The sequence below is a fragment of the Toxotes jaculatrix genome, chromosome 1 (assembly GCF_017976425.1).
Source record: "Toxotes jaculatrix isolate fToxJac2 chromosome 1, fToxJac2.pri, whole genome shotgun sequence".
Classification (NCBI taxonomy): Eukaryota; Metazoa; Chordata; class Actinopteri; family Toxotidae; genus Toxotes; species Toxotes jaculatrix.
The window spans coordinates 27,155,484-27,443,841 of NC_054394.1; the positions used below are offsets into that span (position 1 = coordinate 27,155,484).

General features: G+C 40.0%; 11 protein-coding genes across 17 annotated transcripts; 5 read left to right on the forward strand and 6 right to left on the reverse strand.

The window, feature by feature from the left end:
* Nucleotides 1-10,773: 10,773 nt before the first annotated feature.
* LOC121183171 (proteasome subunit alpha type-4) lies at nt 10,774-14,252 on the reverse strand. The gene is made up of 9 exons (XM_041040085.1): nt 14,125-14,252; nt 13,601-13,629; nt 13,432-13,474; nt 12,870-13,032; nt 12,663-12,740; nt 12,232-12,320; nt 11,851-11,981; nt 11,308-11,431; nt 10,774-11,003 (listed from the first exon to the last, which is right to left on the reverse strand). The coding sequence occupies exons 2-9, from the start codon at nt 13,601-13,603 to the stop codon at nt 10,849-10,851; spliced, it is 786 nt and encodes a 261-aa protein (XP_040896019.1). The 5' UTR covers nt 13,604-13,629; nt 14,125-14,252; the 3' UTR covers nt 10,774-10,848.
* Nucleotides 14,253-14,757: 505 nt separating this feature from the next.
* LOC121183163 (solute carrier family 25 member 44-like) lies at nt 14,758-19,494 on the forward strand. Its single transcript, XM_041040072.1, has 4 exons — nt 14,758-14,940; nt 15,836-16,504; nt 16,701-16,828; nt 17,301-19,494. Exons 2-4 carry the CDS (start codon nt 15,877-15,879, stop codon nt 17,490-17,492), a joined length of 948 nt encoding a protein of 315 aa, XP_040896006.1. The 5' UTR covers nt 14,758-14,940; nt 15,836-15,876; the 3' UTR covers nt 17,493-19,494.
* A 2,166-nt stretch (nt 19,495-21,660) lies between these two features.
* LOC121183180 (cellular retinoic acid-binding protein 1) lies at nt 21,661-28,231 on the forward strand. The gene is made up of 4 exons (XM_041040098.1): nt 21,661-21,826; nt 22,716-22,894; nt 23,173-23,286; nt 27,987-28,231. The coding sequence occupies exons 1-4, from the start codon at nt 21,757-21,759 to the stop codon at nt 28,035-28,037; spliced, it is 414 nt and encodes a 137-aa protein (XP_040896032.1). The 5' UTR covers nt 21,661-21,756; the 3' UTR covers nt 28,038-28,231.
* Nucleotides 28,232-28,677: 446 nt separating this feature from the next.
* LOC121183154 (paired amphipathic helix protein Sin3a-like) lies at nt 28,678-45,450 on the reverse strand. Its single transcript, XM_041040060.1, has 21 exons — nt 45,261-45,450; nt 42,133-42,349; nt 41,570-41,761; nt 41,158-41,264; nt 40,690-41,005; nt 40,313-40,564; nt 40,034-40,186; nt 39,434-39,589; nt 38,999-39,085; nt 38,701-38,819; nt 38,070-38,295; nt 37,545-37,661; nt 37,138-37,376; nt 36,844-37,027; nt 36,014-36,587; nt 35,755-35,924; nt 35,206-35,379; nt 35,010-35,102; nt 34,315-34,409; nt 31,851-32,058; nt 28,678-30,850 (listed from the first exon to the last, which is right to left on the reverse strand). Exons 2-21 carry the CDS (start codon nt 42,325-42,327, stop codon nt 30,632-30,634), a joined length of 3,876 nt encoding a protein of 1,291 aa, XP_040895994.1. The 5' UTR covers nt 42,328-42,349; nt 45,261-45,450; the 3' UTR covers nt 28,678-30,631.
* A 1,154-nt stretch (nt 45,451-46,604) lies between these two features.
* Nucleotides 46,605-58,814, reverse strand: LOC121178689. 3 transcript variants are annotated; one of them, XM_041032977.1, is made up of 16 exons: nt 58,735-58,814; nt 56,865-56,926; nt 56,587-56,750; nt 55,459-55,649; nt 54,966-55,070; nt 54,224-54,362; nt 52,435-52,585; nt 52,045-52,177; nt 51,288-51,440; nt 50,653-50,690; nt 50,493-50,522; nt 50,209-50,375; nt 49,091-49,593; nt 48,811-48,910; nt 47,971-48,253; nt 46,605-47,442 (listed from the first exon to the last, which is right to left on the reverse strand). In XM_041032977.1, exons 3-16 carry the CDS (start codon nt 56,716-56,718, stop codon nt 47,360-47,362), a joined length of 2,208 nt encoding a protein of 735 aa, XP_040888911.1. In that variant the 5' UTR covers nt 56,719-56,750; nt 56,865-56,926; nt 58,735-58,814; the 3' UTR covers nt 46,605-47,359. The 3 variants fall into 3 exon arrangements, with proteins under 3 accessions (XP_040888911.1, XP_040888919.1, XP_040888927.1); XM_041032985.1 differs by lacking the exon at nt 58,735-58,814 and adding an exon at nt 58,599-58,718; XM_041032993.1 differs by lacking the exon at nt 56,865-56,926 and having other exon boundaries at nt 58,735-58,805.
* Nucleotides 58,815-59,139: 325 nt separating this feature from the next.
* Nucleotides 59,140-67,389, reverse strand: taldo1 (transaldolase 1). The gene is made up of 8 exons (XM_041033005.1): nt 67,217-67,389; nt 63,465-63,588; nt 62,830-62,937; nt 62,220-62,351; nt 61,910-62,085; nt 60,073-60,270; nt 59,810-59,955; nt 59,140-59,627 (listed from the first exon to the last, which is right to left on the reverse strand). Exons 1-8 carry the CDS (start codon nt 67,314-67,316, stop codon nt 59,595-59,597), a joined length of 1,017 nt encoding a protein of 338 aa, XP_040888939.1. The 5' UTR covers nt 67,317-67,389; the 3' UTR covers nt 59,140-59,594.
* A 2,887-nt stretch (nt 67,390-70,276) lies between these two features.
* On the forward strand, nt 70,277-183,517 carry tspan4a (tetraspanin 4a). 3 transcript variants are annotated; one of them, XM_041036498.1, is made up of 8 exons: nt 70,277-70,345; nt 96,916-96,995; nt 142,265-142,456; nt 153,316-153,390; nt 172,991-173,092; nt 175,210-175,341; nt 180,978-181,061; nt 183,089-183,517. In XM_041036498.1, the coding sequence occupies exons 2-8, from the start codon at nt 96,933-96,935 to the stop codon at nt 183,155-183,157; spliced, it is 717 nt and encodes a 238-aa protein (XP_040892432.1). In that variant the 5' UTR covers nt 70,277-70,345; nt 96,916-96,932; the 3' UTR covers nt 183,158-183,517. The 3 variants fall into 3 exon arrangements, with proteins under 3 accessions (XP_040892432.1, XP_040892439.1, XP_040892423.1); XM_041036505.1 differs by having other exon boundaries at nt 70,305-70,338; XM_041036489.1 differs by lacking the exon at nt 70,277-70,345 and having other exon boundaries at nt 96,675-96,995.
* An 11,084-nt stretch (nt 183,518-194,601) lies between these two features.
* Nucleotides 194,602-231,191, reverse strand: ddb1 (damage-specific DNA binding protein 1). The gene is made up of 27 exons (XM_041040242.1): nt 231,068-231,191; nt 229,587-229,735; nt 228,844-228,960; nt 228,248-228,469; nt 228,001-228,115; nt 227,247-227,344; nt 223,689-223,847; nt 222,321-222,404; nt 222,022-222,138; nt 219,439-219,541; nt 218,640-218,715; nt 218,444-218,552; nt 216,418-216,596; nt 213,516-213,679; nt 210,808-210,915; nt 208,704-208,911; nt 208,402-208,497; nt 207,902-208,013; nt 206,842-206,965; nt 204,934-205,098; nt 204,338-204,432; nt 202,094-202,264; nt 200,130-200,239; nt 199,212-199,381; nt 197,366-197,468; nt 196,815-196,938; nt 194,602-195,290 (listed from the first exon to the last, which is right to left on the reverse strand). Exons 1-27 carry the CDS (start codon nt 231,126-231,128, stop codon nt 195,207-195,209), a joined length of 3,423 nt encoding a protein of 1,140 aa, XP_040896176.1. The 5' UTR covers nt 231,129-231,191; the 3' UTR covers nt 194,602-195,206.
* Nucleotides 231,192-232,599: 1,408 nt separating this feature from the next.
* On the forward strand, nt 232,600-243,975 carry cfap70 (cilia and flagella associated protein 70). The gene is given in 26 exon segments (XM_041039761.1): nt 232,600-232,671; nt 233,301-233,487; nt 234,270-234,365; nt 234,472-234,542; nt 235,503-235,757; nt 235,991-236,173; nt 236,443-236,537; nt 236,655-236,745; nt 237,040-237,177; nt 237,369-237,530; nt 237,804-237,893; nt 238,157-238,248; nt 238,378-238,438; nt 238,559-238,741; nt 238,856-238,987; nt 239,069-239,197; nt 239,449-239,582; nt 239,917-240,032; nt 240,454-240,648; nt 240,967-241,109; nt 241,395-241,547; nt 242,247-242,408; nt 242,668-242,757; nt 242,963-243,064; nt 243,440-243,487; nt 243,865-243,975. Coding segments are annotated over 26 exon segments (3,291 nt in total).
* A 662-nt stretch (nt 243,976-244,637) lies between these two features.
* Nucleotides 244,638-249,519, reverse strand: LOC121182417 (transmembrane protein 138-like). Of its 2 annotated transcripts, none has more exons than XM_041038898.1 (5): nt 249,452-249,519; nt 247,153-247,693; nt 246,772-246,943; nt 246,380-246,455; nt 244,638-244,877 (listed from the first exon to the last, which is right to left on the reverse strand). In XM_041038898.1, exons 3-5 carry the CDS (start codon nt 246,895-246,897, stop codon nt 244,765-244,767), a joined length of 315 nt encoding a protein of 104 aa, XP_040894832.1. In that variant the 5' UTR covers nt 246,898-246,943; nt 247,153-247,693; nt 249,452-249,519; the 3' UTR covers nt 244,638-244,764. The 2 variants fall into 2 exon arrangements, with proteins under 2 accessions (XP_040894832.1, XP_040894839.1); XM_041038905.1 differs by lacking the exon at nt 249,452-249,519 and adding an exon at nt 248,601-248,711.
* Nucleotides 249,520-251,303: 1,784 nt separating this feature from the next.
* Nucleotides 251,304-273,006, forward strand: LOC121184543 (CD151 antigen-like). Of its 2 annotated transcripts, none has more exons than XM_041042286.1 (8): nt 251,304-251,536; nt 254,776-254,860; nt 258,808-258,999; nt 267,537-267,611; nt 269,788-269,892; nt 271,049-271,207; nt 271,444-271,530; nt 271,656-273,006. In XM_041042286.1, the coding sequence occupies exons 2-8, from the start codon at nt 254,777-254,779 to the stop codon at nt 271,713-271,715; spliced, it is 762 nt and encodes a 253-aa protein (XP_040898220.1). In that variant the 5' UTR covers nt 251,304-251,536; nt 254,776; the 3' UTR covers nt 271,716-273,006. The 2 variants fall into 2 exon arrangements, with proteins under 2 accessions (XP_040898220.1, XP_040898227.1); XM_041042293.1 differs by lacking the exon at nt 251,304-251,536 and adding an exon at nt 252,768-252,786.
* Nucleotides 273,007-288,358: the final 15,352 nt, after the last annotated feature.

A 288,358-nucleotide genomic window follows, 5' to 3' on the forward strand; every position in this document is an offset into this window, starting at 1 on the left:
GGAGGCACTTAAGAAGTTTATAGCAGAATCAGTGGGCACAGATTTACTAAAACTATTTGGTTTGTTTAAAAGTACAGCCACACAAAGACCTTTGGGAGCAGGAACAAGCGAGTGGTTCACTATAGATACTGTATTTTCTTGTACATGGTCACTCAGCTCACTTTAGTGTTGTGCTGTGGTTTGAAAATGATTTTATGAGCTGGCTCCATTTGCCTGCGCAGGCACAATGCGAACACAAACACAAAGTTACTATTTCAGAAAACATACTTTGTCTCATTCAGCACGTTGTCACGGGTTGAAGGCTGCCTCGTCTGAAAGTTGGACATTAAACACGTTTCTACCAATTCACACAAAGATGAGGGTCTTGCTAAAATCAGTATTTTCTAAAGGTAGAATTTTCTTTGCAAATAGCTTTAAATTGTAACTCATTACAATTGAAACACCAACCATTAACTAAAAAGGAAAATTCAGCTTGCAATTTAGGGCTGGGAGGCATTCAGCAGAAGTAAGAGCGCAGAAGCAGTGAGCAGAACTAATTTCATCAAATATTAAACCTGGTTAGGAGACTCAGCTGAGCAGCGCAGGAGTCCAGTGGGATTTCCCAGTCCAACTATATGAGGAGAGCAGGAGGATCATGGGGCATTTTGTACAGGAAGTGGACCTGGGTGGTAGTAATTTTTAAAAGTAATCAACACAATTTATCAGTATAGCTTGTCTGTTATATTCACCGCACTGTTAGATAAGTCCCACTTTCAAATCTCAGAGATGGAATATGTAACAGATATTTTTCATCTGTGCTAAAATATTCTAAAGTCAAAGTTTATTTGAGATGGAATTTCCAGAGGTTTTTGACCATATCACAAAGCCTTCTTCACTAATGCCTTCAGTGCCTTTCACTAATACTTTGTAGCTGTAACCAGTGTTTTATTAATGTCTGTCAGACAAAAAAGAACTTCTCCTGCTAAACAGGAGGACTTAAAGTAAAGTGTTACCTATATTTCTATGATTTAATTCAACATAATTCAATGTGCCAGTGTTTCTGAATTTAAAGCATAGAAGAAATAAACAGTTGGAGATTTTAAAATTAAGAAACCATGGAAGCTTAAGTCATGGCATCAAAGGGGTGCCGTCTAGAAACCATGCTGGTCTCCATCATGTGACGCCACCATCAAGTTCTTTTCTTCTGATGTTTTGGATCATTATCCTGCTGTAGGATGAACCCTGACCAACCAGTCTGTCTTCCTTTGTTACTTTGCTGCTTCCTGCTCCCAACACTGCCTTTGTACAGACAGAGGGTTCCTAAATCATCAACAAAAGCTGGGGCACCTGTAGGAAGCCCATTATTTACTGGACTACTTATTTATTTATTTATTTAAAAAGGGGAAGTGAGGATGTTCAAAAACCTGACTGGTAGTATGCATCTTATTCTCTATGTCTTTATCAGCTTGCATGTGAGTTTCACAAAGTCATGTGCTAGGAAATGCATAATTATGTTTCTGGAAAAGTGTCTGAATGTAAGCGTTGAGCTTATTTGACCCATGTACTGTATGTTTTTTGTGCTTACAATACACAAATCCACACACTGTATATATGTTGGAAAAAGATAAACCTTTTGCTTTTACTATCAGTGGGTCAATATTATCTGAACACAGTACACCTGAGTTGTATATTAAGGAGGTCGTGAGGTGGCTTCTCCCTCTGTTTTGAAAAGTTAAAGATATCCTGTGATCACATGATTTCTCAAGTGCTTGTCATTAATTTAATAAAGCTAAGCATTAAGAGAGGAAGTGACATACAGTCTCATTTCAGTATAAACACTGTAAAAGTGTTTTTAATCCTGTGCAATAATTTTTGATATCCTGCTTTCAAAGTAAAACTTACTGTTCAAGCCAAGACTCTGAAATATATCTGGTTCTGCATTTCTTCCTGCAGATAGAAAAAAGGCACTTTATGCTGAGTGCACTTAAGTTTTAGTGTTTTTGGGAGACGTTTTTGATGAGTTTCAAGAAGGCCTAAATGCCTAAAATATATGGATATGATGAGCGTTTCAAGCATTTAAACAAAAACAGAGTGCCTATGTTTTTGCACAGAGCACCTTAAGTGAATGTTATCTGAAGAGCGCATCTGAATCGTTTTGAAAATCCACCACACTCACGGAAAGTGCAGTCTATTACAATCTATTTGTCATCCCCTGCACTCTTCTTGCTGCAAAGCGACTGCATGAATTTTATTTGGGAAAGTGGAGGTTCTGTACTTCAGGTGGACATTTTAGGGCCGCGGTAGGTGCTGTGTTGAAAGGCGGGGGCTGTAATGGGGGAACTGAGGGAGAGAGAATGTTTTTGGGGGTAAAGTGAAGTGCATTACCCACGGGCAGCCAATAGGCTGGCACTATCTCATCGCCCTCCATCGCCTCCACTCAGCTCCTCCATCTGAGGCGTACTTAGCACCATTCATAATGCATGCTCACCACCACCCCCATGCACAGGCCTGTCATGGCTTGTTCCCTTTGACAACTCAGCCCAACTCTACTTTTGCCCCTAAGAGGATGTGGACGGTTGCATAATTTAGATGCCGCCCGCTGTTTTCGGGGCTCATCTCTTATCAAAAATGTAACAGACTGAGTTTCTGGGGGAGTTTTACCTAAAGAAGGCAATGAAAGATGTTCCAGTCAAGACAATGGGTGTCGGTGTGGGCCAAAAACTTTTTCTTTTCTGAATCCTGGCAGCGTCAGTGACATGTACAGTTAACTGTCCACATGTTTACATGGCATAAACCTCGACACAGGATGAGCAGCAGAAACTTAGAACAGAAGGATGCTCAGATTAATTTAAGAAGACTAATGAGAAAATGGAATTTTAATGTGTGTTTTCAGACTGAAAGACTGAAGCTTTTCTATTCTCAGTTGTTTTTTCTACCATTGAAGTCAAGTTTTAAGACTAAACGTTCTTCCTGAGATGTCTTTGAGTGTCAAATGTGAAATTATGTGTCTGAGCACATGGCTGTATGAGGGGCATCAAAGTGTATATAATATATTTCATAAATCAGAGCATTGTTTCAGTGGAGCTGATGAAGGGAAACAAAAGACCCATTGAAGGTAACTCATGCAGCCGGTGTGGCCAGGTGCAGTTGGGCAGGTCAAGGTGACAGAGGTCACAAGGAGAAGAAAGATATTTAAGAGAGGGGCCGAACACCTGCTGAGAATATCTGACTTTGCTGCTATTTGCTGACTTGTGTTTAGTTAAATCAGCTTAGGTACCAGACATGGGTCTCGCTGTGGAATACAGAGTGAAACGAAGTTTACACAGATTTCTGAAAATATAACGACCAATTTTGTGTAATTTCTTGAATCATAAAGCGAAACTTCTCTTCCCACTGAGGGAATAACTCAATAAAAGCACCTCAATATATAAATCATGTACAGGCTATTCCTTAATCTGTCTTGCCATACAGTAATACTGTCCATAATTCACTGAACCCTATGGAGAACGCATTTTTTTTTCATTGTTCTTGCTCGAATGTCTATGTCAGCTCATTGATTCACACCTGAAAACACAGGCAGAGGTGAGTCAACTCAAAACTTAGCATGTGTATAAAGTTTGAAACATTAACTGGTCAAGTTAGATAAACTAAAGAAGCACTGTCAGGGATGTTTGTCACAGAGGTAGACTGATGAGCCACAGATGTTTTCTTTCCTTTCACAAACGCAAAGTAAAATACAGCAACAAGAAAATCATATTTGAAACTCAGCTGTGATGCTATAATAATCGTGAAAATACCAAAATACGCTTTCACTCTAACCAGTAAGAACGCTGGTTGTTTATTTGTTAAATCAGACAACATGGAAATGCCATGTGTGCTGAACATGAATGTGACTGGACTGAGAAAATATACACCGAAACTGGATTCAAAGGCACCATTAACAAATCATTCAGAACGCAATGACCCTCGGTAAAGGTCTGAGTAAACACGGCACGCTCACTCAGCTGGTGGCAGCAGCTTTCAGAAGCAGTGAGAAGGTAATGGAGGGATATTCAACAAATCCACCCCTATGATGTCAACACACTTGGATTATTTGGCAATACGTAATAGATTCTTCAGCATATTGGAAATACATGTCAGTGAGTGTATTCCAGAATTCATTAAAAGAAATTAGTTAATGTGTGTTGATATATTAGATGGTTTAACGATACATTTCTGTTGTATAACAGACACTTGACTTATTGTTTTGTTTGCACTGGGTTTAACTGCTGACGTGGAGGAACATACAGTACACCGAGGAAAGAAGACAGGCACAGTTTTAGATCTTGCTTGGTTTGTTCTGTGTAGGCACAGAAAAGATCTAATGACGATCACGGAAATGCTGTAGTGCCCTTAACTGATATTATACACTCTTAGCACACAAACGCTGCTGTGACTCTCGCTTAGCGTGCTACAGTCTATATTGTGGAGCATGTGGGCTATATTTGTTTCATGGTGAATGTTTTTACGTAATCAAACCAATCACGGCAGCAGATAACGTGGCAAAAAGCTCCATCTGAGCCAAACAGTAAGAACTACTTTGGGCCAGTTATGCACACAAGTTACCTGGTTTTAAAGTCCTACCCTTGTTAACAACAACAACAACAACAACAACAACAACAACAACAAAAGAGCTCAATATAAACTAAGAACACTTAAGAATTTAAAATTTGGAGATTTGGAAACAGGGTCCCTCTAGAGAGGACTGGGGCCTCTACATGGTCTAGATATCTTTTTTTCAGTGGTGCAAATTACTAACAAATTTGTGATTAATCAAATTACGTAGACCCAAATAATATGGAGTAAATCTAAAGTCTTTTGGGGTTCCTGGGCAGTTACCTGAATTGCCGGATTGGTAATCCAGTCTTCCAGTCTGTGAAAATCGCAGTTTGGATTCTGGACCGTCTGGACACTGCAGCATTTACCACACTGCTGGATCTGGCCCCTCTATCTGATCAACAGAAGAAGACAAAAGCAACAAAACAATTTACCCACAGTGAGATTTTCATTCTAATTTCAACACATTTTTCAGTATCATCACATGATTTTTCACTGTATATTTATGATTTTGATGTATTATACAGTATGTGTTGTCAACAATCACAACAATTTCACTCCGAGCATGTATTGGATTGTTTTCTCTGTCTGTGAATGTAAAGCAAATGTAACCTTTTGTTCTATTTAAAAGCGAGTGTGTTGCAAAGTTTGACAGAAATTGAAAAGCAAAGTGGATTAGGAGCCTGAATATAAACTCTCTGTGCCTGCTTTTATTACTAAATAGTCTCTCCACACAAAAGAGTTCATCCCCAGCACCTTATTAGGTAAGCAGAGACAAGTGGCCATTGTTGCAGGCAGAAACACACCAGCACGTCTGCAAGAACATTTTAACTGTGGTGAAAACAACAAGTGGAAAATAATGAGAACAGTCCACTGAAACAAAATACACTTTCAAATAAATAACCACTGACAATCATAACAAACAGGCTCTGTGGTGTTTGTTTGACACATACAACTTTTCATAGCTGTAGAATGAAATCCTTGTGTCACCGAAATGTTAAATGTTTTTTTGTTTTTTTGTTTTTTTTAGAAACTGTAAAAGTACACCAGCTTGATAGTAGCTTGACCTCATGTCTTTATTTTTGGTTTGTCCAATAAGGTCAGAAAAAGATTTCACAAACCAGAAGCACTGAGTCACTTAAGTAAAGTTAAAACAAAAAACTGACCCAGATGGAGTTACAAATTTTTTTTTGGCCACTACTGTGTAACATGATTTCAAGGTCATGAAAACTTTTAGCCCAAAACAGTCTGACAATGCCAACACACTGTACTGTACCACAAAACCTGCTATTATGTGTCAGCAGCCGCAATAGCTTCTTATACTGCTCCATAATAGGTCATATCAGAAGCACGGCTCGTAATTATTGTTTACTGCCACTCTGGCTCCATTTATGGTGAACTGTCTTGAACTGGTGGTGAGCAGCGACTCTGTAATCTCAAGGATTTGCAGGCTGCTTGCAAAATTACTGTCATGGATGAAAAGATTATTTAATTCCTGATTCCCAGTAAGGTCAGGATTTCACACACCAATGAGTGGCCTTGGCTTTAAATGGGAGCTTGATGGTAAGTGGTACAGTCAGTAAGAGAAGTAATGTTGAGTTAAGACACTCGCTCCCTCTGTTGAAATGTTCTGCACGTGTTGTTGGTGTTGAGGATAGTCACATCTTCTGTTGCTTTTTTTTTTATCTACAGGGATTTCAGGGTTTTAGTGACCTAAGTTGCAGTTTATAATTCATAAATTAGAATTACATTTAGCCCAGCATGTTTAACTTTTAATAATATAAACAATCCAGTATAACGACAGGTCTGTTATTATGGCCATTATCCACAAAAGCTCAGTGTGGATGCTGTGCAGTTGTTAGTACAGAATACCAGGATTGTTACTGTCCAGTCTCAGAAGTGACAAAGACTGACTTGAATTTCTTATTGGCATTATTGTCCAGTGAAATACTGATGCATTAAGTAAGTCCTTTGTAGCCACACATTCACTCACACACTTGCTCTGACTTATCCTCAGGTCCACACTTTCTAAAATCCAGGCTATGACATCTATCTGCTTCTACTTCAAGTTTGTTTCTCTTTAATGAAGCATGAAATATTTTATAACTTTCTTTTCAATAGAGTGTGTCAGTAACTGCAGAAATATACTGTAATATTACACACCGTCCCTCACTCCCTGTATCTGAAGACTGAACCTACCATACTTTACAGACTGGGATTTTACATGTAAAACGTGCAACATGGAACATATGATTTAACTTAGCATTTAGTGTTTTGTGATTTGAATTTATATTTGTATTTCTTTACTTGCTGTTTTGTGTCATGTCCATTGGGAGTGCAGATGGAAATTTGCTGTTAGCTAAATCTGGTACAGTGCATCTCTTTTCTTTGAATAAGATTAATGTTTTTGTACACGGTAACTGATTAATAAAGGCAATAAACTAATTACCGAACGGGCCAATGAGGCACAGGCCTGGGGCTCCCTTGGGCTTCACCTTCAAAATGGCACTGAAACAGGCACATAACAACTACAAAGAGATGCAACAACAGTATTAGTTAAAGGGTAAGACCAGCTCTTCAAAATTTACTGGCTGGAGTTCAACATGCTGTAAAGTGAGAGTCTCCTGTTCTGTAAATCATCTTGGACTTGCTGCCGGTGATATGCGGCTAAAACTCTCGAGATCAGTGACGGGATCAAGATCAAGGACTCTGAAAAGGCAGCAAGACTCGTGTCATGTTTAGCCTCGTGTGCTAGCTGGTGTTTATCCCCTCTGGGGCTGAGTGAGAGATGTGAGGATGACCGCATTGTAGGAACACTCCCCCTCGTTCCTGTCTGCTTCAGCCTCTCGTACTCCCCCCTTTTCTCTCTTTTCACTCTTCCTTCCTCCCCTATCTCCTCCTCCTCCTCCTGCTCCTCCTCCGGTGCTAGCAGGATAACATACCGCCTGCCTCTTGTTTGGATAAGTTAATGCTGAGATGTCAGCCTTGATTCTGATGTATACCACCTGCCCTGGCCTCCGGTTGACCTCGTACTCCAGCTCCCACTGCAGAGACATTCCAGTGCTTTTCTGGGACTGTGTTTACACTGCAACAGATTGCCCTGCTCTCCCTGTCTGCTTCATCACGGTGGACAGTGGTGGGCCTTCACACCTTAGTCCAGAGTCCTCCCAATATACACTTTAGTTGTTCTTGGGGACCAATGTTAAGTAAGCTGGTAAAAGCCTCAGAGATCCTGAAGAGGAAGTGTTGTCTTCAGCAATATTAGCATCAGTATAGCATTTTGGAAACAGAAATTAAATTCTTACACTACCCTACTGTCATTTTTCCAGATTTTGGAAACATAAAAGAGGGGAGGCCAGTGGACTGGGCATCTCTGTTTCTCTGTTTCAGGCTCGGCTTCAGAAGGAGAGGCCTGCGAGCGGCTCCAGTCATTCAGATGCCAAGATCCTCCCACTCAGCACTGTGAGAGCTCATGTGAACACCATGACCTCACTGTGTCTGCCCTTTAAATGAATTAGCACTGCTGATTTACAGTTAAAGCCCATGTAAGATCCTAACCGAAAGATTGAAGTCGAATGAAAAGAAATTTTCACTGCAGGACACTGGCCAAGTCTTTATCTTAGATTTGACTAAAATATCTCAATCTTTAATTGGACTGTGTCACTTACAGAGTTGTGAAGTGTGTGACACTATACTTCAAATCCCCTTGATTAGCATTTATAGTCAGGATCAAGCATTTCATAAATGGTTTACAACAAAGTGTAACGTAAGCATCAATTCTAACTTCTTCTATGAAGAAGTGAGCTATTTTATATTTTTCTGTTTCACTATATTGTCGTTAATATTGTGTTCACCTGCCATTTATAGCTGTCCACGGAGCGAGTTAAAGTTGTTAAGAATAACAATAATAAATTTGATTTTATGCACCTTTCACATAACTCAAGGACACTTTACATTAGGAAAACAAGCAAAAAACTGTTAATGAAAAAGCTTGATACTCCTTGTGAACGACGGAGAAGTGGTGAACAAATGCAAAATAAATTTTTGGTTTCATCTTCTGAAATGTGAAGATTCAGAGTTTTATTTGCTTTATATCACAGTAAACTGGATATTTTTGCAGTGTAAAACCTCAAAAACAAATATGGACAGGACTGGGAGTGGGTTATTATTATGATTAAACTGTTGGAAGCCATTATTTATATTAAGTGCAGAATGTGCAAAAAAAAGAAGTTGTATCTAAAAGCACCTTTGTGTAGGGCTGTAGCTACAACTGAGGACACAGAGGTCATGTCCACAGCATTGTTTCTGGGAATGTGTGGGGCATTAACAAACTGAGGGGGAGTTGACATTCTACTGTTACACACAAAGTACACATGATGGGTTTTCAAAGGCAGATTCATTTAGCTTTTGGGCTCTGCAACTAGTGTCTGACTGTTTGTGGCCAAAAAAAAAAAAAAAAAAAGATAAGATTTCAATAAAATAAAAGGATTTTATTATTCCACCAGAATTACTTTAATACAGTGATGTGGTGAGGGTTTTTTTTGAAAGGTAATTGCATAGGGATATTTAAAAAGAGTAATTTGAAGAGTCATTTAAATAAGTAAATGTAAAATATATGTATATAATTATTCTAGCACAGTAGCTACTGTGCTGCGCTGGTACTGGTAACAATTATCACTCAATCAGCATCCTCTGCTGCATCTCCTTGCAGCTTTATTTGGGTAGACCCCAAAACAACACAAAAATAGATATTTCAGGAGTACTTCTCAATAAAAACAGATGATGAAATCAAAGCTTGGCACAAAATTGCATGTGCTTAGCCTTGTAGCGGCTGTGTCATCACAGTATGTGTGCTACAGCATTAACAGCTGGTTTCAGTCCAGACATGACCACCTACATGGTGTGTAACCGAGTGCCCATTACTGATCAAACAGACCCACGGTTGCTGTCACATTCACCACCTGCTCTTTGATTCAACACAACTCACCAAGTAACATTTAAATCACTATCTCCAACACTTCTGGCTTTTTGAATATTAACACTGAAAATTAATTAATTAAACTTAATCATCCCCATGACATAACAAGCATCTAATCTCTTATGCGTTTGTTGTAATATAAAAACACAGTCAACATGAAATTTAATGAAAGTGGGAAAATATGGTAGAGCTGTTGTGTCTTTGTCTTTACATTAGATCAGCGTGTCACTCAGTCTGCACCGACCAGCTGCAGTGTTCGGTACATCTTGTTCACTGATTGGATCCCATGAAACCACTGACCTTAAATCAAAATATAATATATGGAGGTAGCTGATCACTATGTGGAGATAAAATACCTGTATTATCAGTTATTGTACAAGAATATTTAAAAGCACCTTTGTTTCCAAACATTCAACAGAGGAATCAAACCTCAAGAAATTTCACCAGTGAGCTCTATCGCCACTGTGTGGTAAAGAGAACGAATAACACTTGAAAGAGAATCAAGCAGAGATGGCAGACTGAAGGACATGATGTTAACAAGGTCTGACACACACAACAGGTTGTTGATTAACAAACAAATGTTAAATAAACTCCTTTTACCTGGTCACAGACTTTCTAGGAAAGACACTGATTCCAAAATGAAATGTACAACCTATTGTGTTTCTATGATTGTTTCCCTGAAAATGTGGCTAATATTTAAACAAAACCAAAGGTGAATGTGAGATTCATGATGAAACTAGTCTTTTGAACTGGAGTTTTTAATCAGTTTTTAGTTTTTAATGAGTATAATTTTGCTATTAGAAAAACAAAATGGGCCTCAGTCATTTAGATTTTATTTTATCACACACCACTGTGATGATGTATTCTCAGGACCTACAGCTCCATCATGTGGTGAAAAAAGAAAATCCTCACTCTATTGCAAGTCTACAGTGTATATTATATACAGGACGAGCAGCAGTTTTCCATGGCCATGCTTAAAAACCACCTGTGCCTGCGTCTAGGTAATTTGAAAGTTCAAACTTGTAGGATCAATAAAGAAACTTTTATTTTGGAGGCTGTAGTTTAGGGTGCTGTCAAATTGGTTGAAATGCAATATTTTGTCCACACCATTTATATAGATGAAAAAAGTTCTTTAAAAAGTTGTTTTTTCTGCTTTTCACTTGTTAAAAAAAAAAAAGTGCAAAATTTGTTCTGAAGACACAAAAATAAAAAGATGTCGATCAGTTTCCAACTTTTAATGTAAAAGACAAAACAATACAGGATTTAGCGACACAAGGGAAAAGTTATTATTTTGCTCATTTGTCCTTCTCCTTCTGCTCCTTCTCCTTTTTGTCCTTTTCAGCCTTGGCCTCTTCGGCCTCGTGCCGCTTGATGAGCTCCTCTACTTCTTTCTGCTTGAGCACCTTGATTTTTGTTTTCCCCTCTTCCCTTGTCAGTGTGGCAATCTCCACTGAAACAGTAAATATGATACCGTATTGTGTTACTGTGGTGTAGTTGAGGATGTTGATTAAATTACTTATTAAGACACAAATCTACCTTGTGTATGTGATCTTTCTGGATGCAAGAACTAAGAGCTGAAAATCATTGCTAATTTAGTTTAGAATCTTTTATCAGTATTTGGCATTTAATGTTGATGTCAGACCCTAGTTATACCTGAATTAACACAGTTCACCGTTCAAACTGTCATTTCACATGAATACTGACCACAATATGTGATCTAAACTCCAAGAGAGAGCGCTTTTCCTAAATCTCACCTTTCTCTGCTGAGAGCTTGCTGACATCCATTGTTTTGTTGAGGACTTTGACAGCCAAGGCCAAAGCAGAGGACAGAGTCATCTCTCCCTCCTTGTAGTCCTGCTTCAACATGGACACTGCAGCCTGAGGCAGAGAAGACGATACATCAAACACAATATAGAGAGGAAGAGTGGAATTGAACTCAACTTTAGCGTGATGCAAGAACTTACTGCTTCAACAAATTTCTCACTGAAAGTTGCACTGGAACCTTAACATTTTATATTATTAACAACATTTAAAACGACACTTTTTCAATGCAGAATTTTTTGAAACATTTGCCAGGCAATTGTTTTAAGGAGGGAACTCTTATACCACTTCAAATAACAGTCATATGACACTAAGTCTTATGCAAGAAAGTTATGTATGTTGTCCACATCCAGCACTACTATAAACACAGCATTGTTCATATTCTGAGTTACACCACAACAACTGCACAACACTGTCTGGTGTATCTGTTCAGATCATCTCACTGACTCTCATGATCTAAGTCAATTCAGACTTACAGCGCTGTTGTTGCCAATGCAGGTTGCCTTCCAGCCTCCATAGTTGCCACTGGGGTCACTCTGGTACAGCTGGAAACCGTAGTGTTTGTCCCAACCCATGTAGAGCAGAGAAACTCCAAACGGCCTTTTTCCTTTTCAGACAAACCACACAAGTGTTACAGAATGCCAAAATCCATCTGTGCTTCTACACAATAATGAGGATAGTCTGTCAATCGTCTGGAGGATTATTTACCGATTAGGTATTTTGGCAAACATCTGTAAATGTACAACTTAAATGTTAAGAGCGAAAATATGTTCATCCAAAAGGTCACCAGCTGGTATCCTTCAGTAACACTACAGGATGAGAGCAATAAACTAAACAAAGACTACTGTGTATCTTACCTCCAAACTGTGTGTAAGCTTGCTTGATGTCACACAGGGCAGTCACCAACTGCTCACAGGGTATTGGCTCCTGGTACTGCAATAAGTATCTGAAGAGAAATGTAAGCATGTGGTGAATGTGATAAATGTCTATAAAGTATTCTACCCTCTTAATTTAACAGATATTATGTTTGTACTTATAGGTTTGCAAATTCAGGCTTTCCTGAACGCAAAACCTTGTCTTATGCTTATTTGGTTAATAAAAGTTGAAAAAGTGCACTAGGTTACTGTCGCTTTACCATGCAACATTAAAATATTTTAAAAGGGAACAAATACATTTGTTATGAAACTTTCTTAAATCCAATATTTAAAAGCAGACCCAGAATATCCAAAGAGGTACATGGGAAAGCACTAAAATTTTAATGGCTGGCAGATTTTCCTCTGAAACTTACCTCTGTGCAATTAGCCGCAGTTCATTTGTCAGTACATTGGCGTCTGATGTAATCCCAGCAACACTACACGCCATGTCTCTGAAAGAGATAAACACACACAAGACCACAGTATAATGTTAGAATTGGTTGTGGTTTTTATTTTTCTAAATAGAGGTATGAACTAAGTAGTGGGTGCAGAAGAGTGCCTGTGTAGCTCAGTTCACTCACTCATTGAGCTTGTAGATCTTCTCAGAGAAGAAAACCTCATCAAGCAGCTTGTGGATGTTGCGTCTCTCTGCTGCTAGCAGCACTCCATCATTTGCTAGAATCCCCAGACATGTTCCAGCATGACCGATTGCTTCCATGGCATACTCCACCTGATAAAGGCGTCCTGTAAATCACAGTCACAAAGTCTTTATTGACTACTTTTGGCTAAAAATTTCTTATACATCTGAAACACACTTGTTATTTGAAATAACAAGACTGTGAGATGCGGATGAAAGCTAGAAAGCGGACCTCCTACGTTAACCCAAAGAGTCTGCACTTAATTTCCTCAGTTTTGCAGACCCTCTGGTGGGTCCATCCTTACAAAGCCACAAAATCATGGAAAAGCAATGTTCAGTCCACAAAACCTTAATGTAAATTCTAGGCAAGATTTGGTGTCTGCAAACAAAATATCAGGCTTTCAAAATAATTTATTAGTGGGGACATAATAACTGACATTTTTGGATCATTTCACTCAATATTTGATTATCAAGTGTGTAAAAAACTAAACAAAACAAACACTTGCCTTCAGGAGAAAATATGGTTGTCCGGGAATCATATCTGCGAGACTGAAAAAAACAAAAAAACAGACAAAGAAACAACAGTTAGTAGGCGACAAAAACAAGATATATGATAAACTAAACCTGGCTTTGTAAACAAAAGTGATATTTGTGCAGAGCAGAGCAGCTACATACCATTTTTTCTTCACGGCACTGGAACTATCCTGCAAAATATAAAACAGCTGTTGTTATAATTGCGGCTTCCAGCCCCCCTCAAAAAAGCAACTTATCCATTGATCCCTCAGTGTTTCTACACTGTGCTACTGTCTCTTATACTGAAATAAAGTTCTCGTCCGATATACTGAACGACCAATTCTCACTTTAAATAGCAGAAACCAAACCATCAGTTAACTCGTATTTCATAGATAAAAAATAAATAGCTCCTTTCCTAATCTTATACAAAAATAAACAGCGAATAAAGTCTCGGTTAGTTTTTGAAACAGTTAGCTGCTCTCTTCTCTGTGTCACGGTGCGTGACAGCTAGCTAACTGCTGCTAAAGAGAATGAATCTGCAATATCCGAGCATGCTAATTCGCTAGCATGCTAACTAGCTAGTTCCATAATGAAGACAGTCTTCTAGCTGGATCGCCTCAAACTGAAGTACAATTATGTTAAAATAGAACAATGCTGCAGTAAAGGATAAAACACTGATTCATTACCTTTGGCGAAAAGGTCTAAGTTAGCCTACTTTGGCCCAGGCACAGAACTCCGGCACTTTCAGTTTGATGCTTCCTCACACACACCGGATGCTGTAGCAGTAAGTAGCCGCTTAGCAGCGCCACCTCGTGGGAGGATCGATCGCGTGAACAGACAAATGGAATACTTTATAATCCCGAAGGGATACAAAAAGTATGAGGTAAGTAAATAACAATGCGATCAAAAGCTAGATTTCATACAATAACTAAATAAAGAATAAAAATGCAGAATAAACAATAATAGTAATTTATGTGTGTATATATATATATATATATATATATATATATATATATATATATATATATATATATATATATATATATATATATATATATATATATATACACACATAAATTACTATTATATATATATATATATATATATATATATATATATATATATATATATATATATATATATATATATATATATATATATATACACATAAACAGAAATTCTGTTCTTTTGTCTCCGACTCGGCTGATGTGAATATTTTGCCCCCTCTCTAAAACTCGTTGTTACGGTTCAAAGATATGACGTGAACGCAGCACGTTTGTCATTGGTCGTTTGAGAGGCATGGGGTTTGAATGGGAACAGGAAGACTTCTGACAGTTAGCTCACTAGCTAGGAGGTAGCAATCTCCATTTAAAAAAAAAAAAGTATCATAGCTAATTAACAACATTAGCTTGAATTACATATTTCAATCAGCTGTTAACATGAAGTTTCAAGCTCGAATTACATTAAGGACATGACTCTGAAATAAACATCTGTCCAATGAAGTAAGTGTTAAACGAATGCTAACAATGTGTAATGCAGAGCTAGCTCGGTGAAAGCTAGCATACCCAGCGGGTCGCAATCGGCATATTTTATTACACACCTGGTTTTGTAATCGTTTGACTTACTTTGTGAGGGTTTAATAAGTGTGATTAACTTTCACATGAGTGATCCCGTAGCTCTCGGTTGACCTCACTTTGGCTCGGGAACACGGTGTCCTCTGACCGGTGTTGTCACCGGGGTCAAGTACAGACTGCTGAGCTTATATTTAGCTGTGGGGAGAACAGAAAGCGACTCTGTCATACATAACTAGAGATAAATATTACTGTTGTTCAGTTTCGAAGAAACAGTTACGTGACAGCATTAGGTTACAGGGAGGTTTTCACAGCAAAGATGGTGGAAAGAAATGACAAACGCTGTCATTATTTGGCTACATCACTGCAGAGGGCTGTATTTACGTATTTTATTATTACGTTATCATTGTTATTGGGAAGGTAATAACTACAGAAAAAAATTCTATCTAAGTTCAGTCTGTATTATTTCCCCGTTTGGGCTCAAGTGACTGCCTTCCTCTCAGACATAAATAAATAGTTATGTACCTTGCCTGCCATATATGTTACTTGAGGAATGTGTTAAATGAGGAATTAACCCTAAACCTGTCTTTACACATGAAGAGCGTTTGGTTGTTAGGCAAAAGGGTCAAGCAATACGGTCATGTATACTGTGAGACTATCTATCTATCTATATACACACACACACAATATGTACAATATGGATAGACAGTATGTCTGTCCATATTGTCCACTCCTATATGTACAATTGCCATTGTCAACAATGAACTTCCACACTTAGTAAAAACTAGTTTTCTGACTAGACTGTTGTTGATGTTTGTGCTGTCAGGCAGGAATCATTCTGATGAGGGGGCACCTACAGCTGGCAGGATGCAGCAGAAAAGGAACATCCAGATCATCGAGTGGGAGGACCTCGACAAAAAGAAGTTCTACTCCTTTGGGGTGTTTATGACGATGACCATCCGAGCTACCATCTACCCGGCCACACTCATCCGCACTCGGCTGCAGGTGCAGAGGGGCAAATCGCTCTACAGCGGCACCTTCGACGCCTTCTTCAAGATCCTGCGGGCAGAGGGTGTACGAGGCCTGTATCGTGGCTTCATGGTCAACACCTTCACTCTCATCTCTGGCCAGGCTTACATAACCACCTACGAGCTGGTGAGGAAGTATGTCTCCCAGTATTCTGAGGACAATACGGTCAAGTCACTGGTGGCGGGTGGCTCGGCCTCTTTGGTTGCTCAGAGCATCACCGTTCCCATAGATGTTGTCTCTCAGCAGCTGATGATGCAGGGCCAAGGGGAGCACCTCACCCGCTTTCGACTCAATTCTAAAACAGAGACTGGAAAGCCCAAGAAAGTGTTTGGTCAAACCAGGAACGTTATGGCTCAGATTTTTGCTGCTGATGGTTTCCGGGGCTTCTACAGAGGATACGTGGCTTCTTTACTCACTTATATCCCAAACAGTGCTGTGTGGTGGCCTTTCTATCATTTTTATGCTGGTAAGCAGCTGGAACATCTGTTTCTGTGAAGTACAAGAAAGCACTGCACTAATTGCAGTTTCTCAAAAAAACTTGAGCTTGTGTTTTGTCATAAGTTATCTATATTCCCAGTGCTTTTGTACGCCTGCAACAACAATGAATTCCACGAATCCTTGCCAGGTGGTTGATGAGTATCTATATGTGTTATGTCCTTCAGAGCAACTCTCTAAACTGGCTCCCAGTGACTGCCCCCACCTGATTCTACAGGCCACAGCTGGACCTCTGGCTGCTGCTACTGCCTCAACTGTCACCAACCCAATGGATGTGGTCAGAGCCAGAGTACAGGTAACCATCATTTACTGTACATCTGTCATAATGTTAAAGCAGAAAAGTGCCTTAAAGTGCACAGTCCACTATGTTTAGTTAGATATTTTTCAATAGCAGACACAATAAATGTTAATAATTAATCAGCTTTCTTTGAATGTGTGTGTGTAAGGTTTTGTTACCATATCACTCTTCTGTAATTTGCATATCTTGACGCATCAGGGAAGCTTTTCCTGTCCAGGGCACGAAAGCAAACGTTGAGCTGTGGAGACAGGTTCTGTGTAAGAAAACAGTTCACAAGACAAGATATGCTTTAACGAGGAGTCAACCACCAAAATGACAGAAAATAACCAACACTGTGCATGCTGTAATAACTCAATGTAAATATTTTACTTCAATATATCACCCACTCTTAGGCTAAGGTTTCATGATACTGGTTTGTGGTTCCAAATAATAACACAGCGTGTACTGTATGTGTTTTGATTTTGTTTAGGTTGAAGGGAGGAATTCAATCATCGAGACATTCAGACAACTGATCAAAGAGGAGGGTTTCTGGGGATTGACCAAAGGACTGTCGGCACGCATTATTTCATCCACACCCACTGCCATTGTCATGGTGGTCGGCTACGAGACGCTAAAAAAAATGAGTTTGAGACCAGAACTGGTGGACTCAAGACACTGGTAGAAGATACCTGGACAGACAGCGTATGGACCACGTGCCATTTTAACCCTCAGCCCCAAATTAGACTTCCTGTGACAGCACTGGATGAAAGAAAGGCTTGTTTTAAACAACAGCCTGGGGGAACAAAATGGAATCAGGCCGCTTTAAACACACAAAGCATGTGTTTAAATCTGTATTTGACCATTCACAACAGCCAGATACAGATTAAACACCTGGTCATTAAAATTCGCACCAAGGTTCGTAGTTTGTTTGTGTCGCTGCTTAACAGGGCTTTAGTGCAAATGAAAATGGCGGCTGCAGTATTATTTTAACACTGGAAAATGCAGACAAATTGATGCAACCTCATGGGATTAAACTCTACAATCATGTTTTATTGTCTTTGCAGTGGAGAAAAGCGGAATTCATCACTGACAGATTGTTATTATCTTCAATAGTTTGTGCTGTCCTACCAAAGCCAAGCAGTGCTGGGCCCACATAAAAAAAACACCTGGTTTTGATCAAGGTTTGGAGAAAGGATCATTTAACTCATGACGACGCATTCACATCAGCAGTAAAGAGATTTTTTTTTCCTTACACTCACCAAACTGGCTTCTGTGTCTGTTCTGCACTTCCTTTCTCTTTGCCTTTTTAAATTGCTGCCTTCATATTGTGAGACTAACAATCTGCTTTTTTGTTTTTTAACTGCTGAATGTCCGTGAGAAGAACAGTAGGTATTAGATTCTGTAACGTGGCAGTTTTTATATTGTGGGTTTATTTGTCCAGTTGTCCAAGTGTAAATCAAAATAAATGACTTGACAAATCCCGTGCAACACTTTATCAACATTTTTGTAACATACTAGTTTGCTGTCTTATTTGCATTTTAGAAAATACTGCAATGATCAAGCTGGTTAATAAAATGGCTGATTTGATGTACTGGTAACTACCAGGAAGTTTTTAAGCGTTTCCATTACGGTGGGCTTCCAGTTTAAACCTGTGAGGCAATGGTGATTGAAGGGCAGTCAGTAGAAATTATGCTGTTTCGCTAATGTGACAGTAAATGTTTGAGTGCAATAATGTAAATGTTTTATCCTTTTCACCACAAAATGTGATCGTACATTTCCTGTAAATTGTGTGATTAACGTGTCTTAATAGGAAAATATGCATATTACCTAATTTATTTATTTTTTTGTTTGCTTTTTGGGTGTCTTCAAGTTTTTGGGATTATGACCACAGAAGTGTCCAAACTTCAAAATTTCACCCTGTCATGTTTGTTTTTCTTTTGTTTACCGTGAATAACTTTGAGCACTGTGGCTCATGCAGCTTGTTGCTTTTTTTAATCACTGTGGCTTTAGTGGCTTTTTGGGGAAGAGAATTATTCCGAATCCTAATCCAAATCACAAATTATAGTTTAAGTATAACATTAGATGTGGTCAGTTAGTAGAACTGATCTTTATTTTTTAACTACTTACATGTGACACTAAATGTTGTCACTGACAGGTATTTTCATTATAGAGAAAGAAGAATGGTAACAGGCTGTTTTGATTTGATTGGAGGCAAATTCCTAAATGTGAAAGTTTGTTTAGATGAAGCCATAATGTCCCAGAATGTTTTCTTAAATTACATATAAATTTGCTCAGGCCATGTCAAGATGTTATGTTATACACATTTAAGGGATACCAGATGAACTCTGGAGTATCTTGCGGTTGTATTATTTTTTCAAACACATTTTCTTCAGGGCAGTTACCGTCAACTTTTGAAGGCGTGTTTTACTAAAGGCTGCATGCCTCGAGGGAGAGAAGGGAACCAGTGCAAACTTCTGCATTAAGATTGATTACAGTCTGGAATTTTCTTTGCACAGCTTTCAGTAACTCTAAAAGTGTGATTATGTTGTCAGTGAACGACAGAGATAAGTCGTCTGCAGTAAATCAGAACCTGACTGTCATGTACAGAATACATGTGGTTTCACATCATGTGTTGTCTCAGTGTGTTTTTGTTCATCTGTTTGGCCAATAAAACATCAAAAACTGCTAAACAAATTCAGTTTGTGAGTTTGCTGTGTTCCAAACAATATAGTACAGCAGGCTATGGTGTTAGAAAATTTTGATGTTAAAAAAATGTATATTAATAAGTCCAAATAAAGCCTGACCAATACATTTTTTTCAGATTAAAAAAAAAACTCATGCAATTTCTTGTTAATTACCAGCCAGCTCACAGTTTATGCCGATCCCTGTCTGATTTATTGTATTATATACAATTCAAGTGAGCTGTGAAGGTGCTGAATGGTAGTTTTCAGTCTTTTCAGTATCTGTTTTTAATCTCAAAAGCCTGAAATCGCTGATCACTTCAGACCAAATACATTTGACCATCTGACCGATTATTGGTTAGACAAGGTATAAATAAAAAGTTAAAAAGCGATCAGGGCCAATAATGTTTTTTCTAGGCATCTGCAGAAGCCCTGATATACATATAAAATATAAGGACACTAAACTGAAGTTTAGCAACATTTATGTAAGTGGAAGCTTTGTGTGAACCCATTAAAAATGTCGATATTGTGAGTTGCTATCGTCCTGAGGGAGTTCATTGTGCAGCTGAGCAGGTCTGGGAGGAGAAAATGCAATTCTGAGAAGTTAATGTGTTTCCTTGATGTTCTCATAACTGTGGGGCATCCATTCATCTTATCGGCGGTGACACTCTGACATCAAAGGTCATATCTTATTATGGTAGTTAGGTAATGAGATGAGAGGATCTACTGAGGTAAGTCAGTAGTAAGAGGACGGCTCTTTGGGCAGTTAGAAAAGAATCAGCCCGTAATGTAGTTTTGATTCTGGTGCTTGCTGTAACATTTGATTTTTCTTTACAAAATACAGGAAATATATCCAGTGCTATGCAATAAATCTGACTTGATATTCAAGACCAACAAAATCTTTGCTCTTTTTGGACTTATTTACCATGCTGGAGGAATAAAAGTGAAAAATGCTGCTCTTTTACAACAGGGATAACTCAGCCGGATTAACAGGGACATAGATGGAAGCAGACAATTCTCTAACAGCTGTCACTTAAATCCTTAAACTTTCGCTGTATGCTGCACTCAAACGTTCACTTTCCCTTTTGGTAATAAAACCACCCAGAGACCAACAGACAAATCTACTGATGAGTGAAACAAACAAGGAAGCCTGGTGAAGACAGCAGAGGACTTCTTTGAGCTGACACTTCCTGGTGGGATGACAGAGTGGTCCCTGCTCTGCTCTATACATTAATTATCAAGCGGGTGTCTGGAAGGCACTTCGTCAAAGAGATTGATGAGGGCCCATCAGAGAGGGAACAAATCTGACTTGGCCGGGGTTAGAGGAAGGGCCTCTCATTCTCATGGGATGTAATGGTGGTAGCTGTACGAGTGAAGTGTGTATGTATGTGTGTGTGATAAAAGGTGGGATAGTTAAAGCACTGAGCGGATCGACATGAGAATTGTATTGACTGCGTTGTGTAATCCTTTTTGCAGATTCTCCCAAAGTTTGAGATTTGCAGAGCAGCAAAGGACAAATAGGTGTTAGAAAGCTATGCAAACATCTGTCACTGAGATTTCTTCCTCTACTGACTACAATGAACGTGAATGACATTTTGATTATGGTGTTTAAACCAATCAAAAATTGCCTTCATATTTGGCAGCAGTGTCGCCATTTACATTGTTTTTGGCTGAGCACCACAGGTAATATTTCATTCACCTCCATTGTACTGACTGTGGAGGCAGAAATATCTCAAACCCTGGGCAAATAAACAATTGGAGGTAATTTGGAGGTTATTTTTTATGGAATCTGGGTGACCCTTTAAGACAAGGTGCCAAACCCTCCATATCAAAGGGAAAATAGATGATCCTCCATTCAGCTGTGGGAGCCAGTGAGGAATCTATGAAAAAAACGACTGACACTTAAAGGCTTCAGGACTAAATATTTGTATAAATTCACCATAAAGTTCCACAAACCCCGAGACAGATCTGAGTCAGAGATGAGACATCAAGACCTTCCAACCAAAACATAATTTAGCTTTATCATTAAAATAAATCTGTCTTGAGAATAAACCACTAAGAACCCGTGTGTGGGAGAGGAAGCAGGGCTAGAGGGGGTTTGGTCTGCTGTGTGGGATCATTGCACACAGGGAGGAGAGGAGGAGGAGGAGGGAGCACAGGGAACAGAGGGACAGAGAGAGAGAAAGAGCCTGAAGAAAGGGAGCAGAGGAGACATCAGACGAGAGGAGGCGAAGGCTGACACACAGACCAAATCCCACAAGAAAAATGCCCAATTTTGCAGGCACCTGGAAAATGAAAAGCAGCGAGAATTTTGACGAGTTGCTCAAAGCCCTGGGTAAGAACAATCTACTCTTTCCTCAGTGAAGATATGAATGTGTTTCAGTGAGAGCGATTTTCTAAATTTGCCAGGGACTGAACATTAAACGAATAAGCTGGTCAGAGGTCTATTATCTGTACAGTAGACAACCATGCCTGGAATGCAATTAAGGTTCATTTTTTTTAAAGTAAAAACTGCATCACACTTAAGATTTAAATGGGAGACTATATTTATGATTAAATTAACATATAGAAAAACTACAATTAAAAGGTGATCTTTTCCATTATGTTGCCAGTAAAATCTTTAATAATTTTAGCTCCATTACAACACAGAGAGGGTTAATAGTTTTCCACTCATTTTAAGGACAGAATCTATCATGAGCTACAGGAGAGCTAAACAAAGCAAACGGCACCAGCATTCCTCCCTCTCATCACCCTGTCACTGCACCGTCCATGCAACATCTGCTGATTACAATCTCTTGCAACTTGTAGTTGCTGGAGGATCCTTTTTTTTTTTAAAATATGAAAATCAGCAGCTTTGCACTGTGATATCTTCTCCTGACAACTAGAAAGTGATTTGTTTTCACAGTGGTATGTCTCTGCCTGAGACAGATTCCTCTACCTTTTTGTGTGTATGGTAAAAGCTTGACAAACTCTGATTTAATTTCTTTCCACCCTTTTTGGCGCCAGATGGAGACAGAAAAATGTGAGGTGAGACATCTCAATGTCAAATGATAAAATAAGAAGGAAGTAGGTCTTATGCTTAGTGGCAGTGGGTGGGGACTCAAAATTCTTGTCTGGGGCAGAAAGTGGTTTGTCAGTTTTATCCATTAGCTAGTTTACAGACTCTTCAGCCCTAATTAATATAGATACTGTAGGCTGACAGGCAGCTTTGTTCATGTCCTCAGGCGTGAACGCCATGCTGAGGAAGGTAGCAGTGACTGCTGCATCCAAACCCCATGTGGAGATCAGGCAGAACGGTGAACACTTCTACATCAAGACCTCTACCACGGTCCGCACCACGGAGATCAACTTCCTCATTGGTGAGGAGTTTAATGAGGAAACGGTGGACGGCAGAAAGTGTAAGGTAATTTAAATATAACTGCCTTTGATGTGCACAAATCTGAAGTTTTATTTTGAAATATTCTCTGGTCTTTCCAACATGTAAGATTAAGAAAATATGGACATACAGAGAAAAAGACAAAAGAGTCTGAAACGATCCTTTAAAGACTGACAAGACAAAGAGATAAACACAGTCCTCACTCACCTCTTGTCTATCACTTTGTTGTACTGCTGAGGTGCTGTTAGCCAGGTGAAACTGAAGGGGATAAATGCAGGAAACCTCATTAAAGTGCTCTTCTACAGAGTTTGGCCACCTGGGAAACAGAAAACAAGATTTACTGCAAACAGACTCTACTGAGTGGGAACGGCCCCAAGACCTTCTGGAGCCGAGAACTCAGAGGGGATGAACTCATACTGGTGAGTAGTGTTTTAACACCACAGTAACTAGAAATATGGTGACATAAGAAAGAGAAAGCTACATGCAGGTGTGAACTCAGTCTAATCTAAACCTAACCAAGCGTATAAAGCATGAATTGTACCCAGAGATAACAACATTTTTAAGTCTTTCACCTCGGGAACCATGTGTCTCTTCGGGATCATCCCTTCTGTTTCTCCTAGAAAAAAAAAATTGTTTTATTAAGTCGTCTCTGTATTTCCTTTCATAAGATTGTAGCTCCCAAGTGCTCTAATCCCATCAGCCTGGAGAAGGATGTCGACACAATGCCTCCCATTTTCATCTAAAGTCTTTTCCGCAGTTCAATGAACAGATGTTTGGATGTTTTGCGAAGTGGGATGAGGTGTGAAATTTGGAGGTTACTGTCTTTGACCACATGGGCCATTTTCTGTTTCTGCATCTCTTTTTGCCAGTAAGAAAATAATTAGGGGACTGGATAAAGGGATAGTCCTCAACTTGTGTCAGAAACACTGCTGTTCTGGCAGTGTGGTGTAGCCTTCTATAAGGAATAGTTTGACATTTTGGGGAAAGCGCTCATTTGCCTTCTTGGCAAGACTTAGAGGAGAAGATTAATTCCTCTCTCATATCTGTATGGTAAATATGACACTATAGTCAGCAGCCATTTAGCTGAGCTCAACATAAAGAGTGAAAAAAGGGGGAAACTGTGCAAAAGTAACACAATCCACCAAGCAGCACCTCTGAAGCTCACTAATTAGCAGGTATAGTCTTGTTAAAATTGTATAAAAACATCATATTGAAGTTTTATGAGGGGGGTGGGGTTGAGACGGAGTATTTCTTGGCTGGGAGCAGTTACTTTGCTTTCACTTTCACAATAATAGCCAATTCATTTTCAAAGTGATTTTTCGATCTCGCTTTTGGATTGCAGATCAGAGGAAACAAGACATTTAAAGACAGATCAGCTTGGGGACTTGGGAAAAAAAAATAATTTGAGGACATCTTAAAGACCAAAAGATAATTCAGAAAATAATCAGAAGATTAATCAATAATGAAAATAACTGTTAGTTGCAGGCCTAGTTTTCACAGACACAAGAGTGGTGTCAATCCTCTTGTCTAACTCTAACGCAAGATAGCAAAGACAGCAGATTATTTTCCACTGTCATGCCAGCAGAATCCCAACAGAAGCAGAAACAAAAAACTAGACAGATGCTCAAGAGAGGCTGTAACTGGGTGGTGACACCAGATGTGAAAATGTTAAACGATCTGGTCAATATTTTTCCAAAATACTCTGTAGTTCCTAGGAAATGTTCTGAACTCCCATAGCCACTTGGAGCAATTATCCATTCGTCGTATTTCTTTCTTTTGCCAAATGAGGGTGTGGATAAACATGCCTATATCTGTGAGAGAGAACACCAACAGAAAGTCATGTTAGAGGAGGTCTGAAATGTAGGAGACGCTTGTTATTCTTGGTCATTTAATGTTGATGTGATTTCGCTATGGGGCTGCATGATCACACATTAAGAGAAAGAAAAATGACAGTGAAAGGCTGAAAGCAAGTGAATTATTTGTTACAGCTTGCAGCAAAACCCACAGAGGGGCTCCACAGGGAAACTTAATCTAGATTTCAAAGGAATAAATTAACTTTTCACAGACATACGTTTGTTGTTAGACACCGCATTCCACGCAGCATTTCATGATCTTGGATCCATCAGAAACACTTCTGCCTCCAGTTCCTGGCAAATCAAGGTCACTAAGACAAAGCAGTTTTTCCTGTAAACATCTGGGATTTAGCATGTGTGGATTTATTGGCCAGATGGACAACAAAGCTGAGTCCAGCTTGGCTTTGATGAAGAAGAACTCTTTACTGACTGTGACTCACCTCTGCAGAGAGGCAATCAGGAAAACATCTGAGAAGGACTGTAATTTGGACTGAATGAAGGGTTTCAAACGGGGAACAAAAGCTTTGACCAGGACCGAATCTGTTTTTATTCAAGATAGGGGTGTGCACGTCTGTCCATGTTGGAGTGATAGGCTGTAATCTGATAGGCATATGGGACTGAATCATTGGGGAAAAACAAAGACTTCTCATAGAGAGAAGATTGTGAGTTTTACTGTGAGTCCAGTGAGGAGGGGGAGGTCAGATAGATTCCCTGCTGTTCTGTAATTTAAACACGACTGCCTCACATTACACCAAAATTAATGGATTATTTAGATTTTAAGATTTAAGATAAGAATGATGTTGAAGCAGAAATATTTGGCTTTTAGGTGATACAAACAAAAGGAGGCTGAGGTCGGTATAGCTGCACACATCACTCAGTTATGAAACCTGAAAGTGTCTTTAGCAAAAAAAAAAAACCAAACAAAAGCATTGTCTATGGTTCAGAATAATTTCTTGATGTGGTTGAGAAAACACATATTAAAAAAACAGAAAACAAAAAAACACTAAGGTTCATAAAGATTGCCAGTACTGACTAATACTACTGTCTGTATATCCTTACAAAAAAAGAAAAAACACAGACAGACCTGTCAATAACACTCAAGTAGTGTCTTCACACAAGCACACATTGTTAATGACAGACTTCTTTGCAGACCAATACTTGTGAAAGTGAATAAGGAAAATGTAGCATAAAAACAGCCTTTACAGACTACACACTTAAATAATTATTAAGAAATTTAGGCAGTTCAGAATGGTTAGTGTTAGACTATTTAATTATTCTTCCTTTGTCATTTTATCCAATGTCAACACAATATAATATAAAAAGCAGCATTGCTCACTATCAGAACTAAAAGTCCAGCTGTGGCAGGTTGAGTGGAGTCCAAAACTTCGGTCAAAACATCAGTTCACATCTTCAAACCCTGTCTATATAATCGTGAGGAGATTTCAAACATAAAGTCCCATTTAAACTTGCTGCACCTCTGTCACTTTATGTTGTAGAATACGTGAGGAATAACAGCGTCACCTACGGCTTTGTTACCCCCCTCTGTTAACTACTGCTGTGGAAAGTACCAGTTTAATATTCTGTCTACTAAACACTCTGCTTGTTAATGCACAGGGAACTAAAATCTAACACATCCCATCTTCAGCTAATGAGGTCACTCCCCTCTCTGTCCACAGAGGAATGTGATCGATCCATCAGTATAAACAGAAAATATTTAACTCAAGTAAAAGCACCGGCCAGCAGATGAGGCAATTAGGCTCTCGAGGAGAGACGGATGGATGTGGGGTTTAATGAAGACAGCATGTGGTGGCTTACTGCGCTCACTGTGATCTAAGATGGGTGGACTGTAATGACCATTTAGGGGAGTCTATGGTGAAAAAGGGAAGAGGATGCTTGAGAATGAAAAACTACTTTTTTTTTTTTTGTCCATGTGAAGAACCTCATATACCTCCTTTACATTTCAAGCCAATAAATATTGATTTTTAAAGATTAATGAAAACCTGCGTTGGCTAGTTTATATGATGGGACTGGAGTCAAATGAAATTGTGTGGCTGCAATGGTGCTGGGGGTCCAAATCTGTGCCTGTCCTCCCGTGGACTTTAATTGGTCTCATTGATCATGCTGTTGAGAAATGCCAACGGACCCTGATGTTTCCTCCAGTTAATGTCTCCCTCGGTATCGCACCACGCGCCAGATGGAGCCGTCTCAGATCCATTTTTTACAGCTCTGGCCTGCTTCCCCCGTCCCGCCACACTACACGGACTGAGATAATGATGATGTGTGGCGCTGCCGTCGCCCCTAACGCTACGCCCCTGGGGACACCCATAAATCTTTGGACACGGTCACACACCCGTCACCCAGGGCGTCCAATGTTTATTCCTAATTTTCATATCAGTTTTTTGTCCCATCTGTTTCTGAAACAGTGTCAAATTATGATCATGATGCTAGTCAGCATTTAGGCAATTAGTGGTGGAAATGTAGCGGAGCAGCAGAAAATATGAAGACTTTACCATAATATTATTCAGATCTTTCACTTAAGTAAATCTTTTACTTAAGATCTGAATATTTCCTCCACCACTGAATGGGTTTTGTCTATTTCATGGTATATGGACATTTAAAATTTTCTTGTAAATGTCTGCATCTTCTAGGAGTAAATAACAAATTTTATCTGGTTTTGTTGTTGCATCACTTTACTTTTAAGTCCCTTTTTAGTATTAATATGGGTATAAAACTTAAATGAAAAGTTTAAAACAGTTTAGCAGACGTGAGTATTCATTACTGTATGTGTCAACAACTACAACTTCCCCTGAGAACAGTGGAGGCTGTTTCATAAACAGGTAATGAATGACAATATTTTTATATTGGGTAACATACTCTGGCATTAATAAACACTTAATAATATCCTTGTATCCACATACACCTCCTTCTAAAATTTTTAGAGGCCAAGGTAACATTTTCAGATGTCTTGTTCTGTGTGACCAACAGTCAAAAACCCAAAGATATTCAGTTTACTACAATATATGACAAAGAAAAGCTTCGCCTTCACCTGAAAAAAAGCAAATATTGAGCAATTTTGTTTATAAAATGAGATCAGATTGTTTAGAATTTATCTTCTGCTGCTTGACTAATCTGTTAATCAGCTAATCTTTGTAGCTCTATTCCCAAAGAAAGTTAGAAAACGAGTAAAGTGTGACAACAAGATGATACTGCTGACGAAGTGATGATGAACTGGTTTTTTTTTTCTCTCCCTCTCAATCTTGTTTCAGACTTTTGGAGCTGATGATGTGGTTTGCACAAGGATCTACATGCGCGCATAGCCGGAGTCCATGTCCAACAAATAATCAGTCAGTGTTTCAACTGTCAGTGAGAAATTTCACATAAAAAAATCAGTTCTGACATTCAGTGTTTTACAGCTTTATGAAAATCAGTTTCAGTTGCATTATACACCCCCACCCCCAACTTTTTGTATATAATTTTTTTCTTGCATTGGAATTAAATGATCAAAATATGATTTATTTTTGTTATTTTGTTCAGTTCATGTTTTAGATCTTGGGACAGCATAAAAGACAAAGAGGGTGGTGGGCGAAAGAAGCAGAAGTAGCCTGCACACGCTTGTCAAAACGTTTTTGTGGCAATATTCGGTTTGAACTCCTGACCTATTTGTAAATAAATAAACAGTGGCTTGCAGGGATCACCAAGTTTAGGATAGTATAAGTATATAACAATAATATCCAACTAAAAAGGAAAAAAACTAAACTAACTCAAAGTATTTTATGGGGTTATGGAGCAATAATACTCATTCAGTATTTGCTAAAACTACACAAAAAAAACATTTTATAACTAAAATTGTAAAATTAATTTGATATTTTGATTTGTATGCTTTTCAAGACCTGCAGATGCCCTGAACACAAACACAATGGCTGAAATGAAAAGGAAGTGGTCAGCTGAGTTTCTGTCTATTCAAACGAGAGTTTAATGCCAAACACCATACTAACACTCATGTACAACGTCATTAAAGTCAAGAGAAGAGACACATTGAACGAGGTACAAACGATGTCTTTATGTACAATCAGCCCCCCGGGACCCCCTATGGTATTCCATATTAAACACAGTATAGTTATAAAAATAAAAACCCAAGTAACAAACAAGATTGTCTGCAGCTGGTTATGTTACTGACCATTGCCTTGCATGGAGTTCAGGTGAACGCTGAAGGATGACGTTTTGCCAGGCAGCGTTGCCAATCTGCGCATCTACACTGAGCTTTTAGTGTGTTTGTTTCCATTCTGCCCACGTTGTGACCCATATGTGAAAATTTTATAATAACTGGACTGATTTCCTAATGTTAATGTTAGGGTTACTAAAAATCCTTAGTTTACAACCCTCTTTTAAGGGAATACAACATTCACATTTGTATTTCAGCAAGAAATACAAACTGATAGCTTTGTTAAACTGCGACTGAAGGAATTATTGCTCGCTTGTTTTCTTACTCTTCATAATCTGTACACAAGTCACATGGCTGACATTCACATATAGACCTCCTGTACATCAGTAAGTGTGCATCCTCAACACTGCGCATAAGAAATAAGAACACTCGACTTGTGTACGTTTTTTTTTATATGCGTTACATTAAGAGACCGCCGAACCTGTCATTCAGATTCTAACCATTTGGTAAAGTCTGAATACCAGAAAAAGTTGATAGTGCTGTTAAAACTTTCAGCACTTTGAGAATCTGACATATATTGTACTTTCAAAAGGAGAAATTGCTGCTCAGCTACATTCAATCATCTTAAAACCACGAGTGATACTGATACTGAAGACTGAAGGTAGAAATGCAGAGAGGGCTCAAAACACGTATAAAATGGGCAGTTTTTCCTACTAAAGACTTTAAGGACGACACGTCTGACAGAACACGAACGAAAAAAGTCTCTAATTAACATCCTTTGGTAAAAAACAGTTAAAATGTAGCATTTTCCTAATAAACTTCTCTGCGGCGTCTAGCTAAAGATTGATACTACGTGTGTGTTAATGTACGCTACACATAAATGACATTTGATTAAAAAAAAAAAAAAAAAAAAAAAAATCTAGATATAAACAACATATTTACACAAAATGTTTGGGCGGTCATAAATTATTATACTTGATACACACTGCTGGCACTGCACCGATGCCAAGCATCTACCCAGCAATTGCCAGAGATGTTTTTATATATATAGATATATATATATATATATAGTGCACTACTGCACCTTCACCACCAAAAAGGAAAACATTCACAGGCTATACAAGTTTACAGCTGGAAGCTAGGTTGAGCTCCAAGTCTGAGTACATACATTTTAATCGAGGTAACAGGTACTTAATCTTGGTACCTAAAGAGAAAAGCTGAGGTTGCTTGTTTTTATTTCCTGTAAAATGATGAGGTGGTCCTAAAAAACACCTATTTCAATGTTGAGTTTTTGTTATGAAATGCATACCTAGTTTTTTTTTTTTTTTTTTTGGTTGACTGTGAATTGCTCCAAAGAGAAGATGCAGTAAGGAGTGTTTTCTCTTTATATTCAATTCATGAAAAAAATCTGCATTTAACATTATAATGGGATTACTGAGACAGGTGGGTTTTTCCAATACAGTGACAGCAACACCTGTAAAACTTCTGTTTCACATAAGCTGCAGAATTTGCCGCATTAACTCGAAAGTTATGACAAAGTTCCCGAATCAGTTCCGCCACATTTGCAAAAAGTGGAAAATTTACATCCGATTTGAACTGTGGATTGACAACCCGAAAGATTTTGGCAACTGAATCCAGTAATGGCAGGTTGGAGAAATCTGCATGAAACTACTGTGTATTATAAGTCATCAATGGCAGTTTGTTGTGTGACGACAGTCACTGCAACAGTTTATCCTTACACTGGAGAGACTACAGTGTTCTGTACTTCACCCGGTACTTGTTTACGTTGAGATAATGGAGAACCTCAGGGCTGCAAGTGGTGGTGCAGGACAACAGGCCTTCTTGTCCCTCTCCCATCAGCCACTTGTGGCTGTCGGCAGCCATGTCACTGGTCACGTGCTCTTTGGCCCAGGTGTCCAGCCAGGCGTGAAAGCGTCTGTGCAGGCGTGTGTTCACCCGCTGGTGGGACTGAAAGAGAACATCAGTAAGTAAGATCAACACAGCTCAGCTACTGGGATACCAGCTCTTAATGACACTTGTCCTGTTGGGAAGGTTTCCCTAAGATATCATTAATCCAGAGATAAGAGACTCCTCATCACTGAAGCCTTTTCTCTAGTAGACATATGGTCATACATCAAACCCATTTTTGTGTATCTTGTCTGTTCGTCACATAGGCACAGACTCTCCTGTCACACTCTTTGAATTATTTTCTCCCACAGCATTTTTCACACCCTCTTTTAAAGCTTGGGAGAGGGAATGAAAGATGCACCATTCGCCCTGTTACAAGTCAGTGTGCCATCAAAATGAATTTAAAGCTGTTATTTTAAGGTAAAAGAGCTGCATAATGTTGTTTAAAGAACTACCTGTTCTTCTCTATTTATTCAACCCCATAAATTCAATTCAATTTTCCTATTATTCTAGAAATCCATGAAATCTATAATAAAAAGTTTCTTACACAGCACAACAATACCACCTATTATATATTCTACTTTTCCTTAAACATTATTAACACTACATAATCTTAAACTGAGAGAAATATTCCAACCCAAGATGCCATTTTTTTTTTATGGCAGCACAAGTCAATCAAATAGCAATATTCTAAATGATATGTGCGATTCTGTGCTCACGTGTTTAGCTGTTGTGTCTGGTTCTTTGAAGCTCTGCGTTGACATAGACACAAACATCATAAATCACAGGATTAACATGACAGGAGGCGGTAGGGCATGAAATATTCACCATGCGCCTCTGTAATTAAAGCTAATTGTTCTGGAAAGCAAAATTACTGGATAAGGACATGGAGCTACCTGTAGCTCACATCACAACGGTTTATTTGATGAGCTTTCAAGTGTCTTTGCTCTACTGACTGCTTTTAATATCTTCAAGTGGTGCTGAACCCATAACTCTTAATAATGAATATGGAGCAGGTAAAATCTATGGCAAGTATATGACCATTATTTTCTGTGCTTACCTGATGAGCCCGTGTGAGTGCTGTGTGCCTGTACATATAGTCTTCTGACTTGCAGACATAGACCATCTTGTAGGAGTTGAGCTTGAACATGCACTCCATCTTCAGCTCACTGTTACCGTCCTGCGACTTGTCCGACGGGGCCTTGGTCATTCTCTCCTGTTGCAGCTGCTCCCATCCTCTCTGGCACTTCCTTATCCGTCTCAAATTCCTGAAGGCCAAAGGAGATCGACAACCGTGAATAATAGCGACTGATCTCAGGGAAGTTCTCCTGATTTCTCCACACATCAAAAGACCACGTTTACAGGGAAAGTTCGCACAAATTTCTAAAATCTGCAAACTGTTATTCTCACTTGACCCGTTATATGGCACAGTTCTGGTTTTGACAGTATGAACTGTGCGGCTTTAAAGTCTACGGGATGTGGTCAGGCACAATACACATGACTTTAAGAAAATTTGAGAACAGCATAGTCAAATTTGAGAGGACTGTCCCTTTAAACAATTATTTTTAAACCCATGCATTGCAACTCACCGAGTAACAGAATTAGATAGGGAGTCAAATCATTCGTGGGGAAATGTGGATCTATAAGAGCAGCAGAGGCAGCAGTCGTAATATTTCTGTACAGTGCACTTCCGTTGCACAGACACATAGTTCGATCTAAATATGTTTGGCAAACAAATATTTCTTTTAGTAGGAAACAGATCCGGATTTTGTGCAGGTAATAAAAATGCAATTATTCACCCCACCTGAATGAAAGTTTTAAATGTGTACTTACCACAGAGGTTACAGGTGAGCGAGGACTGTGAAGCATGAAGCATATTTTTGCATTCAGGGCTCCACTTAAAAGACATGACAGTGAGGCCAATTTCAAGTAAAAACTGTTATAGGTATATATATATATATATGAGCTGAGAATACTTTGATGTGCACATACTTTCACCAACAATGTACAGAGTGTTATGATCATGAGATGAACACCCAACACAACTGGAAAAGAAACTGCTGGAATTTCACTGCCATTGAAGATTTTAGTGCAGAAGGGCAAGTCTTTTGACCTCTTTTGCTGCTGATCTCTCATAGATTTAATGAAAAAAACAAAAAAAAAAAACAAACAAGATGTGGGTGAGCCCACTGATAAATCACAGATTTATGCAATGGGTTAAATAAGAGAACAAGATTTTTTTTTTTTCATTTTAAAAAGCCTTTTGAAATGTATATGGTAATGGACAGCCATCTCAAAGGAACTAAAAACTCAAAAAGCACCAAAAACAATGACAGACAGGCCTTATGTGCAACACTCATCTGGAGCTTAGCGACAGAGCGGACACAACCACGCCTCCAAGCACAGCTCTGAGGTGTCAGGAAAGAAATACACCAACATATGAACATACAATTTAGACGATCATTTTATTTACAAACCCTACTCCTCTGTACAAGTGTTGCAGATAATGTGCTTGACCAGAGTTTTAAAAAACATATGAGCACTAATCTCTGTCGACCAGTGGAAAAATCTCACCCACAACAAAAAGTTGCAACGGGAGTGCACTGTTTCCACTGAAAATTATTACAAACATAACACTGAGTATAACAGACTTAAACAAATGGACATTTGAACATTTACAGTTGCAAACAGTGATTAAGTCACATACAGGACCTTTGATTTGAATACAATCACAAACAAAGGGCATGATAAGGTAGAAAAGGAAACCACGACTTCACTGTCCTCTCTGAACAAAGTCTCTCAGGTCCTACACAAGAGCTTCAGTCTCTCAAACTCAGGTCACAGACATTGTAAAGAAATGAAATAAAAATGACAAAAGATTGAACCCATTTGTTTTTCTCTCAGCTTGTGCATTCAGTGACTTTTGTTCCTATGTCACACAATGAAAATCACCATTTAAATTCAATACAATGTGAATAATCAAACCAAATTTTTCCTCCTTGGCTGTTTGCTAAGGTGGAAATTCAAAACCCATGACCAAGCCAAAACCAGTTTAAAAAACCTTACTATTAATAAATAAAACTGCCATTAAAAAATAACTAAATCAATGAATAAATAAATTCCATTTTTTTTAAAAAGATGGCCATGTAAAGTGCAATCTTCCATGAGAGGCAGAGGTCAGAAACTGAAAAAGTCGTGTCAATGAGATTCCTAACAAACAGGAAGGCATTCAGCCACTGCAGAGTTTCTCTATTTGATTAGACTTTTCAAACTTTTCCTGTTTGTCTGTTTCTAAAAAGGCAGCACCCTTACGCCCCCAAGTTTTGCGATTAGAGGGAGCTTTCTAAGTCAAGCTTGTGCAGAAGTACCACTGTTTCCACTGAAAACTGAAGTACCACTGAAACTGAGCTGAATTTGGCAGCAGGTTTGGCTTGTCAACAGTGGAGTGGCTGCTTGGCTGACTAGTGCCTCAGGACAGAAGCTTAAAGTGTGCAGACAAGAGGGAGACATGGCTGGAGCCTCACCTGGGGAGGAACACTGGTTTCTGGGCCAGATGTTCACGTAGCTCTGGGGATGCAGAATCTGTGTTCAGGTACCTGCTCACGTAGTCTGACCACCTCTGTGGAGAAAAGAGCGGAACAAAATAAAATAAAATAAATAAAGTGTTTTTTTTCAGCAGCAGAGCTGTTGTGCATGTGCCCACGACTTGCTAAAGAATTTTTAGTCTTTTCACTGGTTCGTCATTCCTACTCTGGTACTGACTTCTTTTTAACCGACTTAACTTGATCATTTCCCAAATCTCAGACTAGGCTTGAAATGGTTATAAAGTACGATAGCATTTAGACATAACCTTGGAGACTCTACTAAGTCACATAAGTGGTTATGGCCTTTAAAATCTGGCCTTATTTCAATAATTCAGTATAATTTATACTCAAATACTGCTTACATACATTCAGGAAACACAGGCATCATAACAGGTAACATAAAAAAAAATATTACATACATACCAAATAAGACTGCAGTTAATGTTTTTTATTGTCGTCTTCTCAGCTGATCGTTTTTTTTTTGATAAACAATCATTTGGTCCACAGAATGTCAGCCTCAAAATTCATAACAGGTGTATTTATTGCATGGCTGCTGAACTGAATAACAGATAGGTGTACCTAATAAACCGATGCCTTAAAATATGAATGAGTGAGTGTGACTGAATGGATCTTACCTCTGCATCTGCTGGCTCATCAGAATTCTCCTCTTCTGTGTCCAGCAGCTCCATGGCCAGACTGACAGATCCTCGGCTCTTTACAAACATCAACTAGATACAACACAAGCAATTACAGGAAACTACCTCTTATAAAGTGTTTGAAATAGTTTAGGCTGATGTAGAGTATTATCATTCATTTCTGGGTTCGTGGTACCTTGAAGCAGTTCTCATCTGACATCAGCTGCTCTGCCTTGCGCTGGTAGACCCCCTCTGCTGTGGACCTGGAGGTTTGCGTGGACAGTGTGCCCCCCGTGGCTTTATTGGCACTTTCGCTCAGGTACATTTCCGTTACACGTGCGCACACATCATCAGTGACAAGGTGCTGGAGCTGTGAAAGCAACAGGTTTAGGATGCAACGACCGTGTGCACAAATGCAAAAGGGATCAAGCCCTATATAAAGGCAAGGGCTGTTAAGTGTCAGCAGCGCACTCAATGACTTTAGGGTTACAGATTAATTACCGCAGAGTTTACAGATAAGCAATATATATTTCACTTCTGCTCGCGTTAGAGCTGGTCTACAAACACAAGCCACTGGACAGGTTCAGTTGTCCCTGTGTCCATTTTATGAATTCTGTTCAAACTAAGCCCAGTGAACTTAGTTTGCATCTGAATTAAACTACATACAGAACAGAAGTTTAAGTGCTCTAGGGTGTTTTTGCACAACACAAACCAAATCAAATGATATAATCTTAAATGTGCTGACCTGCCGGACAATGCTCTGGATGAGTTTGTCCATGGTGAAGGCAATGTAGGCATGGATAGTAAACATTTCCCTCAGGGAGTCCTCGTACTGAGCTGGCTCCATGTTTCCATCCAAAAGGTTGCGCACCATTTCCAGAAACACTGAGTAATAGTCCTCTACATCAACATCCACTGCAGGCAGAAAATAGTAAATGAAAAAAGTTAGATGTGAGGATCTGCGTGCTTCAAACTAAAATTTAAACCACTTGTTTCTCACTTACTTGGCTCCTTCATTTTCAGTTGGATTGCTGGATTTTCATTTTTCTCCCTTTTGAGCCCCAGCACTTCTCTTTCCCACTCTCGCTCACGAGCATCTTCTTCGATCTGCTTCTCAGCTTGCCCATAGATACGCAGCAAACGAGAGCAGAGGATGTGATGAAGACGAAGGAAGATATACCAGTAGTTGTTCACGAAGAACAGGTTATAGGCATCATCTGTGCCCCGCAGCTTCTGAGCTGCTGTGTTGCTGAAAAGGAGCTTTGACTTTGACGGGCTGCTGCCTGGCAGGCCATTGTGCTTTTTGGGGCCGTCTTGATCCGTCTCCATGTCTTCTTCCTCCTCTTCCTCCTCCTCCTCTACATCGGAGAGCTCACCTCGCCGTGCAAACAGCAGATCAGGGATGAAGTGGTGGATGATCTGTTTGATCTTGTACTTGTCTTCTTTCTGGATGCCCACCTGTCTTTTGACGTGGTGGATGATGAGGGCAGCAGCGTCTTCCAGGATCTGGCTGTCATCATAGGTCAGGGTCATGTGGGGGCCACTGGGTGGTGTTTCCTCTGATGCTCGCTCCTGCCGCTACAAGACACAGACGAGGGAAAATTGGGCTGAATTTTGAGCCACTGCTCTTGTCAGACAGTAGCATCCATTGTGAGAGCAAAACATTCTAGACAACATGAGCTGGTGATGCAAGTCAAAAAACAAATTCAGCTATGTTGTGGAGTGCAGTTACTGTAAGAAAAGCACCGCAAACAACCATCAATCACAATGATCCATTAGGTGTTTCTTTCTTTTGAACCAATCAAATTCAATCAATCAAAACATATTTACTTACTTCATCATACAGCAACTCAATTTCATTGAGCAAGGTCTTTGAGCGCAGCACTTTGGTGTCATTCTGCTTGAAGTTGATGCCTTGATGGTCAAGTGACTTTAAGTAATACTTTTCATTCTGCTCCCGCCAAATTTTGTTGAAGCCTCTCTGGGCTTCTCTCCACTCCTCCTCCTTCATTTTTAACCTGAAACGGTGCCAAAAAAAAAGTGATTCCTTAAGTGGTCCTAAACCAAATCTTAGAAAATACAAGCAACTGACATGAGGCAGGTAAGAAACTAAAATCAGACCATTAACCTTTTCAGCACTATGGGGACAGACACAGCTGGGTTCTTCTTGAGCCCGTCAATGATGTCGTGGGCTTTGTCCCCATATATCCTCTGGATAGCTTTGCGGTGAATGACCTCTGAGGAGCCGCCCATTGTGTTATCCAGCTTGAAGCGCAGCTGCTCCTCAGCTGACATCCGTGAAAGTCTCCGCTGCACTGTCTCCAGGGCCCGTATCGTGGCAAGGTTGGTTTCCAACACAACATCCAGCTAAATGGGACGCAATCACAGGGCAAATTAGTTTAGTTTGTTTTCCGTGGATATCTAAGTCTAAGGCTGCTCCTGAGCAAAGAGAATCATGCAGAGGAAGTGCTGCGCACATTCATGAAGCCATACAAGAACCCAGGGTTTTAACTTTGGAGTGTGAGTGTTCCTTACCTCGAAGCGCTCATCCTCACATCTGTAAATGTGCTCCTCATACTGAGTCTTCTTGGAGCTCACAAATGTCGAATCCTCAGACCACGATGGAAACGACACCCACGTGTCATTCAGAACCTGCAATAGGAGATAAAGTTCAAATAAATGTTCCATTTAAGCTGTGCTTTAACTATGAAAGCTCTCATTTGAAATGCTGTTAAACTGATGGACATTTGACATATTGGTTGTTTTTTTTTGGACGAAATGCTGAATCAAACAATCCGATTAATCTAAAGTGAAAATAATATTTAGTTGCATCCCATGGGTTACTTAATTTTTTCCACTTACCCACTATAAGCAAATTTTACTGTCATTTGGTGCATGTTTAACATTAATTTACAAGTAGAAACACCAAATACTACTCTTGAGGCTGTTGTCCAAGCCATATACATTGATACCCTTGTAGCTGGTAGCGCTGTGGGAGATTATATGTAGGTTAGTATGGCAGAAATACCTCCAATAAGCAGACTTCCTTCAGTGACTCACCTCTCTGCACAGAGGCGTCCTTCCTGTACACTTGGGCTGCTGGTAGCTCTTCGGCAGTGCTCTATAGCTGAATCCTAGCCTCTTGCAGGAAGCGTAGTCTATCTCCATGGCGATGCCCTCTGTTGCACGCTCCTTGGGTAAACTCTCTGCATGGCTCAGCTCCCCGTGACTAAACTCTCGGTAGCCCAGGAAGTTTTTAAACCAAGCAAAAAGCTCTGGGAATTTTCTGTAAATCATGCCGTAATATTTTGTGAAATAAACAGTTAAAAATGAAGTAACAGCCCTGTGGCCTGCAAGCGTATAATACTAACATTAGTAGCAGACATTTCTCAGTAACATACAGTGAGTATTATATGTGATGTACATGGATGTTGATACATATGAAATAAATACTATGAACACATCACAATAGACTGCCCAATCAATAGTGACACAAACTCACATTGAGGAGTAACAAAAATCACTGGCACAGTTGTACTTCATATCTCTCATACTCAACATCTGTTTACATTATTTACTTACAATACAGACCAGTACAGTTACAGAGGAAATAAAGAACTGGTGACTCTAGGTATGTGCAACCGCAGAAGTGAGTGAGTGTGTGTGTGTGTCTGTGTATGTTTAAACTCACCCAAGGAATGGGATGACTAATTGGACCAACTCAGCACGAGAAATTACTTCCTGGTTGAAAATATGCAGACACCGCAGGAAGTTGTCATATGCCTCAGAGCTCCGAAGAGCTTTCTTCACCTGTTAAAATGTTTTCAGTGATGAGAATAAATAAATAGATATACATAATATTAAATAAACAAACTTTTCCTTGAGATGATTCCATCATATCATTAACATTTTTGGTAATCATCATCTTCACCTTGTTACTGAAGGGCTTTAAATAAAAAAATACGCGTACTAAATAAAAAAACACTGACCTTCTCAAAGAACATAGTTTCAGTGCTGGTGCTGTGTTTGCTGACTTCAGTCATGCCGTGGTCCTTCCCCATTATTTTGGGTTTCTTCTGCAATGGTAATAAAGACATGACAAAGTGATAACTGCCACAGGGTCTCAGTGTTTAACAGTCATTTCATTTTGGAAAATGTTTTAATAGAAGAAAATATCACCCAGTTACCAGTGTATCTGAAAAACCTCGCTAAAACTAATACAACACAATAAAAAAGCCCTGCTGAATTGTACTTGTGAGGTGTTTCTAATGTTTTTTCTACTCTCATTAATATAAATGGGGAATAACCCAAGACAAATGACCTTTGCAGCATAAAGACTATTTCTACTATAAAACGATAAAAAGAAACAAATACTACTAATAGATGAATATATGCAGAGAGTCAACATGTAGAGTGATGTGTACCTTGACAGGCGGTGTGGCCCCCACTCCTGCAGGTCTTCTCATCGGCAAGCCGTTCTGGCTCAGTCTTTGTTTGTTGTTCAACAGGGGTCTCTTTACTGTCCCACCGTGGTCATTACGCACCGACTCAGCCCTGTCTGGTGTAGCCTTGCTCAGCAGCTGAAAAAAGTATTACATCTTATTATCATAATCTCACCAATGAGAGGTCACAAGAGTTCACAGGAATGCTCAAAGAAAACTTGTGTAAACATGATCAACTTTTGTAAAAGCTCAGTGTTAGAAAGCAAACGTGTCCTGACAAAATAAGAGGCAGTGAGGGTACTTCCTGAATGCAGGGAACAAATGACAAGGTAGGTGTTCAGGCAGTTGCTTCAAATGTGTTGTTGTATACTTTGTTCCCCAAGTGTGGAGAAATTTTGTTTACATTTTGCTTGATATCACTGCCAAAAACAGCAAAACCAACAATTTCTTTTTAATGGAAAGGCTTTCAGGTTCCACAGCCGTGCATAATGGCAACACCAAGCCCATTCATTTTGTAATTTAATAGTTTAATAGAGTCCAGTTAAAGTGGGCCATGCTGTACGAGTGCACTCAGAGACTCACCACCGAGCTGTTTGCGTCAGGCAGGAACTGTCCGAACTCTGAGAGCAGGTCCTCCTGGTTCTTGAAGAGCCTTGCCACCTGCGTGTAGACCTCCTGCTCAGTCAGTGCTGGAGTGTAGTTACCTCCTGCCTCTTTAGCATTTCTTTGTTCCTTCTGGAAAATGATGTATAATTAGGAAAAAAAATAGAGCCGGTAAGAATACCACTAGGTGTATCCTATTTTCTTCTCTATATGGTACAATGCTGCAATAATTTTTCATTGTTGTGTGTATGTCCTTACCTGGTATGTGTGCAGGATTTCCAGGAAGGCTTTGTAGATGTCTGGCTGACCCTGAAAGCGGTTCTTGATCTTGTTGACATAGTTTATAGCATGATTGAACTCCACAGGCTGGTTGTTCTGGAGAGGTGGTCCGCCAGATGGCGTGCTGCTCACAGGAGTGTGGGACTGAACCGAAGGTGAGCGTGGTGAGGCATAGGATGGGATGGATGGATTGGGCTGGCTGGTGGGTGTATGGGCTAGTGATTGAATTGGCTGTTGGGCACAAAAGAAGTGTACAAGCATGTTATAACACGTATTTGTCTGGGAAACTGGACCAATAAAAAGCTAATTTACTGTCACTATACTCAAATCCGTGGCAAATATAGAATATATTCTACCTTGCTGGTTTTGCTTGGAGCAGGTTGGGTGGGGATGGGTGGGGTAGTGGTAGTGTGTGGGCCAGCCTGTGGCAGACTCTGGTGCTGGTGATGGCTTGAAGGCAGGCTGGATGCTCCACTTGCAGGGATGTTCTGAACAGACACACCATGAGGGGTGATGTAGTGGATCTGACCTGGCGTGGTCACGTTGACTAGGTCGTTGGTTTGAACCTCAATTTTATATCCGGGGGGCAAGAAAGTGTTAAAACCCATAATGAGGTCTGGGTGGCCCTTGAAGAGCTGGGACACACGGTTGATGACTCCAGGAGTATCGATGCTGTAGCAACAGAATGAATGATGGTTATTTATTATCTGATTCATCGTCAACAGTGTGCACAGATAGCGTTCTGTATGTTACATGTTAAATCTTAACATACAGAAATACTATTTTCAGATCTCGAAAAAAATGTCAATAAAATTAAAGCTTACCTCTGTGACTTGAACTCTTTCATAATATCCAGAAAATCATTATAAACTTGTGGCTGATTCCCAAACTGCAGCTTCACTTGATCCAGATAGGACAAGGCGTCTTCAACCTATGAAATAGAGAGTGAAAAATTATTGCCAGGTATCATCCCCCAAAAATGTGAACATCTATAACCACGGAATGCATAATAAACATGAATTTAGAATCATAAAAGACAAAAAAAAAAGCTGAAAAATGATAATCAGCTTAATCGTAAAGAAGTTCTTGCTTTGTACTAAGTGGAATAAACATTTTTTATTTGTTTCATTAGTGATTTCATTATCATATGTCAACACACTTGGCACAGATGGGCTTTTTTTTGTTTACTTTGTTGGGTACAGTTTCAAGTTTGTCTATTTGTCCATGTAGTGGTACCTTCAGTCGCTGAAACTGCTGCTGTCCTTGAGTAGAGGTTATGGGCGTGGGTGGATGAACGTGACCTTGGACCACTGCAGGACCCTGTGACTGAACAGTCAGACTGTGTGCGTGGGGACCAACATGTGGTGCAGTATTATTGTGTCCATGTCCGTGTCCAGGTCCACTTGTGCTCTGAGGCATTGTAGGCACCTTTTTTTTTAGGATGAAATGTACCAGAATGTTAGGATCCATACACTCTAAAAGATAACCATTTCCTTGGTTGGGTTACAAAAAGTCCTGAACATATTATTACAATTACACTGAGTAAAGGGCTTTTAAAAAGGGAATCCTGCACTGCAATACATTTATAATTCAAGATTAACCTACCTTCTTATTAACATTGACAGTAAGATAGATGTAGATAGATGTACAATGTAGCATTTGACTTATATCAATATGTATGTATATGTTTTTTTACTGGAATTACGTGCTTGGTAAATTTAACCTAAGTCCCAACTAACTAAGAGCAACTCCTGCTCTGGAGGCTGTTGTCCAAGCTAAAAGCTTTGATAACATCATACCTGGTAGCCCTGGGGGAGAGAATACTGGATGCCGGTGGATGGCTGCATGTTGTCTGCGGTTGCCTCTATCACAGTAGGGGCCGGGGCAAGGGCCCGGTGCTGGAAGTTCTCTGCAATACCTTGAACTTGGGGACGACGTGATTGCTGTTGCTGGGGCGCAAATACTGGTTCCTGGTCCTCCGCGCGTCTCTTCATTGTATACACATACTCAAAGGGGCTAAAGTGAACAAAGACAGATGAACAGTTAACAGGTCGCTAGAGGTTACTTAGTGAACTCAGACAAGCACTTAGTTTCATGTATTCTTCAGAATGTGCACTCCTGAAGAATGCACGAAACACTCTTTGCTAACAAGTTATTTCTCTGTTGTTTGAGACATGCCAATAGTTCTTGTTAGTTTGTCTTTGTTCTCTCTCTGAAGAAATCTGACTGATGATAAAGTGGACCAGAATTTACCAGGTTTCTCTTTAAATTGGGAATAGGTGGCATGGTGAGTGGACTGGGGATCAAAATGTTTTAGAGCTAAACATTTTTTTAATTAGCTCAAATACTTTTAACTTTAGTTAGTACCGTTTATGTTTTTATAATGGTCCATATACACTGAAATGAAAAAAAAAACACTTGTACAGTGTAATCCTATCCAACAGCCCTGCAATAAATCCTGAATTTAAGTAGTGTATTACATTGGGTTTTTGTTCAGTCTGTCAGAGAGGTGCTGATTCGACTACATATGAGTCTGGATGCAGCAAAGGTGTTTCAGAATAATGCAATCCAATAAAACTTTTACCACAAGTGTCATAGAGGTACTTTGTCCTGATAATAAATCAATTGTTGAATACTACCAACTAGCTTAATAGTCATGCTTTCACTAGGGGCTCTAAACAACAATCTAGAAACACAGATCTTAAAAGTTCTGTTTGAAAAAAATTTTTTTCAAACAGTTTTTCCTTTTGGGCATGACGTAACACCAAGTTTCTCTGTCTTACAATGTCTCTTGAGTGTAGCCCATGGGAAACAACTTAAAATTTTAAATATTGGTGTTTGACAGTGTTCTGAGAGAATTGACACTGATGTGAAAATTTTCCCACTGTGAAAGGTCCAGTCGGTGTACACAGTTATAATTTCAGTTTACTTGATAAATTAATACTTATTTTCAATCCAGGCAATTATTTAAAATTATCTGAAAATTTGCATTGTATTTACACTTGGAAAGGGAGAGTGCTGAAAAAGTGTATCGAGTTTACAATTTAAAATATATTCATAAATGCAAATCACAAACATGGGGCAAAAAAATTACATATAGATCAATAAGAAAAACCAGGAAGAAACAGAGGCCAAAACTAACTTGCTTCATCTAAACAAAAGCCTACGAGAAAAATATTAGACAAAATGCATTCCTATGAGTGTCCCTAAATAGACATGCTGTCATTGTGCAGCAGAATGGCTGTGACTGCGAGTTAGGGACCGTCTTTCAAGTAACTAGTAACACAACCAATCGAAATTTCCACACATCACAACCCTCCTCTACTTTTCTGTTTACAAATTATGGCAAGGAACCCACGACTCTGACTGGAGAGGACAACTCTGAAATACTGGTACAAAACTACATAGAACAAATTTACTAATACTACAAAACCTCAATTTGAGTGCACACTTTAGCACTTTAGCATTGACTGTGCATACCAACTTTGCGCCAGTGCTATTCAAAAGCATCTCATATATCTTTTGCTGTAGGTTGAGGTAGAACTGGTTTTAACTTTCTGATATAGGGCTGAACTACAAGTCGCCACTTTCACGATGACATAGCTAACACGCGTCTAGGTTCTGTCTCTGTGGCTCTCAGCACAGTCCGTACATGTATATAGAGAAAAGTAATTTATCGACGCTCCCTGAGCAAACGTCATTACATTTGGTCAGCGGAGAGCAGACATTGTGCCTCATTGCCCTGCACCACCGATTTCGGAAAGCACGGTGGCTGAGCGTACGGTCTTTAGTCGCAGAGATCGTGTCTGTCGCATATCCATCTTCAAATATTCTTTGCCGAAACGCGAAGCAAACACTGCAGACAGTAAAAGACAGCGAAATTAGTCGACTAGCGCTGCAAAAAGCTAACATTTAGCCGCCAGCCAACACTTTTCAGGCGTGTAGGCGCTGTCTCTCTCGCTCGCTGTAGCCCTGCCTCATCCCCTCCCCCTCTCTGCCAAACACCGAGCTTAACGCCATCCGTTTTCGGTGAGCTGACCGCTTTCGCTTGTCTGATGGCTGTGGCTGGCTTTCGTCCTAGCTCGAAGTTATGTGGCAAGCAAGCCAACCCTTTAATATCTACAAACTAAAGGCTACTTTGGCAGAAAGAACCAGCGAGTGCGGGTTTGTGTCTGAGGCTGGCCGCTGACAGTCCTCGGTAAACGGGGCTGCGCTGAGTGTGTTGGCTGACGTTGAGCAGAAGATGTCGAAAAAGAAAACAGCCATGCCTAAACGCAGTTGATAACGCGACACCACAATCGGTTACTTAGTTTCTAACATAAGAGCTATAGTTAGATTAGAAAAGTTAAATAAAGTTACACGATCAGTAATTAATTCTGGCTGTGCCGACTGGTTAGGTCAGGAAGAACGCTGGCTAGCCAACAAGCTAACACTAGCTTCTACACAACATTAACGTCGCATTAACGTCAAGTTGTGCGAGAAGTACGACAGAAAAGACTGAGCTGGCACACAAACGGCTTCTCTCCCGGTCATGTTTATTTCACCACAACCCCGAACCAGGCAGTAAAATGTAAAATAGAAAAAACAAACAGCAAACAACAAAAATGCATGTTGTCAGGTCTGTCTGTTTAGCGTTAGCTTGTCAGCTAATTCATGGTCGCCACTCTTAGCTTGCTAGCTTGACTAACTTGTCGAACCCGGGAGCTAATGTAGCCGCGACTGAAAACACACGCTATTTTGCTGGAAGACGAAAGTGCACCAAATGTTAAGTCAGTACAGAAAATCAGCCAGTGTTAGCTCGCCATCTGGTTTGTTCGGCAAGGTTATGTAGTAGCTAACTAAATGCTACGTTAGCACAACAACCAACCCCCCTCCTCCATCAGTACAGGGTCTCTTTGGCTAACAAGCTAACAGTACTTCAACTTACCTCGCAGGACTGCCACCAGCAACAACTTGACACCGTGTAATGGAGCCCAAACACTAAGCCGCTACTCGTGCATTAACCTGGGTGTGACTGAAAAAAGTTAACTTCTGAGAAGTGGTCGCAAATGGAAATGTCAAAAATGAAATTGACCGTAGTTGCTACGTCGCTAACAACAGTGTATGTATGAAGCGGTGTTCCTTGAACATAGAGGCGTGTCTACCATGAAGGCGGGCTGGTCTCCTCCCAGTCTGAAGTGGGATTGGCCAACTCTCCAGAATGAAAACAAATACAGTAAAGGCAGTGAGCCAGTATCTCTTGGTTAAAGGCGTCTGCTTACTTTATGGTCATGCCAAGTGCAGGGTTATCTGCACTCTGTCTGCCTCCATGTTACTCGTCTGGGACATTATAGGCACGACTGGATTAACCTCCTGGGGGGTGGGGGTGTTAGCTGCAGTTTCATTATTTCCCCAGGCACCCAGAAACCAGCCAGGCCTCCACAGCATAATTACACAATTGACAGAAAACTAATTTTAACTAAAAAAAAAAAAAAAAAAAAGAAGCCAGCATTTCACTGGTGCCAGCTTCCTAAATAAGATTATACACTAAATTGTCAGTTTATTTGGTAAAACTAATGCACTCTAGTAAAAAAAAAAAAAAAAAAAAAAAAAGTCCTGCAATAAATGCTCATTTTGTAAAGGTTGTAATGTTCAGTTTTTATTGAATGGGTTTGGTGTTGAATTCCACTGTATGATCATTTTGGAGGATGTAGTTTGCAGTTCTCTTTATTTGTTTTGCACAGCACAGGTGTTACTGTTATTTAGCCTACCTCACTGATATAAATGGGGTGGACAAAATAATAGAAACACCCGTCCGAATTATGCAACACAATACAACAGCACAAACTGCAGCCTCCAAAATTACCATAATGTTGAACTACAGCAGTCTTAACATAAACTAAACATTATAACGTCCATGAAGATAGGCTTTAATGTAATATCTTTGGGGTTTTGACTGGGGTTCAGGGCCTCCGGGCAGTTTGATTTTTTTTTTTTACCTGATTTGCCTGATTGGTAGTTCAACCAGTTCTTAGAGCCAAAGTACGTCCAGTTTGGACTTAAAACAGCACTTAAGTAAATGCACTGGTACAGCACCAGGAGAGGTCAGTACTCATACAAATATCCAACCATACAACCAACCAACCTTACATACAAAATATCCAATCAAATGAATTCACTGTTGTTTTCCAACTTTCCACTGATGTTAAGGAGAGAAATGAATAACGAATTGATCATCACCCAGCACAGTTGTAACAACACAGATTAATAAACATAAAACTTCATTTTCATATTTCAAGTGTAATAATCTGTTTAATAATCAATTCATATTATACCAATATGTTGTATGTACAGCAAAGTGACTAAAGTGATAATAAAGCCTGATTTGATTTGATATGCTACAGAAAAAAAATATTTTTCTTTGTTACCCTAAAATTTAAGTACAATAGGTGCACATCACTCAACTCAATTTTTCTGTCTCAAACAGGTTGTTTTGGTCTTAGACAAGTGCTCAGATTGGATCCTAGGCTTAGTGGGTCAGAGTGTCTGCTTGATTAAACACTTATATCATCTTAAATAATTTTGAATTTTCAAATACAGCAATTATTTTCCCCCACAACGTTCATGAACTTATCATCATTTTTTCGTATGAGTAAATTATTCTTACTTTGCATTAGAAGTATTTTTTTAAGACATGCTGTCAGGACATGAGGGGAAAGAGAGGCAGAGTGACATGCAACAAAGTCCCCATGGACCGTGGTCAATGTTGGTGTCTCCTCAAATGAGCAAATCAAATAAATAAATAAAGCCTCATTTTAGGAACAATATTTTATTGCATCCTGCCATTACTAGCGCTCTAGAGCAGTGCAATAAATCCTTTTTTTTTTACGGTAATATAGTGTGCTCTGGCTTTAATTTGATTCTCTGATAAAACTTAGAATACACAGTGGAATTGTGGGAATTCATGCGTGGGATTAAATCTTCAAATGTTCCAAACAGGAAAATGTAGTGCTCCATGTTATGATAGCTCATCAATCAGCAGCATGTTCAGTAAAGAAAGATGTTTTGAAGAAAGATGCTGATTGTTGTTAAAATCACTCCTGCTGCCATGGATGAGGTCTGTTCTGGAGCTGCAAGAGGAGAGAGGAGAGGTCACAGTGTGTGTTTGTAAATGCATATCTTAAACTGGAAAAAGTGACAGACATTAAAAATAAGATAATATAACTTGAATCAATACTTAAATTATATTAAAAAAAAAGAAATAGCTCAAAAGTATGAATATGAATTATAGAAATCAAAGTAGTCCCTGAAACAGGCATTTCTAATTTGCCCTTTTTTTTAATGCTGCTGGTGACTGTGTGGTCCAAAACAGTTGTTTAGTTTGTTCCTGCCTCTAACCAGCTCTGCAGATGGTAATTAAAATCAAATAGTTTGACATAAGCCAGTGCTCAGTATTTTCCTCCAAAATAAAACAACCATCACAGGAAACTTGTATGAAGACAATGAACATTAGCTTAGCTTGCAGATTTACTTTACAAACGTAAATTCACCAATTAACAATGTAATTTTCAGGTCTTTAGACTGACATTTCACTTCATGAATTGCCACTATCTAAAAAAAAAACAAGACTGAGGCTTGTTTAGAAGATAATATTTTACCATGTGAGGTGGTGCTGTTCTGGGCAACTGTGACACTTGTAATAGAAGAAGAAGCAGTAGTTGCAACTGATTTAGTAGTGGTTGTAGCAGTGTTGACAGGTGTAGTTGTGGATGGTGCAGGAGTGGTGACCACAAGGCTAACGGGTCCTGAGCGGATGGTGTAGGTTTTGGTGAACACACTGTTAATTAGTGCTCTGTGACTGATGGAGCGGGTACACAGATCGGGGCATGTCTCAGAGGGCATGGTGGTGATGCACAGATTGACGGTGCACTGGATGTACATCTGCAAAACACAAAATAAGTATATACAATTAGCTGTGTGGACAGACAGTTCTAAAACACTTCATAACTTCACAACGTGACTTCAATAACTAAAGGATGTGAGTCGTGAGGACTAGAACTAGTTACTTGAAAGACGGTCCCTAAAAGATGTGACTTACTGGTTGACAGAATGCTAGAACTGTACATTTAAGCACTTTTTGACAAAGATGGAAATTGAAGAACTGGAAATCGTCTCATGGTACAGTTGAGGCTGATGGGAATGTCATTACTTTTGCAGATATTTGGTCATAAACCTAACCCAAGGGTCTTTGAGTACGGAGCTCATGTTGGCCAAGGTGGTACTGAGAAAATCTCTACAGGATGTTGATGAGAGCGAGCTTCATTTAAGCTATCTGAAACAGCTCGGACAGATGTCTATGACTACACTTTCAATTTTGAAGGGCAGTGTCAGATAGTGGTTCCCTAACTTTTCAGTCACCTCAAAAGTCTGTATGGAAAATTGATTTTTTGCTTTGGCAGAAGAAGAGAAGTGCATTGAAAATGCATTGAGACACAGACCATTGATCCTTTGGCCTCCAGGTTGCTCAAATCAAGGCGGTAAACTTTGGAGTTGCTCAGTGTTGTAACAATCTCTAATGTGCTGTTGGAAGTTGCACACCTTAAAGAGAAAGAGTGAGAAAACCATTAGAATTTATTTATATGAGATGCTTCAAATTCAGGGGTGACGTCTGCAGCTAAAACAGAGCCAGTATTTCTTTCACATCACTTCATATAGTATCTGTCCTTTTCAAAACGACAACCTCAAACTATTACAGGAAACAAGTCAATAGTAACTAACCCTTGCTCCAGAATGGGGTTGGTCTCTGCAAAGTCCTCCGTCTCAGACTCAATACAATTGCTCACTAAGAGCTCGGCTCGATTTATGCTGCAGTTGGACATCACATGGAGGTCCAGCTGCTCAATCTTGGACCCGATGGCCCCACTAGACGAGGTGCTGTTAGTAGAGATGTTGGAGGTGCTTTTGGAGGTGATGATGATCCCTGATGGTGATTCCACCTCTCGACGCACTCTTTCTGGCAAGATGTGCAGGGAGCGGAACTTGGGAATGCGTGTGAATTTTCCCAGGGGCCCCTCTCCTGGGAAGTGAAATTCTATCCAAAACCTAAACTTACCAAAGGTCTCCTTCTCTGTGGGCATGCCGATCTTGTACTGTGGTCCCTTGACCTGGGTTTCAGGGAACCGGCAGGCCAGAGGGAGGATGAGGGTGGGCTGGCGGCTGACCATAGTGAAGGGACGCACACTTCGCAAGGTGTTGGTGTAAACGAGTTCTGAACCAGAATGCTGGAAAACAGGAGAGGATGAAGAAGTATAAGGCCGGAAATGACATTCAGCTGAATAATCTATCAGTGACAAGTTAGAAGTAAAGATTTAATGAATAACTCCAGACTGAAAAGCATTATTTTAATGTCGTCTCTAGTCTGTAAGACAAGCTTTTCAGGTGCTATTAAGTTACTCTTTAAGTAGTCCTGTGATAAACTACACAGCATGAAACTAATAAAGTTTTATTCATGAATTTCAATTTGGGACAAAATCACCTGTAACTGGAAGTATCCAATTAAACTGATAGTCAGAAATTAATTGGCAACTATTTTTGATATAATCAATTAATAATTTCTTCAATTAATCAAAAAATATTCTGCAGTTTAATCAATATTAAAAATAATTGTTAGTTGCAGCTCAACATCTACTGTACCATCTAGAAATTGTAGCACTTTTCAATTTCTGAAAAGTGCTGGGGTACAATGCCAAAATAATAAAAACTACAAATCTCACAATATTCATGAAGTCTTTTTAGTATTTTAAAATTGAAATCAGGATGAGTTGAAAATATTTTGAGTATAAGACAAAAATATGAAATGAAGAAAGACAGAAAGATAGGAAAGTGGAGCATGTTACCACAGTCTTGGTGCCACAGCCATTCAAGAAAATGTGTGCAGTCAGGTGTGTGCTGTTGTAGGCGACGGGACAGGTGGGGCTGTTGAGCTGCAATTCGCTCACGTTGATGTTAGTCAGGGAGGCGACAGGGAGCACCAGAGTCATCTCTGTCTTCTCACACTTCAGCTCTGCAGACAGACAGATTCTTAGATTATTAATAAATTCTTACACTCATAATTAGTACACTCAAAATTTGAATCGCACAAACAACCGTTGAATGTGGCAAGGTGAAATATTTTCTTGACCTGTTCCAGCAGGCAGTGCTCCCATTTCCCCTGCAAAAATTAAGAAAGGCACATTTTATTTTTTTTTTACTATGTTGTGTGGTTAGGAGTGGTGCATTGTGAGCTAGAGCTAAGCATAACTAGCATTCTTATGATGTTTCTCCAAAGCTGCAGGTCTTACTTTGGTACAGCCACACGCATCTGGCCTCTGACTGCAAACTGGAAAGACAAGAAATACAAATGAGATATTCATGTACTAATGTTCTCTATTCAAAATGTGGACACTTGACTGGCAGTGCAAGCAGGTGTGCCTGTTACTGTCTATTATGTAGTTGCTGTTGTCACCTATCCAAAACATGTATAGATAAAGGAAAGGAGGGAGAGAAGAAGGGATATGAGATGGAACAAAAAGGTCCCCTGTCAGAATCAAACTGAGGACTTTGCAGTTGAATGGTATGTATCTTAACCCATAAGCAACCAGGATGCCCCATAGTTACATGTTTTTACATGTACACAATGTGAGTTTTATGTTTGGAGGTCTGAACACTTTCTAAAGTCACTGCATTGTATAAAAAACAAAGGAAAATGTCACATGTAGTAAAATAAGGATTCTGGTTCAGATTTTTACAAAAGTATAACTAAAAGTAACTGTACATAATCAGAAAAGGTTCAGTTCAGATAGTGCACCACTGAGTACAGGTTTGATGAAGTAACTTGTTACAATTATAGAATAATGTTTTGTTTTTTTTTGGTTTTTTACAAGTGTCGTCCTGCTTTCCCTCTGCTCACGTGGGACCAAGGGTGTGAAACAATTACCTCATGGTATTTGCAGCAAAGCAGATGGGCAAAAGGCGGGCCAGTTTGTTTTCAGAGCGGACCCAGGCCATGGTCATTGTTGACAGGGGGCCGACTGATTTGAAGTCAGTCCTGTAGAGTTCAGGGGGACCAACCACCACTACTTCTGAAACACTGCAAACATAGAGACAAAATTTTGATTTCAACATTCGTAACAGCTTTGCTCAAAGACCCTGTGCACCCCTCATTAACCTGTACAGGTGACTTAAATTATTGTGCCTGATAGTACTGTATTCACACAATGTAAGGTGGATATCCCTTGTGCTAACCATGTAGTCACACTGGATAAACCTAAATTAGCCTTTTTTGTTGTGTTACATATATAGAGCTACCATGATCAGTTTGACAGAAAAATGTTCACCAACTATTTTAAAAATTGATTATTTAGAGTATACTTTTAAGATGACTATGTCAAAATGTGATTTTTTTCTGGATTCCATTGTCTTTTATGATTGTATACTGTATATGTTCTGGACTGTTCATTAGACAAAACAAGATGCAGAAAATGCAAATGGAGCTCTGGGAAGATAGGATGGACCTTTCTCACAATTTTCTGACATTTTACGTAGTTACATGTTTAGGAGTCTTCAGGAAATGCAGTCTTGATCAACAATACACCAGGATAAGTTGTAAACCAGTGTGTACAACCGTGTTTTTCATATGCAAACACAGACAACATCAGTTTAGATTTCATCAAAAGGCCCTTTGCAGGACGCACCTCTCGAGCTGTGACATGAAGCTGATGCTGAATTTGGTCTCTTGGTACGGCAGAACAAACAGCGTGGAGTCCTTGATGGGAGTCTCACCTGTTGCCACAGGTTCAGCAATGCAGCTGGAAGTTGACTCCTCCACTGGAAGGAGGGATGATAAGAGACGTTCCTATAACTTCAAATTGCAACTGAGACCAGGAGATAAACTATAAAAGGAAGGACTAAGATTGAGACACAATCTAAACTCAAAATATTCGTTAACCATGCTGTTTCATGTTTTAACAGGCCGTAGTTAATTATCTCTATTGTATGTCTACATGTTTGGTTCACGGTACTTAATAACACACAAGCAACATTTATAAATGTTATTTGATTGATTATCTGATTGACAGACTTACCAGTGAGAGAGAGGTGCACAGGGACAGAGCTGAGGGGTGTGTTGTCTGTGGCTTGGCTTGTTTTGGGCTCAGGAATCAGGTCCTCTGCCATCAGGTAGATGAAATACTGTCCTGCTGGTGCATTTCCAGTGAACGTCAACATACATTTCTCCTGGTAAAAGAGTTTAGCCAAACAGAACAATGTTAAGTTTTCATTGAGCAGAGGTCTGCGGGTTTTTCAAAATAAATGTGCTATAGTTTCTGGGCAGTCATGCTATTGTTTTTGTTCTTTTTTTTTATTGTTATGTGCCACAGCACCTCCAGGTCTTTGCAGCCTCAGCTCCAAGTCAACAAACTTTAGAGGAGTGGACTGGAAAATACAGTGACAGTAAAAGGTGAAAAATAGAGTGGTCACTCTTGTTCTGTATAAAGATTAGTCCAGAAAAAAGTGTGGATGCAAAAGAATGATGAATTTCAGATGACGTTCAAAGTCCAGACAGTATAGGAAGGTCTCATACCCTAAATAGATGGAGCCACTGTGATTACTGGAGACAGTTTCCTGCCACTTGTGGACACACCAGGAGTTTTCACATTATGGACATAAACAGAACTAATGTGGACTGCAGAAATAATTTAAATCATCAAGATCTACAACAAGGTCAACAGGCTATTCAAAGGAACTGGAATTTTTATTTTTGGAAAGGCAGGTTCCTCGTGGTTCAGCATAACTTAACTTCTAGCTTTAACCTTATACATAATCTAACTGTGCAGTGAGGCAAGGAAGTAAACTCACTGTTGAGCACTGGTTTGCAAAATATCATCAAGATTTATTGATTGCTGCTGTCTACCTCTGGTAGAATGCCATAATTCACTGGCTGATTAAGGACCCTCGCCTCACATTCCTGACTTGCTCTTCTCAGTAAACAGTAATTGCTAATCTTGTTCTCCTTCATTATGGAGGCAGCTTAATACGTTGTAATCTCTGGTACGGGCAAAGTTTCTGTTTCGCTCTGACACTTCACCAACTGTTTGATGAGGTCACTTGAAGAGCCACTGGGCTATGTTGCTATTTACTTTGAAAAGAGTCCCAGCCAAAAGGAAACTTTTGGTTAAAAGTTAGATGTACCCACCTCAGCAAAAGAATATGGATTTATGTCCACTGACAGCTGTAGTTACTAGTTACTTTCCAGATAAAATTTTATATACAAAACATATGATGAGTCTCAAAAATCCGGGTATTTGTTTGAGATATAAATTAATTCAAATTAACTGTCTTGGCCAACTGCAACAGGACAAGTTCATGATTCAGCAATAATAATCAAATAATTGTACATATTATAACACCATCAATTAGGAAATTTTGTATCGACTACTTTTACCTATTTAAATATAAGTAAATGTTGCTAATTATACTCTAATTTAAGTACAACCTGAATTCAAAATTTGCTCTTCTAACAGAGTAAATAAGCCTGCACTTGTGATACCTTTATGGAAGTAAAGGATCTGAGTACTTATTCCACCTCTGCTCATATCATATACCTTTACACATACCATATCAAATACTGCAAATACAACTTTATACTGAATATTATTTCCAGTAGAGGAAGAAGCTGCATTTTCAGTTTTTCCAGTTTTAAATTTTTGTTCATGACACATAAAAGATGAAATAAAGTAACAAGACTCATCTTCTATAAAGTAAAAAGATTTTTCTAACAGAAAAGAAAGTTTAGTTGACTGCCCAGAAAAATTCAATATAGTTTTTTTTTTTTTTTAAAGATTTGACAAAAGTCACACTAATTGTTGGACTCACCTCATCCAGTTCTATAAAGGAGTGCTGAGTGCAGCTGACACACTCTCCCTGATCAGGCTGGGCAAAGCGACATCGCACCCTGTCCCCATCCAGGTCTTTCACAGACAGATAGAAGTGGTGGGGGCAGTTCACACGAGCCCTGATCCCACAGCAGAAAGAGAGTCAGCAACAAAGAGATAATCACGTCCACAAATCACAAATACGGGCACAACAAAGGAGAAAGCGAAAGTAGATATGGTAAATCTGTACAACTGAAAAACAAGTCGTAAGGTATTACAGTTATAGGTGAGTTGCTGGTGGCTATTTCTTGGCTGGGGCCAGTAACTTCCTGGAGTCTCTACTAGTTTCCTGGCAACTGGTTCTGGACAGACATGGTCTGACACATAGAAGCCGCCCAATTGTTGTTTACACATTTTGGGTTTTGTATGTATTGAACAAACAAGATACATGGTAATAGAACTTTAGAGGTGGTGGAGGCCAGATTTTGTTACGTGTGGACCAAGCCAGGTCGGTTATTTCCCCCCGTTTGTAATATTCATACAAGGCTCAGCTGGTCTGCTGGTAGTATATTTACTGTATATACATGAAAGTGGTATCATTTGTCTCATCAAGTTAACTTTCTGCAAGAAAGTGAGTAACTACATTTACTGTTGAACTAAGCCTTGACTATTTACAAAGATGAGGATAATGTCTGAATGAGGTAATCTGAATGAGTGTGTTTCTGTATGTATCTGGACTTTACCTTAGTGGTGGAGGGAGAGCAACATAAGCAGGCTGATTGAGTCTCCCACTGTTTGCCCGAACCGTTGGTCCTGCTTTCATTGATACATAAATTTCTCTGTTGGACCTAAACATTGAAGAAAAAGTAGCTGAAGCACTTGAGGTAGCCTGATTCAAACCATCACATCAAATGCCTCATTAAATAAAGCAAAATAACAAACTAGATCATTGAAAGAAGACAAATGTTAAGTACAACAGACAGAATAGAAGCTTGAAGAACTTGCTGCAAGCACAGTGCACAGTGCCGTCACCTCACCTGAACAAAGAACAATGTCAAGCCTGCAATTTTCTCAGGAGTTATTTAGGCAAAGAATGACGCACAAACGGTGATAGAACAAAGACTCTTGTCGTAAACAGTTTAAATAGATTCCCTTGCATGTTTGACCCCCAAAAAATGAAAAACAGTGGTTATTAAATGATGACTATAAGAAGTATGGTGTATGCAGGTCTCATACCCTAAACTGATGGAGGCCTTGTAATTACTGGGGACAGTTTTCTGCCATTGGCGGACACACCAACCAGGAGTGGGTTTGGTGCCATTGAAAGGTAAGGAGGTAGGGTGGACTAGACAGTCCTCCCCTACAGCACACAGTCCAGTCAAAGCTGGACAGGGACTGGGAGCGATGGCACTGAAATGAGCCCGCACCTGCAAGAAGCAAAGCCACAAAATGACAAACTCCGTTTCATGTGCAGTGACTGGTTTTATGACTGAGCTGAGTGATTTCAGCCGAGGATCAAGAACCCACAACAGGGTGAGCTCAGTCTGTCCTGACTCACTAACAATTCACAGACATTTGCAGTCTTTATTATGTAGCTCACAGTGGCACATTACATACAAAAGTAAGGGCTAGTATTCGTAGATGTTAAGGGATTAAATAGTGGATTGATGCTGGCATCACTTAAGGACTTTTTTCTGTTTTGTACATAGTTCACAGGGATATTAATAGATTTAATATGAGGATTAAATAATGAATTAATATAGATGACAATAAATCTTACTTAATTACACAATGAAGGGTGCTCAATTTATTTTTCTAAGTTAAATTAATCAAAGGTTCTGAGTCACTTATTCAGTGGAAAAGACAAAGACCATACTGTGAGTGGGTTTTTGGATATAAGTTGCTTAACAAGTGGTTCCTGTCTTATAAGTAAGAAAAATGAAGAGAGTTGAGAGGGATTAAAAAATGAATGTAAAATAAATATATATTTTTTAATATTTTAATGAATCCCTGAAGCTCTTTTTATAGGCTTTAGCGATAATGTTATTTTAAGGAATATTAGGTTCACAGAGAAACAAAAATCACAGTGGAAATTATTAGAAATACCTGTAAAGTTCTACTACAGAGGTAAAAATGAGTTAATGCTGAGGATTGAAATCATTACTTTAAACTCACTGAAACTTTCAAACAGTGGAAAAACAGTTTGTATTAATTTACTGCTTTACCTCAGATGCCTCAAAGCCCTCAATATATAACAGAAATGCAAGACTGGAAGTGTATAACAAGGACTATCTGCCAGTGCTAAAGAGTTTGGACTTGAAGACACCTTGAGAAACGTTTTAGGAGGAGAAGAATGTTGTCTACCGTTTTCCCTCCATCGCTTTCCAGGGGCACAACGTGGACTGTCAGCCCCAGAGAGGAGCCTTCACAGGGTGGACCTAACAGGAACAGAGTCAGGCTCTGCAGCAGGATCCTCAGTCTGAATCTGTGCAGCATCTCAGCTCCTCACTCAGACAGGATGTTGGAACCTTTAGGAAACACAAAGACAGAACAAACTGAGCATCAATGAGCAGACATGTATAATAGGTCTTTTTAAGCAATTCACATGTATTTCCAGTTCATCAGTGTAATCTATGACCTACCCAGCATAATGAGTCTTGACACTTCCTGACGCAGGGCTGTTGATTGATGTGTTTGAGAAGGACTGTGGTGTGACAAGGGTGTTAATAAAGTGAGGAAGATGAGCAACAAGCATTGACTGATGTGAAGGGCATAGCAGACAGGAACCAGCACCTCTGGTATGGTGTGTGCTACGTGCTAACACAACATTTAAATAAATATTAAAAATTCACATAAAACTAGATGTTAATGTCTGTGGGGGTGGAGTGGGCTGCATTGCAAAGGTGCGTGTTAGGAATGAGAGTTGAAAAGCAGTGTGAGTTTGAAAGCTTGCACAACAAAATGAGAGCCTCTCTGATTATGTGGACCGCCTTGTTGAGTGATCCGTCACTCAACGGATTCCAGTTGACTGATTCCAGTCTGAACCACCATGATTCTTGATATAATACCTCATTAAATTATTATCGTTTTTGTTGTTCTTTTATTCTATGCTACTTTTATTGGTGAAGGCAGAAGTCACAGGGCAAGTGATTCAACAGAAATAGAAATTAATGGAACAAAAATACATTAAAATATACAGGACATACAACAAGAGATTATGTATGAGCACATATAATAGCAGTGTTTCTGTTGCAACAAAGGCTCTGTTTCAATTTTTTTTTTAGCATTTTTCTACAAATGTTATTTATCCACTTCAAGGCTTTGTGGTCATATTTCTATACTTTTCGTACATTTTATTAGCTGTTTTCTAGCGTTTCATCACAAACATTATTTGTCCACTTCAGGAGTAAAAGCCCTGATTTTTGTGGTGCACAGAGGCAGTCGATTGGTTAAACCCTACATTTTAAATACAACCTCAGCTCTCAATCGCTCTATAAATAACTTTTTTCTGTTTTCTTTTATGATTTACAAATATAGATTAATAATAGTATGTTACATTACACATGCCTTTATTACCCAAAGGAGAAACAGGGCCGATGCTGCGGGGTCCTGAGGTGTGAATGGCACAAAAGACACTTTCCACTGAAGATTATTTTAAAAGATTAATTTAGACACACCTCTACCTTAGGTAAAAATATTCAGGTAAAATAATTAAAATCAAGACTCTAGAGCCAAAAACAAACCATCCATCTTCCATTTCTAGAAAAATAAGTCCAGTACAAACACTGTAGTTTTTACATTTCTAGTGTTTATCTTTGTTTACATTAGATAAGGCTGGCGACAACGCAACAGAGGCCCACAGTATATTAGCAGTGATTTTAATTAATTTTGACACCTCATGAAGCAGTGCTATCACAGTTATATTATATATATATATTATACAGTGTGAGTAAAAGGGTAAAATAGTCCAATGTTATGAGAAGAAATGGTTTGAATACTTTTGTTATTACAGCGCTGCACAGCCCAGATCTTTTACTTTTGTTCTCAGAGAAAACGATTTCCAAAACAGGTTCAAAACTGGAACTGTAACGCACTTCAGGAGAATGACTGACTGTCGTGCAATGAAAGCTTTCAACCAAACATTTAGGGAGGAAGATTAACTCCTCTCTCCTTATCTTTTATTCTATTAAACTTTGTTGTACTATCATTTTTAGTCTTTATTTATAAGTTTGCTGGATCAGAAAGCTTGTAAGAGTAAGTCCAGTACATTATCAGAAGCATTTCTGTACAAACCACTAAATATGCGCTTAAAATGTAAATATCAGGTTGTTACTCAACTAGAATCGTGTAAAATCTTTGTAAGTAGTAAAACTTACCAATCAGAACAGACCAACTCTTCCAGCTTTGTTGTTGAAATTACAAAATTTTGTCAACTAAAACCTCCAATAACTGCAATAAACAGGAGAAATCAAACATTCCTAACTCAGAAGAAAAATGAACCCCGTTACCCACCTGCCACAAATGTTTCAAAGTCCCACCTAATTTTGAGGTCCCATCTAGCATCAAACATGTACTAGAGCTTTCAGTACATGTTTTCCTCTTATATATGTCTTAGGAGGTTAAGGTGGAGTTCAGCTAAATTTGGGCAGAGACAGAATGGAGTTAAACTGGCTCGACCACAGACTGTGAAAGAGGCAGCATGACAATAGTTGCACGTCAAGAGGAGGACTTGGTGAAACTGATAAGAATAATTGAAGTCTAAATCCACTGCACAGCTGCTATTTAAAATGTCCTGTATGGGTTCACAGCAAAAGCAGTGTATTTGTATCTGACACCTTTCATAACTCGGTAATGTGTTAACAAAGAACACACAGCTTAAAAACAAAACAAAAACAAAAACAAATACAACTACAACAGTGAAGGCTGAGATGTTTATTGAGTCAAAGAGCAAAATGTAATATTCTGAGGAATGATGGTACAATTGTCTTTCTTTGCCAGAGTCTGTAGCAAAATTGTGGTCCTTTCCTGCCAAAAAGAGCCTGTGGTCCTTTCTAGTAGTCACATGATCGCTACTCGTTAAGACATTTCCTTTCTGGTCAAGTTTCTAGTAAATATAAGACTATTTTACAACAACTTCACACCAACATAAGCTTCAATCACCATGTATGTTTGGTCAGAGAACAGAGTCAGTCCCAGCCTAAGAGAGGAAAGATGTCCCTGTTACAGGAAGTCCCTGGAGTTTGGTCAGGTGAGGAGAGAAAAGGCCGTCTGGTGCTTTGGATCACCTATCAGGTGTCTGGGGACAAGGAAGTCAACCTCCTAACTCCTTATACGTCCTGTCAAAATGCGGCTGAAGATGCCAAATCTGTCCATTACTGGCCGTTTTTCACATTGAGCATTTTCTCCTGTGATTAATAAAAAAAAAAAAAAAAAAAAAAAAACGAGTCAGAATTCAAAGCTTGGCAAACATCCTGCATAAATGAAATCATCTCTATATTGGCTGTAAAGACACAGTGTGTCATTAGTATAAATGCACACACAGAAACATCTACATTTGCCAAAAATAAAAAAACACAACGCCTCTTACTTTGATCATGGTCTCCAGCTTGATGGCGTCAGCAGCGAACTTGCGGATGCCGTCTGACAGTTTCTCCACAGCCATGCGGTCCTCGTTGTGCTGCCAGCGGAAATCCTTCTCATCCAGGTGGATCTTCTCCAGATCACAGGCCTTGGCTGCGAAAACAAAACCATCAAGGTTAATGCGGAAATATAATAAACATACGTGAGAATTACAATCCAACTATTTGACAAAACCTTTACTCTGGGGTTCAGTCTGTATTTTGACAGTACCTTTCTCCACATTGAGCATCTCTGTGACAGAGCTGTGATCCTGGCTGAGCTCTGCTAGCAGCCCAGGGGAGATGGTGAGCAGGTCACAACCTGCCAGGGCTTTCACTTGCCCTGTGTTTCTGAAGGAGGCACCCATCACCACCGTGCTGTAGCCAAACTTCTTGTAGTAGTTGTAAATCTTGGTCACACTCAGCACACCTTGGGAGAAGAAGGAGAAGAAATATTTAAAAAAAAAAAAAACCCAAAACAACCCAAGCTGTGAAATTAAAAACCAAACCCGCTAACATCTCCAGTTCACCAAGCTGCCATGATACGGCTACTTCTAAGAAGCAGCCAGACCTGACTTTCACACTAAAGTTACACCAATCCAAGTTCAAACTGAAGGATGTGTCATAAGCACACGCCATCGAGTTTTGAGAAAAGGCACCTCACTGCAGATGTGGAGGCACACCATCTCTGTGGTGCACCCAGAATTATGAACACTGTTATGAAAATCTAGTCACATTGTTTGACAGTTGAGTGAATGTTTTGTATAAAAAGCTCTGAACACTCTCAGTCAGCTTAGATTCTTATGAGTGATGGGATCTTAGATGCACACACACACAAAGTCAGAACAGATGTGGTTATTTCTCCAGAGATTTCTTAAACATTTCCTCAGCGCTTTTCTTATTGGCTTGAAGTGGGGGGTGTTGAGTTGGTGTTCAGCTGTCAATCAGAGTGGGGTGATATGTCTGAAAATATCACAGTTCAGGACTGAATCCTACACAAAGCACAAGGTTTATTATGGTCCTAAATAATTTTTTATTTTCTAATCAATTATCTGATAAACTCCACAAACAACTTGTTATAACATTTATGCTTATTAGGCTCCTGTGAAGCTCTGCCGTGTGGATAGACTACATGTCAGTAGTGATGGAAAAGTGTGTAACATCTTTAAGCTGCTGCTCTACTTTTCCCCTGCATCCTGTATAAAGCTGAGGCAGCACGCTTTATATAAAAAAAAATTGTTTCCATCCTGGGACTTCATACCCGAGGTCAACCACTTTCATTAACCTCGGAACTTTGGTGTGAAGAACGATTAAGTTTCGCCTGCCTGCTCAGACTAGATTAATAGCACACTAGGGACGGCACCATCATGTTATATACCATTTATGTGAAATATGAATGTCATATATGAAGTCCCTCCATCTCAACTCATGTAGGTGCCTAAGAAGATCTCATTTGCTCTTGGTGGAATATTTGAGCAGCACTGGTAAAGCAGCATTTCTCTGATGACAATATTTTCCTCTGAGGAAAAGCTGATCCGCAATCGCTGATGTGTTATCAAACTGTCAACTATAACCTGCTGGAGAAAACATTGCTCTTAGAAAAGGAGATCAGAAGTGCAGATATGATAGGCAACTGCTGTCATCAGCCTCAAGCACACCCACACTTGACAAAAGGCTGAAACCAGATTTCAAATGGCTGCAGGAAGGAACTAACAAAACTCTGCATTCAGTATCACACATGAGATCGGATTTGGTGCCACTACAATGATAATGTAATAACAGATGATATATCACAATACTGAGAATTTGTCCCGGCCTTATTACTATTATCATTATTATTAAATTAAAAATTGGTCCCAGGCCTCCTGTGATCATCTGACAGATATCTGAAAAGAGTTACACATCCTACAAATCAGACTGTTTTCATAAAAGAAGTCAAAATACTTGAAGTAACTTGTTTTCAACAATGTCTTATCATGTTTTATGCTATGACCAAATTCTCCTTATGACTTATATTCACATGAAGGCAGGCTTCTTGGCATTATTCATAACAGCGTGGCCTTTATTACCTGGGTCTTCATGCGGCTCGTAGCTTTTGCGGTCTGTATTCTCCTTGTACCAGTCGAGGATGCGTCCAACGAAGGGTGATATGAGTGTCACCTTTCCTTCTGCACAGGCCACAGCCTGAGCAAAAGAGAACAGCAGGGTCATGTTGCAATGAACACCGTGCTTCTCCTCAAGCTCCCTGCACAAAAAAAACCACACACACAAATATATTAAATCTGAACAAATCAGTCATGTCCAAATGTAGACATGCATCTTTCCTTTGCTTGACATTTCAAACAGAGCAGGCGAGCATAGCTAAAATTGCACACTTACTTGCCAGCCTGGATCCCCTCCCATGTTGATGACAGCTTGATGAGCACACGGTCCTTGCTGATGCCTGCCTCTTCATACAGAGCAATGAGCCTAAGGGCCTTTGTAACCATTTCATCTTTATCGAAAGATAGTCTGTTAAGTGACACAAAGCAGCCATTAAGAATTTAGCTCAAATATGAGCTCCACACTCTATTTGGAGGCACAATTATTTTGGCTTTTTTTTTTTTCAGCTTAATTACATTGATTAAGGGAATTGTTTAAAATTTCCATCCCCAATTTAAAGACATGAAACATAATGTTGTAGGTGCAGATTTAAGTATATTGTACTACACATACAGTATCCCAGTGGATGGCGATATATTATATAAGGAGTAATTGTAAGCCTCTTAAGAAATTAAAAATAAACATAAAAGTTTTCCATACTAGGGTGATGACATAACCAAAAACATGGTCTCCAAATACCAGTTGTCTGTTTACTTCTACAAGTCTAGCCTCCTGAGTAATACCACAAGAAGCTTTTCTCAGTCTGCTGTGTTATTTTAAAAAGTTCAAGACAATGAACACGTTTCCTGTCATAATTACCACCTTGTGACATGTTGTTTGCACGAACCTGGCATCCACCTCTGTAGAGACTCTGCCTGGAACCTTCTTGAGAATCTCTATGCCGAAAGTCACGAAAAGCTTGTCCATGGTGTTGGCTACCTGCTCCTCTTCAGTTCTGAACAGAGAGGGAAACATTATGAAAGCTGTGATCTCACTGTCTGAGTGATGCTGGAAAAAAGGAATTTCATGAAAATGGACATTGTGTAGTTATTATATTATTCTTCTGTTCTTAAAGCTGTTCTTCTTGAAGCTGCAAATAATTTGACAGATCATCAGGTTGGAGTTGTTTGACAAAAGTAACAACCCCAAACAACGTTTCTTCAAAATTAAAGCGTGGAGACCATCTCCAAGCACACTCCACCACATGAGTCTAGGAATTACATTCACTACAATGCATCACAAACTTCAGGCTTAAGCCAAAACGACTTTACATTGTATTAACCGCCTGCTCTAAATTAAGGAACTTTGTCAACATGTTGCACAGAGGAATTGTGTACTGTGCAATATCTGCAAAACCACATAAAATGTTCCGTTTCTTTAGCAAATTACTTGTACTTCACAGCTGTTTATATCTAGGTTTGACCGCCACAGCAATCTAAAGAACGGTTTGATTTTAGCTCTTATATGTTTACAACCTCTTACCCGCCTTTGGCGATGCCGTATTTAATAGCTTGATCCAACAGCTGCTGGTAGGCTGGCATCTTAGCAGCAGCCAGGATAAGAGATGGGTTAGTGGTTGCATCTTGAGGCTTGTACTCATCAATGGCTGCAGCATGGGAAGACACAGCAAAGACAAGTCACATACAACACACAGCCTATATTTTATACTTTGGATATCATTCTTATGAATATCAAATATCTCATCAAGCACATGAACACATCACAACACATGTGAGGGGTAAGGGATAGAGGTGGCATTTATATTTTGCATTACAGTGCAAATGTCCTGTAAACTTGATTCTTTTAGGTCTCAGAAACTGAGGTTAAAGGTAAAAAGAAAAATAAAATATACAATCTGGTTTCTAATTCTAGTCTTAGAAAAAAAAGTCACATCTATTTTAAACATTCCCACAGTAGTCTATTCTGACAGTTCGCACAACATAACTAGGCCACTTAAACCTCAAAGATCGGTGTGATTCTAGGTCTCTCGCTGAGATCCCATAATTCAAGATTTTCCTCGACTTTATTCATTCAAATGGCTTTTGTCTGTGTTTAAGTGAAGAACATCAGGAAGAGTCACAGAGAGAACTATGGAATGCTGAATCTACAATGTACACTGCTGCTGTCAAATAGAAATTGCGCCATCTACTGTACAGATATATTTCTGTACCATTCTCTAAAAAAATCTATTCAGATTCAAGAGAGTCACATAGATAGCAGTGTTTCTTCTTGTCAAATCTAAAGAGTACACAGTCTAACATCCCCTTAGGGAAGACAGAGGCTTAAGCAGGGCAATGATTATTGATTTAATAGCTTTTGATTCTTACAAAAGCTTGATTCTAAGCTTCTGGGAATTATCAGACTGCCATACTTTACAAAAGTTATGACAAATTGACTGAAAGAGTTGAACAGTGTCTATGATCTGCAGCAGGCTCGTTGTTGTAGTTTACAAAACTGAACTGCAGATTTTAATTTGGTATGCATGACCAGCAGCCGCCTTTTCATGGGGCACAGTGGTTTTTGTGCGAGCACTCGATTGTAGCAGCCGCGTCCAGTCTGTGCTGCCAGCTCTTCAGGCTAAGAACAAAGCCTGCCTCTGTTCTGTAGCCAGTTGTCTCTCACATTCCCTGCAAAAAATTGGATCCTTCTGTAGGTCAGTGGCTTTGCACTGGATACTCGTGATCAACAGTTCAAGAAGACACTACACGTTTAAAGTGCTGATTACAGTGGTATTCCCAAAAGGTGGAGTCTGGTCTGCCTGCCATATGGAGAGTTTTGTAAGCTTTCCATAATTTAATAGCCATCCCAAATTGCCTCTGCGTCTACACATGGCCATTTCTACAGACGACTGGGCAAAGATAATGTCTGAGGTTATGATAAAAAGTTTAGCAGTTCAGACTTTTCTGTGCAAGTTTTTAAATATGTAGTTGAGAATGCTGATTTCACATTTTTAGTAATTTATAAGTTCACCATGAATGTTCACCAACTATATTTATATGAATCTCACAGCATAGTTATTGTAAATGACCAGATTATATCAGACGAGTACAGCTTTTAGCTTTACAACATCTGAAGTCACTTAATTTGGCAGTTTGTTGTAGAATCAGTTTAACGTTTCAATAATCTGAAACAAAAACAAACAAAAATCCAAACTCAACAATCATATGTCACATTGCTGCCTTAATCTAAACGTGATATTAGTATGCATACAAGCAGTTGCAAACAACTCTGTGACAAATCTCACATTTCACTTAAAACCTGATGAGATCTCATCTCATAAGAAACCTTAACTAAACAAAAAAACATCTATAACTGTGCAGGATAATTATTTACCAAGCAGCCTTGTGCAAAAAATCAAAAGTGCACCCTCAGCCCCCTGCCACTGTTAAGGCTTTTCCTGAGAACCTTTATTCCCCAACTTACACAAGTGAAGCAAGCCTGTGGCGTTACGCCATGTTTGACCATGTTCTTGCATTTTTAAGGTGAAACAGAAGTGCTGCTGCTTGATTTGAACATGTCTAAACTTGTAACAAGTGAAACCCGAGAAATGTTACATCACTGATGTATAACCTTGATTACAAATACCTGTGCATTTTGAAAAGATGTCCTCAGAAATGTGAAACCGATGGCTTGTTGCTCTTGAGTAACCAGAATTCTTATCACTCTCACAAACTGTGCATGACATCTCGGATTTTTCATTGACAGTGCTGACAGAGACATTTGCTGTGGCTGAGAGATGCCCTGAGTAAATCAGACTTGTGTGACAGACGGTGTTGCTGTGTAGGATATCACGATGTGAAAAAGTATTTGTTACTTGCTGGCAACTTCTGATTGTCCTGCTCTGTTTGTGCTGTTGCTGTACTGGATTGTACACTTGCAGAAAAATGTACAGTATTCTTTTAATGTTCAGTTCATGCACCAATTATGTTTTTAATTACTGGTTTAGTCAATGAAATGCCAGGAGACCTATCAGCACTGTCCAATGTGACATCTTCAAATTAATCACTTCTGAGAAAACAGAATCAAAGAATGCATATTATTTTTCTTGACGACTGACCTAAAACAATTAACTGCATAAAAAAGTGTTTATCATTTTGCAGCACTGCTAGACTGCACTAAATTAAACATCAGCTTGTGTTATTGTGCCCAACCCTTGTATGCATGACTCAGTGTCATTCATTTATCAAAAGGTGCAGTTTGACAAAAGAAATACTAACATTAAAAAAAAAAAAGTCTGTGCAAACTAGAGCTCGAAAGTTCACTGATTAGTCAACAGAGAGTAAAAACATCTGATTCTTCTCAGATGTGAAAATTTTCTTTTTTTGCCATACATGACAGCGACCTGAATATATTTGGGTTTTGAACAATCTGAAGACATCACCTTCGTCTATGGGAAATTCAAACAGGTTTTTTTTTTCTTGTATTTACAGACAAATAATCAGGTAATCAAGAAAATATCTGGCAGAGTAACTGATAATAAAAATAGTTATTTGAAGCTGTACAAACATTAGTGGCCTAATGCAAACCCCAGCCACTCCCGCTGTGTTGTCTGAGTAACATTATCAGCTCTCCAGTTTGTCACGCCTGGCTGCAGAGGCACAAACCAGTTCTGTCATGTCATCCTGAGTCTGCAAGCTGTGCATGAGGAACTGTGTGGTTTGCATCACACTGTAATAGTGTTACTGCACACTGTTCCTCATTCTGACCCATTGAGAAACATGACCGTTTCCCCTGTGGCATGAAAGAGACAAACGAGGAAGGAAAAATCAAATATTACTCCCTGTTGCATGTTAACTCAGTTAGCTTTGCCACCGCATCGTCTACACTTTCACCACGTACACATGCTTAATAGGTGCAGCTGTAGCTATAACTTTCATGTTATGTGGTTTGGTTGGTTAATAGGAGGCTAATGTAAACAAAATACTTGTGTTCTCACGTTAGTTAGCTAGTTTTTGCTAGCGCGGCTAACGCAAAGTAGCTCCTGTTTCTAAATTAGGAAACGTTAATAACAAGTAAGCGGATTATGAGACTGTAAAAATTTGTAGTTAAAAGGTAAACGCAAAACACCATAGGAGTTGGTTAGCGTGTTATTTAGCTAGCTAGAAGCAAAAGGAGTGAGACGTATGCTAACATTTAAGTGACACGGCGGTCATTCACATTAACTTAGTTAGCATGCTAAACAGCTAACATTAGCATGTGATAAAAGCGTGGAGGGTTGTTTTTTTTTTTTTTACCGTTGAAATCTCCCGTGTCTGCCACCACCACAGTGTGCTTCTTCAGCTGGTTCAGTGCTGACTCCATTTTTCTCCGTTTGTCTGGTGACACACTGGACATGATGAGCAGAGACTGGGACCCTTTTATACACAGAAAACACGTGAGAGCAGGCGGAATGTCAGAGAGACGGGAGCGCGCAGCACTAAGAGGAAGGGGAAGGAGGAACCGGGAACGCGCGGTTAGCATTTCAACGAAGCTCCTGCAGAAAAGGATGTAAGATGTGATATTATCTCATTCACAGGTGGATAGTAAGCAATCAGGTATATTTGCACAAGCACTGAACTTAAGTACATGTACTTTACTTGAGCATTTACATTCCATGCTCAAACTTCGAGCCCACTACGTTTCAGAGGGAAGTATTGTACTTTTAACAACATTAAACTACAGATGTCAAAAATATAGAATATAAAGAGCTAAAATATGTTTCACTGTTAAAAACTGAACTACCCCAAGGTATACACGTTTATAAATTACAGTTACATAGTAGTGAGGTTTTTTTTTTTTTTTTTGCTGTGCTGTGAATCCCTTTGCTTTGACTAAGATGCACATAAAGTGCTATGTTAATGAAGTTTGGTTGAGTTACAAATCAAACGTATGGACTCAATATAGTAAAATAGTTGTATTAATATAAAACAAGTTTTTAGAAGGAGGTTATCCGTGTTCACAAACACTGTACATTGATAAAATTTCAAAAATGTCATCATCTCTGTGTACAAATATATATTATAACTTGTTATAAACCATATATTAAAACATAATGTAGAAGAGGGGGACTTAAAAGTAATGTATCACCAGGTAGGTTTGGTTCAGTCATGTTCTGTGAGCCCTGATGACTGTGGCAGCTCTCTGAAACCTGTTGGTACAATGTTTATTGGAGGAATTAAACTGGAACATTTTACCTGCTATGCAATAACATTTAAATTACTCAGAATATTGCACAATATCTGTAATATGTGAAATATTTAATTACACAAAGAGTACAGTCTGCTCAGCATTTTTACCATGTGCCATTGTATTATGTGAATTTGATTTAATAAGGCACTCGTTCCTGATGTATTTCTTGCCCTCCGGTAACAGCTACCTGAACATTAGTCCTATTTGCAATAATATGAGAGGAGTTTAATTTAAGAAACCATTACATTTGGTGTGATTGCCTATGTGCCTGTATTCAAAACCAATACCTCAACCCCCAGGCTTTAGCAGCATAATGATAATGTCACTTACTCCACTGCCAGCCCTCTAAGTATTAACAATATCTCACAGCTGATATGTGACACACTCACAAATGCCTGCCAGGAGTCAACACCAAGCAGGTCTCTGAACATTAGTAATCAATTGAAGGCACTGATCCTTACCTGAATGATTTCAAAGAGCTTCATGTTTTTCGGTGTGTGAAAACCATCCTTCAACGAATATTTTCCACCCCAACGGCAAAGATAAACAAAGGCCTACATCAGTGTAGTTAGGATGTACTAACCACACAGTTCTTGTTGATTTTGTCAGTATACCATGTTTGTTTCGTTAAGTTTGTAAGCCTATCTTTACTCTAGGCTCTGTGTTTACCATCTCTTGAAATTGTTTGCTGCACACGCAAACACTTAAATATATAAATCACACTTATTGATTCATTTCCTTTCTTACTTTTTTTTTAGCACTGTGTAGAATATATGACAGACATCAGAACAGTTTTCCACATCATCAAACTCATGAACAATTAAATCATCCATTTGAGGTCTAAAAACATCTCCTGTGAAATAGCTGAACTACTAAATCATCTTATTGTACATTCTCACACATGAATCTAAACAGACTTAAAATATTGTGACAGCCCCAGGGTCTCTGTCAGGCCATGTGTGTGTGTGTATTGCAGGTTCCTGGCTGGGCGAAGCTCGAGGAACTGGAGGCAGCTGGTCACTGTCTCCTAGTGGTGGAGGAAGTATTCAGATGCTTCACTTAAGCAAAAGTATTGATACATCTGTGTAGAAATACTCTCAATTTTACTGTTGTAGTTGCTCAAGGTGGAACTAGTTTTAACTACTTTATACACAGTTAATTCATCTCTGTTAAATGAAAGCTCTTTCTTTTAGTTAACCTGTCTGTGTGTTTTCCTTATTTGTTATAGTCTTTGATTTGGGCCATGACAAAATTAACTTGTGTAGATAGAGTAACTTATTATCCAAGCAGTGTTTATTTCAGCAGTCTTTGCACTGCCATGCACTCTTGCATTATGTGAACCACAGCCTGGTACATACAATACACAATAACAATCTGACCTGAGAGTTACTGAGAATGAAAACAGTGTTCTTGTGTCAAATTGTGAACATTCATCTTTCTTACAGTGAAGGTCCAAACATCCAAGAGAAGTAACACTGACAGTGGAGGAGGACTTTAAACAAAATTAAAAACAGTACAAAGTAAGAAGTGTTCACATACTGAATCACAATGTCAGGAGGTTATAACTGTCTTCAAACTCTGGAATTTGCTCAGATAACTTTATTCATCATTATTGAATCACAAGCCACAGTCCTGTTTGATTTCTTTTAATCTGAATAAAGCTGATATTATTGAAAAAGGCATATTTAAAAACCTCCTTAACATGATGAGCTGTGAAAATCAGTTGTCATAAGTATATAATAAAAATATCACCTTTGGTTATTTTAATGAAAAAGAATTTGCTCATGAACCACCACAGGGTTTGTGCATCAAAACTATTTGTGTTTATTATAAGCAGCTATTTGTATTCACCAGCTCCTGCTTTTAAATTGCCCAGTGAATCAGAGCAAATTAGCCTATAAATTACTTTTGGAAATTGTCACGGGGCCAACAGCTCTACAAGGGATGATTATTGCTTTAAAGTGCTGTAGCTGTTCTCACCACTGGATGCCGCCTTTTTGCTATTTGGCGGGTCAGCGACAGTCACATGTGCATCCATGTAGAGAGAGAGAGAGAGAGAGTGGGAGAGAGAGAGAGAGAGAGAGAGAGAGAGAGGGAGAGCCTGTGGAAAGAAACAATTTGGGAAGTTTTGTCATACACTGAGGGAAGACGAGGGGACAGCCGGGAGAGGCTGAAGACTGTGAGATAAGTGAGTGGTAAGTCATTTTCACATTTTTGTTGCTATCCAAAATGAGCTGTATGAACTAACAGGCTGTTATTTCTGACTTCTCCTCTTCTCTACTTCTTGCTTTTTCCTCTTTAATTTTGTATTCTAGCCCCAACACAGATGTCAGTGACCTTGTTTCAGAGATTTAACTTTGATAAATAGGGAGCTTTTGTGGGCTGAGTGTGTCTCATTAGAAGGGGTAGACGATATCCTGGTTCCATTTATCTTGTGTGAATTGGTTAATGAATGTTGCACTTGGTTTACTTAAGGGAGAGATTACATCATTTATACTTGAGCTCACTGTACACTAGTAGTATGATGAGCTCATAAAGCCACTCTTTAGCACTGGCCATTGTGCTGTCTATAAAATCAGTTGTTTTATCAGATTGCGTTGATTTTAGAAACGTGGTGACGGTTGAGAACGAAGACCCCTGATTGGCTGAGGAATGTTTCCCTGGACCTCGATGAAAGACAGAAATAAACTTGTGGAGAAGAACAACATTTCAGAATACCAACCATTCCTCAAGCTATTCCCTCCCATCAGTTTTTTTCTTTCTTTTTTTTTTTTCTGGAGGGGTTGGAGGAACTTAAGGCCTCACTGACTTCTCAAAGCCATGGCTGGCTGGCAAAGTGCAGAGGAATTCACTGCCATACAATGTGCCCTTATGTTAGGGTAGTAGAGGTCTTAAATTCGCCCAGATGAAGCTGCTCCATATTACATGTGGTACATTAAATATTAATCTCAGCTTTAATGAAGGCAGTGAGGCTGTATTAAAGGGAAATATATCCTAAAAACAGCTAAAACAGCAGATGTTTCTTGTATTCCTGGGCCCAGTTTGCGGTCTTGTGGTGTATTTGTCCTGTTGTTGCATCAGCGGGATTTGAAACTAGCTGTCCAAAAGCATCAATGCTAAATGATAGGCTTTGGCATCAGTTGTACCGAATCAAAGAGATATTTTTTTTTTAACATTTTGGGCTGATTCTCTGCAGTCATACGTGGAAAAATATATTATCATAGACTGAGAAATGCCATTTTATGTGCACTGACAGAAACCACAATTCACCAAAATGCCATGCGGCTATGAAACATTTGAATAAGAAACATCATTCTGACTTTTTCTCAGCTAGACACACTCTCGCTCTGTGTGGAGCTACTGTGCTTTCTACTAAACCCACATGAAAACTGAAAGCTTACACCCAAATTCCTTCAGGAGTTGCTGCCTAGTACTAGCCCTACTTTAGACCTCCACACTTCTGCCCAAATCTCCTTCCTTTTTCAGCATTTCAACCAAAAATAAATAATATTATAACATACACTCAGTGACAGTGATGTTCAGTTAGCACCTCTATAAAATGATTAAATGAAGGCTGACCATTATAACTTTCATAAAAGTAGTGTGTATTTCACAGGAATGTTTTATGAGACTGTGTTTTAGCTAGGCGCACTACACAAACTGGTTTACTTTAAAATAGTTTAATATAAATAAACAGATGACTTCAGTTTTTTGTTTTAATTTGAACTTAAGGATGAAAAAAAAACAATTACTTGATTCATCGATCAACAGTTATCAATGAATGATCAATGAATTGTTTCAGTAATTTACACTGTTGCCCATAAAGTTGGAATAAAATATATTTTACCTCTTCTCATGAAACGATTGTGATTTATTCTTGATAGATAAAATATATATCTTCTCAAAACTTTATTGGTTACTCTCTTCCAGAGTGATTATTGATGTATATAAATAGGAATAAAAAGAGGAATGCGTCTGAAAACAAAATTATTCCAACTGTATGGGCAACAGAATTTAAAGTGCAACACAAAACGTGATGGTTACAGCCTGTTAAATATGAGGACTGGGGACTGTCTGGGTTTTTCTCAGGTACCTAAACTTTATATGCAGATACTAAATAACAAAAATCTGTCACAAATCAGCCGCCTCACTGCATGAAACTCATTAATAAATAAGGCAAGGTTATGCTTCAGGGATTGGTGTGGCATTAAGTATTAAGCTGTAGCAGAGTCAATTAATTTTATAATGATATTGATGAGAAAAACTATGTAATATGGATCTCTCACATCTGGCTAATGGTCAATACTCTTATTAAGGTAAAGATCAGACCTGACTCTGATCCAGTCCATCCATCTGAACATCCCTGTCTTTAATGGGTGTATTTCATTATTTTTTATATTTTACAAACTCAAACATTAACTGATAATCTAGCGGGAGCTTGGGTAAAACTGTGGTTAAAAAAAAAAGAGGTAAACATATAAAGCAAATTTTAGAAAAACAGGTGCAAATGAAAGATGTAAATTATGTTACAGAACATCACAGACCGATGAATTAAGCAGTATAAAATTCTTTAAGGCCACATTTTCCCTTTAGAAACAGACTCAGCTCATGTTCTATGTATAACCTAATGACTGCTGCTCATGAAATCTCCTGCTCTTTCCTGCTCACAGTGACAGACTGTGACTGCCTTGACACATTCCAGGATGTGCACAGAGACAGTAAAGAAAAGGAGGCAGCTTCCTTTTCCCATGTCCTCCCACATTTCATCGGCTCCAGCATGGCTGAACCGATGAACTGATGGCTCTGGACAGTTGGCAGCTGCCCGCTGTTTACATTTAGCTGCCCAAGACCAAAGCTGCTGTCAATACACTGATTTTTCATCCTGAGTTTTTCTTACAGCTTTACAGTGCACATGGCATCTAGATATTTTGATGGAAGCAATGAAAATATGTCTGAGAGAGGAGGTGCTGAGTGTTTTCTTTAATCGTCACAGCTGGTGTTATTTGTCCAACTATAGCTCTGTGGCCGACTTGTGGGTTTCTCTAGGTGTGGCAACTCTCTGGATAATTGCCCTGAACACTGGCTCTACTGAAGGTGGATGTAACAAGGCTGCATTGTACTGCTGCCTGCAGGTGTGTGTGTGTGTGAGTGTATGTGTGTGGGTGTGTGAGGGTATGTGTGTGGGTGTATTTGTGTCTGTGTGTACACTGCTCTGCTCTGAATTCACTCACCTAATTTTCCCTCAGTTCTATGTTGCTTCAGTACATTTTTGCCAGATTTCAGCCAGTCCTCTCTTCTCCCTTTGTTCCCTCAGTATATTTCATGCCTGCGGTTTTCACACTTGTGTTGTTGTGGCTCACTTGTCTGACAGCTGAGAAGGGAAGGATTTCATATATGTTATATTGAATATAGGTAGCATTCAATATGTAAGATACTTATTTAGCCTCTGATTGTGATCTTCACTCCTGCCCACGCAGAGAGGGATTTATGAGAACAGAAATGAAAAAAATATATTGTATCTTAAGGAAGATCAGGTTTAAGGTAACACAGGCTGACACAGAATGGATGTCCAGTTATAGATTTTGTGCAGCATCTGTGTGCAGTGAGAGGTGGAGCAAAAACCCAATGTGAAACAAAGAAAAAAGATTTAGTTATCCTGTGATAAACCTTAGAGGGACACTGCACTGCAGACCATTAATTATAGGCTACACCACAGCAGATATAAGACTACAAAGTATGATAAGGCCAATAAAAATTAATTATTGCACCAGTATTAGATAAGATAGACGAAGATTAAACTTTAATGGTTCTCATGGGTTAAACTAGCTGCAGCAGAAAACAGTCATAGAATATAACAGTTAAAACACAAAAACGTGTCCAAAGTATGTTTTGGCAATTCAAACTGCATTTTGATTGAATACTGCCACCGAAAAAACAGCTAGCAGACTTACATCAGGTGTACTATTACATACTACATACTTTCTACATACTACACACTTCTTGAAAAAATGACTAATAGTCTTATTTAGTAATTTAAGTATTGCAAAAAAAACATGCATTCAAGCCAAAAAAGAAAACACACCCCTTTAAAGCAAAGTTGATAGTGAAGTTTAGTATACGCTGTTCATGTACAGAATCAGTCAAATATAGCATCCATTCTTTCAACCACACCCTTCACAAAAACATAGTTACATTGTGGTTGCTGAGGCCATATACACCACACAACATGGCATATTGGAGCAGAGGCTTATAGTCCCCCTCTACTCAACAGTATGCTTTGCTTATAGTTCCTTGACTCTGATGTTTGACCTTCAGTGTGCTGAATGATGTATGTGGAGAGATTGGTTCTTGAATGTAGAGCGTGGTGTGAAAACTGTAAACCTCCAGTAATATGCCTTGAGAGTGAATTTTAAAAGGGAAGCAGAGGACGTCTCATTTCCAGTAGTTTATACTTTTGAAATGAACAATATTTGCATGTACATAGATTCTAGGTTTTACAATAAGGGAGAAGGAATAAAAGGTCAAAGGACAGAGGGTGTTATACAGTGCACAGATTGTTTAAGCCCCTTGACGCAAAGTTGTGACTTGTGATAGTGGGCTATACAAATAAACAAAGTAATTACAGTATCACCGTAAAGCAATAGAGTGACAAGTGGCAAGTTAGAGAAGAAGATCGACACCAGTTTCATATCAATCTGTTAAATATAAAGCTACAGCCAACAATAGGTTAGTTTGGTTTAGCTCAAAGGCTGGAAACAGAGGGAAACACAGAGGTAACAAAATCTGCCTCATATGATATGTTGTTTGTTTTATCAACAACAACCAAAGTGAAAGAAAAAACTATTTGTGGTTTTACGGGTGATACATGTGGAACTGTTCCTATATATCTATGTGAAATGTGCCTGGTTTCTATACGGGCCGCGTGGGGAACAGATTTGCTTTTAAGGTTGCCCTCAACAATAGGAAAGGGAGATCAAAGTAGAGTGGGTTTGACAGCCATAGTCACAGCAACAATACTTTGCATTTAACTGCGCATACTTGATGTCACATATGGTAGTTGTTTTATTTTTCAGCCGGCGAGACACCAACATGGCCTCTTACATTTTGAAGGGTCTATTATGTCCCCACTGTTCCTCCTCGTTGAGAGCACTGCTGAGATGTTAGCGCCTGGTGAAAGCCACAAGCCACAACCACACTCTTTCACTGCAGCTGACTCCCAGTCTCACGCCCAGTTTAACACAGAAAAAAATACAAGGCAGGGTTTTTTTTCCCCTCCTCTCTACATTTCTTGATCTTTCCTCCCGTCCTCACACCCTTTATCTTACTCTGTCCACCATAATTTACTCCTCTGAGCTGACATACCCAGCCATATATTGTGTTTAAGTTTTTGTTTAGTTTTCTCTGTAGGTGATAAAAATAGCAGCAAACGTTTACATTCTGTATGTAGCTGGCTCTTTTTAGCCCTCTTGGTGGTGTAACTGCAGACTAATCTTTACATAACATGTAATTTTGCATTGCTTGGTGAATTCTTTAAATATGTTGGCATCCCACAAAGTGAAAATATTTCCTGTAGAGTTTTGTTTGTATGGTTAAAGGTACCTTTGTCTTCCTTTTTCTAAGATTTCTCACAAAGCCTCATCTCCTCAAGTTCCGTTTCTTGATATGTTTTCTTTTATCAGTTCTGTTGGAGCAGTCCACACCGAATGAAACATCTCAAAGTCAGAGTTTGACTCTCATTTACATTCATTTCTGGCAGCCAGTTGTGGCCAGTCTTTGCTGATCTTAATAGATTTAGTCTAACGTTATTGAGGCTGACTCCCTGGACGCGGCTCATGCTATAGCCTCAGAGTGAAAATCAATGTCCATGACTTTAAAATGGAGAGCATCTGTCTACTAGATTTGAAGTACAATGCCTTCAGAAAGTTTCCAAACCCCATAACGTCCCGAAGTGTGCCACGCTGAATACAAAGTAAATTGGGATTTGTAGTTGACAACTGACACAGAATATCTTATGTTGACAATCTGAATTCAGCGTTAATTATTTAGTTTATTCCAATTTTACATTTTCCCATTTAAATTGAGACAATTTGTGGCTGAAATTATAGCTTCAGCTCTTCTTATGTGTCTTCTTTTTTTGGCTTGTAAAATCTGGATTTAGGTATGTTTTTAAAACTGTTTTTTCTCTGACTCAGTAGGGAGGCTCTGTGAACAGCTATCCTCAGATCACTGCAGAGACTTTGAATAGGATTCATTCAAGCCAGTTTTTTGGCTCGACCGCTCAGCTACTTACACATTCTAGTACTGAAGCCTCTCGGTTTTGTATTATGACTAGTTCTCATACACTTTTTTCAAATGGAAAGCTGTACTACACAATCAGCTGTAGCTTTTTATTCCAGCATAAAAGTTTGCTGTCATTAGATATCTGTCTTCTCTTGATCTGATGTGGTTGTCTCAAAATGAATAGACTGCTGGGTGGAATAATTTCACTTTGGCCTGGATAAGAGATATCTGTCAAAAGTTGCAGATGAGTGTGAATTTGAAATTTTGTCTGTTGGAAAGTAAATTGGCACTCAAGTCTTTCACAGACACGAACGTTTGCATGGCCATGTTAACCATCGACGTTTTGAAGTCTCAATTTGGGAGTACTGTTTACTGTTGCTGTGGCAATTACTGCAGCTACATGTTATTGTCAATCAGGCAAACAAGATTCAGAATGTACTCATTATTAGTATGTCTTTTGAATCAACCTCAGCATAACACACTGGAAGAAGTGACCCTAATGTCCTTTTAAGGACAGTGACTGATGATGAAATGAAGCTGGTAAAGTCCAAACGATGGCTTTGGTAGTCACCATCACCATCAGCATCTTTTGGCGTATTTTTCAGAATTTCCACATTCATTTGAATGTTCAGTTATGTGGTGCTGCAGCCTGAGAGAAGAGTAATGAAGGCATTCTTTCTTAGAAAAATCGCACACACATAAGACGTGTAATGTTCCCACTCTCAGTATAATGCAGCTGTTTCACTGCAACTAAAATGCTCAGTTTGTTGCTTATTATGATGTTAATTATAATACTTTTGTCTCATGCTTTCAGACTCTTTCATCTATTTTTGAGTCTCCAGGCTGCTGGCATGTGCCCCCCCCCCCCGCCACCCCCTTTTTCCAGTAGTTACTTCATGGTTATTTTACAGCTCAAGCTTGAGAAATAAACAGTTTGTTGTCCTTTTGTCAAGATGTTCTTCCACATCAAAAGAGCGTCGACTTCTGCTCTGTTCATGATCTGTCCCCTGACCAGTGTTGGCCCTTTCTTTTTTTTCCTTTTTGCTCAGTTTGTTTGGAACGGTTGGTGCTAAGAAGAAACGCTGCAGTCGTAGTTTTGCTTATCCTAATGAAGCCGCCTGCTGTGCACTTTTAAACTTTTGTTTCTAGCGTTTGGTTTTCTCTCAGTCTTACATCTCGCTTGGACCATGTGTGATTTTCACCGCTCTGGCCCTGACATTGCTTTTTATTTCACTGTCATGTGTGAGACCATGCATGTTCTGTTCTGTTATATTTTAAACCATCTCCAGCTATTTGAGGTGAACACAAGCCAACAAATTAATTCAAGTTGCAGAGAATCTAAAAGACAGTTAAGGCAAAATGGATTCAAACTTGATTTGAAGTGTCACAGCAAGTATAGCCTCAAAACATTTCAGCTTATCATTTTTAATTTATTTGTAAACAACTATGAATAAACCAAAAAGAACACACTTCAACATTTATGGTTTAGTTGTTTTAAAGAAGAAAAACATCCTAATTCAATCCAGAAGAAGGGTGTTGTATCTTTCCAAAGTGGTTGGTGAAGAAAACTAGCATTGTAAGCCGAACCTTCAATGCTGTGTTATATTGCCCTGATGAGCAAGAAAATCTTGAATGTGAAAAATCCCTAAGATTATTGAATCTGGAATCTTTTTAGCCTTTTATTTTTATCACAACTGCTGGGAGTAATACCACCCTTTTTCTTCTCTTCAGTAGTACTCATCATTGGATTTTCTTGATTTGCCATATTTTTTTTAAAGCAGTGTCACATTGAGAATGTTGACTAATGGAATATCTTGCTTTTGTGCCATTTTGGGATGATTCATCTAATTAAATCCCCAAACAGCTCACAGTGCCTAATGTCGCACGTCATTAGCCCCTGTTAGCAATAATTTCCCCAGCACTGTAATTAACCCTTATGTAGAGGCTTTTGTTGCCGTGATTACTGTGCCCTTTGTAAGGTCTTCTCTGTTCTGGCCAAAACTACACACACATACTCTGTCTAACATCATATAGACATCGATGGGTTTCTGAATGGACACACTGGCCCAGGGGCCTGAGGATTCAGTGGGCCTTTGGGCCAGAGCATCTGTTTGAAGCTACTGTTCACTTTTATTGTTGACAATCAAAAAACTAAAAAGGGACGCAAAACAAGCAGAACAATCCCAAAGAGTTGCACAACCAACACAAATAATTAAAAAATGACCACAAGAGAGACTAAAAAGAGAGGCAGAGTGAACACAGACATGCAGAGCAACCATAAAAACATGCTAAACAACCACAAAAAGATGACCATCACAAAAGACACGAGATGACCATGCAGAGACACAATTACAATGGGATACAAAATGACCACAAAGAGACACAAAAAGACCACAAACACACGCAAAACTACCACAAAAAAACTCAAACTGACCACTGAGAGACACAAAATGACCATGGAGGCAAAACGACTACAAACAGATACAAAATGAGCGCAAAGAGGAGCAGAACTCCCTCAAAGAGGAGTACAGCCATTACCAGAGAGAGACAAAACTACAAAGAGAGATAAAACGACACCAAACAAATACAAAATGACCCCTCAGAGGTGCAAGGGGCTTTGACATGTCTGTGCCCAGGGGCTCTTTGTCTAATAATCCATCTCTGCGTTTGGATGTGCCTGGTGTTGTTGTGAGACGAAGGAAGTCAAACGGTAACCTTTTTGAAATACTACTTGAAAGACGCACAGTTACACGCACAGGAGGGAGGTGATGGAGGACTGCCTCATTCTGCACTTATATGTTGTATTCCTATCTAGGTCTGTGATATAATTAACATTCACAGTCTGTCACGCCATAGTCCACAGCGACTTGTTCTCATTGAGAAGTTCACAAGGTACTTCTTTACTGCCACAGCCTGCGGATTAGTTGCCATGGAAACAAAGCTGTCGGAAGTCAGTAGGAATACGTTACCCGATACTCATGTTTGCTTCCTTCGGTGGAGGATACGTTACGGAAAAGTTTGAAGAGTGCTGTTGACAGAGGCTCACTAGCTCTCAGGGACTTGGTGGTTTCTGACAGAAGTGTGTTGGAAAAACCTCGATGTGTATTTCTCCTTTTCCTGTCCATCCATCTCTTGCTCACTGGATTTATTAATGGTGTTTACTTTTTATGTTCTGGTAATAGATTTGGACTTTTTACACCTAATTTGTGCCAGTTGATTCAGCCTAAACACACACTGTGTAATGTTTAAAACAAGAAACTAGGAAATCATGGACCTTGCATTAATAACCTGATAATTCCTTCATGAATTATTCACTAAGAGGAGCTGCAGTGTGTTTGTTTTATCTGTCCAGGCTGTATTTTCCATGACTTAATCTTGAATTGTTTGCATATTACTAACTCTTACCAGATTATGATTCTCCAGCTTTTATTCATTAGTGTTTCAAAAGAGTAGCTAATAGTGCTGCATATTCTGATATTTCAAACTGAAGGTAATACAGCTCATCCTGTTGTGTAACGTTAAATGAAAATACATCCCAGTATCTAATGCCACCTTCCCTGATTGCCTTTGCCTTTTGTCACTACAGGATCTTGTTAACAGAGGACAGTTGGGTGTTTTGTAGTGTCATGACTTGTTTAGGCTCCTGTGGTTAGAGCTGACACAGCAGAACCTCTTTACTCCCTGCTGATAATGGTGATAACTGGAGTCACTGGAGCACAAGCTTGCAGTTTTGAAGTTGGCCACAGGGGGCTAAATGAGCCATTTAGTGAATGTGTGATGAAAGGACTGAGCTGCTTGACTTCTCAGGGAAGAGTGAAAATCCAAATGTTAAAAAAATATGTATGTGGGAAATATATACATATATATAAAATATGTATATATGACACGTTCATTTATGACCATCAACACAGCCGCTGTACTTTAGTTTGAGTCAGTCTCACTGTCCTGCTACTGTAAATACTCACTAGAGCACCAAATGGTGGTGCTGAAAATAGTCCCACCAACAAATGTACTATTCACTCCTGATTGTACTCACCTTTAGAAAATGGCTTTGTTACCTTTGTTTTTTGTTGTTGTTTTGTTTTTGTTTTTTTGTTTTGGGTTTTTTTTTTTTTTTTTTTTCCTAACAAATAGACTTAAGTGCAAACACCCTGTTGGTTTGGCTTTTTCCATGGGACTTGATGGCAAGAACAAAATATGGAATAATGACAGCCTTATCATTAAATCAGTTGTTATGAAACCCACAGCAGCACTGAATGGGGCAATGCAGAGTAGCCAATTAACCTAATGTGCATGTTTTTGGGATTGTGGGAGGAAGCCGGAGTACCTGGAGAACATGCAAACTCCGCACAGAAGAGACCAGACTGAGGTTTGAACCTGGAACCCTCTTGCTGTGAGGCAAAAGTGCTAACCACTGCACCCCCATGCCGCCCTAGCAGCCCACATAAAATATCTAAATTAAAAGGTGTTGGGCTACATCCATCTCCAGCAGCCTCCATCCACTGAGTCTAAAAACATAGCCCACCCCAGCCCAAGTGAGCTCTCCATACATAACAAAGCTTGACTTTCCGTCATCGTTTTAAAACCACTGACAGTAAGAAAAGTTTTACAAATCTGACGCTTTCTTTTACAGTTTTTGTTTTCAAAGGACTTATTGACGTAAACCAGCATTCACCTCCGTGCGATAGCACTGACACCTAACAATCTGTCGGATGGATTGTTTCATTTTATTCAAAGCAAGCCGCCTACCTTCACAGAGCTCACATTCATGAAGAAACATTCCTGTCTCACTACACAACAAATGCTCAACTAACAGTCATGCTGATAATTGGTGTCTTGTGCTCTTGAAAGAAAGCCTAAGAATATCCACTGTGTCCGGTGTTTCGAGGCGTGATACATAGCAGCAGCTATTACAATAGCTTCTGATTACTAGTTATCAAAGCAGAACAGCATCTGTGAATGTTTAACAGCAGGAGGTAGATATGAACCTCAGTTTGAAGTTGTTGTTTTTTTTTCATGATCATGCTTTGTAGTTAAAAGAACACCTACACAGGAAAGCACAACAGAGGGATCCTGTTCAGTGAAACACGTAATTGCATTCAGAAAACATTTGCACACGTTTGTTGATAAATTGCTTTTCTGTCTGTGAGCAAATTATTTACTGTGCAGCACCGACCGCTCTTAACCAGGTGACCCGTGCTGGATCAGGTCAGACCAGGTGCACCTCCCTGAATTCCGTTTGTGGCCCTGTGCTCAAAGGAAAAATTGATTTTCAGAATGTGGACGAGCGTAGTGATGAGTGAGAGGGAAAAAGTAAGAAATGCATTTAACAGGAATCCAAACTCTCAGCACTATTAATCTCTGTGTCTATTTAACTATTAAGAGTTTCAGAGTTTGTGGTATTCATGCAGGTTAGTACATCAGACCAGACTACATCATTATCAAACTGTATTTTATCAAGCATCAGGTCAAATTCACTGAATGAGCATTTTATTAGGCACACCTGTACTCCTGCTTATTCATATAATTATCCAATCAGCCGATCCTGCCAAATCCTGCAGCTTCAGTTAATCTTCACATCAAACATCAGAATGTGAAAAAGAATGTGATCTCTGTGACTTGTGACTTGACTGTGGCATGATTGTTGGTGCCAGATGGGCTGGTTTGAGTTTTTAACACACAACCGTCTCTAGAGTTTAACTCAGAATGGTGTGAAAACCGAAAAAAACATCCAGTGAGCGACAGTTCTGAGCCTTGTTGATGAGAGAGGTCAGAGGAGGATGACTGGACTGGCTCAAGCTGACAGAAAGGCTACAGTAACCCAGATAACACCTCTTTACAACTGCGGTGAGATGAAAAGCCTAACAGAATGAACAACACACTAAACCTTGAGGCAGATGGGCTATAACAGCAGAAGACCACGTCAGGTTCCACTCCTGTCAGCCAAGAATAGAAATGTAAGGCTGCAGTGGACACACCAAAACTGGACAGCTGAAGACCGGCAAAATGTTGCCTGGTCTAATGAACCTGGATTTCTGCTTAGGCTGCAGATGGTAGGGTCAGAATTTTGGTGTCCACAGTGTGAAACCATGAACCCAACCAGCCTGGTATCAGCAGTATAGGCTGGTGGTGGTGTATACTTTGGACCCCAGTATTAGTATGGTGTTCCTAATGAAGTGCTTTGTGAGTGTAAGTCAACCATACTCCATATTACTTTACCATATTTACTCTTCAGTCTAAAATTAGCATGCTGACATTAGTTTTGTTAGCTGAAGCTAGTTTAGTTATCTTCGTAACAGTTACACCTGACGGCTACTACAACTAAACAACAACTAAATTTTAATCTAGTGATACATAAACACACATTCTAATTAGGCTAAGGTTAAACTTATGAACAGCTGGTGCAGCCAGTCTGGGCAAAAAGACATTTCAAAATCTGTGAAAGTGTCGTGCACATCTGAGAGAAGCATTATATTCTTTGTCTTGTCCTTCCTCTTGAAAAAACATCCTTGTTAGTTGAGGCTAACAATATTGCTGATGGATTACAACAGTAAGGCAAACACAAGGCTTATCAAACTGATAGTTATCATCTCAGACCCAGAAAAGATACCATCCACTCAGCAAACACAAAATAGAAAATACAGTTTTCTATTGTTGTAAGGACAGAGTTGTTAGATGTAAAACATAACACATAATTTTCTTTTTTTAATGATTCTTCAGCAGGCATTTTTTTCCTGTGTTTGATAGTGAATGATGTAGAAACAGACTACAAACGTGGAGAGCGAGACAGAGACAGAGGGGTATGCTATACATCAAAGGTCTACAGCCAGAATCAAACTTGGAATGTTGCAATTTTATTGTATGTGTTTTAACCACTTAGAAACCAGAACACTCAATAACATGTTATTTTCTTTTATCATGATTGCCACCAAGTCCCTGTGCAATCATCGCTGTGTTCCTAAAAAAAAGCCAGATCGACATTGTGGCGCTTTTTTTTTTTTTTTGCTTTCCAAACTGCTTTTTTATATGTTTTTTCTCTTGTTCTCTTCCCTCCTCTATGAGGATTTGACGTCATCATTTGGCCCGTTATATAACGTCACCATAGAAACACAATCAAATCCAAAGGATTACCAAATTATGGATAGTCCTAAAGATTTTACAGTTACTGTGAGCATAGGCATTGTTTACCTGAACAGGTTTTTAGCTTGGCAGGTTCAGACTTTTATTTCAGCGCCCCGACAAATCATCCCCACAAAAGGGATTCATTAAAAAAATACTTTGTGTCATCATTTTGCAGCCACTGAATTGCAGTTCTCCTGGTAGTGCTAAATTCATTTCAGCTTTGTCAGTTTTATAACAGAAGTAGAACAAAGTAAGTGCATCCTGCACCACAGACCAGAGTGACTTGGTTTCTTGAATGTCCCTCTGAAACAGTTATTTTAATACTTTCGAACAAAAATGCATGCATGATACATGATGTGATTTTAACATTAACAGACATTACCAGCTCTGCGTTTCGCAGCCTGTCAGGATAAATAAGGCCACGTCTGGCTGCCCTTGGGACTTAGACTGTGGCATGTAGCATTGTACTGAGTTTAAACACTATTGACAGTCTCGGGAGAACACGATGGACCAGGGTCCTTGAGGAAAGATGGAGCTGAACACACACACGCCAACACAAATGCCCACTTACACAAAGACACACTTGTGCATCAATTGATGTGGCTTGATCCAAGTTGTTTCATGTCTGCTCCAGGGACTTTATCTCTGGTTATCTCTTTGGTGCTCTCTGTCTTCTGGATCAAGCAGGTCTGCCTACACACAGCCACCTGTCTGAACACTCCTCTGATGAGATTACTCACTCTGGGATTTCAGCTGGGTTTTTTTTTTGTGCATGTGTTTTGATGTGATACCTTCTTAATGCTGCAAATGAGGGAGGACAGATGTCTCTGTGTGGTTGTGGGTCTGGGAGAAAAAATGGAACAGTGGATTTATTTGAAATTTTTGCATGTTTATTACTATATACTCTATACTATACAGTGACTTGAGTAAATGGAAATTATTAGATTCAGTGCATTGTGCACACATTCAGCTAAAAATATGTCCAGTCTTGACATGAAGAAACTCACTGCATCTCTTTGTGCTTCAGAACCATTCGTAAAATGGTCACAACATCCTTAGACATAAAAAAAAGATGAGCATGTCTATTAATCTTTATGCTCTTTACTGCAATTTGCAATTGATGAGTAAAATACTTTCTGAACTCTCTGCGTTCGGACATTCACCCACATGCAATTGAAGACTTCAGCACTGAAGAATACATTATGTACTCACTGTGATGAGTGCACGCCTGAATTTAGTAGTAGTGAATATATATTCTGTATAGTGAGCAATTTGGGAGCCTCAGTTACATTTCAGACATTTAATGCATTTCAGTCTGAAAAGCAAAACAATACAAGGAAACTGATTTTCACAAATCAGATTTATACCATTGATCCGATACTCGACTCAGATTTAAAGAAATGTTTCTCAGTCGGGTTGTGTATATCAGATTTCACACTGCACTGTGTGTGTGTGTGTGTGTGGGTATGTATGGCTTTGAAATGAGACAATCCAATTTGCTTTCCACTGCACACCATTGGATACACTGTCTCAGTAAAGACTTGTGAAGTAGTTTGCAACAAAACTACCTGCAAATAAGTATTACTTAGATGGTTTCAGTAAAACAGGATTTTATTAAAGCTGGAAAGACGTGAAGAGATTTTTTATTTTTTATTTTTTTGGAGAAGTGTAATCTGGGAGTGGGAGTCGTGCACAGTATGTATGAGCCTGTCAACTACCTGTCTTGATGTTAACACAGAGGGGGTGGCTTTCACATGTACTATAGTGAGTTTTTACATGTGTGAGATGTGCGCTTGCGTCTGTAAAATGGATGGTTAAATTTACAGCAACCCCCTGCTGCTTCTCTCCCCCTGCGAGGATTTTTCTTCCCTTCATGTTCATAAATACATGTCCACACAAACAGCATATTTGCCTGTTCTTGGGCAGCGTTTGACTGGCAAGCAGGGTAATAACCTTCCTGCTAGGATGGATTAGCAGCAGAATGCAAATTGCAGATGTGACATGTATGCATACATCATGTTTGCAGGTGTTAAGGTTTTCATGTTGGCTGTTGAGAGGTGTGGGGCAGAGATCAGGACTGGTCATGAAGCTGCTGACACCCCATATGGCAGAAACCTTTGATGAACTGATGCAGATATTGATGAAGATGTATAGATGGAGTTATTTATAGCTGTAATTTATCGTTCTGTGCCAGGTTTGAAAGATCTCCTCAGTCACGCTGCCAGTGTTTTTCACAGGCTGACTAATGCTGCATCTGGATGCCATTTCCTTGTCAATTTGTAAAGTGGGAAAAATTATAACATGATTAAATCGCAGATACTGGCTGTTTGCTCTTTGTATGATCATAAGCCATGGGTAATTATACCACGCGAACTGGACTAATGAGAAAGCCACAAGACGATAATAACAGAAGCCAGTCATCCACTTCATAACAGCTTGGATATGTTAATCACTTCCATGCAACTATTATTTACACACACACTGACATGTGGATATATTAACCATTAACCTGGTGAGTTCTGTTGAAGTGAGTTTTGACAACTTGTCAGGTATTCATTTACTGTAACAAGGACTGCCCCCTACAAGTTGATTACAGTTAGCTTAGCATAAAGACTGGAAGCAGATGGAAACAGCTAGCACAACTCTGTCCAAAGGAAACAAAATCCACCTACTAGCACCTCTGAAGCTAATTCGTTAACACACTGCATCTCATTTTTAAAAATCAGCTTAGAAACTGAAGTGTAAAAATGACACATTGTGGTTTTAGAGGGGATTGTGTGCCAGGCTGTTTCTTGGCAGGGACCAGTAGTTAGTGAAGTTAGAAAAAGAAGTTAGAAAAGAAGTGTTAAGCTAACCTAACTGGCTGCTGGCTGAAGCCTTCCTTATATTAAATGGACAGATATAACAGTGGTTACTCTCACATAATTCTTTGCAATAAAAAAAAAAAAAGCCTATTCTGCAAAATGCTGAACAATTGATTTTTAGACTAATTCATAACAATCAAACAACAAAATGCTAACCGTCAGGTACACAGAAGAGAAAACAAAAGAAAAACAGGACACGCAAGCACAAATTTAAGATGTTATTTTCCTCGGGGGAACATGATGTGTGCAGAACAGTATACAGAGGCAGACAACTTCACTAATCATTGGTGCACACACTGACGTGTTATGTTAGCTCTGCGTCCATCATGTCCTTTTTTGATTCTTTTCAGTTAGTCACTGTCATTTCTCTTTGTTAATGCAGTCTCTGTCTCACACAGTCTTGTCATTACTTCCCAGACAATTCCCCTTGATATATCATAATCTTGCAGTTTATTTTGACTGATGCAACTGCAGTTTGGTCACAGATGATTTGGCCTCTTTGGAGCTCATTTGTAAATCAATGTGCTGATTACCAGCCGTCTTTTAAAGCTCATAAATGCTGCTGCTTAGCGTTAATCTTGGCCCTGTTCATACCTGGCATTAACACGTGTCTCAGGTTGAGCCGATCACACGTGGATATACAGCACCAAGCACACACCTGACATAAAAATGCTCCTTCACGTGTGCCTCGAGTGACCACTTGTGATCGGATCTCACTTTCCTGTTCTATAGGCAAATAAATACATATATCAGTTCTGTTTTCAAAGATCAAATGCATTGTTGTTTTTAAGGTGGCAATGCACTTCAAGTGCCTAGTCTGTCAAAAATGAAATGAAGAAGAAGAAAGCAAAACAATGCAGGCTTGGTCCATTCCTTGGCATATTCCAGGCAAACCAAATCGCCCAAGATGTTTGACACACTTGTAATATATCTCGCTTGGCTTTTTTAACTTTTCAGATGCCATAGACAAAGCCAGCTTATACCATTTGAAACTTCCACATACAACAAGGATGTCAACAGAGTAGACGTCCTACAGTGTGGCCCAGGTTGACCCAGGGTTGTGTAATGTTACAGTCCTGTTTACATTATTTGTCTGCCTCCTGGAGTTCTGTGACACAAATGATGCACAATGCTGCTTTGCCCCTGAAAAGCTCTGCATGGAGTAAGTAAAACGTATGAATATTTCAAGACTCCTTAATATTTCACCACAAACTGTGTTTGAGTTAGTGTTTGTATCGCAATCACAAGTTGACAGGCCTTTAAATATACATGAGAATTATGCTCGTGTATATTATTAGACACTTTATTAAAACTAAATCTATGCATTCTCATGTTGTCTCATTTGAGAACATGAGGAGACACATACTTGCTGATGACAACCTTAAACCTAATTAGTCTTTTTTTTTTTCTTAGAAGGCAGCCTGTGCTATAAAAATTGCATAAATAATTAAAGTTCAATTTCCTCAGTTCACCTTCCCTGATGATAGGTAGTCTACCTTTAGGCTGTCTGTACGAGCACCAAAACAAATGGTAAAGGATGCACATTCCTTCTCACCCAGACTGGGGTCTTTGGTTGATGGCACCACCTCCTAACGCTAAACACTCACCAACAGTGACGCAAAAAGGAGCGAAAGTTCAAATGACAGTTTTCAGCAAATGACTTCTTAGAGGATACGACTGACATCTTTCTTTTATAGATTAGAAGATGCATTCAGATTAAAGCTGGGCAGATCTATGATGAGAATTACATGAAGGTCAGAAAACTGAAATAACAGGCCCTAAAACTTGCAATGCTCATGTTTTTGGACGACAGTGGAGCTCTAAGGTGAAGAGGAAAAACATTTGTCAGGCTTTGGCTACACAGGCAATGGATCAAGACAATCCCAAAGTCAAACTACTTGCTATTTCTGGAGATTTCAACCATATCAAGCGATTTTCCTGAGAGGATGGAGTTTGGTCAGTTGTCATGGAGCTGGCTCTGCTGACATGGGAGCTCAGTGGCTGTTATAATTCTAACAATAACACCTTAAACCTGAATTAACTGTTTTTTTTAGCCACTTGAAGGCAGTAGAAATGAGGTGCAAGTACAGTTTTAGGTGTAAAGAAATTGTGGGGCAACCACTACTACTTTGCACAGATGCAAACAACTGACATTGTGTGCGATATTTCACATTTTCCACACAGTTAAATTCAGGTGATAATCTGACTGAGCACATACCCGTTATCCTCAACTTGCTGTTATGCTGCTCAGTGCCTTGTTTGTTTGCAATGTGAGTTTGGCCAGCTATGTTTGCTCTGCTGAGAAACCTTCAATCTTTCCACTTTGTTTTTGACTCTTGGTGCTTTTATGTTTGGTAATCCTCTCAGAAAGATGCTTGAGATCCTGAAATACTGTTCTTACCCAGGTGCTGTCCCCTCTGAATAACATACACAGAAAGCAGAAGCCAGCCAGGTAGCCATTTTTCCTGAAGAACCCCTCCATGATAAATCCATGATTATTTTTTGCTAGCAGTTTGGTTTATCAGAATATCTCATGACAGGTGAGCATCAAAGTGCTTAATCTCACGTTTTTCTTTCAAATTTGTGCCATAGTAGAGAATCCACCTCACTGTGACCATAGTTGCCGTCCTCTTTATGAGAAATACCAAGTTCTGCCAGCTACAAGCAAATAACAGCAACAGTGCTTGGAAAATAGCCAATCAAATTGCAGTGGAGCAAAAGGAAATCAGCCCCACTTGGCATCAAATTTGTGCCATCTGCTTTCACTGACAGAGGCTTTGGGCATGTGTATCGTTGTTTTTTCACACTCAAGGCACTTCGCAGTGTGAGTGTGGGGCTATATAGCGGCAAGCACAATTTAAACAATATTTTTAAAATATTCTATCTGGCCTCTGTCTTTACAGCAGCTACAACCAATATTTTACAGTACAAATTTATCATATGAAAATGTGCAAACAATGAGACATTAGTAAGGAGCCTACAGAGAATCATCAGCTGAATCTGCTGCTCTCCTCAGCTTTACAGATGTTTAAGATGAGTTTTGGCTCATAGTTTACCTCACCAGTCCGTAAATTTGCCATTCTGTTTCATTCTCACCGCTCTCATAACATCAGTTTCAGCCACAGCAAGCACCTGTTTTCGGTGCAAAAGCTCTAAAAATCAATTGGACACTACCTTCTCTGCACTAAACAGCAGACAGACACAATTTAGCAGCTAAAGAGGCAGATATCTCCCTGAGGAGTTACTAGAGACCAAAAACAGAATTAAAGAAGAGTGAATATTGAATTTAAATTCCCCAGGTGAACAGAAACACGACACCAAATGAATGATAATGTTGTTCTGTAAGTGCTGCATGTGTAAATGAGCAACTGTTTGCTAACAAGTTCATCACAGCAACTTAAAAGGTGATATGTCAGTGGCATTCTCACAGCTTCTTTACGCTGCCCCCAAGTGGTCAGAAATTGGTTATTGTACATTTCTTATATTAATTTGTGTTGCTCAGTACTGCTAAAATCACTCTTTCTGCTGCCAACAGGTGGTGCAAAGCTCAATGTTTTTAGCTGGAAAACCAAAACAATGAGCTTAAAGATGCTAAAACGCTCCACAGAGCTGAGGGAAACTGCTGACTTAGTTGATAATTCTTCATCAATTCAAGCGACTTACTTTCACATTACACGCCACACAGTCATCTGATCAGCTGTCGATATACACATTTTGATAAGAGCAGGTTTAAGCGACATTTTAAATTTAAATTATTTTAAAAGCGGATATTAAATTTGAACTGTTTTGTCAAACTATTATTTCCAAGGTCAAGAACAAATGTTTCTTCTTAAGAAAAATATCAACAACACCATCCTTTAAACAGCATATGACCTTTGCCGCCCTAACTCTGTGTGTTAGCTGCCAGGTCTGTCGGCGGGCAGGTCCACAGAGAGTAATTTCTACTTTAGGCCCTGAAACTAACCAGCTTCACGACAGCAAATATCCAGCAGTGGCTTGATATGTATTTGCTTTGACACACAGAATACAGAACATTTGTCTTCATTCTTCTTTACACAATGAATTCAGGTAGGCGTAGAGCCATTCTTTTTTTGCTGCCCACATCCAAACTCTTTGCATGTACAACGTTGCTGTTTGGCTCTAAGCGTGGCGTACTGCGTAATTACATTTTAAACGCATGCCTACGAACAATAGTTGGCTCACACGCTTTTCATGGTTATGGTAATTGTTTTGTGATCCCTCATGTAAAATCCTCTTGTTGAATTAATACATTAATTAAATGTTTTAGTTAACAGCAGTAATTAATGGTGAATCATAATGTGCGAAGGTATTAAGTCAGCACATCCAACTAATGGTGACCAAGGTATGACTCATTTATTTTTCACTCTCGGGCTTTGTGGATTTGTATAATTCATTCATGATGGCTAATGTGTGCATTAATGTTTAATTTACAATGTTGACCATTGTTTGGGAACAATGTCAGGATGTTTTTGTAAGCATCTCTCCTCTCAGTGCTACCATCTGCTCTATATTAGTGCAGTCTGACCTAAACTGTGACTCTTGGGAGACAAATGTCAGTCTGTCAGTTAATTGGTCCGAAATGAAATATCAATATGAAATACTGGATGTACTGTAATGACATTTGGTACACACATTTATGGTTCTCAGGGGTGGAAGATGAATTCAGATAATTTTGTTTAAGTTTAGAACACATCACACACATCATTTCTACCATACAAATCACCTCTTCTCTCATTCATTTAAATCTTGTCACTATACTGTAGGTATAGTGGTTCAGTAATTAATAAACCGTAGACATGCCATTTGTAATGTTGGCATGAGTGGATTCAGATATCACATACCTTTTAAATGCAATTAACTGCAAACTGCTGTTAAGACAGATTCTTTCAGATTTTAAAACTTTCTAATGTTCTTTTTATGACCCTTGTAATTGTTTCTGTTAATTATTTTTGTGGCTTGGTTGTTTGATATTTGTATGTGATTGTCCGACTATAATTTTTTTTTTTTCTCAGCTCAATGTTGAAAAGGAGAACTTAAAGAAGTCAAATGTTTCAGCATGTTACACAAACACAGGCTAGACTTCCTCCTTACTGTTGTTATGCCACATTTTCCCGCCACAGTTGATGAGCACAGTAAACCACAGATAAATTCACTTTTCTGTTCTGTTGTTACTGTGCATCAAAATTATAAATAAAAATACAAAATGATTGTGACTAAAACCCCATTTTAAATAATCCCATTGTGTTTTGAAGATACAGAGAGATTGACAATTGATATAATATACTGTTACAATATCTTTTATTCTACTCTATGATCATTTCCACTACCCCACTGGTTCATTTCTTATTTCATTGTGTATTTGCCTTTTTACTCATCCTGCAAAACTGATTTCAGTTTTTACCAAATACGTTGTCAGTGTTTTGATGCATCTATTTTTGTTTTATTGTCCACAAATCTCAATTTTGTCAGCAAAGCGAGCAGCAAAGTCCCTCATGAGTCGGCTCGGCTGGGTAAAACGTGTTTATCTCCCACCAGTGCTGTTGTTATTAATCTTCATTGCATGAATTCCTCAATGATCTTTGGTGCCATGCTGTTGTGAAAATGTGCTTTCAGTCAGCCCATCTGCCTCACACACAGCTGTGGTTTTGGAAAGTGATGTCCTGACAGCACCTGAGCCTGGCAAATCCTGGTCACCATGTGATATTCTGGTCTGCACATTATTCATGGCCAGAAAATGGCAGGAACTGTTGTGCAGACTTTTCGTAAAGCAACTAAAGGAGTTTTGTAAGGAGATTTCAGGTGCCTTACGGGCAGTTACGCCACGTGATTTGATAAATTACACTTTAGCTTCACCTTGGATGAAGCTGGTTAATGCCTGGAAAAAAACACAGTAACCACAGCAACAAAGCAAAATCTTTTTATATCTATATATGTATATAACACTATATCTTGATATAGTGTGATATACTGATATAATAAATAAATATCTTGAAAAAACTTTAATGTAATCACTGTAAGAAACACAAGTTATGACCTTGCGAATATTAAATCACTGGGTCATGATCAAGAGAAAACTGTTAATCTCAAGATGTTGATAACAAGTTTAAAATGATTATTAGCAACAAAAGCTGATCTGTGTTGGTTAACTTTACCATTACAAAGTCACATAATGGATGCTGCACTGAATCGTGGCACTGTAATCTTAATATATAAGCTCCTAATAACGTCCAAGGAGAAAACAGTTTGCCTTAAAAGAGACAAATTGAAGATATTAACAAGTTAAAAGTGTGAACTGGAATTATTTTTTTGAGGTTGCACGAGTTAAAACACTACGAGATAAACAGCTGAAAATAATTTGCCAGTCTTGTTGAAAGCTGTTCTCATTTCAAATGCTCATATTGCTGCTCTGTGCACACTGCAGTTATCCTTGTAGCCTGTTTTGTCATTTAGTGGAGATATTCATAAGAGACTCATATTCCAGCTTTAAACAAGGGAAACCAAGCCAGCCTCCCACCCATTTATTGCTGCATGGAGAGCAGAGCGCAGCACAGCGCACTTTGTGTATCTGACTGATCATGTCAGTCCATTTACATCCTTAAATCACATCACAGCTATTCATAAAGTACTTTAATATGTGCCCCCTATCTATAAACCTTGGATCTTAACAGAGATTAATCTCATCATGTTGCGTATCCTTTTTCCTTGCTGCAGCCAAAACCGTCTTTTTTCCATCTGTGCATTTGTACATGCTCAGGACATCAAAGCCGCTGCCACCCCCAGGGTGCCACTGCACATTTACTTTGTTTGTGTGCTGGTTTGTGCGTCTATGTGTGTGGGCTAGCATAAAAGTTTGAATCTGGGGTAGAGTGTTTGGTGTGGTGATGGATGTGTTAGGTTACGGGATAACATGAATGACTCGGAGCAAGATGTTTTGCTTTGTGGCATCACAGTAAGTTAATGACAGTCTTCTTACAGTTATAATGAATTTCCTGCTGCACAGTACAGTAATTCCTCCCAGTCTTTATATTACATGGAAGTGACAGCAGATTGTGCCAATTACTGGCATAATTGACATTTAAGTAGGATGAACCACATGCTGTATAAGTATATATATATGTGTGTGTGTGTGTGTGTGTGTACTGTGATTCATCAATATGGCACATGTATGAATAAGCCCACTCAGTGTGGGGGGCACGTATCCTTGTTTACATTTGTAGAGAGAACATGATTTAGCCGAGTCGTTCATTGTCAAACATGTTTTGGTAAAACTTAAGCTGCAGACACAATGCTTGATCGTGGATCAGCTGTGATGTGTGTCATGAGGTGGTTGCATAAACTAAAATTTCTCTTTTTATGTGCATGTTTGATTTGCTCGTGGAAAAGATGCATAAAATTTGTGAAAATATATATATTTTTTAAAAATCTCCAAAACGTTTTTTACGCTTGGCTGACAAGGAAAAGTTGGTTTATTGATAAAAGCAAAATGTGACTTAAACATAATGGTACTGGACACTTTAATGGTACAGACTGGAAAATTAGTGCCACAAGCTGTTTATCACAAATGAACTATGATTTAGTTTAAATTTGCTTTATAATTGGATGGAATCCTGGCTAAAAAGAATTGGGCTTTTTGCTGTATATTTCTTTGCAAGACAGTCAGTCCACAACTATTATTTTTGCATTCCTGTGTTGCCTGTGATTGCTTAACATTTAACATAGCAAAGGGTTAAATGGCTTAAGCAAAAGATACTAATTTATCTAGAAGGGATGTCGGGGCATTAGCTCTGCATTTTCCAAAGACTGTGTCCTGCATTGGTGCCGCTATCATCTACTGTTTATTACTTATTAGTGTAAAAATCTTTAGATAAAGACCCTTTTCATAGACAAAGTCCAAAATCTTTCTTATCATTTTGATATTGCTTCAAATCAAGTGATGTTGTGGGCAAAAACACTGTTAGCACAGCAGCCATGCATTCTCTCTTCAGCAATGTCAGTGAGTAAGTCACATTCACTCTCCTCGGCTGCCGCCTCTGTGGTCTGACAAAAATACATGCAGGAGACAAAACAGAAATCCATTAGATACTTGATGCAGCCATGAATTAAGTCAGTACCTTTGCAGCGTTGAAACGTCCCTGTGGACTCATTAAGCCACTGACCCAGATGGCAACGAGGTTGTGGAGAGCATGCAGTTGTGTTGTGTGAATGTCAGCCTTAGTGCGTGCTTCCCAGTGAGTTTGTGTGGAGACACACTTTAGGTGAGTTGTTTCTAGTGTGCAAATCTGTGCCAAGTGCAGCTACACGAACACTGTATGACCCAAGTGCAGGTCCAGAGGGAGACGGGGAGAGAGGAGCATGACTGAAGCCAAGCGTTCAGAGAGCAGCCTGGGCTTTGTGCAAGAACAACCTCTGCATGTGGAATGAGTTCCAGGCAGAAGGCAGAGAGGAGAGGAGGAGGACGGACTAGCGCAAGTGCAGCAAGCTTCTCAGTACTGCTATGTTAACACACCAGGTTTTGTGTGCGTCTGTGTGTGTACATAGATTGTGTGTGTGTGTGTGCGCGTGTGTCAGTGTTATCTGGTAGATGGTAGGGCATGATTGGCGTGCGCACCATGGAGGATGGGGCTGCGAGACACTGATTGGTGGCTCTCTCTCGTAGGGTGTGGCTAGAATATGAATGACTGCTCCAGCCTTTCGCGCTGCCAGGTTTTTGGGGACAGTTGCTGAGGAGGGATGGGGTGTTTGAGATTGTGTGTGTGGAGGGGAGAGCATCGGAGCTTGTGAGAGAAGGGAGGAAAGAAAAGGGGAGGGGGGGGAACAGAGAGAGAAAGAACAGGAGCATGTGAAGAGAAAGAGGGAGGGAGCTTCAGGCAGCAAGGCTGGACTACCGCTCAAACACTGCAGTCTTTCTTTTGCTTCTCTGAGGAAACTGTCTTTCTCTTCTCCCTGCCTGTCTCTCCTTCTTGCTCCTTCTACTCTTGCTGCTTGGCCATGACCCCGGCGGACACCTTCATCTCCTTGCCCACCTAGAGAAGAGGAGAGAAGCGTTGTAGCGGAGGAGGGAGAGACGAGAAGAGGGGACACCGCACACTTTGCCTCACTGATGAGAGTCTGGAAATTAATTAACCGCCGTCAGCACAGAGGGGGGAGCGCAGAGAGGGGCTCAGAGTGAGGTGCAGGAAGAGAATAAGAGGGAGTTGAAGAGGTTGAATTGCTACATGTGTGAAACATAGGCTGTGTGGAGAGAGGCAGAGAAACCCCTCGACACTTTTCTGAGACAAATAGGACAAGTTAGGGCAGAGGCAAAATAAGCAAGGAGGAAATTGTGCGAGGCAGGAATTCAGCAGGGATACTAATTTAAGAAGCCAAAGAACGGTCCGCTCACACACGTTATTCATCCTTTCATGCTTCTTTTCAATCATATTCATAACACCACCCTTCCCACCCATCTCCTTGTCTTGTTTAGCTCTTTCTCTTTTTCTTTCTTTTTTTTTTTGCATGTCAGCAAAAGCACATCGACAGCCACAACCACATGCTGAACACTCAGACTTGAGCGTAGCGTTTCATTCTCAGCGGATGTGTAATCTGTTACTGAGTAAAAGAAGTTGATTGGCCGAAGCAGGGGTGCTGTTACCTCCCGGTGGAGAGCACCTGCTCAGGAATTTCTCATGAGACCAGGTAGGACGTTTCTGGATCATTTTGCCAAAAGCAGCTGGAGAGGTCGAGTCGAAGCCCTCCAGTCGTTTACCTGATTGAACCTTTACGAGATGATACTGCAAACCATCTTATCTCTAAAGAGAATGACACCTGTGTTTGAGGGATTACTGAGAGGGAAGCAGGGATGTGCAGATGCGTATGTGTGTATTGGGATTATGTCCTAAATACACAGAATTACACAGGTGTTGCAGCAGGATTATGCAAAGGCTCCTGCTGAATGTAGTGGCACTATAGGATTAAAAAGAGAAACTCAAGTACTCAAGTCAAGTGTACGGCAGCACATTATCTTCCACAGATTAACTCAGATTATACGTGATCGTACTTGGGATATAATTAAATCAGCAGTTCCAGAGTTCGATTGAGGTCTATTATTTTGAGCTGTACTGAGGATAGGTAGGAACATCACTGAAATCATCTCTCTGCCCTCAGTGGAATAACTTCTGTCCCTCGTTGTGGACTGTGTTCAGATCTGAAGTATTCAGAGTGACTGTTAAAGACTCTTAAAGCTCATTCATCTTCCATAATGAGACGCTCGAGCACAGATGAGACTCCGTACCGACGTAGTCCATCTTTGGACAGTAAACCCGACACGCCACCGTTCACTTCTGGGTTTCACCGCTTCAGTGGAGAGTTTGAGTATAAGCGGCCGCCGTTTGCATTTGGCTTCCACACAACAAAGGGGCCGCAAACGTCCAAGGGGCGCTACGCCCAGGGGAAGAAGTATGTGGTGTTTTACCTGGACCTCTCCTTCATATTCCTCCTAGAACTGCGGCGCTGCAGGATGGCCGAGGGTTGCATGATGGCCCTGCGATATGGAATGGTCTTCTTCAATCTTCTTTTTTGGGTGAGTCCTCTATCATATGTTTTTCCAATCTCTGAGTGGTTGTGTGCGAGAGTTTTCTGGGATGTTTGTTTTGCAGAACGTGTTGTTTGGCTTTCCTGACTTTTGGCATTTTGGTTTCTGTGTTATGCATATTTTTCTCATCTTGTTTAGAGGGAGATCTGTTATGTGTGTCTGTGCACCCAGAGTGATGTGAGAGGAGTGAGGAGGGAGGGGAGTGTGAGAAAGAGACGGATCATGCATTTAGATCATGTGTACAAAGCCTAGTGTGTGGGTGAGTCGAGCTTTCTCTGCTCCCTATACAGTACTTTAAGTGTGGGTGTGCGCCGCATTGTTTGCTGTGTTAAGCTTTGGCATATTTAGAGCTTGCATTGTGCGTGCACTAGTTAATCACAGTGTTACCACTGTGCTGTAATTCTTCACCTACCTCTGCTTCTGCTTCACCCTCCTCCCCACACAACAGTGCTTCGCAACCCATCAAGGCATCTGCTGTCAATCTGCCCTCTCTGTCTGATCATATCTGTTTGCCGTGGGGATGTTTGAGCTTCAGTGTCGGTCTGCCTCTGTCAGTCCCACTCCGATAGCCCCACAACAGATCGCTTTCATTTGCACTGTGAAGCCTGTCATGTTCCCCAGCAGTGCTTCACGTTTAAAGATCTCGATCTTGTGCCACAGACTCCCTTTGTGCAATATGCTGCAATGTGTCAAGAGTTTTGAAGGGATGCTAGTCTCTGTGGTTACCTTTCTGGGATTACTTTGATTTGTCATACGTCTGTTCTTATTGGTAATGGAATGAGATGAGGCCTAGAATGCTGAAATGCAATCTAGTTGCCGAGATGCAATCTCCCTCAAGGGATGAGTGACCTCTTCACCTCCACATCTTCTGTCAGCTATAAACCGCTGTCAAAGAGGGATCGCAGCGTTTGTTATTAGCGAGCAGTGTGTCTGTGTGTGTGCGTATGTGCGGTGCCGCTGGGGATAAATAATGACCACTTGACCACGACTGGCTATAGCCCTCTACCTCTGAGAAGCCAATCATGTTATGATCCTCCAGGTAAGAACAGAGGAGCGCTTCCAATATAAAGCTTGTCTTTGAAAATAATGCACCTGAGTCATAGTAGCAGCTGATGGCTAATGTCAGACCTCAATGTCACTGCCATTTCAACAGCAATTTACAAGCTGTTACATGTCAACTGGTTCACCCAGATCCAGATTTCAGATCCACATCTCATTCAAAATATAGGTTTTTAAAGGGGGGTGACTTCATAGGTTTTAAATGGGACCTCAATATTCTGCAGACATCTGCAGACAAGATCATCAACAACGGCTGTCACTCATATAAATGATTGTTTTTATCACTGAGATCCTACAAACTCAACTGTTAATAAGTTCTTACATAGTTTCTGAGGAGGGGATCTTTTCTAAAAACAAACAAACAAACAAACAAAAAAAAAACAAAAAACAAAAAAAACAAAAACAGGTTTGATTATTGGATTTACCATTGACTGCTTTTTGAAGATATTGAGTTGACTAGTCCTGCAGTTTGACCGCAGCAGAAACTGATTTTGTATAAATGTTTTACTTTTACATACATCAGATATACATCATTTGTGACTCTGAAGTGTTTAAAAACCTTTTTAAATTGGTCTCGGGCTGGAAAGGAAGGCAGTAATGGATGGGTTGATGTTTTTATATGCTACCCACTCCTATTAAAGACAACCCGTCGGCCTCTCGGCTTCTGCACAGTGACAAATTGGTCTGGTTTGGAAATTGCTGATTTCCCTAAATCATTTCAGCACTACACTACACAGTACACAATACAGTACTGCTGCATCTAGCAACTGTGGTGTAATTTTTCTTTGATCCCACAACAGGAAAATAATAATTTTCTATTTTGAAAACACCTCAAAGGATTACAAAGAATGACAGAAGCCTACTAAGTGCAATGTTCAACTTATTTTGTAATGGATGGAGATCACTCCTCTTTGCTATCTATTGATTCTGCATTAAAGTTGCAGAGCTATAACCTTGACATTTATTTCTCCCATTTCCGCCACAATGATTTCAGTGGGCCTGAGCATAACAACATGCAGCAAGGACAAAATGAGGACAGAGCCAGGAAAACACATTTTACTAGAGATGGAGATTGAGCAAAACACCAGCCTGAATCAGGCTGTCTTACAACATGTGACGGGTATGCATGAGGGAAGCACTCGATTCTGGCAGTGTTCACAAAGCTCTGTGTGAGATGAAAGAGCAACTTCTTAGGGACAGTTCAGTAGACATGACACTGTCAGAAATAAATGCCTAACATCAAACTAAAATTAAACTCAGTAGACGGGTTTAGCCAACTGAGTTTCTAGTCTTATGTTAAAAAGAATTAGTCAATCAGTAAGTAATGAAATTGCCAGTGATTTTCATAATTACTCAAAATTGACCAAAATCTGCTTTTCTCTGTTTTTATGTCATTTCAAATGAATTATGTTTGGGTTTTGATTTTTTTAATTAAATTAAATTTGAATATGTTAACTTTGGCTATGAAAACCAGAATTGCAAATTTTTTAAAAACTATTTTTATCATTGATTAACATAAATTAAAAGTCCAATTAGTCAGTAATGAAAGTAATTGTTAGTTTATATGTATGTTATGTTGAGTTTCGTTATTTAAGCATCCAGACTCTCATCCAGACTCAAACTCTGTCTAGATTTACAACAAATAGTGTGTGTACATGTAGAGAGAGTAGCATATATTCATATTCTTTTAGCCAGGCTTACAAATTTAATTTATTCGCTTTGCCTTGAGTAGGCATGGCTCTGTTTTATAAATCTCATTCACTGTAGAAATGGGTGCACATGATCATCATTTCCACTCCCATTAATAGATGTAGAAAAGATGTTAGCATATCGATACTTGCGCCCGCCCCACCACTCTTTGGACCTGTCAGTTCAAAGAACAGAAGAAGAAGACGTGCAGTTTCACCTACTGCATCTAAGCAGTGAGGTTCTCCAGGAGCAGCTGTCATTACACACAACCATTAAACAGGGGCTGTGGATATTTATAGCACCCTTGCCACTAATTCATCACATGTACCTGTAAACCATCATCACGGTGGTATCTCAGTCATCATTATTAAACGTCAGAAGGACGGCCAATGATTAATTTATAGAGCTCTGAAACAGACACAAAGTGCTTCACAGCTCAGGGTGAAATGAAAATATCAACATGGAGAAATGATGGTTCACATTTAAATAAAAAGACTGGTAAGATTCATCACTATATAAAATTTGAAATTAAGTTCATAAACTTAAGCTCTATCTTAAACTCTTCTAGAATTCCGTGTGGACTGCAAAAATCACAGCACAATCAATGAAAATGAAAAACAACCTAAACAAAGAGTATTTTACTCTAAGGTTACACCTCTCACCCCATATTTAATCTCCTCCTTATCAGCGTAAACTGTGTATACAGTCTGAAGTATGAGTGAGGTATCATTTTGAAAACTAGCAGTTTATGTGTGGGTAATAGCGTATGCATCTGTGCATTGAAATCATTTATACATCAGGCCGCAAGACTGTGATAAATACTAGTACTAGACTAAACAAAATCTCAGTCATGGAGGTTTCTTTCCAAGGGCAGCAACAGGAAAAACACTGAAGAACTGGGCAGTTATAGTATGTGCAGTGACAGCCACCATGGCTGCAAAGGCAAAAAAAAAAAAAAAGGTGCCACTGAGAGAAACTCAGACAGGAATGTGCAAGGATAAAGAGAGTACACAGTACAGGTCTGTCTGACAGATGATCTCTGTGAGTTGCAGAGCAAAAATAAAAACACCATAGCAACAAATGCTCAGCATCAAAATTTGCAAATACATAAGAAAGTAAATGTCACCAGTTACCACATCAACCACTTCTTAAACCCACTGGGAGAGAAGGATCAACAACAAAACTAATAAAGAGCAGGATCAGTCTGTCTGCCAAGCGCTGTAAATGTACAGGAATTTTTCATGTGGCATCAATACACATCGACAGCTAGATTAGAAAGTGACAAAGTGCACACATACAGAGAAAAATAAGTGTTAATTCCCATGTCACTTTATATATACCTCGACAGCATCAGCTTAACACTTCCACATGCTATTTGAGACAATTTAAGTGAAAGACCGAGGACGACTATAAATATCATTCTGCAAGTGTACAGTTCAAGTTAAAGGGTTGCAGTAATACTCAGCACCTGTCAGAACCATATTTTTATATATGTGTATATATGTATATAATTGTATAATATTGCCATTTTGATTTTTAGTGAGTTGTCCTTATCTGATTCAAGGGTCTGAGAACAGAGGGTGTCATATGGACTATAACGCACTTTAAGGCAGATTTTGTTTGTAGCTCGCTCCGTCGCAAAAGGACAGCAGCTGTGGTCATCTTAAATTCACAGCAGTTACAATGGACTGCGGTGACCACCCAAGGTCATGGCAAATAAAAAATATCAACACTTTTAATGGAACGTTCTCAAACCAGCTCCCGCAGCTCAGTCTATTTCTCTGCTGTCCATCTGTACTCTCAGTATGTTCCCAAACTCCCATAATTCCACCGAAATACAACAGAACATTGCATTTACATTTCACAGCTTCTGCTCATCTCAAGCCTGATTATCTGTTTATCTTTGTGGCACCACAACTGTGTTTGCTTAAATCACATCAATTTAAGACAAAAGTCAGTAACGTACAATTTGATGGGAGTTTACCCAAACTGGGTGAATTGAAAAAGATAAGTCACAGGCCTTGTGGAAAGTGAATGGCTTCTCACTGGTGGACTGTTTTCAGGTCAAATGATTACTTGGGTGTTTGGGATTGAAGGCAGATCCTTCCTGCTCTCTCTTCCCCCTCAGCTTGGCATCACGCAGCTCCTTTGCGGCAGGCAGCAAACGGCCAATCAGCCATGCTGTGCTGCCCTGAGAGCAGCAGGAGGTGGAGGAGAACCAAACTGTGATAGAAGAGGTCAGGATGCTTTTTGTCATTGTGGCTGGTAAAAATCAAACCAGAGAAAGATGTGAAATGTCTCCTGATGCAATTGCTCAATTAAGCAGGTGATATTTTTCTGTTTCCTTTTGACACTGGTGTTGATGATGGATTCTTAAACAACAACTGAATTCATCATAGGTCTCTGGCGATGGATTAACAGGAAGTCAATCCAGTTTTGAGACTGTTTTGCATCAGTATGTCAGAAGCCAGGAAGGCTCAGTTACACCTTTTTCTCCAGGTCCCAATTATCTCCTGCTGCTGAGGTACTGTCAAACCAGCAGGTACAAAGTAAGAAAACTTATTTTATTTCTACTACAATTTATTGAAGAATTAGGAAAGAAATTCAACTCTGTACAAACAAAATAGATCTTTCACATAGCCGATTTTTTCCAAAAGAGAAAAATTTATAGTTTGTTATTCAGTCAATGAGGTACAGGAAATATATTATTATTTCATGTTTGATGATGCAGAAGGTTTTTTATGGATTTTACTAAAAATGTGCGATCCACAGTGGGAGACGGTTTTGTTGCTTGCGGTTCTTGTTGGCTACTTATTTTGTTTCCATTCTGACTGAGTGATTCCCTCAATTAATCTTTTGCTCACTGTTGCATATAAAGCATCAAATAACAGACTCATTTCAGATCTCCTTTCTGAGTGGAAGTATTTGCTCCGCTGCACAATGGAATAGCAAATATCGAGAAATGTCCGAATTGCTGAATTTTTTATTATTTGTCAATTTTATCTCGTGTATCTGAAACTGTGTGTTTCTCTTTTGAAGCAAATGACAGGGTTTTTGGATGAGGATTAGCAATTGTGGGAAAATGTCAAGTTTCGAACGTGGATGAAGTTGTGTTTTCAGTCAGCGCACAGACTCATGACACCACAAGCATAAGTGTCAGGATTTTCTGGGACAAACTGTCAGCTCATGTTGGTGTCACTGACTAATTTGCTCTCAAGGCAACAGCGCGAGGTCACGGAGTCAAACTGTGGCGGGTTGGTGATATCGGTCGTTATGATTGAGGTCAGGAGTCTGCGAGTGTAGATGACAATATCTACTGGAGCGAACTGACTGCTGTCCCGCTCTACAGGTGACTCTGTTGAGCTCTGCAACTTTACCTATCGGTTGCTGCAGGAGGAAAACAGGAATCTAAATTAAACTGTTAAAATAGCTTTACTGGGAACCTTGACTAAATCTGCATTCTCAATCCCTTTCAAGCACTTTAAAGGTAAGGCTCACTGTTCCATTGTTCTTATTTTTTCTCTCTGTTTTAAGCGCTTTTTATTCAGAAGTTACTTAAAGGAGCAGATCGGTTTAAACCTAGTCTCACTCTGATTTTATGTCCCCAAGCAGTCAAGTTATATTCCCTGTGGCAAACACTTATAACCTCTGTTTACATCAAACAGTGTCGTCTCGCAGCATTGACAGCTTAGACAGTGCTTCTGGTAATAGACAGGAAAGAGAAAATGGGGAGAAAACACAAATGAATTGCTAATTATGTGCCAGTTAAAAAAAAGGAACTGGTAAACTGCTGTGTGTTTGTGCTGCAAATAAACAGAGTTTTACTTCTTCTTTTTAAGTTTCAAAATAAAACCCAGGAATTTCTTGTTGTTTTAAAAATAATTTTATATTTTAAATCAGTCCCTCGAAAATCCATATACATTATGAGCTACATTACTGTATATTAGCAGTGGAAGACACAAATGGATGTAGTTTTAGTTACATTTCTCTATATGTTCCTTTCAGAACCCAAATGTGGAGCAAAGCCATTGCTTAGTCTGAACACTGATTTCACTCTTTCATATCACTAAAGGGTGAATCAGCTTGCAGGCTGTCATTGAAACAAGTGTTTTTTTCAAAGAGCTGCATGAAAAGGAGCCACAAGGTCTGCGTGTGAGTGTGTGTGTGTGTGTTCACACACTACATGTCACACACTTTGGCACAAATAAAGTCAACAGCTGCCAACACATCTCACTCAGATTGGAATCCAATGACTCTTCACTTAGTCGAGGCCACAGTCAGTTACTCCTGTGCTAATTCCCATTACTGTAAGTGTGTGAAATAAGCTCAGAGCTCTAACCTCGTACATTAGCGTCTGCGCGGGTGAGAGCAGCCTGTGTATCACTTCTTCCCAGACACAAAGCGTCAAAAATATATGTATGAAACGGGAGAGACGGGTTTCTGTGCTCCAGGACAAATGCTGATTATCCCCTAAACGAAGCAGCGATGACACTACCATAAAATTGCAACAGTGGCCAACTCACAAATATGTGACGATGCACAACACTAATCTTCTTCAAACCACCACAGAGCTGGAAAAAGCACCCCACAGCTACAAAATACCAAAATAAGACTCTCATATGCAGCCACTTTTTAATTAATCTTGTTAGCACAAACGTGGCTTTTCCACACCGCGGGAGGGTGGAGGGGATGAAACACATGTAGCAGTGGTTGAGACTGGGACGGAGAAAAGATAGGAAGAGAGCAGGCAGACGGAAGAGACGGAAGACATGTCCTCTGAAGTTGTGTTTACTTGTCATCGTAATGTAGGTCAGAGCCCAGTGGAGGATTCGTAGATTGCCAGAGTTGTGAATGGGTTGCATCTGTCTCCAGTGATTTAGCCAGATCAATAGAAATTGCCTTTCTACTGATTTGAGATCTGTCAGCCCCGCCCCACCCAGCCTCCACTGCCACACAGTCCATCGATTTGCAGCAGGACCGGCTGGGGGGACGTGCACAGCATGAGTGGTCGAGATAATAGGCCTGCAGTTTGCATTTGCTGAGTCTGGCATGTTTGTGCGCGAAGCTCACAGTCAACAGTGTCAGACCCGCGTTCAATTGTGGGGGAAACTTCCCGACATGAGAAAAAAAGCCAGGACACTGATTATATCTTTTCTATGATTATTGAGTTTATAGATAATATATTTTTAAACATCATCTGCAGCTTTATCAGATCTGTCATGGCAGATTTGTCATGTTAGTGCAGTAGGAAGTGCTGCGATATGAAGTTAATGCTGAATAAATTTAAAATTAACTAAAACTTAAATTCACCAAAGTTTCTTTTCTGACTGATTTTATTGAAAATACCCTTTAATAAAGCTCTCAAGGGTTTCTATCGGCTCAGAAAGAGGCTTAGGTGGTGGCTCAGTGAGGCTGCTCTGCTTTTATCATTGCTGCCAGTTTAATACTCAAACCCCTTTGATTCCAGTTTTCAGCTTTTATAGACACCAGCTTTTGGCATTGCCATAACACTGACCTACTTGAAGCATTCTTTAGCTTTTTAAAATCCAATTTTCTTCATGTTTCCATGGTTATGAAAAGCAACAGCCTCATAAATTTGTCAGTATGAAGTCATGACTTTGTTTGTTCTTAGTGATATTTATAAGTGATCTGTGAGCAGTTTCATTTTATTACGCTATGAAGCGATTAGCACAATTTGTTGCTGATAGGGCTAATACGGTTTTGGATGGAATCATAATGCTTTGATAAATTAGACACTTTTGTCCTTTGCTGTCTTTAGATTTTAATAGTAGCAGAATATACGTTCTTCCACTTTATGAACCTGAATGGGAGTAGAGCGTTTACATCCGTTTACATGCCAGTGCTAAGCGAAGTGGTTAAAAATGAGTGGATTTGCCCCTTCAAACCTTTGCCAGTGAGCTGGCAAAGGGCAGCTCACTTTTCAAGGCCAGCTCTTTTTGCCAGCTTTTTTTGCCAGCTCACTTTTCAAGGGCTGAACAAAGTTAACGCCAATGATAACATGACTTGTGCCCTTGTGCCTGACTGCCACTGTACTTCACATCATAGTTCATTCTAATTCCATTTCCACAGGTTATTGAAATTCACTTTAAAAATTTGTCCTGAGGCGATTTTCTGATGATAAACTCCCCCTGTGGGTCTGTCATCATTGCTTTATATTCCAGTTGGCAAACATACTAATGTACGTGCTTCAGCAACCTGGGTCCATGCAAACATAAAACTACAAACTACTGATATGTTCTGTGTTAGAGAACTTTGAGAGGACGCAAAGGATCTATATTTGAATCTGAATTACACCTACACCTCGGAATTTCTCAGCGATTCAAAAAGGTCTGCTGTTGTGCTCATTAAAGGCTGTTTCTGCCAGTTAGAAAAACAACTAACAAGTCAATCACAAAAAACTATAAACTATAACTATATATAAAAGCAATACACCTGGATGTGTGAAAGTCGCTGCAAATCCATTTGCAGAAATAACTCTCAAATTAAGTCAACACATGACAATATTGCAAATGACAGATATATCATTAGGGCAAAACTAAACAAAATTAACAAACAAAATATTGATATTAATATAAATAGATCAACACAATGTAAGACTTTGAAAAGGAACAGGCTAACTGGCAACTAGCATGGCAGATTAAGTGAACAAAATTTATTCCATTCCAGTGAGAATGGAATAAATCTCCTCATCTAACTCAACAAGAAAGCAAACAAGAGCTGCGCCTCTAAATGTAAACAACCCTGCACTTACTGTACATTAACTATAATACCACCGCTCTTCACATAATGTGCTGCATTACAGTAAACATGTTTATGCTTATTCACTGAATCACCCTTTCATTGCACGTTACTCATGAAAAGGAGCTCTCACTTCTCTCCAGCACTTGTTCAGATTAGCCTGGGGACTGAGTGGACGTTCTCAGGGAGGGACGCGCTCGCTGTTTTGTCAGTATTCTGACCGTGAATTATTTTCGCCGCTGCATCAGTCTGGCATGACTGCAGTGCGACTGCTCTCTGTTCACAGATGGCCTTGTCTTCTCATGGCAACAAAGGACATCTCTTAAAACAGGTATAAATACTTTTTTAAAACTTTAACATAAAAAATAAAAAAAATCCAATGCAAGAGCCAGTGATTTAGAAAATACTTGCCTCCTGCTCTTTCAAGCTCTCTGCAACTGTGCTAAAATTAATAAGTATTGAGTAATCACAGTTGACAGATCTGAGTCATGAAATTTTTAAAATATTCATAAAGGACACTTGAGGACTGGATGTGTCAAAGCGATGTGCAGCACAGTGTAAAAACTGTATGTAGCTGCACTGCTGCGATAGTTTAGTGTACTGTAAAGGTGGGTCGTCTCTCTTTTTTAAGTTACTATGAAGGGATTAAGATGTCCCATGGCAGACATGGTATACGAGCCTCAGCGCACATGTTTAGGGTGAGGAATACAGTGATTTGAATAATCATCCACTTAAGTGAGATTTACCCAGAGTCGAGTGGCTGCCCATCAGTATAATCCCTCCAATTCCACTTTGTTTTACTCAGCTGACCATGTGTAGCTGCTTGAGGCAGTAATCAAAAGTGGAGGAGGTTTCACTGAGTAGCCGGCCTGGAAACTGTGACTGTGTGGATGATGTTGAGCAAGACCAGAATGTATTAAAGATGTGTATACGGGGAGGTTTTGTGTGTTAGTATACAGCAGTGGGCTGTTAGCCTCGCACGTACAAGGGACCCGTCGGTCTGTCTCATTACAGATGGAGACCAGATGGAGGCAGTGAGCTCTAACACCCCAACAACTCTGCTGACGTAGGGAGGAAAAAAGCAGCTCGATGTACCTAATTGACAGCGTGGTGTCATGAAAGGAGCTTTAGTTCAGACTGTCCTCCTGTAAAAAAAAAAAGGACATAGATCTTGTGCGGAAGCAGCTTATTACAAGCCACAGTTTTTTGTTAGACATCTTAGTTAGATGGTCGTAGTTTTAGTAATTACGCAGGCAGCAAAGGAGGAAGGCAGGTAACAGAGTATAAACAGCAACAAGGTCCGTAATAGGATGAGGTCGGAGTGGGTCAACAAAACACAGGACTTTCACACAGGGGACTGCTGTTCATTTCCTGTGTGCTCATTATTGTTATGGTCATTTAAGTTGGAGGACTTGGTGTTAGTTTAGGCTGCAGTGGAGTCCCAAATGGAATGCTTAAACAGCCAAGTGACACTGATCAGAGCTGAGCGGATCCTGCTGCGGCTGCCGTGGAGACGCTAAAGAGACCGAGCGGGGAACAAAACTTCTTGCTCTGTGACGCAAATAAAAACAGTCAGTGTTAATCACCAGTAGAGCTCAGGGCATGGCGGGAAAAGGAAAAAGAAGACACCTTGGGATTCTGTCTTGTTTGAAGAACAGTGAAAAAGAAACTCCTTTCACAGTTTGGCTTGTGTGATTATTTCCAAGGACATGGTGTATTCTCAATGAGACATTTCCAGGGAAAAAAAAAAAAAAAAAAATCTGAAAAGACATCAGGAGGGTATGGAGGGGGCGGATACAGATCTTCAGTAACAAGTCATTTATGCCCAAGAACAAGCAGTGGTGTATAAGTAATGTCAATTTGAGGAGAGACAGAATTTCTTTCTGATATGTGGTTGTGATGTTCCCACGCACTTGGTAGTCTCTCTCTCCCTCTCTCTGCAAAAGTGCCTTTCTATTGATATTCTCCTTCCTCTCTCCGGTCTCTATTACCTCTGTGGAGACGCTGTGCTGCGCTCTCCGTGCTGTCAGGAAATATTTCAGATTGTAGGGCTTATTCAATGTAAGATAGGGCGAAGCACAAAGTTCATACTGTACCTTTTCATGCATGAGGAAAATACAGTTAACATAAAAATATTTAAAATGCATAAGAATTACCAGAGTTTGGTTTAAGAGGGAAGAAAGAGGAGAAAGGCACAGAGAGGCTCAAAAAGAATAAAAGAAAATCATTTGTCCTTTCAGTTTCCCAGTAAGCTGCCTGAAAATCCACGCCATTCTGCAGCGCCACATATACACTCTGTATCCGCCTGATTCATTGAAGTTAAATCTAATGTGCTGAGTGATATATTGATATATTTACACATTTCCCATAAAATCCTGCTGGTATTTCATTTTATGAGCAAAGCTTCACTGGGCAAAACTACTTAATTGATGGATTCATTGATTGATTGATTAACTTTATCATGCCAGAAGGAAAATGGTTGGCAGTATTGCCACAAAATGTATCAAACTGAATGAAAACCATAAATACACAATCAGAGACACAGTGCGCACATGGCAGATACCCACAATATGCAGTATGCAACACCACAAAGCACCATCCACTGCTTATAAAAGTACAGACATTCAAAATGAGAAACTGATGTTTGGGTGGGTACAAAGATTCATTAGAGCAAACTACAACAATGCACAACATGTTTTGCTGTTATAATGATGATCGACAATAATCATAATTCAGTGATTAAACTAATACCTCTGTCATTCAGTAAAGCAGAAACAAAGCTCGAGATGAAATCAGCCAACCCTGTCCCTGAGAAATTATTTTGATTTACCATTAATTTGTACCAGCAACCAGCCACCTGATTTATGATTTATGATTTTCAACAAACTTATCTGGCAAGTTGCAAAATGTTTACTGACAACGTATTTAATTTGTTTGCTTGTTGGTACTAAAGCATGATTAACATTGTGTGGTTAAGTTAAAGTAAAATCACTTGGCTAAGATACTGAAAAAGTTCAAAGTAAGTTTAAAAAAAAAAAAAGGAAAAAGAATTTATTAGGGCTTAACTACAACCACTGTCTCTCTGGTGTCAAAGTCCTGCACAAAAGTATAAGACTTCCTTCACTGGAATAAGCATTGCCACAAAAAAATGTTTCCCTCTAAATCCACAGCATTTGCCAACACAAATGAGTACAAACGTAATTTCTGTGAGACTGGGTTGAAGCAGCAAAAGCACTGGGGTATCCTGAGTTTTAGTTGTGTGGTCAGTGCTAGATCCTCATCATTTCATTAAACTGTCTGTAACTGAGCGTCTGTCAAGCCCCAAACCTCCACGGACATTCTGCCATCTAGCTCTGGTCTCCAAGACCAAAATAACACCTCATGACATTGCCAGGGTTATTTTCCCACACATGTCAAGACTTCTCCAGACCCACAAAAGACGTCACACAGCTGTACTTTATTGATCCCTGAGGGAAAATACTTTGGCAACACAGCGGCAACACACATACAGTGCAACACAACACGTCACTAGTAGTGTATAGAAACAAGCAAGAGAACAAAATAATAGTGAGGTATTCATGGCAGAACGAAGAAATTAATGGCAGAACAACACATATATGAATGTGAACAAAGTCATGAATAGCATTAAAAGATGTGGATTACAGCAATAAATATGAATGACAACTAAATATACCTGTCAGCAGATTACATGCATGGCAACAAATATGTGAATGGCAGAACACAAAATGAAAAGCCAAGCAGAAAAATGGCAAACACTGAAGAAAAAAAAAAACAACAAAAAAAAAACCTCAGAGATAGTCAGTGGCTCCTGAGACTCAGATCCTTTCACTGCGAGGGAACAGTGCATGTTCAGTGACTGGTTCACTGAACACTCTACACAGTGAACATGAGCCCTGAGTGATAGTCGGTGACTAAAACTGCCTGAACCAAGCCCAGCAAGTTCAAGTAGAGTAATGCCGTCTCGCAGATCGCTTAAAAAGACTTAAAAGTCATTTAAACAAATGTTCATCTTTGAATGATTTACTGAACAAATCTTTTGCGCGAGTCTTTTTTAATGAACTAGTTCTAGTGATTCAAGACATTGAAAAGAACTGCTCTGCACAACACTAAAACTGAGAAAACCAGCTCTTCTCAAATCAGAAACATGCTTCCTCTAACTACACCCTCACACATGCAACCTTCTCACAACTTACTTAATGGACTCCATGGAAGTGTAATCTGTCGTGTACATGGCTAATCACACGTGTACAGCCATAAGTTTTTCCTGTCAAGAGAGTTTTCCAAAGCAAGGTTCACCTTCATCAAGCGCATGCATCATTCTAATTAGATTATGCCACCAGCATGCACTTTGTTATTAAACCCAACACCTGCTTGCCACATTCACGCTCCTTTAAAAATCTCAGTCAAGACAGTGCAATGAGAAGGTGATACATTTCCAGTTGTATGCATTTTTTTTTTTTCTTGTTAAATTCAGCTGCAGAGCTGGCATGGCTGGTAAAAAGTAAAATGTTTGTATTTCTGTGCTTTTCAATTTGCAAAGATAATAGCCATTCAAAATAAAACTCTTTCAAAGGAGACATTTTAGACCTTGAGGTATTCAAAGTTGCTTTTCAAAGTTAACGTGAGTTTTATTTTTCAATTAAGCAGCTGACACACGCTTCAATGCCATGTTGTTCTCTTTCCTCTGTTCTGGCTTAACTCTAAAACATTGCAGTAAATATTCAGTGAAATTCACAGCTTTCTCCACAGCAGATGTTTTCCCTTTTTTATTCGTAGAGTTTTTCAACTTTTTTTCACCTTCCTTTGTGAGTCTCTGTGAGTGTTCATGTTACAGGCCAAGTGTAGTACTCATCCAAGCCTCAAGTGCTCATGTTGTTGGTTTTCATCCCAGCTTTATGTCAGCATGCTATCAATCAATTTTTAAAAAAAAAATCACTTGATAAGACTCAAAATTTTAGACATAGCCCACAACTCCGCTGACTCCATCCTCGCCTGCTCTCCTCTGCTTGCCCTTTTATAACTCCACTCACTTACTAACATCTGCATGTGCGCATGGCTGCTATGTACAACACACATAAAGATTTTTCACACTCTGACACATTAACAACAGCGAGAGGACGCAAAGATGAGGCCCTGCTCTTTCAGCAGGCTGTAAAAATAGAGGTTTTTATTAACGCTGATAAAAATTCCATCTTCTTATCGACAGGGGAAACAGAGAATGGGGGTTGCAGAGTTTTGCTGCAGCGCTGCTTAGAATGAGGATGCTTCTGGGCACAGGGAGAGTGAGAGACATCGAGCGAGAGAGAGAGAAAGGAAGATGATTTGGGTGCGAAGGGAGGGGGGGGGGCGAAATACAGGAGAGAGTACCTGTATTAAAGTGAAGCCAAACAGAAGCAAAATGATTCTGGACAATGAGAGGACCAGATGGTGGTTGGGTGAAAAAGGACTGGGCATTGAGAGAGGGAGAGTGGGGGGAAGAACGCTAACTACCACCGAGAGTTAGAGAAGGAGAGGGAGACAGATGGAGAGAATGGAAGGAGGTGATGGAAGGGGGTGGGGGTGGGGTGGAATTTGTCTTTACTGCCCTTGTCTGTATAATCAAGGTTTGGTTGTAGCAGTATGGAAAAAAACGACTGCAGTGTGGTGCAGCAGAGCCCGAACAGCGTGTAGACCTGAGGATGTCCGTGCACCTTGGGACCTGTGCTGAATGCAGGTGGAGTGGTGCAGAGTCAGAAGAGCTGGTGGACGAGGTAGGGTGGGGAGGGGGGGGTGAGCGAGGGAGCAGGGGGGAAGTGGAGGTTGCAGGAACAGGTGGGGAAACAGCAGGTGGTGAAGGGGTAAGAAAAAAAAAAAAAGCATGTCGTGGTAACAGTCCAAGTCGACTGCATCATAAAGCACGCTGATGATGCTTTAATGGCCCGAACGTGCTTCATCATAGAAAATGAGCTAAAAATACATGGTATGAAAATAGTTAACTGAGCGTGATATTTCAGCTAATTCCCTAATTACTGCTGTATTTAAACTCAACTTTCCATGAGTGCTTGACCATGACGGCCGGCACAAAATGTTTCTGGGATGTGGACGAGAGCTGAATTAAGACAATGTTGTTATTATCGTTAATATTTTCTTTGGACACTCCCCTTATTAAAAAAAACAAACAAACTGCACCCTCCCCCCAGTATCGCCGCAAAAAGCATCAGAAGACAACAAGTTTGAAAAAAAAAAAAAAAAACTTGGGGTGTTAGAAAGAAGAGAAGTTACCAGACCTCTCCTTGAGTTTAGCCTCGTAACGCTACATAAGCTGCTACTAACATAACACACCTGAATCTCCCACCAAACTGTCAGCGGCTGAGTTTGCATTATGGATAACATAGATGCCATGTTTTAACACAAAGGAAGACGAAGAAGGTGTTGAAGAAAAAAATGTCTCTGGTTCTCAATTTTGATCTGAGCTGTCCGTCACGTGTTTTACTGGTATCTGGTTAATACAACAAAACTACACCGTAAATCATGGGTTGTATTACAAAGTGTTATAATTAAAATCACTGATATTCATATTCTGTTTTTATAACCGACACATTGGTCCTATAACCTAGTTGACAGTGATGGGACAGGATTGTTGTCCCCTGCATACGATACATTTCACTGGAAGCCTGGAATATAAATTTCTCCCTTTAGGCAAAATAAAAATCAATTCCTTCCCCCTCTTCTGAAATCCTCTCTCCCTAATAATTTTTGTACAGTCCCTAATAGGTTTGATTGCACTGAAAGCTGCTCAATATTGTTGTCACATTTATCAGGTATGTGCCATCTGTCTCTCCACACCGTGATGGAAACATGCCAAAGGGTTTAGCTCATCTTTGCTGCACCTGACACATACTGATGAGTATTCAAGTGTCTTCCCGAGGTATCTGAGTTATCGTCAACCTCATCTTTCCCACGCGCTCTTCACTGGCTGTGCAAAAAGTCAGAACGACTCTGCCTTGCACACAACAACACGTTCGATAATACAATAATACTACAGAGAAATTGCTTCTCTAAGGTGGCGAACGCTCGCCCAATCAATCTCGTGACAAAGCAAGTTCCCGCCTGAATATTTCTAAGAGGCACCCCTGACCTGTCCTCCTTTGTAGCCACCACAGTGAAATCCTCGTCTGAGTCTTGCACTGATTAAAGGCCACACCGTCAATCTTTAAAGAAGAATGGAGGACATCCATTCTTATTACACCCTCTGATGCCTTTTATTGAGACAAGTCCGAGTCTTTGGGGCAGGCGTCGCATGGGCCCACAATGGGATGTGAAGTGATACTGTGGGGCGCTGCAGCCTTTAAGATAGCTTTGTTAACTGTTGACAAGATAAACATGGAGCCCAAAACCAAATGTCCTCATGAAATATGTATGGTTTCCAAAGGGATACAGGGCATGTTTATCTAAAAGTCTGTGTGCTGAGACCACCAAAACATGAGAATCCACCAGTGGCCTTATTTTCTCAGTGTCTATAATACGAGCAGAGGCTATGATGACAAACCTAAATGTTTTTTGCAAGCTGGTTGTTTACTTCAGCAAATTCATCTGATACTGCTTACTGCCCACAGAGTTTTTTTTACTGTTTGGTACTTTCTGTATTTTCTGCTGATAGTTTCTGACATTGGCAGGAAGTAAGTGTGACGAGGGACCGAAGCCGTGATCTTGGTTTTGTTTGGTTTAGTGTTAAATAAGGATGAAATCTCGGCTGCAACAAGGTTTTGAAAAATGCTTCCTCGCGCCTAACGTGACGTCTATAAATAGCTTGTTTTTGTCCAACCAGGAGTCCAAAACCCAAAGATATTTAACTCCAATGTTTGGTTCGGGGTCTTGGACACCACGGGCCTTTTGAACAGCGCAAGAAACAAATGTAAAATTGTTTTATCAGCTTTGATAAATGTGGATTTGAACTGATGGCCTGTTTTAGAGGTCAGCTGCAGAAAATGTCACATTATTTCTGTTTGGAGGCTCAGAGACTGCGGCTGTAACATGTAGTTAAATACAGTGAATTTTCATTTGATCTGTAGTTGTAATTGGTGTTGACAGCACTACATCTCCTACATCTAATGGAGTTTTACAACTGTACAACTGTGTATATATACACATATAATATAATTAATAGGATAATGCATTGTACATGTCTTTGTGAATAATTTCTGACATACAATATTAATATATATTTGTTAGTGAGCAGCCCATGTAACACATATAACATCACAATTCTTACTTTGTCTCTTTCATCAAGGACATCCTCTTCATCAAAGGGGTGGGTAACCACTTAAATACTTTTAAGCAATTTAAACAATAAGCAAAGCCATTTTTAACAAAACAGAAGTGTTACTTTACAGTGATATGACACAGAGTAAAGCAGCAAATTTAGAAGCAGGAAGCAAAGAATGTTTTGAGTTTCTGGGTAATAATCGCCTTAGTTGCAGGTAAATTTTCTGTCAGCTAATCAATTAACTGACTAATCATTTCAGCTTTAGATGAGATAAGCTTCACTTGTTACATGTAAATCTAATTTCTCCACTGTGACAGAGAGAAATTCGTCGATAAAATGCGGAGGAAGCACTCTTTTCCACCCTTTGAAATTTTAAACCCTTTGGGTTTAAAATTGTTTTTTCTTTTTTTTCAATATCATTACTTTTCTCCAAATGGTACATATAACTAAAGATGAAAAGCAAACAAAAAACACTGCATTAGTGGGTATACCATCTGTCACCTTGATTAGGCTCCCGTGTGGGTAACTGAGAAATACAGCAGCCGGAGATCACCGGTTTTAATTATAGATCTGTGTTTTTTTCCAAATGCATGCGAAACCAGTTAAGGCATGTGGTGCACACCCATCACACTGATGCTCTGATACATGCTGGTGCATGTAATTTCTCAGCGAGCTCTCACTGACCAGTAATTATGAGAAGATGTCCTGATAACAAGATTTCTAATTTGAGCCAAGACAGTGCCACTGCTAATAGTTATGAGTAAATACCTCCTGTCACAAGTCTGCACAGTACTAAGGTCTGGTTACAGTATATATAAACATATGTACGTGCATACATATATATAACCTCCTCACAGTAACATTGTCACCAAAGCTTCAGTATGCCTGCCACTGGCACATGGCAAAATGATTATTAAATTAAGAAAATAATTGGCAGATTAATCGATAATTACAGTAATCGTCATATTGATCAGCCACTGAATGTCATTTTTTTGCCCAATGAGTTTTACAGTAACACAAACCGTACCACCCTGTTAGCCTTTACTAGCTAATGTGAAAAATTACATCTACCCTCAAGTACAACCCTAAAGCAACAAGGGATTGTAAAGGGATTGTTTATAGAACATACAGGGCTGCATATCCACCACTCACGTAAAAGTATATTAGCCTCCCATTAAAGCACAATGCTGAAAAAGACTGGACCACGGCTGGACCTAATTGCTGACCCCAGCAGTATGTATGGCTCTGGAGGGCACCTATAAACAATGAATTCTGTCATTTTCATGGACTCGTTGGTAATTTGGGGTCTTAATAAAGTCAGCAACTGAAAAACACTTTGAAATCAGTCCACGTTTCTTTTCTCCTGTCTATAATTTAAGAAGAGATATATAAATAATAGTCAGTGTGTAAGTAAGTGGTGTTTGATGTCTTCACACATAAAGTCTTACTGAGAGTGTCTTTGCATGATCACACATTTATTAGTGAAACTCAGGTGAAACGAAGTGGCTGCTAACTCCACATTAATCACAGGAGAAACACGGTAGTTCACACTCATCCTTGGGGCTCGACGATGACAGGGACCGCGGTGTAACATGGAAAATGGCGTAAAGTGACTAAATTTGGCAAGTAAATTAGGTCAAAATGAAAAACAGAATATACAAAATTATAATAAAATAGCTGCATTTTCTGTTTGGGGCAGCTGATGGCCAGAGGTGGAAGATCTGCAACGTGCTTCTTATTGAAATCACTGTTGGCTGTAATCTGAGATTCTCTTGTTTCTTTTCAGAGCTCTCTGGTTTTATCCTCCGACATCTCTACTGTGCTATTATATAGCATATGTAGTATATATAGTTATTTTATCTGTTCCTGTTTCTCTCTGCTCCCCCCTGTTTACAAAGATGAAAACACAGGAGGTTGCAAAGTGACGCGCTGGAAGCAAGAAGAAGTAATTTCTGAGTATTGATCAGCGACACTGCAACCCCCCCCACCCCCCACCAGAGGTATCATCTCTGCTCCAAAACAGTAAAAGTCTTGCTTTGTGCACCTCTGAATAACACCAACAAAAAAAGTTAAATTGTCTGGCACCTGAGACACAACATTCAGAATGTAGAGAATTTAGAGGTGTATTTGCGGCTGTTAAACTCACTTGAGACTAAAGAGGTTTCTTAATCTGGATAATTACTGAAGTAGACAGTGATTGGGCAGTCAGGAGGGGGGGTTCTTTAATTAGGAAAAAAAGGCCCGCCGCGTCTTTGGAGGCTGATTGGCCCCTTGACATTCATGTAGCTACACTGATGACACTGAGGATAGTTCAGCTAAAGATGTGTTATCGCTCTCAAGAGTGGAATTTTAATTAATCAGAGCCCAAAATTGGTTCTTTTCTATGGTATGTTGTATGTTATCAGCTGTCTTTTGGCTCAAATGATTTCACTCCAGTTCCACGAGCTGAATTCAGATCTTCAGATCAGTCCAAGAAAACTTCTGCTCCTGAGTCAAATTAGACTTAGATTATTCCTGTGCTGGACTCTTCAACTGCCTGGCAATTAAACCAAATTTAATGTTTCTAAAACCAGTTTCAGCTTTACTACCTGTATCAACACATTAAAAAAAACACACTGTCTACACCTGCAGGATTGCAGGCACTGACTGGTTTTATAACACAACACTATAAAAAGTGTACACTGTGTTAGTGCTCCCTCCTGCCTGATCTGGAACCCGGGCTGCGTTTGATCACTCCTCTCTCTTCCCGTACGCCAGTTTTACTTCCCTGACGCATTCAAAGCTGTTTGATTCTGCAAAGTGCAACACAACAGCAACCACCCCCCCCCCATCCCCCCTCTTTTTTACCCCCATGTTTTCTGGTCCGCCCTGCTCTATTTGATGCACAGACCTTTTGAAATATTCAGTGCTAACCCTTCCATCTTATTACCTGCATATCCAACTGGATGTACAGTGGCAGAAGGCTCCCTGCTCTGCAGCTGCAGCTTGAGAGTGTATGAGAGCAAAAAAAAACCCTGCTTTTATTTGATTAATCCTCTTCTTAACACACACTTCTATGTCCACTCTTTGGGGGCAGCACTGGGTTGGTTTAGCCTGCTCAAGCCTAAGCCCCTCTCACCCCGGGCGGATTTGCCTTATTGAGAAGGCTTGTGGACACGGCAGTGATTTCAACTGGTGACTGCTGGAGGAAGATGAGGGAAGAGAGAAGGGAGGGGAGGATGAGATGAAAGGGGAGTTGGATGGAGAGAGGCAGATATGGTAAAGGATGACAAGGTAAGGATACAAAGAGAGGCAAAGAAAATGGGATAGACAGGGGATGACGGAGAATGTGGGAGGGATGTGTGAGTCTGTGGGTAAAAGAGACAGCTAATGATGGGAAGAGAGGAAGAGGGGGGAGGGGGAGAGGCTGAGGTGTGAGAGAACAACGGGGGAGGCTTGAAGGAATGAGGTGTTAATGATCGGAGCTGGGGAGGAGGAGAGAGGAGAGGTAAGGATGTGAAAGAAGGGAAAGAGCAGCACAATTAAGAAACAAGGAATTAAAATGTCAGAGAAGTCGTCTGGGGGAACGAGAGAGACACAGTGAAGGAGTGTTAAGAGGTTTATGGATGGCCTCGCTCAGCTGAACACACACACACACGGAGAGGTTGGAGCAGTGAGGCTGAGTGACACTAAAGAAAACAAACATACGTGTGTGTGCTCATACATGACTGCTGAGTCACTGCCAGAGAGTCAGTGTCAGGACTGAAACTAAAGACATGCTGACTGATCTCTTGATTATTTTTATAATTAAATTATTATTTGTTTAGTCTAGAAAATTGTTCCAAAATAGTTGGACGTGTCCAAAACAGTTTCCAAGAGATCATGATGATGCCGGAGGCTGTTCAGTTCACACTGATGTAAAAGTAAAATCAGAAACTGGAACCAGTGAACGTGTGTCTTTCTTTTCTTGAAAAATGACTGAGAAGATAATTCTGTGGTGTTAAATGACAACGATAAGCTGTAACACCCCTGATCTGTTCCTCATCTCTTTACGCATCTCTCTACTGTGAACTTGATAATTAAGACATTAAAAAGGCCATGAACATACTGGAAAAAAAAAAAAATCTTGGGTCTTATTTTTATAGGCCTAACATTTTTCCCAGTTACAATAACATTATACTCACCAAAGTAATTACAGAGATCTGGGAACACAGCAACTTAGCTACAAGGAGGACCAGTGGGCCAGGAAAAAAGCAGCCATGAACATGCTGTAACTGAAAATGAGCACACCTGAAATGCTACTAATAATCCTTCACTGCACAGGGAACCTGTGCTCACACACCTACAGCATATGCCAAGGATCAAAGCTGAAGAAGGAGACCAATCTGTAAACTCTGATAGAGGTTTGGATCTGTAGTAATTTTACCACTTTGCTTTGCTTTCTCTTCCAAATGAGTTTGGCTAACCTTTAAGTTGTATGATTAATGCAAGTGTTTCTGGCCTTGTCGTACTTTTTTGCCATAGCCGCATTTCCACATCTCAGCGGTTATTGTGGTGAGCGCCAATTGAAACTAAGAACAAAACTGAAAAAATAAGATCCAAGTTCTAATAATCAGTGATCGGTCATGACCTGAATTTATTCCCTAACCCTAACGCCAGACCCTGACGTTGGATGATTCTCTAACACCCTGAATTACATTATAAAATGATTTATTCCCCCACATGAGAAATACAGAGGTAACATGGTTAAGGTTTGGGAACAGCCATAGTTGGTTAAAGGAAAGCAAACATTAATTACAGGTCTTTGATGGGGAAACAAATTGTGGTCTCATGTATGAAGGGCAGATGTGACACACGTTCTGCCACTCTCTACACAAGAATGTTCATTTCAGCATCGGCACTGGACATAAACCATGACCTGCACAAACGTATGGTTTCTCAGATTTTGATTTCAGCACAAGTCGGAGCACATTTCTGCTGGGGGATTGTGGGATGCGAAGCATCCGTTATTGTAACTGCAGAGAAACGCTGCCTTGTGAGGGCCGCCCGCTGCTTAACAACGCTCTGATTGAACGAGCCTACCAGTCTATTTGTTACCTCTCTTTCCGTCTCTTCGCTTTGTTGACCCACTGATTCTTTTCATCATGCCGCACTCCCTCCCACCTCACTGTCTCTCTCAATCTTACGTCGTTTGCTTCCTCGTCGGTAACGCCGCCTGCCACTGCATTTTGTCATGCAGTTCCCATGGGACTCTCCTTGTTACTCTGTCTACTCGCTGCCCCTTTCCCTCCCTCTCTGCTCTCTTTCCTCCCCACCTCTCTTTTTCTATTAATAATTTGTTATGCCACTCTTGCTCTGCAGGGCAGTTCTCATTGGTCTCCAATCCTCTGTCCTCCAGTTCTGATTTGTTATGCCACTGCCATTCCCTCGAACACGTCTCATTGGTCACTGTCCGCTGAGCTTTCTATTACCCTCTCTGTCTCCTTCCTCCCTCTTTACCCCTCCCCCATGTTGTTTGATCTCGTACTTGTGCTGTCAGAGATTTGTTTCTCCCTACAGTGTGCAACTGAGGTGTTTTCTATCTGCAACACTTTTATCAGCAAAGAACAGAAAGGGTGCGCGGCATCAAGAAGCTGCGTTTGAGGCCAGCAGCTTCAGTTTTGTCCATATTTCCATTCAGGGGAAATTGTTTAGTCAGTGTTGTGCACACACTGTTGGTATTGCCATTTCAATCTGTCATTAGTATCACCTGAATGCACCAGGAGGCATTCCGAAGGCTGAATGGGAATATGGGGCCATTATTGGAAAACAGAAATGGCATGTGTGTTGTAAAATACTGCACTGCTGTTTCCCGTTAGATGTGACTGCATGTGTGTGAGCTTCTGTGTGTGTGTGTGTGTGTGTGTGTGTGTGTGTGTGTGTGTGTGTGTGTGTGAGGGAGTAAAGAGGACGAGGACAAATTTATGGTAATACCACATCGTGACAAAGGAATTTTAACTTTGAAGTGACTAAATCACAGTGACACAGGCAGCTACACAAGCAAATCACTTCCTGCTGAATGTTAATTAGCAGGAAGTGTCAACTTTGAAAGATGTGTAATAATCGTCTCTTTAACATGTGAGTTTTAAAAAAAAAACTTCGAGGGACTAATTAGCTTTGCACAAACTGCAAAACCATTTCATGTGCCCACAGATATTTAACAGGGTAGATGATAACCGCTTCAGAGAGGAAGTGACACTGATCTCTCTGACGTGCTCTAAATGAGAGTGTCCTCACTGGAGAAATGACAGCACCAGTTGTTTGTTCAAGCACATCAAATGACTTAAATTCAAGCTTCACTCACAAACAATCTCTTGCAGTCGCGAGAGTAATGACTTCAGTAGCGAAGGCAGAAATAGCATGACATTCTTCTCTATTGTTGCCAAAAAAAAAAAAAAAAAAAATCTTTCGGTTTTGTCACAAGAGAAAGTGACACGGCAAAAATTAATTTGTGTGTCTTATGAAAGAGGTGGTGCTGGCTACATGAAGGGCCAGCTGGCAAACTACGGTGGCTGGTGAGCTAATGCGGCATTCACACAATATTGGCAGAATGGGAAGGACAGGAAAACCTTCCGTTATTCTGACTTGGGAGCAATTAGGCATCCTTTAAAAACGGTTGTGCCCATTACTAACACTGATAAATATCCTAAATTAGCTTCTTTTGCTGTGTTACCTGTTTGTAGCGGTTTGTTAACAAGCAGAGCCTGATACAAACAAATAGTATGTAGCTCCTGTTAACGTAGCTTATTTGATCCTATTAGTGTTATTTGATTTTACTTAGATATAACTGCTAGCGATGGAGGCTAAGAACAATCAGCCTTTTCTGTGAAAATTTCACCATGGGAATAAGGAACTGCACAACACAGAGCATTTTTAAAAGCAGACCTAAAAGATGGTTAAAATCCAGTCAGACATGTCTCATTAACCATGTGATGTTTTCATAGATGAACTTATTTGTATTGTTTTATACTTGTCCCATTAAGTATCTTTGAAAATACACTGTTCCATCCATGGGACACTTTAGCCTTGGCAGCACTACTTTAGATGTGCTCTACCAGACTCAATCTTCACACAATCTTGATGAATTATATATTGTTTAAAAGCTCTAAGTCTCCTGATTTATCTGTGTAAAGCATTTTAGGATCCCCATATCACTGCGAGTGATGTTGACACAGAACTGGTTCAGACTTGTGGCTATGGCTCCAAAGTGTCTTCCACACAAAACGTCCTAAAAATAGGCGAGGCAAAAAACAAAAACAAAAAAACAACTCACATTCCTAGCATGTTTGTGCATCCGTAACTTTGTCCCAGCATCACTTACTCTCTAATTTTTTGGGTCTAAAATTTCAAAAAGTTATCTTTCAGAGGCGAAACCAACTCAAGCTAACCCCTGCAAATTTACACTGATGTTGTTAACATCAGTGTTGACTAATGTGCACTGTATAATGCCCATATCATATATAATGTATAATATACAGTAAAAAATAACAACATAACTAAACCTCAACCGTAGATGGGGCAGATCAGAAAACATATGCATTTATATTCTGTCAGAAAGGTGTGAACAATAGCACATACAGTATGTTGTCAGCTCAGTGAGCTACAATGAGTGATGATTTGACTCTTATTCTGTGTTATGATGTTTACAAAGAGCACAAGAATCCTGGTTATTCATATCCCTGTATACGTGATGATAGCAGCGTCCAGGTCTCTGATCATCTGTCTGCAGCTGTGTCTTGATTTCTCAGTCACAAAGTTCTTAACCAACCGAGAATGTTCAGAAACCTGTATAAGGTGTTTACATGCTATTGTGTCCTAGCTTCTATCGGAGTGCTCAAAGTAGCATATCCAAGTTGCTCAAAACCTGGGCAAGACCTAATCAGAAATCAATTGGATCCAAGGCTAACAGACCATCTAAGGCCATTAGAAGGCTGGACCACAGCACCGTGGAAAGAGTTAAAGTGGCCTGATGAGTTTTTCTTACATCCACACTTGTGTGTGTCCATCTCAAGGGAGTCATTAGATTTGATGATTGTTCTGCATGGGGGCATTTTATAGCACCGGGTGCACCTTAAAATGCAAACACTGCTCCCTCCAATGTTCTTAGATTCCAAAGACATCAACTCCCTCCAATTTAATTGTTGAATAATTAAATTCAAGGGTGGCTTCGTGGACACTTAGTGCTTTTCATGGCTCGCTCAGGCAAGATCTAAACATCAGTGAATGTTTGTTTTTTTATGTCTTTATTGTTCCTGCAGGATGTTCTATGGCATTTGTGACAAATGTAGTATAGGATGTGAAAGCAGATGGACACAGAGAATGCATATGTGTTTTCATGATGGCCTCTTCCTTAGATATATTCCTTATAAACTTTATGATATAGATGTCCATTTTCTTCATTCAAGCTAACTTTCATAGTATGGCTAGAAAGGTCCAGTATCTCACTGTGGGAGTCCAGGGCAGAGAAACACCTGAAGCAAAATGTTAAATATAAAATTTCCCCTTCAGAGTCTGATAAATCTTTTTTCTCACAGTCTTACAGTCTCACATACTCATTTTGTATCAACATGCCCCACAGCTTGCTGCAGTGAAGCTACACAGCACTTAAATTGGGGAGAAATATCTTGTGTAATGTATCGGTTTATATATGGGGTTCAGCATGACATATGTGGTATCCTGGGATCTCAGTGCAATTTAAAGTGAAGGTTTTTAGGTTTGAACATTGCATGGATGCACAATGCGCATTTATAATGAAGGATCTGCGGTGGAGATTAACCCTGTGGGGTCTTTTTACAACTTAGCTGTTCAGTACATTTTGCTATTCATTAAAATTGGCCGTTGTTCTCTGCTGGACACAGATATGAAGCTCTTTACACCCTTGGGTTTAAATGTCAGTTTTGATTTGAATATAATGCTATAAATAGAGTGTATTGATGTGTTTGAGAGGTTTAGGTACTGCACTTTATGATTGTTCTCCCGATGAGTGTGCAATTTATCTTTGTCTTCTATTTCTTGTGTGTTTTTATCCTAGTGATACTGTGATTGCCTGATCACTTTGGTACTGATTTATGTTTGCACCTTCTGTCATGCTATATATTTCTTGGGGTTTTATTTCATTAAATATAAACTGCATTTCCCATATGTGCAGGTCATAGAAAACTTGGATTTATTTTTACATGCTTGCAGTTTTATTACAATTAATTAATCTATCACCAATTATTCAATATAAACTATAAGTCTAGTTTACATCAGTCCTACTTAATCTACTCACTTTACTTTCCTCTACTTTTACTAAATTATTTTTATGTGTCATTTTATGTATGACAACAGAGACCAGGGTTTGCATCCAGAGACTTATCTGTGGCTAGGCTTAGGCTTAGGTTACCTGGTTGAAAAAATCCTGGTTTTGGTTAAACACAAGTCTGACGTCATGTGAACGTTTCCTGTATTAAACCAAACCACAACCAAAGATATTTTGTTGGGGAAAAAAATGAAATGCATTACTAGTGAATATTGTGCTGACATATTCAGTGTCAGCATTTCTGAAACGTGCCGTTTGATAATTAATGACATTTTCACAATTTAATAGAAAATGTAGCACAGTCTGCATTACGTTTCCCTCAAAACATGTTTGCTGTTGCAATCTAACTGAATATAATATAATATAATATAATATAATATAATATAAACATAATTAATTAAAAAAGTTCAAGGTATAACTGAATTCCTTTTGGTAATAAATCTTATTCTACATAGTCACCAGACTTTTATGGGTTTTCTATGCTTACTTTATTGCACCTAAAGTAAGTCTTACAAGTAATAAGTATAGTAATAGAAGTGATGAAATTAGACTGTTAGTGCTGGTGATAACTGCAACCTCAGACAGTTAAAGTTCTCCTAAAGGCAAAGGATGTCTTTTCTCGTTTTTAGATAGTCACTATTCTTTATTTCACTCACCCCCTGAGTGTTTGTGTGGCTCGTACCTTTCTTATTATCGTCATCTGATATCTCCCTGTCCTGGAGGAGTTTTATGTACTTGTGTGCATATGGCAAGTGACTCGAGCACAGAGAACCTGCTCTCAAATGAGGGCACATTAAGATCAGACAACACTTGAGGGGACTGGTGGCTGAGGGTAATTTACTTCAATATGATTCCTCCATAATGAATTCCAAAATGGCTGCTCAGCAACTGAGGATATTTCAAAAATGAAAGTCTTGATGATTTCAGAGACTTTGAGACTGAGTCACCAATTTAGGGGTGTCATGCTTTTGAGTTTCATTCTGCTCATTTATCCTTTCATTCATTCAGTCCAGTTGTTTGTGCATATATATTCTTATTCTGCTGTCATTTCAGACCCACCTGTCTGCCTTTCCCACCTGTACAATCACCCGTCCTGCTACTCCTCCCAACTCACCTGCTCACCCCACATTACCTCATTAGATCCCTAGCACATATACTGGTCCATTTCCACTTGCTCTCTGCCAGATTGTTTTTGTACCATGTGCTTAAGTTTTCCAGTGCGCTGTTCTTTGCCTGCCTGTTTTGATCCTGATCGTGTTTTTGACCCTGCCTATGTTTTTTGAATTTTGCCTCAGCCCGACCCTTTGTGCTTTGCTTGCCTGCTTGAATTTTTTTTTTCTTCTCTAAGTAAATACTCTACTCTTTATTTTTACATCTGCCTCCTGAGTCATGCTCTTGGGTCACTTCTCTGAGAACCGTGATATAGGGGCATGAAAAAGCAATCTCTGCAGGTCAAATGACATAACTCTCCCTTATTCAGAGGATGAGGTTACTTACTCATGAAATAAGCATAGCTAGCAATAAATATGAAACAATTCTGTGTTTCTACTCATTGGTTTCCAAGCTGTATTCACTTTTAGGAGGTGCACATGTGCAACGTATGATTTATGGGGAAGTTTTAGCACCTGGCGTTAGGGAAATAAGCTGAAACACATTAGCTGTGTATGAGCTGGTCCCTCCACTCTGACTTTGCCCTGGGACTGGATGACTGCTGTCACCATGTCTGACAAACCGGGCGCCTCTGCAACAAATCAGTCTCCTCCCAATCCTAGTCGATATAATGAGACCAGACCTGCAGGCGGCTGGAAGTGTGTGCCAGGGTATCAGTGTTTATGTATGTGTGTGTTCCTGGTTGCGGCGAGGGGAAGGGGGGAAGGAGAGAGGAGGAGAGAATACTCAAGAGATTAGAGATTTATTGATTACCCTTTGCAGTGTCTCTCCCCCTCTCCCTCCCTCCCGCTTCCTCTCTCCATCTTCTCTGGGTCTTCCAATCTCTACCAGTTTATTTATAGAGGATTGTAGAGGGCTGTGTTTTTGGCTCTGCTGTGTGTTACAGACTTCTAGTGACCTGCCTTCTCTTAAAACATCATTCCAGAGGCTTATCAATTGCACGAACGTCGGCCTCAGTGTAATGGAAGGAGAACATGAAGGCACTGAGCTCTTGCATCAAGCAGGCCCGCTTTTCTTTTAGTCTTTATAAATGCTCCATGATGCCTTGCACAGCTGCACTTTGAACAACAATAAAATGTAAATGCAGCTTCTCTGTGGTACAAGATGCACCCTGCCGTAGCTGTTCTGATGGGCATGAAAAAACAGCAAATTGTGGACATGCAGATGATTGTGCCGTGCATGCACTTGAAAGAATATGAATGAATAGCAGCACAGGGGGACAGTGGGGGCAGACAAAGGTGCCGGAGGCAGGAATTGGTTGAGACTTGGCAGTTTATATTTAGATACACTGGAAACTGCAGGCTTTTTACATTAGGATGTGTTGGCTCTGGGGGTCTCCTGTAGTGGCAGACCTAGGGTATGGCTACTAAATCTGTTCCTCAACACCAGGACGAGCAGAAAACTTGTGATTGTTCTCCCAAGAAAAACCAGCAGCATCAGGGGGTTCAGCAAACGCTTCAGCAAATATTCACGTTTAAGTGCGTCAAAGCCCTCTAGTAGCTGTAGCAGTTACGACACGAGTCAGAATTACTCTCGAAATATCACAAGAAAGTTTTCATGCTTGGGTTAGGGTTAGGTGAGGTGATAAGGCTGAGTTGAGTATCAATAAAGGCAAAATGCGACAAAGTGCAATGCAAACAAACGAATAGCGAATAAATCGCGACATACATGAAGCGCGTGACTTAACATTTACTACAACTACTATCATTTTTTTTCCACAGGCTCTTTATTGATTACATCATCTTGTTGCACCTTCCTTCTTGGCAACGGTTTAATGACAACCAATTGGAAAACAGTAATGGAAACATTCATTAAATGTTTTCTTTTGCTGACCTTTTTTTTGGGGGGGGGGGGGGGGGGTTAAAATTCACAATATGTTTGGGACTACAGTGCCACAGACTCTACAAAGTCTAGATAGACCATTGTTGTTGTTTCCTGTTTTCTGCTGACAGTCAGTGTTGGTTTCTTTTAACCATGACCATGATTGTTCCCTAACCTTAACCAAGTAGTTATTTTAATCCAAACTATGATCATTCCCTAAACCTAACCAAGTTGTTTTGCACCTAAACCCAACACCGCCTGACATAGAGCGGATTTATTTGTCCAACAGAGATATGGAACAGTTTTGGATGGCACACATGATGCCAACCTTCATGAAGCCAGGAGAGGATATCCATTTCAGGGATAGGATGATCAGTCACTTCTTTGGTTAGAGTCACTTACTGCAGAGCAAAGAAAATAATGCAGTAAGAAGGAAGAATATCTAATCCGGGGCAGTGAAGGGAGCTCATGAGTTTGTCGAGCCTTGTACATTTCGAGGAAGATGCCAACCCTCCATCCAAACGCCCTGCAGATTTAGAGATTGCCTATCCTCTGTCTCTACAACAAATGCCAGATTCAGACAATGCATCCAGCCCAAATGAGTATTTTAATGTGTCCCAGACTCACAGAGTGGGAGTGGGAAGATGACGGCAGGAGCCCATACAGCACAGCGGCGGCTCCACAGTAATATTTTTCAGCTTTCGCTTGTGTGAGAGCTGCTACAGCGTGATTTTTATCACAGAACATCAAAACACCTTAGGGGAAGTATATTTCTTTCATCCCACTGCAGCCTCCTAATAGATTGGAAGATATTAAGTATCAGGATACATATGTCTTTTTGCAATTCTGAGTAGATCACAGATTTTAGTGGAGATAATGTTATCCCCAGCAGAGCAGCCGGGGTTAAAAATCTATGTACTTAATTAAATAGAAAATGGCACTGTGAATATATTTCATGTCAGATGCAAATTTATTCCCTTTGTCTATGACAAATGTGTCAAGTAGGGATTTTGGAGAGGCAACGGACTTCTGCAATGTTCTTATATATACTGAGCTTCGCTCCTGTGTGTATTCAGTATCAGTAATGGGTATCTTAATGTAGTCTGAGAGCTGAGATTTCACTTGTATGAAAAACAGAATGTAATTCTTAGTAATATACACATGCAGACACACACATCACCTTGGGAATAAACTAGCAGCAGCACAGGCTGAACTGTTAGGTTAAATACCTTTTTTGATTTACATAGTATAACAAGACCAGCTGATTTTTTTCTTTTTAAATTGCAAAAGACTCATAATTCAGAGGCTAAGTAATTCTACTGGCTGCTTGTAAATTCTGATGTAACTGAAGCTTCTGCCTTTGTCATGCTTTTTCTAAGTTAAGATGTAATGTCATCTAAGTGCCTGAAATGTAAATGTAAAATGTGCTTAATGGAAAGAAAAATGTGGGAGCGGGAGAGGAGCCATGAAGGATTAAAGTGACTTAAAAAAAAAATCCGATCGCTATGATTCAAGATCACAAGATCATTTGCTGCGCGAGGTACTAATGCTACTCACTGACACTTTGTACACTTCTTATCCAACATCCTTTAACTTCCTTATTCTGCTGACCGGGCCAGACTGTCTGACTTTTAAGGCTCATTCCTCCTCTGGGTGGAGAACAACTGATTTCCAGGCTGAGCAGGGGCTGTCAGGCTTTTATGGTGGAAAGTAGGTCAGCGTGTGAGTGCCAAGCATGCCCTTTTCTCCAGGTATGGAGTGGCTAAAACGAGCTGCGAGCGGTATCACTGTTGACTGTCTGTGAGCTCGCCAGGCTTCATGAGATATGCTGAAGTCTCACTGAAGAGGCTGCTGGAATGCCAGAGGCGAACTTCAACACATACAAATACTAATACTACACCGGTATGTGTGTGTGTACGCGTTGGCATGTGTGTGTGTGTGTTTTAACAGCTGGAAGCCAGTTTTAGAAGGGAAAGGCTGCAAAGCAAACCGAGTGTCCGGTGGTGAAAAGTACATTTACTCAACTACTGAACTAAAATACAGTTTTAAGATACTTGTTCTTCACTTCGGTTTCAATTTTATGCTAATTTTATTTCCTCTGTACTTTTTACTCAGTTACATTTACCTGACAGTTGTTCTTTACAAACCAATGCATTGTTAAACCAGTCGTTCCTAACATCTGTGGCTTTTTCTCAGATGGACATCTTGAAGCAATTGAAGATTAGAGAAAAGTTCAAGCAATAAACACAAATTTATGTAGCAAAATATGTTTTTTGTTCCTTCCTCTACCATATTACGTTTAACTCTATATAAAGTAGTAAAAACTAGCTCCACCTCAAGAAACTACAATGCTGTTTACACTGCAGGTAGCCGTACAGTTTGGACAGGATCTACTGACCATCCAGCCTCCAGCTTAGCCTTGGTGACTTTCAGAAGTCCTGACCTTAGACGCACAATTATACACCATCCAACTCTTAAAGTACCTGGTGCTAACCAGCCAACCTGGAACATGCAAAATTTAAGTAAGACAACTCTACCACATACCCCACGCCTCAACTATTTCCTGGACCAGACCAAGTCACTCCATCAAACTTACAGTAATACAGTAAATAAGCTGTAACAGAGGGTAAAAAGTAACAGAGTGTTACTGGGATCAGTAACTATAGTGTAATTGCTGAAGGCCCAACACTGGTCATATTTGAAAATTTATCATTTCAGAGCACATTTTTCTGTGAAACAAGTATTTTTTCTTTGGATACTTTAAGTACATTGAGCTGATAATGTGTCTGTACATTTACTTAAATAGGATTTTGAATGCAAGACTTTTATATTGATGTATTAATACTTTTAATTTATTTAAGTAATCTGAATACTTCTTCCCTCATGGAGTGTATTCCAAAATAAGCGTATGCGAATGTTACACACACTGTTATGTTTTGTTTTTTCTTTTAAACTATTTCTGCACAGTCAGTGGGATGAAAACAATTCACTCACACTCACTACCTGTGACTTGTTAGAAAGCAGTTAACAAAGCTCCAGTGGATGCAGGAAAGGCTGAAGCCCCAAAGGTTTCTTTCTTTTCAGCAGTGAAATGTAACTAATGAGTTTCTATTGACCACCATGACAAGCTGTACAATTAAAGAATGACTGATAGTATTCATAATAGTAGGCTGTCACGGTGGCTCATGGTTAACGTTGTTGCCTCACAGGAAGACAGACGTCAGTTTGAATTCACTCCTTCTCCTTTGTGTGTAGGAAACAGATCAGCAAGCTATTGTTAAGTGTGGTTATTGTTCAGGTGTCAGTGGAAGTGGTGGCTTTCAGGCCCTGCAGACCATATCCCTGCTTCATTTAATGGGCCCTCTCTGACTTTCTCCCACCACTTGTTGATACAGCATCTCATTTGAGTTGAATGCGTTTTGAATGTGTCAAGATAGTGGGGAGAGTGAAAAATTTTTCCATGCTGTCTGCTGTCTTTCTTAAATTTGGTCTTGGTCAACAGGGAAACTCAAAACAATACTCAAAACAATAATCCTTTTTCAGAGCTGGGTATCACGTGACACAAGAGCCGAGTTGTCATCAAACAATAAATGAACAAGATTCACAAATCTGACCACGTATTTGATGCCAGCTTTTAGTAACTGACAGTTTTTGATACTCAGTACTACAGTTACATTTTGGCTGTTTTAAAAATCTTGGTTTCAAATCTTAGGTATTTCTCTATAGCATTAAATATTCAGTGCTAAATAAGGAACAATCAGAGTTTGGATTAAAAAGCTTTCTTAGTTATTACTCAGTAAGAGGTTAACAGTGGAAAACGCAGCGATCAGGTCGAGCAACATTAGCAAACCACTACAGTTACAGTACATTTTGTTTCATATGACGTTATGAGGACGAAAAGAAACAAATGTCCAAAAACTTCTACAAAAAAATTTGCAACTATATTTACCAAAATGTTCTAGGTTTGGGGAAAAAAAAAAACTTACAGTAAGATGCTGATAGAAAACAGGTCTTTTAGATCCTTCAGAGGTTCAAACAACTGCAAAATCACTAAAAAATTAATTAGATGGAAGTAAAAAGAGAAAAAAAAAGCTAAGAAGACCTATGAGGTGAGTCAGATAGTTTGTTTATTCTTTGAATCAAGACTTCAAGATGGAAACTAAAGATCACACGGCCGATTGACAGTTGTGAAAGACCTGTGGGCAAATATTCACCCCAGATACGTGTTTAATAAATGATTGAAGGACAGAAAAAGCAGCAGCACTAAATGCCTATTATTTTGCTAATGGAAAATGAACAGGCTTTTGTTCTTGTACTGCTCTTTGTAGACGTGGCCTTGTGGCCTCGTCAGCTCCATTGTTATCTTTCAGAAATTCCATTACACACACAATGGGGAACTACGCTACTAACGTCTAAACATGCACGCCATAAATACAGCATGGACTAGAATACATTATTTCACAGTGTCTTTCAGCAAAACAAATCAGGAACGAATTGATCTTCACAGAGATTTCATCGTAACTCTAACAGATTGTAAAGTCTTTTATCTATGCATGTTATTCAGGGGTTTTGCAGGTTCACCAACTTAAATTTAAGAATTTATAAGACATTTTATTGTCACACAGAGCGCAATTTAATAACTGACTCACTCCCATATGGGTCAAAGTATGGAAAACATCTGTGAAAAGCAGCAAGGCTGATATAATTATTTTTCAAGTGCATGAATTTATTGACATTTGTTTCACACTTTTGTCAGTGTAGCAACAACTTCGAATAACTTCTTCAAACAGAATGCAAATAAGCAGCGTAAATTATTACATGGCTTAATGAATTTAAAAGATAATTAATCCATATATTTTACATAAGTAAGAATTCTTAAACTATATATATATATATATATATATATATATATATATATACACACACACACACACACACACTGGAAGACGTTATTGTAAAATAAATATAAAACTCAGAGGAAAGTGAAATCAGTGCTCCTTAAGACTTTAAGACCATTAAACTCCCTGTTTATTGTTTTTTTTTTTAGTAAGTTCTTGCAATGTTGTCATGTTTTTTAGTCATTCAATAACTGATAGAGACTTTACCGAACTCTTTATCATATCTTAAATCAAACTTCATGCTCGAGATCCACTTAACAGGGAGTTTGTTGTGTCAGTATTATATTAATGTAGACACTGTTTGTATAACACCGTATCCTCCTGGCTTTCATTACATTTTATCTCACTAACTCTGTGCGTGTGTCTTGTGCAGAGGTTCAGTAAATAAAAGAGGAAGAGATTTGTTTGTTGTATGAGGGAGTCAGGGGCGGAAATGGATTAGTCAAACTTGTACAGTGTCAGAGGAGTTTCCAGAACACAGCCACACAAAGTAAACCCACAGTGACAGTGCAGCACGTTGGGGTCCTGGCATTAACAGGTTCCTGGGTAAGGCTCAGAAAAGCTTGTGCCAGTCAGCACCAATTCAGAATGGGCGCATTTGGAAATGTTTGTATTTGTCTTCTGGTGGATTAAACATAGATGCATAGATTTGCCAGCAAACTCCTTCACATAAGTTCATAGTTACTGGCAACAGCAATTAAAAACCTAAATAAATACAAACAAGCGGAGCAGGAAAAGGTTTGGAACAGTTCACTCAGAAGAGGCGACGTAAGTGTAACAGTGTAATGTGGCTAAATTAACAATCTGGCCAGCGAGGAGGGTCAACAGCCTTTAAAGAGTAACTAGAAGAACGACGAGTGGAAAAAGTTAACTTCTGCATCACTGCAGCAAGGTGAGAAAAACGACAGCAGGTCAAGAAAAACAAGAAAACATGGAGGTGTAAATTTCTTTTAAAACTTATCTTACCACTGACGGAGGACCAGATATTTTTTTAATGCATTTGTTACAAGGCCAGGGGCACCTTAAGTAGCTCCTCCTACTTCCTGCTATACGGTCAAATGATTGGCAGAGGTGGCAAAACTAAATTTCAATTGGTGGACAGATGGGGAACTGTGCCCACAGTGGAACATGTGCCACTGTGGGCTCTAATCTTCGCTGCTTGGTGCCTTGACTTCTAAGCAGCAGGAGCAGAAGTAAAGGCAACTCGTATTTGACTTATAATTGCTTTTACTTCTTCTCCTGCTGCAAGTCAAAGAAGATCAAACAGGAGATTTGTGGGATGAGATTTTTGTGTCCCTAAAATTGCTTGACAAATCTCTTCATATAAGGACTGGATACATTTGCATCAGGCCAAAACTGTGACACATTTACATACATACAGTATGGAGCAAGAGTGACTGGGTGAAGGGAGAATTGTAGTTTGGTAAAGTTTTTATCACAGTGTGCTCTATTTGATAAGAGTCTAAGGTGATAAATTCCACCACACACACATGTCACTTTCGCAGAAAGCAAACATTCACTGACAGTTTACTGTCGGTTGTACTTCAAAGCTTTTGCATTTCAAACTGTTTGTAGAGTGATAAGATTATGGGTGAAATGTAACAGGTTTATGGAAATCTCAATAAAGCCTCACTAGACTCCAAAGGGTTTTTAAATGTAGAATTTTGTTTGCGTGTCCTTGGTGTCTGAGGTTTACAAAGCAACTCTGGCCTCCTCCTCTGTGTTTGTCAAATGTTCGGAGAGTAAAACAGTCTAATACTTTCTATGTAAATTCATCCTGTATTTTATTATGCCTCTCACATCTATGATGCAAGCATAATAGTCTATATCCTGCTAAAGTCCAGATCAATGTGATATAAAAGCATTTCACAGCTCCATTATTGACTGTGATTTAGGGTTCAGTCATGTGAGACCCTGCTCCCCGCCCCGAGTCATGAACAACACACAGCTGCATTCCTGTGGGTAACAGAAAAGCATGTTTCTATTATTATTTCCTCATTTTCTCACTGCTTGTAAAATTTGTTTGTCAAAACCAAGAGGAAAATGGGCGTAGCTGCAAATTAATTCCAAATTAAAAAATGCATGCGTGGAGGGGAGGGGATGAATTTGCTCAAATGAATTAATTTGTCTTTCCAAATGAGCGGCTGGTGCGAAACTTGATTGGTGTTAGAAAGCTCCCACTGATTTAGGAAGCAAGTCATGCTTTCTAACAAATATGCAATGTTTTCAATTGCCAATTTTATTTGGGTAACATATGTTCAGCTACATTGGCTTAAAGATCTTAGTTTGTCATATTTTAATTAGCAGTCCTGATTAGCTGTATATTCTGCGGGTGACATCCATCTAATGCGCTGCTAGCTGCATGAGGCTGAGTTTGTGTTGAAGCATCTCTCTGCACAGTAGCTCAGAGAAAACCAGAAAGGAAGGTGCTGGAGGGAAGTTTGGTGTTTGTGCTCGCCTTAGCAACAAGGGACAGGATGTTTTGCATCTTCAAATTCCCAATCTGAAGGCAGCAAACAGCCTCAGGTGCGGCACAGTTTCCTGTTTATACAATGGCTTACTAGAAAAAACACGGTTTTTAGCAAAAACATGCATGATTTGTGTTTATTAACTTTTATTTTATTTTTCTGTTTGGAATAACAGCTTTGAAAGTTATGAGCACTCATAAGGCTTTTTAGTTTGTTACCAGATGGTTCTTCATATCACATTTAATGAAGGACTACAGTGACACGTAGCAGGATTAAAAACACAGGAGTATCTAGAGTGGAAAAAGAGAAATATTTACATGGCAATACATGGCTGCCTTACACTTAAGAGCCAGCGGAGTGTTATACAATTCTTAAAATGTTAAAAAGGTACTACAAATAATCACAGTGCTAAAGCTGTTACATTTTAATGCACAGGGAAGGTATTATACAAGACCAGATTATATTAAAAAAATATTTTTTCTCTTTGCTGCTGCATTCAAGCACTCTGAAGCAGCTCTAACTGAGAAACATTTTAAACTCCTCTACTAGGGGGTGACCATGACTATCAAGGATGGCATTTGCCATGCTGAGCAAATACCTTTCAAAGATTTCAGCCAGCTGAGCACAGCTCTGGTGATCTTGCCGACTACCTTCAAGAATCTCTCCCATCTGTTTTTATTGAACGGTCAGGTGCCAAAATGAGGACACCAGTCTGACCTTTAAAAAACAAAACAATTTTACCACAAAGATTCTTAAAGGAAAAAAAAAAAGAAGAACCTTTTTGTAGATATACTGTAATTAGCAGCTGCTTAAAAAGTCAGTGCATTGTCAAGAAAGGTGCATTTGCAGCTGCCCACCATCTTTTTATTGATCACGGTGCTCCATGTGTGGAGGCTGGTAACAATTGTCAGAAATCAATAATGGAGTCCTCGTTTTTTGTTTGTTTTTTTTTTTTAAACATTCATTTTCAGGGGAAAATTGTCCAGAGCACAAGTTCATTCAACATGAGACCGTTTCCATCTTCTGCGTCACACAGAAGCCTAAGAACGACAAGCAAACTTTATAATAAGACAGATGGCTGCTTGTATGTAAGATATGACAGGAGATGCAAAGCCCTCAGGAGAGCTGGTGGATGAACAGCATAACCTGTTAGTAAGAAAGTCCGATATACATCCAGTTAAGCTCATAATTCACCTGGGTTTAAAAGCCTTTTAACTAGCAGATGTGGTTGGATGGTGTTAAAGGCTGATAAAGAAAAATCACTAAACAGAGCCGTGCATCAGTCTTTAAACCATCCACACTGCTGGTGTAAATATAATGTCACCCATAATATGATATAATGTCAGCCTCTCCGAGCTTCATAAGTAAACCGCAGTACATCCATCACCCTCACAATGCTGTCCCTGATAAATTCATACATATGTTTTCCACATGCCTTCATTGAAAGCCTGTAGGCTCTTCCTGCCGCAGCAGAGACATGATAGATAGAAAAAAAAAATGCTCTTCTTGACATTTGTCTGGGGACTCACGAACATCCAGGTTACTCAGGATAATCCACAGACCTCACTGTGGACCTTTCAGCTGAGATATTTTATTCTAAAGGTATATAGTGGAAAAACAAGTGTCCACAGACCTCGCTGTGGGACATTATCTTGGGAAAAATTCACTGCAGAGTTTTTCAAATGTAATTTTTTTCAATACTGTGAGAACCACAAATTCAATTCTATTTGCCTCTGTTGGATTTGTGTGGCAGCCGAAGTCTCAGTGTCTGAAATCTCAGAAAATACAGCCAAAATGTCCTGCAGTGCTGTAGAGCTACCAACAAGAAAAAGAAAAAAAAAAGACTAACTCTTACATTATATCAAGATGATGTAATGCTTTTTGTTTAGAGTATGCTTCAAAACTTTTCCCAATTGACCTTCCATGACCATCACGGCCATTGCCAGAATTTTGGATCCAATCAAGTTCAATCAATAGACGAAAAAGTCCCTTAAGTGTTTAAAATATTTAAATTTTTCACATTTTTTACTTAATTTAACTGTTCAGTTAAGCTTTTCTCCCTTTTTCTTCCAAACATAAAGGTCTAAAGCCTTTCTCAAAGTGTTCTTCACACATCCATATAAATAATGAACAAGATCTGGTTTCCTAAACTTAATGTTAACGTGATTTTAATTAGGGTGGCACATCAAAAAATGCTGATATGCGTTAAACTGAAACATTTACTGTTTTTTTTGGTTCCCTCCAAATGGCCTGTCTTGTTAACTTGTGTGCGAGAGCCTGTTGTTTTTAGCAGGGATTACACAAGGCTTTGTGTTTCACACTGTGATGTGAACTGATGGTGGAGTTGTTTTATAAATAGCAAAAATATATCATCAAGTTGTTTGTCTCAGCCACAATCTGGAGCCACATGGCAGCACGTTTTATGTTGGCAACTTCGTCTCGCTCTCAAAAGTTGTTCAGTTCTGACACCCGAGCAGCGTGTGCGCTGCATGTAGATATAAATAAAAATGTCAGATGTAAACATTAACCAAATGAAACATGTTGACCCTCAGAAATGATACAGGCATGCCTAGGGGCCAATGCAGTCTTACAGAAGCTATTAACTCTCCAAGTTTTATTAAAATTTAACTTGTGAGTAGATGTTATGGCCTTTCAGAATTGAAATTACTAAAGTTCAATTTTGTGCCTCATCAGGCAACTCACTTTAAACTTCCATTAAGTTACTTTTTTTTTTAATATCAAATCAAATGACTGTGCAAAGTGAAAGCGTTGCTCCTGATGCTGAACCCACTGAAAAATCATCACCCAGCCCAGGCTCTACACAGATTTTAACCAACTTCAACTCGCCATTTTGGTTTTCAACCTGCGCGTAAACTGACTGGTTGAGTCACTTGCACCAAAACTCCCATTTAAAACTATAGACCGCTATACTAAGGAAAGAAGCTCAGACAGGCCTAGTGTGCACTACCTGCCCAGCCAATGTAAACAAGTGGCTGGTACAGAAAGATGAACATCTAACAGCTAAAGAGCCAGGAATTTTTCTCAGAAACTGGAGGAGACCAAGCCAGAGCTAAAAAGAGACTGATCTCCCAAGAAAACATTAGTTGTTTCAGTAAAGACTGGAAAAAAAATGTCATAAGTGACAAAGCTTTCTAGTATCTATAGTAATTGTGACAGTTGTCCATTGGGATTAAGGCAGTAAATAGAAAGGTGTTAGAGAACCACAGTCTTTTTGTTATTGGTTAAAATGCAAATCCAAAAAAAAATGAAGTAAACAAAAAATCTTTCCTCGTAGAGTTTTCTGGGGTGGACAGGTGATTCTGACCTGGGCAAAACTTACAATTTACAATGATATTAAGGGTAAATGCATAAAATGTCCACAGTATAAGTGGAAATTAAAAATGTATGACTTTTTTGGACAGAATGACCTCTAACTGTCTGCCTGCCAAATCCAACTGGGAGAGACTGAGATGCCTAAACTCAAACACACCAACAAAAACACAGTGGGATTCTTTCGTTTTTCTACTAAAAAGCTATTTTGCCATAAGAACTATTTATTATTTGACTTGTAACACATCACATTTAGAACTTTGTCCCTAATAGGTTTTGTGAAATCAAAATCTATTTCTCCTTTATACTCCAGATTTTCAGTATAAGGTATAAGGTATATTATGAACCAACAAAGTTTAGTCCTCATCACCGGGATGTATGAGAGCAGATTTAAGGACCAGGATTCATTCTCCAGAGACAAACTGAATACATGATTCAAACATCAAAATATCACAAAAGAAATAATTTATACAGCATGTAAAGTCAAACTAACATTCTCTCCACCACTGAAACTCTCTTTTTTACAAATCATTGGCCTCGAGAGTTTCACCTTTTATTCATGTATGTATGTAAGTATTCCAATTATAACCTTAATCATACTAATATAATTATATCAATATGTATTCCTGGCCCATGCCCTGGATGGAGCACTCATAATTGCAATGAGATCTGAGCACAGATATTCATGTACTGTGAATGTAGTCATTAAAACAGCCACCTGTATTATGCATTGAAAGCCTGGGAGTCAAGTACATCTACCGTACATGTATATTTTAGTGGGAAAATCATTCAGAGAGATGTCCTTTCATCACAACATCATCAAAAGGTTATCAGCGCAGATATTTGAGCTCCACTGTGCACAGGTTTTCTGATGTTTCTGATGCAATAAAGGAAGTTGTGTTAATAGGTATTTATTGGAGAAAACTTTATATTCTTGCACACAGAACAGTCACCATCCTGGGCCTTAATCAGCGGCCAGTATCAGAGGCTCTGCTTCAAACCTGCTGTGAGAGGGGGAGGCAGTCCAGATGGCTGCATCAATTTAAGCACACTGCGAAGCCGTGTGACTGTAAAGATTTAAGCTGCTGTTTTCGGGGGACGGGTGCTAATCAAGAAAGGTTGTGATCAGAGTAAAACCGCCTCTAAAAGCTGCTGGACTGAAGGATTTTTGAGAAACTAACCACATATAACCACAATAGACAAGACCACATTTTGGAAACTGTGGTGATTGAATGCAAGAAGTCAATTCTACATTACAATACTCAACACTTTACTCAGTATTCTAGATTTGAAACAATTTGTCAATTATTAATTCACTGAGTGAAAATGGAAAACAACTGCTGCTGCTTTTCAGCTGTTCAAAGGTGAGGATTTCATGCTTTTCCCTGAACTAGATCTTTATAAATGGAACATGAAATCATGAGTATCCAGTGAACACTTTAGAGACAAAGTGTTGTCATTCTGCACTTATGAACTGTCAGACTTTGTAAAACAGGCCGTAAAATTCAAATAAAAGTTGAAAATGATGGGAAACGTTATTAGCTAATTCACCAGTAAAGCAGGAATTACACTTCTGCAAAGACACACACGTTTGTGCAAACCCACACAGAGAAACGGTTTATGGGCAACCATAGGTCACACACACCTCTCACATCTCAAGACGTAGAGATTTGCATGTCAAACAACAAGGTGACTGGCTGCCTCAGCTCATGTCAGATGGTAGTGTCAAACCAGAGAGGAAAAAAACCTGAAATATTTAAAAGTTTTATGTACAAGTGTGATAAAACAGTCAGACCAACTTATCCAGACAAACTGGCGTTCACAGTGATAATTCCATAAATTTTCAACCGCAAACTAAGTTTTAACTGATGCAGCCTTTGAGAGAACAGAAACACCCTTCTTCCTTCCTTTACTGCTGACCTGTTTGGGAGAAATTATGTTTCTCATGGAGTCTGTTTAAATAAGAGCTCTGTCAGTTAATCACTGATCATCCTGCTGACATTTAATAACGACTGAAACATCAGAGCGATTATGGTTTGGAGGCACATGCGATGAATTATTGGTATGGGCACAATAAATAGCCACAGCTGTGCGTTACAGCTCACAATCACAATCAAAATGAGGAGAAGCAGCACGTTCTGTTCTAAAAATGGTCAAGTGGGTGTTTCTGCATCCATCTATGGTGAACTGTGGGAGTGAAAACGCTCGCCCAGTTCCACAATGATTGAGATTTACAAAACTGAACTCGCTGTAACCTGTGGCTTTATAAATCTGGACAAAAGAATGTGTATGCAGTATGTGACTGTATCCATTATTGTCTTGGCATGTCTGAATAAAGCATTAAATAACATCTACGTAAGAGACACATAGGTCAGAGTTGATAGCAAAATACGATCAATTCATTTTCTTTTCACGATTATGGTATATTTCCACTTAGTGCTGTATTTGGCTTTGTATAGCTATACAATTAACGAAAATGAATGTTTGTGTGCTTGATCATTTATTTCGGTTGTACAAGGACTGGGTTTGACATGGACGAGCATGTCCCGCACGTCTGTAGAATGTAAACTATATCCACATTGTTGAATCCTCCTTTCTGATGAGCCTATGAATCTGAGCTCAAAATGCTCACCACCATTTATTCCCAGCGTCCCCTTTTCATCCTTCACCCTCCTCACTCTGGCCAATCTTCATTAGAGAATAAACTCTGGGGTGTAATAAGGGTGCGTTGTGAGCGGCAGTGACCCAAAGACCCTTCATTTGCAAGCTGCTGAAATCTCCCAGCTGTGTTAGTGAACAGAAACCTGCCTCAGTGAATGGAGCCTGCATGAGTGCCTTTTATTTTTGCCTTGCCCTACTTCCAGCTCAAGAGCTCATTAAATAAGATCTTGTGTTAAAACTGGAAATCGAAAAAAAAAATGAGTGTATGTGTGTGTGCGTGCGCGTATGTATGTGTGTGGGGAACAATAATTGTGTCTTTAGCCATGTAAACCCTGTTGCCTTTGGGAGTTCTGGCAAGTGGCCGTAGAGAGAGTGCGAATGTCTGTGTGATGGATGTTTCCTATAGCTAGATTTGAAAATCCCTACTGATGTGCATAACATCAAATAAATGTGTTACTGTTTTTCTCCCCCCGCTGTCATTTTGTGCCTCTAAAGACAAACATGTTGTTGTTCAAAAGGACAAAAATGCAAAGAAGAAAAAAACAGGATACACTGGCTTTGGAGTCCAGAGAGAGCAGGTTTCCCACCAGAGCAGATGAATTCTGGCCCCAACTATACGTTGGTCGCATGAATTAAAGACTTAAGTTCTTCAGTGGAAGTGATAATTAGTCTAAAATCTCAATTTCAGTCTGTTTAATGGGAAATTTATATACAGAGATTTACAGACAGAAAAAGTCTTAAATATTTAAACGAGACAAACTCAGGACCGTTGTGGCCTTGTGCTCTGAAATGAATGTAATCATCATGATCCCAGTCCAATTTCAGTTACTCATCTGGGTCCACATAGCACTGATGATGCAGTCAGTCCATATGACTTCAGGTTTACAGTTCATGATGCCTCAGTGTAAAATGAAAATGAAAAGTGAAAATTCATTTATTTATCATTTTTTTTCATCTTTGTCAGGAAACAACGGGTGTGAAAGTGATCTTAAAGGAACAGTTTGACATTTTGGGAAATATGGCCACACTCTTCCCTGCACAGTAAAACGTGAAGGTACAGCCAGCAGTCTCTTAACTTGGCTTAGAATAAAGACCAGAAATAGGTGGAAACAGCTCTGATTCTCTGCAAAGGTAACAAATCCTCTTACCAGCACCTCTAAAGCCCACTAATAAAAACATTATATCTCATTAATGTCAAGCAAGACTTTAATCAGTTACTGTTTGCTGGCAAGTCTGGCTTACAAACCCCCGTAAAACAACAACTTGTCATTTGTTTACTTTGTTGTTGTTTTTTTTTTTTTTTTTTTTTTAAGGATTAAGCAAATGTGGAACGACAGGTTAATTAGTGAGCTTTAGAGGTGCTGGTAGGTGGATTGTGTTGCTGCTACACAGAGTTAGGCTAACTGTTTCCCCCTATTTCCAGTTTTTTATGATAAGCTAAGTTAACTGGCTGCTGACTACAGCTTTATATTTACAGGAAAGACGTGAGTGGTATCAATTTTCTCTGCAATTCTCAAAAAAGCAAATAAGCATATTTTCCCAAACGCAGACCTGCTGCTCTAAACTGGATTGCTTGGAGGCTCAGATCGCTTTGCTTTGTTACCGCTGTTGATCTTTACAACGGTTCTTTTGGTTTTCCCTCTTCAATCTTCGCACCCTTCCCCCGGCATGCAGTTTGAAAAACAAACAGAAAGCCACAAACAAGTCTGCAAATATTTTTGTGCGCCAGCGTGTTTGATTGTGTTTCTGCTTAGGATGAGTTTGACTGGGTTGTTAGCATACTGACAGCTTTACGCCTCTTTGTGTTTCCTCTGCAGTTGGGAGGATGTGGAATACTGGGGGTGGGAGTCTGGCTCTCAGTGACCCAGGGAAACTTTGCCACCCTATCATCATCCCTTCCCTCCCTGTCAGCAGCCAACCTGCTCATCGCAGTGGGGACCATCATCATGGTGATCGGCTGTCTGGGCTGTGTGGGAGCTGTCAAAGAGAGCCGTCCTCTGCTGCTGACGGTAAGTTATTTGTCAGGACGGTTTTTTGATGCCCTCGTTCGTTGACTTTAAAGTCAAGGCTGCGTAGATGTGATGATGTTCTCAGCTTACATTTTGTTGTTGCTGGCATGAAAAATAACATCACTGATTGCCAATAAAGCAATAAACTTTGACTTTCTTACACAGTTCTCATACAATCTGAGACTGACATGACACGCTGGTGATTCAGTGATTTTGTATCTGACGAAAAAGGTTGTAGATTTTAGTCTTGCGAACAGCGGCTGCGTGAGTGAGCCTCACTGACGAAAACATCAATTGCACAAAAAGTCTTTCATTTTACATTTGAGGTTTGTTTGTGATGAAAGCTCGAGTCTCAATAATCACTGCGGCTTCACAGACAAAGGAGAGACTGAACAGTACTGGCAGAAACTAAAAACTTAACACAAAATCAAACCCCGAAGCACCTTGAGTAATTACAATATGTTGGAGCAGTTTCTGCAGTGATTTTTTTTTTTTTGGGGGGGGGGGGGGTTGTTAGATGTGTTGCTGTTCTGTCAAAAAAAAAAAAAAAAAAAGTAAAGGATTTTTTTTTTCTCTGACTGAAGGCTGCTAACGACACTGATGACAGATCTGCATTTTTGTAGCTAATGCTAACATTAACTTCACAGACTAACGGAACGACAGTATTTGCATCACAGCTGCAAATCTTGAAGGCCACGATTGAAAAACAATATGATAAAATTTAGTGGGACCTTCACACTATGGACAGCTGTCCACTAGCCGTCACACTCGTCATGTGTAGAGCTGGCTGCCAACTGACTGAATGAGGATGACATGATGTGATCAGCTGACACAAGTCTTTTATCCATCTCTGCTCTTTCAAACAACACTGATGACACATCGGCACACAGTTTTTGTGAGAAACTACCTTTGATCAGGAGTTGTTCTTTGTGGTTATTTTGTCAGACCCACAGAATTTACATTATTTAACTGCATGTGAGTAAAGGTGCCGTCAAAAGTGATGGCGGTGATTGATATTTCCACCCTGAGCCTGCTGTTAACCATGTAAATAACGACCTGTCTACAGCTTGTAAGACATTGTTGATAATGTAAATGATGGCGTGAAGAATGCACTAGCACAGACAATACAAATAATTACAAATGGCACAAAGCCCAATAGGTGACCACACTGCAAACAGAAATTATTCACAGCCATGCTGTATGTGTTGGGGTGTATGTAGACAGCTCACAACAAACCAACTCCATTACTGAATGCCTATAATAACACACAAACAGCTAAATCCAGGCACATGAGACTTAATATATTTAAGCAATATTACCTCCATTACATTACATTACATTAAGGAGCACTGACAATATCTCATTATTTCCCAAAGCGCTTGTTGATGGGATGATACTTTTGTGAAATGTTTTTCACAGGAAATCCTCCAGTTTTCCATCTCTATCTATGCTGCAAATTGACACAGTTTTTATACATACATAAATTAAGATATGCAGACCTTCTGACATACATGGCGATCCAGAGGCACGCTGTTTCACGAATCTGAAGAAGAAGAAGCAGCTCTGAAGGACAAAATACAGCCATGATAACAGAATACAAATACAGTAGCTCTTATGTGAAAGGTACAGAAAAATGTACAGTTTCTCATGGCAATGATGTCCAGGAAATTCCAGTGATCTTTCTTTTCTCTTGTATAATTGTATTTCAAGTCATGACGTCGTTTTGCGTGCTGGTTATTTTAAAAGCCAAATCACAAAAAGTATAAATATTAGCCACAGTTAAGGACTAAATGTTAAACGGTGCCCTAAACTTTCTACCTTCTGGTCAATATTTTTAAAAAAAGAAGAAATCTAAAACATTCAACATGTTTTTTTTTTTTTCAAGAGCTGCATGTCATGTTAAATTTTGAAAGGGTATGAGTTCACAGCAGTACTGTCTGAATTTGCCATGAGAAAAGAGATATATATACAGAAACTCAGGAAGTATTTCACATGAAATATGTATAGAAATATTTTTTGTGCTAATTTATACAAACTGCATGAGCTTCGGTTTCCAAGCAGGCATCAGTGATAAAGTGTGAACCCCCCAGATCCCCAAGATTGATAAGTATTTTCATAAACAAACTCATGTAATCATGCACCAACAATGCACAGCATTTATCAGAAGGAATACTTCAGTGGGGGGAAAAAATAGAATTAATCACTACAAAAATGGCACAGCAGGAGTAAGCAATTATGAGCTCGGTGGGAATCAGTCTTAATGTCGATCATTAGCAAGATCCATGACATTTCCCCCACAGTGGCCAGACCAGTTCCTGCACTGTGTCAATATACTAATGAGACTGGGAGAATTCTAAGTCTGCTTTAATGAGTGACAGAGCAGCCCATTCTTCATGCAGCTTAGAAAAGACTCTTCTCCCTTCAAATTTCAGGGCTAATTAGCATGTTGATCGCTGATGAGAGACACAGAATATTGGAACATCACTGTGAGATATTTGAGGAATTACCGTTGTACTCTGTGCTGGCAAAATTATTATTGCCTTTTGTGAGCCTTGTAATTTGCTGCACCAAAACATCAGCGTTAACGATTTAAAGTATTCAAAAATATGCTTTCGCAATTCTGTGATGTGGATGACTTCAAAGACATTCATAGCTTTTTATAGGAATGTAAAATTATACTAAATCATACTAACATTTTTCTTTTAAACACACAGCCAGTCAGTTCCTCGTCTAAGCTCCGGCCTCATTGTTTTGGCAGTAATATTGCAGCAGCCTTTGGACAAAGTTACTAAAAAGAAATGTGGGTTGCAATATTACTGTTGAAAGTGATCACTCAAAATAGGAGCATTTCTAAAGGCCTCGAAGACCTACTTTCTCAACCAGCTTCTTACTATGTGCAAGGAAAACACTATTTTTGGACAAAGTTAGAACAATAGAATTTGTGAAAGGATGTAAGGAGGTATTTCATGCGTCTGCAGCTCTGAAAGTAAGACTCCTGTTCATTATCTGCATAGACAGTATTAGGCGAACGTCGGAGCTCTTCCAAGGCTCAGGTGGATACGAAACTCTCCTGCTTGAATGAGCAGTTAAAATGTGATTCTTTGATAAGAAGTCAAAAGGTACAGGCCTGCTAACTTAAGGAGGAAAGTCAGATATGACTTGTAGAATTTGAAGTTTGGGTTCGGTCAAATTCTCTCACCGCCCCCCCCTCAAACTGTGGAATCGGCCGATTCCATCTACAAACAATGGAATCGGTCTCGTACATAAAGGAGACCGATTCCTCTGCAGGGGCCGAAAATGCAATACACACAGGCCCAATAATAACTGTGCTATATGAGGTTAACAAAATATTTAGGTCTCATGAACAGTAATGTAAACTGTGACAAATAGCACGGCTACGACTATGTGCTGACACTCTCCCACACTCAGACACACACACACCACAGAGCCTCTCATAGTAGAGCCCATATCCCAGCTACAACACAGGTACTCACTCTGTGGATCTCAAAGAGCCATATAAAGTGAGTCATCGCTCAACCAGACTCCCTGTGTTTCCTACAGAAAGAAACTACATCACCATTCACGCCACACTGAGTGGTTGTCAGTCGCCATCGCCCCCGACCCTCTACACACTGCAAAAGCCACAAGGCCTCATCATCTCCAGTTTTCAACTCATTCCTCTGTTGCATTTTTTTTTTTTTTTTTAAATTATGAGAGAGCTTTCTATCAGAATTTGAGGCTGCAGTTACCCTCTAAGGGTTTTTGTTTCTGAAATGTAGCTTTGACTGTCGTTTGTTAGTCACTGATACATGTTAGAAAAATACTTTTTGATTTCAGGTTCCTCTGAGGTGCGATACGTATGTATTATAAGTTAAAACATAGAGAAGTTATTGCTGAATTATTAACAGAATGTGGAGAAGTAACAGATCTGACATTATTTCAAAGACATCCATGTATTGCTTTGCAGAGATATCTACTTAAGTTAACAAGCTAACCAGCTGGCCCTGGATCATCTCATTTCATAATACCCCATTGTACCTCAAGAGGTGATAGTGAGTGAAGGTGGTCTCCAACATAAAAGAATGAAAAAGTGGCACTGATACTCACATATACAGTCTTGTGGTGTCAGACATTTGGACCCCAGTGTAGCACCTTTAAAGACAATAGCCTTTTCATAATTTGAGTGTTATGCTCCAGGCAGACATTAAACCAGATTTTGAAACAAAATCCAATACCCTGTCCTCTTAACTTGAAAATAAGGGCCTTTCGGGGACACTGAATTTCCCCAGAAATATAATTTTCATCAGGGTAATGGGTAATTAAGTCATGTTTCACACCAGTGAGTCTGGATAGTCAATACTGGTGCAAGTCAAAGGGCACAGAGGAGGTGTGGTGGGTCTGTGACCTAATCTGCCCACAAATTAGTCAGAGGGGTGAGATCACTGTGGTGGAAATGGAAGCAGATTGTTTACACTGAGCGGCTTTAAGTGGTGCTGAGATATAGAGCCTGTAAAAATGATTAGATCCACTACATGAAAAGACCATGGCTATCGCCTCAAAGGCTTTACTCCATATACGCTCAAGGCAGCAAGATCCCAAAAGGTATTGATTTTGGAGGCTCTGATGGACTGGTGTGCCTGACATGACTGGTTCACCGGTCTTACTGCTCTGTCAACACACAAAGAGCCACTGTAGCTTTCACACGGCGTGGAAATCACAGCATGGGTGAACACAAAGGAATCAATCCCTGGGCCTGGACTTTGATTATAGCTCTCACCCTGAAGCCCTGCTAAGGCGTCAATCTCTGCTAAGCAGGGATACCAGCGCTGCCAGCCAAACAAGTCATAGCATAAATATATGCAAGATGGCCTCTTGAGTGTGTTATATAAATTTTCATAATGCATGCAATCTGCATTTAGACTTTAGTGGCCAATAAAAGCTAGTGTTCTTTGGATATATTAAAGTCTGCTTAAATGTAAGAGTAAATATCACAACATAAATCCTAACTCTTAAGCGACTAATTGCAACACAGTTTTCTGAGCCATGAACTACTCTGCTGCAATAAAACAAGCTGCAGACATGAATAAAATTCAAGAAAAGCTTAACCCCGAGGAGCTCTATTCTAGTCCTCGAGAGTCGGTGTCCTGCAGGTTTTTGTTTCTCCCTGAAGGCATCACTTAGATACAGACCAGCTGTGGTTCATTAACTCTCATGGAACAAAATCTGTAATGGCACAGAGAGGTCTTAAAGGACCATTTTACTGAGTTTGATATGCTGACATGGTTACATGCACCATTACATGTGTCAGTACTATCTTTATCTCATAAGCCTGCACAGGGAGAGCAGTGGCAAAAAAAAAAAAAAAAAACACTGCAAATTCTTCGTGCTGCCTGGTGATGATATTTCTGAGAGGTCTTTTGGGGCCAAATTTTTTTTTTTTTTTCTTGCTATTTCTCTGCCAGTGATACATTATCAGGGTAAGGATTTTGAAGATGAAAAACTGTACTTAATGTGGCTATAATCAATACATCAGAATTATTGTAATTGGAATAAGTACAATCTGAGAAACACCACATAGGCCAAGAATAAGTAGAATCTGCAGCTCCCATCGGATGTTTATCTGTCCGGCCACAACTTAACTGCTTTGGTTCACTCTCGCCGCTCTCTTTTCTCTCTCATAATTTTTGCTACTACCACCACTGTAAAAATAATAGAAATATTTATCCACTAGGTACTTTTCAGATTCCAAGAAAGGTTGATTTCCTTGAAATACCACAGGTCAAATTATGCAATAAGTAAGAAAAAGGGCAAAGATTAGAGGAAATATTTCCCCAAAAATTATCATGAAATTATGTCTCTGAACTTTGTGTTTCCCTCTGTCCTCTCCCATTCATCATTTCACGACCCTCCAGATTTATCTTGTGACCCTTTGCAGAGGTTTGACCCCTCCAGTTTGGAACCACTGGACTAACTGTATTTTAAGTAGTTAAAACCATCTGAACCTGCTGCAATGCTGGCTACGCATTGACTCCTTACGACTGATAATCAAATAATGTCAATAATGTCATAAATGAGAATATCTCAGTCACAGGGATCAGTTTTCTTCAAAACAAGTACTTCTGCTTTTGATCCTTTAGAGGCAGTTTGCTGACAATGTTTGTACAGTTACTTCAGAAAGGTTTTCAATAAAGGACTTTTATTTATTTGATGGAGTATTTCTATATTATTTAAGTACTTTTACTTTAGTAATGGATCTGAGTACTTCTTCCACCACTGACAGTACATGGTGACAAGCTTGAAAATCAGCAGAATCTCTGGACACAAGAATGTTGACAGCGGTTTAGTGAGCTGTAATGGTTTTTGCTCCATAAAAACACTGTTTATGGCCCTATTTTGTTTCCTCTTATTCCAATCTCCTATAAATCTTTCCTATAGTTATGCTGCTGGAAGCCACTGCTGCAAACAGAATAACATACTTCAGTTTGAATAATGACAATTCAGGAAAAACATATCGTGCCTCCTTTGGTCCCTTTGTAATGGGATCTGAGTCTTTGTTTATAATAATTTATCACAGTGAGACTGCAAGCGCACAACACAACAAAGCTCCCACTTCAATTTTAAATTTTAGCTGAGAAATATACCATGTCTATGTCCATTTACACAAACCGCACTCAAAGCACAAGCTTCCATGATTATAATAGACGAGCAGATGCAAATGTATTTCCACTGCCTGCTGCGTGTCACATAAACAAGTTTGTCATTACAGTCTTGTTATGCAACAGCCTTGCAAAGTAATTTGGAACAAATTATGCTGTTTTTTTCTTTATTTCACGTCTCAATTAAAACCTGTTTTCACTTAGAGAAAAACTCATGGTTTCAACAAGCTGTTTACATATTGTCATGACTGTAAACAAGACTGGGAAGCTGAATCTGTCCTTTTAAATGAATTGTGTTTCATCATGGAACTGCTTCAGAACGATTCCTCTGTACTTGACTTAATTGGCACAGTTATTGCTTTTATGATTATTATCAGCCCTTCTACACAGTTCACAGATGGGTTTTTTTTTTTTTTTTTTTATCATTTTCAGTTAATTTTCTGCAACCCATTTGATGATGGTAACCCATTCAATAAAGCAATGGGAAATTCCTAAAGCTAATTTGGTAGCTTTCTTGCAGTGTATTATAAAAGCAAAATGCAGTCTTCTACCATCAAATGATCCTATTGAGGATGACTATTGCCTGTGGTCTAACGAGGAGGACTTAAATTTCTTATTAAGAGTAGATTAATGGGGAAATATTCAGAGAGCCACAGGGGATGGGTCTGTTTGTTTACTGAGTGCTGCTGAGTATCGGTTTCTCGTTTTTAAACAATGTCCCTTTGCTCTCTGGTGTGATTTCATGGTCTCAAAGAAACACCTGAGGATGCAGTGCAGCGCCACTAAGAGGCCGAAAGTGAAATGGTAAAAAGGAGAGAAAATGAAGAATATAAAAGCTTTATTTCTGCAGTTTTAATGTTCATTTCATTGCTTTCTTTTTTGTCCAAAAACATCCTACAGTTTAAGTTACAAAATGATGTGTTCAAACGCAGAGACTGATAAACAAAATTACTATTAGTAGCAGAGCAACATATTAAAGCTCAAATCTCAAAATTATTTTTACAGCAACTTTAACTCAAATGACCATGATGCTTCCAGCTGCAGCAGGCAGCTGTTTTCAGCAAAAACATTCTGAGAAACCCACTGTACGCCATCTGCCCAGCACCAAACAAAAAAAAAAAACAGTCAGCTACGAGCTGGTGAAGAAATGCCAACATCTTCTAGCCAGAGATCAACCAGAGCAAAACAGAAAGTGAATACTGAAGATTTATTAACATGGCTCCAAACAAAGGCTTCTGCTATGATCCCGGTTTCAGACCTCTGAACTGCTTTCGACATCTGACTTGCAAAATAGTTCTTGTGTTTGGTTTTCTAAGGTGGAAAAACAACTGAGCCTATCAGAAGTTTGCTGGTACAATTAAGACTAGCATGATCATCTTCCTCTGCCAGAGACAGGAACACTGTGACACCCAAATGGCTCGAGAGGGGGCTACAAATGTGGAACAGACAGTCACAGCTATACGAGTTGTTAGTAAAGTTACAGAGATAAAAATCAAATCTATCAAACTGTCAGTTTGATAGAAAAAAAAAAAATCTATACTTGTCCAAAAATAAAGAGATTTTTCATTTTTTAAACATTTTTCATCAATGTGTTGAAATAGCCATAGATATTAAATGCCGTCACAGTTTTTTATTAATAAAATTAACACTAGCTAGTATAAGAATCCAGCTAAATGATAATTAGCTTGTCTGTCACATGGATTCTTGGTCTGACTGCTTGTAGTGGCAAAGATTGATTGATTTATGGACCTCCATGTAGGAACAACAATCCAACAGGAAGAATTAAGTGCTTGTGGCAACACGATGCTGTGTCTACCAGACACTGAATCTGAATTTCTAGTAGTGTAGTTGCACACTTGACCCTTCATTCTCTTAACACTGTGGAAGGAAAATCTTTTTTCCTTCAAGGATCAATAGCAGGTCAAGAAATAACACAAAAAGACAAAAGGGCACATTTCCAACTTGACTTTTGCCATTGTGGTAAACCCGCCTCTGCGTCTCTGCCAGTCTGTCTAAATATTTATATTTTAAAACTTTTTTTGTGTGTGTTGGGGGAGGGGGTGGGGGTGGGTGTAGAACTGTGGTGAATAATAAAACGTCAAATATTGTGACTGTCAGGGGCAGAATGTGTATCTCCAGAATGTCAAATATTCAGAGACAGAAAAAAACCCAGTATTATTTCTTCTCGACTGCACTGCATTTTCACATTACCCAGTGGATTGGTGAAAGATTTATTGGCCCCAAAAGGTTGAATTTTCTCAATTCACAGTGGAGAAAATATTTCTTCAGTTTAAATGATCCTTCGAGAACACCTAAGAATCTTTCCAAATTGGAGTTACCTGAAATTTTACACAACCCAGAGCGTAACGTTCATACGGCGAAGCCTGACAGAACAACAGAAATTGATTTCAGATGGTTATTTGAGAGCACCTCTTGAAAAGAGCATGGCTGATTCAAACGCACCGTGGGCTGTATGCTGCCATCGGTTTGTTACCCAGTCGGTCTCTTACCCTCCAATGTTGCCACCGAGGCTTTGATCCTTTCCAAGCTTAGTGATTCATTCATGCAGGTGCTGCCAAAAGACCTCAGGGGCTACCGACAGCCCTGCTCGATGCCAGTCTTGTGAACTAGCAACACTCACCTCCACTGTCAAGCAAACGTCTGGAATACACAGAGGACATGTAGCCATGATGTCTTTGAAAAACAACATCTCTACTTCTGAAATCTGTTTTGACTCTCTCAGACGGTCTCACGCTTTCCATGCCTCACTCTCGAGAAGACAAGACCAGGAGTCTAATGCCGTGCTCGCCGCACTGAGCGGCTGTGTTTAGTCACAACAACGCTTCGAGTTAAATGTTAATGTCAGCAAGCGAACACGCTCAGAGTGACAACGTTAACATGCCAATGTTTTACAGATATATTTAGGTTTGCATGTTCACCATCTTAAGCTTGTGTGTTAAAAGGCCAACTCTTCTGAGTCATAACTCACTGACATGAAACATATTTTGTGAATATACATCCACAAGCCTGCTTATAAATAAATGAAAAAAAGACGTTCCTTATAAGTCCAGAACTTTCCTGAGAATCATCTTGTTTTTAACTTTTCTTCAGTATCAAAGTCATTCAGCAGTAGCTGTCTGTACATGCACGGGTACACTGCAAAACAGGAACTGCTAATAGTTGATTCAGCATATTTTAAAGAGGTGCCACTCTGCCAAAATCTAGCCCACATCTAAGTCACTGACTCCACAGCAACATTATACCACCACTTTTCATCACCCAAGCCCCCAAATTACAAGGACTGTAGTTCTACGAATTACAACATGATTATCCTCAAAAGGTCAAGACAAAGAATAAGAATAGGAGTGATAAAATCCATTAACACTTACTTCCCCCCCCACATTGCACTATCAGTACTTTTCTCTCCACACCATGGGCCTCAATACCAGCGTCAAAGTTGGTGAGATATACAGTCTGACCAACCAAAAGAAGTTTACCAGTCTTGTTCTACAAAATGCAGCACAGCATTGACGTGTATAGATGCCATCAGTTAATCTAATGCCATTTCATCAAGATGTTATAGTGACCCTCTGGAAAGTTGTACCATTGTCTCTAAAAATATTTCAGCCCTCCCTGGTACAGACAGTCACTCCCATGTGTGAAAGACAGAGCCGTGTCCTAGAAGAGCAGTTGATGGATGAGCTCATAACTGTTTTAAGCACTCACATGGGCCCACAGGAAGAAGATGTATCACCCATCAGGCAGCTCATCCTGGCCACCGTAGTGAGGAGGAGTGGGTGGGGATTGGCAAGGAATGAAATGTGTCTCCTTCAACAAATTCAAAAGTGGATCGAGGAAAACTGTATATCACCCTCCCCAGTTCGTCCTGCTTGCTCTGATTTGTCCCTCCCTCCCTCTCTCTGCTCTCTTGACCTGCCAGCTAGAAATAACAAGGTTAAGCGATCCACAGCTACTTCGATCATTCTTACTACTCCAACTCTTTCTCCTTGACACTCTTTGGCCATTTCTTCCTTTCTCTCCTTACTTTCTGCTTCCACTCACTCACACTTCTCTTCAACTTATACTTCCTCCATTTCTTCACAGACAGAACCCTATTATAACTGTTGGGGTGTTTTCCCTCCACAATCATTAAGTGTGTTAAATGACTCAGCTGGCCTCTCCCTTCCCTCTGTGTCTCCACAGTTCTTCATCCTCCTCCTGCTCATCTTCTTCCTGGAGATTCTGTCCATCATGCTTTTCTTCATCTACCAAGATGAGGTAAGACACCTTGATTGCTCTCATCATGTTATATCCTGTGATTTTCTCCACCTGAACAAGATAATAACTGGCTGCGGTGCAATTTATGCCCTTCATATGTCATGCAGATTGCTGATGTTTCAGATTGAAGCTGGCATGTAAAACCTCACGAGTGAGGTTGTTTTGAAGTTCATGCAAGCAGTGTAGTTCGCTGGCTAAGAAAAGAGCATGTCAGCTGACATTCTGCATGAAAGATGGTTTAGTGAAACTGCCTGAGAATCTTTTGGGAGTTGTCTCTGGGCCACAGCTGAGGGGAAAAAAAAAAAAAGGCACAATTTCCTTTCCTTGTTAATAAATCTCAATTTATCTCAGCTCATCTATTTTGGATGATTTCCCCTGTAAATAAACAAGTCAGGCAAGAGAAGAGAAGCAGATGAGCTATCCTCCTCCTAATATGAATTTGTAATCCCTTCATATTTTCAGCTAAGGTTTTAATAACGCACTGAAAGGGCATGCTAAATTCCATCCATCGTAATCTTAATTAAGGGTTTGAGGGCTGGATTTGGGTTTGTCGTTAAAAAAAAATTTAACAACAAATACAACATATTGTCGTTACATCGCAAATATTAAACCCTGAAGACCCATGTGAGAGCACTGACAATGCGTCTTCTGTTCTCTCCACAAACATTTATCAGACACAGAACAACAAACGTCGTCTTGACAATGAGTATTAGTTGGACTTTGTGAGATTAGTGAGATTAGTTTGGAAGGGATGGGGGGGATTACATTCCCAAGTCTGGGTTGATGCTATGATGCTACGAATGACTCAAAAGTTTTAAAATATGGTCCAAGTGCCTCCTAAAAAAAAAAAAAAAAAAAAAAAACAAGCCTCAAGGCCCTTGAAGATTATGAATGTGATATCTTGTAATGTAAAGCTGCTGTTGCCACAGTCGGAGGACTGCACTGAATATTCACATCATCACCTAAAACTATAATTAGATTCTTAAACAGAAGAGCCTGAGCTTTTCTCAATAATAGAATCAAAGGTCCACAGCATATTAGTGTGTTTCAATCACATTACCACTTCAATTAAATTACAGGCAACATGGCAAACACAATAATAACAACAACAACAACAGCACTGAACAAATGACTGCCTTTGTATACTTTCATTGCTGATCCTTTATCAGTCAGCAATAAAAACACCATTTCAAATCTGGTATAGCATTTGGGGCCACAACCAAAGTTTTTTAACTGTATATTAAGCTGTAGATTCTTTTGATAATTAATTGTTTGGACAAAAAAATGCCAGAAAATGCGTACGAGGTGAGTACGAGGTGACATCTTCACATTATTATTAGTTTCTACTGAATGGGAAGTGTACAGTATGTTGGGTGCCCTCTAGAGGCACCTAGAATAACCACTACCAGGTGAAGTGGACTCAAGGTGTAGAGCTGTGTCATAAATCAATGGCAATTTCTCAACAACCCGCATTACATTATTCATGTGTTGGGAGAGAGAACATTATCCCTGCAGACTTAGGCCAAGGCCAACTCTGACTGAAACGCGTTTGTACATTTTGGTAAACAACAACCTACTTTGATACTTCCCCTTCTTCCTGTTTGAATTATGTTTGCGACCGCAGACCTTGGACATGTATATACTTTGTTCTGGCTTTTATCTCTTTGTTATTGTAATTCTGGCATGATTGCATAATTGCCTAATGTGCTGTATTTCCATCACAGTTTGTAACCAAATGAGTTTTTCAAGACAAGCACGTTCTTTTGGGCTTTCAGCCAATCAGCACCGCTCTGTTTAGCTTTTAATGAATGTTGTCTTTTGTCACAACTCACCTTTCTCTCAGTATCTATGTTCCCTGATGTTCAGTGCACCCCATTATTCAGCTTCTGAATAATTCAGTTTTGTCTACCCAGGAGGCGATTAGCGACAGAACAGAGTAAAAAGTTAGGGATGGTCTAGATATTCTGCAGAGCTGGTGCACCAAGGGAAATCACTCGAAGTAAAGAATGGGTGGCCATTACCAAAGTGCCTCTGATATTTTTTTAAACAGCAGGAGACTCAACAATTCTCAGTTTTATTCTGCTGTGTAAAGTGTGCCCTGCTGGAAAACTGAACAAAAACCGCAAAGCATAATATCATAAAGTATATTTAACAACATGGTTCGCTTTATCATATTGCGAAGAGAGGACTTTTTGAACTTCTACACATTAACTAGATAAAAAAAAGCAATAAAGAAGGAAAAGAAACCCAAGCGAAAGGGATTATTCTGACAGATCATCATTTGTATTGAATAAAAACTAGCACTTCCAACAGGTACTACTCATGATCTGAATTACTACCCCTGTAGTTATGGTCCGGTTATGTTAAGCCAACTTAAAACTCTTGGTTTCTCAGAAAAGATGATTGTCATGGGTGTGATAGGTAAGCAGACAGTGCAGGTGACGAGTTGCTCAATTCTCTTTCAAATCATATACTTTTATCGTCATGCCTTTCCTAAGACTTTTTGTGCACCATTAGACAAAATTACTTTTCTTATTTTTAGCTGCTCGAGATGCTTGACACAGCCTTTGCTGTCTCTCAACCTGATACTACGCTACCAATACTAAATCTTGTTTTGGGTTCCCATCCTTGTATCAATAGGATCAATACAAAAACAAAAAACAAGGATCCATCTCTCTCCTCCACTCTTTGTTATTTTATCAAATAATACAAAAACTGTCGCTGCAAAAACCGTTTCCTGATGTTCAGTCACGTTTCTGGGCTTAAAACCGCCTCTTAATGAATGCACTCTGTTTCTCTGCTGCTCCTGTGTGTGCAGCATCGCACAAGCTAAAGTGGAACGACCGCTGAACATAAGAGACGCATCATGTGGAGTCATTTCTCATGCATGTGATGAAGAAATTAACTGAGAAAAGGGAAAAGAAATGCTTAGTGTTTGACAAATCTTTTGATGATGATGAAAATGTATTGTCTGTGTCCAATTAACAATGCGTTCACCTCATAAACCACGGCTCTATACTCTCTCCTACATGATAGCACATTAGCTGCTTTTAATAATAAACAGTTTTGATGCCATTATTGCTGATTCATGTGCTGCTATTACTTACTCAAAACCAGATTTTGTGGTATTACTCAACCCACTATGAAATCAGTCTAACTCCAGGTGTAGCAGTAATGCCAATGAATGCTAAAATAATGACTTTAAATTCTAACATTAAAAACTGAAGAATTTAAAACCCTTTAAACATAAATTCTCTAAAAAACACCAAATTAATTTACTTTAAATACAGAATATGTTTGTGATAGGAAACAGACGCATATATGCACATTTTTTTGGACCTACATTTCATCATATCCTTTTCAGTGTTACTTTGATTTTATCTTCTAGAGAATCCCACGGCTCTTTTAGAGCGCTAGTTTATCACTGATTATCAGGACCTGCTGCGTTTCACCTCCTCCTCCATCACCATGGTAACCCCCGGGAAGCAGCCCCGCATTTGCCGTTGCCGTTCCTCCTGTATGCAAAAGCCTTCCAGATGCCATAACTTAAGCAGAGTGCAGCAGTAGATGCATGCTGATGAACTCCATCCCAGGATTTAGGGATGGTCATGCTCGGTGGCGCGGTTTATTACACCTGCTTTGGAAATCTGTGACGCCACAGGAAGCTACTTCAGACAGTTCACAGGTCTTCCACACACCTGAAACGGTCCCCGTTTGTTTCACTGTGTTAGTTCCGAAGGATGATGGTGGCTCTGAGGCTAACTGCCGTGGAACCCATGTGACTCCAAATGCCAAAGTCTGATTCAGCGGCGTGATATTGAAAAATTGATGTGTGATGTTATATACACACGCTATCTCTGCGTGGGTTTACAGCCTTGTCTGCTTGGGTTTATTATCACCTCAAGGGAAAATTACCCCGCCAGACACACTGAAAGGGAGCAATAACAACAGCCGACCACCAGCAATATTTTGTTTAAGGATTTGGAGTCCACCAACAATCTACAAGCATCATAAAAAGCATCATTTGTCCTCTGTTATCATCAGTCATAGTATAAGCGGCAGTGGGAGAGTAGGAAAAAAAAATCTAATATCACGATTAGTTCACAGCTCTCTGCATTGACTTCCTGCTATTCTAGAACTAAAATCTAATGAGCATCTCAGACCACTTAAGTGTAGCTAAGTAGCTAATCATATGCTTGTTAGCACAATATGCATGATTGTATTCACACATGTGCTTTTACTGTGAGGTTTGGTTGGTTTTTTGCAGTATAGCAGTCAGCTAACTCATGTGGAACTGAACTCTCAGCGTGTGCAATTCAAAAGCCATATTTACATCCCTAAAGCCAATATAAAACATTACTCGCTACTTAAGACCAGAATTTGTTATGAGTCAATCAGGAAGCGCCCCCCCCCCCAAAAAAAAAACAAAAAACAAAACCGCAGTAAAATTAGTAATGAGGGAAATATGCTAAAAAGCTAATTCAGGCCATAATATTCATAATATTTATAGTACACACATCCTACTACAACATAAATAGAACAGCATAAAAGCATCTTGACATGAATGTCAAACAACAACCACTAGGAAAACAGCACAAGCAATGATTTCTCATTACCAATACAAATAGCACATGCTAATTTGATAGCAAGAGAGAAAAAGAAAGCAGCAGCCAGCAGACACCAACACATTCTCAAAAGCAGATCTTTGGGACAACATCCACACAGCTAGCAGCCAAACACCCTCTCATAACCACTGCTGCCAAGCTAACAAAAAACCAACTGGACAGAGCCAGGACGTCACTTCACAATATGCACATTAGCACAAATAGAGAATACAACTTACTTGCTGAAGTGAAGCAGTGATCTCTGGATCAATAATCCTCAGTGGATCCTTGGCTTTTCACTCAGGCTGCTAAAGGAACACACAGACAAACCACATGCAGCTTGAGGTTGCTTGAACTTCACGTGGTGATTTTCATGTTACGTTTTTTGTTCTATTTCAGGTTCAAGTTCAACTTTGGTTAAAGAGGAAAAACATAAAACACTATCAGATTAATTGTGTCACACCATCCACATTTTCTATAGTCTATAGACTCTTACCAGGTTCTCCAGTTCTTTTCATTTCTTCCCCTCCTCTTCTCTCTGCATGTTGCCGTCACACAGAGTCAAGATAAGCACACATTCTTCATTCGAGTTGAACTCTTTTTGAAAAGCGGTACGCCGTTCGGTCTCGACACACCTTAAGAAGTTGTTAATGTGGCATCTCAAAGCTGTCCTGAAGTGACACAATCACACTGTTGACAAGCTCAGTTCTTTATGAAAACAAGTGCAACTACAGCAGCAATACAACTCAGCAAACGGCTGGTTGGACCATTGTTAATTAAATTCCCTGCACACACACTCACACACAGGTGTTTTCACTTGTTCTGTCTGATTAGACCTCTGCTCAGGTTTTCTGGGCAGAACAATGCAAGGACTTGAGATGTCGCCAACTCTGTGTACTAATGAGAGTGATAAAGGTGTAAGTTGTACAACAGGCTCGAGTGTTCATTTGTACAGGCACAAATCCTCAATGGGAGAGACGCTTGATTCCAAAAAAGTTATGTGAATACAACAGAAAGAACTATTCCTTCTTATTAGTAGCAGTCACTGTTGTAGTAGTAGTGCAGGACCATATTTTGTTGTTGGATCCCTACTGACCTACACTGTACATGGCAGTTTCATGATATCCTCAGGCAACCAGAAACCAAACAGGGTTTTACAGATAAGATGATTAGTTGCTCCAGAAAAAAATTAACCTCCAACAGAGCTTCAGTATCAGTATCTTGCCCAAGCACATGATGACTGGAGTAACTGGGGCTTGAACCCCCAACCTACTGATTAGCAGATAACCCACTCTACCTTCTGAGCTACTGCCCAGACTTTCTGTCACTATTAATTCTGATACGGTGCATTTTTCTTACATTTTCTTACATTTCTTAATTAAAGTTCTTCTCGTATTTGCTTTGAGTGCAGATTGTAATGGAGTATTTACAATGTGGTTTGGCTAGTAGAAATATTTGCTGTTGTAATAGTATTTCAGGTAGTAGACTGATTCATTTACCAGTCAAACACCCTGCGGGGATGTTTAAAGGTCTCAACAAAAGCACAAGTAATGGAGTGAACACAGGATGGAAACCAGCCAGTCCAAAATGCTGATGCTGAATAGGTCAATACAAGTGATAGAAATTACTGGCATTTCTTGCTACACAACATCTTGATAAGTCACCCCTGAGGTGCAAATAAAACTGCTGCGCAACTATATCGATAGGACATGGAGTCTGCTATACAAATGATCCAAAAGCTGTGCGTTTGTGTACACTTAGGTGGAAGGTTTATCACATCAGAATCATTTGCACTGCAACAGTTGTGCATATAAATCGTATCGTCTTTGTATTAGCTTTACAACAATCCACTGTGGAGTGAAGCCAAATATCAATATTTGCTCGTGGGTGCTCAGACATAGACGCAGACTCGGTTCATCCCGTGTTTTGTGAGAAGCTGAAGAGACATCAATCAGACAGATAAATCTCTTATCACTCTTCAATCTAAGATTCAATATCCGCTTGACACCATAAGTTATACACGGCAGACTTCTGCATCTACTGGGATGTCTGAGTTCAAACACCGACTGTAAGAAAAGCCCTGTAGCAAAAGGTTTCATTTTGACAGTGATGGGTTAAAATGGGTTAAAAAATAAAAAAAATAAGAAAATAAGCTCTGTTCTCAGATACTCTTAAACTGCTCCGTGTTATCAGTCTGTGGTGTTCAGTGCAGTTATTTTGGAAGGAAAAGCTGTCAATCACCTTTTTGTTGCACAGACTTCACCCCAACTTGTTTCATCTACTTCTGCTAAAGTTAGTGATTTGAACTCACAAGAATGACTTCAAATTTAGAAGGAGTACAGAGAAAATTGGCCAGATGAGTGAGACTTTGTAGTTGAGAGCTGTGACCTTTACATGAGAGGCAACATGTGTTTTGGTTGTATGGTGTAATGATCTCTTCAGGTTAACAATCTATCCAAGAAACTGGTGAGAAACTGGCTATTTTTCACTTACTTAATACATAACTTCATAATTTTTCTTAAAAATTAACAATAATAATATTTAGTACTAAATTGCATACAAATATCCTTGCAAGTCAAAGCTAAATATCACATAATTTTGGGGAAATTGCTGGTAAATACAGGGCCAATAAAATAAATAAATTCTTTAAATCAGCATGTCAGTACTCAGGTATTTTATTGGCAAAAAAACTGGCAAATGTTTTCCAACCTTGGTACTCACCCCGGTGTGTCCCATTCACTTCTCAGATGTGAAACTGTGTCCATAGTTCATGCGGTTTCTAATCTGCTTTGGACAGCATGACCCCTCTTTTACTCTTCTGTCACTCTCACCTGTCTCCTAAAATGATCATAAAAATGTCAAACAGCAGTTTGAACTCTGCCCGGCCGCAGCTTCATCATAACACGAGCCTCATTTCGGAGTGTACCAACAGTGTAGCTCATCCTGCCAGGATCGTCTGAGCCCCCGCCTCTGTGTGATGTTAGTTATTAGGTCAATGCAGCATGAGGTATTTCCTCTGCTGCTCAGTGGTCGACGGGTGAACGAGGTGCCTGTCATGGGGCAGCTGTGGAGGTGATTTCCTGTCTGCTTGTGTGCTTTGGGACGTGTCAAGGTGAGGTAATGCCGCCGTAAAAACGAAGTCACGAAGAGCTATGGTCAGACTGGATCCCCAAAAGACCTCATCCACTAACCCCAAGGGTACTAGAGCAGTTAAAATGAGTCATGGCTATTACTACTTTTTACAACAGCAGACGTAATGGTCATGATTCTCTTACTGCTGTTACCATTTCTATTAAATGCTATTAAATATAAGTAACACTTTGTTTTAACCCCCTTTACTAAGGAGTATATAAACATTTAATTCATGGTCCAGACTGTGGAACTCTATAAAACTCTATAATGTAGTTGTAAGTAGAGATAAGGTCATTTTTAAAGGTTTATTACTGTATTTGTCAACAACTATAACTGCTCCTGTAAATCATCTGACCACCTGGTGTGTAAACAGATATGTCTAGTATTTGTTTTATCTATTTATAGAACTTATTTATTTTTATTTATCTTTAAATGCCTCTTCACTCTCATGAAAACTGAGCTAACTCCATCCGCTGATACTGGCCTCAGGGCTGAAAGCCCCAGGAAAAATATAATAAGCAGAGTAATGTAGAAATATAGTAAGACCTCGAGTTAATTTTTAAGAATTGCTTTGTCAATCAGTTTCCATGTTGAAGAACAAACCCTCAAGCTCAACACAAACAGGGCTCTCAAGTTTTGAACGCAGGCAAGAGTTACACCACCCCCCCGACCCCCTACGGGGGTCTTTCATTAATATAGCACACGCATGTCGATGCTAATTATCAACATTCTCTAAAAGCAGTCAAGTTGTCAATACTTGTGTCAAACAAGGTGTGAATTTGTTGTAATGTTAAAACAAGATGACTTACTCTGTTTCGCGTTCTGTTCCCGCGTACTCCAGCTCGTCCGATCGGTTTCCGCGTTTTCCGCTGCAGCAGAATCACGTGATAACAATGCTGTTTTTTTTTTATTGGTTGTTGCGTTATCTTAGCCCGCCCCTTTCCTTTTTTTTTTTTTTTTTTTTGATTGACAGGGAAGTGACAGGCTCGACTCCGTAGCAGACCTGCTTGATTCCTCCCGGTTCCATAGCAACGGCGCACCAGAGAAATTTACCGGTATATTTTTTTTTTCGGCGTGAGAAATACAATGTGTGGCGGAAGTGCGTGACAAAAGACCGAAAAGCGTGACTGTCACGCTCAATGCGTGAGACTTGAGAGCCCTGTCACAAAGTGCAACTATGGGACCATGCTAGCGTGGCTCTGTGAATGGTGATCCTCGGACTTATTCTTTATCACCAACACGAAGTTGACGTTTGTTTTTTGGGCGAAATGTTTCAACAGCTACTACGTTCTCATTTCCACATTCCCATAAGGTTTAACATTATACCAGATAAACATCAGGCTATTGCACTGTGATTGTGAGAATGTTAGCATTTAGCTCGAAGCCTCAGGAGCCACATGACTCTTACACTCTTAGGCTCGTTTTATAACATAGTGTAAAGGTTTGTTCCGTCTGTGTGTTATCAGTTATTAATGAGCTCTTTATACATGAGTTACAGATGGTTTGAAGAAGCTGTAATTGTTGAAAACACTTAAAGGTTTTCTACTTAGAGCAAAACATAGTGTGCTGTAAATAATGAATGAAGTGTATATATAAACTTGTAAATGCTAAGTACGGTGATCTCAAGTGATCTTTCATGCTTATCTGAACGAGGACCTGCGCTCACAAACCGCCTGCTTCCTCTGTGTTTCATCCTGTTGGATGTGTCTGAAACTGAAATCAAGGTTCTCCAGTAGAGGATGTCTCACAGTAAATTCTGTTTACATGCATCATTTCTCCTGAGTACCAGGGTCTGTTGCCGCTGTCGGTCTCACTGTCACATCACTGTCTTCCCTTCTTGGCTCTTTTCCACTGTTGTTAGACTTAACTTGGAAAAATTGTGCAATAATTTGATAAGGGGGAGAAAATTGAAAAAGTATCCACTTGTGAACAGACTACTTCAAATGCAGGTAAAGCGCAGCCACTCGTGTGGCAAAGCAAACCACAAGCATCATATATCTAAAACTGCAGACGTACGACACGTGAGACCCTCTGGAATCCCATTTCAAGCGTGACAGCTCCACTTTTAACACATCATTACTGTTCCACCATCAGCCGTCAAAACATTTTAGCTTGTCAAGAAATCAAAATGCAGCACCCGTGTCTGAATACATTTCAAGCCTGGGAAATTTTCATTTCATGTAGACTGGAGAAATGCAATTAGATAAACACCCCTGGCTAATTACATTACTAAAATACACCCACGTCAGGGCAATGTTAATATGAGAGACAAATTGAGATGATGAGTAAACAGACAAGACATTTGTTTGTAGAGTCTTGGAATATATGTGACAAGGGAATGTGCAGTTTGAGTGCTGCAGATAATGTTGAGCAATTGCAAAGACCGTAATTATAAAGTAATTTAAATTGCAATCAGGCAAAGATCCCGGTATTAGGAAGGAATACAGGAGAGCGAAGCTTTGCAGGTGGAAGCAAGCTGGAAAATGTCAACACTCCCATAAATGCATTTGAATAAACATAAAAACATTACATCAGCCAGATACAGGGAGAAACTGAACCCCAATCAGTTAGATCACAGCCAGCTAAGTACAGAGTAATTATTTAGTGTATTAGTGTTTGATGATTAAATAGGAGGTCGTGTGTCAACAAAATATAATGTAAACACGCAAGGGCAGAGTTTTGGTTTCAGAAGTTTTGGGACACAATGAAACAATTAAGTGAAAAAGATAAGTAAAGATCATTTTTGAGACCTAAAAAATGTTACATATACTTCTTTAATACAAAGAGCACTGCACTTTTTGATTGATGATTGAATCTACAGTCTGGAAGAAGGTCAAAGGTCAACAACCAAAAATATATATATTATTTTATTTTATTTTTTTTACACTAAATACATGCAGAGCAGGACACTAACTCACAGGCTGGGAGTTTGACTTTGGCTGGAAAAACGACAGTGGAAATAAAGTTTAAAGTTACTGGGCTGCTTTCAATAAAATTACTTCTCCACTTGGTTTGTGCTGGAAAAATGAAAATTGTTAAATCTGGCTGGTTACATGTGCCATGATTAAATAATATTTCTAAATCCATTTTGCCATATGCAAATTAGTTTTGGCAAATTTGAGCAGCTTGTTCCCTCCAGTTTAATTCCCAAAGCCAGACAAAACAATTCTCTTTGAAGACTTTTAAATATGAAGGAAAAGGAAATCCATCTCTGGGAACGAGACGCTCACAATCATATACAAACTACAGAGGAGCTCTGCTCACAGTTTCCCTTCAGTACATAACGTTCACGAGTTCAGCTTGAGAATATGTCTAACTTCTGTTCAGGGCTGTAGCTACCATCAAAAACACCAAGGCCACGTCCTCAGTAATGTTTTATTGAGGTGAGGGGTCAGTTCATGTTCTACAATTACACATACACATACACATAACTTTTCAGAAGGCTGATTTTGATCATTTTTAGAGTCAAAATTCTTAGAGTTCACTATTTGGAGGCAATGAATAAGTAAATAAACCCTGTCTGCAGCTCTCAGTCCTGAGCCCATTCGTTCTTACTGAGGACATAAATCTTTTAAAATGACTCGTATGAAATGTGTGTTTTTGTTTTTTAAAGAATTTTTTTTTTTTTTAGTTTTTAGCAAACAACTCTCAAACAGGAGCAAATAGTGTATTTGTTGGGGGACTATTTTCATCTGAAGATTAATACACTTTTGGTGCATGAGTGAGTATTTATAGCAGCCACATGGTGCACGTGGGATTCACTAAAATTAAACCACAGTGCCTACGTTCATTGTAAAGAAGGAACACGTGACACAGTGAAAGAGTGTGTCTTGTTTATGTGTGTTCAGCAGTGGAGCTCTGAGGCACAGAGAGATAACATCTATCAGGCTTTGGCTCCACAGACAGCACTTGTTAATGGGATCACTTCATTGTTAGTTTTGGTCTTTTCATGGGTTTTGTTGACAATAAGAAAAATATAGACTATTACTAACCTTAGGTTTTAAACCCTGGCTGTGGTTTTGCCTCTGTTTATATCTCGTCACAATAAATAATTCAGCTAATAGGCCTTTTTTTCTGTCAGTCTGTTAGGATTCACCTTCTGGCAGCCACAACCCAGTCAAGCCAGCTGATGAGCCAAAGTGAGACCAACTGCTGTAGATTGTGAAACACAACAGAAATTAAAGTTTCATTTTACACACTTACATCTAAAATTGCTGCCTTCTGCGTAACTTTTCATATTTTAAACAATGTTTACTTCAAGAAACAGATGAGTCAAAGCGTGCATGCAGCAATCAACCGTGACAGGTGAGGATACTTTCAAAAATAATGGTTTCTATTTATCAGTTAACTTCGTACAAAGTGCAGTAAACAGAAAATAAATAACCCTAAATCAAATCAGTTTTTGCTGTGGCCACCCTTTGCCTTTAAAACACCACCAGTTTTCCTTGTTACACTTGCACACAGTTTTTCAAAGTACTTGGGAGGTACATTATTCCAAGCATCTTGGAGAACCTGCCACAGTTCATCTGTGGATTTAGACTGTCTCAGTGTCTTCTGTCTTTTCATGTTATCCCAACCTGACTCCATGATGTTGAGATCAAGGCTCTGTGGGGGGCCAGACCACCTGTTGCAGGACTCTTTGTTCTTCTTGTCTCTGAGGATATTTCTTCATGACTCTGGCTGTATATCTGGGGTCACTGTCATGCTGCAGAATGACTTAGAGACCAATAGGAAACTTCCCTCCTGCTATGTGCCCGATGGAAAACAATCTAAACATCTGAAGTGCCTAAAACCTTTACATTGTATATATATATACATATATATGTGTTTATCCAATACATTGTGCACTTCTCTTTGCTGCTCCCACATTGTTCACCTGAAAGCTATGCTGTCCCTTTCCGCTGCTGCTGCTGCTGCTGCCAGTGCTGATGTTCATATAGCATTTTAAAATCCCTACCTCCACTCCACTGAGTCTACGTCTCCACGGGATAGAAACGATCTTTCTATCAGGACTTCTCACTCTCCGCTTGATGCTTCCTTGTGAAGAGTGACACGGTCAAAGACTAGACGCCAAATATCAACGTTGTTCATATTCTACATTAACATAATAATCACAGTCTCCAGTCTCAGCAGGCTGACTAAACTACAGTGAAGGAAAAGCAGCAGCAGATGAAAGGTGATGCAACCTCAGAAAAGTGGTGAAAAACACAGAATCTACTGAGATGTAAAACAGCTCAGGATAGACTGAAGGCAGCAGATGCCAGCTTCAGAAAAATGCACCTGTGGTTGTCAACAGGCACATGGCTATTGGAGTATTTCAGTTATGCATCAAACTAATTTTATTCTTCACTTCAGAACGTTTTTTGGAACATTAGCACGCCATGAAAGCCATGAGGCCATGAAAAGACAAGGATGTCTGTGCTGAATAAACAAGTAAAAACTGGAAACACAGTTGAAGTTTCTGTTGAATCTTTGAGATAATGAGCCTTGACCTTGTGCTATTGTCCAGCATCTTGTCTCGAATCCTTCAGCTTACTGTTACCTTGATTAAGGCCGTTCAAGTATCATCCTTTATGGACTCCATTGTGTCAGTTCACTGCTTTCTCTCTTGTTAGTGGCATTGATTGTCTACTCACACGGATTGCCAAGTGTTAATCAGCAACTGATTAGAAGCCGAGAATGGAAAAGAGCTGGGATTGTAATTGATTTGCCCCAGCTAAGTACCAAGATTAGTCACTTGAAGGGGAATTCCACACATTTTAATAATTTACGCATGTCATTGTAATGCCCCGAGATAAAATTACAAGTCAGAGACAGAAGCCTTGAATTTGTGACTCGGTTGGCCCATTCATTATCTGAGGAGCAGTGCCAGATTTCACATCCCACTTTACAAATTTAAGGGTTAGTTCTTGAGTTTTTAGCTTTAGAGGAGAGTTGTCTAAGTTCAAAAGTATTGACCGATTTGTCCTGAGGCGCAGGAATAACATATGTGGATTCTTCAGAAGGGTGGCGTTCCCCTATAACTCCTTTTCGAAATGCAGTGCAACACTTCAGAAGATTTAAGCTCACATCCCAGGCCAGGGGAAATAAAGCACACCAAGTCAGCCTAGAGTTTAGTAAGTCTGCAGTCAAAATAAATGCCCTTGAAAAACCTTCGCTTTGGTCCACACTGGGTCGTAGTCCAGGGAACGTAATCTGCGCTCCCTCGGAGGACGGATAAAATGAAAGTATTATTCGGAAACCAGTCCTTGCCTATTGGGCCGGAGCCCTGAGGGACATTTAGGTACACTCAAAAAGACGACCGGATGACCAGATCACATGTATCTAACATGACTTTTAAATCAAACGTTCTACCTTGATTTGAAATTTTTCTGCGGTACAAAGCCGTCGGCATCGCAGTAATGAATTCCAAACTTCAAGGCAGCAATTTATGCTATGAATCAATAATGTTAAAATCCTCCCTTTTTTAGAATCAGTTAAGGTCATTGCAGGAGATGAAGTAGAGCATGTTTTATGCAGCCTGGCGTCTTATAGTGAAATAATATGTGCACGTGAAATCCACAGAGAACATGATCACATATCTTTCCACTTCTTTAAGGCTTTCACTACATTACTGTATCTCTGATTCTGTCTTCCTCCCACATTTATGACACAGGTAATGGATATCCACTGTCTGGAGGGAGCCAGTAAATTGAGGCATTTTTGCTCTCATTATTTCCTCTCCTCTAAAATCCCTTTCTTGTGTTTCTTTCAAACATAATGTCCTTTCTCCTGGGCTGTCACAGATGGAAATCTCCCTTTCTTTGTTTGCCACAGTCAGTGCTATCTAGAGTCCAGTAGTCACATAACCACTTCATCTGCCCCACAGTGTGTTTGCTTTTACATATTCTACTCTTCATCGCCTGCGGGCTCATCCTCTCCCTCTTTTCCCCTGTTTACTGTTGTCCTGCACCCACTCTCACTTCTCTATCCACATCACTCTGTCTTGTTTCTCCTCTCCTCCTCTCTCCTCTTCTCTCCTCTCCTCTCCTTCCCATATACGTCTCTTATCTCTCCTTGTATCCCTGCCATATAAATAATTGATGGCCCATCTTTGACTCGCCTGGTGTAGTTAAAGGGCGACTGAAGTCCTGAGGACAACATCAGTTCTGAGCTTAAAGTACAGTCTGCTCGCCGCACTTTCACAGGAGTCACTCTTTACTAATGACCTACTTAGATTTGAATAAAAAGTATTTGTCTATTTCTTTTCTCTCTTCTCTTTTTTTTTATTATTTGCACAACTTCACAAGACTCCACTCAGCTGGGAGAGAAGGCTTCCCTTTGCTGTATTCTTACATCACTTCAGAGATAGTGTTCACATTGCCTTGTGTCAGAGTTGTGTTGCCATGCGGTAGCATGTAGCACCAGTCTATTTAGAAATCAAATCAACAGTTCAGTATTGTTGCAAGAAATTACGTTCAGTGTCATTTGTGTTTTCATTCAGAATTCTCTTTCATCTCCGTCTCTTTGAGGCATTCAAAGTATGATTTTTTTTTTACTTGTTTTTTTAATGTTTGGAGATCTTGATGCAACATCTAATTTGACAGTGATTTGTCAGTGGTTGGCAGAGAGGGACTCCACCTACGCAGTGAAAAAGTGGATGTGTAATAACTGTAATTAGCACGTAGTTGACTGAAAATGTTTGTGCACAAATCTCCACTGATCAATAGTTTTAATAACAATAAATCAAATTACTTTGTGGAATGTGGAAGGGGTCACTGAAGCTGACTAACACTTTTTTGCTTTCAACTTTTCACTTTTTTTGCCTCCTTTAGCTCATTGTTTCAGTTTATCAGCACGTTTACTCTACAGCTCATTCCACAGTCTCACAGCTCTTTCTCTCTCACAGCAGCAACAGCAAAAAGCAGTTTTCAGCAAATAAGCTCTTTAAAACAGACGGTGCACTACACACCCGGCACCAAACAGAAAGCTGAACATCAGCAGCTAAAAACCCTGATATTTTACTGAGCAGATGGTGGAAAAAAAAAAACAAAGCGAAAAAGAGAGCGAAGATTGGACTTAGATAGAAACGCAATTCCAAATGAAGGCTAATGGAGCTCTGAGGCTCCTCTGTGTTTACCATGATAATTGTATATTGCAATATTGTGTCAGAAGTGTGACTTTGGGAGCTTGTTGCTCAAGTTCTTCTGCCCCCTAGTGACCAAAAACATCAACTAATACAGATTTAAGGTTGTTGTGGTCCTACGGTAATTAAAATGTTACTGTTACTCGCTTATAGAATTAAGAGGAACAGTTTGTAGCAACCTTTTCTCTTAGAAATCACATCCATATACTACTAAACTGTTTTCCCAGTTATGATGTGGTGGCAACATAGTCAGTGGCTGGATTTTTTAAAATTATTATTTTAATGAAAGAATGAACACATGCTACAGGGGGCAAGTGTTTATGGCAGGTGTACAGAGCGCACCAGAGACCAGGGTTTGCATCCACAGCCACACTGGTCGCTAAGCTGTTAGCACAAGTACAACAATACAGAATCAAAGAAAAATGACAAAAAAAAAACAAAGATGTGAAGACAGTACCTCATCTTTTTTCTTTTTTTTTTTCTTTTTTTTTTTGTAGGCCAAAAGTTTGCTTCTTTGATCCGCAGCATTGCTCCCTGTGGCAACAGTTACAGACCAAGTGTCGACAAGCGTTCAGATGTACATAATAGTGTGTTATTGTTCACCAAATGGCACCGTATACAATTGCAAACCAGGCTGAAACAACTGGGAATAATTGTGTGTCAAGTACGCTATCCATCTCAACATGTCAGAATGCTTTCCTGGTCTTTACTTTTAAGTGAAGATTGTTATTCTTTTGGGGGGGGGGGCGGAAAAACAATCATTGCAGGGATACAACTATCATGTTACAGTCACCACACCCCCACAAAATTGTGCTTGGCAGTTCCATTGAGCAGATTTTAACAGTGTTGTTGTTGTCCTGAGCAAAAATATGGAACTGTCACCATGGTTTGTTGCATTAAATGTGTTTTGTTGTTAAAACACATTTAGAAGAACAAGAAAAAGAAAAAAAAAACAGACTTTCTCAGATGAGACGGGGGGAATCATGTCTGCATGTGTTTCTGTCACAACCTCTTCAGGTTCAATCAGCCTTTTTCTTGATATCCTTTCGGTGTCATTGTGTCTATTGTCTTCTCACCTTCAGATGATTTATTTGTTGTCTACATTATAAATCCCCTTTTTGTTTCCCTGTACATTTAGCAGTCTGGCATCTGGCTCGAGGTTTCTTCCCGTTAAAAGGGAGTTTTTCCTCACCACCGTTGCAAAGTGCTTGCTCATGGGGGAATGTTGAGTCTCTGTGAATAATGTAGTAAAGAGTATGGTCTAGATGTGCCGCATATGACAAGTGCTCTGAGATACCTTCTGTCGTAATTTAGTGTTATGTAAGTGCTATATAAATTGTATATGCTCTCCTTAACCCAACTTCATCCAGAAACTAATTGTGGTGGGTAGTTAAGGAGAAATCTAATGTTTCCAGAATATCTGCTGTGTTTTTAGATGGGAAGCAAAGACCAATAACAGCCCAGAGAGCGGTGTGTTAATCCACCCAGGCGTATGAGGGGCATGTGTTAACACCTGAGCCTCAAGTAGAGAACTTGATTAATCATCCATTTTACTGTGTAGTGAAAATGACATTTGTCTCATGGAAATATGAGATTACATTGAGCTAAATTTGTAGGAAGGTACCCTGTTCATCGCTCTAATTCATTTAGTATAGTGTCAAGAACCATCACTACATGTGTGCTGCAAACCATTTTCAACATTTAAATATTGTTTGGCAATATGAAGGCCATATTCATTGTTTGAGTGAGTAAAGACAGAGATTTAACAAGGTGTTTGGTGTCTGCAGCACCTCGAAGCTAAAAGACTGCAGTGTAGGAGAGAGCAAGGTCAGTGGAGATCAATGCTATTGATGTCTGATGAGACAGGACCGTCTAAATGTGTAAACAAGGATGACTGGCTTCTCTCTCTCTCTCTCTCTCTCTCTCTCTGTGTTTGGAGTTTTGTTTGCTGTTTGTATATAGCACCCATGCTCTCTGATTGTATCGTTAATTTTAAATTATTGCATTTTAGATTTACATTTACCACAAAGGGTTCAGTGTATTTAACCATGTTTATCTTTGTGACTGTGCTCGTGCCCAGAGGTGGCTCTCTTTGACTCAAAGCTTACTGGAAAAGCTGATTTTGTTAAACGTTTTTATCTTGTTTGTTTAGGTTCTCACTGCTGAACCAGAGCTTCTAAACTAGGCCCACGTAGATCTGCATGCAGCCTGTTTTTTGAACAGCGGCTCAGTAACCTGCCATCCTGCAGCGTGTTGCAAATTCAATCCCTTCAAGTTCAGGAAAGTGGATTGTTTCCACTGTTGACCTCAGTTTATTTGTCTTAATACCACGTGAAAACACTCTGGGAAATATGAGCCGAGTGCAAGCATCAGTACAGACAGCAGAGTCTCTCTCAGTCCATTTACTGCCGGCAGTCAAGTATCAATGTCTACTTTGTTCTACCTTTAAAACCTTGTGTTTAGTGTGTCTGCCATGTGTCCATGAAAATCAGCAGTCCACTACGTAAACTAATGGTCCAACTTGAAACCTTGTGAACTGGCGGTCTGGCATGCAACAGCATACACTAGAGAAGCACATTAAATCTGCAAAGAAAAGAAAATGAGACCTTATCTCATAATTATGACGCACTATCTCATAATTACAAGAAAACTGCGAGATCATTTAGACTAATGGGGCATGAATTGGAACACCGCAGAACTTGCCTGAGAATCATAAGGTTTTAAGATTTCTTCAGTATCAAAGTAATTCAGTGATAGTTGTCACTAAATGCAATGGAACATAACCAAAATGAAGTGTTAATAGATAGATCGGCTTACTTAAATTTCCAACAAGTAAACAAATATAAGCAAAAATAAACAGGGCTCAAGTTGTAGCCACAGTGTAACTCACTGAATCCAAGGTAATATCACACTCCCTGTTTACTAAAATACTTCATTGAAAAAAACCTCTTAGTTATATAAATATCTAAGCCCATATTCATCATGTAGATACATGATAAAGTAAAAAAAAACAAAAAAAAAAAACCTCTCGTCTCATAATGATACCATCCACGTTGTGACATTAATATCTCCCACTGTCTCAAACCAAGGAGGAAATAAAGGCAAATTAAATCAGGTAGAGCTATAATCCCTCTATCTTCTCAAACAGCAATGATTGATCACCACCCTAAACTCTTCTCATAATTATGAGATAGTGGGTCATAATGAAAAGATAAGGGCCCTCTTTTTTTGTGAACACAATGCCCTTCTTTCACATGACAATCTTCTGCAGTGCTTCTGCACTTTTTGCTGTATACAGGAAAATATCACTGTGTTTAATGACACTGAACATCCCCTCCACTCTGATATTTGATATAATACCTTCAGGACAATGCAACACACTGAGTACCAGTGTATTGTATTGCCAGTGTACACCATATATTACAGTGGTTCACCATGTAAATGCAGTGATTCCTGGCTTAATGATAATACTGATTTCTGTCAAAAAAATAACAATGCCATAAAACTGATATTAAAAATAACAACTTGTATGAGGCGGTGCACTTCAAAACAGATTGCACTGCAGTTTCTCTTTAGAAGAGATGTGATTATTTGTGTCTACTTCAGTTCAAATGACATTTGTTCTCACCTAATGAAAATGGAAATAAGCTGCCCAGTCACACCTCCCTCAAACTTACATAAGCAGGGATGAAAATCATTTTTTCCATTTTCTTTTCTTTTTCCTGTCCTGTTCTCGCAGATTGATCACTACGCCCAGAGGGATCTGAAGAAGGGCCTCCAGCTCTTCGGCACAGAGGGCAACGTGGGTTTGACCAACGCCTGGATGATAGTACAAACTGATGTAAGATATGAGAGCCTGGGGCTGGGGGGTGTTTGGGGTTATCTGAAACACAAGGTGGAAGATATTTAAAACAAAAAAATATTATTTAATTTAATTTTAAATATAAAACAAAACAAAAAGTCAGTCACTGCTGAGATCATGATGCTTTAAAAAACTTTTACAGTTCTGTTGTGAACATCACAGCCCATTCAATATTAACTTCAGTGCCATTTAGCAAGTCAAGTCATGCAAAATACCTTGTCACAAGCTGAGATACATGACGTTTTGAGTGCATTATTCATTGTGACAGTGCTTACTTTTGCTATTGGCAAGGTTTCACCATTTGTACCGCTGTGATCACATTAGATTAAAAGGGGGTAGTCAATTGTTGAAGGGCCATTTGATTTTACATTTCTCCATTTTGTGTAAAATTTAAATAAAACACTGCAATTCTTTTTGTAGTTAATGGGATCTGGACATTTACAAGCAGACTGATAAAAAAAATAAAAAAAAAATACCGGCAATCGAGAAAATGGCATTAGAGAAAATGTCTGAAATATCTCTACCGACAGAAACAAACATTCATAGCTTTCCCGGTTTAAATGCTGTGGTAAAATGCTGTCGGAGAGATTAATGCAAACATCACAGACTCTCCGAGGTAATCTTTGTTTCCAGCTCTCACTTTGATGTTCTTTTCCCTTTGTATTATTTATATACATTTTTTTTTAATTCCACTGCAAAGAAAACACTGTGAGAAACAGAGATTTGGAATTTGGGATCACATAGGACGTGTGCAGCTGCTGGCGAACACCTTTGGGGCACGTCAAACGATAGATCGGACACTTCAGGGCCCTTTGGACCTTTTTCACATCACAGATCCAGTGTTATGGCTTGCAGTTTTGTTCCATTAGCAAATGTGTGGTACATGCCAAATGTCTGGCTCTGGTCCGTGTGCATGCATGCATCCAGTGTCTGGAAGGCATATTGTTTGAGTGTGTGCCCGTGTGTGTGACTGAAAAGGCATAAATGATGACAGAGGAATGTCTCTGTACACAAATAATATATGCAAATGTGTGCATGTGTGTGTTGACGTGTGGGTGTTAATGTGCAGAGTGGTTTGTTTGTTTTTTGTTTGTTTTTTTCTGCGTACTGGTTGAAAGCACGAGGAGAATCTGCCTGAGTGAGCCTCTGCTGTAAAATATCTACGTGCAAGCACGAATGTGCACCTTTCTCCTTGTCAGATCAGCTCCGCTGTGTGAATGTATGGGGCTCCATAAAGTCTGAGTCTGGCTGAAATGAAGACCATTAAAGGGCAGCTCTCATTCTGTCACCGTTCTGCCTTCCAAACCTCCTTCATACATGCTGAGTCACTGAATAGATAATACAGCAGATGTCCCTGGAGCAAAGTTCACCCTGAATATTATTAATGGCTGCTTACAGAATAGAAGAGGATCTCTACACATGAGAAGAAGTAGTAGAAACATCCATGAAGAGCCAAATGCCAGTACAATAAATCAGTAAGGGTCAAACGCCCCACTGGTGGTTACATTTAAATATTTCTGACTCTACGCAGCCTCTAGCCTCTGATTTGTCCTCGAACTTTAAAGCTATAGGCTACTTCAGATGCTTTCTGGTCATTTGAATTCTGCTGCACTTCGTGATAAATTGCAAATCTGATCCATTGTTTAAGTGGGTGAGCGAGTTTTAAATTAACATACAATTCCAGATTCTACGCATGGAGCAGAGTGGGGAGCGGCTCAGGGAGCAGCGTTCCTGTGTGGGATTAAAGTTCACTGAATGAACAAAACATCAGGGGCACTTTATCTTTTCATGAAGTACAATAATGAATTGAATTGCGGGGTAAGCCATGATCCCTTATCAAAAATCTATACCAATCACAAAGGGGGAACATGTAGATAAAAAAGAAGCAGGCGAAAATGATTTTAGGGCCGTGAGATAAATGAGATGTGGATTGTACAAAATTGGAGTTGTAGCTCGATATCAGCGAGATGAAGTGAAACATCCAGCACATGAAATATTTTGGCCGGTAATTTGTTTGTTTTCATGCATCGGGATTTCAGTGTGTGAAGATAACAAAAGGCCAGACTCTCTTGACTCATTGTTTTTCTTTGGTGCAGTTTCGCTGCTGTGGAGTAACCAACCACACGGACTGGTTTGAAGTTTACAACGCCAGCCGTGTGCCAGACTCCTGCTGCCTGGAGTACAGCGACAACTGTGGCCTGGACAACCCAGGAACATGGTGGACAGCGGTAAGTTCTGATGAGAAAATCAAAGTATTCCTCCAAAAAGTTGCTACTATTGTTCTCCTCCTTCTTTTTTTGTGTTTTTGAAAATTCACCATTTACTAAAGATCCTTTCCCAAAGAGAGACTGTCAAATCTTAGCAACTGTTACAGCAGGCCTGTAAAGTGGAGTGTAAGGAGCTGTAGCTAGAATAATATTTGAATTTATTATTAGATATTTTAATAATAGACAAAAAAACATGACACAAGACAATATATTATGATGACTCAGTCATTTTTTTAAATGTTCACAGTTCCCAGACAGAGTTTTCCATAATTTTATTTTTAAAAAATGATTTTGTACTACATAATTTATCCTAATGTAAAGCGGATTATCCTTATTGGTGAAGGTCTACCAATATCATCACAGGTACAGATTCAAAAAAAAAAAGGGAAAAAAATAAATAAGGGAAGGTACTGCTGGGGTTTGGTCGTCATATTTCATTTAAATGCAAACTCTAAAGTCAGAACGCAGTTCTTCACTTGATCCCAAATCATCCAATTAGTACTTTACATATCTCTCCTTTCCATACCAAGAAGATTTAAAAATTCAAGCACCCAGTTTTCTCTGGAAAAACAACTTGGCTTAAAAATATTCAGATTCAACAAAATCTTTCTCTTAGCGGCCAAAAAGCTTTGGCTTGTTATTTTGCTCCATCTCTTGTGGACCTTAGCTGTGCAGCCTTAGACCTCAACAAACATCAGGACACAAGGAAAGATTTGTATTCATAATTACTGATATTGAATTAATTATTTCTGTCCAGAAGGAGTTGACTGCTGGTGTTACTAATCTTACTCTAAAGTATGATCAGTGTTTGTTTTTTAATTTGCAGTGGCGGCACAGCACAGAGAGTTGCTGTTTTCCTTTTGAGTTGTTATGTAAGCTTGAGAAATCAACCTTACAACAACAGCTACTGAGGTTTGGAGGTGACACACCTGTGGTTCATCTCTTTAAGTCTCTTCACATCTCTTAGAGCATTAGTAGGCAACGCAAACCCTGTATCCTGACAAAATTATGTTTCTTTGCCGTTGCCAAGGCAGATGAAAAAAGGGTTGGCACCTAATGAGTATGTAACACTGGGTGCTTCCAGCGATTTTGCTGGGACAAATGGATTAATCTGCACACATCAGTTAGCAAGACTGGAAGTTGTTGCTGGAGAGGATTCTGAGTGTGTTGAGATAATATGTAGGGACAGCTGGTATTAATTACACATTCATTCAGAACTAAAATTAGTCCACCTACTTGTGACCTGTTCATCACCCTGGCAAACACCGCTGCACTTAATACTTTACTACAGTATCATTACCATTTCTGAAATGAAGCAAGCTGTGTCCCACCTTCACACTCTCTTACACACTATAAACTCGTCATTAACACGATTAGTCCCAGACTTCTTTCGGTCATTAACTGAAGCTACAGCAATGGTAGTAAAGGTGGGGGGTGGGGTGGGCCTGCCCCCTCCTCCCAGTTTTACTGGGAGCCAATGCAGAGAGCCAGTGCAGATGAGGCGTAGATGACCAGTTTAATGGATGTGATTTATTTTGGCAAAATAAAAAACAAGAGCTTGTTGATGCTATCATGCTGACCTTAAGTTCACTAAAATTCAGCTTGGATTCTTTTTTTCATTAGCTGCTGCTCCTGGTAATGTTAATGTTTGATAGAAATTGTGAGGAGATGTTTTTCAATCTGGCAACTGTCCCTTTTCTTTCAGGAACAATAGTCCAGCCCATATTTTAAAAAAAGGAAATCTCAGCCCCGAACAACCACAGACTCTTCAAAATCTTCAAACTCCCCTTTTCTTCCCAGTCTGCTGTCTTTCCAGCTTCAGAAGTCCGTCTTTGAAAATTCCAGTCTGGTTTCAGAGGCTTATCTCCATCTGACACAATCAGCCATCTTGACTAATGATCTCCTCTTGGCAGCTGATGCAACAAATTGTGTCTTCCTCCAGCTTTTCAATCAGCTTTTGATACAGTTAGACCAAACTATTCTGAAACATGGCGTAGGTGTCTCTGACTCAGTGTTTCAGTCAGAGACGCCTACGCTGGTGAGTAGGTGTGTGTCAGATAAATCATCAGATTAATCCACAAGACAGAGTGTCTGTGTTGGAAATTCATTCTCATCCTCAACCCTCTTTTTCCCGTGGGATCCCTCAGGGTTCGATTTTAGGCCCTGTCCTCTTTTTTTATTTATTGCCCCGCAAGGCTGCCGTATTTCATGTCTTGAGGACATTAAATATTGGAGGCAAATTCAGTTTGGCACTTTTTATTTTGAGTGTAAGGCTGCCCGCAGTGACTTTGTTAAATTATTATTGAATTTAAAACTAACCTTCATCATGGTTAGCATTGTTTTCATTATTATGAAAAGAAACAACCACGACTTAATTTAAGAAACACTGAGCAGCAAGTTTCAATCATGAATGGGTTCTTCAAACAAAAAAAGAGTCTAGAGAGCTTTCACTTAATTTATTAACCTCTCAGGAGAACACTCAGTCAGCTCATCATTCCCTCTAATCAGAAGAACTTAGAACTTGAATTTTTAAGTTTAATTATCTTGAAATTAATAAAAAAAAATTCTATATTCAGATCAGGAGAGAACAGAGAAGATGATTCCGTTAAATTCCTGTGTGATGTTTTATGGTTTATGCCCCAGGATGTAAATAAAATAATAATCACTATAAAATGCCATGTAGCTGTAAAAGCGAGAAGTGCCATTTTGCTTGTGTAATATTTAAATTCTGATGTAATGCAGCAGACCTACACAATAGCTGTTGTTCAGCTCTGCCAACTGCAAAAGCTGATTGTGGCATTATTTGGAGGCGAAAGTTAAAAATAAAGTGTGATGGCAGGAGTGATAAAATTAAATACAAGCTGTGAAGTCAACACACTGTCATTGCTATGGACAAAAAATGTTCAGGCCTACTTCTGTCATCCAGCAGTGGTAAAGCAGTCACTGTGCATCAAAAAGAGTGAAGATGACGAACCATAACGGTTCCTGAGTAGCCTCTGATGTTATTAAGCTGTTGCAACAAAACAGTACATGGGCCCAAAATTCAAAAATCATATCAAATGTGCCGCTTGTAGAAACAGTCACTGTTAATAAAGCTCCAGATCAAATGTGTCTTAAATCTCATTAAAAAATTTCCTACCTTGTTGGGTGATTTCAATTTTGTGTTTAAAACCACATTTCAAACAGCATAACACATTTAACATCCTACAATTTGACACACTTATACGAAATCTCATTCCTGTCCAGACTAGTAAATTGAGTAAATCTTAAGTAAAAGCTTTGGTTTGCAAAACCAGGCAGATCTTAAACACAATCATGCATCAGGGTCACAGACGGGGCAGCAGAGTACCCGCCATCTATAAATGCAGTACAATCCTCTCACTCCAGTTGTTTGCAACTTCATTTAATTTGTCCATTCAGCAGTGGAAAGGCCAAGCTGTGGTCAAACTTCAGACGTTTTCTTTCTCTTTTTTCAGTTTTAGAAATAAAAGACATAACCTTTAAAACTGTCTTTCCACTGCTTTTCCTGAAACCAGGTTCCACAAAAACCACAGAAAGATTCAAATCATGCATATTTACCTTCTTCAGACAGGTGCTTGGCCTTCATGTGGCTTCAAGAGCCTGATTCACTTCGATTCTTCCAGTGTGAAGGACCTTTTGACAACATTAATCTGGCTAGTTCTGTATTTTGATTGTTTGCCCTGCAGATCAAGGATACATTCCGTTATATTTCTACAGTGGCTGTAGTATGTCAGTAATGCCCAGTTTCACTCAGAAATTTTAACACTTGCTTCTCGGTTTAAAATCAGTTCACACTCCAGAGGCTTCGACATTCAGCTGCAAGTGACAAAAAGAAGTAAATGGGCCCATTCAAGCCAACAGATTTATGCTGCCGCGTCTCGAGGCAGACATGTGAATATTTCTTTATCCAGATAGAGATCTTATAAAAATACCTCATATTACTTTACAGAACATAGTTTTGGATGAATAGAGGCAGAATAAAGGCTGATCCTTGGTGTTTGCTGTGGACTCTTGTGGTTCTTGTCACTAGCAGCTGAGTCAGAACTGTCAGAATAATTTCTTCCAAAAAAAAAGATCTCTCAGCGCTCTCATTGATAGCAAACAGAATCAAACACAAAGTTTGAAAACCTGTGAATGTTTCAAAAGGCCATGTGTGCTTCTGCATGTGTACTCCCTCTGTAAATATGGCTTGTTTTCTCTGTACTTTGAGTATGATAATGATATAACTGATTTTTAAAATGCTTTTTTTGCTTACTGTATAAAGTGGGAATTTGACACAGTCAGAACATTTGATTTTGGTTTTGTTGTTTGAGTTTGTTGTTACTGTAGCACTGTCCCTGTTTTGGAACTTGTCTATCAGTTTTTTTGTTTGTTTTTTTTCTTTTCCTGGTTTTATCGACGCCTTCAGTGGATGTCAAACAAGAAAAATCTGAATTTATACATTTACAGATGCAGCTCTGTGGTCCAGGAGGGCTGCTCTTGGGCAGCAGTCTGATAAATAACACCGAAGCTGTCCTAAATTTGGCTTTACAGCATGACTTTCCATATTGATCCAGCCCAGAATTATTTCACCTCTTGCTAAGGAAAATATATTTTTTTGTTTTCCTGACGTTTCAGGCAGCAGTGAAATGCAGAGTAGCGTGCGTTTGGTTTCCCTGGCTCTGACTCAGCTTCTTGATATAAGGAGATTTCAAAAATAGCACAATGGGGAAGATATGTCTGCCGAAATGAATAATTTAATTATGACAGCATTGTAGACTGTAATGATAGCACCTTTCCATTTACTACAGTATGTCAGAAGGTGTTTTCTCCCATGCAACAAACATGGTCAAACACACCATTTGGCACATTTCTAATGTAAGAGGTGAAGGAACCATTTGCCAGATGCTACCACTATCACTTTTAATGCTTTCAAAGCTATGTTCTCTGCTTTCAGGATTCATCTCCTTCTCATCGCTTGCTCACATCCTTGACCCACGAGGGCATCGTTCCCTTCCTTCTATTAATAATAATTATTTCTCTTTTCTCTCTGCCTGCTGGGTCACTATATGGCTCAGGGACATTTTCCAGAGTTTCAAAAGAGATTTTGAAATGTACTCTAGGTGTTGAAAATGTGTTAGTGAGAAAGAAAAAAAAAATGCGGAAGCAGTAAGCGGGTGGAGAATTTTTTTGTTTAGTTTTTTTTTTTTGAGTTGCATTCAGAATGCATTTCATGTCAGACATGAAAAATTCAGTCCGTTCTCATGTCTAAATGATGCCTCCGGTGTGTGTGCTTCGCTCGTATTCATATGCTCCCGTTCGTACAGCTGAAGGGAGACAAGGACAGCAGACCTGCTTGAATTTTGCAAAGTTTTCCCAAAGAATATTAGGTCACATGAGGAGGAGGAGGAGTGGGGAGATAAAGGATGTTGCCACAGGGGACATTTTATATCACAGTTTCTTAACACAGGCAGAAGACTCACTGTAAATGGTACATCATCCGATCGTATGTAGCACTGGACATCGAAGTGGTGAGTTTACATTTGTCAACTAATGTTTTTCATATTCTTTGTGTGTGTGTGTGTGTGTCTCCACAGCCGTGCTATGAGCGGGTAAAGGACTGGCTTAATGAGAACCTTGTGGCACTTTGGATCTTTGCTCTATGCACAGCACTTACTCAGGTAATTACAGCTTTTACGTTGGAGTGAATTATTTTTTTCAGCAGTCATTAACTCCGTTTTTGATATCTACAGCCTCAGACGGAGGCTCTTACTTAGTGACAAATAAACCTAATACTGTCAGTGTCCTTTACACAAAGCACTGAGTGCAGGATTTCTGTGGGCAGCAGGTGCCTTATAAACCTCTTGTGCTACAACTGAAGACCACGTAGAAGGGTCTGACTTTCCATAAAATTATTTTATTTCCTCTCCAGACAAGTGCTACGTGACGCGCTTCCACAATCTGAGAGGAGAAACATGCTGTTCTTGAAAACATCGATCACACAAGGCTTCTGTGATGCTGCAGGCTCAATTTTAGTCACCTGTTAAGATTCTCTGGGCCCTTTTGAAAAGCCTACATGCAGCAAAATGAAAACCAGAAGGAAGATGTAATCACTGCCAGACTTATCACAAATACCTCAAATACCTGTGATGTTTGCCAGCTGACTCACAGCATTATACAATACAAAGAATTATACAATTATGTTTTATGTTCAGGCAAGGATGACAAATTAAAGCATGTTTATGTAACTTCTGAAAGAAGAAACAACACATTCTTCCTTTTGCACAAGTTGAGTCAATATTTTCTTAAATACATTAACCTTCTGGCGCCTAGACTCTTTTTGTTTCTGCGTTCCTTTAGCAGATTTTTCACTGGTCTTACTCCACATGCATTGTGTCCTTATGTTCAGCACAGACTAAGCTTCAAGTCTGCCGTCTCATTTTGTCAACTTAAACTATAAAACTGCCAGGAACCCAAAATATGGGGGAAAAAAACTAAAAGCCACAGAAGTAGCAGGAACAGGGAAGCAGCCAGGTACAAACACAGATGTCCGCAGGTACCAAGCTCAGGCAAAATCAACATGAATAAACTGGGGCAAGAACTGGTACAAACTTGGGCAAAATAACAGCAGGCGCACAGACTAGGGCACAACCACAGACAAACACAGACTCCAGGACGACAACAACAGACAGACAGCTAACTATGAGACTTATATACACAGAGGGTGATTGGCCACAGGTGATTCACATTAGGGCCAAAGGTGATTCACATTAGGGTGGGGCAGACAATCAACAAGGCAGGAAGCCAAACAAAGATAGTAAGTAGATAGGAAGAGATACCCAAGGAACGAGGCTTCAAAATGAAACGGGAAACACTAACTCAAACTCAAACAAGAAATACTGAACAAAACTCTAGTAACCAAAGCCAGACTAACATAGTTAAAAAAAATAGAAGGAAATAAATAATAAACAATAAATAAATAACAGGAACCACTAAAAAAAAAACAAATACTGATAAACTGTGATTTGTGCATAGAAGAATGTGGCATCACCTTTTATCCAATCAACCCATACCCACTAAGAAGACCAGTAAGAAAAGCAGAGACAAAAACCCAGATACAGAAATTGTGGTTTTACCTTTAGCAGAAAATAAATACTGTGTTCAAGCAGGATCCAGTTTCTAATAGTAACAATCTCATCAACAGGGTAAGTTTTCAGGGCCTTTAAATAAAAATTTGGCAACACAAAGAATTGATCACCAGAGAACGGTGTTTTGATTTGCATTTTCAGTTGAAACTGGGCAGAATAAAATGCAGTCAGAGACTGCTGAAAGGATTTTTGGTGTTATCAAAGAAATATAAAAATCACTTATCATTGGAAAAAGGTTTGCTGGAGATGCTGGAGCAAAAAGACACTATAATAATAATAAAAAAAGAAGAGCATCCACTCTCTCCAATCTGTGCGGTTTAATGAATGAATATTGCTCAGATTGGAATGTTGCAGATGCTCTTCTTATTGTTATTCAAGAGATAAATGTAATGAGATTTGAACAGAACACTGTGAGAAAACTAATCTTTTTGGCATTTACTACATAATGATACAGAGAAAGAGCCAAACAGACAGAAGAGTTCCCTTTCAGTTCGCTGTGACTTGATACACATGAGCATCTGAAGGCATTAACGGCTGATTTGTTTCTTGTGTTTGTGCAGATCCTGGGCCTGGTCTTCTCCATGACAATGTTCTGTCAGGCAGTGAAAGTAGAAACGTTCTACGCCTAGCGACTGACCTCTCTGCCCTTCAGAACACTTGGATTGTTTCTCCTCACAGAGGGACAGATACATACCCACCTTCCTCCTCCTCCTCCTCCTTCTCCTCCTCCTTCTCCTTCCCAAACAGACTCTTCTTTCCAGTGCTTGTCCTCTCTGTGACATTCGCTCTCGGATGTCATCAGTTCACAGTATTTTCCGCTAACTATCGAAAAGCACAGTGTCAGTGTAATACCTGCGTTGGTTCCTATGGTTTGCTCTGTGTCAAAAGCTAATTTCTGTGATACATTTTATGAAGCAGTATTATGAACATGTATAAAAAAAAAACAAAAAGTGTAACCCTTTTTTTAATATGTGTTTGGTTTTAAATTATTTTATGGTTTGTATGTGTTTTAAAAATGAGAGCTACAGTTGGGAAAGTGCACTGTGTGAAGTGCTGCAAGTGCATGTCTCCTGCAATGGTGTGTATTAAATGTTTTGGCTCGACTAAACAGCACACGTCATCTTGTCATTCCTCAACGGGAAACGCTGAAGGGTTTTACGTGTAATCCTGAGGTATTTTTGCCTGACACCCTGGATGACAAACACGAGGGATGGTGGAAATTTGCCAGGAACCACAATGTAAAACTGTTAATATAGTTCCTGTGCTGAGACACGCTGGAGTCATTAAATTATTTCGTAGCACCTAACTAATTGGGCATTAATTAGGTATGTCTAATTAAACAAACCGCTTTGTGGCTTCATGCACTATGGTACATGTGGCTTTTTCACTGGTTGGATTTACGTGGGACTTGAAAATAGCACCACCTACAATATGGAGATTCTGTCAGAGGAATTTAAATGAACAATAACAGGATCCTCCAGACTGGCCTGGGGCAATCCCCCCACCCCCCAGCACCAATGAGAGCTCCAATGATGAAGATTCATCTGCAGGCTTTGAAGCCTCCTCTGGCCCTTTATTGACCCTTTAAGTTCCTCTCTTTTTCTTTCTACCTTGGGCCGTCAAGTATAATCCAGGCTATAAGTACACCAGAGACACACTTTGATTAAATAGCCCCATAGGAAAAATGCTTTAAGAGATGTTTTCAGATGAAGTTTGAGGTCCAAGCACTGCAGGTGCTGGAACTCTTCTTTTGCTTCATTTCATCCTGCCTTAAAATAATCTGGACCTCGGAGAGCAAAAGTCCCAGAGCAATCAAATCTGTGGAAATGTTTCAAATCTCCCTCACTGCAGTCAGCTCAAGAAATTACACAAGTCTGCCAGTAGGTGAAGGCAAAACAGTGAGTGTTAGTGTGAGTGTTCCTGATGCAAGACTTTTACCATTTTGAAGCATACACACAGACACATTGTCTTAGATATTTTTTCCAACAAATGCTGTGCTTAGCATGCTCTAACTTTTGTTGAAAAGTGAAAATTTTGGGTTTTTTTTATTTTATTTTACAAGCCGATAATTGGAAGTAAAGCATAAATAACACACACTTTGATTCTGCAACTATATTTTGAACATGTATGAACAAAGCTTGAAAGCTAAATCTCCTAACTGAACTGACAATATTGAATCATCAGTGTGGGGCTCCCATCACTGGTAACTGAAAGCATCGTTCTCAGCTGAGCTTGCTGACAGACTGCCAAAGCCACACAAACAATCGCGATGTGACAACTGTTTTGCAAATACTTGACTTCTGAGCTATGAACCTTACAAATAGCCTCAGTCCGTGCCTCTATTGCCATGACATTTGAGTCACACAGCTGAGCATCGGTTTTACGCAGTCATTCAATTTCTGCTGTTTTGAAGGTATTTCCAGAATCCTCAAAGACTCCCGTAAGTAGCCTGGATAAAAAAAAAAAAAAAAAAGCTGTTTGAGTCTTTAAAGATTCTGAAAATATCTTCAAAACAGCAGCAACAACTGATAAACCATCTTCTGGGTTTTTCAAAGATCACCAAGTATTTTATTTCTTGGAAAATGAGACTTGAATGTGATGGTATTACATAAGAGGCACAAACTGCGGCTACCCTGCAAACAGTGCTGGTACAGACCACAGCCTACTGACCATACAAATGTTGGGATGTTACTGAACAAAATGATTGAAATCAGTAAAGTAATTTATACTTTTACTGTCATTTCAGTGTTATTTTTACTTTATTTACAGTAGGAATTTAATACATAGGAGTATAAAACGGGGCTCCAAATCGTGTCAGATCACAGTTGGTTGTTTTCTGTAACACGAAGATAAATTTGCAATTTTAGAAACAGTGCTATCTCTGACGTCAGTTCGACTGATGGGTCTGGACCCTTGGACTTACAGTAATATCTCACAAGCTTCTATTTTTGCTTTTCTCTTGCTTTACAGACGCCCACTATAAAATCCCCATGCAGAGATGTAGTCTGAAAAAGCTGAGACAGATGCAGACTGTTTCCTCAGTTCACTGACACCAAACCAAAAGCTACCAGCTTTTCACATATTGATTTTGGATGTCTGGTCAAACATAAACTATGGAACTTTACACATTGGTTTTCATGCAGCGCTACAGCCGTTCTTATTAAGAAATAAGTCAAGTTTATGTGCTCAGTCCTTGAACGCAGTTAGAGTCTCAAAAGGCTTCACAGCACCAGCATTATGAAACAATAAATGAAAACAATAAATGAAAATGACTATCCTCAAACTCAGGCCTTCAGTGCAAACAAACTCCTACTAAAACCTCATAACACAAATCAGACCTGCAGTTTCATTTTCTCTTCAAATAAAACTTAGCAAAACACCAGAAACAAATGTGCACAAGCTTTTTACAGAACAGAAGCACATGTTGTACAGTGTGTACATGTAGCTGCCTCTGACGGCTCAGTAACTGGGATCCTAGTACAGCAGTTTTGAAACAGAAAAGAAGCTATTCCTGTGGTGAAAATGAGCCTTGAATACCACTAGTTGATGTGGCCTTAAAAACCGGATGGAAATTATTTACAGATCATAAGGTGAAGTTGTAAAGTAAGGCTACAAGTTGGAGTCATGGATGGATTATTGAATGGGCCTACAGGGCACAGGTTTTATTTTAAGTTTCACCTGCAAAATGCCACTGAAAGAAATATAAAACCCCAGAGATACAAAACAACCACAAAGATGTGCAAAATGACCAGGAAGTGATGCAAAACGACCACAGAGACATAAAGTGACATCAAAGAGACCCCAAATGACCATCAAAGAGACTCTAAACAATCACAGAGATGCAAAAAACGACAACAAAGAGATGCAAAACTACCACACAAACACAAAACGACCAGAAAGAGACGCAAAATGGCCAAGAAGAGAAACAAAACCTTGTCGTTCTGAGGCTGTGTCTCTTTCAGTATGGGTGTCTTGCTCCTATATAATAGAGGTAAGGGAATTAACACGTACGTGCCCAGGGGCCCATTGTCTCCTAATCCATCCACGGTCAGAGTGGCACGATCTGAAGGGAAGGAAATGGGACATGTCGAGAGAGTTTATCAACATACAAAAGGCTGTAAACCTCTCACAGGTGTGTGTACCCATGTAAACCCAAGCACAAGGTGCTTCGTTGACTCCATTAGTTGGGAAATGTGGTTGCTCACAACAATGCAAACGCTCTCAACACCCCGGTGTTTCTCCTCATCCCTCTGTTGCCTCTCCTCACCTCACTGCTTCAGCAGATCTCTGTTTCCTTTCCCCCTCATCTAATGCATTATTCATTCTCATGTTCACGGGCTTTCTCCCATCTTGTGCTTGATCAATAAAACATACCTGTGTGCTTGCTCCCTCACCTCTCCATCCTCTCGTCTTGTTCCTGGAGCCAAACTGTGAGCCCATGCTGAGCTGATAAAACAGCATAGATGGATGGCCTTTTCAAACTGCGAGAAAATTACTACAATTCAGGCCATCTCTCACCTGCGTGAGTTGTGTCTCCTATTTGGGTAGGGAGAGGAAGTCACTGTACTTTTCACTCGCTTAGAGTGCACCCCCAAAAATTCAGAAAAGGTTTCTAGTCAAAAAACACTTAAGAGATCTTTTTTTTATTTTTTATTTTTTATTTTTTTTAAGTGTCCTACTCCAAAGAGGCACAGCCCAGAATACTTTACCATCACTGAATAACTTTACAGGCTCCAGGCTTGACCAGAGTTCTGCTAAATACAGGTGAACACATTAAGCTTAACTCGAGACTGTTAGAGATTTTCTGAACATCTCAAATGGATTTTATCGTACTAAAACAGACTCTTCTCCTGTACAGAGCAGAACCACACGTTCCATAATGGACAGATTATGAGATAATGGGGCTCTGTGCTCAGACTTGTAACAGGCCGGCCACCCCTCCAACAGAGGAGCAACACCCCAAACTGAAAGAGACGCAAAATGACCACAAAGGATGCAGGTGTGTGGTCGTTTTGAGTCTCTCTGCAGTCATTTGACTGACTTTGCAACATGAAATGTTAACAGCCACTTCAAACAAAGACTCTGGCCCTCGGGTCCCCTGACTACATGGGTCCCTGCCTGGTGGACCCTATCAATAATCCTTCCACGTATTTTGCTCCATTCATGGTGAGGTCCACATGATTTATCCTCCATTCAGACTTCTGCATTCAGTGTATGGACTTTGCTGTTATGACTGCCTCCTCTCTTCAGGATTTTGAAGCCTGGCTGTAGGGATTTAGTAGCTCAGGTCCGGTGACGTTCAGGCCACTCAGATTCTTTCACACCAAACTCTGAAAAACAATTCCTCATAAGCCCTTCTTTGCTCAAGGGTGCATTGTCGTGGTGCTACAAAGCTGGAAGAACATGATAGAGTTGTGTGGGAGCTGAGGAACAGGTGATTTCCCCATTCTATGTTAGCATTTCTATTTGTTCATTAAAAGATGAATGTTAATTAACACAGAAACCCTATAATAATAATTGTAGAGATAATGTGATGATCCTATGTTAAGCCCACCACAAAAGTTACTGAAGAGGGAAATAAAGCTGACAAGCTTGCTAGCTGTTTGAATTTGCCACGTAAACCAGAAAGGTTGGACTGCCTCTCCTGCATGTGGCCATCCATCAACCTCTAGCTGAGTTTGTTTAAATCTCCACCAATCAACTGACACAACAAATTACTGTGCAATTTATAAACAGGAGGAAATCACTTCTACTTGAATCAATTTTTACATTTTTCAGGATGAGAGACTGCTGACCATTTTAATAGTCCTCCAATTGCTTTTCCACAATGTGGACTTTCTGTAACCTTTGGTTTACAATCCAAAACCATTAATTCTGTTTTTTTATGCTGAGGTGCCAACACTGATAACGCTGTCCTGATACTGGACTCAACAGGGCATGACTGCACCCTGGCAAGAAGTGAATTGGCATTGCTCCTCGGGCAAAGCCCTGAAGCGTCAGTGGAGCTTGAGTTGAGATTTTCCTTGAGGTCAAATTATTAACATTAAAATCTCATAATTAAAAACAAAATGTTAAATATGACAGTTTCAGTCAACAAGTGGGAAGAAATGTTCTGTAATCTTGCTATTGTCTTTAAACACACATTTGTTGTGTTGGCCATCTTCAGTGTCTTTCTCCAGACAGGAAAAACTAGGTTCCCCATGGACAGAGTGAATTTAAAGATTTGTATGGGGGTAGGAAATGCTGAAATTATCTCATCTTAAAAGAAAAACAAAATAAAACTAAAGTCTCCAGGTTAATCGGTCATTATTCTGTTTGTCTTGGCTCAAAATGACTTAGGTTTCACTTGCAAAAAAATGAGACACTGGTGAAATAATTTTACACATATGATAATTTTATATAGTATATATAAAGTAGTTCAAGCCTCCCTAATTGAAACACAGCAAGCCAACACAGTATTTATCTCACAACCTAACATGAAACCAAATTACCACCCAAGCACTGACCAAGATATCCAATTAAGAACCGTACATCAATGAAAAGAACAGCTGAGATTTTACAACAGGCGGTATAAGGCTGGTTGTGATAAAATTTGGTTGTTAGCTGAGGCAGTCTTTGGGGGAAACAAGTCCTGTAAATTGGAGATATCCCAACCAGCCAGTGACTGACCTTTTCTTCTGCTGTGCGTGGGCAAAGATTTGACAATTGGCCAATTCTTACACAATGTCCCTTTAAAAAAAAGATTCTTGAGTTGGGGAGCTGTAGGCCATATGACAGGCTGAAGGGGACATGGCTTTTGTTGTAACAAATCAATTATACAAGTCCAAATAGTGTTTTTAGCAATACTAGTGGCATGGCTCCAGGGATGGCAATCAGATGTTGGTCCACCAGTCTGGTCCAGAATGAAATATCACAACAACTATTGGATGGATTAAGATGAAATTTTCTACAGACATTAGGCTCCTTGAGGATAAACCCCTGGTGATTACCTGACTTTGTATCTAGAGCCACTATGAGGTGATTGTTACAGAAATGTCTTAACAGGATTGCCAGAGACGATGTTCCACTCAGATGAACTATAATAACTTTGAAGATCCTCTAACTTACAACGTACATACAATGCATACAGTCAGTCATACAAGAGGACTAAACTTCCCATCAGCCTCAGCTGTATTTGTGTATTTAGTGCTAATTAGCATGACAAAAGGCTAAGTTATTAAGGAGGTGAACACTGTAAATATACCTGCTAAAAACAAACTATCACAAGTTCAGTGTTTTGTGTCCTTGTTGTTAGCGACTTCACTCCTATCTACATATTGTAATGAAGCAATGCCAGAAAATGTCTAGGTTCTCCCTCTGCAACATAATAATATGTTTGGACTAACAGATAAGCATCTCTACATGGCTATCAGAGAAAGGTTGTGTTATCAGACACTCGCCTCCAGTGTACAAAAAAAAAAAAAATTGAGATTCACCGCCTAATGTAGGGCACCTCGACTTAAATATTTTATGCAGTATGCCCCAGCATCAAAACCAGTCCCATCTTACGTCTAAGCTAACATGATTAGAGGCGCTACATTATTAACACAGTCGGGTGGAAATGATTCCAGAGACTGTGCATTAGTGATCTCGAGAACAGTTTTCCATCAAATCTTATCTTCACAATGACGTGTGATTTCATGGAGCAAGCCGCTGTCATTTTTTGTCTCTAATTTTAAAGCGAGATGGCTGCTCCTCTTATCACCAGCACACAGAGGAGCCCTCAGCTTCCTTTTTAGCCGGACCACCATGTGTTTTCATGCATTTGACTCAAGCCTGAAATCTCCACATCACTGTGTCAGCGCTCTTCTTCCTCCTGTGTTATTATGGGCAATTGTGGGATTGAGAAGGCAGTGGAGAAAGTCTTTCACAAAAGCAACACTGCAATCTGCTTGTAATCCAATTCCACAATAGCTCTGTGGGGTGTTGAAGTCTAAATACATAAGCGCAGATGTTTGTTCATCTGCAGAATGGGAAATTATCTTAAAATTTCTACACTCAAAATCTATGAAAGTCAGAATGGAGGGGAATTTTTAACAAGACAAAATCCTGCAAAGCCAGACAATGCAGTCTCATCCTAGTAAAACTGGAAAAACACTTTACAGCCGAACAAACTGAAAAATGCTAAAATGAAAAAAAAAAAAGAAACAAACAAACACCAAGGACCAGATTTACGATGGCTGACTTGCAGAAGGGTACAGCAGCCGGGGCAAGACTCCCCCTCAGCTGCTGCAGGACAGGAATGGCAGTTACAAATTACGTGCCAGAAAGTGGGGGCTCCCTGCCAGGGCTGAATGCATTAACCATGCTGTTTAGACTCCATAAACTAGTCCACTTCTGTCCTCGGGAGAAATACAGAGTTCATCCGGGGACAATGTGGAGTTTCACTTATTTAAATCTGTGACAAAGAGCTCAGGTTTTCTTTGGGGAGACAAGCGAGTCACTCAAACGAAACATTCAAACACACTTTCGGTAAGTGCTCCAGTTCTGAATGGGGAATCAGGAGCTGGCAGCTGGTGGAAAACTATGAGAAGTTCTCATATGAAAATTACATGAAAATTTTGAACTGGATTTGGTCTAATGCAGTGGCTCCTAATGTGGGGGTTGGGATACCTGCAGGGGTCACAAGACACAACAAGAAAATAAAACAAGTGCTTGATTCACTTCAAAACAAATCCAAAAAGTTTAGGAACCACTGGTCAAGCCTTTGAAGAATAAGGATGACGATATTCCTTATTTTCTTGTCAGTAACGTTTCATAAAAAGACCAAAACTGAATTCATTCTCCTAAAAAAAGAATATCTGGTGTATCAAAACTCTGACACAGACTTTGGATACACAGACAGGTGTGAGTTAACCTCACGCCTGCGGCAAACACATGCTAATGTACCAACTGTGCATTAATTCTCACCCGAAAATAGTCCCCAACAAATGCACAGTCGTATCCTGGGCAGACTGTGAAGTCCTTTGAGGTAAATTTGTGATTTTGGACTATATAAAGAAAACTGACTCGGCTTGACTATTTTGTCACCCGTTTTCAGTCATTTAAATGTTCAGTATATTAAAATAGATTTGGAGCTGAATGCCACAGACAGGGTGGAAAAGTCACAAAGAATAAATACATTGTTGGTTTGGTCTTGTCACAGGATTTGCTGAGAATAGCTAAAACAGAATTACATTGCTGGCCAATCTCTGCCTTGAGCCAGGCGCTTTTATTAACGAGCCATATCTTACTATAACTTTTCAACACAATGCATCAAAGTGCTTGATTATCATTCAATGTACACAATAAAACCTGAAATGATTAGACAGAAGTCAAATTAGATTACAACCAGCGGAGGTAATGAAATAAAGACGGCGTAAAATAGTGCTCTAGGAATTCAATCAAAGTTTGACACTGACTGCACCTGCTGTAGCTCCGGGGTGGGGGTGTTTTAAAGCTTTGGGGCCCCGGTATCAAAGGTTCTGTCACCTTTGGTGCTAGGAACGGCCAGGAGGACCCTCTGGCTCCAGCTCAGTGGGATTAAAAGATGTGTGACGTGGCTGAAAGCCAGAGCAGGCTGAGGTGCAAAAAACTTCTCCGTGAAAGGAGTCAACCAGCCAAAACAGAGCTAGCATGACTCTCTGACACCTGTTTAGGCTCAGTAGATAAACACACGTCAAACAATCTGAAATTAAATTACGCGCTTCAGCCTCCCAGCAGCTCCAGCGAAGCTGCTCGGTTTAATCAGTACGAGACTGTGGTTGTACAGGACATTTCCCAGAGGTGGCTCTACACGGTTGACTTTCCTTTCCCCCTTTAAAGTAAAATCTGCCTTGAGAGCCTGTTTCACGGGAAGATACCACCCATTTTTGATGTTTAGTACGGCGCCTTTTCAGGAGTTACTTCTGGAAGTGAGTTTAGGAAGTATTCAGCTTGAAACAACCCCTGCTTGTTATGATCGAGTTCCACTTAACTTAATGTTTTACCATGTTTCAAGAGCAGCCAGAGAAGGGACCTGAACCTGTTGAATCCAGCTGTGGGTTTTACATAGTATCTATAGGTGGAAATAGCTAATTAGTCACACAGCGAGCTCCACAGGCACATCTCTTTAGAAGACAGGTGCTCTGCACATGGTGTATTATTTGAGTTACTGGAAGTAATTGGAATTCACACATATAGATATATCGGATATCAGATTTAATATTTTTTCAAAGACTTTGAGAACAGAGACCATTCAAAATAATATCATGTTTTGTCTTTTTAATTGAAGTAGACTTATGTGCCTCTAGATAAGAGAGATGGACTGTCCTTATTAACCAACTGAGCTCTGATGAATGACTATGTTTGCATACAGTCCTACCTGTGTGTCCTGTTTTCTGGCACGTCCTTGGTAAAGCATCACTGCTGTGTGCATAAACACAGGGGAGTTACCACATTTAGTTCACATAAATCCACAGTTTTAAAAAAAAATGTCAGTAAGTCAGTCCATATGAGTTTAAAAACATAGAATATCTCAAATTTAATCTCACATCAATGAAAAGAGGAAGATTTTACAATATTTGTGGGAAATGAATTCATTTCATATGCATTTATTCTGTCACCCACATCACATTTGCTGTTTATTCCATTTCCATTTAACCTCTTTTCAGTCTATATATGGTCATGGCATGATATTTCCCGGTCTAGTGTACAGATGTTGTTGTTTTCTAAATTCATGAAAGAGATTTAAATATGAAGGGTGAGGATGTGAATGGGGAATCGAGTGAAGGAACACCAGAGCAAAACAAAGGCCTGTATGCCTCAGGATGGTGATAGGACAAAAATAGCTCAGGAGAACTGGCAGAGGACTTCTGCTGCCAGTCACTGACCAGTTTGCTTCAAACCCTCAGCGTAGAGAATTATTACTGCACTGTCACCCTGCCAGTATTTCAGCCTGGAAGACCTTTGATATCTTCGACTGGAAAAAAAAAAAAAAAAAAAGCTGGTATCTTCCAATTTGACACTGTTTACTGCAGATGAAAAGAAATATGCACACAACAGAAATTAATGAGGCGCTTGAGAAAACAATGCACAGTAACATTCCGCATTTTCAGCAGGTCTGACAAAGAAACAAGAACCCTATGTGTTTAGTATGCACATAAACTGATTTACTGACACAAAGAGATTTAGATCTTTTTTTTTTTTCATTCAGTTTTTCTTGTTCGGGTGCCTAAAATTTGTTATGGCTGCATTGGCTATGGGTAGCAAGGCTGCATTAAGTGTAAGCCAGACCCAAGGTGTTGATTTAATGTGATAAACAAGGTCAACAACCGTGATCGTGGATTGCACACTGAAACATCTACACACCGTTCAGTCACAACATTAAAACCACTGACAGGTGAAGTGAATAATGTTGATTATCTCGTAACAATGACAAGGGGGGGTCAAGGGGGGTGGGATATATTAGTCCGCAGGTGAACAGTCAGTTCTTGAAGTTGATGTGTGAAAATGGGCAAACATGAGGATCTGAGCAAGTTCGAAAAGAGCCAAATTGCGATGAGTTACTTGTTGACTTGTCCTCCAAATCCCCCAAGTCTCAATGCAATCGAGCATCTGTGGGATGGGGTGGAAAAACAAGTCCGATCCATGGAGGCCCCACCTCGCAACTTACAGGATCCAGTGCCAGATACCACAGGACACCTTCAGAGGTCTCGTGGTGTCCATGCCTCAATGGGTCAGAGATGTTTTGGTGGCATGAGGGGGACCTACACAATATTAGGCAGGTGGTTTTAATACTGTGGCTGACTGGTGTATATAGAAACTGAAAATGACTCAAATTTGCAGTCTGAACGCAAACAGATCGGCCTGAATTAGAAAAGCTTTACATTTAACTCGGGCTGCAAGTAATTATTTTTGTTATCAAATAATCTGTCAGTTATTTTCTTGATTTAGCCTTCGGTGCATAAAATGTCACTAAAAGGTAAAATATGCAGATTTTAATTGTAATAACAGCAAAAGAGCCTGAATTTGAGGATAGTAAAGGCTGGAATAGAGAAACTGAAACAAAGCTATTAACAGTACTAAAGCAAAGTTTATTAGAATAAACAAAGAAAACGTCACAAAGACAAAATAGCTATAAATCTATCATTTTCCTCATTGTGTTTCTCATACAGCGTGTTTAACTCCAGACTTCAACAATAAACTTGAAAAGTGTAAATCTGTCAGATTCAAACTGTGGGGTGCGGAGGATCTGCTAAACTTCAGCCTGCAGGTTACTGTCACAGATATCCCAGAGAATGTTTATGCTGAGGAAAATCTCTGGGTTTTTTCTATTTATAGTCACACATTATTCCACGCAGACGCAATCACACATGCGCACACAAACTCAACCACACTCAGACCAATATCTTTACTTTGGTCTTTTTGTTGTCCAAACAGGATGCTACGCACTTCGCCTAGAGACTCTTGTCTAAATGAGGAGTGCTACACTCATCGTCTAGCACCTTCAGGGTCTCAACAGTTGACAAATCATTGAAGTCTGAAGGACGAACATGCACAGACTGTTTATTTATAATTATTTACAAATCTGCAAAACCCAAACCGTTCCCTTCCTCGCCGTTTTTGCCCATCGTTCCTCCTCGGGACTCTCAGTCAGCGGGCGTCCGGGTGGCGGTGAGGTTAGTGAATCCTCGTCAGCTCCTCCACAATCTTAATGACCTCGTCCACTGTGGCTTCACGCTTCATGCCGCTGCCGTCATCGATCTGAAATCGAACGACGCCAAACAATGAGCCGCCGCCACTGAGACAAAAACCCCACCAGTGCCACTTGTGTCACGTTAGATGAACAAAGAAACAGGCTCGTGTGTGGAGAGACAAGCACGTTTCAAGAGCACATCACTTCAGTGTTATGTGTGAATATGAATTTTTGACGTATTGTGATTTTATAAGCTCGCGGGAATCTTTTATCTTGCCTATACTGATCGACTGCACACATTCTTTCCCATGTTTTTTTAAAATGACTGCATTTTATCAGTGTATCCTTGTAAACAGTTTTCTTCTATAAAAGACATTCTATTCTATTCTATTCTGCATTTCAATATGATTTCAATATGATGTTATCATTTAGTTGTTCTTAGCTTTTTCTGCCATACACCAGGCCTTTTTTAAATGCGGTTTAAAGGTTTGAGCTACGGCTTTTCAGTGAAGCTGCAAAGATTAGTCACTTAATCATACAGCCAATCAACAGATTTAATTAACCGGCAACTCTTTTAGTTAATAGCTGAAGTCATTTTTTATGCAAAAATGTCAAACATTAGACTGCTCCATTTTCTCAAATGTGAGATTCTGCAGTAAACTGAATATCTTTGGATTTTCAAACAAAATAAGACATTTGGTGGCATCATCTTGAGCTCCAGGAGACTGAGATGGCAATTTCTTACTGTTTTGTGATGTTTTATAGACCAAACTGTTAATTAGTTACTGAAGACAACAGTCAGATTACTCAATTTTCAAAATAATCATTAGTTGCAACCCTAATTTCCAGACAATAATGTTACAGATTAAGGGTGCAGGCTGTATTTTACTTTTAAAGCACAACTTTTGTAAAAACTTTATGGCAACTTTAGTGGAATTTTGGCTTGAAAAGGGAAATTCCTGGCAAATGAATCCTCCACATATTTTGGACTGTTTTTAATCATCTGGTCTTGACAGGGAAACAGGAATGAACTAAAATTGTGTTTTTTGTTTTTTTTTTTATTTAAATGCAATGAGAGTAAAGAGAGGCACAAAGCAGAATATGATTATTTGTTCATCTGCCAAAAGTGGTTTTGCCACCTGTTCTGTCACGAAAGTTATTCCCAGTTCCCACTCACACAGCACAGGAGCAGCTAATAAAAACTGTCTAAAGGGTCTCTGAAAGTTCAGTGCTGCTATAAGTCGAACGCACAAATGATAACGGAGTATTACGTTGCCTCTTCACCAGATGTTTCCGTTGGACCTCTGCTCTCATAATAAGCTTATGTCTCCCTCTTATTAAGCTTACTTTCGTATTTGTGCCCATTACAGGTCACCACAGGCTGTGCCAACAAGCTGGCAGTGAGAGCTGTTGAGTAAACTAGCTTTATTGCCTTTTCAGTATCACTATGAAGCAGTTCAGTGTGTTCACAATATTTAAATAACTGAGTCCAGTTATTTTTCTTATGAAAAAAAAAAAAAGGAAAAATCACATTTCATCCGTTTCAACATACATTTACATTAGTGCTGAAGTGGCTGAACATGAGCTCCTACCTGCAGAGTGCTGACAACCTCCTGCATCTTTGCCCGGCCGAGATCCAGGAAACTCTCAATCAGATCCCCGTCGATGAATCCCGTGGCCTGTTCTGTCTTACGCTCAGTGTGGAAGGACCTCCAGGTGCAGAGGAGTCAAGTAAAATCAATACAAAGCCGCTGCGCAGCCTGAGGGTCGCGCTTTAGGTACAATAACACACATTTTACCTCAGGCACAGCCAACAAAAGTTCAGAGGACCAGAAAGCTGGTAAAGTCAGTAAATTAACATACAGCAGGTACTGTCGAGAACTGGTGTTTAAACTGCAGCTTAACTAGATTTGCTTGTAAAATAAAAGGAGTATATTTAAATAAAAAAAAAAAACTTACTGAAGCATGCGTAGTACAAACACCTCCAATCTATCTGCATTACAATCAACCTTCATTTTCCACTTGATTCTTGAAATTCTGTTTCTCGGGTTTTAATGCATAATTCATAAATCGTTAAAACGGCACCAATTGTCTGCAAGAAAAGCACAAAGGGCGAGTGTTAAGTGTGACTATAGAAGGATATAAGCTGTGCTCAATCTTGCCCACGCTCTTGATGACCTTGTTAAGGCGGTTCTGCAGGTCCAGGAGGAGGCTGTACCAGCCCTCGGACAGGGAGGTCACCAGACCTAACACACACATAAACACACACACACACACACATCAGTTCACTTTCTAAGGCGTGATATTCAAACTGATTTGCGCCTCACGGCAGAACATGGGAAACACTGGATTCATGACAAAACTAACAAAAGCTTTATGATGAATAAATTAAAAGATCATTAGTGTGACTGCAATCCTCCTAATGCAAGTTTCATGCATGTATGCTGGGAGTAAAGTAGCATGATTCCAGTACCTCAATAATTCAAAACCTTTCCAAAATGTTTTATTTTAGTGAGCGATTTCCCAGAAAGTCTCAGAGCCACAGAGCTTTGAGGGGGTAACACGCTTTTCTCTGAACTAAAAACTCAAGTTCTGTGACAGTGAGTGCATTATTCCAATGCTCTGGGGAAATAATCTGCACTCAAATTGACAGCGCAAAGAGTTACACTGATTTGTAATGCAGAGCTTGTTTCTCTGTATATGAAGCCATGAAAGAGTTGGAGTCTTGGGACAAACTGCCAGGAGCAGTTTGGAGGACAGCAGGACAGCTATTTGCATTATCACTTAATCTGCTGGTGATTTTCTCAATTTATTGATTTACTTGTTTCTTTTCTATAAAATATCAAATATCAAAAAAAAAACAAAAAAAACAAACAAAAAAAAAAAACAGCTGTCAGGAAAAGTTGGATCACCAAGTGTTTATCTTGACGCACGCAAGTTTTAATTTTCGCATAACGTGTATTGGCTTTACCAGTATTTAAAAACACATTAAAAAGCTCTGAGTCTGGATAAAACAATTTGACATTAGATGACATTTTCTCAGACATCATGTTCTCATCCGTTTCACCTCTAATATCGGTGTGATTCCATCACACAGTGTCTGAGTTTCAAGAGTGGATTAAAAGTTTGTCCACTTCTTTTTGGGTAGAATAATCATTCAGCTCTGCGGCTTCTTCCCAGAAACATCCAATATATCACACCATCTCGCAGAGCGATAAGACTAGCAGGGGTATTTTTCTTCATTACACACTGCAGCCCATTTGGGTTTACGGGCTACTGCAGGAAGTTTTTACTGGAATTTACAATGGTGCTTCTCATTTCCTGTTAAATTTTCCTCAGAGACTTTTGAAAGAATCACAGAGGGTGTTGAGGTGATATAATGTGCAGTGTGTCGGTGCTGTGGGAGCACATGCGGTAAACTGCAGCTGTGTCTGAATGATGTGCATTCCCTGTTTTTCATCAGTGGAAACGCTTCAATTGAGAACTGTCTGTGCAGTTAAGCTTCAATCTCAGTTTCTGGATTTACTGATTGAATATTAACTTTTCCATGTGATTTATTTTTTACAGATTTTACCAACAAGTATAAAAAAGCTGTTAAAATTGTTCTTTGGGAATTGTTCATTTTCCAAAGCTGTGAGCTCCACAAACTAAATACTGTGCATCTCACAGAATCAATCTGGAGGCAGAAGTCTCAGCTGTGGATATCCCAAAACCTCAGAAAAAAAAACATGGCTAGATACTATCAGAGGTGAACAGGAAATATTCTGTTTTTGTGAGTTAGGTGAACAAACCCTTTACGAGAAAATCCAAGGGTAAAAAAAAAACATATCAGGAATTTAAAGGAATAGTTAGACATTTTGGGAAATACACTTTTTCGCTTTCTTGCTGACATTTAGATGAGAAGACTGAATGACTCTCACGTCTCAGTTAGCTGTCTACAGCAAGATTTGTGTGTGTGTGTGTGTGTGTGAAATTGTCCATGCGCCTACCAATCATGCCGTTAACGGTGCCGAAGAGCACAGAGCCCTGGGTGGGCGTAGAGCTCTCGCCCAGGTTCTGCAGCACCAGTGAGCCGTGGCAGAAGACATTGACAAACTCCCCGAGGTGAAATACCCCCACCTCCTGCAGGTGCTGCCGCTCCTCGTCCGTGGTGGCCGCACTGACCGCACAAATACGGAGAGAGGAGAGGGAGGGATTACGAACATGTGGGAGGTAGAGGGGTCAAGACGGGGAGAGAGAAAATGAAAAAGTAAGAACAAAAAAGAAAGGCAAAGTAAAAAAAAAATAGTTGGGGGCAAGAGTGATCGATTAAGCAAAAGACAAACAGAGATATCAGAGACATTGGAAAAGGTCAGAGAATGATGGCGGGGTAATGGATAAAAGGGTGAAGAACAGCGGAGAGAGCAACAGTAAGAGAGATGTGATACAAAAATAAAGGTCAAACGCATTGAGTGGTCCAACCTGATGTATTAGGTGGATAATAAGTGGTGGCATGAATGTAACACACTCACTTTCAGACCACATATTTCTCCCTTTTCCTTAAAATCAGCACTTGTCTAATAATAAAGAGACTAAAGTGAGAAATGCAGCTGAGCAGCTAACAGTGGCTCAGTGGTGAGATGACTCACAATTTCCAGAACAAATGCAAGGACAACGCTGTGGCACCACATCTGTGTCAGCGATGCTGCTCTAAAAAGGATCATGGGACTCAGTGTAGCCACCTAATGACACTGTGTTGATTTCAGCGGATAAACACTGAAGGTGATTTAGAAACTTTTCCCTGCTACCGAGGAGCACCGCGAGGGACGGCAATGATTAGAGTGAAAGGCTGAAATTCATGTGGGGGGGAAAAAAAGACTCACTGCACTTCAGCATTTATATGCAGTACGATTCAATGTTCTCCTCACCTGTCCTTCTGGCAGACAAACAGGTTGAAGGCGTTCTCCGCCCCCAGAAAGTTGTCATCATCCAGGATTTCCACTGCGCTCATCCAATTAGGATTGAAGTCACGAGCAATCTGACCAAAAAAAAAAACATGAGATGTGATGGATAAAAAGGTAAACAACGTAGAGGTGCTGGGCCAAAACAAGGGGGGGGCTCTCATATCCAAGTAAATACTGCATTATCTATGAGCAAACAAGTCCTGAAATCCAAACACACAGTCAGTGTGTTTCAGTACAAGGGCAACAGACTTTTATTTTTTGGTAAAGTTATATTTTCTAGCATTATCAGCCTTTACTTTGACAGCGTTAGTGGAGATAGAGCCGGCTTTTTAAATGCCCTTGAAGACACCAGAGTACAACATCCCGAAATGTCAAGAACATCTGCTCCATCCGTGCAGGTCGACTGCACTGTGTACTGTGAGCATCATGATCTCAGACTGTGCTGGACCCTCAGCCAAAGAAAGCTTTGTGAAGAAAAAGAAACAGAGTACAGACTCAAACATTCTTACTTACTGCCTCAAATCATGTTCAGACCATTAATTAGTGGAGTAAATGCCCAACAGTGATCAGAAACTACCAGTTCAAGGTTAGTTTGACATTTGAGGAAATGTGCTTATTCGCTGAGATTTAGTTGAGCACATTGCCACAACTTTTGGTTCAGTTACATGCTGATGGTTTGGTTATGGAATATACACAAGATATAATGTATTGACTGGTGAGATTTAAAGAGAGGTGGATTGCTTTTACCTTGATGAGGGAATAGCTGCTTCCCTGTTTCCTGTCTTTGTGCTAAGCTAAGCTAACTGGCTCCAGCTACATACTGTATTTACCCCACTGGTGTGAGAGTGGTATAAATCATCTCATCTATCAGCAAGAAATTAATAAATATATTTTCCAAAAGGCCCAAATAATCTTTTACCTGATATTTTACTACTAACTGTTGTCTATTTACTAACATCAGCATTTTAGGAAGTTAGGTTTCTGACCGCCTGATGAAGTTAAGTCCAACATTCACTCTCTTTTGTTTTAGGTCTCTACCAACGCCTGAGGCTAACCTCCTGATCTTTAGCTGCTAAATGCTCCACTCGGTTCACCAGCTAGTCTCTTAAATGTGTCTGTCTGCAGTTTGGTGCTGACCAGGTAGCATACAGCAGATTCTCAGAGCTCATTTGCTGAAAACAGCTGCATGCTGCGCCTGATGAGATCGGTGAGGGTGAACCAAAACAGTAAAGCTGCAGGCTAGAAAACCAAAACACTGAGCTGAGAGATTCTCCTGTGTCCCACAGAGCTGAGGCAAATTACAGAGTCGGGTGACAATATTCTGTGGGTTTGTCAGAACAAGCATGATCAGTTGTTAATATAAAAATATTGATTGTAGCTGCTTCAAGGAAAGAATGATTTGGAGTGTTTGAAAATAGCCTTTTCAACTATTACAGATTTATACCTTCAATCTAAAATTTTGAGTCACTTTAAAGTATGTTCTGACATTACAGACATGACAATTAATTCCAGTCCTTTTTGCCTCCTACACTTATTACTCTGAGCACAACACCACAGCATGTGTTCAGCAGTGTGCGTGACTCGACGTCAAATCGCTTCATCTTTCTACCAAAAATCAATTTGAACACTGCGCTCATCAAAATGCTGGGAGGTACGTATATGTTAGCTTCAGCGCTCGCTGGAGAGAGAAACATTAACACACCAAAGAGAAGCTAAACCGTACAAGTGTGGATAAACAGACACAACCAAAGTATGTTTAAAAAAAAAAATAAAAAGTAAAAGCCACTGATGGTGCTTGAAACCAGCAGCTTTGGCTGAAAGTGTGTTTTCATACATCCTTCCGGCATAAAACAACCACATGTAATCCTCAACTTGTTTACCCTTTAGAGTTCTTCTACTTCTTTCTCAAAATCTTCTTCACTTCTCACCTCTTCAAAGTTACCCTCCATAGGTTTGTACGCCAGCAGCAGGACGGACCTCATCAGGTCCCCCACCAGGATGAAGTCTCCTTTGGTCTTCAGGTAAAGGGCCATGATGTTGTTGTAGTGGTTGCACTCTGTTCTCAGCTCCTTCTCAGCCGTCCACTCGTACAAGCGGACCTGAAACAAACAGGCAAAGTGACTAATTGTTTCTTGTCACACGAGGTGCCAAAGGTAACAGGATCAGCAATTAGCTCCAGCAGTACCTAATGAACTGGCTAACATTTTAGTATCACGTTGCTTTCGCTCCAGATATGCGGTGCCTCAGTGAGAGAGAGGGTGAAGTGCTGATTAACAGTCTGAGTTATCAGCTGTCACATTACATGAGCAGTCAACGGCTAATTACGCTCACCGTTTTACACTGTCTGACAATTTTTAAAAATGGCTTTGGGCTGAGTGAGCCACGGAGAGATGGAAGTGTCTCCCGATCTAATTGCTGCTCATTTGACATCATGCTATCAAGAATTTGGTTGATGCCAGAGTTCAGAGCCCAGCAATGTTTAAATAGCTGCATTGTAAGTAAATAAAACAAGAAATAAAACTAGTTTTAAATAAATATATAAGAAAAGAAATAAACTATATGTTTTTGTGCAAGTGCAATCTTCTTAATGTTTATTTAATTTAATGTAGCTTTTATATTTTATATTTTCTTCATATGACTTTCACATTTTTATTCTTGGATTTTCTTACCATTTTCTTTTTTTAAATGCTTTGTTGTTTTTATTTTTTTCTTTGTTCTCGTATTCTACTGAACTTTGTTTCTTCATTTGAATACTTTTATATGAAGAACTTTGGGAAGAATATTTTCATGAACGGTGCTGCACAAAACAAACATTTGTTTTTTTTAAATGAACAAATGACAGTGATGAAATTAACCATTTACAGCCAAGAAAATGTCAGAAAAAAAGAGAATAATTCCTCAGTGTGCTGTGTCCACTGGATGAAGTTACAAAAACATATAACTTAAGAAGTCGTTTCAAAAGAAACTAATGTTAGAGCGTGTCACTATGTTGTATTATGGTTTATTGACGCTGCTGTCAAAGGGGAAAGTTGATATCGCTTCCATGATGGATTAGTCCTTAATGATCGTTTAACTTTGGGATGTAGTATTGAGTTTAGGAGGAGAAATTTGCTCCAGGAAACTGACACACAATGAAACACGAAATTCTGTGACGGATGGTTGAAATATAAATGTTTTCTGTGATGAAACGCTGCTGTAGCCAGCATCCATTCTGAAATAAGTAATTTAGGTTAAAATATTTTTTTAAAGCCCGAAGCGATGAAGAAAATGTTAAAGAAAGGAGGTGGGTGGAAGCAAGTCATTGTAATGTGTGATGAGCTCCAGAAAATGGCAATCCATCAGTATTTGATTCTCGATATCTTAAGATAAAGCTGCCTTTTCAAGCTTTTAATCCTTTTAATCTATCTTTATCTCGGCGTGGATGAGCAGAGTATTACAGGACAGTAGGGGGGAAAGCTGTTTCTTTCAAACTGTATGTCAAGTGATTTCACACAGAAATCCATACAGGATAAATCTATTTAGATGCTGGACTTTAAAACGTGTGAGGAGGCTCTTTTCTTCCTAAACAGATCACATGCTTCTTAAAGCTGAAAGTTGACACACACACAAGTCACCCAGAGGTTGACTCGCTGGCGAGAAAAAAAAAAACATTTCAGTCTCAGAAAAGTGAAGTATTAAACTAAATATAGTGAAGGTTGTCTGGACCAGATTGTTTCGTAGAAAATGAAACATGAAATAAAAACATAAAAGAATAAACTGTCTGACTCCTGAGTGAGTCAAAGTATTGGTTAACAATGAGGAACTGAGAAATTTTTCTGTTAAATGAAAAAAGGGTTATGTAGAGAAATATGTTTGTATGCTTCAAACTAACTATTTAAAAAAAAAGGTTGTATTGTGCCAAGATTCTGGCAATGGTATTGAAAACTTTAACTTTAAAACTTTGAGATGAAAGAATTAAATTGTTCTAACAAGTCTTATAACTAGTTCTATAACTAAGACAGTGAGGTCCGCAGTAAAAACATGATCTGACAAGTGTATCCTGAGGCAAGATTTACGTTCGAGCTTCATTGTTCTTCAGGTCTTCGATCACACTGCACATGAACAGAAGTTCAATAAGGAAGAAGGCAAGTGCTTTGAATGTCTTGCTGAAAACTCCATCAAGCACCACTTACTGTGCTGTTAATGCTGGCCAGCAGTTTGCCATTGAACTCCACCATAGAATAGACAGCACCTTTCACCTCCTTCTCAGCCACGGTCTGCAGCTTACCTGCAGGAAAGGAGCACAATGTCTGTCAGTCAGCGCACAGTTAACATTCAAAGTGTTTACACGCTCAGCACCTACAAGATCTTAGTGTGGTTGACCACAGTGCACTGCTCCACGGTGAGGCATTCAGAATAAGGACAAGGCTAGAGTGAAAAGCTACATGAAGATAAATGAAATTCAAGCGATGCACCTTGAGAGGGACATCGTATGAAAGGAAATGAGGAGAATCAGTAGCGGTGAGAGGAGCAAAGTCAGATAAGAAATGATAAGAAAATGATAAAGTGGGGAGGGAAACGAGAGCACAGTAGGACAAGGTGTCCGTGAGTGAAAAAAAAAAAGAGGACACAGGGCGGGGAGGAGAAAATGAAACAGGGTGAAGGATGAAGAGTTGGATAAGAGGACAAACAGGACAAGGCTGAGGAACAAGACAAGAAAGTGCGCTTTGGGTTCAAAGCGTGTCTGCTGAAAACAGAGAAAGTTTAAATAAAAGCCTTGGCTACTGACCGTCGGTGTAGTGGAAGACAATGATGCGTCCCTGCTTGGGCTCAGCCTCCTCTGGGTACACCATGGCGGTGCCGACGATAAAATACACCGACGGGTCTTTTCCCAGACGACATGAAACCATGCTGAGGGCATACTCGCTGGGGAGGAACTGATGGGCATGGAGAACTGATGGAGACACAAAACACAAATCCCTTAGGAAACTGAATGTGAGAGCAGGACAATGCATCGCTCTATTAATAGGATTTTACTTCCTTTTTTCATGAATTATTACAACTGAAGTCTTATTGTGTGGGAACACACAAGCATGTGTACATCTAAGTCCGTCAGGGCAAACGCAAAACAAGGAAAACATGAGCAGTCAGATACACAGACAGGTTTTACAGAAGACAACAGCGTAGCCATACTCTAAGCTACATTATTTTGAGGCCAAAACCAAAGTGAGTGCACCTGAAATGTTCATAACAATCCCTCGCTGCACAGGAGAACTGTGTGCATACACAATAAGGGAGATAATCAAAGTGGAACCAAGAACTCGAACTGCAAACCGTGATGGACTTTTGAAATAAACATCCTGGGCAACAGTTTGACAATATGCCGTTGTTTTCTCTTCCAAGTAACATATGGCTAACATGGAGGATTGTTTACAATTCGTGTGCGTGTCTGGCTGCTGATTAACTTGGCAGATACAATGCTGGGCAAGACTGTTAAGATTATGTAACACACTGGAATTATTCATGTTTCACATCCTTAGCATATTGACACAGGTGTTTCCAGTGTATTTACCGGTACTGTGTTTTTTTCCTAATTACATGGGCAAAGAGTCATTACTTATTTATTGTTGTTGTTAGTTTAAAGCGCAGATGTCCATTTCTATGACTGGTTTGGCTCATTGTTTATCTCAGAGTTAACTGATGAAATTATGGTGGTAAACGTGCCCGGCATAAGGTAAAGAGATGGATCACATGTTCGCTACCGTCGAGACATGCAGGAAAATATGCATCCATTAAAACACATTTGACACAGCTGATATTTACTATACAGCAGCTGAATAATGCAAGGCATTTAAATGGTGTGTGTGACTGAGACAGCGGATGACATTTCTGACAGACAGTAGCAGTAACTGAATAAAATATGACACAATGAATAGGTGTCCTGCACTTCCTCTTCAATAATCTGCATGGTTTTAAGCGTAAGGGGCTCAATGTTGACTGAAAAACCTAGACTATGACTATGACTATGGTACACAGACCAGGATCTGCACCTAACACATCTGACTAATGAAAACCTCACAACAGCTAAATGGGGAGTTATCTGATCGCACATTGACAACCTGGAGTCAACAGTGGACACTGATGTGCTGAACCAGTCCTTTATTTACATATTATTAACATATAACATACCGTAATTTATGCAGGTGTGGTAACTCCTGGATTGTTAAAAGGAAGACTTGACGCAGCAAAATCTGCATTGCAAAACAGAGCGGAGCAAAAAACCTGCCACATTCGGTTTGCCTCACTGTGGAACTTATCTGCTTGCCGCCCAACACGCTCCATCATTCTGTTATTCCATAAAGAGCATGTGTGTGTTTTAGATATCGACTGATAACAAAAACATATTTTATGGAGCTCCTATATAAGCATCACATACTGAAAAATAAATGAGACATGAGAATAAATTAAGGATGGAAATAAATCAACGCAAACCTGACTGGTAAAACGAGCAGGCAACCATTTTAAGATCAGATATCACAAGGTTTGATGAATGAGTGTTGGGACCAGGCTGTGGAAAGAGTTTTCTGCACTGACTTGGTTATTCTCAAGGCTGAGCACCTTATTTTACCACCAGCAGCTCCATATAGAAGTACCAGCTCTTTGAGATCAAATGGAAATGCACATCCAGCTGTCTCACCTTCAAAGGTGTGCTGATCCACGACTAGTAGACTGTGAACCTCTACCTCTTCACCGAAGGAGGTCTCATGGGGAGAGGTGCTGCTGGGGAACAGCTTGCTGGAGCTCACGCTGCTGGAGAGAGCCTGGAAGGATGTGGACGGATGAGGTGGGACGGGAGAAGTAAAGAGAAACTCAATAAAAAGGTATAAAGCAATTCAATTCTCTATTTCCGTGAGAGCTCAACAGCACAGTCTGGACCATCTGTAGCAGCAGATGTGTAGCCTTTAAAATCAGGTAAACATCTTTCTGGTCATCGCGTGTGAGGGGCTTTGTCTTTACAAAGCAGAGCTGCTGAAGCAGTGAATACAAACACAAATAAAGCACACACCTTTCCCTTTGGGGAAGCTATAGAGCCAAGTTAAGTGGACACAACACATGCTGTGGCTGTGAATCAGGCTGAAATTACTTTTTGATTAGCTCTTCAAGTAAGGATCTCTCAAATGTTGGTCCTGTTATTCTTTTTTTGGCAGCTGAAACCTTATTGTCCATGTTCCTTGACAACAAGTCAAACAAAACATTTTGTTTAATGTGATTCGAACTTGATTTGAACCCCAGCAATGGGTAAAATTAGCTGCAGTAAGTACTACAGCTTAAAAAAATGTAAAAAATTCATTGAACTCTTTCTACCTGCATACCTCAGGAGAAGCACTGAAACAAAAAATGTGAAAATATATTGTTGAATTTTATATAACTACACTTTTTATGATAAATAATATTTTGGGAGGAAAGAAAATTGAAATGTCCTGCTGGCAACAGCTTCGTTAATGCTAAGACTACAATTCTCAGACTGTAAAATTAAAAGATCAACAGCTTTAAGATTTAAATCCTGGTTTAAAAAGTCTAGTTCCGTAGACCTGCAAGGTGACTAACAAGACAAGATACAGTATTCGTTGTCCTGACAAGCTCTGAGTCTCAAGTTATAAATAATGTTCTTAGTCAGTATGCCTGGTTAGATAAGAGAGCAAAACAAACAAGCCCTTGGGTGTTTATTATCCGAGTACAACATGGAGCTATAGTACCTGAGTGCTCGCACTGGGGCGTACAGCAGATGTGGTCCCACTCACATCCTGAATCTCCACCCTGCTAGACAGAACCCCAAAACACTGGGAAACCTCCTGGTAACAGATCCGCCTGGTGGGGTGTAAAAAGAGGGAGAATGAAACAAAAGGAGTGAGGAAAAGGCAAAGGGAAAGACGCTGGTAAACACAGAAAGCGCAAACAGGGGTGAGCTGAAGAAAACAAAGTGCCCTGAGAGACTGCTTTCTGTTTTCTGACTGGGTACCAGTCAACCTTTTAATAACTTATTTAACAACGCTGAGTCATGGCTGTCACTTAAACGTTTGAGTTCAAAAAGAGGGAATAAAAACAAATTATTCAACATATGTAAAACAAAACCAACAGGAGACAGCAAATAGGCAAAGTCACAGCAAACATGAAGAACGTGCAATATTTGTAAAGATGATGGGTGTGATGGTGGCTTCATTTCACTTTTAACACACTGTTAGCCGAGGGGACTGACCTGGGAGACTCATAGAGGGGAACAGTGCGGATGTGGAGTTTCTGAATCTCATCGATGGTACCGATGGTCAGGGTGCTGTTGTTGGCCAGAGCCAGACTGTAAAGAAAAAAAAAAACCCAAGATGTATCAGCAAGTATGAAAAAGAAGGAATACACCCACTTTGCATTTTGTAATTCACAACATCAAAACAGTAGAAAGCGAAGTTTGCATGGTTATAAACTCCTCAAAGCACAGATTAGTGCAGCTTCACAGGAAACTGTGAAGTCATAAAAAGCCTGAGCAGGGAAAGTTCTGCTGCCGACCTGTCGGGATAGCCCTCTGAGTTGAGCGGGCACATATAGTTGACCTCCTTGAGGTTGACATTGGAGAAGACCAGCTTGTGGTTGGAGGAGTAGATGACAGTGGGTCGGTCAGAGCAGGCGAAGACGTTGGAAGTGGACAGGGACCTGAAGGTCCTCAGCACAGTGGGCTGGGTGCCGAGGGTGACCTTCTTGCGCTCGCTTAGGGCACCTGGAGGAAGGAAATAAGGAAATAAGGTGGCAACAGAAATTTAACCAGGGTTTGAAAGGTGGGTGTACCAATCATTGTTTGGGTCAAAAAAGCCACTTGCCGAGTGCTTCTAGAGAATAAAATTTGTCCTTGTGTGCAGAATATTCATCTCCTTTTTAACGATCATCAAGTCATTCAGAGAGTCTTTGAGCCCTGAATGGAAGCATCTGCCTTCAACTCATATATTCAGCTTTTTCCTTAAATTTGTGCACAACTAACAGTCTCAATAGCAGTATGTATATTTTGCATAGGCATTGGCTTTTGATGTTCTCGTATTTTAATTTCAATTTTAACACAGTCTACGACTATGAGCTGATCAAACCAGAGCTAAATTAATGAGTACATTTATATGCACAGAATATCCTGGTTGTGATTCTTTCCCTGCTTTTGATCAAATTCAGAACAACATGTTTACATAGAGCAACCCAATTATATTAATAATCCTGCGTACGTGATTATAGCATTATCCAGGTTTCTGATCAGTGTTTGTTGTTTGTGCAGAAGCCTCTTTTCTTATATGTGTTAGTGACATTAAATTGATCATGATTGGGACTGCTGGTCAGACAAAACATGAAATTAGAAGATGTCACCTTTGGCTTTGAGGAAATTGTGGCACAATTTTTTAATGAACATTTGACAGATACGAATCAAGATAAGGAAGGAACGTACTCGAGAGGTGAATCCCTACTGGACTCAGCTGCATTTAACATATGATTAACAATTAAAGAATTAACAGAAACTGCTGGAAGACACAACCAGATAAGCCTGGATAAATAAGATGATGCAAATCTTTGCAGGGAATTTAAAGTCAGCTTGAGTTAAAACAGGCAGCTAAAGAGGAATATTCCACCCATTTAATAATTAAGTAAATTTGCCACTCATAGGGAGCACTACACCGCCTGTGAAAACAGTTCTGTAAGGTCTTCTGTGGCTCTTAATTTACTTTGAGTAAATACTTTTTACTAATGAAAAGACATCACTTGGGCATCTTGACTGGACGATATAATTTTAGTGCAATCATAGTCTTGGGCACAGAGGCTACAAATGAAAGCCTTCACCACAAACTAGGGCTTTAGAGTTTGAAACACTTGAAGCATTATTGAGCTATGTACTAAAAATCAATATATCTCACCATCTGATGCTTCCATTTCTGACCAGCAAAGCTAAATAATGACGCTGTAGTTAACTGCCGGAGTACCCTTACAATGTACCATGGCCTAATTTATTTAATCTGGTCAGAACTTTAGATGCTGCATTCTGAAGGAGTACAGTGATATTGGTGGAAACTTTAGGTGAGCCGCCATCACTGACATTAAAATAGTTCAGGCTGGAGGCACGAAAGAACTACCAAACAAGTGTTCTTGAAAACCTTTTTGAAAGCGTTTGAGGCTTTCTTGGCTGTGTTTTCTATAATCCTTGCTCGATTGAGAAATCCTCTGTTAGGTGAAATTTAATCCCCCCATGTGGTGGCACATAGCATGTGTAAAAACCATCAAAAGGAAAAGAGAAGAAACAGACTGTTGTTTACCACTGCCGCCAAAATAGTGATGAAAAAGGTTAGGATGACATGTTTGGATTAAAATCTCTATTATGGCAAATTACTCCTGGTAGTTTCGACCTCCCTCAGGAAGTTCCCCTGATGACCCAGGTTCACTCTACATGAAATTATCATTGAAATATCTTTCAATCAAACTAGTAACATCAGTTTCTTCAAGCTGCAAAGTTTCTCCACCTGTACATCCAGACATAGTATGGGCAGAAAATGACAATGTTCTTAGACAGGGGGGGGGCCATAGTCCTGCCTGGAATCCCTTATCAGTCTGAGAAGTTTGAGTGAAGGTGGTGTGAAAAACCTACCAGTCTGCAGGTCCAGACCAAAGTAGAAGAGCGCTCCGTCTCCCAGGGCACACAGCAGGTAGTAGCTGCCTTCAAATGTGGTCATTAGGATTGAGCGGGGGATAATCTCTGAGGACACACACAGTCAGGTGATTTATTTTTCCTATACTCTGCAGTCACAGGCTCATGGATGAACGGCAAAGTGATAAATGTCTGCAAAAATGTCTCTGTCAGAAAAATCAATAAGAGTTATCGGCCAGACTGGCTGGTAGGGCTGTCACCTCTTATTCGAAATGCAAACATTCGTTTGAACGTGGGGGAAAAATGTTAATATTTGAACTGTAATGACCTCCTCCAATTCAAAATTTACAGTCTAGAAGCACAACAGACTGTTGGAAATAGTTTGCCTTGTGATCCAGAGGGTGCTTTAAAACCTCATGATCAGCCTGACCTATGGTGTGCCCGATGACCTATCAGTAAAGTCAGGTAGCAGAGTTTGTTTGCTGCGAAAATGGAGGATACTCTGCGAGCAAAACCTGTGTGGAGCAAACAATCACGACCCCAAAGTATCTGAGAAGCAGTGTGTGTGTGTGTAAGTATTTTGAGGTGTACACCGTAGATGGCAAAGTCACGATCAAAGATAAAGCTGTTTGTCAACTCCGTACAAAGCAGCTGTCTTACACTACCACAACAACAAATCTGCAGGCTCATCTGCTGGCTCGCCACCCAAGTGAGGCAGCGGAGGTACCACAGACGAGCGGATCAATGTCAAGCGTACAACCTCGTCTGACTGCCTACTGTTCGGCACAGTCAGCATCAGCAGGCACCTTTCCAGAAGCTCATAAAAATGTCATCACTGATAAGAATGCAACATTTAAATACAAGGATATGAGCGCGAGGGGGTGCCCATCCGAATTCATTTCATTCGAACAAATTGCGTGTCATTTCAGATTTGTCCAAACTTGATTTTTGGAAAACGTGATAGCCCATTGAAAGTCCATTTGATTGCTGCAGGGTAAATATCAATTCTTGTGGGAAGTCAGACAAACATGGGTTACTTTGACTGAAGGCCAATTACATCAAAACAGCACTGGCTCTGATTAAGTTGTTGGTTGGCTGAAAGCAGCGGTGTTAAATGCATCTGTAAAATGTGGCTACTTGAAAAGTTGCACCTTTCCATGCAAATAAGTTATTTGAAAACACAAACTAAGGGCTGTGTTCTTTTCAAAAACACACACAGAAAAAGATAATCTGGATTAAAAACATAATTCATGTTAACAAAGCTATCACAGTGCAATATTGCAGTGTTAAAATTCTCTGCTTCCAACAACAAAGTGAAAAACATCAACAATTAGTGCAGCACAGAAGCTTTTAATTTGAAGGTTTCCTGTTCATAACCCTTATAAAAAAAAAAAAAAACTTGTGTGTGCACTCAGACTGTTCTTGTTAGGCGAGTGAGCAAGAGAGCACAGCTTGTAGAGTTTGAGAACTGAGCAGCTGTCAATCAAACGCACCTGGAAAATAAAGTGTGACACTGTGGGAGAGAGTGGGGAGGTGTTCTTCATGGATGAACCATTCTAATTGAAAGCAAGAGTCCAGCCTGTGCCAGTTCACCATGTGATGAAACTTTGTCTCCGGTGACTGCTGACTTTTTCATAAGTTTAACCAGAAGGAGTCAGGCCCTCACTTGCACATTTTAATATTTTAGGTTTAAATATTTTTCAAGTGTGTAAACGGTGCATAAAATGTGCTTGGTTGGCAGCATAGCTGCTGCTCAAGCACATACTAAAAAAATGAGGTATTAAATGTGAAATGTCATTGATATCTATTAACTCGTGAAACTGGTGACACAATTAATTTTAGTTACCACTAGACATTCATAGACCTAATCACTGAATGTATTTATTGAGGGACCTAAGGTTAAAACAGTTTCTCTCCAAAGGTAACAACAGCCAACTACCAGAACCTCTAGAGTTCACTAACTGCACGTTGCATCTTGTTTGTTTAAGCTGCACAAAATTAAAAAAAACAATAATCATAAACTATCAGGACTATTTCTTGGCCGTGAGCAGATGCAGGTAACCTGTGCAGACTGGAGGAACTCACTGCTCGTAAACATAAAACAAGACATAACAAATTTATTACTGAGATTTAGACGTGTTGATATGTGGGGTTTTTTTACTTGTCGACAGAGCCAGGCCAGCTGTTTACACTATGCTAAGCTGACTGCCTGCTCGCTCCGGCCTCGTGTTTACTGAATGTGGTATCGATCTTCTCTGACTCTCTGCAAGAGAGTGAAATGTTGCAAAGTGATTGGAGTGAGTACATTTGTATTCGACCAGTCCCACTATTGCATAGTATCCCACTGTCGTCTTTTCCATTTCTGCTGTGACAACCATCCATTAATTTTTAGTAATTACCTTTTTATCACCTTCAGCAAGGCACAAACAAGTCAAAATGTAAAGTTTGTGTTACTGCTCAGTTATTTTTGCACAAATCCTCCTGGATCTTCCCCTTTAAGAGTGAAGATAATTTGGGAAAATTTTTTTGGGGAGTAGAAATCTCTGCTCTCGTGGACCTGTGAAGCCCACTGAGATGTTGTATGTGCTTTACAGAGAAACCTCACTGGACTGGCCATTATCTCAATCCACCTACAGTATCTCTCTCCACAAGCCAGTAACAGCTTTCCTTTTCTTGTGTCAATGCACTCTAGCTCTCTTTTCTCTCACCTCCGCCCAGCATTTCCTTGTGCAGGGCTGTGAAGCAGGGCAGTTTGAGCACACGGGCTGAGATGTCGGTCCAGAGTCCCACAGCGCAGAGCGGTGACTCAGAGCCGGCCTCCCCCAGAGGTGTGATGTCCAGACAGGCCACCTCGTGCTCCATCTCTGTGGTACTGAGGAAGGTATAGAGGATGTGAGAAAAATAAGCAGCGAGCTGCCCTGTGCACCGTGTGAACGTGGAGTGTGTACAACAAAGTTCAACACCCAGTGGAACAAAATGATAAACGGCATAAATGTGTTAGAGACACCGAGCAAAAGTTCTAATTGATTCTTTTTTTCCCCTGATGTGAGACACAAATTGAGAAATGCTGCAGTCATCTGGTGAGCTGAGCTGTGAGTTCACACTGCCTGAAGTTGCCAGACAACATTTTCATTCCCTATAAAACTGATATAAAACCAGTGTGTGAGCTGGCAACAAGATTTTTGTCTCAAAGATCAATTGGCCACAGCTGCACTTTTTGGTCAGTATCCATTTTGCTCTTCCTTGTTTAAGCTTGTTTTCACTTGACAAATGTTAAAATGATTAGCAGATGATCAGTCATTTCCCCAGTGCCCGTTCACTAAGAACTGCATTAATATTCTTCTTTGGTACAATTTGTGGACAAATGCCTGCATCCATCAGCACTGCAGACATATGCAGGAGTAGGTCAGAGGTTTTCTGTGGAATCTCGATGAGAAAAATTATATTTCAGACATTCAGGCTAATAATAGTCTGAACTCGCCAAAATGGTAAATTGGAGCAGCGCAAAATCACATTTTGCCTGTTCCAAATTTGTCACTTCACAATGACACAACTTGAAACACGCTCAATGACTCAACACTGAGCAACAACATTAAGCAAGCTTACTCACTTAGTTTGTGAGTGCATATGCTTGTTTAGGATGGACCAATATGTTTTTCCAGTATTAATAATGATACAGATTATTATGAATTTGTATCTCTGATTATAAATATAACTATACAGTATTTTAGAGCTGGTGACAATTCATACAATATGAAGGTGTCTAATTACATAAAGTATAATAAAGGATTTTATCCATTATGCCCATTAAGCTTTAATAAAAATGTAAGATTTTTTGAAATGATGAAAAAATGTACTTGTATATTTAAAAAAGGCCTGAACTAGAACAAAAGTACTCAATAATGCAAATATAACATAATAATCACTGTATACTGATGTTTATTCTTTAATTGCATTAAAGAGGAGTATTTAAGCCATGTAAATACCCTACATCCAACTATGACTATCTGATATTTGCATATTTTTGTGACTCACACAGAAAACCGGCTCTTTATTGATGTTGACCAAACATTATTTCAAACACTTTGCACTTCATGCAGCCCTGGTGCCTGGTGGCCATTTTTAGAAGCTGCGTGTCTTTCTCTGGAAAAAAGAAAGAACTGAAAAAAGAAAAAAAAAAATTTGTCTACCCTCAACTGTTCTTCAAACGACTGTAAAAAATAGTGGCTCAAAGCAGTTTTATTGCAATAGTGGCACAAAAACAGCCACAAGGGTAAATCGCAGCAGCAACGTGACAGAAATATAATATCATCTCAAAATCTACCACAGATCAGGAGAGAAGAAATTAAAATGAAGGTAAGATGCAGGATAACAACATATACTGGGAGTCCAAGACAAAGTTGTTGAACTATTGGGAATACAGTAAATTAATGTCTGATTAATTAAACTTACTACAACAGTTCTGTTGGGTATTGTCTGCAGTCACATGACTGTGACTATTCAAGCAGAGCACTTTCCTATTTCTTGGATTGAGAGTTTTTCCTTCCTGACATGAAGATTTGAGTCAACTTTGTTATCTACAATTTACTTGGATAACTTTGCAAGCTAACTATGTAGTTTTCATGCTAAAGGGCATCTTTAAGCACAGCCAGGGGGTAACTGAAGGGATGAGGTCGAACATTTTTTTTTTTAAATCTAAAGCTTTTCTGAACTTGCAAGCTGCAGCAGTTTGTAGGCATCTCACCATCAAATCCATGGACAGACATGGCTGGCATTAAAAGAATAATTTCACATTTTGGGAAATGCACTTGTTCACTTTCTAGGGCTTTCGACTTTATGTAGTTATAGCCAGCCGCCGGGCAGCTTAGCTTGGCACAAAGACTGGAAGAAGGTAAACAGTTAGCCTGGCTCCAAATTCGCCAACCATCTCTTCCCAAGCTGCAAAACACCCAAATTAACTGATTACAGTGCCAAGCTAGCAGTTTCCTCCCAGTCTTTGTGCTAAGCTAGGCTACCTGGCTGCTTGCTCCACACCATTACCACCACCACCACCACTAGCCTGGACCGCTGACGCAAGGCAGGATGGGTCCGTGGATTCATGCTGTTGACACCCAAATTCTGATCCTGCCATCTACAGCCGTTCTGTCAGTTCCAACCAGTCTGGTCATTCTCCTCTGACCTCTCACATTAACAAGGCGCAGATGTGGCATTCACTGGATGTTATTTGTTTTTCACACCATTCTGAGTTACACTCTGGAGACGGTTGTGCGTGAAAGTCTCAAACCAGCCCATCTGGCACCAACAATCATGCCACAGTCAAAACCAGTGAGATCACATTTTTTTCCCCATTCTGATGTTTGATATGAACACTAATGCAGGCTCCTGACCTGTATATGCAGAATTTTATGCACCGCACTGCTGCCACATGATAATACAGTAAACTGATAAAGCGCTTGATGAGTGTATATTTATATATACACGACTGAAAGTGCTCAGCTGTGTTGATCAGCAGCAGTTTATCACAGTAAGTGAAATACTGCATGAAAAATATCAGTAAAAAGACAGTAGATCTATCCTGTGTGTGTGTGTGTTTCTGTATCTGTGCCCTACCTGATCTGTTTGAGCTCTCCAGCCAGGATCTGCAGGTAGTAGAGGGCCCGTCCAACGGCAAGGACCACTTGAGTATGGTTGCAGGCAGCCACGCTGATGTTCCTGCCCTGTGGTTCCTTCCATTCACTCACTAATGCCTTGCTGTCCTGGAGCACCAGGCGCACAGAGCCTGACGTGATCTGGAGGCGCAGACAGATTTTCCTTTAAAGATTATTTTGTCTTGTATAAATGGAAAGCGACAGAATGATGTGATGATGATGTGTTAAAACATGAAGCTGTTTCAAAGGAAATCCCATCGTTCATATGTGGGTCTGGTGCCAGGATCGTTGTTGTACTTTTGTCCTCTAAAGACTGAAAAGAAATTATGATTAATTGCGAAGATAATTTTTCCACAATCGTCGTATTTTTGTGAACAAAAATGTGATGAGACGATGTTTTCTTTATGGTGGAAAGAAGATAAATTACTTTTCATTTAATCCACAACAAATAAACAAATTAACAAATGGTGCATACACCAAATCCTTGAGTCCCAAGATAACGTTTAAAAACATTAAGGACAATGTCAGCATGAAGCTACTACAGATGTTTACAAGAATCTGAGTAGAAGACATTTTACATACATTTTACATACTTGAAACCATTAAAGCATGATACTGTATTAATGGGAAACAGCCGTTTGATCACAACACAAATGTCTTGAAATATGGCTTAATTTAAAAAAAAGCATTTGTTTGAGTCCATTAATCTTTTATGAAACATAAAAACAAGATGTTAGTATTTTCAATCCCTATTGCTAGTTTTCCAAAAGTTAATTTAATTGCGTTTCTATTGCATGCACCAAAGAGGCATGTGAATACCTGGTAAAAGCCCCTAAGGTTGCAGAGAAATACAAATTTAATATTGAAAATTTAATAATGTGATGGAAAGAGCCACACAACACAGAAGAAGCAAGACAAGACAGAAAAAAATAAAGCACAATAAGGCTCATTAACAGACTGGAGTCGGTACAAACGAGAGACAAACTATAAATGGAGGTGTTGCACTGTTAAGGAGCACACATAATATGGTGGTGTAATGAGATGTGAAACTACAGCACATATTAAAGACAGGATCCTTAATGGAGTCCTTGAGAGCAATTTAGGAAGATTATGCTGTCCAGTTCCTACAGTTTGTTTACGTTTGCAGAACAAGTCGTAGAACAAGTCACAACAAATTTCAAGAGACAAAAAAAGTTTGAATTAAGTTTGTTTTGTTTTACATCAGAACACGCTGCTGGGAAACCAGAGAGTCTCCAAACAACTGGGGAGGTTATTTTGTCAAATAAAACTCCACAGAACACTGGGAATGCCAATATTTTTGCAGGCATGTAGTAAAAAAAAAAAAAAAAACTGGACATGATAAACCGATTGACCCTGAACAAGAGGAAGAAAAAGTCCTTCAAAACAAACTACCTATAGCTTAAGATTCGCAAAAATGTATTCAGTGTAAATATACCAACTCTCATGGGAAAAATAGTTAGTCGAAAATAGTCAAATCACGCATTGGTTTGCATTTTAAGGCAGGTTGTCATAACAACCTAAAGACCTATGGTGGAGGGTCTAACAGTTGGCAGAATTCCCAGTAGATTTTATCCACATTTCAAAAAGGCAGGCTGAAACTCGAATTTAAATGAAGTGCAATATTCATCTCAGCCGAGTGTAAAATACATGAAGCCCTTCTGCTCTCTTCATATTCACGACTGGCCCTTTCAATCATGTATGACCCAGCTTTTAAAATGGCAAAAGGCCACAGCTGAATAATGAATTTCTGTAATTAATTTTGAATTTGTGAAATTAGCTGATGTTCTTGTTTCGAACTGAAATGTACAAATACTGCAAGTCAGCTAATTCTAGTGGAGAAGGCGCAGGCATCAAATGAGTGTCAATGTTAAACTAACCAAAGAATGCTGTGGTGAGGCACACTGACCGCACATGTATTTTACACATAAAACAGAAGTGTGTGCATATGTGTGCGTGTGAATACGAACTTGAATGAGTTGCTGGTGCGCCACGTTGCCACAGTAAAATGTCTGCTGGTTGTCCACAAAGCCTGGAAGTTCTGTCTCCTCGACTTCCTCACCACTAAGCATCAACACGCTGGGGGAAAACACACTCTTAAGATAAGATAAAGGCATTCAGATTTGACTCTACACTTATCTGGCATGCCGAACGGCAAACACTCACCGTGTTTGACCCACAAAGGACAGCACCAGCATGTCATCTGTCTCTCTGCCGGCCTCAGAGCGAAGCGGCCACAAACCTTGAAGGAAATTCAGGGGGAAAAAAAAAAGTGTGTTAGAAAGGAAAGTTCCTCTCTCCATCATTCTGCAGGGTAAAGCAAATACAATGTCTAGCCAGCATCCAAGCCAATCCTTAACTATTCCATCTGTCAAATGTTAGGATGCTGGAAGACGTACAGGTTACAGATCCCTCTCAGAGAGCCATTGATTGGCTAAGTGAATAATTGCCTCCCATCAAGAGGCCAGGGGAAGAGGCAGCAGCTGAGACTTTTAGGGCAGAGCTGGTCAATAAACAGCTGAAGCCTAACAAGTGCAGGAAGACCTTAACTGGCCCGTGTGTCTCATTTAAGCATCAGAGAACAGTCTTTGGAGAGCAACCTAATTTTCTGGGATTAAGAGGTGTTTGATGGAATTCTTCAGCTTGACAGTTTACTTCTGCAGACACTGCAGTACACTTTGATTTACTAAATGAAGACAAATGCTTCCAAACCTAACCTTGGCCATTTTCCCTGTTCTTTTGAAAGTGCCAAGCAAAGGCCTATGACATCTGAACCATCTGGTCACGCTCACATGCTGAGCCTGGACGAGCAACAGCTGGCGTCTTGGCCAGGTGACGAAAACAGATGTGCAGGTTGAAGTGGCTCTGCCGTCAAGTCAGTGGAGGATTAAGGTCCAGATAAAGTCAAGACTTGAGAGGGAGGTGGTGGAAGAGACACAGACGCACACATACAGAACTCACAAACCTTTGATTCCCGGCAGGTCAATGCTGGCGTGCTCATGAATCCCAATGCCGTTGCGGATAATCCGAAGAGAGCCCTCCTTGAAAGCACCTGAGCATGTTACCAGCTAAAAGCAGCAAAGAGAAACACAAAGACATGAACTGAGATATGAGGGTGTGATTTTTAAGGGATGTTATGTGGTTGACCTTGTTATTTTCTCTTCAACATCTCTGTATTCTTGTGAGACCTTCTTAGCTATACTTCGTCCTTATGTTTTTCAATGGACAATTCTACTACCTTCTTTCATACGTTTCACCACCATTCAGATCAGTAATAATAACACTGTACATGGTACTCACTAATTACTAATTAGTAACTGCTAGCTGCTGTAATATGAATTCTGCGACACTGCATAAAAGAAGTCCAATGAGGCAAGAAACACTGTGTTTTACTTCCAAATGAAGTCAAATGAAATCATTTCAGCTCCAGTTGTTATTATGTATGGTAGCAGTAGTAGTACTACTTATAATATCCAGGTTCAGTGGTAGCAGTAGTAATAAAAGCAGTAACCATATACCGTATTAACAGAATTATTGGTAGTCATTAATGTGCACACTTCTCACTGGTCCCAGTTCTAGAAGTAGATGTTATCAAACTTACAGATAATGGTAGAAGAAGTAGCACCAGTCAGTGTCGTGGCAGTAGCACTAACTGCTGTAGCACTGTACGCTTTAAGAATCTGTATCGGTTTATAGTAGTGCCTCTCTGAGATTGCCAGTTCAAACATAACAACAGGGTTGACATCCAACCCCCTGAAGGTAAATAATTCTGGTGTCTGTACAGTCTCACTGGAGAGCACCAGGATATGATTTATTCATCCAGTCATGGTACACTAACAGGATTAATACTAGAGCCCATAATAATCTCAGCCCCTACCACCTGCCACCCAGCACCTTCCTCCTGATGGAAACAACCACTGCAAGCCTGACAACCCACCCGAACTCCCATGCATGTTCCCAAATGCCCTCACACACTCAGTCACAGTCTCACAGGACTGACTGAATCCTGATAATCTGCACAAATTATGTTCATGTATTTGTTATTTAAGCAGGTTTTTATCAGTCATAAACCCTGGTATGATCTGCAGTTACACATCTGTGAATACAATATCTCTTTCTCAGCTTTGACTACACACTGTGCTGCCATGCTTTGTCTGAAACCATATTACAGGTTATATTATTGGTTATATTTTGCACTGCAGCCTGTGCGTCAACCCTTAACTGTCCTGGAACATGTCTGCACCAATTAACCAGGTCAAATGCTCTATGGATTTTTCAGCAAATGGCAAATTAAAACAAATGTGATTGGATTTAGTGGATTTGTGTGGATGAATACAGTCAGTGACTGACTGTGCTGGTCTGTAACCAGAGTCTGGCTCAGTGCTCTAGTGGACTACTGCCTTTGGAAACACATCAAGTACCCCGAGGCCTGGTCTCAAACTCTGCCAACAAAACCTTCTGTACTGCAGCTCTCCATACTTCGCTGTTTCATGTCCCTCTGCCTCAGCGATTCGACACAAAGGAGGACAAATAATCACATCAAAAAAGTGCTTTTGTCAATCTATGAAATTTCTTAAGCAATGTGTCAAAGAACATGCCAAAAACGCACTGTCTCAATTAGCGGCTGGCTGCGATTTACATAACAGATCATGATTTGACATTACAGGAAAAAAAAAGACTTCAACTCCTTATCACTTACACTGGGTAAAAACATGAAGATGTATCTGCTTCTTGCCTTTTAACATTCAATATGGGTTACATCACATTATATTCAGAATACAAACTGTTTGATAAGTACTGAAGGTAAACAAACTAAAGCATGCAGACGTGCTAAAGATGATGGAGTGTTAGGATCCATGCCAACGGGGAACAATCAAGAAGAGGTCTTCGCTGTCACTTTTAAAGGGTGTAAATATTATTAAAGGAAATGACTTGCACCGTAATCTGCCTTTTCACAATGGAACAAGAAAGCCAATTTAAGTTTGTGTACCCGAGATGCATTTTAACATCAGTTATAACTGCAGTCCAGCTAAATCATATCTAGACGCAAATAGGATACCAGGTGCATGTTAATTCCAGGTGAACAGAGGCCACTGGCAACAAAAAAAAGATCAGACTAGACAAAAGGTCTACACCCAGACTGCCTTTAAACAGGCACAGGAAGTTGTGTATTTGATGTCAGCAAGAATCTCCTGAATACACTGTACCCAGCTACTCTGGCCAGTGGCAGGTTTGTGCTGTACTATGTAGTATGCTTAATTCTGCTGACAAAAACAAAGTTAACACGGCTCAAGAAGCTCGCTGCAGTGGTGGCATAAGCCAACACTCCCTGAAGGCTGTGACAAAGAGGATGATAAAGAGGAAAACAAAAACGGAGACTCGCTATAAACTATAACGCGTATCCAGTGATGGTTTTCGGTAATCACCACGTCAAATCTTTGGTCAATGTCCCAGGAAAGCTTTTATTCTATCTGAATAATTTCAGTATGTAACTATGATGTTTCTGTGAAGTTTCAGAGAGACAAAGGATTCAGTTTAGGGCTTTTACCTGACCCTGGCCTTGCCTCTCCAGGTCTACTACACACATGTCCACAATGGGCCCCAGATTGGTGAATGTCTCCATCACAGCCACATATGAGCCCTGGTCGTTGCTGTCCACGTTGAGCTGCAGAGAAACAAACAGAACCCAACTGACAAATCAGTGCGAAAGGGTGACAGTACATGGCAGACAACAGTCACATGTAGTCAAAAACTACATAGACTGTTTACTTCAAACAGGAGCCATTGAAAATTGTTTTGGTAAAGAGTATTGGCCTGTAAAGAACAACAAACTCGCTTGCTGCTTACCTTCACCAACTGAGAATCGCCCAGTCTGGAGCCCACAAACACCACACCGTTGTCCAAGTAGGTCAAACACTCAGCAATAGATGTCTGTCAATGGAGAGGGACACAAAAACATCTTAGTCTCTCAAGCCAGGTCCACAGTAGGGCTGCAACTAACAATTATTTAGTTTTTGATCAATTTGCAGATAATTTTACCTATAAAATGTGAGAAAACAGTTAAAAATGTCATAATTTTGAAAAGCTTCTTAGACACAAGTTTTAGCTTCAGTTCCTTCACATTTGTTTTATTTTTATTGTTGGTCAAACAAAATTAGCAATTATGAAACATCAATTTTGGCTCTGGTCATTTCAGTTGGGAAATTTGTTATTAGTTTTGACCTTTAACACACAACTATTAACCAAGAAATATAATTGGCAGATTACTTTATAATGAAATAATATTAATATTAATATTTGTAGCCCAGTTTGAACTATCGCCTGACAGCAACAAGAGAAAGGTCACATGGATCAACTCGGTTAAACTGAAACATAAAAAATGCCAAGATGGCAGATAATGGCATTAATTTTGTTGTTTGCAAAATGAGGGGGAACATGAAAAAAGTGGAACGTTCCTATTGTTTTGAAATTTCATGTGCGAGTAGTTAACTTTTTTAAAGTGATCTGAAAGCAGACAGATCTCCGTTTGAGACAGACGATTCACCCTCATCAGAGTCAACATGATCTTACTCTCTAAGTTATTATTTATACACAACAAAGACAAGTTTTTTTTCTGTCTAACACTTTAATGCAGAGTTGCTGTTGACTGAGCACAGATGTCTTAACAATGAAGTTTAGAATGATTTGAAAATCAATCTGCCTCGAGCTCAACAGACCTACTCTGCCTGACTGTTTCTGGCTCCAGTATCACTCTGCAGACTATGAAGAAAGTATTTTACCCTTCTAAACACCTTGGCAAGTCATTAGAGACAGGTGCCACATGCCAAAACCTATCTGGCTTTTAATGTGAGCTTTTGCTTCGAGCACAGTATAGATATACACTCATTGTCTAAGTCATCAACTCTAAAAAGATATGTGACATCCTGGCAAGCAAGCCACAAAGAGGAGGGATCATTTTTTCTCATCCTCCGTACAAGTGCAGACTGATCCATTAGCCCCTGTCAAGGCCATAAAACATAAAAAAGTCGACTGTAACAAAGTGGGTGCTGAGAGGGGAAGGCGGGGGGAGGAAAATCAACACGCAACAAAAAGGGTGGTCGAGCCAGGGAGGGAGAGAGAGACAGATGGGAGGGATGCCAGAGGACAGGCAGGTGGATAAACAGAGTGAAAACGGGCAGAGATAAAGCGACACAGAGAATAAGATAAATAGAGGACCTCTCCGAGCAGCTCCACATGCAGGTCTTTGAGCGCCACTGTGCCATCCATGAGCTCCTCCTTTTCCAACAGCAGCATGAACAGACGTCCCTCCATGTCCCCCAGCAGGTAGCGCGAGCCGTTGGGGTCCACCCGGTTGTGACAGACAATGGTACTTTGCTGCAATTGAGAGTGGAACGCATTAAAAATAATTTACAAAGCCTGCAAAAGCTCCTCAAATTAAACCAGTACCAAAAGAGTTCTCATGCTCACCTCATGTTTAATCTAAGTACTGTATGAAAATTTCAAAGTTACAGCCACAGAGAGCTGTCTTCAGTATGTTTGTTTTATTATCTCTCATTATGAAAACATGCTCTGAGGAGTTTTCCCTAGGTGCAGCCTGAAAACACAGACTCTTCAAATTTTGCCTGACAAGAGAAGCATGGATTAAATAAGTCAGGATGCTGCACCGTTAGGAACCTGTGTACACGACAAACAGCAAATAACAAACAACACGGAGCTTAACACAAGAGGAAAAGGATTCCACACTGTTCAGAAACATTTTCCACTACAATCTGAAGATCGATTACAAATGTAATGTGACACACGGGGGTATTAACATTGAAGAATTTAGTACAATAAGAGCCTGACCTGCACTAGATTTTGAGAGAGAGAGAGAGAGAGAGAGAGAGAGAGAGAGAGAGAGAGAGAGAGAGAGAGAGAGAGAGAGAGAGAGAGAGAGAGAGAGATGTTTTTTACATAAGCAAAAACAATATACAAGCATTTTTTAAGGATCCCTTAAACCTGGTAATTAGAGATTTGCAAACAAGATATGCACACAACAGGATATTTTATAGCTGAAAAATATCTTGAGGGTGCTCTCTGGAGGAGACATTATGCAATAGCAACAGTGCTTCTTAATTGCCTGAAACATATCTCTGGTATTTGTGTATTGCAATACTTTGTGACTTATCAGCTGACATATGTGCCAACAACTGATATATCTATGATTTGCTAATATTCCAATAGTACTGATTTGGCTCATTTTTATCAGTTCTACTAATAATTATATGATGTCAGACTTTGGTGGTCTTATCATTTCATGCTGCCATAATTTAGGATACTGTACAAAGAAAGCAGCACAGCTGCTTAAACAGAGTGAAGCTAGAGAAGTCAGGAAGCTCTACTGATGCAGACTACTGTATTTCCTGAGAGGGTGTTGGAAAGGATAACTTGTCTTCTAATACTTTCCCCCTCAGCAAAACTCCCTTTGGATGTTGTCAGGGTCCCTCTCTGCTTTCAGTCCTGTTTAACACTTTGGCTTTAACCACGCTGGGCTGCACCAAAACATCTTAGGAGCTTTCGACTGGAGTTGCTGGAGAGCCAAAGCCTCCCTTCTCCACTATCACTACAGGATAAGCCGCCCAACTGGCTAGAATAGTAGTCGTGATTGGAAACGGCATTAAAATCACAGTGTGACTGAGCCTGCTCCGCTTTTCATTCAAAGGGAGGTATTGTTATTGTCATTGTCTACTGTACAAGCTGAGTCAATTTCTCACTTGATCGAACCTTTACAAAACTCATTTTCCCAATCCTCCTGCCTGTGGTATTGCTTACATTTTTTGTCAAACTGTGGATCCGCTTTTATTTTCACAGCTTCCCAACCCTGCCACAATCCTCTCCACTGAATGGCAGGTAATTAGCTTGTTACATTCGACAAGTGAAACCAGTGTGCTGACCAGTTTAGACCAGTTTACAATAAAAAAAAAAAAAGTGATGTGAGCTCAGACACATCCAGCAGACCTCCATTCCGGCAGAACCTTAGGTGTCTCACGTTTGCTTTTCACTTCTGTGCCTCAGAGTGACAATTTATTAATTAGCTGCCAAAAACGTTGTTATACATCAAAGGATACGCTTCTGTGTTTTCTTGAAGCTGCTGAACGGGGGGTGTGTTTCGGCTGAATACTAATGACACATTAGGTGTGAAAGAAAGTCCAAAACAAAAACTTCACCTTCATTTAAAACGGAGTTTCATTAGTCTCGTAGCAGATGCCCCACTACCTCTTCCCTCAAACATCTGTTGAGCAATGCTGAGCAATGCTAGCACAGAGTTGTTACAAAGACATGCAGGCCTGCTAGACAATTGTGAGTTGCATAAGCCTGCGGGCTGTTTAGGGCCTTTGAAAGACAGAACGGATCAGCAGGACACAGACATGAGCTGCAGCCCATGATGAAATAACAGAAGGTTTAGAGGTGTTTGAAGCTGTACTTGTGCTGCATTTTTATTTTTGATATCACGGTGAGAATAGCGGATATGTGGATATGTGTGGCACTGATACGGTAACTTTTCTGTTTCACTGAAATACCACAAAGAATCAGGTTTGCACAAGTGGAGATTGCCTGTTACCTCTCCTGCAGTAAAAAGGACAACTTTATGGCCCCTTACTACTTAAAACTATTAAAATAATAAAAAATAAAAGAAGAAATAATAATTTAAAAAGGAGATTTTGTTAAAGCGGATTAATCTACATGAGCATTAAAGAAGGACAAACAAACAAAAAAATAGAAGAGGGACAGCACAGTTTGCATTCAAAATGGAAAAGCTACTAACTAATCATCCCTCTATCAGACTGACAAGTTAGTTATCAACACAGCCTGTAATCTCACAAAGGCATTATTCTTGTTATCATGAAGACAAAACAAAGCTGTGTAACTCTAAATTAGAAGCTAATACATCTGAACAATTTGATTTGTTCTTTCTAAAATTTATGAGGCCATGGTACCAAAGAGAGCGAGACAGTAAGAGAACATTCCCTAATTATAGAAGCAGGGTGTTGTTGAAGAGCTCCTTTGGGCCTTGAGCTTTGTTAAATTTGCGCAGCCGTGGAGACTGAAACTTAATCTTGATAAGATAACACCGAAAGCAGTGGCGTATGGGGAGCTAAAGTCATCATCACGGCAGTTATAAACCTGCCTTTAAGTCCAACTTCAACATCAATCACAAGATTCATAACAAATAAATGTACATGTACACCTCAGGGTCTCCTACATAGCTAAATATTATCATGTTCACATAACACAGATCCTGAAGAAAGTTTGACTGCTATCATCATTATTTTACTTCATTATATCAAAGAGCAACGCTTCTGGGACTCAATTTACTACTACCCACTGAATATTAACTGAATTCTGCTTTATGTTATTCTATTCTGATGAGTCTCTGAAATCTAACAACACAGATGAGGATAGAAACCTGTGACGGTGTATTACACCAACCCTGCAACTGAATTTACATTACTGTCTAACTTTATTTTGGGTATCATTTGTAAAGGAATACGTATATTTGTTGGGGTGTGATAGTATGGAACACATTTATATACAGAATTTATGATACACACAACATAACATGACCATATAATACCATGGAAATGAGTTCTACATTATGATATGCTGTAAAGAAATGCTAAACTACCTCCCTTTGTACTGCTGAATGAGGGTTTAGGAACAACAACTAAATGCTCTACTTTTTAATTTTTCAAAAACAGAGGATTATCAATACCCATTATTTGGTGTCTTTACCTTGATAGTAGGAGGTGCAATGGCCAAGTATTTGTCTCCATTATGGTAGGTGATGGACTCTTGTCCTATGATTATAGCTCCACCGAATGGCTCTGGCACTAAAATACAAGCACATTAGCAACAGAGTGAGTGTTAAATCTGTACAATTTCAGACACAGACAGTTTGTATATTTGAAACAGGTATACTGATCATTTAAGCGGGGTTTCAACTTCAGTACATAGTATTTTATTATAAAATATTCAGTTTATCTAGTACCTCTGTGTTTTCAATTCATCAGTTACACTCAGGCCTCTCTGTACTGTGGACTTTTTTGTCTATTGAAAACTTTAAAAATACAGAGGGTTCTTTTAGAAACATCAAATACACAGCAAAGATTTCTGTTTTTGTGGATGACTGCTGTGCTGTGGTTTAAAATGTTTTTTAATAACTGAACCCATTTGTCACTGTTCATTTCTGACTGACAAGATGCTGCCTTTTTAAACCTAACCACAACGTGAGCACACGCCAGCCCACCAATGTCACTGCCAATTAGAGACTCGAGCTGACATTTCATGTTAAAATTTCTAAGTCATCGCTTTAAAAAAAGCTTGATTTTGTTTGCATAACAGAGAGGACTTATTATTATCACATCTTTACTCTGAAATTTAAACAACAGAATAGACATTTCATTGGCAGTGTTTTATTTTCTGTTGATTACTTATTGATTACTTGAATTTCCATTTCAGTAATTTATACAGTATAAGCTCTGATTACCTGGGATGACCATGGATGCCTCAGCCTCCACATTCTCCTGTTTCCAGGGGCCCTTGTTGAACTCCTTCTCCCTCAGAGAAACCTCATAGGTCTTCACATGACGTCCCTGGGGGTCCTAAGTTACACAACAAGAAAAAAAAAAGCTTTGAATGAGGACAATTGGAATGCGAAAGTCACACTTGTATAAATTCACCAACAGTCCTTTGGTAAACACACACTCCTACAAGTACTGCTGCTCCTACAGTACCTGGTAGATGAAGCAGACGGTTGGGGCCTGGCAGCCATAGAGGAAGTGAACGTCAATGACCTGCAGCTCCTCCAGTCTGATGTTGAAGGCCTTGAGTTCACGGTTATCCCGGTCCAGTGGGATCACCTTGAACAACCCGTCATACAGCCGCAGGCCAATCATGCGGCATTCTGGGTCAACAATGCCAATAATACCGGTCTCTGATGGACGCCCGATACGGTCCTGAAAATTAGCATTTGTTTAGGAAATGTTAATTGTGCTTCATAAAGAAAGAAAAAAAACATTTGGTGTGTTCTCAGACTAAGAGTTCTGCAGATACAAACTGTTTTGAAGAATATAAAGACACAATATAAAGAGTCACGCCATTTCAAATTAATCCATATTCTATTAATCTTTGTCATAAGTGCACAATGGGAGTGCACATGTCATTAAGCTGAATTTTAACAGCCAATCAGTGAAGGTAATCAAGGTGAATGAGAGAACCTCAAAATATAAGCTGTTCCTTGTATAAATTGTGTATCTATTGAATATATATTACAAGTTTCAGATTACACAGTGAATCTGAAGAATCATATTTGTATTGCTGCCTCACCCACCTGCACGTTGCCATGGGCCCGGGTGATGATGTCAATGCTCTCCCCGTTCTGTTTGTATTCTAGGATGCAGGCGTTGTACTTGGATGTGAGAATGAACAGCAGGTCTTTGCTCTCACCCTGAACAAATGGAAAAAAAGACCGAAGTCATCAAAGACCAGACACGCAGAGGCCTAATTTTACTTTCATTAACATGGTTTCAGTACAACAGGCTGGAACAGTAGAGCTGGTCAGACATCTGATTAACCACCAGGCTAATTAGTAGAGACAGACTTTAACACCTTCAGTCAAGATTCGCAATAACCAATAATATTTGGGAGGGCTCTGTTTTTTTCCTATAGCCACATTCCAAGTGGCTTGGGATGACAGAAATGTTTCGACATCTGGGCTGCTTTTACCGATTAATTTCATTGCCGATTAATCTTCCCATTATCTTCATGATTACTCGATTCATTTTTTAATTGACGGAGCATAAAAGTTGCCTCTCAAAACTCGGCAGAGCCAAAATGTCCAACCAACAGTTCAAAAGCCAAATTATTATTATTATTATATTTGGTTTCCTATAACGTATGGCATAGAAAAACAGTGACTCATCTCATTTGAGAGGCTTAAACCAGAGGAAATTTGACATTTTCTACTAGTTTTGCTTGAAAACTGACTTAAATTAGTTCTTCAGCAAGACCAGTGATTAAACCAGTAGTTCCAGCAGCCCTTCATTACCAACTGCACACACACACAACACCTACCTTGGGCCGGAAGAGCTCCATGACAGCAATCTTTCCATACATCCCCACTTCTTTGACGGGCCTCAGCCCCTCTGCTGTGACCACATAGATCTCCAACCGTGTGTTTTTGGCTATGAGCAGATTGAGGTCTTCTGCAGAGGTGAAGTGACCTGTAGACACATCAGTATTTATAATATGTTAATTACACTGATGTTTAGATGAGAGAAGCAGGAGGAAAAGAAATTTTGAGAAATGTTGGGGCGGGAACTAAAAACTATTTTCATTGTTTATTATTGTAGTAGTTAAGACTTCAGTTTACTCACATCACTAACTACCTGAGTGCTGCCAGTGATGTATTAAAACTATGGTTTAAAAAAAAAACACAAAACAAAAAAAAACCACCCAAAGTATTCAAGGCAGATACTGAAGTTAAGACAGTTATTTCATACTGCATGTGCATGTCAAATTCAATGCTTCATATCAGCAGTGGAAGAAGTACTCAGATCCTTTAGTGAAGGTACTGATGCTGCACTGTAAAAACACTTATTACTACTCATGCGTTAATGCACTTCTTTACAGCAGCAATTTCTCGTGGTGGTTGTTTGTCCTTTTACAGGGCTGCAGCCAATGATTATTTTCATAATGATTATCATTATATTCAGATTATCTTCTGGATTAACTGACTGATTATTTGGTCAGTGAAGATTCAATGAGAAATGCCCATTTCATTTACTCAGCACCCAGAGTGAATCTTTCCCAATGCTTGTCCAATCAGAAGTACACCTCTTAAATTGAAGAGTAACTAATAGCTAAAGCTGTCAAATAATTGTAATGGAGTAAAAATGCGATATTTCCCTCCAACATGTAAAGGATTACAAGTATTATCATGAAAAGGAAATGCTCAAGTAAAGTACCTAATATTTGCACTTAAGTACAGTACTAGAGTAAATGTACTTAGTTACATTGCTTAATATTGCATTGAAGTAAAACGCGAAAGGGGCAATCACGTAATTCATGAGCTGTAAAATTATTCAGTAACCGTTTCAGTACGAGCTTTTATGTATGCTGTTTTTTTTTAGGTCATAATACGTAAGATCAGACGACGACACCATTTTGTGATTACTATTTTCTTGTTAGAAAAACGAGTAAATGAGTGACATATGATAAAAAATGATGATGACTGACACTTGGATGAAACGCATTTTGATCCGGGATAGCCAGGTTAGGGACAACAGCTAACGTTAGATCCAAGAGACCAGCGAACCAGCGAAAGGTTCAGCGGCTCGGAAATAAACACACGAAAGGCGTGTATGTGCCATGACTTGCATGCAGATAGAGTCGCGAGTAAACATTTGACTTAGCAAAACAAAAGCTAGCGGTTGCTACAGGCCCGTCTGCAGCACTTTACTTGTAGCGCGGGAGCTCAGCTAGCATGCAGGTGGCAAATGTTTCATCTGTACACAACTGCAAGAAAGAATAAACAACAAACAACTGGTACTTACCGGTGATGCAGGCGTTCACCGCTGTGGGTTTCTGGGCTGTTACCACGTAGTTGTACGACATTTTTCACAACAACAAAAGACAAACACCAGAGAAGTGTTTTAATCTCACACAACTGACAAAATCATTGATAAAAAAAAAAAACTTCCGGAAGTAGTTAGCTTGAGCCGTTTAGGAGCGGAGCACAGCATGCTAAGGGTAAGTGCAGCGCGGTGACTCGGAGGGGGAGCGCCCCCTGTGTCGCGGAGGAATGCTTACACTTACCGGTGCTCGTATGACTGTGTAATGATCTGCAGAATTAACTACGCTAAGTACATTTACACAAGTACCCTACTCAAGTACAGTTTTAAGGTACTTTATCTGAGTGTTTCCTTTTCATGCAAAGTCTACTCCACCACATTTGAGAGGAAAATATTGAACATTTCACACCACTACATTCATCTGACAGCTTTAGTTACTTCTTACTTTAGATATTTGCATAAACAAAGACATAACAAAGCCCCAATAAAATGTTATGATTTGTTGTAAATTAAACTACTCCACTGTATATACAAATAGAGCTCCAGCTCCAGTAATTAATTAAAACTGACTGACAGAAAAAAAATGCCCCAAAGCAATTGTTTTAAAAACTGTCTTTAAAAGAGAATTAAAGACAAAATTTCTTAATTCACTAAAATTATGAAAGGCCGTTTTGCTTAAAAGCTGTTAACCTTATTTCACAAACTAGATATAACTTGGTCATATGAAAGCATTTTTCCAAAGGTGTTTTTTCACTCAGTAGCCCAATATGAAATGTTGTGCCACCAACAAAGTTTGAGAGTAGTGACCCCTGCTGCCACACTGGTATTATTACAGAGCTCAATACTACCTATGGTTTACCTGATCACAGAAGTAGAAGAAATGCTGTTATGATTTTAGTAAATAAAGAGTGAAATCAGCCAGAGTACGGTGGCCGAGAAAGGCCACGCAAATGCAAACGTCGCAACACAAATGCAAAAGCCACAACACAAATACAAAAATACAAATACAAAAGCCGAAACACTAATGCAAAAGCCTCACAATGGAAGTAAGTCACAACGGAGTTGTTACCCTCTGGATACGAAGTGAAAGAGGAGGAGAAGTAAATGAAACCTTCTTCAGATACTTACCTATACTTAAGCTTCATAGTAGTCCAAAGTTAGACGGCAGAGTACATAAATATTAAAATATTAATTATTAGCATTGTTCATTTGTGACAATCACATAATGACAGCAATAATTGTAAGTTTCTGAAGAAGGTTTCACTTACTTCTCCTCCTCTTCGGAGCCAGAAAGTAAGTTGTGACTTAACTTATTCTTCCCGGTACTTTTTATTTATGGTGGCTTGAAACGCCTTCCCCAACATACCGATATTTCAGATTGTACTTAAACACACCAGCATGTGTACCACCGTTGCCACGGAAACGGGTCTGCGTATCCGAAAAAGACCGAACCGATGCTCAAAAGGCCAGCTAACAGCTAACTAGTTAACATTAGTCTGTCATTTGTTAGCACAATGGAGACGCCTGAAAACACTGCGGAAACAGACTTGACTATAAAAATAACTGTCACCCGTGGAAATAACCTGGTAAGCTCGTTCAACGTTATAGTTTGAGTAGCAAAAGCGATTAACTACACATGCGATTAACGCAGTGGTGTCCAAACTGTTCCACAAAGGGCCGGTGTGGCTGCAGGTTTTTGTTCCAACCAATGAAGAGCACACAGTGTGACCAATCAACTGTCTGAAGAAGATCAGTTGATTAAATGAGTCAAGTCTGGTGTGCTGCTGCTGCTTGGTTGGAACAAAAACCTGCAGCCACACCGGCCCTTTGTGGAACAGTTTGGACACGTCTGGATTAACGTAACCAACCTTAAATAATGCAACCACCTGCTAAAGCAACAGAGGTGTACCTATAAGGTGTATATGAATATAAATTTTACCTTTTAGTCAGCTAAACATACAAGCATACAAAGCATACAAAATTAATAAAAAGAGGTTACCCTACTACAGTCTGGAAAATTAATGTTCTGTATTTGGCTAAACAACCGCTGTGTTTATCGTTGGTTTTTAGTCAACAGTTAAGCTCATGGTTAACAGCTAGATTAGGTGCTCATTTTGAAATTAATGCCCTCCTCAAAAATGGTGTAATGCAACCAGTGTTAAGTACATTAACTCAATCCACCAAATGTTATATATTCTGTTTCTTTTCTTTTTAGCAAGGGAGAAAGACAGACAGCTTCCAGAGTTTTCTGCAGGTTGAAGTGGATGGTATGGTCCTGGGAGAGTCAGACAAGAAGCAGTTCGACCCTGTGGAGAGGCGTGTTGACTACAACTTTACCTGCAGCTTCGACTGTCCCAGTGATGCACAGGCTCTCAGTAACATGGCCCATAAACCAATAATATGTAAGTTTGAAAATGTTGATCTGTCTCCTGATAGCTCACATGAACTAAGCAGTGTCTGCCAATGAGGTTTCTAAACATTTTGTTTCACTTTGTCTCTTCTTTCAACTCTCATCAATTTTTGTTGTTGCTGTTACTGCAAATTTATCAGCAGTGTCTCCTTGATACCCACGCTTGGCACACATCCTAAAAACATTGGAAGAATACTTCCATCGTGGACATCAGAGGATCACATTAATAATGCTGATAATGTAGCTTAGAAAATGTTTCATAATATTGGCCTGCAACCTATTGCAGGCAGCAGTTTGTAAGTTCAAATCTTATAGTAGTTATGATATTTTTACTAAGATGAGATTTTACCACACAAGTGCTTACACAGACAAGTTTATTAATATTTATACCAACAGATGTAACACTTACACAGCTCACTGAAAACCACCCGACCAAACAAGCCAGTTACAAGAAAATCCCAGTTTGTAGCCATGTTGTAAGTTATTGTAAAACTGGCTGTCTGTTTTTTTTTTGTTTATTGTTGCCGATAAACATTTCAGGGTAACAGAATAAACTGTGAAAAATAACTCATGAGTTGCTGCCAAAAATTGAGGCTAGTCACAAGTGTGCTGCAGCTTAAACTGAAACAGTTATCCCTAATCATTGCAATAACACTAGCTGTAATTTGCTTAGTGGTGAGCGAAAACAGAAGAGGGCCTGGAGTCTTCATGCTTGTTTCTATAGCTTTCAGTTTTCACAGCGCTGTTTTGTTTTTATTGTTTTGTTGTGGTCAGTGACAGTGACAGAGGTCCTGCCTGAGGAGAAGAAAGTTGAGGCAAAGACAGTGGTGCTGGGCCAAGCTGTGGTCGACCTGCTTCCACTGCTGCAAGGTACAGCTTTACCTGTTCGAAATGACACGCTTTACATTGTAATAGGACAAACTGGTGTATCTCCCTGAAATTTCACAGCTGAAATGATGTTCTTTTTTGTGTTCAGGTCAATGCAGCTTCTCGTCCACTGTCCCACTGAATCCAGTGACAAGCCCTTCCGCCAAAGAGTCCTCTCAGGTTGGTTGGTTAATAACTATGCAATAATATCACTAAGTTATTTTTATAACATAGACGTCACATCTTCTGGGATTTTGCAGTTTATAGAAGTGAATAAATGCAATTTACAGTTTATAGCAGAAAGGTACACCTGCCATATTAGTTTACACTTCCATATGTGTTGACAAGAGATCATTGCACCAGCACCAGCCCATCTCACTAGCAATGATTATTTTAGACAGCTTTGATGCTGTTTTTATTTGGGAAGTAAGATTGATACCACTCTTCAAATTAGTTTTAGTTATCTGTTCTGAATATGATAATCTGTTCTTAAATATGATAAATGTTTTTCCTGGTTTTACTACCATTTGTTTGCTGAGTTCTGAGGTTTTTCTTCTGCTCACCACAGTAGGAGGACAATAGCAATTTTGTTTTGTCCATTGGGCCCCGAACAGGTTGATCCAGCTGTGCCTGCCAGGGTTCTCTAAGGAGTTTTTGACCTTTAGTAACACCGGAGCTGTTTTTCTATAAGTGGATCCTGATTTTGTTTATCTTGTGCATCCACACAAGAATGCACACAGTTGCAGATGACATGCTGCACAGCCCTGCCATACTTACTGGCTACTAGACCGAGTGACCACTCAGCACCTAGACTTAAAGTTTTTCTTATTTATTTTATTTTATTTTATTTTATTTTCATTTTGCTTATATTTATTTATCTGAAGGCTTCTGGGTCTGAACAACGCTATGTTTAACTGAAAACTTTAGTCAGAGTCATTCTTCTATGTCCTTGACAAACACTTCACCACTGTGTGTCAAATATGTGCTGAAGGCAGAGGCCAGTATCTTAAAAGACAGCCTATTTATATGGCCAAAAATAAAATGACTCAATATTTTCTTACCAGTGTTTGAAGAAGCAGTTACAACCTCAGGTAGGAAACCTCTTGCACATTTTACAGTCTTTAACCTAATAATTTGCAGACAATATAATTAAACGGTTTAGAAACAAAATGTAAATGTGCCTCATCCTTTAACCCCCTTTAGCAATCCACCTTGGATGTGTGTGTCAGTGTGCCAGCTCCAGTTCTGTCTGAGGCAGAACTCTCAGCCTCCAACCTGCTGAAGGTAACCATAGAGACAGCCTACTCTGTCCCTGAGTCGTGGATGCTGCTGTCTAGCCCTGCCCCCACTCCCTCCACTTATACTGCTGCCCTTGAGGTCCCGCTTACTGCAGAGGTGAGTGTTACAGTGGGCTTTTCATGTAGTAAAGCTTAAGGCAAATGTAGCCCTCAAAAAAAAATTGTAATCCTTCATGATCTAAGATTGACATGTCGCACAATGGTAATAGCAGTGTTAAATAAAAATGGAACAGAAAAACTGTGATATTCCATTTAGACCCACTTGAAACTTGAATCTTTCCAGGATGGAGGATTCTAACTCTGTGGCTGTACTATTCCTCTGAGTGCCAGAAAGATCAGGTGCTGGTGTTCTGTGAAGGGCAGCTGAAGGCAGGGGGGCAGAGGGAGGAAAAGGGCAGGCAGAGGAAGAGGCCCCATCAGGCCCTGCTGGTCCCAGGGAACCACTTCATGCCAGGAGCCTTTTTCCAGTCAGAGCCCACCGAACAGGAGGTCGGCGAACTGACTGGCTTAGAGGTAACTGCAAATGTCTTAGCCGGTGCATTCACTGATTTTGCAGAATGGCACATTACTGTCACTAACTGTCAGTATATGAAAGTGTGTGAAAGTGAAGAATGTCATATAAATTCATTTCATTTGATAGACATGGACAAACCTTAAAGGAAAATGGAGACACAGGCTGCCCATAGCAGCAAATAAAATACTGTAGAAGATTAGAAGAGAAAAAAATGAACCCAGGCTCAGTTACATGGTCAGTTACAGAGCTGAAGGTCATGTTCCTACAGGACCAGGAGTTTCGTAACGAGGCAGAGATCAGGAAGAATAGGGTGAGCTGGGACACAGAGATGTGCTGCTTCCTGGATGCAGGAGGAACTGCCAGGTGAGCTACGCGCACAGCTCATTCCAAATAATGGCCTAGAGGTACAAGTAGAAAATATACACACAGATACAGAAAAAGATTTGAAAAAAAGTGTCTGAATGTTGACTGTAATTTAAGGCTACGACAGAGGATCACTGAGAGCAGACTGTGGCCGGTGGAGATCATGAAGACATTGGCTCCGCTTGGAAAGGCAGCAGAAACCAAGCAGGTGAGAGAGCTTTGCTTTCAAAGGGTAGGTTTAGAAATATTTGCAAATGTCTTTTCTGTGGTGTATTGACTCTGTAGTGTTAGAATGAACCAAATGTAGAAAATGGGACATCCACAACATCCACAATCATTTCAAGCAAAATTGCATTTACGTTTAACCAAAGCTAATTGTTTAGTGGTTTGAAAACAAGAAGAAAAGATCAGTCACAGATCAGGAGGTTGTGTGTGTGTGTGTGTGTGTGTGTGTGTGTGTGTGTGTGTGTGTGTGTGTGTGTGTGTGTGTGTGTGTGTGTAGCTTTCTGAGGAGAACCCAGAGATCCCCTTCCATGGCGTGGCGTTTGTGGACATGGGGCGGCTGCTGTATCCTGGAGCCAGCCGGATCCATGGAGCATACAGCATTCATCCCTTCTCCGAGGCTGAGTTGCTGAATAAGGTCACACATATTCGCACAGGGATGTTTACTGTATGGGATGTGTACTGCACAGCCCTCCTATGTCATGTGTGATACATAAATAATTACATTAATTTAAAGTAGTATATTAAATGACCCTAATACTGCTCCCATGGTGTGTGTCCTGTTAAGTCTCTACTAAAGTGGGTTTGTCATTTATCTTGCGTTTAAAGGCCAAGCGGAGTGTCAGTGTGTTAAAGGAGCAGGCCAAGGCTGCAGCCAGCCAGACCAAAGCTCGTGCCAGCTCGTCTGCAGGCTCTTACAAGGCAAAGGCAGGGAGGAACTTGGATGGAGGCAACAAGGGAGCCAAGGATTCAAAGGAGTCAGCCAAAAAGGTCAGATAGGTCCCGATGCTCAGGACAAGGACACAAGGTTCATTTTTACATGAAAGTTTAATTAGCAGAATTTCCAGGGGCTTGGAAAAACACAAAGGTTATAAACTGTAAAATAAGTCCATGACTGTTTTTGAAAAATGTTCTTACCAGAGCAAAATTTCAGCAGTGAAAAACACATCAGGTATTATTTTTTTAGTTTCACCAAATATAACCTTTAAAGAAATCGTGCTTTTGAAGGTTGGACCCTAATTTAATATGTTTTCACCATGTCAGCAGCCTGGCAATCACAACAGGACGGCTGCAGCCGACAGCGTGGCTGACAGCCTGACCGAAACTGAGCCGCACGTCAATACAGAGGCAAATGTAAGTTTCCACTAAACAGCAGTGTTATTTATTATTTACTATTAGTGAGTCATAAAGGCATCATTTGCTGGTAACTGTGTTTGTAGTTACAGTTTAATACAGATTGAATGAGAGCAGCAGCAATATAAATCAAGCTTAAACTCGTCATGTTCATCATTAACATTGCAATATACTATAAACTTATATCCACTTTATGTGCTTGCGATTTTGTAATATTTTGGAAAGCCTTGTGCATATTAACACCTCAGTCCTGTTAATGACAGATGTATGTGGAGGCCAGAACTTATATTATCATTGAGATAGCCTTGGAAAAACCGCTGGTGCCCAAAACATCTCCAGAGGAACTGGCCAGAAGGTAAAGAGTTGCATAAATGCTCCCACCCCCAGTTTCACTCTGGTCTGTGACATTTGGCCCTTGCCCCTTGGACTCCTGACCGACACGAATGGATGAGAATGTCCTAAGATGTGTCTCTATTTCCTGCAGGGTGAAGGCACTGATCCCGCCCAGGCCTCCACCTCCAGCAGGTCCCAGCAGAGCAGAAAGAGTAAATCACAGTCACAGTTATATCAACATGTTCACACACACACACACAAATATGAACCACACATCAGTGGAGCGTTGCTTACTTTCTGAATTCTGTCCGCTGCTGTGTGTGCTCCTACAGGCAGTGCTGGACTTCCACAGGCAGGTTTGCAACGTGGTGGCCCATGTTTCAGACCAGTATAAGGAGCTGTTTGAATCACGGTGCAAGCTGTTGAAAGACTGCAGCCAGGAGCAAATGAAGGTTCAGCTCATGGGAACGCTCAATGTCTCTGGGAGATACTTTGCCTTCAAGGAACAGATGAAGGTCAGAATTACTGCACACCTCCCAGGCAGACTTCCAACAACAGCAGCTCCTCTGTCACCACATAAGTGTTTGTGTGACCGTGTGTGTCTGTCTGTGTGCATTTCTGGTGTGTAGCATGCAGTGGTGAGGCTTGTGCGTGACAAGATGCAGAAGACAGAGCCATTCACTGACCCTCAGGAGCTAAAGGCTTTTGTCAGCAAGCTCTATGTCTACCTGGTGGATGAGATGCACGTAGCGCTTAATGAGGTAACACACACACACATTCGTATATACAGTATATACTTGATACTGTATTTATGCTCATTTTCATCCTCTCCTCCTCACCAGATTTATTCAGATGACGTCAACGATGACTCCCCGGATGCGATCCAGTTGACTTCTTCTCAGCTCAGACATTTTGCCAGGGAGGCTCAGCTTACTGGGGATTATCAGCAGGCTGCTCAGTACTACCAAGAGGTGCAATAACATGGTCGACTCTCCTAATACCACTGCTCGACACCCAGAATAAACGAGGAGAAGAACTTGCTGGAAAACTTCTTTTAGTCATAACTGTACAAGTAAATCAGAGCAGACAGCCAAGTGCATCTTAATGTACAAACAGATTAACAAACAGAGTTCTGTTTTATTATCCACGGAGCGTATCAGTGATTTTTTGGGTGCATGTGTGTGTTTGTTGCACTGAATTTTGTACGTATATTTTCATGCAGCTAGTAGTGAGGCACCCCAGCGAGCCCTCCCACAAGTTTGAGTGGGGGAGCCTCTACATGCTGACTGGGGACTACATGAAGGCTAAAGAGTGTTTTCATGAGGCCGTGTCCGTCCAGCAGGCACACCAGCCCAGGTGAGGAATGCTCCAATTACACTAGAAGCATATCATATCTGCAGAATGTTAAACTTTAAAAGTGGTTCCTGCTTTGTAGGGCTGAACGATTGTGTTCTAAAAGAGAGCCATGAGCTCAGCAATGAAATCCAGAGAATAAAAGCTGTATGTCATGATTATTTATTCATTCAGGTGTCTTTCCTTCTTTGTGACTGTGTGTGACTTTAACTTTGCATAACAACCAATATGACAGGAAAATTTAGAATCGGGGCAGCCGCACCATAACCTTTCACTGGAAGGTGACTCAGTAGTACACTCACGGTGAAGTAAGCTAATAATCTTCTTGTTTCTCCAGCCTGATGATGTGTGGGGTCTTGGCGGCGACATTTGAGCATTATGAGGAGGCCCATACCTTCTTGGAGCGAGCCACCAACATAGACCCGCCCAGTGTGGTGGCCTGGACGCTGCTGGGTGAGGTGGAAGTTTGTATTTGGACTCGCTGCTGTTTAACCTTGTGAACCTGCTGTTAACAGAGGAAATTTATAGACTGACAGTGTTGTCTACCTGCAATGTGGTGGATGCTCCTGTGAAGTTCAAGCTACACAACACACTTCCAATAATATGGCCTGTGTGTATTCGTTTTTCCTTTTATGCTTCATTAAAATACAGTATGTGTCCCAGAGCTTCACTGCCTTAGGTTGGTGTGTAAATGAATCGGTCAAAAGAAAATCCTCAAAAACGGTCTTTAGCAGGTATTAAAACTTACCACTAGTCCCCACAAACTCATATCTGCCCCTAAATAACCCTGAGCAGTACAGCAGGACGCAGGAAAGATGCATTCTGGGAAGTGTACAGTATAGTCTTATTTCATGTTTCGTGGTCTGCTGTCCAGGTTTGCTCCACGAGAGCTGCAACGAATCCATCCTGGCTGAGAGGGCTTTTCTGGAGGCCAGGAGGCAGCTTAAGGCAGATGAAGCAAAGAAGCAAACACAGAGGGAGGATGAGGAAAAAAACAAGAAGGAAAAAGTCCAGCTGGAGGAAGAGGAGACAGCTACTCCTGCACATCAGTCTCCCACTGACCATCAAGGTGAAGTGCAGCAGGAGGAAAAGCAACCAGAGAAGACGAGCGTACTGTTTCAGTGTCATCTGTCAGGACACAAAAACTAAAATGTAGATAAAACATGTTGATGTACAACATTTCATACGCAGTTAGAAGGTAATCTCAGTCTACACATGGCAGTAGATAGATGCAGTCTGTTGGCAAGAACCACCTGAAAATCTTTTCTGTCTGTCGTGCACTTTTTGAGCCCTCAGATCACTTCAGCCCGGAGAGCATTAGGCAGTGGATATGGCTTCCCTGGAGCAGCGGATGTAACCTGACACTATTACTGTATTTCTCCTCCAGACCCAAACTTTGTTGACCAGGACTCAGAGATGCACAAAGAGTCTTCAGCACAGAGTGTCAGCTCCAGATCAGTTCCTGTAACATTTTCCTCCACCATTTACAGAGAGGCTGTCCGGTTCCTGCTGCAGAACAATGCCCTGCAGGTAAAAACACACTGAGCAGCTGGTTGTTTGCCAAGCCACCTGGACTCGCACTGGTCAAATATGTATGCAGACACCCTATAATGTACAGAACTGCTGTGGGGTCGTTTCATTACCATTGGATTAGAGCATTATGGGGCAAAAGTGTCAACATTTCACGACATGCTGAAATGAACTGAGACCCGTAGCTACCTGGAAAATGGCATCATCAGCAGTAGTCTGTAAGTGCCAACAAAAATAGAAGATAAAAATGTCACTCATCAGCTCACACTGTTTTGTTGTTGACAGATGGCAGAGCACGCTCTGTCCCTGGAGCTGCTGTGTTCAGATGGTGGTCGCAGTGTCTCCTACCTCCTCCATCTGGCCCAGCTGCAGCTGCTCAAAGCTGACTACGGCAGTGCTGCTGCGAGCCTCAAGGAGGCGCTGTTTCACAGTGATCAGGTACTCACACACACTGACGTCTGGCTGCAACACTGAGAATAAAGTCAGGACTTAATGGAAAATGTGACTTGAATGGTTTGCTGCTTCTTTACGGCTCTGTTAGTCTGAGCTGTTAAAGTCCACAGGCTGTGATGGAACACATGTTTAATCTGCCTGATTAGATAAATTTGAATATATTATGTATTAACTGAAAGCATGAAGTTAAAAAACATTAGCACCACCAACTGACAAACAGTAATAATATTTCTGTGTTTGCCTCCATGGTACATTTTATTTTACCATACTCCACCATACATCAATATGTATGGGAAGATTCCCCTGTGTTGTCCTGAAATTATGCTTGAAATATTCCAACAAGAAGTTTGAAATGGGTGGAGCTGATCCAGGAAACATTTGTTCCCCAGCTGCACACTTGCATTGTAAAGTTTCCCTTTAAATGCCTCTGTGTTCCTCAACAGTAACCTGGAAGTTTTCTTGGCTTCACTGTTTTTGCTATAGGATAATATTATGGCCAGTGCACGGAAATGTTACTCCTTCCCTCCTGGCAATTTATTTTTGTCTAGCAGTTTATTTTGTGTTAATTTATTAACATATTAATGTGACCACAGAGCAGCGGCAAAGTAAGGCACCAGCAAATCCAATTAAACTAGCATCTCTTCCAAACACTGATCCGAGAGGTGCTGTCCACCCTGTGAACAGGATGCAGACGCCTGGGCTCTGAATGGTCACTGTCAGTACCTGCAAGGGGCATTCAGTGATGCCCAGGAGAGCTATGAGCGGAGCCGGAACTTCCTGCAGCAGCCATCAGACTCTCACCTTGTCCTCCTCCGCTTGGGATCCATCTACCTACAGCAGAGGAAGGTCAGATATTGGGACAAGCTTGTTGCCATCTGATAAGTCTGTTTACTGGTGCACTGTATCTGCAGGTGAGTCAGAGAAACTCTGATCTACTTTAATGAAGCATTACAGTCAAACCAGGTACCTGTAGAAACCTGTAGAAACCTATGGAAAGCAGGCAGAAATCACAGACATTCTCATTGAATTTAAATTTAAAGCTCATCATTATACTTACAAAACATCTTGACTTATACAGTCTTATTTCTGTGATTTTAACTTTCAGTTTGAGCAAGCCAAAGTGGTCTACCTGCAGGCTTGTGAGCAGTCCCCGTCCTGCCTGACCTGGCTGGGCCTGGGCACCGCCTGTTACCGGGTAAAACTCCACCTCTACAACAACCTACTCAACCTGAAAATATATTTAAGTTAAGCATGATCAAGCTCCTTGGTTACGCTCTACACGGGGGTGGGGGTTTGCTGGCAAACAAGAGTTGCTGTCGGCCATATTTTTTCATTTACTTTGAAAAGAAGTGAGCCTCGGTTGTGTTTGGATGTTTGGTTTTGTGTGTCTGTCTGTGTAGCTGGAGGAGCTGTGTGTAGCCGAGGAAGCTTTGACTGAGGCCAACCATTTGAACAACCTGAACGCAGAGGTGTGGGTTTACCTGTCTCTGATTTGTCTCAGGGTGAGTGATGAGGACGCTCTGAAAATACTATATGCTGTGTCCCAGTTCAGGCTCCTGCTCCCTTCTAACACAATGGGTCGACACTTATTAAGAAAATTGTCACCAAGAAATGAAGCTTTCTTTACCTAAACATGGAGGGGGGACACAGCCAGTGCATGGTTTGGTCCTTGGTCCCACAATCCTGAAAAACATGTTTAGTTTATCCCTCAGGTACAGTGAAGGACACACCTGTGTGGCCTGTTTCCCTGCAGGAACGCTGCCACTGAACTGAGACACAGTTAAATGCAGATTCACATGTTCACTGTGTAAAACTGGATGTTTCCATACGAGCCACAGGGACCTGATCTAACCATGTGATGAAACCTTTGTTTTCAGTCTGGCAGACAAGAGGAAGCAGAGCAGTTTCATAAATATGCCATAAGGGTGAGTTAGTCTGGTGGTGTTAACAGTGATTTTACAGTATTTGACTTCGAAAGTTGTTGATTTCTTGTTATCAATAATGCTTTGAAATCTATATCTAAAAAATGTTTCATAGTGGACAAATCAACCTACAACAATTTTTTTTTCTATATTAAACAACAAAAAGTAAGCTTTTTGTTTTTAAACCTTGAGTCAGTAAAAACAGGAATTTTGCTGCAAATTTTTTAACTGAAGAGAAAATGTTTTCATGGAGATTTCCTCTTTGTTTTCATTTTTGGCTGAATTTGTTGCTGTTGTTCAAGGTCTGTTTGAAAGTCCTGTTTCTGTTTTCATTTCATTCCCATCTCACAAAGACTTTTCCTCTTTTCTTGGTTCCACAGTTCAACCTGCAGGAGGAGTCACTCCTCAAAGAGTTCCGTGAGCTGAAGAGTCAGCTCCGCTTCAGTCATCTGGCTTCATGCTTTGGAGCAAAGTCTGAAACAGGGCTTTAAATCATCTGACCAACATTTTAAAATACATTTTATTATATTTTAACCACGTATATGTATCAACACTTATTGTGAAAGTGAAACACAGACAGGCCAGGTGCACGATTAGTCAGGTTTTACAGACAGTGGAAATCAATAACTGGCCAAGCCATAATAAAGTTAAGCCCTGTTCAGTGCTCACAGTACAAACAAACTCAAAGCAACACAAAGAGTCTCAAATGTATATAAAACAACTGCAGTCTGTTTTTTTTAAATGTACAGCATTAACAAAAGAAAAGAAAAAGGACATGTGGTGACTGGTATCAACAGAATACTTTTTTAAAAAAATCATTATAATCACTTTTCATTCCTTTTTACCATCTGAACATCAAACCCGGCCTCATGAGACATTCTGGCCCTAATGTTCTAAATAATCTTACCAGATTTTGGCACAGTCCTCCCTGCACTGGGAGGAAATGTTATGTGGAATATTTTGGCTACAATCCCTGTGAAATAGATGTATAATACATGTGTCGCAAGAAGTGCATTTTAGGCCACAATGTATTTCTTACTTTAAATTTGTAAATTAGTTCTCCCACAGTGTAATTGGGTTTGAGATTTCACATGTATTGCACATAAATTTCCTGTACCCGTGGCCAAATTTTCCCATTGTATGAATTTTCAAATGCAAACTTTCTATTATTTGTAACCTTTGCTTTCCATATGGGTATTTTTTTTTTTTTTTTTTTTTTACTGTGCCATTTTTACACTAGTCCCGGCCTCTGTGGCATCCTGTGCTCCGCTGCAGTGAGATCACTGTCTGACTCGAGCAAAGACGTCCCGCAGCCACGGCGAATCCTCGTAGAGACGAGGGTCACCCAGATACTCAGAGGTCCTCTTATAGAAGTAGTAATACAACACAGAAGCTGTGAACAGGAAAATATGAGAGTGGGTTTTTAAAAAATAAAGAAAATACACTTTGCTCAAAAATTGAGTGAGAGTCATGAAACAGCTGATAAATGCAGATGACTCCAGCTGACTTTGTAACAGGTGCAGACATATCTGTCTTCAAAAACCGTTTCTGTCTTGGACTCTATCTTGTATTAATAGATAATAGTAATAGTAATAGTAATGGATGACAGTGTTTTGAATAAGCAGTCAGCAGTGCAACACATCCAAAACAGCAAATGAAAAACCAAATGAACTGCATCGTTTCTGCTGAATCACTAATAAGAGAGTTTAGCTAGTAATGTTTTGTCTGCTTAGCTCGATCACATCACTGCAAACTCTTGACTTGTTTTCATGCAACTTGGCCTGTGATGGCCAAATGACGTATCTCTCTCTCCCCTTGTTTTACTGTTTTTCTCTAGAATGTCCACTTTCAAATAAAAGTAAAATGCCCAAAATAAACTTTAAAAAAAGAGATCTAAAACCAATCTCCACAAGCTGAGCAATGATGGATAAATGCATAAAAATGTGACAAATGTCATTAGTGTGAATAATTATATTTATGCCCCTTTTTAGTTTGTGTAATTCATTTTCTGTTTTTAAGTGAGAAGCTCCTAGCTCCCAGGTTGTGACTGTGCACTGTGATAAAGGTTAATTGGACGTTAACATTGCAAAAACAGAAAGACACAGAAATGGGAAATCCCCACCAGGATGTACAACCAATCTGCAGGGTCGTGAAAGTAAAACTCAGGCCCACAGAGTTCACAGTGTCTTAAAGTAAATTTATCGTGAAAGAGAGTTTATGAACTGGTGATGCAACACTGAACCACACGTTGAGTAACTGTCTGAGTGGGTCTTACAGTAAGTAGCAGACAAAACAAAGAGACAAATAATACATGGCTACAGTACGTGCTCATACTTAATAAAGGATCACCTGCAGAGAACAACAACAAGACAATAAATCCCTTTATCCACTAATGAGATTATACGTGTATGAACATCACACCCACATGGCGACATGAGATCACTGCCCGGAGTCTGTCGGCAGAGAGGACGGACTCTGAGGACACTATGAGATTTCTCTCAGTGACCATCTTCAGAGCATAAAAACTAGAGTGATAATCATAAAATTACATGGAAACAGCTCCATGCACAAGAGTGTGCTTCATTAAGGTGAGATGGTGACAGAAACCTATAAGTAAGATGTAAAGGAAAAAGCAGCATTCACTCTTCTGGAAATATTTCTGTTCTGAGGGAAAAATTCCCCATGGTTTGTCTACTGCTTCTTAAACTGAGCTGTGAGAAAACAAAAGCTCTGCTGTATTCTGATGAGTCTTTTCTCCCTCACCACTTCATACCCCTGTAACTCCTGTAAGGTGAGCATGCCTCCAATCTAAAATATAAACATTCAAAATAAAATATATTTGGTTGGCTTTTAAAAAAAAAGAAAAAAAAAGTTTGCATTAACATGTCATCTTACCAGCTCTTTGGAAGACAAACAGCACCTGAAGACCGTCTGTCCAAATAAATCTGTTGGTATTCAGCCAACGCAGATTCTGAAAAGATTAATATAGAAAACTTGAACAGTCACTTTGCTTTTAATTAAAGTATATAAATGGTGAAAAACACTATGCTTGATTTACTACTTCTAAGTTATTAATTAAACCCAGAGTGATGGGAATATTGTACAAAGTGTAGTAACTGAGGGCCTACAGATTCATTATTACAGTCATTTTTCTTTTATTAAGCAATACCCTGTCACCATGTTTTAAAAATAGCATACATGTATTTCAATAAATGGTGCTGTCTATTTTGCTGTCTATGCATATGCTTTTAATATACTGTGTTTTTGCTGTTTGTGCTCTTACGTACCATAAGCCAGGAGTGGAGAATGATACTGAAGGTCAGGTAGAGAGCAGAGAGCATTAGCAGAGATCTAAATCGCTCCAGCAATATGGCGACCAGGCCGACCTGGAACACGTAGGTGTTAAACAGCATCAACAGAATGATGATGAGGTTGAACAGGATGGCGATGTCCTGGATACTGTCAAATATAAAGCATAAGAAGACAAGAGAAGGGGGGAAGAGAGATGTGAGAGCAGCAGAAACAAAGAGGATACCGCTGTTTCATGTCATCCCAGCACCCAGCAAATGACTCAACTACAGCAGACTATTTTTAGCTCAGACTTGTTTCCCTTTTCTTGAGACAGAGATAATGTTTGCCTGTTGAAACAGTGAGTAACTCTTACATACATGAAAAGTACCAGCTGCACAGCCGGTTCAGCCCTCAGCAGCTCGCTGAAGGAGTTGACGAACAGGTCGAAGGAGAGCAGGCTGAGCTGAATCAACAGCACCAGAGAGTAGTTGCTGGTTTGGAGCGTCTCCGGCCCGAAGGCTGGGCGCCCGGGCGGACTGTGGTTCCACGATGGATCCAAGGCTGCGCTGCACTCGCACACACACTACATAGAATCATCAATCCACACAAAACAGTCCTGACTGTTTGGGCGTTCAAATGGCTCCACTGTGATTTGCCAAATGCAGGTAAAGCGTGAGGTGGGGGTCCATTTTCTGTTGTGAAAATTACTCCTGTTCACGTGAAGGCCTTTCACAACGGGAAGCAGAGTCAGGTTTTGGGATGAGCTGCCTGGAAATCGCAGGCGTCAACATGTCACAGCAGCTGATTTTTACCGGTTTTTGACAAACAGACGTGGTGGTTCAGTACAGTCTGTGCTGTTGTCAGAGCCTCCTGCTTTGACAGGATGCAGCAGTGCCCATGATAAATCCAGCAGAGATTCTGTGGAAGGACACAGGAGACTCATCAGTATTCTGCTGAAAAACAGTATTTTGGTGTAGTGAGACTCTCACGTCCTCACTGCTTCACATGCTCTTGATACAGAGATTGATTTGAAAGAGAAAAACAGTTCTTATCCAACTTATCCAAACATCTTACAAATCAAAACATGGCGTTAATCCATTTGACTGTCTAATGTTGACACTCCCCCGCGAGGGTTGGACCTCATTTACTGCCAAAGGACTACGAGGAAGTGTCTGACAAAACAAACCTTCAACTCCACACTTTTCAGTCCTGGAGGGAGGGATTTGTACTTCTCGTGGCAACTTGTGCAAGAGTGACTTCAGTATGAGTAACCTGCTCTGCCCTAAACCAGTCACTGTTTTCTGGTGTTGAACACAGACTGGTATGTTGATGACTGAGTACACTGTGTCAATACAAGCAGGATATATAAACTGCTGAGGAGAGGATGTACCTGCCTGAATTTTCAAACAAATAAAAAAAAGATAAATCTTCTCACCTTAAGTGGTAACTGTTCTTTCAGATAGTTTTTATTTTGTCATTAATGTCATTAGTTTTCATTGGAATGGCTTTCTACCAAAGAAATAGTCTCTCTTTGTGCATTATCCAGAGCGACTGGGAGAGAGGAGTCCTTTTGAATTTTTTAGATGTTATTTTTTCAGTACTGAGAGCAACAACAACAACAAGAAAAAAGAAATTCCATCCACCTCTGCAACTGTACTGACATGGATCTCAACCTCTCACAGACATCTCAAAACCAGGACAAATAAAACCAAAACTATCTTTGCCAATATGGGCAAGCGAGAGAAAACTCCAAAACAATATTCCAACAGGGATTACGATGAAACTAAATTACATAAAGACACTCAGGCGTGAAATTAGAGTTTACCGTTCAGTAGAAAATCAGCTTCTCTCCCAAAACAGCATCTTTTTGTAATGATGGTTAATGATATCCCAGAAATACAGGAAGAGATGAACAGATCCTGAGGTATTCCTTCTCATTCATACATTAAAACAGACCATTTCTTCACTCGTTGTTGTAGATCAAAGAGAATACAGGCCCCTCCTTTCACTACTGTTGCTGTCTCTGGGAGTATTAGTTAAGTAGGTACAGCAAATCTTTGCCTTGGCCCCTCTGGGATCTTGTGAGACCGGATCACTATCCAACAGGCTCCTTCACACTGACACCAGGTGGATCCTCTTATGACCCCTGTATTTATAGCCTGGCTGTGGCAGGTGTGAGGAAGATTACTTCTAAACGCTGGAGCGCCGACCAGGAGACTGCTTATTCTTGAAAGTTTTCCCACTGAGATTCTGGGTTAGCAGTTCTACTGGCTCCTTTGCAAAATCCGGATAAGCAGTGTATATAAACAAAGAGAAAATAATACCAGACAGACGTGTTAAAGGTGAAACATGTTGTTTACAGTTTTGCAGTGCAATGGACACACATTAAAGATGAAGATTCATCAGTTTCCACTTTCTGTTTTATAAAGTTTTTTCCAAAATATGTAAGATATTTAGTTTTCCTCTGACAAGACTTGTAGTGCAATTTAAAAAAAACCTTTGTTGTTGTTAATGTGCTCCCAGTTTGTATTTCTCAGTACTGTCCCACTTAATCTTCTTAGGAAACTCCCTAACAGCTTGTTGCTTTACACATAAATAATATATTCTCCCTTTTTACGATTTCAGAATTTCAACTACTCCTGTCGAACTGCTGCCAAAACACGAAAGTGTGTGTACCTGTAAATGAAGGATGATTTCAGAGGCTGAAGTAGTATGTATGTCTCCTAACGATGCATGTGGCCACAAACAGCACGGTGCACGGCACAGATTGACAGCTTGTGCCTGTCCTGGTAACAGGTTTTTACCCCCCCACCCCCCCTCACCTCTCTAATAGACAGGCACAAGATTTTTGTCACGCCATACTATGACAAGTTAAAGTCATATTGATTTATTTATCTTTTGTTTCCTACACTATGTCTTGTAATGGTGTCTACTCCTGCAACCATGACATGATATGAAGATTTTCTTGCTGCCATGAACCAACCATTTCTCTGAAAACCAATAAAAAACAAAAATAAAAAGCCAAAACAAAAAAAATTGTTCAACAAAGTCTCCACTGTGGACTGACATTTATTACAAAGGATGACAGGCTAAGGCTGTGTGAGTAAACGATTGGCCGGTTTCAAATGGATGCTGTCAGAGCTTTTTCTGTGGCTTTTTCAGTCCCTCTTTTCATTCAAGATTACGGTAATACTTCTAGGAAGGATTTCTAGAGTCCAGCCAGAAGGCCAGAAGAAAACCACTGTCATCTAGTGGCGAATGTGGATCCCTGCATACACACACACACAAAAACAATGATGCACTATTAACCCATACAGGTAAGTGTGTGTAACACCCCCACCCCCTTTTTTTTTTAAACATGCATCTATTCAAGTACTGACTTGTCAGGAACTTGCAAGGCTTTATTAACCTTTGGGTGAAGTTGTTAACTGCCCTGCAGCTATGGGCAACCTGGGACCAACAGTGTCAGCTGGGTTTTGGTGACCAGATTAGATCTGATTTTGTTTGGGAACAAAATATGCGTGAACCACTTTCTGAGAGCTACAAGCTAATTATAAAGGCTTTGTAAGATGTAATTAATGGTTTAATTAATGTTTAATAAATAATTTAACAATACTTTATAGATCAGTTATAAGCCATTAATAATTGTGGAAAATCCTCCACCAGCATGACACTGTTAGTAATTCATCATGGCGATTTTATCTGGATTTTGGTTCAGATGTCCTGCAGCCCTTTTGCTGAAGATAAACACTATAGAACACTATAACTGATCTATAAAGTATTGTTAAATACTTTATAACTGATCTATAAAGTATTTAACAATACTTTATAGATCAGTTATAAGCCATTAATAATTGTGGAAAATCCTCCACCAGCATGACACTGTTAGTAATTCATCATGGCGATTTTATCTGGATTTTGGTTCAGATGTCCTGCAGCCCTTTTGCTGAAGATAAGTGGCCACACAGTCCATTGGTGGCGTCTCCCTTATGAATTAAATAGCCAGCTAAAAACAAACAAAAGAAATTTGTAGTGCTGGAGGAGGATTTCCCACAGTCTGGCAACCCAAAAGATATTCTTCATAATGGCTTATAAGGGATCTATAAAGCATTAGTAAATTATTTATTAACCAGTAATAGATTTTATTATAATTATTCACTTTTACACTTCACTTTTTTTTTCTTTGCATCAACCGACTTCTACTTTGCTTCAAATTAGAGATTTGGCCAGAAATGATGCCTGCCTTTTGAATGGTAAAATCAAATAATAAAAAAAAAACAAGTTTACTTTCTATAGACTAGATGAAGATGAAACACCTGCAAGTGCTGCAATATTTTGTGGATGGGAATTTAAAAAAAAAAAAAGTCTTTTGATGAGATTTGCAGTCAATATTATTGTGAACTGTCAGATTTAAAGACTCTAAAAGTAAAGACAAATCCTTAGACACATGCGTACTTTTCTTTTCTTTCTTCTTTTTTTTTTCTTTTTTTCTTTTTGCCCTCCTCCTGCATTTGCTGGCATCTCAAGGAAGAGAAAAGCATTGCCCCGGGACAGAAAGAAAAGCCAGCAGCTCCAGCCTCACTCAGTGCCTGAGCCCAGCACGCTGATTGTGTGTGTTTTCCCCGCCCTCTGTCCTCCAGCCTCACTCGGCTGTCGTAGAAGGTCCTTGTCCGAGGAAAGGGTAATGAAAACAGGCGATATATAGGACTATTTCCGCACATATCATCTCTCTATATCGACAGAAGCCCGGACAAACGGCAGGTAAGTGAGAACAGGAAGTGCTCGGTGTTAGCTCACGCCGCGGTGGCGCATCGACCAGACGAGGCAGCCTTATTGTTCGTCTTTTTTTTTTTTTTCTTTTTTTGCAGCTTTCTATGCGCGTTTAGTGGACACGGAAGCCTTCGACAGGCTGCTGCGATTTTGAAAAGTAGGTCGTTTTGGTAAAACAGGCCGTTTTCCTCCCGGTTACACCAACACGGACGGGCAGTAACTTTAGCGTTAGCTTAACACCGGCGAAGAGATGCGCTGCAGCGTTAGTTGAAAATCACCGAGAAAACACACGAAACCGATTTATCTTTGTGGATAGTCCGAGAAATTAATACACACTGAAGGTTATTCTGCGCTGCGAAAACAAACAAGACTTATAGGTGGTTATTGTGAGCTCAAAAACCTTTTATAAACCACAGGGGGACGTTACTTTACAGGGGGGGGGTTACAGATTAGCCGGTGTTGGGACACAGTAGTGATTTGTAGTGGAAATGTTTAGTTATGATCTCCATGCAGTCTCAGGTAATAGGTAGGTTTATAGGTCATTTACCTGTAATCATCAGATTTTAGTCTTCCATTGTTTGAGTTCACTGGAGCTGCAACCGTAAGTCGATTAATCAATGAGTTTATCAAGATAAATGTAATATTTTGATAATCAATTCATTGTTAAAGCAGAAATCTTGTTTTTTTCCCAGCTGCTCACATGCTAGGATTTGTTTAATGTCTTTGTCTAATATGTCTTAAGTGAACAACTTTAGCTTTTGGACTGGTGGTCAGACAGAGCATCTGAGCATGTCACCTTGAGCACCTCACGTTTGCCATGTTACCGTATTTTCTAACATTTAAACACAATAAATGACTTATAGAGAAAATAGCCGAGTTTATTCAAATCAAAGGAGTCCCATGCCAGACAGCCTGGTTGCTTTGCCTCTGGTGCTGTTCCTGTGCTTCAGTGGGAATGTGTTGAGGTTGATGCAGGTTATTACAGGTGTGATTCATTAATACAGTAAAATGTGACTCATTAGAATTAGAACTTGGTCTTGGTTTTTTAGGTCACATGAAGGGATGTGTTCACACTGGTAGCACAGATTTAGGATACTCATATCCAATTTTTTATTATTTTTTTTCAAGTCAGGACTAGCACAGAGGTGGGTCACCTCACCTGAAATAAAGATCACCTGCGGCAATAAAAATAAGCTCCCTTTTTCTTTTTTTTAAATCAATTAAGCAGAGAACAATAACCTGTAAGTATTTTGATAATTGATTAATTGATTTTTTTTCAAGCAAAAATAGTGAAAAAACCATGCTATTTTTCCAGCTTCTCAAATGAGAAGATCTCCATGTTACATCAAACTGAATATCTGAACAGAATGTGTCACCTTGATATCTGAGAAGTTGTGATTAGTGTTTTTTTTCACATTCAGTAGAAAGTGGGGAAAAAAGAGCAACAGTTACAGCCCTAATTTCTTACCCTTAACCCTTAAGGAAGAACAGCAGAGGAACCATTTCACCACAGGGAACATCGTTTATTTAATGAGTGAATCAGGATCTGTGTGGCTTAACACCTTAACTAAACAGCTTCTTCTGGAAAACCCTGAAATGAAAGCAGTTTTTGAAAATCCAGTTTTAGTAGGTTTAGGCGACAGCTACGAAGACTCTGTTGACTGATGAAAAGACAGTGTGCAGAATATAAATTTTCTCTTGCTCTGTAGTCACTAACCTGCAACGTCTGTAACACTCAAATAAATCTGTTTGCTTACGCAGATGATAAAAATTTCTCTGGACCTGTTCCAAGTATTTCACCACTGTAGTCTGCCAGGGTAGACAAGACAGGCATTCACTCAGTAAAATGCAGTTTATGGTGACTGTGTCAGACAGGTGATACGTATCGGCTTTATTTGCCGTGCAACAGTCTTATTTAACGTTAAGATATCACATCCTGAAATAAACCAAAAGCTAATAAGATGCATAATTATGGAAATCGATTGCTCTCCAGAAGTCGGACCCTCCGCGCAGAGGGGATGTTTCCTCTGTGCTGTTTTTTCATTTGTAAACGAAAACTTGTAAACACTTTAAACAAGAAGCTTCCTTTCTTGACTCAGCTGCTCTGAAAAGCAAAAGAAGGCATTGTCAATTAAGTCTTGTTAGAATTTAATTAACAGGGGGACGCTAAGAGGGCCCACCGTAACAGATGTTCAACAGACAGAGGCCAGACGTACTCACTCATTCATGCAGTGCACTAGTCTGAATTGACAGTAGCGTATGCGGGTGTGGGGGAACAGACGGGAGAGTCAGGAGGGGAGGGAGAGTTTGATGAGGCAGTCAGAGGAGGGCGAGTCAGGGCTTGACTCAGCAACCCAGCCAAGAAAATTGTGGGTTTAAAAAAAAAAAGGAGGATGTGAGACTCGTGGAACAAAGATTACATGAAGGCAGCAAGAAGCAAGTGTTAAACAACTGGATCTATAAATCTTTAAAACTCAAGAGTCGTGTTTGACATTGTTGTGGTGAAAGCAGTGTCAGAGTTTAATACTCTGTCACTTACTGCGGTTGAAAAACAGAGATTATTGGGATAAATCTATTTTCATTCCTCTTTTAAATAACTGTGAGTGACATTTTTAGCCATTCAGGGCAGGGACAAGCAATTGTTTTTAAGCTTAAACCGTCAGTCATTTGATCTAAGAAACACACCTTGATGAAAATATTAATTTGCTTGTGGAGAGAAGCGGATTTTGCTTCGTGAAGCACTGGATGTTGGTACCAGGCACCAGAGAGGCGGGTGGTTATAATTTCCAGCCTTTGGCCGACTCTCAGCTCCTACTCAGTGCTTAGTCATCAATCTCTCTGCATACACATGAAATAACTCAGCTCACCGAAACTGCCTACACTGCTGATCTGATGCTAACTCCCCCGCGGTCTACATTAGCCCTGTAACATCTCATTTGTTAAAAGCATCTCACAATAGCAGGAAGGCTACCTTTTATTTGGCGCTCTAAATCAAAATCCTGCCAGCGTGCGACACACTTAATTTAGCTTATTTGTATTAGAGTTATTTTATATGGCCGGGGAATCATTAGGGTATTGTTCAGTTTAGAGCTGCAGCACTTAGTCAAGTAGTTGATCAACAGAAAATTAATCTGCAGCTATTAAAAAAAGAAAGCTCAACATTTTTGTTCTTGTTTTGAAGGAACTGAAAATATTGTCATAACTGACCTTAAATCTGTTGTCTTTTGCAGCATGGGGGCCTATGAAGAGAAAAAGGAGACATGTGGAACCATCTGCCTGAAATACCTCCTGTTTACCTTCAACTTTCTCTTTTGGGTGAGTTTCCTTTCAGACAGAGTTGAGCCTGCGCAAAGGACTCAACTCCCAAAGTGCATTTGTTGGTCAGAAGTTCTCCTCAAGCACCTGCATGCTGTGGGCAGAGTTTTTTTTTTCCAAAATCCAGGCCCGTCCTACAACATTTATAATCATGTTATGTAACTTTTAATGCAGCCTGGGTCTTTTGTCTGTTCGTTTGGCCATTCGTTTTATGGGTTATAATAACATTTTATTCGCCAAGTTAACTGCTGAGATCTTGAAACACAGTGAGGGTAGAGAGAAGTTGGACAGAGCGAGAGACACAAATAGTCAGGCAAGTTTTAAACGCATACGCAAAGCGTACTGTTTTTGTGTAAAGAAATGAAGGAGAAAACTGTCCATTGTTAGCATGTATCTCAGTTTACTGACCTGGTCCAACTGTGACCCTCTGTACTTGCCGTAGTTTTGCACTCACAGATTTCCTGCGGCATTTCGGTTGCATTTGTTTTGAGTTTTACCTCCAAATAAAGTGGTTTAGATGATCTGGCAAAATTGTTTACAATGAATTGTGTTCATTGTTCACAAAACGTCTGATTATCTGACCGCTTGGACTTGATTGTGGCGATTTCATGCTCCCAGATGTCAGCAATTACTTTGGTGGACAAAACCCAAACGGTAATGAGCTGAATTTTCTTGTAAACTGTACGATATCTGCCATGAGGATGGGTGCTGGGGAGAGGTGGACCTTCATTTTCTCTCACAACCGCACGACAATAATATTCATGCAGAGTATGTCCTCATATTGACATAAGTAATTACCTTTTTTTTTTTTTTTTTTTACATGCAGTAAAAAGGAAGAATTAACTGATAAAACTCTCTCTGAAACACTCCCTCTTTATTCAGGCAACACACAAATGCCTGCTGCTATTCCAGTTCACAGAATCAAACCCAAGTTGCATTCTTTCACAGAGGACACAGAAGATGCATTCAAAGCCTAATTTCCCAGAACTTTCCAGTGTCAAGAACGTGGGAGGAAGGCGCTACAAATAACCGACTTCATAATTTGGATGTGCCGTGTAAAATAAGAGTCAGACATCAGCGTGGCAGCCTTACTGTCCGCAAACGAAGGGTGTCTGTCTCTTTCTCAGTCATTCTCAGTGTGAAATCGCACTTACAGCTCTGCCCATATGTGATAATCATCTGTCTGCCAAAGAATCAGACAAACAGTGCTGGGCTTTTTCTGTGCCTAATGTCAGAGTTACAACCTCGTGGATATTTCAGGACCAAACCACATCTTTTAACCTTTGCGTTAAAGTTATTCCTGTTGTCCATTGTCCCCTTGTCTCCTTTGATTATTTCATTATGTTTTTCCCCAAATACGTTTAGTGTATCCCTACATGCATCACAGCTATTGCAAGTACAGAGTTTCTGGACTTGGCTTCAGACAACAAAATGAAAGACACTGCAACAATATAAAGTATTTTGCTGAATGGCAGCTGTTCAATTACCTCAGGAGTAACATATGGTCTCCAAGGTCTTTATAGAATTTTGACTAGGACTCCAGACACTAAATTGAGTGAAAAAGCGAATGATTATTAAATAAAATCTTTAGCACGCTCAGGCGTTACAGGTGTTGCAGCAGGATGAGATGGAGTTTTGTTTGTTCCTTTTCTTTTTCTGCCTTTTTTGGTGTGTTGTGTGGCTCGTGGGCTGTGACTGTCTGAGGAAACTTCTGGTCCCTTGATAAGTAATATTAGTAGATCTGCTGTTTAAACGATAGTCAAGTATTTGTTTGGCTTTTCATCTTTATAAAGTGAAAACCTTGAGAATTCAGTTTGACTAATGTTATTTCCAGGCTTTTCATTTGAAGTACGATATTACATGTTCCTCCTTTCAGGTTAAGTTATTTACGATTTTGGAATTAATTAAAAATTTTCAGAGTACAATTTGATTCAAGCACCAACTTTTTCCTTCTAGATGAGATTGATTATTAACATTGATTTGCAGATGGAAAATAAGCTTGAATGCCCTTCAGACCTCAAATACATATCTGCTGTGTTCCTGAGCATAAACAAACCATGTAATCTTGAAGGCCAAGGGCATAACTTTGAGGCAGTCATGCAGTGCATTGCAATTTGAACAGATCGTTTATTGTGCCAGCGATGTTTTAAATAATGAATATCATTGTGGCCCCAGTGATTTCAGTGAAGGCACTGGAAGCAATAGTGTAATAAATGACACATTTATTCACTGTATTTCCACTAATTAATTTCAGATATAGGTTTCATTAATTGTGGTTACTCACTATTTTTGTGTTTTCTGACATGATATTGAAACATTCCAGTTGTTACCTCCAGCTGCCACCAGGTGTCACCAAAGTTTGAATTTCACTTGTGCAGCGTTCAGTTGCTTTTGTTCAGGATTCACAAATTCCTGTCCTTCATTCAGTTCTAACAGTAGCTACAGATACAATAAGCATTGTGTTGAACTGAACCACATTCTGCTGCTTCTTTCTGTGCTTCGCCGGGCCCGAATGTTTATGCAGGGAGACAGAGAGAGAAATGAATAACAATTTATTATGATGTTGGTAAGAATATTGTTTTAAATGTGTCACGTGAAATGATAAATGGTTTATCTGGACTCAGTGTCTAAGTAGTAAATTGAAAACATGTCAAAGGGAAACATGTTTTGATTGAACAGCTGACTTCTCACATGCACCTGCTCACAGTGGATCACAGGTAGCTGTTGTTTTAAGAGGTCAGGAGCAGAAACACTGGGAATCACTGACTTTCCTGGACAGACCTGCAGGCTGCAGGCCTCTAATATTAAGCCAGTGTGTCAGCTGAAGTGTTGTCAGGTCGTGTTGTGCACATATGAACTGTAATGGAAATAAGAATTAAAACAAAACATGCTAAAATAATGAACATGAACAGTATGGGAACAGAACACCATAGTCACAAGTAAAGAGTTTTGAAATAATATATCTTGCTCAACACTGTTGTTGTGTGTGTTTTCCTGCTACACTGTCTCTGGGTGTGGTACAGTCTGACTCGGTGTCTAGTTTCTGTGGCCGTCGTCTTCCCTTATATATTAAATCTAAATTAGGCAGGTGGTTAGATTGATGGCTTTGGCATGATGACAGATTTCTCTTGCAGTGCTGCACCATCTGCTGACTCCTCATGCTAATATCACATTGATTTAATTTACCTCATATTCTCTTTAACTGTCTGGAGATAATGCTGAAGATGCTGGACTGTAATAGTAGTTATGTGATTGAATTGAAGTATTGATTTTTTTTTTTTATATTTGTTTCTGATTATAGTGAGCCTGTCCTGTGGGCTTAGATTTCCTCAGACTTTAAACCATAATGTTGCTGTGCAGGGTTAAAGTTGAGCATCTTTTCACATGCACGGCGGTGTCTTAAATTTGCTTGTTTTGTTTGAGCCACAGTTCAAAATTCAAAGATATTTTTTACTGTCAAAGAAAAGCAGTAAATCTCTCATTTGAGAAGCTGAAATAACTGAAAAGATTAGCAGTGGCAGATAATTTTATGTCAATCAACTAGTCGATGAACTGACTAATCGCGGCAGCTGTAGTTCATACTTTTTATTGAACCAGTCAAAGCAGCAGTGACAGCCCTGGATTACTGACCTGAGCAGCCCCAGTCGACTCATTCACAATTTTCTTGCAGCAAAAACTGATTTTAGAGCAGATTATCTTGTGTTGGCAGCGGTGGGTCGTTTTTATCAGTTCACATTCAGCCATTAAGCATTAATTTCAGGCTCCTGCTTCATCACTTTGAAGCCTACTTGGGTGATAAATAATTAAAATCCTTTTTCGTCACTCTCAGGTTTTGTCTCCTCAGTGTTGTACAGTTGTCTGTGTTTTCAGGGACCAGAGTCGTGGTTCTTCTGTTCCGGGTCGGTCTCTGGCAGAGATCGGGCTCTAATCGTGTGCTCTTTTCCCAGTTGGCAGGGGGCGTTGTGATGGCGGTGGGTGTTTGGACCTTGGTTGAGAAGAGCGACTACATCAGCCTTCTCTCCTCCAAGACCTACGCTGCTTCCGCCTACATACTGGTCCTGGCTGGAGCCATCGTCATGGTAACAGGCGTGCTGGGCTGCTGCGCCACCTTCAAGGAGCAGAGGAGGCTGCTGCGAGTGGTAAGAGATCACGTCAGGGTAGAGAGATAATAGAAGCCGCACGTTTGTGAAAATGCGTGAAACAGAGATCACATGGGCTGTGCAACCTCAACAAAATGAAACCAAACACAGTGGGATCATAAGAATTTCTCATCATCTCATCATCTTTTAGCATTTGCACGAAACATCTACAACTAAAAGACGTGGTTTAAGTCTGTGATCACCTGTTGTTGGGTTGGTAGCCAGAGGTACCACAGTTTTTAGTGGTAGCTACTAAATTAATCAACATTAACATTAATAAAACTACCATAATTAATTTTTCACAGCCTGGAAATGAGATGAGTGGCAGGAGATCTGAAAGATTGATTGTTCTGACACACTGAAATAACAGCTGTAACATACTGACTCTTAACATTCACTAACGACCTAATCCAAACACTGGAGGTGCTGATTCAGAATGAGTTTTACAGGCTCACAATATTGATTTGATGTGGATCAGAAGTTTAACTGGAGGACTCTTCACAGTCACAGTCACAGTCACAGTCACATCTTTGGCAGAGTAAAGTCAGCGGTTGGTTTGGAGAGAGAGCACAGCAACCAGCAGACTAAAGTTTCAGTGTAGCTGTTATAGAATTAACATAAATTAAAGCTTTTAAATAAAACTGATATAATCTGCTGCTGGTAATGTTCGTAATTTTTATTGTACAAAGCAACAGTCAGCACCTGCTAACGTTACCTGCATGTTTTCAATTCTGGTCTTTGCTAATACATGAGGGGAGAGAGAAAACGTTCGATAAGAGATATGTTGGCATTGGAAACATTATTTGATTGGACAGAGATTTGGAAATAAACCATAGTCATGCCAAATACTGAAAAAAAAATGGCATCAGATAAGAATAAAAGTCATTAGTTTTTAGCCTTTAGTTTTGTTATGTTTTCGAACTTGTCTAGGTAAGTGCAGGGCAGCATTTAAGAAGACAAAATGCACCTTAAAGTGCCAAAGGTTTATCATTCAGGAGTTAAACAGCCTCAGGGAATGTAGTTTTTTTTTTCATGGAATTTCATGGAATATGCTGGCCAGGAAAATACTGGTCCTGTATCACAAAGGCTTCTTATTTTCTGCCTGTTATACTGTTTGACATGGCATAGTAAGTTGTAAGCCCGCAGACTTTGTGCCCAGTTTTTCTCCAGCCAGATGGCTAACCAGGGTATTGTTGGAAGAGAGGAAAAACATTTTTAACATGTGGTGATACTAAGCAGATGTGAAGCCACAAAACACTTACAAATTAACATCTGTTGTAGGAGCAAATGCGTGAATTTTGAAATAAAAACTCTATTCTGTGTTACTGAGAACACGCAGTATATTCTCCAGAAGGATCTACATTTATTTATTTGGTCAGTGAAGTCATTCTTGGCATGTGAATAGATTTAGTTTAAGCCAAAAAGTAAATGTGGACATTGTGCACAACTTTCAAGTAATGTTTTTTTTTTTATTTTAAAAAACGACATTGTGGTGCCAAACACACACGTGCTGAGAACCAATCAAAGCCAAGGTGTCGGCGTCAGTTGTGTTCATGGAAAACAGAAACTTCATAGGAAAGTGTGCATCCATTACTTTGATTTGACACATGCTGTACACAGACACAACTCAGGGTTTTTCCAACAAAGACATCTGCATGGCACTGAAAACAGCTCAGAATACACACACACACACACAGAAACACTGTGCTGCGCACAAATACACACTGCTCGGGCTTTCAACCACACATTTCAACATGGTACATTTATACAGACATATCACTGTGGGCGCAGCTCAAATGTTTGTGTCTTATAAGCTTTGCCAGAACATGTGTCATCTTTGGCATTATCCACTTCTCACCAGAGACAAGTCCGCAAGAATTTGGCACCGTCGGATATTTTCGGCTCGAGACAAGACAGATGCCAAAATATAGTCAGTTCCCACAGGTATATTTACTTCATATGTAGCATTCATTAAGCAGCGAGCAGTTTCTAGAGAGCAGTGATAGCATCTCGAGCAACGTTACAGCACGTGTGATTAATTACCTTTTAAAATCTTCTCATAACAAAACAAAAAAAAGCACTGTTGTGTGTATTTTTGGTCACATTATGCAATAACTGCCGTCATACGTCAGAGTGATGCTCGTGCTCTGTTTTGTTATTGTAACAGATGTTTTCTCAGGCATTTCATTACTTATAACGACTGAAACGTCAAACAGAAAAACAAATTTATATTTATGTGTGTAAAAATGAAAATCGTAGTAAGGAAATATAGAAATATTCAGTTTTGTTCTTAAAATGTTTTCATAATCTTATATTATTTTTAAAGAGTAAGAAAACAAACCATCACGTCATTTGACTTAAAACTAGAAAACTACTGGTATTCTGCTTTGTTGGAATAAGAGGGAATCCTCACAGACAGTATGGTCTAAAGACAAGCGTATAATATGATAACTATAACAAACAGGACCCAGTTGATTCGTAGTTAGTTCATCCTGCAAGAAAGTGTCTGTTGCCTTTGTCCACATTGAATATTGAGTTAAAAAACTTGACTGACTGTAGATTCTCAGGGCAGCTAATGTGGGCAGGTTTTTTCTGAGGCCTTAAAACATAATTTAAAAGTCTATAGATCTGCGCTTAGTGAATGAAGTTCCCACTAACTCCTCATTATTTGATTTATAACTCAGCACCTGTGCGTAAATCGAGATGTGTGCGCCACCTCCTCTCCTGTGTGTTGTGTAGTTTTGAAACGGTCGGTGCATCCCGAAGAGCCGAGATTAGGACGATGAATCACAGTGAAGGAGTGAACTTGTCGGCAAGGAGAGATGCTATCGGGAGTGTTAAAGAGGGCGAACATATCAGGTGTGGGGAGGAGGGGGCGTGTTAGATTAATTGTTTTCCTGTTTGTGGTGAGTGCCTGATACCTGCTGAGAGAGTACACAAGCGCAGCGGTGATTGGCGACACTGTCCCGTAACCTAAAGGTCAACAAACTCTGCCGCAAAACAGCTGATTCAGCTGCATCGCAGCATCACCAGCTGTAAGGCTTAAATAAACTCGCTGCTGTCGCGTTTTGATTAAAGGGAAGGCCGTAACAGACTGTGTGTCCGGCTGTTTGTGACGTTTACACTGTAAGTGTACGAGAGAGGTCAGTAAGACAAAGAGAGAAAGGGGAAAACTCTCCCAGTGGAAGAGGGGTGTGGTGTGTATGTGGTGTGTCTCCAAACACACAGCTTCATTGTTTTGCAGGAGAATAGTGACAGAAAAAGTGTGATGACTCAGGGAGAGGAGGGAGAAACTTTTTCCTTCCCAACGACAGAGCCAAATGGAAAGTGGTCCTAACAGAGGCTGGATCCACCTGTGGAGAAACTGACTTCATGGACATATTACAAGTCTGAGTGTGTCTCTCTGCTTTTCTCTTTACTTCTCTCTCATTCTCACTCTACACGTCTCTCTCTGTCTTTCTCACTAAATCTGTTTGTCTTTGTTTATATTTCTCTGTGTGTCCATCACAATTTCTCAAAGCGATATCTTCAGTGGCTTGTTTTGTCCAACTAACAGTCCAAAACCACAAAGTACTAAGTTTAAAATTATATTTTGAAAATAAAAAAAAAGGAAAGCACCACTGCTTGGGGTTTTTAATGTTCTATCAACTAATTATTTCAGCTCTAATTTAGGAATTTATGTGCAACATACAGCAAAACTGAGTGCACCCCTGGTCAGTATCACTAAAATGTTAATTAATTGCAAATTCTGTCCTTTAAATACAATTTTAATTGGTTGTAGCCAAAAGCTCAAGAAGAATAAAGCCAGTTAATTTAAAAAAAACAGAAATGTTTGACTAGGTCCACATTAAAGAGCCAACTGCTTTTAGTAAGATTCCTCTCCTTTCCTTTATTTCTTCTGTTTTTTTTTTTTTTAATATTTTGTATGTCTGCCTTTATTCCTGATGACAGATTCAGTCCTCCTGGACATGGATGATACCAGTCTGTTCTGCCGTTCTTCACAGATGACTCTTTTCAGCTGCTCTGTGCTGAAAGGGTTTTGTTGCTCTACCTTCTGCTTTAAAATACACTGAAGTTGTTCTGTTGGATTTAAGTCAGGGGGAAATACTCAGAATGATAAAAGAAGGTAGGATGTCAGTGTGTTAGAGATACAGTGATTAGTCAGTTTATTGGGGACTATATTGATCACAGATTTCACAATTTTCTGACACTTTATTGACCACTTAACCAAGGAAATAATCAAAATATCAATTATTAATAAAGATAATGGTTATTTGCAGCCCTAGTGTCAAAATAAAAAAAAATACTAAAAATATATGACTGCACTTTTTACCAGTATATTTATTAATCCAGTTATTAATATGTTTGCTATGTAAAATCTTCTACTGGAGCATTCTGTCCACTTTCGGTCTTACAATCTGTCTCTGCCTCTCAGCATCTCTAATTTTTTTCCCACTTTACTTTGTGTTTGTTTTTTCTTATCTAACTTTACTTGTTGTTTCTCTTTCTTTCTGCTGGGTTTTATTTATCTGAGGCAACAGGCCGGCAGAACTGCAAGCAGAAGCAAAGGTTAAAGAGATCGCTGCTGCGCAGTTCATTCCTGTCAGGCTGCTCAGCTCACAGCTGCCCTCTTCTGCAACCTGATGAGTCTTTCAAGACATAGTTATCATCATTGCTCATGAACCTCAAGCATTTTCAGCTGCACAGCACAGTTTCACAGGACAATCTTTAAAGCTTCAACAAGGGCAGAAGAGCTAGACGAAAAGTTCTGTGGACGGAGTTGTTTGAAAAGGATGTTAAAATTGATTACTGCGTATGTAAATTTCTATATGCTGTTGAATAATATAAATATAACCCGGTTGGGGATGTTTTTGTCTGCCTGTGTAAATAAGAGAAGAACAAAGTCTTTTTTTTCTGAAGGTGGTCGAGGTAATATGGTCCACAGCGGTGTTCATTCTTCGTTTGAAATCTGTGCACACCTTCTGTGTGTGTGTGTGTGTGTGTGTTTTTGAATGCATGGTGTATCTTGACGAGTTGAGATTACAGCCATGAATCACAGCAAAAGGAATGAACTTGTCACAAGGGAGAGGGGGGGGCAGCAAGAGATTGCCAAAGATGGAGAACATAATGGAGTTGTGGAGTTGTGTGTGTCTGTGTGTGCGTGTCTGAGTGTGTGTATTTTGCTATGCTGACTTTATGTTGCGCATCAAAAGAAGCAAATTCGTGGAATGACATCTTGGAAACATTAGCATTTTTAACCCCATCCATAAAACTGCAGCTGACTTCTCTGGCTTTTATTTTCTAATGAATCTAACGAATCATCTTACTTATTTACATGTTTTTAATATCAGCCAGCTACATTTTCTGGCATTGGTGAGTTGCGTGCAGTGTTTTCCACTTGTTTTGACATACTTGCAGTTTTTAGGGCTCTATTTAAATCTCAAATCATACCTAGTTGTATTTGAATCCAGTAGGCTGATATGAACAGTATGTTTCAGGAGAAATTACATTAAATTTGACAAAGTATGAATGTAGCATTAATATGATGAGTAGCACCTTTTTGGATTTGTGGAGGATTTGGAGCTTTTCTCAGTTTATATCACTGTGAATTGAATATTATCGGGGTTTGCGTCACTGGTTGGACAAAACGGAACCCAAGGAATTTGAAGATTCCACTTTGAAGTTGCAGATATTGAAAAAACAATAATCAGAATAATTGTCAGTGAAAATGAGTGCCTCTGCTAATGTCAGAGGAAATTAATACACTTTCATGAAACAATATTAAGATTGGGAAAACAATATTAAGGCTCTAGGGAAACTAGCAGAGCATATTCAATGAGGGAGGCAACTCTTTTAACTGTCATCTAATAACTACATTGATAAAAACTGATTCAACTCAGCAGGTGATTGATCACATCACGTCATGTTTTTACAAGTTGGAAAAAAGTGGAGGCAAACGGCACAATCAGTCACAGGCAAGTGAGGGATATGTGATGAAGAACTCGCTGCTCAGTCAGTTTGATAATGACCAGCTCCTGGACACACATCAGTGGAGTCTGCATCAAGCTGGAGTTAGTTTAAAGTTTCTGTTGACTAGCTGCATGTGGCCAGAGAAGTCCGCCATGCAGCCAAAAGGTCACAACACGTGTCCAGCCGTTATCTGATTAAAGTCTCCTCCAGTGCGACTCTGAAGTCCTGCTCGCACAGTAGTTGTGAAGTTAGCAGTACACTTCTAATGAAGTCTGAAATGGAATCAAAAGTCGAACATGGAGCTGCATACAAATGCATGTGTGTCCTCGCTGCAGTTGTTCCTTTGTGTACACTTCATGGTGATGGAGGAAAGAAGTTACAAAAGCTCTGGAGAAAGACAGCTGTTGCGAGAGAGGGACACAAAAGACCGAAGAAACTTCATATATTTTCTAACAGCCTCAGCAGGATGAGTCTGAGTTCACCAGGAGATGTTGGATATTTTGTAGTTTAGCCAGGAAACCTACGGGCAGCACACTGTGGAGTCTGGAGCCAGTGCAGAGCTTTAAAAAAAAGGTTTTCTACACATGAACCTGCTGAGAGTCATTTTGACAGTAATTACACTGTGCCATTTGGTCGCTCGGGAGAAGAATGGCAGCTCAGACGTAAAATGAGTGTGTCTGTGCGAGGGAGCGTGCCTGAGATCACGAGGAGTCCACTGGAGTCACTGCAGTCAGTAATTCAGCCGCCTCAGTCTCCACAGCCAACAACAGGTCCTCTGTCACCTCCTGTACACATCAATGTCCGTGTGGGATCAGTCTGCAAAAGCTGTGTGTGTGTGTGTGTGTGTTTGTGTGCCTGTGAAAGAGAGAGTATGAAAAGCCACAGAACAGTAAGTATGGAGGAGTCGGAGAACAACTTGTATGTTGTTTTCTAATTACTTGCTCATTCTCATATTTATACACCGGTTATTTAATATCTGTGTGCTTTGAAAGGAGGCAGAGGAGAAAGTGAGTGGGTCAGGGCGACCCTCAGGCCAGGGAGTCAGTCAGCAACAGGGAGCAAACAAGTTTCACGAGGCACACGCCGGCCACAATCTTCTAATTGCAGGTGCACATGTGGGTTTGTGGAGACTGCAGTGAGAATTATGAATCGGACCTAAGACCCAGGTTATAGTCACTACTAGGTCGACAGTAAGGTTGTACTCTCAGACCATGTACACCCATGCTGGAAGGCGGCATGAAATGCTGGCCGTCACAGAGAGGGGGGGGGGGGGGGCGACACAGTATTGTTTAAATATGGGGAGAACAGCACATATTTTCAGACACTCTGACGCCAAAACTAATGTAAGAAATGAAAAATGTGAGCTAGAGAGAGGAGTTCAAACCCCGTCACCTCCCCACAGCTGGCAGGTCAAAGCGTGGAGTGGATGTGAGTGTTGGATCACATGTCTTAGCCAGCACCACGGCTGGGTGTGGTTAGGTGTAGTCTGTTGCACTTGTGATCCCACCCAGCTCTGATGCAGCCTGACACTATCGTGCCACGTCCCATCACTGCTGCAAAGAGCATGTTGTCATCACTAGTTGTCAGCACCACCAGGATTATCAAACTGGGTGCAGTTACACTGCTAGTTTACTACCACTAGAAGTTAATTGTTCCATCTCATTTTCCTACGTGTGTGTATCTACATCTGTTGCCATGCGCCTCTCCAGACCCTGAACACATCATCAAAATGCATCTTAGCGTCTGCTCAGCATTCAGACCCAGAGCCACGCCGAGATCTAATCAGCCCAAGCTATCAAATCAAAGACCCAGTCCACTTTACCGGTCTGTTTTTCTCTTTCTGATAGCAGCAGGCCGGAGGAATTTAGGTCAAGGTTTTGGTCTGATAACATCTCTTCTTGTCTTTAATTCTGAAAAACGTGGCATGAATAGCAGACCTTCCCTCCAACCCTTATGGTCCTGGTCATGAATAAGATATCAGCGATAAACTCTGAAGAGCAAACCTCACTCCGAGGCACAGAGTGCGAGATGTGCCCCTGAGCAGTGACTGCAGGTTTTGCAGTTTCAGGATTCTACTCTGAGCAAAAGAGATGAGAATGAACAGGAACCGTACAGAGGAGTTTTATTTGGGTTCGCTAAGCTTAAAGTTTTGTCATCTGTTGATATGTGCTGGCAAAGTTGTTCATGTAATCTACTACTATCAGTTTATTAGGTACACCTATCCATTGTAATTGAATCTAGCTTTGCAATAGATCCTACTTTTGTGAAGATTTTTCAGGCTGTACTTGCAGTTGAATTGGACTCCATGATATTTACTTGTGTAAAGGTGAATATGTCTGTGGTTTAATACAATGACAAGTGTCCTCACAAAGTTGTACAACTATTTACACAACTTGTTGGCCAGCTGTTAGCCTTCCATATTCCTTCCTTCACACTAGCTTTTTAGCTGCGCTGCATGTGTGAACCTAAATGCTCCCACTTAAGATTAAGTCGCTTGTCGCTTCATCACATTAGAATCCATTAACTTACTGTGTTTCCTTCTCTTCTCTTGTTTCCTGTGTCCACAGTACTTTGTCCTGCTTCTGTGTATCTTCCTGTTGGAGATCCTCGCTGGAGTCCTGGCGTATATCTACTACCAGCAGGTAATCCCCCTTCGGCCAATTTAAAAAAAAATTCAAATATATTTTACAGTGCATTCTGGGATTTGCATATTAGCTCGTATGGAGGAACATCGGAGAAATGTGGGAAGACTAGATCCTTAAAATCATGTTAGGATTTGTGCTAAGTAATAAAACAGTCTTAACTGAAGTGTGTTTGCAGATGACAAAGGTCATATATATGTGTTTTTGATCAAATTTCGTTTATTATCTACCATAATACAGATGTTCATCATCTGATATTAACACCTAATGTCTACATGTTTAGCAGCAACAAGGTACTCTCCTTCAAAAACAAACACAGCATGCTTGATAAATGTTTTGTGCCTCCTAATCTGAGCACATAGTCAAAACTGTTTCAGTTCCCACGTGGTATGTGCTGCTCTGTAATTTTATCCACAGCAAAACCAGCATGATAAATGAGATCGCAGGGAGGAAATGGAAGACATCCCATTAAAAATACAAATATCAGACTGACCATATTACTCGCGGTACATTTAGTCCAAATTGAATGAAAAATGCCCCCAGTGGTACACATAACAGGGCTGAATGCACTGTGTCAGAATCATTTAAAAACATTTTATGATTTTGAAGTACACTCAAAACTCAAACCTTCTTACTTATTTCACGTTCACTCCACAAACAAAGAAAAGAAGAACTCTAGTGACTCATTTACTGTAGTTAATGTGAACTAAACTAAATTAGAACTGACAACCTCCCTCAGCACATTTCAGCCTCCAGCATAGTTACACTGACCACGCTGAACCGAGAGCAGTTGCAAATGAGAAAGTTTTTCTCCTCGTGCAGTATTAACATGACATAGCTCTCCTCCAGCATCGGTCCCACCCTGACTCGTCTTAAAGCCCTGGTGGCTCGTAGCGCGGCAACCGGTCTTTTCTCAGTCTAGAGGTGCACTGCTATCATTATAACTGCCTCATTCATAATACACAGCTAGTCTGAGCATGAGCAGCCACTGAGCTCCATGGCTCCTGCTAAAATCTCTAAAGGCACTGTTCTTCTCCCCCCCTCCCTTCTTCCTCCCTTGTTATTATTCCGCACTTCTCTCTCTCTCTCTCTCTCTCTCTCTCTGGTAATTAGTTGTGAGAACGGTGCAGTTGCTTTTTATTTCAAGATGCCAGACACCTCATGGAACCTGCTTGGAACTCACACACACACACAAACACACTTATTCACGTTTAGCGAGCTGCAGATTCTCCACAATGGGGTGAAGCAGTTCATTCACTGTCAGAACAGTTACACACGTGCCAGCCTGCTCCACCTACTGTACAGGACAGTAACAGCAGCACCAGTGTGAACCTGCACATGTAAACATGTCAGTGTTCAGCCAAAGAAAGTAATGCATCCGCATCTGTAACAGTCGTTGTCTTCCGGTGACAGTCTCAAAACAGCCAATGCTGTTACCGTCCTTGCCTGTAGATGGTGCTTGTCCATTTGTCCTCACCTACAGTTCAGACGGATGGTCAATGTTGGACTCAAACTGCAGGCCATCAGCTGTACGGAGGCTTGAACTCATGTTTGCTTTTATTTGTGTGCGGTTAATGCAGTGCCATAATGCTGCTTACTCCCACACCTGCTGTCTCTACTCACTGAGCCATTTTAAACCTTGAATTGCTGTGCCGCAGTGTGTCCCGAACTGTCAACAGGTAAAATAAAAAGCTGAACTCTCCCATCCATCCCCTTCCCTCCTCCTCTCCTTTCCTTTTCCTCTTTGTCCTCTCCTGCCTGCCTGTCTCATCCCTCTCCGTCCTCGCTTCCTCTCTTCATCATTCATTCCCTTGATATCTCCTTCACGCTTTGATTTACAGTGGTTTCCCAGCTGGCTTGTTGCCATAGAAACTGAGCCCCCCAGACCTCCCGCTCCTCCAGTGAGCGTTTTCTGCCACTGGTCTAGAGAACAGGAAAGCACAGACTTCTTCCGTCTTTGCCCCGGCTTCGTCGTCGTCTGCTCCTCTGTTCACGTCCATGACTTGTATCGTCAAGAGAGCGATTAAATCCTGTTTGCTATAAATCTTATCAGTCGCAAAATCAACAGTTGCAACTAATTTATCACTAATAGTCACGCTCTGTGCTGACCTGAGATTTCTGGGTTGCTGTGTCTTGGGCTGCTGGTGCATCTGTCTCTGTCTGTGTGTCTGAACAGTTGAACGAGGAGCTGAAGCAGAACCTGAGGGAGACCATGATCCAGAAGTATCAGCAGAAGTCCCATGAACACATCACCAGGGCTGTGGACAAGCTGCAGCAGGAGGTAAGTGTCTGCATACCGAGATGGACGGAAAATGCCTATACCTACCAGTTTTATAAGGTAGAGGCTAATTTTACTATTTACTTTTCAGAGCCTAGTTACAGCTGGCCATATTTAGGTACTTGTTTGCATCCACACCTTCATGTCATAAATGAATGTGGGCGTCTCACGAAGTGTCACATGGACTCACATGTGTCTTGTTCACTGGACAGAGTTTTGGTAACCTATCATCCCATCAGATTAGAGATTTTGGTGATGGGGGCGAGTCAAAACGAATCCGATTCCAGTCCCTCTGACTGCAGCTAAGCATGATGGACTTGTCTGCACTCTCTGCTGTAATTTACCCTCTCTTTTGCTTATACCGGCTGACAGCACATGAAGGAATGGATGAATCTGAGCTGCAGTTGAGACTTCAGTTGGTTTATATTTTATGCTCAGTTTTTCAAGTATGAGAAGCCTCTGGCTATCAGATGTCAACATTTATTCTTTATTCTTTCTTTTAAACTTTTTATTTTGTACCATTTTCAGTCATTTGTTTGGACTTGGTCCACTTTCACTTTTAAAGGAATAGTTTTAAAATTTGCTTATTCGCTTTCTTGCTGAGCGTTACTGTAGGTGAGAGGACCTGTACCTCGCTCATGTCTGTCTGTTGAGTAGGAAAACACAGCCAGCAGCTGGTTAGCTTATCTTAGCAGAAAGACTGGAACCAGCTGATCTGGCTCTGTCCAAAGGTCACAAAATCCACATGCCAGCACATCCAGAACGCAGGAATTAACACGACACGCTGCATCTCGTTTGTTTCATCCGTATAAAAACGAAAAGTTTAAAAATGTCATGTTGTAAGAAATAAAATAGTCCCATATCTTGTTACCCTTGGACAGATCCAGGGTCGCTCTTTCCCCCTGTTTCCAGTCTTTATGCAAAGTTAAGAGAAGTGGCCACTTGCTGTAGCTTCATATTTACTGTACAGATGTCAGAGTGGTTTCCAAAAAGGTCAAACGATTCCTGCTGCTTTAGTGATGTGTTTTATTGATCTTGTTCTGTTGGTATAAAACAATGTCTAATGTTTCATGTTTATCTGTGTCTTTTTGTGGTATTTACCACCAGCACAATCACCTCGGAAGGTAAAACTTGTGTTTTTCTCTGTCTCCCTTGTCAGTTCAAGTGCTGTGGGAGCAACAGTTCATCCGACTGGGCCGAGAGCATCTGGATTCGCTCCAGAGACTCAAACAACAGGGTGGTGCCTGACAGCTGCTGTAAGACTCCCACTGAGCTCTGTGGCCGCAGGGACCACCCCTCCAACATCTACAAGGTGGAGGTGAGAGGATGAACGGGGGTGCTGGGGGTGTCGGTGGGGTTGAGTTTTCAGTACGGGTGGCTTGATCAGTAGTGCTGTCATGTCTCAGCATGTCAGTATAGAGACTTTGGGGCATGAGAGCAGCAGAGGAATACGAGCCAACAGATCGTATACATAACATTTGTTTGCAGTGAGACTCCAGTAATGCTCCCACATCAGCTGATGCTACATGAAGACAGACTTTGTTTTTCATTTAGGGTGGCTGCATCACTAAACTGGAGAAATTCATCTTGGACCATCTGAAAATCATCGGAGCGGTGGGTGTGGGGATTGCCTGTGTACAGGTGAGTAAAGAACTCTTTCATCAAATTGCGCACACATAAACAGAGATTAAATAAATGTACAGTATATCCATGGAGATTGGAGTTTCACTAAATTATGTTTTCCTTCTCTTCCATCCAATCCCCAGATCATAGGGATGGTGTTTACATGCTGCCTATACCGAAATCTAAAGGCAGAGCCGTACTAAGACACGCAAAAAAGAAGAAAAGTGAGTGGGTGAAGGAGGTAACTTCATCACCACATGCCATACTCAAATAGCCCATAGGTTCTTTTCTTTGCCGTGCACACAGGGGAAGGAGAATTTGGCAAGGGATCAAATTGCACATCAGAGGATCTCATTTTGGTAAACAAAGGGTGGAAAAACACTACAAGGTTTCTTGAAGTAATTAGGCACTTAAATTGCAGTCTCAGCTACATCTTCAAGATCACAGCGCTGTGAGAAAAAGCCTCTGAGAGAAACTGATGGGAATTTTAACACACACTGTGTAAATTAGTGTGGGACAACCTCCGTGGGACTAAAACTCTGTAGCTTTCTTCCACTCTGATTCCCTCAATGTACATTTATATGTGTGGACCAGGTGCTACAACCGAGAGCGGTGTAAAGATCAGTGGAGTAAAACTGGCACTTTACAGAAAATGTTAATCCTGGTCGCAGCAGCAGCAGCGGCAGCTTCTCTTTCCCAGCAGCACGGTTTAACAAGCCCACCTCTGGGGCCCTCTCCTACTGCAGCAGCATTTTGTTTCCACACTAACTAGCCAGTCATGCATTTTAAATCGGCCTTTTAAACTTTTGAACTTTTTTTTACATTTTGTAAATGGTGATTTTCTGTAACACCTGAGGCGCTCTCTTATGAACCACGCCTTTAATAAGTCTTCATAGTGACACGTCAGTGTTTGATCATGTTTTAATCAAACTTAAAACACCTGTTAAGAACACCTCACCTGCCAGGAGTGAAGTTACACAAGTTGTTCAACAACACAACTGTGCCATTTGACCTAGGCCAGCATCTTAACCCACTTAGGTTTAAAGGCTGATGTTAATGAAGTGATTTTGTGATTGTGCTAATGATACATACAAACAGTGCCAATAATATTGCTCATAAGAAAGTGCCTCATGTTTTTGATTGTACCATCGTCTTTTTTTATACAAGGGATTTTTCCGCTGATGCCAAAGTTACTTTTTGTGAGGACCTACTGTATCTCTTCCAAGCCTTATTCACTTATCTACTGATGCCTCTCTTTTTTTAGATTGTTTTCCTAAATGAAGATTTAGTTTAGTTTTCAACTGACCATAAATATATTATTGTATATAACTGACACATGGTAGAAAATGGTAGTTTCTCACTGTTAGTAATGATCTTTTCCTGTGTGCCTCAAAGATAGCACTAAATTAATCTGCTGTATATCTGTCTTTGTGATAATCCGGGAACCATTATACTTTGAATAAACATCAATCAACAATACACTTTTCTTCTGCTGTGTTTGATTCCTCAGCAAAAGTCAGGTGCATTAAATAAAAAACGAACTTTAAAAATAACTTTAAAGGTGCTCTGTGTATGGTTTTGCTATTGCTACGTAGCCAACATTAGCATTAACAGCTGTTTGCAAACTTCATTAGAGCTGTCTCCAGTGATGGAAAGCGGCGCTGCCCGGTGTTAACTTGTTTTGCTTTTATTTCTATCACTTCCTCTCTTGTGCTGAAGTGAGCATGCTAACCAGCTAGCTTCCCGTCTCGTAATATTATTTTACGATAGTGAGCTACTGTAGTGTCCTGTCTGTCCTCAGTGCAGCATGAGAGGAGGAAGAAAAAAGTGCTGCCCAGAGGACATATTCTAACCTCTTGTCTTGTAAAAGCAACAATGGCTGTAGCTCTTGGCAAGCAAGCATTATCATCACCACCACCACCACCACCTGCTCTCCCGTCAAGAACCCACAGTCAGCAGCAAAGAAAACTTACATATGGCACCTTCAAACAGCAGCACTGCACAAATGCTGAGCAATGTCCTTCACCTCGCAGTTATCAGGTCGTGTCATCCCACAAACTGCCAAAATAAACCATTATTGTGTAAAGACAAAACCACGTGCCTGTAACCAGTGGCCCTTACACAATTGGCACCAGCTTACAGGTGCATTAGTGTATTAACCCAAAGTCAATTTCCTAATGTTACTGTACTGTGGTGATGTAGATTCGGGATGAGAGCCATATTCACAACAGCTGCTGATGGAGTGAATTGCCTATACCTACACCTATACGGCCTGTAATGGGAGTTATTCTACTGTGGGGTACAAAGCCAGCTCATTTGACCCCTTGTATTCTCGAGAGTGACTGTGCATCAGTGTTGTTAGTGCGAACAGCAGCAGTTACTGTGTGCAAACACAGGGAGGCAGCACCTGCCAGGCTTTCACCAACACAACACCACACTGATGAAAACAGCTGGTTAAAGTGTGTGCAAAACACCCAGAGGCTACTGAGGATAACCCCCTCCCCAAACACACACACACACACATACTTTCCTAACTCAGAATGGCAGAAAAGCTGTAATATAGTTTCCCTCATATAGTGTTCAGGGGGGGGGGTGGGAGTAAATGGGGTGTTTTATATGTGCAAACAATGACAAATGCTGCTTGGACATTAAACTTTACCTGCTTCCATTTTGTTTGTGAAACATATTATTGATTCATCCAAAAATATGCTCCTCAATTTGCTACGTAACGAGCCGAAAGGAAATCAAATGGCAACCGGTCAGCTCACAGCCGCAGATTACTAATTGCTTTCCATTGGGACCACTAACAAAGCAAATTAAGCAATTCCTCAGTTAGTGAAGTTGGCAGTGTAAAAACATTTCCCCTTCGTGTAGCAGGCGCACATGGTGAAATGAAACGACAGAAATCACTGTGTGTTGTCATAGTACCCCTTGAAGGTGCTCTCACAGCTCACCTCGTGAAAGCTGAGTCATCCCTGGCAAAATGAGCGGGAGAGTTTTTTTTTTTTTCTCCCCTCCTCATGGGGCGGGGTGTCAGCATTTAATGTTTCCATTGGAGTGAAAGTAGTTCAACACATGGCAATTTTAACAGGGCACTTTTCCAAGGAGCAGACATCTGTGGAATGCAAGTCGTCTGCCCTGCTCTTGACACAGCCGTTGCCTTTGCTTGATGCCGGAGTTTGACTTTAAATAGATGACAGAAATTATGACAAGCCTTTGTACAACCAGTGTGTCCCGAGCAATTGTACCCTGCTGATGAAAACTATAATAAATCTCCCTCCTCCTTGCCAGCCGTGCAGGCCTCCCTGCCTGTTCTGCTTGCTTACTGTGACAGCCCGCATACAGGCTAACACAAGGGGTATGTTAATAATGCCAGTGCATGACATTTCCAGAATATCTCCTCCAATAGTCTCTAAGCAGTTGTCCATTCGGTGCACATGTCACCCGCTGCACCTCGGCCTGTTTGGCCCATCCAGGAGAAAGGTATGCTATTTTCAGTCCAGGGGGGGCCTTTACACCCTTCACCTTAAACCTTTTTTTTTTTTTTTCCTGGGAGGTGATGTAATTTCTGTGCCTACTGGACAAATGGGCAGCAGCGAGCTGTGCTGCAGTTTGTCTGCAGCTGATGACAGGAGGAGGGGGAACCCGTGGGCGCAGACACCTGTCTCTAATTTTGGGTGTAGTTTGTATAATTTTCAACTTAAACTGCTGAGGTTAAGAATTTGTTGTTCCTCATTTGGTTTCACAGCGGTTCCATTTATCATGAGCTAAAATGGGTCCTGTCTTCACTGGGGTCGAGTAAAGGCTAAGGTTAGGTAAGTATCGGTAATGGTTAAGTTTAGGGTTACCTACATGGAAATGAATGTACACCCCAGAGGTGAACAGCACAGTGAGGTCGTAAGGTTAATCCCAGGGATCATGACGACTAATGGAATAAGGATAAATATTGAATGAAACTCAAAAGTATGTTTATTTTTTCCAGACTTAGCTCTAAGCTTTGTTTTTCTTATGGTGAATTACTGGATAATTTTTACTGCTCCAGGCCCTTTAAAATTCAGATAAATCAATCTGAGAAGGAAAAATTATGCTTTGGCTAGCTAGTCCACTACGGGTAGAGATATACAACCTTCGACTAGGGGCTGAAAATAGACATTGCATTGTTTTAAGAGGTCACAAGCCAAAAAGGTTAGAAACTACTGAGCAGCATGTCAACTGCATCTGTGAGTGTGCGTTACATAGAAAGAGATAGCGAGCAGGAAAGCACTGCAGATAATTCTGTCTGTAGAATATTTTATGAGGGCTCTGAGCCTTTATAGCTGTGGCTGTGACTGTCACCCAGCTAATCCTGTGCTGCTACTACAGGTGAATACTGGAGGTCTAAACATAATCTGCTCTCACGTTTAGCTGTATGTATGCTCTCTTCATCCCAGACATCTCTGCTGCAGGCACAGGCATCTCAAGCCATTTCATTTTCATTCAAGACCTCGGCTGTTTATATTGTGTGTGTATGTGTGTGTGTGAATTGGGGGGGTGGGGGTGGGGGTCAACAAATGTAATCTTGAGTCTGTAGATGGCAGCAACACTCTTGGCCAATCTGTCTCAATAAAATGGAAAAAAGTCTTTTGTCTTGGCTGTCAAGGGCTGCCAACTGAAATTGAAATTAATTGGGAAATCCAGCGTGAAGAAAAAAATCCACTGTAATCGTGAAATAAATCCACTCGCAACCAAGAAGAGTCGTTTCACCTGAGCACATATAGAGGCATGAACAGTCGCGCTCTTGGTACATTTTGGAAAAAAAAATATGGATATTAGATTATTAAAGTCTGCAACACGCAGAAATGGATTAATACAGTGTGATTAATACAGAGTAACAGCTTCCACGTCATCTGCATGACGATGGTGACTCTGGGTCGGGGATAAGCCTCATTATGCAGCGGGAGAAGCTACATAAAATGTCAGTTTTATTCTGCTCACTTGGTCGAGCTGTAAATTGACTTGCTGAACATGACTGATTATATTTGGCTATTTTTAAGCAGTTATCAACAGTGTTGTTAAGTGCTGACTTCACAATTTTTGGGGGTTGTGTTTGAGGAGGGTGCTGATTACATAAGTCATTTACATTTCCTCCAATTTGAGAGTGACTGGCTCAGCGAACTGAGAGACTTTGAGCCTCGGCAGCTTTCAAGCTCCCCCTCAGACTAATGCTGAGGAGCTGTGTGAAATAAAACCTCTCACTGAGCTGCCTCTCAGCTTTTAGGGAGACGTCACTTGTGTATCTGTTGAAGAAAGAAGCCCCTACAAGGATGCACATCAGGGTAAAGCTCCTCTGTGCTGACAGGAGGCTCACATGTGGCATCTTATCCCTCTGAATGCAGATACAGTACCGTACACCACATACATCACTCCCTCTGTCACTCACTTGCTCACTCAGGCTCACTTCAGCCCTCGCCCGCTCCCTGAAGCATAGCGCCTCAACATCTGGCTCTCCATCCTCTTCCTCTTCTGGGTCACATCCCATTCAGACAGAGGGGATTCTGAGTCCTGAGGTGTTTAGACCTTCTCCAAGGTGGTTTGACCAGCTGGCTTTTGATCTTCCTCTAGGGGGTTGGGTTGTATCTGTGAAGGGGTGGGGGGGTAGTGTTATTAACTTAACTCTGTGTGTGTTTCCCAGGGATGGCGGCAGGGTTGCAGTTGCAGATGTGGAATGAGGAGTCAGAGAGGTCATGGCCTTGGATGTAATACTACTATACAACAAAAAACCCCACATTTGTGTGTTCTGCCGCCCCGCTGTGTGTCATGCATCGCCTGCACCACATTTCTCTTGTAGAGCAGATGATCTGCTAGAACCTGGAAAACCTTGTTGCATATATTGTCATGTTAATGAGGCAGAGATTTTCATTTTCTCATACAATAAAGTCAGAAGGGCAAAGTAACTAAGTAAAGTGACAGAATTGCAATATGAGTACTGTACTTAACTTGATTATCTCTATTTTATGCAACTTTCTATTTCCACTCCACTATATTTTAGGAAGAAATATTGCACTTTTTTCTCCAGTGCATTTATCTAACAGCTGGCAGTGTTTAGAGGGACCCAAACCCTGGGTTGGGTATCACTAAAGTATGGTATTGGACTCGTAATGCAGGACTTTTACTTGTAATGGACAGTTTTCAAATTGTTGTAATTGTACTTAAACTTAAGTAAATGATCAGAGTGCTTCTGCCACTCATGAATACAGTTCCTATTATTGCACATTACAGTGCAAAATAAATATGGACATTGTCCATGTGTCTGTTTGGGTAAGTATGGGCACAGACCTGTTTTTGCTAAATAACATCTGGTAGATGCTCTTCAGTGAAAAATTAAGGGCAGAGAAACAAATTTCCAAATTAAAAAGGTGTAAAAGTAACTAGTGACTGTGCAACTGGAGTTGTAACAAGTAGAATATGTCTCTGAAATGTAGTGGAAGGGAAGTATAAAGTAGAATTAAATGGATATGCTTGTATAAAATACTAATCATATGAATCAATCAAGTGTAAATCACAAGTCTCCAAATGGGGATGATTTTTTAGAAACACTCAAGGATTAAATGTTTCTTTACAGGTTGAACATTTTTCCACTTCTTAGTTTATCCTAAGATAAACTGAAAACCCACTGGACGATCTCAAAAAAACAAGGCTGGTTTTCTCAGTTTGTGAAAAGTTGACGTTTTGGAGATACATGGTTTTTACAGGAGAGGGGTGAAAATGAACATTACTGCACTTTATTTATCTAACTGATAGCATCTCGCCGGTGCTGAGGGTCAACGGCTCCGAGCCACAACTGATTAGAGCTACCAAGGGCATTAAATGTGAATTAAAAGATTTTCTAAAGTGGATAATAAAATGCTTATTGACATCCTTGGATTAGGCCATGGGGTGAGATGGGGATGTAGATATACTTTCTAATATCTTTAATTTTCAATCAGAAAATGTGCTCATGCAGGTAAAATCATAATTAAAGAAGAACTACATGCCCAGGAAAATACAGGACCTGTAACATAAGCTATTGTGTTATTAATGGAGCTCTGAGAGCTGTGTGCACCTGCACTTGGTGGGTGCTTGAAGGAGAGGAGTCACACACTGATTGCTACTACAGTATATTTATAGATCTCTGTACATTTTAGCTTCTGTCAAATAGATTGTACATCACATCACAACACAAACCAGTAAATAATATCTAATTAGGTTGAGTGTATAAGTAGGTGCACCAATCTGCTATTTATAATATGTGCACATGACTGCTTTTTATTCAAATAGAGCAGATATGTGTCACACCCAGCTCCTGAGTCAGGTCCTGTTTGTCTGTTTGTTCCCTGATACCAGTTTAGTTAGTTTCCTGTTTTACTTTGAAATTCCTAGCCCCTTTGTCTTTTTTTGTAAATTTACTTCCTGTCCTCCTTTGTTTCCCGCCTCTGTGATTACCTGTCCCGCCCCTAATGTGTTGCACCTGTGTCTAATTGTTTCCCCGCCTCCTAGTGTATTTAAGTCTTGGTCTCCCCTTTGTTCTCTGCCCGCCTTTGTCTGTATAGTCAAGCGTTCCCTGTGTATTTTGACCTGGTTTGTTCTCCTTGCGGTTTTTGTCTTTGCCTTACGATTTTGATATCTCTGCCTGATTTTGGACTGCCTTTCTGTGTACCGACCCTGTTTGGATTAAAGACCAGCTTTTGCCTCTTATTCCTGTGTACTCGAGTCGTGCATTTGAGTCCCTTTCTGAGCCCGCTCTTTCTGACAATATGCAGTCTACATTTGACTTTTCTGAGTGAGCAGCAGCGATACAAAGACCCCTCAGGGTGTGTGAATGTGCCACAATATTGGCACAGTAATAAAGGCAGTGTTCTGGGGCATTGTCCCTACTTAGATTTTTTTTTTTTTTTTTTTGAGGAGGTAATTCTATTGACATTATGAAATTTTGGCTTTTATCTGACAGGCAGTAACTCTCTGGTGTATGTGTATGTGCACACAGTTTTCCAATCCCTGCTCATTCATAGATCAATACCTGCTGAAGTGATGCCACACACTCGCTGTGACTACATGCACAGTATGAACTCTATTGCTGTGACTAATCAAATTAAGGCTACTGAAGTATTCGAAGTAACCTAATGTGCCTCTCCTTTTAAAGTAAAAGCACCGATACAGTAATATTTACAAAAAAAACCCCAAAACATAAAACTCAATCACAAGTAAAAGTTCTTCATTTAACATGTAAATGCTCGCATGAACATTTTCACACAAACATTCAACGTTCACACTTTACTGACGCCGCTTACCGACATACGGTCACGGTCAACTGAACTGAGCGAGCAGCGCGCTGCGACGCTTGCGCATTTACACCGCCGCATTTCGCATATGACTATGACAGGCGGAAGAAGAAGTAGTTCCTACCAACTGGGCATCATTTAGATGATATCGCGATAGTATTGTTACTTTCCACTGTGTTCATGTTAATGACAAACTACACAATTACCCAAAATTATTAAAATATCGATATTTTAATTTGAGAATCGATTCTAGGACATAAATATCTGGTATGGATATTTCAGTATCGATCCGCACAACACTAGGTCTAACTTCCCCGGTGTTGCCATATCAGGCGGAAGCAGCAGTAGCAGGAGGTGTTCAAGAATCGGAGTCATAGTACAGTCAAATCTAAATACACAGACAGTATACACATAATTCTAGATTTAATGAGACTTTCAGAGGATATCATCGGCTCCGGAAATAAACGTCCACAAACCCCGCCTGGAAGTCACAGACCAAAAAAAGAAAAGAAAAAAAAAACGCACCTGACTCCAGTGCTTGACCGAGAGAAATCAAGTTTTATTCAGTATCAAAGTAATTTATTAACAATTGTTACAACATGACGTGCTTTAGAGCAAACATTAACTGATAGCTGAAAATTCGGCGTAGGCCTACTTTTTTTTTAAAATCATAAGCAAATATAGGCTAATGAAAAGGCTAGAAGCTAACCTGTTAACAGATATTGGTGTTACTGCGGTTTTTTTGAGGACTAAGCCTGTTTGTGGCTAACTCTCTGGGATTATGCGACATGTTTCAAGTCGGCGGCTTTCCTCTTCTATGTGAAACCAATGTGGAGCCACACAAAGTCTTCACAAAGGACGTATTCTCTGCTGAGATGTCGGGCTTCACTTCATCAAGGTAAAAAAAACTCTTTTGCTATGACCATTTGAGCTAACCTGTCTGTCTCAGCTGTGGTTAAGCTAGCGGCTAGCTAGTGTTTTTGCGGTTGGTAGCCAGGCTAATCGCTGCTGGTTTTATGCTACCTCCTTGTATTTGGGGGTCTGTGCAGTTCTTTAAAAAGGAATACGAATGAATATGTTTTTTCTTGCATGTAATTTAAACTAACTTTATTTATAACTTTTGGCTGTGGAGAAGCTCACTCAAAATCGATTTACCCATGACTGAAACAGGTACAGAACACCTACAAATATCACAACTGTCTTCTTGTGTCTCTTTGTGGTTGTGGAGTGTCTCTTTGTGGTCATTTTACAACACTTTGTGGCTGTTTTGCATTAGTTTGTGCTCCTTCTATGTGTTTCTGCGGTCATTTTGCCTCAGTTTGCGGTCATTTTGGAGCCTCTGATCCTTTGGGCCCTGGGCGCGTGCCCTGTTGGCCAGTTCATTGATCCGTACAGGGATGCAGGTCTAATCATTATATTACTAAGAGTTGTTGCTTTATACTGCTAGAAAATACTGACACTGACTTTCATGTATTTCCTTAAAGTAATAGTTTTCTCTGCGCTATTAAAAAAAGTCATAAATTCATTTTGGTGAACATTGCAGAGACTCTGCTATTTGCATTGGTTTTAATTAGAATTTTTTTTTCTTTTCTAATGGCTGAGCTTACATTTCTTTTGGTTCTTCTTTGGGACATTTACAATGTTTTCATGCTGCTATATGATAAATGAAAACTCATAAATACTGAGTATTATGAGTGTTAGGGGTATAACTGGTTCTGTAACATATTCCCTTTTGGTTGTTGCAGTTGTTTTTGGGGTTTCTTATTGGAACAATATAGCTTCTAGCACCGGATAATGCTGGATATTGGCTTCAGGGATGTAAACGTGATGGTTGTCCTGCACACAACACATTCACATAATTATTTCATTGTAATACTTTGAATAGCACTTCACATTTTTCATATTATCTTCATCTCAATAGCTGAATTCCTGTTCTGCCATTTACATTAACTCAGCACTGCTCATTGTCAACCTCGATTATGTTCTTTTTTTATGGTTCTCTATGAATGCTTCTTGCTATACTGTGTAAGAACAGGCTGTCTGCTTCAAGACATAATGTATTTTCATTTTAACATGTGTACATTAATAATTATTTATATCAGGTGGATTGTTGGATTTAAATTACTTCATATTATTTTAGTAGTTTGTATACCCTTTGCAGTCTGATGTGCCCAGTAGGATAATGCCTACTTGTGGATGTTGACTCACTTTGTTGTTATTTCTTGTTTTTTTTTGTGTGTTGATGATATCGCAGTGCATCAGGTGCATCCACAAAATAAAAGCATCAGTTCAGATCAGATTAAGGTTTATGATGTGTCATCCATTTCAGCTAATCAGTTTATACTTACTGTAGATTTATTGATCATGATGGTTTTAATGATTTGAGCATAACTTGGTTAATGTGTCGTCAGCTGCATTCATTTGACTCTTGCTTTAATCTGATGAAAGTGCAGAGAAAGAGTGTCTACAGTATATCGTCTCACCTTGTTGTCCCCCCCGAGACTTTTCTCCTTCCTCAGATTCAGACAGGAATATCACAGTGCATAAAATTTGTGCAGTTTATGCTTTTTTTTGTTGTTGTTGTTTTATACTTTTCCTTCCTTGCACGAGAAACTAGGAGCTGTTGATGGGCTGTGCCTCCAATCTCTGTGTGTCATTGATGGAAAAAGAGATGGAGGAGGAGGAGGAGGTTGGGGGTAAGTGTGTGTTGAAGTTGGAGGTGGTGGTAGGGGTTTTGTGAGTTGCTGGGGCGTAAAAAGTCCTGTACTATTTGTCACAGTTGACTCTGTGCTTGGCTGTCAGTGGCGCTCGCCTGCATGTCGCAGCAAAGGCCTCTGGGAGCCTTGCGTCTCACCGCTTGCATCTGCCAGGCAGGAACCTGAACGCCTGTTGTTCCCCCAGCATGGGATTGTGTGTGTGTGTGTGTGACATGGAGGCCACAAAAGAGGAAGTTTTGCCATAACTATTTATCTGTGTCAACCTGGGAGACTCTTGATGGACTGTGCAAGACGAGGCTCTCGTGGTCCACAGGGGTAGCCGAGCTAGTACCAGTATCAATAGGGAGCTGTGAGCTGCTGTTGACTGAACAGCATTAGCTGCGCAAGCAGGTTGGGTTGCTTATCAAAATAATTAATTTCCTGACGATCCACCAATCAATTAATCGACTAATCATTGCAGCCAGACAAGTTATAACAATATAATCTAGTAGACCACACGGACTGTGACTTGTCAGTATTGTGTATAGTGTTTTATGAGTTTAGAATGGACATGTCATTACTACTTCTCCTTGCTAGTATGTCTACTTCTATACAAGTAGATATGCTAGCAAAGCTACTAAAAACTAGCCTGCTAATTCCTTTGGCTGTCTCTGTTGGTCAGTTGAGCCTCATGTTGTGTTGGCGTAGCCGTTGAAAGTCTCGAGTACATAAATTGTTGCACACAGACACACACACACTCACATACTCGGCAGTCAAAATATGAATGCAAAAGAAGAAACAGGGTGTGTGGTGTTTGTATGAAGAGGTTTGCAGGCAGGAATGGAGATGGGCAGCAACATCTCCTGTCCACACACACACACATTAGACACACACACGCTGGTCCTCCCCTAGGCCAGTGCTTCCTTTCCACATGATTCATCTCTCTTGACACACAGGTCATCAGCTCAACATGGTAATGAATGAATGAATTCCCCAGCATGCCGAAGTAAACAGTGATCACAAGATGGGCCCAGGATGTCTTAGTCAAGCTGTCTCTTGCATTAAGGTTATATAACTGAGGGAGTGGAAAAGGACATGTAAGTGTGTGTATTTGTGTTGAGTGTGTGGGTGCGAGCTCAGTTCCTTTTATTCACAATTGCTTTCTGACTTTGCTCTTTTGAGGATTATGGAGGTGGCAGATAGCTTCAAAGAGTATCGTTTCCAAAGGTCATTATGAGTTATCCTTGCTCTCAGTTTTTGGATCTAGTGGAAAATAAAAAGACCTTTTCCAAATCACTGAATCTTTATCAAACCTACAGATTCTGCTGTGGTTCTACTCAACGCTTTGTTGTTGTTTATCAGCCACCTAAACCACCTACAACAAACTGTAACCAACGTGGAAAGATTAGGTAAAGCGGAGATGCATTTAAATATTGGCACATGTAGAGGCCAGTTGATCAGTTCTGCCTCTTCACTGGGGCTGCTCCTCATGCCATAATTCATTTTAGGGCCCCCTCTAATGATTATTTTCATTATTGTCTCATCTGCCTGTCATTTTCTTGATTAAATAAGTAGTTTTCTGTTTGATGAATGACTTAAATGAGTAATTGATCATCATAACTGTTGTGGATTTGTGTATCAATTTTCTGTTTACATATTTTCTGTTTTCAATCATTATTTTCACCTTTTTAATTTTTTTTTTTTTTAATTTAGAGATCATTAATACATATTTTTTTCTAGTCTGCTATGTTGTAGTTACGTTAAATTTCATGGACGTTTTGGACCGGTTCTTTCAGTTTTGGTCACAATCCACACCCGCCATTTCGATAACTTGATTGCAGATCCCATGGGAATGTTTGCAGGGGCAAAAAAATCATTTTAACTTAAGATGTAATTGAAAGGACTTACATTTTTCTGTGTAACAGCAAACTGGAGAATTGTTCGGCCACTTTGGAGGTCAGCCTGGGCTTCCCCAAGGTGTCAGACTGTGTTCACATCCCATTAACTCGCTGTTTAAGTGCCTCAAACCTACAACAACAGCTCCTGTATCCTGTTTATCCTGACTTTAAAGGAGTAATAGTGATTCTTGGTCACGGGGGGCGGCAGGGTTAGGACGATTGTAATGGCCTGTGACTGACAGGGGCCCTCAAAACATTTGAGTTTTCCCATTACAACTACATTTAGAGTGTAAAAGATTATTTCTTATAGAGGATATAAGTCTTGCATCAGATAGTGAATCCCTCTGTGTGCAGAATTTTTTATATTTTGAGGGTTGGCGTGGCCCTGTGGTGGTGGGACCCAATGTGATGTCATTTCATGGGGCCCCAGATCCCTGGCGGCGCCCCTGCTTGGTCGCTACCTGATAGGAAGCTCTTGTACATGTGACTGTGTGAAGCCAGTCAGTGTGTGCAGGCAGGGAGGATCTTCGCTCGCAGTGCACATGTGTCGCTTGTTTGCTCCCCCTGTCGCTTTACTAGCTGGGGGGGGGTTCAGGCTGCCAGCTCTGACTGCATGAAGCACAGACGAGAGAGAAGTGTGTGTGTGTGTGTGTGTGTGTGTGTGTGTGTGTGTGTGTGTGTGTGTGTGTGTGTGTGTGTGTGTGTGTGTGTGTGTGTGTGAGAGTGTGTGTGAGAGAGAGAGAGAGAGAGAATGTTCACAGGGAAAAAAACATGACAAGGGTTTGTGTAAGTCTGTGTAAGTCTGTGTGTGTGAGAGGGAAGGAGAGAGTGAGTGTTTATACTTGGATTTAGTGGTGGACTAGTGTTTGGAAGCTCTGTGGAAACAAGATCACAGTTTCCTCAAATTCAATTTTATTTCATTCCTGGACTCCTGAAAACTGTGGCTGTGGCTTTGAACTACAGGCTCCTTCCAAACCACAGCAGCTGTATTAAGGTCGACACTCGTGTTTCAGACGCACTGTTTGGACCATCTCAAAGCTGTGAAAAGGAGCTTTCAGGAGGTGGCACTGGAAGTGGCCCTGTGCTACCCGAATCTTTTTTTTTTTTAGTTGACAATCTGTCAGTGGTGCATGCTTTCTGCAGAGATTACACAAATTCCTTCCTCCAAATTTCTACTGAAGTACTGTTTATGTTTGATGAAGCTACACCACTTGCCTCGGAGTTGGCAGTGATGGAGGTGGTGAGCTTTCAGACAAGAAACAAGAGCAGCGTTCTGATCGTTATAAGGAGCTAACAAACAAAATCAAATATTAAGTTGTGTAATTTTGTGTTTTACATGTGAAGACATTTCTCTGTATAGAAGCACAACACAGTGCACTGCATTGAACATCAGTTTCATTATTTCGTCGTTTTTTGGACATTTGCTACGTTAAATATTCTTATTAATACTGTGATAGTAAAAAATGATTATCCTTATTGTTGTTATTGTTCTTTATACTTCATTTAATGCCTGTATTGGACAGAAACACACTGATTACTTGAAACAAACATTTCCTGCTAGACACAAATAACCCCCTTTGGGTACTGAACCACTTTTCAAATATTCTTCTCTTTTTTTTTTTGCCTATTAAAGAATATTCTGTGGAGATACAGACAGAAAAGAGAGATGAGATTTGGGTTTTGAACCTGGGACCTTGCAGATACAGTATATGTTGTGTTTTTAAATCACTGGACCACCAGGATATGCACCTACCAGCTTCTCACCCCACCTTCAAATGTAGCAGCTCTAAAAACAGCTTGGCTTCTCCAACATGCTGCCCAGCCTTGTTCTGAAATGCCATTTTCCGCCTTCATATAAAATCATGTGCAGTTAGTTGTTAGGTCTTGGATTTTATGAGTCCAGCCTCCTCCCCCATGTTGAGAGAGAAAATGGCTTTCTAGGAGTGCACATTGCAGCAAATCATTCAGTCAACAGTAAAGTGGACTCACACGAAGACACGCAGTGCATGTATGTACACAGCGCCTCAGGGAGGCTTGCAACAGCATGTTTGTCATACATACACAACGACATCCACGGACGTCTCATTATGATAAATCATTGGTCCTGAAATGAGAATGTACTGCTCAGATCCTTAGGCTTAGCGTGCCTTTCTCAACCCTTCAGTGTAAGTTCTTCTGATTATCTGTAAAACATTATAATCTGAGAACTAGTGGGTCAAGGGCCGTGGTATTTTTGGGTCAAGTTAATCTGGAAGTTGAGTTTTTTTCTTTTCTTGATTTCTTGCCTTTTGTAGGGCTGCACCCTGATGTTAGTTGATGAGAAGAGTCTAAATGGACCAGGTTTTGATTGATCGGTTGGCCGCAGTTAATATAGTAATTACAAATGTTGGGCACAAATTCTAAATTAAAGGTAAGGGTAAAGGACAACCCCCGAAGCCTATCATTTGTCAACCTCAAACATGGCTTATCATTTGAAACATGTAAGCAGCCCAACGTTAGCCGGTTTTTCCAACACATTCAGAATTTTTACTGCTTCCACCAGTGCTGCTGTGGCTCCCTTCATTTGTGCACTTGTAAATGTACTTTTTAAAAGCTCATAAGTTATTGTGTTGGTGTTACAAGTTCATAAGTTGTGTGATATTTTGAAATACATCAACAAATTGTTCAGTCTCCTTGCTGGTTGTTGCGACTCATCCAGAATCATTACCAGTTTTGCCGATGTCATTAACAGGCGTCTCACTTCATGCCTTTAGCTTTTTGCTTGTCAAATTTAGATTTTAAAGATTCACTGTTATGGTTTTGTATTTTTCTGTAATGCAGCTCTGCGTTATTGATTTTACTTATAACATCCTGTCTCAGCTGTGCAACTCAAACCGTTTTCTGATGTCCTCCAAAAATATATATTTAAATAATTAAGTTAATATCATAAACATGCATCAACTAAATTGCCTGATGGCTTAAACTAACAACTAAATAGTCGGCTGGAGCTTTAGAATTTATAAATGTCATTCTTGGGTTTCACGTGAGTTCAAACTGGAAAGGTCGGTTATATAAGAGTATAAGAGAAGGCCAACAAGACATGAGATTGAAAAGAATAATGTAATCACATGATATTTGCTTTCATTATTCTGTACAGGACGTGAGACAGGAAAAGGGGACGTCATGGACAGTTTTCACTTTTAAAAATTAAGAGAAGCTGCCAGCTGACTACACTTTGACATTTAGGAGCGAATCAAATTTCATTTTTTATTTCTACTGCAGCCTTCAAGCTCACTGAGGGGAACCGTGATCAGCCAAAGACACACACATTTGCATAAACATATTCACAAAAAGACAAAGCAGTCATCCAGCAGCCAAATACACACAAACAGTCACACGTCCTTAACTCAGCAGTTAAGCAGGATCCTCCCTAATAGAGCGGTCGGCCATTAAACAACTATAATTTGGAACAAGTGGATGGGAGCAGCCAACTAATGATATCCGTTTAATTTTCTCTAAGCCTTGGTCCTTGGATGTAGGTCACAGGGTGATTCATCGCAGAATCATCCTTGCAAAAACAAAAAAAAAAAATGACAACATGGAGATGTTAAGTGTGTGGGAGCTGCATACGCCAGCGCGATGCCTCCTTCCATCTCCGTCTCTCTCTCGGTATCTCCCTCTGTCTCTCTTGGTCATTTTCATTCTGTTTGCAGCTCAACGCCCTCACCATTTGTCCACATGACTCTGCGCAGTCATCCTATCTGCCTTGACAAGGAGGGTCTTGCCAGACGCTCATTTAGAAATGGGTTAGGGCTGCATCAGTGACTCAATTGAGATACATCTGAGGATGTTAGTCCTTCTCTAGGCCGCTGCAGTCGTGGGTGACGTGGCTACAGCTTCGATCAGAATGGAGACTGTTCTCTATTCGTTCAGACGTGCTCATTAATGTCAACGCGATGTGACAGCGAGGACAATT

Bases quoted from the DNA above. Each gene is read 5' to 3' on its own strand.
- ddb1 (XM_041040242.1), bottom strand. From the start codon at position 231,128: ATGTCGTACAACTACGTGGTAACAGCCCAGAAACCCACAGCGGTGAAC. The intron at 206,966-207,901 runs GTACTATAGCTC...ACATCCTTCCAG, and splicing joins GCCCCAGTGCGAGCACTCAG to GCTCTCTCCAGCAGCGTGAG. The intron at 204,433-204,933 runs GTCAGTAGCCAA...CCTTTCCTGCAG, and splicing joins TGTCTTCCACTACACCGACG to GTAAGCTGCAGACCGTGGCT.
- taldo1 (XM_041033005.1), bottom strand. From the start codon at position 67,316: ATGTCCAGTGTGTCACCAGACAAACGGAGAAAAATGGAGTCAGCACTG. The intron at 62,938-63,464 runs GTAAGAGGTTGT...CTCTCTGTTCAG, and splicing joins TACGGCATCGCCAAAGGCGG to AACTGAAGAGGAGCAGGTAG. The intron at 62,086-62,219 runs GTAAGTGTGCAA...TTTTTTGTGCAG, and splicing joins GAGGGGATCCAGGCTGGCAA to GGAGCTTGAGGAGAAGCACG.
- LOC121183171 (XM_041040085.1), bottom strand. The intron at 12,741-12,869 runs GTGAGTGAACTG...TATCTCTTTCAG, and splicing joins AAGATCTACAAGCTCAATGA to AGACATGGCGTGTAGTGTTG. The intron at 11,004-11,307 runs GTGAGATTTAGG...TTACTGTTTCAG, and splicing joins CAAGCTCTCAGCAGAGAAAG to TGGAGATTGCCACACTGACA.
- LOC121182417 (XM_041038898.1), bottom strand. From the start codon at position 246,897: ATGCTGTTTAACACCTACGTGTTCCAGGTCGGCCTGGTCGCCATATTG. The intron at 246,456-246,771 runs GTACGTAAGAGC...TAATCTTTTCAG, and splicing joins TTCTCCACTCCTGGCTTATG to AATCTGCGTTGGCTGAATAC. The intron at 244,878-246,379 runs GTAAGATGACAT...TCCTGTTCACAG, and splicing joins GTTTGTCTTCCAAAGAGCTG to CTTCTGTGTTGTATTACTAC.
- LOC121178689 (XM_041032977.1), bottom strand. From the start codon at position 56,718: ATGCTGCACAGATTCAGACTGAGGATCCTGCTGCAGAGCCTGACTCTG. The intron at 51,441-52,044 runs GTGCGTCCTGCA...CTATGTTTGCAG, and splicing joins TTCATGTCACAGCTCGAGAG to TGTTTCAGAAGTAGTGGTGG. The intron at 49,594-50,208 runs GTAACATGCTCC...CCTGTTTTCCAG, and splicing joins GCTGTGGCACCAAGACTGTG to CATTCTGGTTCAGAACTCGT.
- LOC121183154 (XM_041040060.1), bottom strand. From the start codon at position 42,327: ATGAAGAGACGCGCGGAGGACCAGGAACCAGTATTTGCGCCCCAGCAA. The intron at 41,762-42,132 runs GTATGATGTTAT...CTAAAAAAAAAG, and splicing joins CTCTCCCCCAGGGCTACCAG to GTGCCTACAATGCCTCAGAG. The intron at 39,086-39,433 runs GTACACATCACT...TTACCATTGCAG, and splicing joins GGGCCACACCGCCTGTCAAG to AAGAAACCCAAAATAATGGG.
- LOC121183163 (XM_041040072.1), top strand. From the start codon at position 15,877: ATGCAGCAGAAAAGGAACATCCAGATCATCGAGTGGGAGGACCTCGAC. The intron at 16,505-16,700 runs GTAAGCAGCTGG...TATGTCCTTCAG, and splicing joins TTTCTATCATTTTTATGCTG to AGCAACTCTCTAAACTGGCT. The intron at 16,829-17,300 runs GTAACCATCATT...GATTTTGTTTAG, and splicing joins TGGTCAGAGCCAGAGTACAG to GTTGAAGGGAGGAATTCAAT.
- LOC121183180 (XM_041040098.1), top strand. From the start codon at position 21,757: ATGCCCAATTTTGCAGGCACCTGGAAAATGAAAAGCAGCGAGAATTTT. The intron at 21,827-22,715 runs GTAAGAACAATC...TCATGTCCTCAG, and splicing joins CGAGTTGCTCAAAGCCCTGG to GCGTGAACGCCATGCTGAGG. The intron at 22,895-23,172 runs GTAATTTAAATA...GCTCTTCTACAG, and splicing joins TGGACGGCAGAAAGTGTAAG to AGTTTGGCCACCTGGGAAAC.
- LOC121184543 (XM_041042286.1), top strand. From the start codon at position 254,777: ATGGGGGCCTATGAAGAGAAAAAGGAGACATGTGGAACCATCTGCCTG. The intron at 267,612-269,787 runs GTAATCCCCCTT...GTGTCTGAACAG, and splicing joins CGTATATCTACTACCAGCAG to TTGAACGAGGAGCTGAAGCA. The intron at 269,893-271,048 runs GTAAGTGTCTGC...CTCCCTTGTCAG, and splicing joins TGGACAAGCTGCAGCAGGAG to TTCAAGTGCTGTGGGAGCAA.
- tspan4a (XM_041036489.1), top strand. From the start codon at position 96,675: ATGAGACGCTCGAGCACAGATGAGACTCCGTACCGACGTAGTCCATCT. The intron at 173,093-175,209 runs GTAAGATATGAG...TCTTTGGTGCAG, and splicing joins GGATGATAGTACAAACTGAT to TTTCGCTGCTGTGGAGTAAC. The intron at 175,342-180,977 runs GTAAGTTCTGAT...GTGTCTCCACAG, and splicing joins CAGGAACATGGTGGACAGCG to CCGTGCTATGAGCGGGTAAA.